Below are 209,921 nucleotides of genomic sequence, written 5' to 3' on the forward strand. Positions count from 1 at the left end.
TTCCCCTCCCCGGCCCTCCAGAAGCCGCCGCTGGCGGAGCTCGGGGCGGCTCTGCTGGGCAACCTGCTGCGCGCTCTTCCTCGGCCTCGCCGCCGCCCCGAGCAGAGGCCGGGCCCCGCGTCGTGCGCTGGGCTTGGCACGCCTGAGTAGCGCTGCGCTGGGCGCGGAGCCCGGGCGCTGCCGGAGGAGGCGGCGAGGTGGGTCTGGGCCCCGGCTGGCCGCCTCGCCTCGCCTCGCCTCTGAAGGGCCGGACTGGCAGGCAACGGCTTGTCCGAGGGCGGGCAGAGACAGACCCCTCCCCACCGGCGGAAGGGCGGAGGCGAGCAGGCCGCGGAGAGACGCGCGGAACAGCCGGCCGCCTCCCCGGGGTGGCGTCCGGGCTTGCCTGCGAGGGCGTGTTGGGCGTGAGAGCCCGCGGGGCAGAAGCGAGACTCCCTCAGTCTGTAGGCGAGGACTGTGACGCTGCTTAGTCGTATGCCAGAAAAAGGCATTCTGTACACGCGCAGAGGCGTGCGTTCTTTCACACAGGCAAGGTCCGGCCAGGTGGGTTGCCATTCAAACCAGATACCAGGTTGGATTACAGCGGGTGTTTTTTCTGCTCCTGGCCCGCTCCAATTCCTGAGGCAAATTTCCCGCTACAAACCGGATGAAACTACTAAATAGTCCAAACCTTTGTTCTATTTTCTGTCCTGTATTTTTTATTCTCACTGCGGACATTAAAGAGGAGAGAGACAAGGAAGAAGTGAAGGTGTTGGGATGGCGCAAAAGAGGGAGAGGCGCCTATCGTGAACGTTCCTTCTTGGAGGTTCCCAGCAGGGGGCCAGTTTTCACGCCCCCCCCCCCCGGGACTAACGCGTCTTATGGCCAGGCCTGGTTGTGGAACTGGGACGCCGCGGGGAAGGGCTGCCCGGAATTCCCCAGGACGAGCCTGGCCCTGGGAAAGCGTCCTTGGGCAGAATAAGCTCTTCACCTACGCGGACGATCTCTGCCAAGCTATTTAATCCCCTTTTAAAGACCGGTACGGGAGCGCCCACTGCTTCTTCCACCACCTGCGAATTTCACAATGAGGAAAAGACTCCCTTTTGTATGTTCTGAGGACATTTCCCATTAATTTCACTGGGAGCTCCTGAGTGTTGCTGCTATGAGCAAGAGAGACAGAGTTATTTCGATGCGCTTTGTCTACTCCATGCTTAATATTATAAACCTCCACCAAGTCCCCACACAGTCATTTTTCTAAGCTTAAAAGTCCCAGGCGCTGTTGTTTCTTTCTCATAGGAAAGCCATTGATCGTCTTGGTCACCCCATTCTGCGCTTCTTCCATCTCTGCAACATCTTTTTTTGAGTTACAGCAACCAGAACTGTGCCCAGAGGATCCAGCAGTAGATTTCCACTAATACATATATTTTACTGGGTTTCTCCTTCCCCTTCAGGTTCACCTCTTAGGCTGTCCCTGAGGGCTTCCTGTCCACCAGGGGCAGAACTCTGGGGAGCCCTTTGGGAAAGTGAGAAAGGCCCATTCTGCAGATGGAAATCCAGTATTTCAAATGTTGACAATATTTTGTATTTAAAGTTACTAAGAAAAAAATTATGCTGCCTTTCCACCCAGTTCAGGGCTCTCTTGGGCTCTCAAGTTTGTTAAGAGTGTATTGTTTTCATTGCCATTCATGTCTCCTGCAAAGAAAGTTTCAGGTAGGTAGCTACGTTGGTCTGTAGAAGAAGAGCCACATTTGAGTTCACTGGCACCTTGAAGATGAACACAATTTCCAGGGTGAAAGCGGTCGAGAGTCAAAGCTCCCTCCATCAGATACAATTAGGAATGGAGATCCCTGCATAGGGTCTTTAAGGTGCTTTGGGGCCTCAAATCTTGCAAAGTAGGTGGGTGCATTGGCATCTGTTTATATACATGGAAGCTGTTGTAACTCTGTGATGGAAAAGCTGTATGATATTTTAATTTAAATATGTTTTTTCCACATAAAATTTTGTTCTAAAAGACAACAAGAAAAGGTTCACTGCATATATATTTTATAAACTATGGTTCTTTGAATCAGAAGTTAGAATTGTCCAGAAGGCTATTTTTGAAAAAGATGGATTTTATTTCACTGAACAGTCAAGATAATTTGTTTTCTATGGCTCGGTTGGGTTGGTGAAAGCTTGTTGAAATTCAGAACGGAAGCTGCTAATTGTAATAGAACAAAAGGATCTTTTTGTTTTATCCACAGAGACTACTTGTTAGGAACCCTGTTTACCAAACAACATATTGTTTTGGTTTTCATTGCACAGAGGCAAGAATTCCAGGAAGGCAGAGCCAAAATAATTCAGGATAAGATAAGAATGTTGAGAAGCAACGAAACCAGATCATAATACTTTTGAGGATATGAGTAGAAAAAGACAGCAGCTATTTTGAAAGATGGAGAATGTTTTAAGAACATGGATTTTTGTACTGTTGGGAAAGATTGGGTGAGATTTCATATATCTCCTCCCCTGATCAAGAGAAATGTGTAAAAGTGAGCTTACTCAGGCTTATCGGACTGAGGATCCTCTGATCTTAAATTCTGAGCCTCTGAAAGCTGAAAACTGAGTGTGGTCTGAAAAGAAAAACCGATTCCTACAAGAAAGAAAGCAGGAGCTGGAACCTAGGTGGACGGTGTGAGGAAGACTAAAGCCCAGAGCGAGAAGAGGCTTGCAAAGGATACTAAAAAACACATGGAGCAAGAAGAACAAGGCAGGGGTAGGCCTGGTGCTTAGGGGATGAAACCTTAACAGGTGGCAGAGTTGAAGCAGAAGCACTTTGCCCCTGTTTCGCCTTGGCCTTTTCACACAAAGAGAACTCTGTCCAATCTGTAAAAAATAGATTAAGCAATATGAGGAGTGGCTTCCTGTCCAGAACAGGTAAGAAGATAATTAGAGATACATCCAGCTACTTTAGATGAATTCCAGTCTCCAGGGCCAGATTAATTACATTCCAAGCACTGTGATGTTTTTGCAGCCTCTAACTCTAATCTTTGAGAATTCTTGGGGGAATCAGTAAGGTGCCAAATGATTAGAGACAGGCAAATGTTGCCCCAGTCTTCAAATAAGAGAAACTGCTGAGATTGCCATTGATACCTAGGAAAATTCTAGAACTTATTAATCAGCAGCTCATCCGTGAGCATCTAGAAATTAATGCACTGTTTACTAGGAGCCAGCATAAGTCACAGTGGACTAACCTTATCTCACTCCTGAAAAAGCAAAGGCAGGACTTTTTTTGAGGTGGAACACACTGGAACGGCATTCCAGAACCTCTTTAAAATACTCACGTGACTGGTATCACATGAGTATTTTTAAATGGCCTGTTTTAGCCATTTTGGGCCCATTTCGGCCCAGATCCGGCCATTGCCGGGCAGGGGAGACTTCTCTCACTCAGTAGCAGCCCATTCCATGCTGACCCGTGTCTGATCTGGGCCGTTTCGGGCCTGTTTGGGCCATGATCTAGCCCGAAACAGCCAGGATCAGGCCTCTGGTGAGTGGGGGAATACTTCCCCGCCTGGTGGAAGCCCAATCCTAACATTTTGGGCTAGATCCTGGCCATTTTGGGCCCCTTTTGGCCATTTTGGGCTCAATTCTGTCCCTATTCAGGCCCAATCCGGGCCAAATTTAGCCTTACCTGGGCCGAATCGACCCCCCCCCCTCCATGGAGCACTGGAGCATTCCTGCAGCAGCCATGGCCTGGGTGATGTCACTTGCCAGAAGTGACATCATCGTGCAGACCTGATGCATGCACAGGCATGTAGTGGGAGGCACGCCACCTCCTCCTAGGAGTTGCCCTGGGTGAGTTCCCCCACCTCTGTCCCCAGAAACAAAGCCCTGAGCAAAGGAGTGATGTGGATGTAGTGTAAATCTCAGGAAAGCAATTGACAAAGACTCCCAGCATATCCTGGTGAACAAGAAGGTTAAACGTGGGCTGGATGATACAGCCTTACAGTTAGGTACAAAATAAAGGCACCATCCTAGGAAAAGGAAAACCTGGCTCGGCAGCAGTATCCAATTCTGATCTGATCTGATTCTCGTGCTAAACATGATCCAGCAGTGGAATGTGGACGTTTAAAAAGCTAACGTGATCTTGGATTGTATAAACAGAAGCGGAGTGTCCCGATCGCAGGAAGTAATCGCTTTAGTCGTCCCTGGTCAGGCCTCATCTTGAGTACCACATCTCAGCACACTACAGTGTCCCTGAGACTGTGAGAGGACTTGACGGTGTAAAGAGCTGGGCAAGTTCAGCCTGGAGAAGAAAGACTGAGGTGCCGCATGATCTGGTGGAGCATACTTGTTTTATCTTGTTCAGAGGGCAAGATTAGGACCAATAGGTGGAAATTACAAGGAAGTGGGTTTCAGCTAAGTATTAGGGGGAAATTTCTAATGGCTACAGCGTTTAGCAAAAGGAGAGACTGCAGCTAGGGGTGGTGGGCTGTCCTTCACTGGAGCTTTGACAGCTGAATGACAGTTGAGGGGGTCAGTCCACAAGGTCCCCTCCAACTCTAACGCTCTTATGTCCACTGCTTTGATGCATATAATTATTTATGGATTTAGCTTAAGCTATATTGGATAAAGATGGCATTTTAGGAAGGCTAAGTGAGAATGTTGTAGGTTCAATATGGTTCTGTTCTTTAGCTGGTACCATTTTTTTCTTATAATGGATTTTTCATGAATTTTGTTTAAGGTGCATTCAGTTTTTCTCTCCATTGTGTTTGAATTGCCTTGAATCTGTCAGTTATGTGTATTTGCTTTTTTTCTTTTTTATTCAGTCATTGTGCTCAATGAACCACTGAATTTGCTAAGCTACTGAGTTTCTGTTTTCCTTATTGGTTCAATGTTTTCTGGCTGGGACAAATAAGATGTATTTATCTGCTTCCACCTTTCTCACAGAGTCTCCATAACCATTCTTTTTCAAAGTGTAACTTGATATGACTAGACTTATGCAAGTATCCCTGCCTTTTTAACTTCAACAAGGTGTTGCAACTACTTAAAGTAGAAACAGTGAAATGATTAGCCATATCTGACTTTCACTGGTGGCTTTCTGCTGACACATAGTTGAAGGTCTAATCTCCCAGACACAGAAAGTCTAGTTTGAAAAGAACTAAACAAACAACTGTCTCCCCTCCTGCAAGGAGTTAGTTGTGAAGGCACAACAACAGGCTAGCATAGTGCTCCACAGCCCAGATCTCGTATCTAGAGGGCCAAAAAGCTTTATAATTATTTTTTCTCCCTTACTCTCGTCTCCCCCTCTTGGATACACTTAGCTTGGTAAGGGATTTTGAATGTGATACTGAAGATAAAAGCAGTTCTGTCAGGAGCTTAGACTTAGACAAGAGTCTAAACTCCTGGAAGAGTCACTCAAGGCAGAATGGCCAAAGCTGAGAGAACAGGCTATGACGCATCCACCCCCTTCAGGAATCAATGGTCACATCGGCAGAAGAGAGGTGACCATTCCAATATCAACATAACCATCATTCAAGTTTAGACCCCAACAACAGATGCTGAAGAGGAAGAAACTGAAAGCTTTTATACAAGTGTCCAGGAAGAAACTGATCATACAAGGTGCACTAATAACCATAGGTGACAGGAATGCAAAATCAAGCATTGCCAGGAAATTTGGGCCAGGTTTACAAAATGAAGCAGGATGTGAGTCCAGTAGATTTTCAGGGTGTAAGCTTTTGAGAGTCAAATCTCCCTTCTTCAGACACTGTCTGACTATCAAAAGCTTACACTCTGAAAATCTTGTTGGCCTCTAAGGTGCCTCTGGATTCAAATCCTACTGTTCTACTGTAGCCCAACATGGCCACCCACCTAAAACTGTCAAAATGAAGCAGGAAAGCAACTCAGAATTTTGTGAAGCTAACAATTTGTTTATTGCAAACGCATGCTTCAGGAAATTGAATAGACTATATGTTAATAGACAATTGTATATGTGGACATCACTAGATGGCCAATACAAGAATAAAATATATTACATAATGCGAAGCAGAAAGTAGAGAAGCTCTATTCTTCCTGCTAAAACAAGATTAGGAGCTGACTGTGGTACAGGCCACAAATTGTAAATATAAAAAATTAAAATAAATCTGAAAAGAAATACTAAAAGATTTGTACTGCCAACATGTAATCTAAATAACATTTCTGACCATGTAAACAACAGTTCATTACTAACTACGTTCATTACCATGTTCAGAACTAACATTACTAAGTTCAATCGATCACGAACCGCAAGAAAGTGTAAATACTATTCCTATAGCCAAAAGAAAAGAAAAATCTAGATGGATAACTGATGAAATTCTTAGAATTGCAAAAGACGGATGAGAGACAAAACTAAACGGTGACAGAAATAGAATCAGAATTCTCATTTCAGCTTTTCAGTGACTTGTACACAGAGACAAAGAGAACTATTATAATAACCAGTGCAGAGGAATAGAATAACAAAAACGAAGTACAAGAGACTTGTTCAACAAGATCAAGGAAATCAAAGGGAAATTCAAACTACAGATAGAGATGCTGAAAGATCAGAAACACAGAAATACAGTATCTGGGCAAGATAAAATAAAGAAAAAAATGGAAACAATACACTGAAGAACTATACAGAAGAAATGAAAGGATGACAGATTTCTTCCAAGAAGAATCTATTGATGAAGAGCCTGCAATTTTAAAAAGTAAAGTCAAAGCTGCACGCAAAGAACTGCAATCACCCCAAATCACCCAACGTAGATGAGGTATCAATAGAGGTATTTCAAGCTACAGAAACTGAGTCCATCAAAATCTTAACAAGAAAATGTGAATATAGAAATATAGAAAACAAAACAATGGCCCACAGACTGGAAATGGTTAATCTGCGTTCCAATTCTGAAGAAGGGAGATGCTAAAAGGTGCAGTAGCTATCAAACTATTGCATAGATCTCTCACACAAGCAAACATGCTCAGAATTTTACAACAGACTCTTACCATATATGGGACAATACCAGATGTTCAAGTTGGATTCAGAAAAGGAAGAGACACTAGAGATCACATTGCAAATTTACAACGGCTAATAGAACATATCAGGGAATTTCAGAAGAAAATCAGGCTATGTTTTATAGATTACAGCAAAGGTTCTGACTGTGTGGATCATGAAAAGCTATGGAGAGTCTTAAAAGAAATGGAGGTGCAAAAACATCCGATTGTGTGGATGTGCAACTTGCACTCTGGCTACTGTTAGGACAGAATGTGGGGAAACAGAATGCTTTCCAATTGGCAAAGGCATCAGACAAGGATGTATTATATCTCCTTATCTTTTCAACTTATATGCAGGACATATCATAAGGAAAGCTGGATTAGATTTAGGAAAAGGCAAAGTGAAAATTGGTGCAAGAAACATTAATAATGTGAGATATGCAGAAAATGGCGAAGACTTGAAATGACTACTGATGAAGGTTAAAGAAAAAAGTGTCAAAGCAGGATTACAGCTGAATATCAAGAAAGATTTTCTGTTCCTTGCGTTGATATTAAGAATGCTGAATAATTATCCTATTATATAAACAGCAAGCCGTATTTCTGAGAACTCACCTTTTATCCTGGTGCACCTCTAGAGGGCGCTGCTGCAGAGGGAAGGCCAGGCAAGGCAGCCCGTCCCTCCTGAGAGCGCGCCTTAGCAGGAAGCCCAGGCTGGGATCAGGAAGGGAGCAAGTGGAAATGCCCGCCCGCCCTGCCTTCACCCAACCGGGGTCAGGAGTGAAGCAGGTGGCAATGCTGACCCCCACACACACACCTTCACCCAGCTGGGATCAGGAGCGGATATAGCAATACAGAGAGAATCATGAGAATCAGAAACCCAACAGAAAAATTGTGAAAGACTAACTAAAAACAATGAAACACTATAGCATGAATTTTCAATGTATTAATTATACATTATGTGTAAGGCAGCCTTCCTTAGGAGGACTTTGTGGGGAGGTGGTGCTCTGTTGTCTTGGTGCTGGAAGGAAGGCAGTGGGAGGGCTTCTGGTGTCCTGGCCTCACTGACAGTCCTTTAGATGGCACTGGATTTCTAGCCACTGTGTGTGACAGAATGTTGGACTGGATGGGCCACTGGCCTGATCCAACATGGCTTTGCTTATGTTCTTATGTTCTTATGACTACCTGACGTCCGTGTTATTATTACCTGAATAGAATGCTTTGAGAATTGTGAAACTGACGTTGGTCCAGATACCATCTTTGAGAAAGAACAGAAACGGGACCAGGAAAGTGAACCTGTCTGCCCGTCAGATGGTTTTTTTCTTCCACCTTACCCTCTTTGATCTGTACATGTCAATTACATCCGATGAACTCAGTGTTTTGAGTTGCTGCTGAATACGCCATATCTTGCCTTGAGTAGCACTTTAAATGACTTTTGTATTTAGTTCATAGGAATTGATATGAATGTATGTACTGGCACTTTATGTACAGTCCTTGAGGTAGGAAGATTGCTTGTATATATATAGAAAGCAATTTATGTATGATATGTATAATTAATAATAAGCACAAGACACTGGAATTGTTTACACGATATATTTAATATATAATTAATACATTGAAAATTCATGCTATAGTGTTTCACTGTTTTTAGTTAGTCTTTCATGATTTTTCTGTTGGGATCAGGAATGGAGCAAGTGGCAATGCCTGCCCCTCGCCTTCTCCTGGCCAAGATCAGCAATGGAGCAGCTGGTAATGCCCACCCTCTCTTCAACCCACCAGAATCAGGTGTGGAGCAGGCAGCAATATCTGCCCCACTTTACCCATCCGGGACCAGGCGCCGAGCAGGTGGCAATGCCCGCCCCCCCCCTTCACCAAGCTGGAATCAGGCACGGAGAAGGTGGCAATGTCTGCCCCCACCTCACCCAGCCAGGATCAGGAGCAGAGCAGGTGGCAATGCGTGCCCCCTTCACCAGGCTGGGTTTAGGTGCAGAGCAGTGGCAATGCCAAACCCCCTTTAAGCAGCCGGGATCAGTAATAGTGCAAACAAAAGAGAGGCGTTCCCAAGAAAACCTGAAGACCAAATACAAACCACACTTGGGAATCACTTAACTTTCAATCAATAATATTATGCAAAAATCTTTTCATATACAAAGTGCTCAGTGCAATAAATATGTTAATTCATCTGTGTTACAAAGATACCAATTTAAATACAAAAATTCATACATCCGTCAATTTAAGAGATAGACATTGAAATTTATCAAATACCATATCCCTCCAAAAAAGTCTCTCAGTGTTGGGAAATAAAGTCTTTCTCGATTTGTAGGATGTTTGTTCTTTAATTCACAAGAAGTAGCCAGCACACTGGAGACTCCCGCGTTGCTCAACTTTCAAAAAGTACGCGGGTGTTGGAAATGTAGTGAGGTTATAATACTCCTTTTTATCTTTTACAGGCGGAAAGCTAGAGGAGAGGGACTCGAAGGTCCCCCCAACCTCACTCGTAACCATAAACCAAGGTAAGTAAACCAACATATCTCATACAGACCATAATATATATGTTTTGTTCTTCTTTTTAGATGGAATCCAGACGATGAAAAAAGAGACCCCGAAAGGCCCCCGGCACTACAAGCTGCCAGACAGATTATTCAGTTTGTTTCATCCCACACAAACTTCCTCAGGGGCCGGCTTACAATCCACCCGTGCAAACAAATTTCCAAATAAATAAGGAACAAATCTCATGTGCATATCATTCAATGCACAACAAAGACAGTTTTCAATGAATTTTTGTATTTAAATTGATATTTTTGTAACTGAGATGAATTAACATATTTATTGCACTGAGCACTTTGCATATGAAAAGATTTTTGCATAATATTGTTGACTGCAAGTTAAGTGATTCCCAAGTGGCATCAGGGATAGAGCACATTGCAATGCCTTTCCTCCTTCACCCAGCCAGGATCAGGCACGGAACAGGAGGCAATGCCTGCCCTTGACCTGGCTGGTCAAGATTTTCTCACAGCCCTCCACCGCCTCTGGTGTCTTCCCTTCCAGAGCCTTTGCCCTGCCGAGGCTCAGTTAATTCAAAGTTTTAAGCAACGAGGGCGGCAGGGTAAAAGCTCTGGAAGGGGAGACGGTCTGGCACACCCCAGAGACAGTGGAGGGCTGTGAGAGAATCCGTCCCCTCTGGAGCAATCTCTGCTGGCTCTGTCTTCTAAAATTACACTTCCCGGCTAACACTGCATCTCCCAATACTTGACGAACACATGCCCAGCCGCTTCGTGTAGAGAGACTCTGAATCAGGCCGGACCAGAGGCGTTCAGAACATAAACAAACGCACTCTGAGCCAGCGCAGTCGCCTGGCTTTCTAAAGTGACTGCGCTGCGAACCTGGCTCTTCCGTGGGAGGGCAATCCCGTTCAAAACGGGAGATCTCACATTGCTGGTCAGATTTTCTGCTGACCCAGAGAACCTTTGTCTTGTCAGGATTAAGTTTCAGCCAGAACCAACTACTGGAGAAGGTTAAAGGAGAAAGTGCCAAAGCAGGATTACAGTTGAACGTCAAGAAGACGAGAGTAATACGACTACCAAGGAATTACACAATTTTCAGGCAGACGTTGAAGAACTGACATCGTTTAAGGTTTTCTTTTCTTTGGCTCAATCGTCAACCAAAATGGAGACTGCAGCCCAGGAATCAGAAGACTGGGACTTGGAAGGGCAGCCACGAAGGAACTAGAAAAGATCCTTAAGGTTAATAATTCATACTATGGTATTCCCCATTACTATGTACGGATGTTAAAGCTGGATTGTGAAGAATGCTGACAGGAAGAAAATTGATTTGAAATGTGGGGCTGGAGGAGAGTTTTATGGATACCGTGGATGGCCAAAACGACAAATAAGTGGGTTCCAGTCAAGTTAAGCCTGCATTCTCCCTGGAAGCTAAAATAACGAAACTGGTGCTATCGTACTTGTGAGAAGACAAAACTCAGAAGCAATAATGCTAAGAAAAGTGGAAATCAGTAGGAAAGAGCAACACTCAAAATGAAATGACTTGAATCCTCATGATGTTCTGATGGATAAAGTGGACCTAATGAGATGCTTCACATATCATTACAAAGTTGCAGGACTATAGCAATATTTTGTGCCGTTTTTTTAAAGAATACAAAAGCTCAAGGGAGGAAGTTAGCCACTTCTGGCATTAGAAAAAGTGGTGCTGTTTGAAATGAAACAGAAATTCACACACAGTTCATAAATGGATGTAAATGCCATTTGAAACTGCCTCCAAGTTGAATATGTGAGATGTCTCAAGCAAAAAGGATAGCAATGGGGTAGTAGTCCAACCCAGCTCCCAAGTTCTCCCACCCAAACAACCCACCCTGATGCCAGTAGATTTGTGTCTTGCTTGGATGTGCCGGGACCACAATATGCACATATATTTACTGTTGAGGCTTTGGGGAGGAACTCTTGACCATAAACAATGATATGTACATTAAATATGTAGAGATGGGTTTCTGAATGGGAGGTGTTGGCACAGCGTTGTGTTCATATTGTGAGAGTGCAGCTGAAGCACAAAAAAAATGCCTCTCACTGAATCCTTAATACTGCAAACTTCAAAAGGATCCCTAGCAGATGAGGTTGATAGTAGAAAAAGCAAACTGCTTACCTCTAACTGATGTTCTTTGATCTGTCACCTGTGCAGCCAAATAATTGTCACTCCATCTCTTTCTTTAGGGAGGTGACCTCTCTCTTTGCTTGCCTAGAGGATTGGAGTTAGTGCCATTTTGCTCAGTTCCCTTGTGATGTCATTCCACGAAAAGTGGGATAAGGAATGCCAGCGCTGGGGGAACAGGATGGGTTGGAGCGATTGTGCAATCACTAATAGAGAGGTGTGAATTTTGAATTTTTTGTTTTTTCGAACCCGTGGCTGTTGAGTGAGATGTTTATTGTGATTGATCACTTCTGTGGTGGTGTGTTGTTGGGTTGGGCTCAAAATGTGTTAATTTTCCCCCTTTCTCATTCGTTTTCTGGCCATTCTTTTCAATGGGGAAGGCTCTGGGGCACGTGTTTTTGCACTTAAAGGCACCAACTCATACAGAACACAACCCTCCCCAATCTAGAGAATCCCTAAGCAGACTGAACACATGGGGGCAATTTTACAGGCCTCCAAAGTAGGTCCCTCCCTGCACAGCTGCACTACATTCGGTCTACTAATTCCTAAAACAGCCACCAAGCAGCAGCCGCAGCCAGCACGAGCGTCTCACTCAGCCACCACCATTTAAAAAAAACAACCCCATCCACATTCATTTCATTTCCCTACTCTTACAGCCATTGACCGTAATTGTTTTTTTACCTTTCCACTGAAAACTCTGCAATTGCCTTTGTTGTGGTGGTTTGTTGTTTATTTCCTTCTGCAGCCCCTCCCCTTATCATTTACTTCCATCATTTCCTAAGGGAGAATTCTGGGGGACTGAAGTAATTGGTTTTTAACCTGATTTCAACAAAATTGCAGCCGGATGTTCTCTGCCTATCTTTCAAAGAGTCCCCAAACTGGGCAAAGAGCCCTGCGCTAGACCCCCTTGACATTCGGCCTTTCTAATTTCAAAAGAAAAAAGTCTCTCTCCAGCCCACATGGAGGGCGGGAGGGGGGAGGAGGGCAGGTCTCTGTAGATTAGGATTGGCTGGGAGTGCTCTTTGCTCCTCCCTTGCAACCATCTGATCAGAAGAGAAAAATTCAGTACAGAGGCATGTGAAATGGTGCTCATGCGGCATTGCTGGTAAATCCCAGAACTTTGGGGGGGGGGGGACACCAGATTTCATGCAGGAGGGTTTCTGTGACCAGGGCTAGTGTTTCCATTCTGGAGAGTTACAAGAAAGACTAAAAAATGGTGGGTTTTGTGTGTGTGTGTGTGTGTGTGATTTTTGCAGCTCAAGATTTTGTTTACCCACACCCCTAGTCACTAATGACCACTCAAAGAATATCAGCTTCAGGTAAACATCCTGCTTCTCTTCTTAGTGGACTAGGTACAGTCCCAGCTGGTTGACCTATGATGGGAGGGCGATATTAATGAGAAGATGGAGCGCAGTGAAGTCTGGCTAAAGGTTACATCTCATGTGGCACAAATATTAATGGTGTAATGAGAGGAGAATGTAGAGGAGTTTGACCAAGCTGAAAGTCGGCATCACACAGAAACATGCCTTTAAAAAAGAAAACTGATATATAGAAAGCACTCTGGTTGAAGTTGATTTGTTAGCTGTTCCTCATAAGAGAGTCTCTGGGTTGGTACCTTGGAAGCTTTTCCAGGATAGGAAACAGGTCAGTGAACTGTGTACTGCCAGGAGCTCTAGGCAACTAATGTTCACCCCAGCCTCTGTGGGAGACCAAGCGCCATGTAAAGTCTATTCAGCGAACTCCCCATCTCCATAAAAAGACTTTGGTATTAACTGTAAAATCTGGGCCTGAAGGGTGCATCCCGTTGTATATTTGAAAGGTCTGTCCACCAAGTAGGGCACCGGACAGCAGATGAATCAGGGAGTATTGATAGTCACAGGAAACATAGCTGAAGGGAGAACATGCAAAGCTGGAAAACCACGCTAAGTTAAGATGGTGGCCAAGAAGATGCTGCATATTGAATGCTGTCTGGAGTAGGTTGCAGAGGAAGCATTTTTTAAGGGTACGTATCTGGTGCTGCGGTACTAAGACTTACCTGGCAATGTCATCAAGAACTATTCCAATTAATTACGTAGTGCTAGTTAAAGTGAGGGGAGAATTCTGCATTTTGACTTAGAGGCCCAGAGTACAAAGCAAATGGAGAATGAAGTATATTTATTTATACTTCTATTATTTCTGCCTGGGATGGAACTAAAGGGATGCTGTCTTTTTCATGCAGTTTATGAAAGAATACTAATGGTAGTTAAAACACTTTGACAAAGATTGCTGATGAGTGGCTAAACAGGGGAAATGGCCAGCACTGAGATCTACGGGTCTGCCTCCCTACCTTGTGTCTACAGCTGTATTGATGAGTTAATTAAAAAAGCAGTCAATGACAATAAGGTAGCCCCAATTGTACTGTCAACCTGTTTGATGTTGGCACCATGTTGGATGGTACGGCTGCTGTCCATGCACAAGGCACGGCGACACCCACAACTTCAGTCTCCGAGTGCTGCTTCTGCATCTTTTTCTTGCCTAGTTTAGATTTTCAGTATTCAGCTTGTTCAGATCTCTGCAACATTGGTTGGGTGTGGTTAGGATGAGTCTGTTAATTGTCCTTCCATCCTGGGAACGGTCATATGAACTGAAGGGTGAAAGGTGTTTTTCTTCAGTAGCAGAGGATTGTGAGGGCTGTGTTAACACCGTGCAAAGAAGCTGGGCCAATGAGATCGTTTGGGATATCTGTAGAGGCGGAAGAAATTGTTCCTAGAGCATAGCCCTAAGTCTGAAAATGTCGGCTGTCTGATGAGTGTGCTTTATGAACTCAGAGTAACAAGGGCGCTCAGCCTTACGATTCTACCCTAAACACAAGAAAGACAGTGCCAGTCTGAGACGTCTTCCCACAAGAATAAAAGCTTATTTAAAAGGAAAAAGAAATAGGAATTCCCTTACCGAAAGCTGCAAAAAAAAGTAATGAAAGACGCTCTCTCATTAACCTTCAAGCAGCTGTTTACTGTGGCCAGAAGAGAACTGGGCGGCAAAGTGCTCAGCTGTCCCCTCAAGGCATTTACAGAGGGCCACTGGCCTCCCTCAGGGTGGAGAATTTGAGTGCCAATACATTGGCTAGAGCTCTAAAACCTGTGCTGGTGGAGAGCCCCTGAACGGGACAAAGAACATGGATCTCCTGGGAGTAAGATCCCCCTTACCCCAAATGTTGCTGAGTACAAACCAGTTTTCCCCAGTAGGAGCTCAGAACTTGACTCTGATGGTTGGTGTCTGATGGCTAAAAATGGTCTGTTCCTGTGAACTGCATGTGAACAGGCTGCGAACAGATGAACAGCCTATCTATTAATTGGTTACCCCGTCACCATTGGTGAATGGGAAGCGGGCTGAGCATTCCTCGCGTGCCTGATACAACGTTTTGAACACATGACACTATTAAGGTCAGTCTTATCTAGTCTGGCTAGCAGTGTATCTCCAGGGTCTCGGGGAGAGATCACAACTTAATCTTTAACGAGAGATGCCGAGGATGGAGCCCAGGGCCTTCTGTGTATGAGGTATGACCACTGAGCCGTGGCCCTACTGCGGTGCAGGCTTAATGGGCAACTGCTAGCAATCCTACATGCCAGTTTCCCATGGGAACAATCCGGAATGGAGTCAAGCACTTTGAAAGGCCTGGCCACGAATGCCACGGCAATGTTCATATGGCCCGGGTGGCCCCGGATCCATGCCTTGATGGAATTGGCTAAAGTATCCAACCCCCTGCAAGGGCCCCACGCAAGGGCCTGCAGCATGGAGGGTATTACACTTCTTGCTGGTTTCTAGACCTTCTATTTCAAAATACAACAGAAACTCGTTGGCATTTTATCTACAAAGAAATTAAATAAATGGAATTTTAAAATGGTACTGTCAAACTTTTTAAAAAAATTACAACAGTTTCATTAAAGTTCTTGGCAATGGAAATTTGGTCACAAAACAAAGTCATCTGATTATTCTTTTACCAAAAGTTAAAACAGAATACAGTGAGATTACGACCCCCCCCCATTCTCTCCTCAATAAATTAAATGTACTTTGCGCTCTGCTTGTTTACAAAAGGAACAGAATAAACCACAAGGAAAGGAAAAACCTGTCAATGAGAGATTTTTTTAAAATGAGTGAGCAAATTCACGTGCAGTCTGTGGTTGTCAAGTAGACTCCGGCGGGCTGGCTCCCTTCCTGGACTCTCTTAACAGGGCAATCCTAAGCACCGTTCTGGGTCCACTGAAGTCAACTGCCTTAGAAGCGCTAAGCCTGCTCAGCACTGCGCTGCAAAAGAGCTGCCTCTGCTCTCTCTCTCTGTGCAGCAGCCGATCCAGCGCTGAAGCCACGACACGGCGCGTGGAGGGGGAGGGAAGCCCTCCCGCGTTTTAGAGACCTTGCCAGCGTTAGTCCTCAATAATGATTGGCTCCTCATTCGCCGGCAGATGCAGGTGCCCGCCCTGTAGAGGCTGGGGGACGATGGGCTTGTAAGGGCTTCTTGCAGCTCGCTTGGCTTCACAAGAGGAGAGCAGCTTGCGAATTTTCCTACAACAGGAAATGAAAAGAAAAATAATCAGAACGGTTATTACAGCTTATTCCCCCTATTCCTTCTCTAATTTCAATTTCAAAAACATGTTTGTTTTGCTATTGGAGAGAATCTACAGAAATAAAGAATTCCATACATTTATTCATCACATTTATGTATAATAACGAAGGTCCCCAGGTGGTCTCCCATCCAGTCATTGCCCCTTCCAGGCCTGCCTCAGTTCAGCAATATTGCTCTGTCAAGCGCCTATGCGTATATACCTCTTAAAAAAAAATAGCAACAATTTCAGGAAGTCAAGATCTAATTTGCGGCCTATGCCGAGGGCAAGGAAAGAGGGCGGCAGGCGACAAACTGAAACCCACACCAAGCTGGAGAACCAAAAGGCCACAACTTTATTGAATACAGCATGAAGGAGCATTGGCGATGCATATGGGTTGGATCCCATTCCAGCCGATGACCCCTCACCCCCCCAGACCACAGCTGAGGGGGGAAACCACTGAAGGGGGGTGACACTGAAGGGGGAGAGCACCTGGGTGTACTCCCCTGGGTGATTCCCCTGCCACCTGAGAGTAAGTAGGCCCTGGCAGCCCTGAGCTGGGCATGCACCTCCATAACTCACTCCCAAGATTCCTTAAGGGAATCCCATTGATGGGGAGACTGGGCACGCAGGCCCTGCCTTCCCCCCCCCCCAAAAGGGATCCGGTCCAATGTAAACCGCCCAACAAGTTGTGACAAGGAAAAAACAAAGAACAACCGCATCAAATGAGGGAGAGGTGGGTGAGTGATGCTGGACAAGAGCGAAGTGCTGGGAACGGGGCCGAGAGCTGAACTTATACCCAGCAGCCAGACTTGAGGGAGAACTGCCTCCCTGAGGTCCTTCGCCAGGCCCCGCACCCCACCTGCTCTTCCCTGGCCGTTCCTGATAGGACAGTCAGGGAATTTGACCTGATTGGTTTGCCAGCCCGCCCAGAGGATGCTGGGCGAGCCGCCAACATGGTGGCCGCTATGCTTCGCCCCTCTCCATGCCCAACGGCTGCAACGTGGCCACCAGGTGAGTCTGGCGGCCCTCATTTATGGTATATATTGAAAGAGCAACAGAAAAAAAGTTTCGTACAAGGATCCAGAAATCCAATCCCTTGAAAAGCCCCTGGAATTAAGAAGCAAAACGCCTGCCCGATCACCTTTCCCAAGAGTGACAGATCTGAGACAGGCTGGAAGTTCTCCAGTGCTACTGAGCTGCCCCTGAGTGTTGGGACTAAGGGGCTTTTGCCCAGCTTCCTGGTTCAGTCAGATCTAGCCACAGTGATTTACGCCTACAGGAACCCCACTGGCTACTGATCTGCTTCTGAGCCTAATTCAAGATGTTGGTCTAGTTCTTTAAAGCCCTACGTGGCTTTGGAACAGGGCACCTGAAGGACCATCTTCTCCCATAAATCCCTGCCCTGGAATTAAGGTCAAAGAAAAAGGCCCTCCTGGACTGTCCCATCCACCAAAGAAGCTCATCTGGTGGGTACACAAGAGAGGGCCTTTTCGGTGGTAGCCTCGCAATTGTGGAACAATCTCCCCAGGGAGCTGCGCCTAGCCTCCTCACTTGCATTCTTTAGGAAGCAGCTGAAGACAGTTTTTTTCAGAACTACATTCAATTAATTTAGTATTTATGAATAGTTTTAGACAGTGGTTTTAAATTGATGTTTTTGTGTATTTTTGTGTGTATTCTAAGCCGTCTTGAGTACCATAAGGTAGAAAGGGAGATAATAAATGCTGGAATTCTTGATCTTACAGAAAGCTAACAGTGAGTGCAGACAAAAAGTGCCTTGAATTTCAGGAAAACTGATTTTAATAAATGTAGCAAAGTGCTGGGTAGGATTTCATGGCTAGATAATCAGAGAAAGAAGTCCAAGATGAGTGCCAGTCCCTTAAAAAAGGAGTTATTAAAGACATAACACAAATCACACCAATTACAAAGAAATAAGAGTGAGATGCCAATGTAGCTGCATAAAAAGCATGATAAAATGATTAATTAAATAATAAAGGTATAACAATGAGCTGATAATAAAAAAGGACATGTATAGAAAATGAGACAGGTCACATTAGCAGGCACATTGATGAACAAAAGCTATTGAGGAGGACTCAGCACGGGTTCTTTAAGGGAAGATCTTGTCCCACGAACCTGTTCTTTGAGGGAGTGAACAAACATGTGGACAAGGGGGATCCAATAGACGTTGTCTACCTGGACTTCCAGAAAGCTTTTGATAAAGTTTCTCATCAAAGGCTGCTAAGTAAGCTCAATAGTCATGGGGTAAAAGGACAAGTCCTCTTGTGGATCAAAAACTGGCTAACGAATAGGAAACAGAGAGTGACTATAAATGGGCAATATTCAGTGGAGGGTGGTAAGCAGTGGGGTACCGCAGGGCTCGGTATTGGGTCCAGTGCTTTTTAACTTGTTCATTAATGATTTGGAGTTGGGAGTAAGCTCTGAAGTGGCTAAGTTTGCTGAGCAGTCAGGTTAGAATGGATAAAAGGAACTACTTCTTCACCCAAAGGGTGATTAACACATGGAATTCACTGCCACAGGAGGTGGTGGCAGCTTCAAGCATAGACAGCTTCAAGAGGGGATTGGAAAAACATATGGAGCAGAGGTCCATCAGTGGCTATTAGCCACAAGGTATAGATGGAACTCTTTGTCTAGGGCAGTGATGCTCTGTATTCTTGGTGTTTTTTTTGGGGGGGGAGGGAATCAGTGGGATTCTAGGGTCCCTTCCCCACTGGCAGACCTCCTGATGACACCTGGTTTTTGGCCACTGTGTAACACAGAGTGTTGGACTAGATGGGCCATTGGCCTGATCCAGCATGGCTTCTCTTATGTTCACTGGAGATGTCTATAAGCAAGCAGCCCCAACTTGTAGGAACTGTTAGGAAAGTTCAAAATAAGACAAGGCTGACCATGGATGCTCATAACAACAAAAAAGGTAGAGGAAGGAAATGACAGGGGCACTCTGTCCTCAGAGGGTGGAGACAATTTCTTTACTCCTCTTTCCATATTCTCCCCCAAAAAGCACCATGAGCGTCCCAGCACATGTCATATGGATGGAGAGGACAGCTATGGAAGGGACTGTTCTGAGCTCCTCCCACTGAGGAGGATTCTGAGAAACCCCGTTTAGGATTGCAACAATAATCAGTCTTCTAATCCTGATGAAAGCCTAATAGGGTACTAAAGGAATCTTTCAAGGTGTTGTTAACCTTGGTGTTTAAAGCCCTTCACGGACTGGGACCTGCATACCTGCGGGACCGCCTCTTTCCATGACGTCCCCTGCAGGGTGTTGCGCTCTGCAGACAAGCAACTCCTGGTGTTCCCCGGCCCAAAGGACATCCGTCTGGCCTCAACCAGGGCCACGGCTTTTTCTGCTCTGGCCCTGACCTGGTGGAACACTCTTCCGCTGGAGATCCGGGCCCTGCGGGACCTTTTACAGTTCCACAGGACCTGTAAAATGGAGATGTTCCGCCGGGCCTTTGGCTGGGTGTCCTCCTCCTTCCATCCAAGACCACCAGTTTTTCTGGGGCTGCCCTTGGCCATCTGCTATGTCCATATATGGACTCCCAATATTTGTTTAAATAGCCTGCTCCTGGACTATTTTAATGACTTTTAAAAAAAATTATTGATTTTATGGTTTTGTGACTTTTAATGTATTTTTTTAATGTTGTCAGCCGCTCTGAGCCCATCTGTGGGGAGGGTGGGGTATAAATCAAATCAATCAATCAATCAATCAATCAATCATGTGCTGCTATATTTTCAGAACTTCTGTCATTTCTGAGAATCCTGACGCATGTCCCAAGATGGAAGTTGCACAAATGTTCTCCCAGTTTTGAAAGAAAGAAAGAGAAAAAGAAAATGAGGCAATTACTGTCTTACTTTTATAAAAGGGAAGATACTTGAACAGGTTATAAACTGGTCAGTCTGTAAACTTCTTGAAAACAAGGAAGTGATGATCCGAAGCCCACACAGATTTGTCAAGAATATATCTTGCCATGCTCTGAAACTCCAGACTATGTTTTTGGGAATAATACCAGATAATGTTGATAGAACACGACACAGACTGTTTAGGTATCTGCTGACGGCGGCAAGAGCGACAATGGCAAGCAAATGGAAAGAAGAAGAATGTCCAACCAGGGAAATTTGGAAAGACAAAACGTCAGAATGTGCGGTGATGCAAACAAACAACACACGGTATCTTACTATCCCCAAGAAACAAACTCGGTTATAAGCGTATACACAAGGGTCATCAAAGGAGAGTCATACAGTCTCAAATTACATCTGTCGAAGAGAGCTGTGGTTCTCGAAAGCTTATGCTACAGTAAAGTTGGTTAGTCTTTAAGGTGCTACTGGACTCTTTTCTATTTTGCTACTACAGACTAACACAGCTAACTCCTCTGCATCTATTTACACAGGAGACTTTGCTGGGGGCTTTTTGGAAAACCAACTATCTTCTGAAGTTATCAAGAAGAGTCAGTTTAAACAAGTTTCTGTGTAGACAAACAATATGCAGCTTACAAAACAACCAGGAACGCCCTTCTTAAAGTGGCTTGTGCTCGTGGTTCATAATAAAGTGGCATATACAAAAACAAGATTAGGTTGTTATTGCTTCTACAATTGCTAGAATTGCTTATGTTCTGTTTCAGCATTTCTTCAACTCTTTATTGGATTCTTATTAATGCTATGTCTTTGTAAAACTGTGTTTATTTACCCTATGGCATTGTTTATGGAAATGGCCTTGAAACTGACTGTACTAATCTCACACTGTGTAATTTGCCTTGAGTGTCAGTGAGAAAGGCGGACTATAAACAACATAAATAATAATAATAATAATAATGCTAGCAGCCCCAGCTTGGGCCGCTCCAAAGCTGCACAGTGTCCAAGAAACAGCACGGATGCTGACAGTGAACCTGTCTACACCGTGTGGCTTTGCCCCCCTGCCAACAGGGAAGAGAGCGAAGGTGGGTATAGGGAGGAAGCCAGAGGCCACCGGCCCCACATGTGGGAGCCCTTCAGCCCCTGAGGGTGGGTTAAGGGTCCAGGGAGGCTAAGGATGGGGTTTCTCCCAGACGGTGCTCCAGCCATTGGCCCAAGTGCTGGCGAGCACACTCGGGGCAGGCATAGGAAGGTGGGGCTGGGGCTAGGGGAAGATCAAAGAGACAGGAGGAGCTGGGCACATTCCTCTGAGGAGGAGTCACAGAGGTGTGGGTGACGTACCCCTACCCTGCCCTTCCCACACCTGAGGCTTGGGAGAAGCCCTAGTGCAACCAAGCAGGACAGCAGACAAGCACTGGGGGGCCCCAGCCTGGCACTAATATAAATGAATAAATAAATAAAACAAGCTAAGGAACCACCCATTGAAAAGGAACCGTGCTGGCCCAAACCCACTTAAGACTATTATCTATGTTAAAGAGAAAGAGAGAGAGAGAGAGAGAGCAAGATTCGGGTCCAGTAGCACCTTAAAGTCCTACTAGATTTTCCGACAAACCTGAGAAAAGATTTGCAGAAAATTCTTTTAAAAATATGCAAAAAAATGAGATGGGGGGGAGAGGGTTTAAACCCACTCAGAATGATAGAAGCGGCACCTGTTGTTTTAAGAAACAAAAGCCCTCGGCGGCCATCGCCACTGACCGTGTTGTCAGCCTTCAAGCCGTGGATTCTGTCAGCAAAAGGTGGGGGGGCAGGGCCCCCAGGCTATTTTGGCTTTGAGGGAGGAGGACTCGTCGGGGGCTAGTCTTGGCAGCAAATGCGGCAGTGGTTTGATACCATGCAACTTGCAAGATTAGCTGCTGTTCAACAGCTTCCACCCCCCAAAGGCAGTGTAGTGAAGTGGTTAGAGTTTCAGATTAGAATCTGGGAGACCGAGGTCCAAATCCCGCTCTACATTTGAAGCTCTCTGGGTGACCCTGGGCCAGTCACACATGCGCAGCCTAACCGACCTCGCAGAGTTGTTAGGAAGATAAAATGGAGGATAATGATGTAAGCGGCTTTGAGTCCCCATTGTGGAGGACGGTGGGGAATAAATTACATAAATAATATATATAACCGAAGACGGGGGGGGGGGCAGATAAAAAGTAGGTTGGTTGGCAGGTGAGAAAGAGAGAGAGAAGCAGGGAAAGGTGAGAGAGTATGTGGGCTGCCGGGAAGAGGGAAAGGGGGAATAGTGTCAGAAGGGGGGGGTACAGGGGAAAGTCCTTGCAGGTTCCCCGCTGCACAACTGAGCCTGGCCCAGCTGGCACTGCACACCTGGGCAAGAGTTTTCCTATGGACAGGCTGCCCGGAGGAAAGAAGGAAGGAGGTCTGACGATGAGGGGTGGGGAAATGACGATGGGTTGGCTAGCGGATGGCAGGGAGGAGAGGAAGCCGGAAAAGGGGGAGATGTTGTAGGGGCTTTCCAGGAAAGAAAAGATGAAATGGCAGGAGAGGGAGGAAATGAGACGCCTGCTGCAATTCCTTGTTGCTGCCCTTCTTGTTTTGTTATTAATTGACCATCTTTAGAGGCAGCCTCACACGGAGTTAATAAATCTTGACGTGTCACTGTGGCCCTGAGAGAGACGGGCTGACCAGTCCTGTGCCACTGAGGGGACCTGAAACCTCCAGCCACGGAGGCGACACATTTTGGGAATGCAACCCCTTCCCCCTAACAGTAACACGACTCCTTGGGCTGACTGGCCACTGACTCAACAGCACTCTGGAGAACAAAGCGGGATTTGTTCGAATGTCTGAACTGAGCGGTATTTTTAGCCGTAAAACATATACCAATGAGCAGCTTGAAGTAACACAGAAGGCACAGGAGAATTATTTCAGCAAACTTCTGTTCCCACAATTTCAAGAGCAAAAGATGTTTTAGAAAACCTGTATCAAGGAGGTGACATGTCTAAACTCTGGAAGCACTATCTTGCAAAAAAGGAAATGACCCTCAAACACCTGCTTATGCTTAAACACATGCAACAAAACCCCCTTTGACCATCAAAGGGCGGTGGAAGCGGGGGCGGGGGATCAGGTTTTAAAACAGTTAATCAGACATGCAGTGTGGTTAAATTTAACATCAAATCCTACGTTATGCAAAGATCCAGTTTTGTGCCCCCTTTTTTGTGAGTGCTTTAAGGTAATCTGTTCAGAACCACATTTGATTGCTCTGACATTCAAAACAGTTCTCTTAGAAAAAGCCAAACAAACTGTCCCCTGCTGAAGACCTCTGATCTGCCCTACCTGGTTTCCTCTGTGACCCTGTAGAAAACATCATCGGGAGCATCAATCCAGTTCATCCTCCTCCTTTTCACTGGAGGCAAGATTCCACCACGGATTAATCGGACTTTTGGTGGGTATGATTTCCCATTGAGCAGTAAGTTTCGACTTGGTCCCTGTACAATATATATAAAAGCAAATAAGAAATGAAATCTGTACAGCGCTTCAGGAATAGAACTCTCTCTCTCTCTGTTTTTGTATGTTTCTTCTGTACTCCCAAGTAAAGGTTTCAAAAGGGCAATTATCTCAAACATGAATGTTTTCCTGGCTACAGCAGGACTTTTTTATTCTGGCCCTTGATCCAATTCAAAATGTGGCCTTCCATGTACGTTTTAGAAGAAGGGACATGAAAATTCCCAATGAGACACAGAGACAGTGGGAAGCAGGTGGATTGGGTTGCTTCAAAAATAAAGGGGAAATGTAGACACTTGCTCCAGTGTGTATCACTTTTACAAGACACAAAATCTCTCTCTCTCTCTCTCTCTCTCTCTCTCTCTCTCTCTCTCTCTCTCTCTCTCTCACACACACACACACACACACACACACACACACACACACACCAAGTCTTGTGCCATACAAAGATACTTAGCAGAGAATTCCAAGTGCCCTCAAATAATTTTAAGATTTATAAATAAGAGGTATATAAAAAGCAGAGTTAAGGTTTTATAGACCTCAGTAGCATGAACAGTGAGAAAGGTCAAAGAAGAAGTGTAGGTCCTAGCACAAAGGAATCCTACCAAGGGTGGGGGGGGGGATAGGGAAACCAGGTAGCCCCGTCCTAAGATGCTGATGCTTGTGACATGCTAAGGCAGCATGCTGTGGCAGTTCCACAAAAACATCCTGCCCAAGTCTCAGGCAGCACACTGCCCCAGAGAGCATGGCACATGATATCTGGATCTCTGTATATGTATATATATATATATATGTGTGTGTACATACATACATACATACACATACGTACAGCATGGCAATATTTTAAATATTTTTTAAAAGGATCACTTTTAGAGAACTGATATTAAGAAAGACCAACTATGAGTTTGCCTGGTAATTTAAGACTTTTCTTTTACTCCTCAGTTGAAAATAGTTTCAGGTGGGTAACATAAAATTAAATAAATAAATGTGCAACTGGACTTGAATCTTACTCCTTAATTAAAAGTACTGTTTTGCATGTATGTTGGTACTGGGGAGAAATTAATTTTCTGTCATTGTGCAGGCATTTTTTTTCTTCTGGGTTCAAAAGCAGGTTTTTTTTTGAGCTGGAATGCCCAGAATGGCTGTTTAACTGTCACAAGGCTGCCTATATACTCCTTGCCCCTCCCCTTTTCCTACAGAACGGAACTCTTGGCTTTGACAGCCTTTCAGCGCGAGAAAAGGAAACTGCAACCATGTAACTTCCCTACCTTCTATGACAGATAGGTTAACCCCTGTCTGACAGATCAGGCCCGATACAGCCAGGATTGGGCCTCTGCCAAGCAGGGGAACACTCCCCCACCCAACAGGACCCGATGCTGGCCATTTTGGGCCCCTTTCAGCCATTTTGGGCCAAATTTTGGCCTCAAATGGCCAAGATTAGGCTCAAAACGGCCAGGATCGGGCCTCTGCTGGGCGGAGGAACACTCCTCCACCTGGCAGCAGCCCTATCCTGGCCATTTTTGGACACTTTCGGCCATTTTGGGTCCAACTTTGGCCCCAAATATCCAAGATCAGGCCTGAAATGGCCTGGATTGGTGCCGAAATGGCCAGGATAGGGCCACTGCCAGGTGGGGGAGGGTTCCTTCATGCAGCAGCAGCCCGTTCCAGGCCGACTCAGGCCTGGTCCGGGCTGTTTTGTGCCTGTTTTGGTCATTTGGGGCCCATTTCAGGCACAAAATGGCCAGGAATGGGCCCCAAACAGCCAGGATCAGCCCCGGTTTGGCCAGGATCAGGCCTCTGCCAGGTGGGGAACACTACCCCACCCAGCAGCACCTGATCCTGTCCCTTTTGGGCCCCTTTCAGCCATTTTGGGCCCAATTTTGGCCTCAAATGGCCAAGATCTGGCTGGAATCGGCGAGGATCAGGCCTCTGCTGGGCAGGGGAACACTCCCCTGCCTGGCAGCAGCCCTATCCTGGCCATTTTTGGACACTTTCGGTCATTTTGGGCCCAATTTTGGCCCCAAATGTCCAAGATCAGGCCTGAAACAGCCAGGATTTGGCCGCTGTCTGCTGGAGTAGTGCTCTCCCATGTGGCAGCAGCCCATTCCAGGACAATTTGGGCAGTTTCAGCCCAATTTTGGCCCTAAATGGCCAGGATTGGGCCCTAAACAGCCAGGTTCAGGCCACTGTTGGGCGGGGTAGTGCTGAACAGCCAGGTTCAGGCGAATCTGGGCCATTTTGGGCCCATTTTGGCTCAATTTGGGCCCCAAACTGCCAGGTTTGGTCTGGCGCTGGGCAGGGGAGTGCTCTCCCGTGCAACAGCAGCCCATTCCAGGCTAATCCAAGCCATTTGGGGCCCATTTTGGCCCAATTTGGGCCATCTGATAGCAATCTGGATTCTATGGCTCAGTATGAATTCAGGCAGATTGTGGGGGGTGGGGGGCAGGAAGGGATGAGCTGTGCTTGGCTCTTGTGGCCCAGGGAAACGGCCGTCACCACTTTGGGATTTGGAAGGAGTTTTCCTCCAGGCCAGATTGACCCGGGGATCCTGGAGGTGTTTTGCCTTCCTCTGGACACAGAGCAGGGGTCCCTGGGGAACCGCGGGGTAGCTGTGGATTCCCTACATTGAGCAGGGGGTGGGACCAGACGATCCCTGGAGTCCCTTCCAGCTCCATGTTCATGTTTCTGTCTACAACTTAACAATAAAAGGCATTTTTAAAACTAACCAATAACTCAAGTTAAAGATACCAGTATCTTTGTGGTACAATGTGCTTTGGTATACTGGGATCAAATATATCCAAATGGAAAATTTTGGTTACTACCTTACACATTTGATTTAGCTTCATATTCCTTATACAGTAGGATATGCAGCTTATACAGCTTTGGTGTTTGAGGGGTGGGGGGGGGTTACTTGCAAGGTTCTGGGGAAGGACTATATTTAGCTGAAGCGGTCCTTATCACTAGCTACTGAATGTGTTGATTCTGGATGGCTAGTCTGGTTAGTAAGTAGCAGCAATATAAATATGAGGCCACTGGCACATTAAGAACTAACAAGGTTTATTCTCGCATAAAGATTTCACAGATCAGAGCTCACTGCATAAGATGCCCTAAAGTGTCCATCCATTATGTTAACGCTTTTATATTCACAACAGAGTGTGAGTTGTTATAAAATAGAGCAGTTAAAAACAAGATCCAATAAAAAGAGCAAACCAAGGCCACTGCTGTCTATTGTTCGACAGATGAAGTAAAATTTACTGCAAGATAATAAGCAAATACAACAGATACAAGTGTTGAGCATGTTAATGAATTCTTTCTGAAAAGTATAGAAAGTATAGCACAGGGCATCCTGACATCCTGCCTCCCCCGAAATCAATCTCCTCCCAGTTTCCCCGGACACTTTTTCTGAAAGTTCTTTATCAACTTAGGAGCTTGGACGTCTGTTGATCTAACCCACTCAGCTTGGCTTTTAGGAAAATACTTCAATTGGATGAGATAATACAACACTCCCCGTTTTAGTTTAGAGCAAAATCCGTTTGATTTTGTGGTGGGTCTGTCCTTCCACCATGATAGGAGGTGGAGCAGAAGGCAGAAGACAGAGAATACCTGCAAAGGGCAGCAGGTCTGACAGATAAGTGGCAGAGAGGGACCCTCCCTCCCTCCTCTCTTCTGTCCTCCTTGCATTCCTCCAGATTGGTATTCTTAGGCTACTCCCTGCTTCCGGCCTCTTCATGGAAGCCCCTCCTCCCTGTTTACTGAGGTAGTTTGTATCTGTTCTGTTTCTCTCCTTTCTGTCAAAGCTGTAGTTCCTGAATAAACTCTCTTCATTCTCTCCTTAATCAGATCCAAGATCATTCCTAGGATATACCAGAGCCTACATTGATCTGACCCTGGGTCCTTTTTCAGACGGCTGAAATGGAACACCAGGTGCATCTGTTTCAGGCAGTCTCAACTCCACAGTTACGTCATTCATTAGACAGACCACCTTGAAGGGCCCTAGATATTTCCATCCCAACTTTTTGCTTGGTTGGGCCCCCTTGAGATTTTTTGTTGATACATACACACTATCTCCCACCTTCAAATCCCAAGGGAGGGATACCTTTTTGTCCGCCTGTCATTTATAGTCCATTTTAGCTTGCGCCACAGTTTGCTTTATACTGTCCCATTGATTTATACTGTCAATCCACCATTGCTTTAATTCACCTCCCTTGCCAGCTGGGTCAGCTTCTAACAGGGGCAAGGGCTTTCCTTCGAATCCCTGTGTTACCTTAGAGGGGGTGGCTCCAACAGAACCGTGCACACTGTTGTTATAGCAGTATTCTGCATAGGGAAGAAAGTCCATCCAATTATCTTGTGGACAGGTGATACAGCATCTCAGAAATTGTTCCAATATCTGATTTGTGCATTCACTTTGTCCATCAGTCTCGGGATGATGGGAGGACCAGAGTCCTTGTTCAATCCCAGTTACCTTCAGGAGGTCCCGGCAGAAGTTGGCAACAAACAGACTCCTCCTATCTGATATTATCTTGGTTGGGAAAGAATGCAAACGTACAACATGTTGCATGAACAAGCTGGCCAGTTCCTTTGCTGTGGGGATTTTAGAACAGGGAATGAAGGGAGCTTGCTTAAAGAACAGATCCACCACCACTAGAACCACTGTCTTCACTCTACTAGGGGGAAGATCTGAGATACAATCCACGGAAATGGGAGCCCAGGGTCTGGAGGGTGTCTCCAATGGCTGCAGCAATCCTGGAGGTTTTCCTCCTTACTTTTTCCACATCACACACACTTGAAAAGTGGATACATATTGAGGAATGTCTTTTCTCATACCTGGCAACCAAAACTATCGTTGAGCTACATGTAATGTTTTGACGAACCCGAAATGCCCAGCTAATTTGTCGTCATGACACTTTAAAAAATATTTCTCCCTGCAGTGTCTCAGGAATATACAATCGCCCCCGATGATGCCAGCATCCATTCTCCCCCTTCATCAAAGGTTCCTGTAGAGCTTGCTCCCCCTCCTTTTCATTTTCTGCTTTCACTCGCTCCAACCATGAGTCAGGAGGAGTTGGGGGAGGTTTGCGAGCCTGAGATCGTGTTACAACCACTCCTCCTAGTAGGCAGGGTGTAAACATTTCCTCCCTCTGATTCTGGTGCTGTGGGAGGTGGGACAGTGCATCTATGAGGAAGTTTGATTTCCCGGGAAGATGTTTAAGAGTGAATTGAAACTTGGAGAAAAACTCGGCCCACCTGAGCTGTCTTGCACCTAGCTTTCTGGGCATACAGAAAGCTTCCAAGTTTTTATGATCAGTTCACATTTCAGATGATACTTTTGCACCTTCCAACCAATATCTGCAAGTAGAGAGTGCTAGTTTTACAGCGGCTGCCTCTTCATCCCACACCGATCAGTTTCTTTCAGTCTCATCTGAAGAAGAGAACTGCGATTCTCGAAAGCTTATGCTACAGTAAAGTTGGTTAGTCTTAACGGTGCTACTGGACTCTTTTATATTTTTGCTACTACAGACTAACACGGCTACCTCCTCTGGATCTTTCAGTCTCAGAATCTTTTGGAGACATAAGCACAGGGGTGCAACTCACTGTCTGAGCCTCCTTGCAGAATTACCCCGCCTATGGCAACGTCACTCACATCAACTTGAACAATGAATTTTTTATTCTCATCAGGGTGACACAGTATGGGTTTAGAGGTAAATAGTTCTTTTAATTTCTTAAGTGCTTGTTGGCACTCCGCAGACCAGGTCAGTTTAGCTCGTGGCTTTGCTTCCCCTGGCCCCCTTCCTTTAGTTTTTAACAGATCATTCAAGGACAGGGCGGTCTCAGCAAAATTTCTAATAAATGCTCTATAGAAGTTCACAAAGCCCAGGAACGACTGTAAGTGGACTCTTGTTTTTGGAACCTCCCACTCCTTGACCCCCCTGCACTTTGGCCGGGCCCATCCCCAGCCCCTTGCCTGATACTCGATACCCCAGAAAATCTAGTTACTGCTTGTGAAATTCACACTTGGAGAGCTTTGCATACAATTGGTTTTGGTAGAGGGTAGTCAGCACCTCCCTGAAGAGTGATTCATAATCACTATTATAAATTAACACATCATCCAGATAAACAACCACCCCTTTGTACAAATGCTTGTGCAAAACTTCATTAATCAAGTTCATGAAGACTCCAGGTGCTCCTTGGAGTCCAAATGGCATGGCCAAATATTCAAATTAGCCCAGTGGGGTATTGAACGCTGTTTTCCATTCATCCCCCTCTCTGATTCTCTCTCAAAAGTAAGCATCTCTTAAGTCCAGTTTGGTAAACATTTTCCCTTTGGCAACAACTCCAAATAAGTCCCGAATGAGGGGTGGTGGGTACGCATTTGACATGGACACTGCATTTAGTCCTGTATAATCAGTGCATAGTCTTAACCCCCCATCCTTTTTCTTGCAAAGCAACACTGGCGCAGCATGGGGGGAGCTCGCCAGGTGGATGAAATCTCTTTGTAGGTTCTTCTCAATAAACTTTCTGAGCTCACGTCACTCAGCAGGGCTCATAGAATACAACTTTCCCTTGGGAAGATCCTGCCCTGGGATTAACTCAATGGCACAGACAGTGGGGCGGTGTGGGGGAAGTTCGTTAGCCTCTTCCTCCTCAAAAACTTGCTTTAAGTCCTGGTACTCAAAGGGGAGCTCTTTAATCTCCTCCCTTGTTAAGCACACAGTCTCTGGCACGGGCGGTGGGGTGGCACCGCACTGAGTATTCCACAAGTGTCTCTGGTATTCTTCCATAGGGAAGCAAAGGCAACCTGCCTTTCACTGTACATATGGGTCGTGGTCAAAAAGCCAACTGACTCCCAGCACCACCGGGAATTTTGCAGTGAAACTGATAACAAAAGTTCTTTCCTTCCAATGATTTCCCATCCCCACCGAAGTTAACTAGTCCTATACGTACACGGGGTTCCCTTCATCAGAGACCCATCTATTTGCTCAAACTGGAGTGGCTCTGGTAGCTTAACTATATCCAGTCCTAAACCTGAGGCTAGGGCAGGGGAGAGTAGATCTCAACTGCATCCAGAGTCAATCAGGGCTCGAACCCTGATGTGGGTTCCCTGCCTTGGATGCACTAGGGTGATGGGGATGAAAAACAAAGCTCCTCGTGGTCTCACCCAAGTTGGCGCTGGCTCCTCTGGGACATGCTGGCTGGTGCCTTTCACAGCAGGTCCCTGCCTTTTCCTACCAGCTGTACTTTCTCTTCTTCACTGCTGCTGCCATCCCTGGAGTTCTCTGGCTCTGTGGTCACTTCTGCCGCTGCTGCCTTCTCGCTGGCTGGCAACGCTGCCCCTCTCCTCTTGGGACGGCTTAGCCCGCTCCAGCTCCGGCCACTGAGCACCGGTTTTGCCCCCCACGGTGCCTGCCGTCCATTAGGGCATTCCGCTGCCAAGTGGCCAGCTCCACCACATTTTAAACAGTGTCCTTGTTCCAGCCTCCTCTCCTGAGTCGAGTGGAGTGGTCCTCTCCCCCACAGCTTGTCTTCCCCTTGGAACTTTGCGGTTCCCCGAGACTGTCCAGCTTGATGTTGAAGGTGGAACAGCTTTACCACTTGCTCCTGGTTCTCAATCTCACACACCAACTAGATCCACTCTAGTAGGGTTCATGGATCATCTTGGACCATTCCTTTAGCCACTAAGTCTGGGTTTAAGCCAGCATGAAAGAATTCTACTTTCACTGATTCAGTCCAGTCTGGCACTTTGGCAGCACACGCCCTGAATTCGGCTGCAAACTCACATGCCAGCTGTTTCCCCTGCCACATGCACTTCAGCCTAGTTCTTGCCCTCTCCCCATCAAGGGGATCTTCGTATTGCACCCGCATGGCACACATAAATGCTTTCATGCTTTGAAGCTCCGGGGCTTGAGCGGAGTAGAGTCACATACCACTTCGCTGCTTCTCCCCCCAACCGGATCCCAAGTAGCTTGCCCAGCTGGCTTCATGGGGGAAAGTGTCTCCCCACTCTCTCAGGAACTCTGCCACTTGCACTAGGAAGTACCCTAGCTCCTCTGGGTCTCCTTCCAACTGGGCTGCTGGGGCGGAAGCGCTGGGCCCAGGCAAGCAGGTGTGCAGGCAGCCCCATTGTCACCTGCCCATCTGGTGGACTGACTGGCTGCTCAGGGAGTCTTTGTCCATCTGGAAGTACTGGGGCTCCTTGCCCATCAGGGAACGAATGAATGGTTGCTGGCCAGCCAGGTCACCTGGCTGCTCTGGCTGTAAGGCCACAATATAATAACAAAGAGGCTCCCTCACAAAGAAGATCAATTATATAAGCAGCGTAAATCATATGCAATTTACGCTGTTTATATAACTGGCTGTAAGGCCGCCTGCAACATATATTGGATATTCCTCATGAACGTGTGCATGTCACATCTCAGCCTGGAGCTCTTGCACTTCATCTGCAGCAGCCGCTCCTAATGCTCCCCTCTTCTCTAGGTTTTCGCCATCCTCTTCCTCCACGTTGGGGAACATTTCTCCCACGATCAAACTCTGTCTGAACAATCAGCTCCCCCGATGCTCCTCCACGTCCATCTCCCTCCTGGCCGAGGCCACCCGAGGGGTCCATCCCCCCCCCCGCGGGGCGCCTGCCATCCCGGCTCTGTAATCCACCTTCCATGGGAGGGAACTAGTGCAGCGCCTTGCTCCCGTCCCAGCTGTAGCTTCAGCGACAACTCCAACCAACGCATCCACATTGGGCCCGCGCTTATCTGTGTGGTCGTTAGGTCCGAGTTCATCCTCTGGCAGCCCTGCAGCCCCGGTATCCGCTCCTAGTCTAGCCACAGCTCAAGTAGCAGGGTTCAACAGGTACTCAGGTTCAGGAGCCAGAGGCTGAAAAGGGATTCTTGACAAACTGTAACCTTCAAAAGACTCTACTGCTAGTTAGTAAAAGCTTTATTGAAAAGTTGCTAGTATCATGCTCTTCCTTGGTTCATTGTCAGGAAGGAAGCACACACAGGTATCAAGTACATAAGTCATTCACAGGCTAGCATCCCCCCCCCCCCGCCTTCCTAGAGGCTGGCTAATTCCGCTGGGAAATATCTACGCAGGGGATGACACACAGGGTTTCAAGGTCATGAGGGCTCGTTTCTCAGCGGCTAGGAGCAAGCATAGCCTGAGAGAGATAATTCCAGGAACAACCAGATTCACGTGCAGCGAGAGTGAAGAGGCACAGCTGCAACAGATCAGCATAACATCCAGCCCCAACCTTCAGATACGGGTATGGCAGATGCAGCCAGCATTCTGACACATATTTTATCTTTAACCTTAAATGGTGCAGAAGAAAAAGCTTTATTAACAGGCATGCACAGAGAATGCTAGTGGCTGGTATGGTTTGATTGCAGGATGGGCCTGCTGGCCAGCAACCATCACCAGCAGCAATAACAAGTCACAAGATGGGGGGTGGAATAACAGGCACTGCTGGGGGCAAGAGGACAGCAGTGGCTGTCCACCCCACTCTCTGAATCAATCCTCCCCAGAGACTCATGCAAGCTGCTTTGCTCCACTGCATGGTTGTCATCCTACTCTGGCATGCAACACTGTAAACTCAGGTGGCAGCCATAGCCTCATCCCCTGCCATGTTGCCCTCCACCTCCTCAGCAGGACCAGAGCTGGCTTTGCTCTCCATTTCCTCCGAGTAGTCAGGAAGCCGTGGCAGCAGAACTACGGCCTCTTAAAAAAATTATACTTTGCCATTCTGCCTTCAGAAGGGCTGCCAAGGCAGCTAACAAATTAAAAACAAACATCATAAAACCATGTCTTACAAACCATTAACACCAACAAAAACACATAATTAAAACAAGGGCATAAATATTGATACAAAAACATAAAAACAACAATTAAAACACTGGGCAAGAAGGAGGAATCACGGAGGGAACCACAAATTCAACCAAATGAAACAAAAAAGTTGGTGGAAGATGGCAACAGAAGGGGACAGATAAATCTCCCTAGGGAGAGGTGTCCAGAGTTTTGGTGGTACAACCAAGAAGATCCTCTTGGATTGCCACCTGTCTAATCTTAGAAGATGGAGCCCCCCAAAGCAGGCCTCAGAGAGATGACCACAGCAGTCAGGTTGGGCTTCTTACAAGCAAGGGCGGCGGAACTCGAGCCTGCCTGTTGCGGAAATAGTTCTGGTTCAAATGGAAGGTAGTGCCAGTCCCTCAAGTCTCGGCAGCCCAGGAGAAGCACCCGCCTTCACCCTCACCCTGGGGGAAGCTCATCCGGGACCAGCAAAACCAAGCTGGTCTGCAGCTGGAAGGACTCGGAGATTCCAGGGCGTGAAGGGAAGTCCTTGTGGGGCAGAAGGGCAGCTTCCTCCTTCTCTGGAGGGAAACGTAGGTGAGTGAGGGGGAGAAGAAGAAACACTGCCAGGCCCGCAATATGCCACGTGGTGCCAGGAACGAGCCAGTCTGCACCTCAGTCGCTTCCGGTTCACTCTCTGGCTTGCTCCCTTTCAGGTTTAATTTCTAATGTGATGAGCTTGGCAATGCTGCTTTGGCAATGCTGGGCTGGGCCCACAGACCGGCAAGAGCAGTGCCAGATTGGCTTCCTGCAGCCCACTCCTCTGCCACCAATGACTGAGGGCCAATGGACCCTGTACAGCAACAGTGAGTGGGTGCCAGTTCACCAAGTTTTCCAGTTGACTAAGTACAAGTTAACAGAGCTTCCCCTGTATGTAAGATCCCAGTCACTTCTTACTGGTAGTGTAGCTGAGAAAGACTGTACAACTGACAGACCCTGTACGACTAACACCCCAGTCATTACAAAGCCCAACAAAGTAGTCAGTTGACTCGTTCAGCCTGAATGTGGATTCAAATCCATATTTAACTGCATATTTAAATACAGATCCCACTGCATGTACAATGTGCAGAGTTAAGTAAGCATCAGCACATGAATGTTCACTCCAATGCACATTTGAAAGCACATTGTTTTTAATACTGTTAAAAACTTCCGTGGCATTTTATAGGTTTTGCTTTGTGAGTCACTTCACACTAGTTCCCTAGAGAGGCAGCACAGAAATGTCCTAAATAAATATGTTAGACTTATGCCTGTGCTTTGTAACCCATCACACAATTGCAGAAAGCCTTTGTATGCACATGGGCCCTTTTCACACTACTTACTGGCTTGCGAAACATCGCAAAATGTTGCGCAAAACCCGCGCGAAGTCGTGCAAAACTCGCGCAAGAAGACGCTATCTTCCGCGTTTTTTGCGCTACATTTCGCGATGTTTTGGAAGCCAGTAAGTAGTGTGAAAAGGGCCATGGTCTCTTTTGCTGAATTATATCTTACCCAGTTTAGATATTAAACCTGAGGATATTGCTAACAAGTTGGGATGCAGCAGCAACATGACCAGACATAGTTTCTTGTTGGTCTGTAGCAGAAGAGCAAGATGCAGTTCCAGGAACACCTTAAAGACCAGCTAGGTTTCTAGAGTATGATACCTGATGAAGGGAGCTCTGACACTGCAATGCTCCTACCCTGGAAATCTCGTGCTCCAGTTCCGTACCCGAAACTTGCTCTACAGACAGACATGCTGCTTGCATTGTTCTGAGCTAACATAAGAACTGAAGCCTTCTAGAGGATTAACATAACATACACAACATCTCAAACAGTTACACCTACAAACTAGCTTTTGTAAGCCTTCCATAAAAAGTGAATTATAATTATTTCCATGCAGATCTTCAATCATTTGTAATTACATTTGTATTGTAATTGCTTGCAACGTTACTACATCCAAATGCTTATTCCAACTTCATCGTATGTCCTGTGACATCTATTGCAATGAGCTCTGCCCTCCCTGAGGTATGATGGAAAGAAAGGAAGGGGGGGCCTGCTTAGAGGATGTGTTAGTGGTCGGAACTGCCCCCATAATATTAGAAGGCATATATGGTTACGGATATACCACGAACCCCTTCTCTAAATATGCTCCCAGCACTAAAACTACTGCCCAAGCAGGCAGAAAACATGGAAGCTGCTGCCCAAGCAGGAAGCCGGATCCCTCCTGGGAAATGGAACATGCAAACGTGGGGAGGAACAGGCGAGCCCTGCTCAAACCCCCTCCCTTGCCCCGGAGGCAGGCTAAGGATCCTGATCCTATGGGGCCTTCCTGGAGTTCCTGAATTAATCGATGCAATTCACCTTTTGATCTCACCTTAACCACTTCCCTATTCTTAAGTGATTCAGAGAACTGATCACCTCACCCATCTGCCTCACGGGTCAGCAATCATAATTTGATAACTGTAGTTCTGCCCAGGAAGACTTAATCAAAACTTCCTAGTTCTTTGTTACATGCTGGAAATGGTTTACCGGCTTATTGTCCCACTCCGGGAGCAGTTCACCAGCTCCTTGTCTTGCCCCGGGGACAACTTTGCAATCCTTTGTTCCACCCCAGGAACAACCACTCAAGCCTTTGTTTTTGGGGTAGAAGATGCAATCTTGCCCAAGGTAGGATGGTATAAAATAGTATAAAAGGTAAAGGTAGTCCCCTGTGCAAGCACCAAGTCATTACTGACCCATGAGGGACGTCGCATCACGATGTTTTCTTGGCAGACTTTTTGTTATGGGGTGGTTTGCCATGGCTTTCCCCAGTCATCTACACTTTACTCCCAGGAAACTGGGTACTCATTTTACCGACCTCAGAAGGATGGAAGGCTGAGTCAACCTTGAGCTGGCTACCTGAACCCGGCTACTGTCAGGATCAAACTCAGGTCATGAGCAGAGCTTGGGCTTCAGTACTGCGGCTTACCACTCTGCGCCACGAGGCTCCTCCATAAAACAGTATAAAATGGTATAAAATAGACTGCCCCTCAGCCCAAAATGTGTACATGCTTGGATCCAGCATTCAACCCTCGAACTCCATTCGAGTTGCAAGGAAATGGATTTCTTCCTGCAAGTTTAGATCTTTTACGTGCACAGTCTTGCAAAGATTTATTTGACTGGATACCTCCACAAGAGTGGATAACAGCTTTAAATTGCACCTTAAAAGGAATGATATCCTTAAGAAACTTCTGGACGCCTATTGTGGACTTCAAAGTCAATATTGTGTAATCTGTCTCTTTGATATTTATATTTCTTATAATACAGTATTGGTGATTTGACATAGAGAATTGAGCACTTTAAGCACCTAGCACTTTATTGTTTGTACAGAAAAACATATTTATAAATTATTATAATATCTATTGTGAATATACAGTCATTTATTGGTTCATTTAAGTGTATTTATCCAAATAATATTCATGTTGTTGCCCTGGTGGGGTGCTTTCCCTTTGTTTGTCGTTTATTCAATTCAGAGGAGAAAATCAGAACTGATGCCATTGGGAGACAATATATCACAGAGTATAATTACTGAGAGACATTTTCAATGGTGCCCAGATGCTATTACTTATCTTGGAACATTGATTCCAAGGAATGTTACCTATAAGATTTAGTTGAATTTTAATAAGCTGTTTTCAGATATATCCTTAAGATTTGGATAGATGGGAACCCTAAATTTGTCACTATGGGGCAAAATATACACACGAAAAATGAACATTGTACCTCGAATTGTATATATTATGCATGAAATTCTTTCGCATATACCTTAAAGATACATCAAAAAATTAATATTTTGTTTCAGAAATTTATGTGGGGTTCAATACCTCCTAAGATTTCTCTCTTGGAAGCTTCTTTTTGGAACCACTTTTTAAGTGGAACGAATTAGGATCTACTTATGTTAAAATGGATTTTGCTCCTCCTACAATCTCTACAGCAAGAGAAGTATGGCTTATAATATCACGACAGTATCAATTTGACCCGTTCTCACATGCCAAACTAACATTATGGTCAAATCCAGAATTAAAAATTGGGAAGAATTTTTTCTTACAGGCGGCTTGGACAGATAAGGAAATTTTTTACCTTAGATTAACTGATAGGCAATGATGATACATTTGTGTCATTTTTTTCAGCTGAGATATAAGTATGACTTGCAGCTTCTGCTTAATAGCAACATTTACAATTGCAACTTTTGTTGGTGTTCAAATGCAGCCCAGCAGTTTTGAGTGCTTCAGAGTCTCCCCTTCTTATGAAAACTCTTATTAAATAATAAAGAAATGAAACCAACAGTATTTGTGTGTCTTTGAGATGAATGGAATCATGAGCTGGAGCATCCATTTTTGTTAAAGCAATGAGATAAGGAATTCAGTCATATACCTGTTGCTGCTATGGATCTTAAGTTGCGGTTAATTTAGCACAGAATTTAAGTTGCAGCTAATTTAGTAAAGAATTATATTTAGGGTATATATTATATTTAGAGCCAGTTTGGTGTAGTGGTTAAGAGTGTGGGACTCTAATCTGGAGAGACGGGTTTGATTCCCCACTCCTCTGCCTGGAGCCAGCTGGGTGACCTTGGGCCTGTCACAGCTCTCTCAGAGCTCTCTCAGCTCCACCCGCCTCACAGGGTGATTATTGTTATGGGGATAATAATGACATACTTTGTAGACTGCTCTGAGTGGGCGTTAAGTTGTCTTGAAGGCCAGTATATATATAAAATGTTATTATTATTATATTATATTAAACACCACAGCAACTTTTTACTAAAGGTTTAAACACAGTGTTGACTGTGTAATTCACAAGCCTATGCTTTGGACATGTTCAGTCATCCGGCCGTTTTGAGAGGAAGTTATTAATCGTACTAATTTTGTATTAGAATTCTCATTTATTTTTGTTAATGTATTGTAAAATTGTTTGCCTGTCTCTTGGAATCCGATGATCAATGGGAAAGTGGACCCTGCCATGCCCTTACAGTTGCTAAAAGTCCTGTGTTGCAACCCTGGGAAGCTCACCTTCCATGCCTCACCGGACTGGGTTCAAAAACTGCTTTTGCTATTGTGGGGGGGGGGGGTGTGCTTTGACTTTTGCCAAATTGTTTGTTTGAACTTTGGTGCTAGTGTTCTAGACAGCTGCTCTTCACTCATTTGCTGATTGCTCTTCCTCTCTTCTGAGATACTGGTTCTGTTGGCCTAAGTTGAAACGGTGTCCCTTGCTTCAGTTTGGTTTTGGTGGAATTCTCTGGTTTGATGTTGGCCCCCTTCAGTCACTTTGATTCTGTTGGGCTTTCTCTGGGATGAGATTGCATTTGGGAGTGTGCCTTTGGTCAGTAGCAACCTTGCCCCTTTGTGTTTCTGCCTGAGAGTTAGCTTGTTGTTGTTGTTTCTTCCTGCCATAGGAAACAATGGAGAATGGCTAGGGTCACCTTGTTCGGGGGCTCATAGAACTGGACTCTGGGGTCCACTCTGCCTGTGTGATACCTTCCCAATATTGTCTGATGGCTGGGGAAAGCTTCATATGAAGCAGACTGAACTCAAAGGCTCCTCTTACAGGATAGCACGGATTTGATATCTAGTTTTACAAAATCCCAACTCCCGCCTTCTGCTATGCAGAGATTTCAACACCAGAATAGGACTTGGCTTTTTATGATTTCTAAGTTGATATTAATAACCAGGCTGCTGAACAAGCTTGATTCCTGGACCAGTCCTCACAAGACATAGTTATAAACAAGACAGGCTGATTAGAATTGTGGTCACCCCATCAGTTGTATATCTTCCATAGCACAAGGTTTTGAAAAGGGGGGGGGAGGTCCCAGTTCTGGGAATGTGTTTCCTTTGGTTTAGGCAGATTCCCCCCGCCCTGGAGGCTCAGATCTCAGCAAAACACTGGCGTGCTCACTACAGCCAGGTATGCAGCCTGTCCCCCGCCCCTCGGGAGACTGGGGCAGTGGGGCAGACGCCACTTTTAGATCTTTCCAGCTCACCACAAGGGTCACCTGTCAAAGTCTCTGAAATAAGAGGCCTCTCTCCTCTGGTGAGGACCTGATCCTTTCTGAGTTGTTTAAATCCTTTCCTGACTGCTGGGTGCACATCTTAACCAAATTGTTTACTTAGATCAATCTAACTAGTGTAGATTGAGGAGCTGAGGCTGAGAGGAGCGGCTGACCAAAGGCCACCCACTGAGCTCACGGCAGTAGAGGGATTCGAACCAGCAGATTACTGATTTGCAGCCACTGTGCTACATCAAAGCAGAAAACTAGCGAGAGAAGGTCTTTGAACCATTAGATGTGAGTGTATCACTGAAAGAGGGACAGAGAGATGAAGCTGAACAAATTCTTCGCTTCTCTCTTCATGTTAGGCAGATTCCTGTTCCTGAACCAAATTTCTCAAATCAGATGTGTGAAGGATTCAGTTATAGTTGTCCAAAGAAATTCTAGAAGTCCAATTAATAAACTAAAAATAAAGAAATCGCTGGCTCAGGACAGGATATAGTCAAGAATTTTGTAAGAACTCAAAAATGAAACTTCTGACCTTCTGACAAAAACACGTAATTTGTCATTAACACCAGCTTGTTTGTCGTAACTGGAAAACAGCCAATGTCACCATATTTAGCAAGAAATTCAGGGGGTACTTGAGAAACTATAAATAGGCTAGTTTAACATCTGTCCTGGGTAGAAAGAATTATTTAATCTGTCATGGGTAGAAAGAGTTATTTAAGACAGCATTGTTAAACATACCAAGAACACGGCTTGCTGAAGAGGAATTAACGTGGTGTCTGAAGCTGAAATCCTACCTATCCTACCAGCCTCTTAGAATTCTTTGAACGTGTCAAGAAGCATGTAGACAATAGTGACCTGGAAGACAATGTAATAATAACAACAACAACAATAACAACAATAATAACAACTGTGTGTTTCTATACCGCCCTTCTGGACAGATTAGAGCCACACTCAGAGCGGTGAACAAAGTGTTATTATTATCCCCAAAATACAGCTGGGGAGCTGGGCTGAGAGGAGGGGCTTACTGAAGGCCTCCTGCTAAGATCATGCCAGTAATGAGATTTGAACCAGCAGAGTGCTGATCTGCAACCCAACCACTGTGCTACAGCAGCTCTTGGGTTTCCAGGAAATGTTTGACAAGGAGTCTCACCAAAGGCTTTTGGGATAAAAGAGTATAAAAGAGAAAGCATCTGGGGTGGTGGAATAAATCAAATTTTTTTTGTAGTGGAAGGAGGTGATCCGCAGGCACCCCCAGAAATTTATGTTGAGGCCTGTGCTATTTTAGTCATCCATAATCATCTGTTGTTGGAGGTGAATAGTGAAGTAATAAAGTTGGTGGATGAAGACTGGTGTTAATACATGTGGACTGAGAGGAGCTCTAAAAGGACCATCCAAACTGGGCAGATGGGCAATAGCACAGAAAATTCAATGGAAGTAAAGTGCGAAGTGATGGATATGGGGCAAGAAGTCTTAACATCGATGCTGAAAGAGTCTAAGCCGACAATAACAGACTAAGAAAAAGGCTTTGGGGTCGTGGTGGATGGCTTGCTGAAAATGTCGACTCAACATGCAAAAGTTATTTAAAAAGACCAAGTCCATGCTGGGGATCATTAGGAAAGAGACTGAGAACAAAACAGCCAGGATAGAAACTCCCATCTGTTAAGTCCTTGCTGCAGCCAGTTCTGGACTACTGTATACAGTTCTTGTCACGGAAGCTTAAAAAGGACATTGAAGAGCCGGTGCAAGCAAAGGCCACCAAAACGCGGATGGGGTTGGAATGCCTGCCTCGTGCAGAACCGACCGGCCGGCCGACCTTATTTATAGTCCACCTTTCTCACTGGGACTCCAGGGGCATTACACAGCATAAGTCAAAGCGATCAATGACTGGGACATGAGCTGCAGACATTTGAAAACAAGCAAAAATCTGTGACTGAGGGACATAATGAGGGACATACAAAATGATGCAGAATATGAGCTCTCAGGGGTGCTAGCATGAAACTGATTGGCACTGGGTTCAAATCAGAACATTCAGTCCAAAGGGCAGTTGACTCGCTGATACGAGATGTGTTGATGGCTGCCGGTTTAGACGGATTTTAAAGTGGCTTAGACAGATTTATGTTGGATAGTTTATCATTGGCTAGTAGCCATGACAGATAAATAGGGCCCTCAGAGGCAGAATATTGATTGCCATAATTGGAGAGCAGTCAGCAGGAACTGCGGCCCCTGCCTGTGGGCTTCCCCGTGGCACGTGACTCCTGGAAACAGGATGCTGGGGCACTAGGCCATCGGTCTCTGAGGCCAGAGATCCAGTCCACTTGAGGCCTGCCTCTCCCTTTTTCATAAAAACAAATATGGAAAGCGATTTATCCCCCCAAATTCCAGCCCCATGGGACATGTTAGCAGCACTACTAAATTTCAGTGCGAATGTAATAGTTATTGGCAGGCAACCCTGAGAACAGGAACACCCACTGAAATGGCAGGGCCTCACATCTAGAACTCGCTGCGACTCCTTGGGAGGCTTTCAATCTTTAAGTACACACCAATACAAGGAAGTGTGCCAACACAGCTATTATTATTATTGCAGCACAAGTAAATTATACAATCAATATAATCAGTATAAACACAACAGTTTCGATTCCATTCAATACAATGTGGCTGCAAACTTGTTCCAATGGAATGAGAGAGTCAAGTCCCATATAGCCACCTTGGAGTTCATAAATCTTGGACGCCACCGATTAACTTCAATTGGCACCGTTTGCAGCCTGTGATAAAGAGGTTCCGTTAATATATGGGACTTGACTCTCTCATTCCATTGGAACAAGTTTGCAGCCACATTGTATTGAATGGAATCGAAACTGTTGTGTTTATACTGATTATATTGATTGTATAATTTACTTGTGCTGCAATAATAATAATAGCTGTGTTGGCACACTTCCTTGTATTGGTGTGTACTTAACTATTGTGGAAGTGTAATCTTCTCCCTTTGTTTTGGTTAGGCTTTCAATCTTGACAGAAGACACACCGGGAAACCTCAATGTCTTCCTCCTCCCCTAGAATATTTCCCCAGCCATCAGAACAAGGCTGTCCGTGAGGCTCTTGCACGCTCATTTCCTTACAAAACCACCAATGGATAATGGGAGACACAAACAAGCAGCCCTTCTCAAGAGGCCCGTCAAACAAGTCAAGTTGCCACTTACTACCCGTTCCCAAACAGCGAAAGGACTGCCTTATTGCTACAATTCAAAATAACCCCAAAAGAGAACACTTTAGCAAAAAATATTCAGGAATGCTTCTGCGAACTGTTTTCTAGTACCTAGTACTCACAATTCTAAGCAAGTTTAAATTGCTCTTCTAGAGGTTTACCCACTGTTTCAATAGCGATATACCAGGAAGATATTGCTTTGTGTGAATACGAAGGGCGACATATTCCCTTTTGAGCAAAGTTTCCCTGTATCATTTTTAAAATCCTGCACATTGTGCGAGTGGTCCAGAAAGCCGTTAAATTGTTCTTCACAGTAGTATCTCCTCTGTACTCCTGTGTTTTATCCGATGTATGAGACTGGCTACTTGTCTCAATCCTCTGATCAAATCTCTCAAAGAAAGTATGAAGCCAAGTGGGAAGTGTTTAGAAATAAAAGTAATCCTATTACATGTGAATTGCAACTTCCTTAAAAATTAAACGCCGAGTTTACTCAAGCACTCTATATCTTCCTTCAATAAAACATATTTCTGCCTAACAAACATTTCCGTACTTTGCTGTCATCATCCTCCATTAAAAAAGCTGAGTGAAGAGGTACTGGTTCGCTCTGAAAAGAACGTGTTTATTTCAGCACATCTGGTTTACTTGTGTGTTTTTCAAAAAACATGCAGGGCCAAGTAAATTGTGGGAATCGCTGAGAAAAGCACAGGCCACAGTCGCTGTGCCTCAGAGCTGTTGCGCTTTAAGAGCTTGAGACGGCGGCATTGACTGCATTCTTTCAAAACGAACATTCTCTTACCATTTGTCGGGTTAGTCCGTGGTTAGGCAGCCCTAACAAACAGGAAAGAGAATAGAGCCTGTAAGACACCATTGCTTTTCCAAGACAAAAACAGAAAATACAAAATCAGAACAACGTGGCTTTGCTTGCAATAGGCTCACTTTCCAGAACAGGAATCACTTCCACATTTGATGATTATCTGTCATGGTATTCTTAACTGATCTGAAAACCATTGCAAAAAAAACATGTAGCCCACATTTATTTTCTATTCAGTGCTACCCTCCCAAAAAAAGTCTGATATTTTTGCCTCAAATCACTGGTTTCTCCTGAACCGCTATACATGCCTTGTGTTTCAGACTACATCGGATTTGTTGTACTGGGAGGAACGGGGGAAGAGTGTCAAAGAGTTACTATTTTCTTGGGTTTGTACCTAAGCCAAGAAAACTACCAAAATCATTTGAAGTCTTTATCCCTGCACTCTTTTCACTTGAACATGCCAGCATAAGTTACAGGAGCACCAGGCAGGCACATGGATCGTCTGTCTTCACTAGAGTATTTATACCTCTCAGTAGAATTCGTTTATTCTTTGCTGGCCACTTGCGCTCTGTCTTTTTTGTGTTTGGCCTCTGAATTACGAACTTATAGCATTTTTCTTTCTTTATTTACTTCATCCATACCTCTTTTTTCTACCCAGTGGGGGCCAAAACTGGCTTACATCATTGTCCTCTCCTTTATTTTATCCGACAACCCTGTGAGGTAGGCAGGCTGAAAGAGTATGACTTGTCGAAGGTGACTTGCCAAAGCAAGCTTCCGTGGCAGAGTGAGGATTAATACGTGGATCTCCCAAATCCGAATCCAACCCTCTACATACCACGGTGTACCACGTTGTGACAATTCTGTCTTGGCACCATTTTATGTTCAGAGGTTGTGAAAGTGGCGGCACAGAGGGAGACACTTTGTGTTCTATACAACCAAAGGTTTCCTTGCCAAGAGTGATCCCAGCTAAGTTTCTAAATAGTAAAGAGTCCATTACCACCTTTACGACTAACCAACTTTACTGTAGAATAAGCTTTCGAGAACCACAGTTCTCTTCGTCAGATGCATGAGGTTTATGGATCTCCTCTCCAGTTGGCTGAATGTGGAGCTTTCCATGGTCATAGATCCAGAGGAGATAGATGTGTTAGTCTGTTGTCACAAAACAGTAGAGTCCAGTAGCACCTTTAAGTCTAACCAACTTTATTGTAGCACTAGTAACAAAGCCCATTGTGAGAAAAAATACAACGGGCTCTAGAAAGGGGAGGGCGGGCAGACAGGCATTGCCTCCTCCCTCCTCCGTGACTGATCCCGGTGAGAAGGAAGGAAGACATTGCCATCTGCAATGGGGTAGGTGAAGAGGGGTAGGCGTTGCTTCCTGCTCAGTGCCTGATTCCGGCTGGGTGAAGGTGAGGATGGCATTGCCGCTTGCCCCGCACCTGATCCTGGTCTAATGAAGGGGGGGGCAGGCATGGCAACCTGCTCCACATCTGATCCTGGCTGCGTGAAGGGGGGGAGGGCATTGCCGCCTGCTCCGCTCCTGATCCCAGCCTCGTGAAGGGGCAGGGATTGTCTCCTGCTTTGTGCCTGGTTCTGTCCGGGTGAAGGGGGATGGGCATTGTTGCCTGCTCCACATCTGATCCCGGCTGGGTGAAGGGCGGGGTGGGCATTGCCACCTGCTCCACGCCTGATTCCAGCGAGTTGAAGGGTGAGTAGGCATTGCCTCCTGCTCTGCTCCTGATTCCAGCTGGTTTAAGGGGGGAGCGAGCATTGCCTCCTGCTCTGCGCCTGACCCCAGCAGGGTGAAGGTGGGCATTGCCACCTACTCTACACCTGATCCTAGCTGGGTGAAGGTTGGGGGGTGGGCATTGCCACCTGCTCTGCTCCTGATCCCAGCTGGGTGATGGTGGGTATTGCCCCCTGTTCTTCTGATCCCAACTGGGTGAAGTTGGGGGTGTGCATTGCTATCTGCTCTGCTCCTGATCCTAGCTGGGTGAAGGCGGGGGTGGGCATTGCCACCTGCTCTGCTCCTGATCGCAGCTGGGTGATTGTGGGTGGCAGGCATTGCCCCCTGCTCTGCTCCTGATTCCAGCTGGGTGAAGTCAGCGAGTGGACATTGCCTCCTCCTCCATGTCTGATCCTGGCCAGGTGATGGCAGAGAGGTGGGCATTGCGACCTACTCCACTGCTGATCCCAGCTGGGTAAAGGGGGCAGGCATTGCCACCTGCTCCGCTGCTGATCCCAGCTGGGTGAAGCCGGGTGGGGGGGCATTGCCACTTGCTCCACTTCTGATCCCAGCAGGTTGAAGGTGGGAGGTGGATGCTGCCACCTTTCTGAAGTCCATCAACAGCTACAGGAACAAACTATCCCAACTGAGTGATCCTAGCTAGGTGAAGGCGGGTGACACACATTGCCACTTGCTCCGCTCCTGATCCCAGCTGAGTGAAGGTGAGGGGGGGCATTGCCACCTGCTCAACGTCTGTTCCCAGCTGAGTGAAGGTGGGGGGGCAGGTATTGCTGCCTGCTCCACACCTGATCCTGGCCTGGGCTTCCCACCATGGCGCGCTTTCAGCGGGACGGGCTCGTCTCTTCTGGGATTCCCTCCATGGCAGCACCCTCTGGAGGTGCACCAGGATAGGAAATGAGTTGTATGGAACACTATTAGCCTTTTATATATTAGGATAAGTTTTCGAGAACCACAGTTCTCTTCGTCAAATACATGGTTCTGATGAAGAGAACTGTGGTTCTCGAAAGCTTATGCTACAATAAAGTTGGTTAGTCATAAAAGGTGCTACTGGACTCCTTACTGTTTCGTGACTACAGACTAACACGGCTAACTCCTCTGGATCTATGACCAGGGAAAGCACCGCATTCAGCCGAATGGAGAGCTAAGTTTCTGTAAACTCTTTTGGGAGGACAGAAGAATTCCCACTTCTGTGGGGAGGCAGGCAGGCAATAAGGCTTTGGACTTAGGAAGACTCCCCTTTTCTACACCAGTTTGGTGTAGTGGTTAAGAGCAGTGGGACTCTAATCTGGAGAACTGGGTTTGATTCCCCACTCCTCCACTTGAAGCCAGCTGGGTGACCTTGGGTCAGTCACAGCTCTCCAGAGCTCTCTCAGCCCCACCCACCTCACAGGATTATTGTTATGGGGATAATAATAACAGTAAACTGCTCTGAGAGGGCATTAAGTTGTCCTAAAGGACAACAATATAAATCGAATGTTGTTGTTGTTGTTGTTGTTGTTGTTATTAACCCCCCACCTCCATCATTTTCTGTTTTTTATGTGGAGGTGAGAACTTAATTAAACAATGTTTATTGGTGCTTTATCTCAAAACGTTCTCCTAAGTCTTTAAAAAAAGCCACAGTGGATGGAGAGGGAAGCAAACGTACTTCTCTGCTCAAAAGGCAGGGCGTCCGGCCCGCACCATCCTCAGCATCTTACTTTTAACTACAACAGAACAAGAGCCTCGCTGGGTCAAGCCGCCTTGCGGCTCAGCTTACAAGCAAGGCGTGAGGACTGCAGTTCTTTCCTGTGTCCGAATGGCCTTGTCTCCTCATGATGCGACCAAAGTATGAAATACAAAGCAGATTAACCTTGACTTTATACTGCGAAGGGTCAGCATGGTAGTGTTGAAATAATGACACGACGATGTTTTGTTGAACTGAGGGGTCCGGTGCTGAGCTGTAACAGATGCTCTTCCTCTGCTCTGATCGTATCTTGGCCCCGTGTCATCAAGAGATGTCCGGGGGCCAGAGGGAGGAGGCTGGCAGGCCAAGGAGGCAGCTGGGTGGAGGCACAGGCTGGGGGGGGGGGGGCTGTGCCACACCTCAGTGACGCCAGGTGACTGCGGCAGCAGGCACAGGATGGCAGGGAGCCAGACCACACAGGCTGGCCTTGGGGTGGCCAAGCAGGATGTTGAGGGCGGCAGGAAACGGGGGGAGGGAGGTACTAAGAGAGGCTAAGGGGAGGAGGCACAGTGGTGGGGTGATCTCGAGGGCAGAGTCCAACAGGGTGAGCTGCTGAAGGGTGAACCTTTTTTCCTGCTCTTACCCAGAAGCTCCCTTTCTAGGAGAGGCTGCCCTGCAAGGTGACCTCCATCGGAGATGACCTTTATCAGCTTGTCCTGGGAGGTGGGGCTGGCTTGGTCCTTTTAATGGCAAACCGTGGCTGGGAAATCTCAAGAGCCCTCTAGGGATCTTTTCAAGGGTTGTTCTGTCATCCATCTCTGCCCACTGACGGCATCAACAAACCAAAAAACCTACCCCGTAACTTGCCACTAAATGCCAACCCTCCCCACATTTTACATTTTTAAAAAATGAACCCTTCTCTAACAAACCAACTCAAATTTCTTTCTGGGAGGTGGGGGGAACTGGAGGCTAGTCAGTCTGGACTGGCTGGCAAGCTGATACTTTAGCCATTGAGAGGAAGAGTAAAGGTGAGCCAGGTGTGCTTTTGGAAATTTATACGAAAGAAAACAAGAATGAAACCACCAGACTCCCAATATACACACATATATTCCTCAGCAGTTTGCTACAAAGGGGACAGTTTTGGCCGTGGATCTTGTCACATGAACTAATATCACATTTTAAAATTCAGCGAATTAAGTCTTCACAGGCTTCCTTACAGAAAATACATCAAACAACAACTAAAACATATTCCTAAACAATAATCTGAACAAGTTTTTCTGATAGCCATCATCCTTACATATTAAAGACACATCCATCCATTCATCCATCCATCCATCCATCCATCCATCCATCCATCCATCCATCCATCCATCCATCCATCCATCCATCCATCCATCCATCCATCCATCCATCCATCCATCCATCCATCCATCCATCCATCCATCCATACATACATGCACGTTGTGGCTGCAGCCGAAGAGCCCCGAGCCCTTTCACTTGCTGGTTTCAGTGAAATAGCTCATTTTCACAGCGGCCTTCCCCAAAGGTAACTTTGATCAGGGCATGGCCCTGAAAGTGCTGAGAAATGCGTTTCGTTTTGGAGGTTCGGACTGTTCCAAACCCCGCAGACCTGTAATTCCAAAAAGTTTTTCTCCCTCTTAACTGACAGGAAGGGAAGGAAGCCAAATGCTTTCCAAGCCGCACCCAGGACTTTAGACACACAGATGCTCCAGACGACGGAGTGGCCAGTTAAGACTTTCTGCACGTGTGTGGGCGGGGAGAGGCTTGGGGGTCTAAAATGCCAGAACATCTCAGGCTCCAGCACGAGGCAGAAGCTGGAAGGGCAAACTTAACAGGGGAGCTGGGAGCCTTGGCCCTCCCCACGGGCAATTCCTCACAAAGACCAAGAGGCGGCAGAGGGTGCAGGAGAGAAAGGAGAGAGAGAAAAACCACTTCCTAAGGTTGGTAGAGCCAGGAAGGTGGCAAGGACCAGGTGGAGTCTTGGACTGCCGCGGGTTAATTCCCATACACCTCAGAGGACAAGGTGGGACAGTGCTCACAAGTCCCCCCGGGGGGGGGGGGGCTTTTCAGTGACTTGCACCCAGAGACAAAAAAATCCATTATAATAACCACTGCAAAGAAATAGAAGAGAACAACAAAAAAGGAAGAACAGGAGACCTGTTCCACAAAATCCAGGAAATCAAAGGGAGATTCAAACCACAGTTAGGGATGCTGAAAGATCAACACGGAAATACAGTATCCGATCAGGACAAAATAAAGATAGAAACTAAGCTCTGAAGAAGTATACAGAAGACATGGAAGGATGATAGATACTTTTAAAGAAGAATCTTTTGTTGACGAACCAGAAATCTTAGAAAGTGAAGTAAAAGCTGCACTCAAAGCAATTGGGAGAAACAAAGCACCTGGAGTAAATGGGATACTAACAGAGTTATTTCGTGCTACAGAAACTGAGTCTATCAAAATCTTAACATGAATACGTCAACAAATATGGAAAACAAAACAATGGCCCATAGACTGGAAAGTCTCAGTCTACATTCCAGTTCAAAAAAAAAGAAGCTACCAAAGAGTGCAACAATTATCAGACCATTGCAGTAACTTCCCATGTAAGCAAAATCATGCTCAAAATTCTACAGCGAGAAATGCCAGCTGTTCAAGCTGGATTCAGAAAAGGACGTGGCCCTAGAGATCACATTGCAAATTTACGATGGCTTATGGATCATACAAAGGAACTTCAGAGGAAAATCAGGCTATATTTTATAGATTACAGCAAAGCTTTTGACTGTGTGGATCATGAAAGACTATGGATGGTATTAGAAGAAATGGGGGTGCCACAACATCTGATTGTTTTGAGTGCAACCTCTACTCTGGACGAGAGGCTACTGTCAGGAAAGAATATGGGGGTACCAAATGGTTTCCATTTGGCAGAGACAAGTGTCGAATCTGCACAGGTCTATTTCACTGGTTCAGTTCCCATTCTGCAGCATTTTTTTCATGACAGTCTGCACCAGATTTGCCACCTTGGGCAGTCAACTTCGGCCACTAGATACCTTTTCCATGGCTTTCCTGGGAGCGCTTATATCACAGCTTTTAAAAAAAACTCCACTTTGAGGTCCGCTGGTTCCCCGTGCACACTCCTTTTTGGGAGTTCCACCCTCTTTCCCCTCTCCCACCCCCTGCCAGCCCACTTCTCGTCTATCCAGCCTCTCTTTTCTCCTTTCCATCCCCCTCCCCCTTTTCTTCTTTTTGTAAATAAAATCCAGCGCAAGATCAATGAATCACTGGTTTGAAAGCATGCAGGGGGCTAAGTATCTGGGTATCAGAAATAAAGATTTTAACATCGAAGTTTAGATTATCTTTTTATTCCATGGTGAAGAAACAGATGCTTGCGGGCAACAGAAAATGAGGCAGGAATGGAGCTTTGCTGGCAATGCATTGCTGCTCTGATGAGATGATCACTTCAAAATAAATATTATTTATATTTGTTTCTGAGGAAGAACATTTATTTGTTTGCACGAGTGATTCAAGCTCATGCATGAATTCCTTCCCCTACTTCCTCTATTGTTTCCAGTTTGGTTGGCCAATAGACAATTCTCACAGCCAATGATATGTGGAATTCCTTAAAAGGAAAAAAACACAGGCAAATAAGCCAATCAGAATCCACAAAGGGAGAGTTGAAGGGGAGGTGCGGCTGAAATCCAGGAAATAGGTTGATCCTGTGCTCCTGCAATGATAACACAAGCACTCACGTCACGATCATGACTCATTTTGGCACGGTGTGGACTAAAAAAAAACCCCATAGGGCCACGCATACCAAACATGAAAGGTGCAAGTGGCCACATACAAGACGATTTCATGTCTTTCAGCGTGACTTCAGGGAGAGTGAGGAGTTATGTCCCCAGTGCAGAAGGGATTAAAGATGTGTATTATCTCCTTACCTGTTCAACCTCTATGCAATGCTTATCGTAAGAAAAGCTGGATTAGATCTAGAAGATTGTGGGCTGAAAATTGGTGGAAGGAACATTAAAAATTCGAGATATGCAGATAACACCAAGTAACGGGCAGAAAACAGTGAAGACTTGAAATGACTACTGAAGAAGCTAAAGGAGAAAGCGCCAAAGCAGGATTACAGCTGAACATCAAGAAGACAAAAGTAATGAAGACTGAGGAATTACACAATTTTAAAGTTGACAATAAGGAAAGAGAAATTGTTGAAGATTTTCTGTTCCTTGACTCAATCGTTAACCAAAAGGCAGACTGCAACCAAGAAACGAGAAGAAGTCTGAGACTTGGAAGAGCAGCCCCTGCCGACACTCTTGTTGGAGCTGGCCAAGTGTTTTTAGAAAGTGAGCAGGGCTAAGTAGAACTTTTGCTTCTGATTGGTCATTGGAGATATAATTGGCAGGGCAGATTTTAAAAATGCTGCCACTACACTATAAGGACTGTGTAACTGAAGGTAAACTATGTGTAAGCAAGAAACTAATTGTAAACAGTATGTTTACTTAAAAGGGCATCCTGCTAAGCACAGATTCTGTCTGAAATGTTGGCGTTACTATTAGAGTTATGCATAATCTCCCTCCCTAACAATTTGTGGTTAGCTACATCTCCTACAGCAGCCATTTTGCAATTAAGCCCATCACCTTCAGAATTCCAAGGGTGGCCAAAGGCTCAACAAGGCTAGGGACTACTGTCCTATGCCACCAGCCTTGGGTTAGTTATATGACACAACTAGGGGTGTGCGCTTCAGGTTTCCAATTCGGGCTTTTAACCCGAATCGGGGCTGATTTGGGTAGATTTGGTATTCCCCAATCAGCCCCAGCATTGCTGAGCCAATTCAGAAATACCGAAGCAAAGCTTTCCAAAGCGCTTTGTAATGCTTCGGTTAGTGTGGCAGCAACCACAGCACTTTTCTTGCTGTTTGCAAACAGCAAGAAAAGTGCTGCTTTCAGCTTCCCACTTTTTTTTACCCGACGGGAGAGGGAAGAGGGGGTTGTAAGTGTAGTGAGAGACAAGGAAGAAGGGGAGGAATCATAGAATCATAGAGTTGGAAGGGGCCATACAGACCATCTAGTCCAACCCCCTACCCAGTGCAGGATCAGCCAGTGCAGGATCAGGAGAGAGGGGGATCAGGGAAGGGAGGCGGAGTCAGGATTCAGGAGTGTCCAATCCCTGCCGCACCTCTACTTCCAGCCAATGGGATTCTCTGGAAGCAGAGTGCCTTTTTTGAAATGCTGCAGGGATTTAAATTGGAGGCTTGCCTTTTGGCTAGCTTCCATTTTGCCCTAGCCTAGAGGGACATTGAGACTGGTGCCTGCTTCCGGCTGGCTTGTCTCTGTCTCTGTGGTCTGGGCTGTGACTTGGCTGGCCTGCCTGCATCTGGATTCATCTGGACTGTGTGGATTGGATTCCCTGGTGACTCACTGCTGGATCTGCTGTGCTTCTGGACCTGATTGGACCTGCACCTGGAGAGTGGTAGGAGAATCACTGACTCACAGGTTTCTTTTCTTTTTGGGGGGAAGGGGTTGGTTGTCTTGGTGGGTGAGGGGAAGGGAAGGGAAAATTTTAAAGTTTTTATTTTAATTATTTTTTTAAAAAAATTCTGCTTGTTTGTTCTTTCTGCCTTGAGCGAGTGTGTGGTGGCCTTCCTTGGCTTGAGTATGTTTAATTGGGGGAGGGGGTTGCTGGGCTTGAGTGTGTTAATTTTGTTTTAATTTTGTGTTAATTTTGTTTGCTTGGGAAAGGTTTTTGCTGTGTAGGTAGTTTGCGGGGCTTGATTGCTTGAGTGGAGGTGCTTTCTTTGCTTTGTTGTGCTTGATTGGGGGGCTCTGATTGAGTGGGGGGCTTTGCCAATTGATTTACTTGCTCTGCAGTTTGTTCTTGTTCCTTTTTCTGTTATTTTTTGCTAGTTCTTTTGGGGGGGTGGCTGTTGGCTAATTTTACAGTTGGTGTTTAGAATTGATGTTGAGATTTGGTGTTTCACACCAAATTTGGGGGTGTTGTTAACTGCTGTTTGTTGTTGGTTGGGGTGGTGGTGTTGGTAGGTATAGCAGTGTTTGGGTAGTGTATTTTGGGTTTCTGAGAGTGTTCTTAGTTCTACAAAGTGTTTTTTAAAGGTATGCTAGTTGTAGGCCCCCTTCTTGTACATTTGCCCTCAAAACTAAATTGTTAGCTATTAGGGACCAAAAGCTAGTTTTCCCTGTTTAATAGGCTTGTGTAGGAAAGGAATTAGTAAGAGTTCAGGTTCTTTTCAAATTCAATTCATAAATAGGCTGCCCATTACTCGTCATTTATCTAGGGTTTTCCCACCCACCTGATGAAGAGAACTGTAGTTCTTGAAAGCTTATGCTACAGTAAAGTTGGTTAGTCTTAAAGGTGCTACTGGACTCTTTACTATTTTGCTACTACAGACTAACACGGCTAATTCCTCTGGATCTACCATCCACCTCTGGCATCCAGGCTGGGCACTTTTTTGTTATATGCTAACCTGCATATCAGGGTTCAGGGCCAGCTTGATTCCTGAAGAGGAATTCTGCTGTTTGCTAATATAGTGCCACCACAACTAAATAAGGCCCTTTTAAAAAGAGATTTCTGTTTCCATCTCCAGGAACCGAACCACAATAGAATACGTAGGTAGGTTTTAAAAGTAAACAAACTCCACCTTTTGGCTAGGTGACTGGGGGGTGGGCCTGTTTGAAAATGTTGCCAACTGGTAGTCAGTGTAGGTTCCAGGGGGCACAAGAATGAACGCTAGGAAACTTGAGAGCGGCCCTGGGGGAGGGTGAAGGATAAGAGTAGAGGGTGGAGGGGAGGGGAATGCTGTGGCTCACCCCCCACCTGGGCGGGGGATGCCCTCCCCAGTGCTGCAGCCGCTCACCAGCCTGGCTTTTGGTAACAGCAAGAGGGTTCTCAAGGCCCTCTTTGCTGAGACAGCCGCTGGAGGGGCCCCCAACCCAGGTGTCTGAGGCAGGAGTTTACATTGGGTGGGGGCCTGCTGCTGAGGCTCTCCCTCCTCCAGCGGTTGAGACCCAGCAGCAGGAGCAGGGGCAGCAGGGGCAGTCTTTTGGGGTGGACATAGGGAACGTGACTTCCGTCCCTCACGGTCACCCCAGGGATCCGGAGGATGTTAGAGGACCTGGTGCGGGGGGGCACCATTGGCGAGACTTCCCCAGTGTTCTCTGAGGCCAGCAGCAGGCCTCTCATGGCTATGCAGGAGGAAAGGGTGCTGGCGGAAGAGGAAGAGAGTGTGGTGGAGAAGCCCTCATCCCTGCTCCTTAAGCCTCAGCCATCTTTGGCTGCCTAGCCAAGGCACAGGCCTGAGCACTTCACACGAGGTTCACCTGGGGGCCCGGATTCACAGCCTCAGTGTGGCATGTGGCATGGGCCCCTCAGAAAATCCAGCAGGAGAGCCGGTTCAGTGGCAAAAGGAATGCACCCTGCAATTCGCCCCCCTCCTAACCACACACACGCACACACGCACGCATGCACACACTGCAAATCTGCCAATCCCTGTGGGCACAAATTTCTGCAGACATCGGAGAACAGAGGCCCCATCTATGTGGTGTGTCATGTTGCCACTGGAATGGGAAGAGTGAGAGAGACAGGCTAGGGAAAGCAGAGGAGGACACATACCATGTGTCACAGGAAACCCAGAGAAGCAGCCAAATGAAGTTATGTTGAGTAAACTGTTACGTGTTGTAATGTGTTGTTTCGTTGCTGTTAAGTGTTAACTGTACTTGTTCCATGGGTGGGCGGAATGCCACTGGCTGATGATGATGAAGGCTAGAGAATTACTTGGATTTTCCCAACCCTGGCCATTTCCAGACGGCTGACCTGCACCCAGGACGTCGCGCCATGTTTCGATCGTGCCGGGAAAAATGCGAAATATCGCGTTTTCCCCAGCACGATCCGAAATGTGGCGCGACGTCCCGGGTGCAGGTCAGCCGTCTGGAAACGGCCCCTGTCTCACAGGCAGTTTCATCCTGAAGCTGGCGGCGGCAGTGGGGGTGGGGGCGGGGGGGGGGTTCTGCAGCTCGAAAGGGGGAGTCTGCCAGTGGCCAAGGATGCCACAATCCATGTGCTTCTGCTGTGGGAGTCTGGCTTTTCCCACAATAGGAACCAACGGAGATTAGCTGGCCAGTTTGTGCAGGGGTACTTGTTTTTTTTATCGCGGGTGTTCAGTTTGGTTCTGTTGGGCTGCTTGGGGTGTAGCTTGCAAGTGGGAGTGTGGTTATGGCCATTGGCAGGCATGATCTATGTGTTTCTGCTGTGGGAGACTGGTTTTACCCACAGTATAAACAAATGGGGTGGCTGGGGGCACCCCATTTGGGAGGCCATAAAATGCCCCCCCCCCTGGATCCAACTTCCCTGAAACTTGGAGGGTCATGAGCGGACAGTTAGGAATAGGTCCCCTGCTAATTGAGCAGATTTTGCTTGCAAAATGCCACCCCAGCCCCCTATTTGGCTCCCCTAGAGATCTCCTTGGTTAGAGATCTCTTTGGTTAGCCCCCCTAGTTTTCCCCATAAAGAATAATGGAGATTGGAGGATGGAGCACCTTCTTTGGGGAGCTATAGAATGGCCTCCCAAAGTCCAATCATCCTGAAACTTGGAGAGTCGTGAGAGGAAAGGTAGGAGTAGGTCCTCTGAAAATCTGGTGCATTTTGCTTGTAAAATTCCACCCACAGCCACCTAGAAAGCCCCTTTGTTTTTCCCCAAAGGGAATAATGGAGATTGGAGGCAGATGGGGCACCTTCTTTAGGGGGCCATAACATGCCCCCACCCCAAAGTCAAATTTTTCTGAAGCTTGGGTGGTTATGAGAAGAGAGTTAGGAGAAGGTCCTCACCAACTTTGGTATGATTCTTTCTGAATCATGCCAGTCCTCTGATTCTCCCCCGGAAAGCCTGGAGCAGCATTTCCCTTTGGAAACAACGGTTGGAACTTCCCAAAGCATTCCGAAGCCGTTTAAATAACCACATCTTTTTCCCACTTCAGTAAACCGTGCATACTATATACCAACATTCCCCAAATGGATGGATTACAAGACATCACAAATATTAACACAAATAAGACTGAAGAGATGCTGTTTGAGAGAAGGCAGAGACCTTGAAGTGCCCTGAAAATTCAGTTGGCCCTGGCAGGCTTGGTTAAGAGCCTGGGGGTTATAAAGGATCCAGTGCTGCTGCTGCTGCTACAGAAGCAAGTAAATGCAGCTGTAAAAAATGCCTTCTTCAAACTCCGTTTAGCCCAGATGGCAGCCAGGCTGCCCACTTTGCATCCATACCACGATGACTTTGAGATTAGACTACTGTAACGCATTCTATATAGAACTTCCCTCAAAGTGAACTGGGAGACTCCAAGCAGCACAGGACACTGCAGCTTGGTTATTGTCAGGAGCCAGATGGAGCATGCATATCACTTCCATGCTGCAGACACTTCAATGGCTGCCCATCAGTTATCGGGCTCAACTCAAGGTACTGGCTATCACACATGAAGCCCTTCATGGCAAATCTGCTCATCTGAACAGGGCCTTTTGCAGGTACTACCCTCCAAATGGGCAACAACAACAACTACTACTCATACACACCCATTCTCTGTAGTGGTTCCACCTAATGGAACTGCCTGTGTGAAGAGGCCAAGAGAACTTTTGCTTTCTGGGCTTTCCGCAAACTATGCAAAACTGAATTACTCAGAATGGCTTTGCACACTGATAATAGCTCTGTGCTGTAAGGAAATGGTTACAGAAAGATGAGATGGTAACTGGCGTCTGTTATGATTATGCTCTGACTGGATAGTTTCCTCGCAAGAATAGGTCATGTCAATTTACTTACGTTTTGTTTCAGCATTGTAAAAAGGACAAAAAGAGGAGGGAGGGGAACAAACTGAATTAAGAACCAAGAAGGTTCCCAGTCAAAGGGCCAAATATTAAAATTACTAAATATAGAACATAAATATATAGCAATATACTAAAATACATGTACTTATTACAGGCACAAATATAGCCTCAATTCAGATAAAAACCATACAAAAAACTCAAACGAAATGACCAAATGTGTTTCGGCCATGTGGCCTTCTTCAGTGGCCAAGTGTAGTTAATACACAGTAACTCCAGACAATGCAATAATACGACAAAACAGGTAGGGATTATGCTATCAAGGAAAGGAAGGACAAAAGAAAAAAACGTTATTAAATTTGGTGCAATATTTTATTATTATAACATAAAAATGTGTTTTTATTTCAAAAAAAATAATTAAAAATAACTTACTTCCAATTTGTATCAGTAAGGCTTTAAAAGCCTCCTTTGGAATCTCCTTCTGCCCTAGGCGGGTTTACCTGTCTTGGGTGGTAATTCTATTGTCACGTAGATTAAATTATGTGTAATAATGCCGTCCAGTTCATAAAAATTGCCTTCCTGTCCTGGCCCAATAAGAATCAATGCCAAATGCAGTCTGGAGTCACTTAGTGCCTCACTCCTTATGTCAGGCTAAGCTAGGAAGTGATGCAATCCGATTGGACGATGCAGTAAGAACAAGGGCAAAAAACCACTCGGAATGTCTCTATCCCGCCATACAGAAAGAATAAAGGGGAAAGGAGAAAAATAACAGTATGTATATGAATATCAATAATACCCAGAATAATAAATACATACTGAAAGGACAATGTAATAATATCAAATGCATAATCAGCCCACTTCCGCATTCAAGCCATGTGGATGTAAAGTGTTCAGAATGTAAATCCAACAGGTCTTTCTTGCCCTCAAAAGTTGTGTAAGTTGCAGGCTCACAGCGTGAAATCTTCTCCAGCTGTTGCAGCTGTTTATCTCTGTGTCCTAAGGTTTTGAAATGCTTGACCAAAGGGGTGTGGTTTTTTTATTGTTATTAGGATATTCTTAAAATATCTTTTTTAGCATACTCTCAAGAGATTCCACAAGAATTTCAACCATTTTACCACCCATCAACCTGACTGTGAATCAGTGTACAAAACGAGAACATTTGCTGAAGAAAACTGTGAAGTTAGGCAAAGCACAGATAAGCACCACCATGGACTAGAAACCCACTGACCACCAAACATACCTACGTGCTTCCAGCTACCACCAAAACAATGTAAAATAGTCCACAGTCAACAGTCAAGCACTGTGTTACCATCACATTTGTTCTGATTCCTCAGACAGGGACTGAGGAATTACAACAAGCATTTTCAAGTTTACAGTACCCACCTAATGGAGGAACAGATCAGCAAGGCAGAGACAGTCTGCTACAAGAGAGACCCAAAGCAGGTTACCGCAGAATGCCACCTACAGCTCACTCCCATTCAACACATCATCGATGACCTGCAACTTCTCCTGGATAAGGATATTTCTCTTTCACAGTCTTGGGGGAAGCCTCTTCAGGCTCACAGACAACCTCCCCACCTAAAAGTAGGGGTCTGCACCAAAAAACTCTGAGGCCGAGGGAGGCCCCTTGTCAGCGCGCCTTGGAGGACGGCAGAAGGTGGCGGTAGCCCGCCTGGTGGGGCGGCGACTCACAACGTAACACTGAATCATGTTATTGTCGTACTATTACTATGATGATGATAATCCAATTTTCTTATGCTTCACAATTGACCTTCCTGGAAGGGCTTGTTTGTAGGTGCTTTGTTTTGTCTCTGGGCAACTTCCAGTAACTGAACCTCATGAGAAGACTGAACCCGTAACCTCTCTCATCGCTCCTTTTTCCAATGACTTCTGTTCTGGTCCCTTCCATGTGGGCTGAATGATTTACTACGAAACTTTATGTGCCACAACTCCCTCACCCCCACTCATTTTTTTCCCTCTGTGATTGTGGTTGTAAAGATCGGTATGAAAGTTTCACTTCATATTATGCATTTGAAGATGTGAGTTCTGACTTGTGAAAGCTTATGCTGAAATACACTTAGCCTTAAAAGCGCCACTTGATTTCTGTTTTTAATTTGGTATAACAGACTAACATGTCTGCTCCTTCTGACAGCTTAGAAACAAACTGGAGGGTCTGCTTCCTGTACAGGCACACGGAGAGGTTTCCAAGCTCGGAAATCTCTCTCTGTGGCTAAGATAAGGGTGCGCGTTTGGGGCACGTGTTTGTGGCCTGCCCGGGAGGGATAAGCACAATGGGCTAGTCTGTAAACTGGAGTGGGGAGCAATGTCACGTTCCCCGTTTGTTTCCCGTTCCACTTCCCATTTTATCCCCGTCTCAAGATGCGAGTAGACGCCAGGAAACACACACTGGACGAGTGCCACGTTGCAGGCTGCTGCATTTACAATACTCAAGCCTAACAGACAAATGCTGAGCAAAAATAGTAAGGTTTTAATTTTGTAATATATTCATTTGACATTCTCTGTCAGGGAGAAAAGCACGCTTCTCCCTTTCAGGAGCTGCCAGTGAGAACTGGCAAGGCAAGTTCTTGGGGCAAGGAGTCCTTAGACACTGGGGCCACCACAAAGAAGGCAGTGATGTAGTCCAGCACTGCTGCGCCTCTAACGACAGCTGCATTTTCCAGGAATGATCTCAAATCATAAAGCACAAAAAGCAGGAGGACACACTTTGTCATGGAGGAACATTCTGCCCATGCGCACATTAAACTTTGCGTTGGAGGCTGTGCCAAATCTTTGCCTAGAGACATCAAGCTCCACCCCCACCCTCTATTTGTTTCTAGTTCTTCCAGTAGAATAACTGAAACTGTCTGAAGGATGAGTGACAATTTCTGTTCTTCAGCATGGCCAGTGCTCAGGCACCCAAGCAAACCGTTCTGGAGAAACCCTAGAACTTTAGTTGTTGTGGGTTTTCCGGGCAGTATGGCCGTGGTCTTGGCATTGTAGTTCCTGACGTTTCGCCAGCAGCTGTGGCTGGCATCTTCAGAGGTGTAGCACCAAAAGACAGGGGTCTCTCAGTGTCAATGTGTGGAGAAGATGTTGGCAGGTAATTTGTATCTACTCAGGAAGGTTCCCTTCACTGAGAAATCTCTGTCTTTCAGTGCTACACCTCTGAAGAGGCCAGTCACAGATGCCGGTGAAACGTCAGGAACTACAATGCCAAGAAGACTACAGCCATACAGCCTGGAAAACCCACAACCACCATCGTTCTCTGGCCGTGAAAGCCTTCGACAATGAACCCTAGAACTACCTGAACACTGGCCTGTCCCAGCTAGAACTCCTTGCCTGAGGAGCAACATGATACGAAAGCTTTGGATGTACTATTTTATAGGCAGTTAGCAGACTCCTTGGGGCAAAAAGAGCATGAAATCAAAGGCCCTCTAAGGGCAATCCAGACCTTTTAAATGCTTGTCACACAACCTCTAGGCCGTAATTATTATTTACTTACTTCATTTATACCCCACTTTTCTCCCCAATGGCAGCTCGAAGCGGCTTACAACATTTTCCTGTTCTCCATTTGGTTCTCTCAACAGCCCCGTGAGGTAGATCGGGCCGCGTGTGCCTGACTGGCCCAAGGCCGCCCAGCGAGCTGCCCTGGCCGAGTGGGGACTGGGACCTGCAGTCTCCCCGGCTCAAAATACCAACATTCTTAAAATATTAACGCTCTTAACAGTGTTTCCTTATTTAACAGGCTTTGCTAAGTGACGCCGCTTGCTCTGAATTATTGCACCCACGTCTGGAGCTGAAGTCTGTGCTGCAGCAATGTTGAGAAGGCCGTTCGGCTGCGTCGGGCCTGACACACCTGTCCCCCCTCCCCCTCCCCCTCCCCTCGACGTTCAGCTTGTTAAACCGTTCTGGAGAATTCAGACACACTTGCGGGCTTCCTGTGTCGTTTTACTTGCTCTCGGTAAGAGGAGTTCCGCAGGCACGGGGCCCCTACGCCCTTCCCATTACCCGTGAGATCCCCCAGGCTAAGCCTGTACCCACCAGTCTCCAGATCTGCCTTTCCCAGCGGAGGAGGGCGCCTGCCTGGTCTTAAGGCCCATTCTGAGAACTGGAGGAAGCTGTCAGTGAAAGAACGCCTCTGAGTCTGCTCTCCCAACGCCTCCCAACATTAAAGGCCTCCATCATGTAAAGAACTGGCTGCTGGGGTTGCCAGCTCTGGTTTGGGAAATTCCTGGAGATTTGGAGGGTGGAGCCTGGGGAGGGCAGGGTTTGGGGGGAGGGACCCTAGCAGGGTATCATGCCAGAGGGTCCAAAACGCTCCAAAGCAGCCATTGTCTCCAGGGGAACTAAGCTCGGGCACCTGGAGATCAGCTGCAATTCTGGAAGACCGCCATTCCCCACCTGGAAGTTGGCAACCCAATGCCTGTTCCTAGCCGCATTTACCCACACATGCACACACCACCTCCAAGGGCATGCAACAAGGGCATGCCACCCCGCACCTAGAAACATAGCCCCTTGCTTTCTTGGAATAGACTTTGGATCGGCCCCTGAGCCTGAGCCACTTGCTCAGAAAGGGCCACTTGCCCGGGTGGGATGGAGACACAAGGAGGTGTCCAGCTGGACTCCGTCTTTGCTCTGGCTGCTTGCTTCACACAGGGCAAGAGAAGGTGCCACTCGGCTGTCACGAAGACTCTGCTTCTGTTGGGGTTTGGTGCTGGAGAGCTGGTGCCAACGGGGGCAGCTCCTGACCGGTGAGCAGAGTGCTCTGGTGGCTGCAGCTGGCCACATAAAGGCTGGGCCCGCTGGCACTTCCTACAAGCAGGCAGCACTCCGTCCCGCCCATCATGCCAGGCCTGCAGCTGAGCTTCGGCTAGAGGTGGTGGTGGGCATGGCAATCTACAGGCACCTCCAGTTGCTTCTGCTGGGCGGCACTTCCCTTCCCTCGCCAGCCCCATGAGTGCTGATCCTTCTGCAGCTGGCATGGGGCTGGCACCTCGGTGGAGCAGTCGGCCCCAGCGTGGGCAAACCTGCCTGATGGTGTGCTTCTGCAGGGGAGCTTTTCCGCCAGCACCAAAGCCACCATCGGCGTGATCAGGGAAAAGGCGGTGGAGATCAAGGGTGAGTGCATCAAGGTGCAGCTGGGGGGGGGGGCGCAAGCTTTCCCTCAGTTGCTTTCGGCCCTGGAGGGGCCAGATCCCACCCATGGGCCATATGTTTAACACTGTTGCCCTATTGCATGGTTCACTGGATATCCCAGCTATTGATTATATTTATCTTACATGGAGTAATCCACGTGACTCTCAGTGACAGACTATGTGTGAAGTTACACAGCATATTGTGTTAGAGGAACCCTTTATCCACATTTCAACCTACTTCTAAAGAGCAATGAAGCAGGACTAAAGCTGAGCTAATTTGGAAGATAAAAGAACGGGAAGCAATTCATAGAGGTTAGTGAGAGGAAGATGTCTTGGAAGAACTGAAGAAAGGTAATAGCCAAAAAAACTAACAGCAGAGCAGAAACAAAGATTAACTTCACCAATATTTCTTGAAGACTTAAAATTCCAGTGACGTAAAATTGACCTTTGAAGATTCAAATGTTGCAAATAACACACTCCTTTATCAAAGTGGGTTGTTAAGACACTTTTGTTTTCGAATTTATACCCCACGTTTCCACTCAGAATAAAATTGAAGACTGCATTATGCCTGCCCTGTTTTCTATTTATTGCCTTCCAACATAATTCACGTTGCTGTTTTTCTCTATTAAAATCTTAAACAAGCCTGAAGTGGCCCACTTGTGAAAGCAACGCTCAACTGACCCCTGCATATGCATGACATACACGGCTTGGAGGGAGGAGTTCTTGGCGGCTTGTCTCCAACTGTACAACTCCTTTTTTTGGAGACTCGCTGAAGCCCAAGCATCTGGCAGAAGGGTTTGAAAATGTCTCAACAGAAAAATCCCAAAGGGCATGCTTTTTATTTTTATTTAATCTGCTCTGAATGGAGCCAATTGGAAATACAAAAGGAAAACTCACCTGAAAAAATATTTTTCCCCATTATATATCTGGAGATGATATACTGGATAATACATAAAGAATATTTGCACACAACACAAAACATGTAGTCACCAGTACAAGCAGGCAAATTTTAAAAGCCAGTAGAAGAAACTAAAATTCACAACTGTCCTGGAAGAAGCTCAGTACTCATCCGAATCTTACCTTTGCTAGGCATCAAGAGGCGCTTCTTCATGTTGCCTAACAGAACACAGTGAATAAAAACAAATCAGGATTGGAAACAGTGTTTTACAAGATCAATTTAAAACAAATTGAAATACCAAAGATACCTGAGCAGGTGTCTGCTTGGTTTTTTAAAACAGGTTTTGATTTAATCCAAGAGAAGGAACAATGTGAAATGCCAAAGGGACAATGAGAGATCTGACAGAGGCTGTGATGCAAGACACAGCCAGGACAGCCATTTGGGGAAAACCAGGAGTTTAAGAGGGTCTCCAGCCGTGTCTTGGTATCAACAGCCCAGAAGGATTAGCAGCTCATGAGAGCCAGTTTAAAACGAGTCCATCCCAGACAACCGCCTCCTGAACCGGCTGCAAAGTGAGGCTGGCTCTTCTAGTTCCTATCCTCTTCCAGAGGATGGCAGAACCTCCCCAGGCAGCGAATGGTCAGCCTGGGGTCCAATGAGGAGCCCAAGGGAGGGCTTTGGAAAGCTCCAGCCTCAGCACCCTTAAGACACAAAATGACGGAAAGTAAACAGACAGGCCAACTGGAACGTGCAAGGCCAGCAGCAGAAGTGGCACAGCCTGCCCTACTGACAGCTGAGTCACTCAGGAAGAACCTTCCCGAGATTGGCACGCTGCGCTGGGCAATAGCTTAGACTACGACCCCCCTCGCTCGCTCTCCGAGACATGTTCAGGAGTGATGCAGAAATCTGAAGCACCTGAAGCATCCCCTGCACTTCGACTCCGCATCTCTGGACCCTCCCACGCCTGACCATGTGGCCCAGCCTCTTGAGGCCAGCAGCCCTGCCTGCCGCCGCAACCAGTACTTGTCACACGGCTGCAATATTTTCCTCTGGATTACCACTAATTACTTAGGAGCATTCATAATGTTTAGAATTTTAGGTGTAAACTAGTCAAGCCACATGTGACCCCTCTTGGACATTTATAGTAACTGGTCAATGAACCCTGCTTTGTCCACCGTATTTATTTACATTTGCTATAAATCAATGGCAATGGAATCCTCCTCAAACGTGTAATAAACAAGATTTATTTTGATATGTGCTGCAGAATAAAGTGCTTTAGCAGACGTTCTTCCCCTAAACGTGTTTCTCTGTGTTTTGCGGGAAATCTCTCCGACACGCCAGAATTTCCTCTCCCCATCCTTTGTGTTAGGCCCAGAGCCTCCCGTGGGGCTCAACTGAAACACAGCTTTTCTGCGGAGAGAATGGGATCTTCACCTCTTGCAACCCAAACACGCAAAACGTACCCGGGGCCCTTCTCCTTCCACATACTGCCTACCAGCCTCTCCTTTGATGAATTAAGCAGGTGAACAATCTGAAGTCACGGCTACACATTTATTCAACAACAGATAAGGCATTATTTAGGAATGGTTAGGCAGAAACACCCACATTGTTACACACCTCCCTCACACTCACACTTGGAAGTGAAATTTGTGTTCTGTCATGATTTTATGAAAAGGAATCCATTTGATCTGGCACAATGATAGATAGGATTTTTAAAATTTATTTACTACACTTATACCCTTTCTCCACAACAGGGAGCCAAAGCAGCTTACACCCCCTTCTCCTCTCCTCTCCTCTCCTCTCCTCTCCTCTCCTCTCCTCCGCTTCATCCTCACGGCAGCTCAATCAGGTAAGTTAGGCTGAAGGGAGATGACCAGTCCAAGGTCCCCTGACCAGCTTCCATGGCAGTGCAGGGAATCAAACCTGGATTGCCCAGATCATAGTCCAGCACTCGAACCACCACAACACACTGCCTCTTACTAGAAAGGACTGAAACAGAAAACAGCCGAGGCAACTACCTTGTAGACTAGGGAATCATCTTGCAGAAAGAAAAAATATTTACACCACAAAGTATTTACCATCCATCCCACTGTGTTGCTCATAGCTTCTTTTCCCCAAAATAGTTGGCGATCCATTGTTAATCACTGGGGCAAACTTAGAACAAGGCACACTATTGAGGGAGCCGGACAACCTCTTAGTGGGATCAGGTTTCAGAGGACGAGGATGAAATTCTGGAGAGAGAAAGAGAGAGAGAGAGAGAGAGAGAGAGAGCACTGCATATTAGGGTGAACCTACATGCAATAGCTGCACATTTCTTTGTTTAAACTTGAGACTGTCAAAACACAAGATGCTGCAATCACATATAAGAGGACAAAGGGGGAGACATGAACAGCTGAAGACGTAAGTAGGAGCAGAAGTCAAATGCATTCAAAGATACAAAAATCGAATGCATTATCAAAAATGTAGCCACACTGAAAAACACTTGTTGCTAAGTTCTATGGCCGAGTTTAAATCAATGGGCTTCAAGGCATTTAACTTTGGCTAAATTGTGGCAACTCTGTTTTACATGGATGGAGGGATAACAGCATCCTATCTGTGTTTGTAACAAATCACTATCTTCAAAGTAACTTTTTAAGAGGGGGAGAAAGAGATTTGGGGTTTGCTGTTTTAACTGATTTTAACAATTACTGTAAGCCATCATGAACCATGTGGAAAGTGGGGTATAAATGTTTTAATAAATAAAAAAACAAAAACATGTGTTTTACATTATTGCAGAAATAATTTTTTCAGTGTTGTTGAAATGAACTGTAGTCTTAGAATACTTTCTTAAACCTTTGTGTACTAGGTTGTGAAAAATAATTTAGCAGTTCCATGGTTATCATCGTATGGTCCGTATATTTTTCTAAACATAAAGAGACATGAGTATGGATACATGATACAATTTAATAAGAATTGCAGAGGGGTAGAAATGTTGAAGCAGAAATGAACAGGAGTCTTGTGGCATTCTGAAGACTGACAAATGTTTTTATTACAGCGTTAACTTTTTTGGACCGGAACACCCTTCTTTAGATGTAGTCAGTGGATACTCACTATGCACGTGTTTTATTTATTTATTTCCACAATGCCCAAGGTGGCTTACAAAATGTAAACACACACCATTATAAAACAGAGTGAAAACACATACATTAAAATACATCAGGTTAAAACATTGTCACTACCCGCTGTAGAAGGTATAAAAAAATAAACAGCATGATTTCAAGGTGCCATCTGAAGATGTATGTTCTAGCTACTGATAGCTTATGCTGAAATTTTAAAAAAAGCTACATGTGCCAAAGGACGTCTCTTTATATTTAAAATGAAATTATATAACCATCTACCAGACTAAGATCTGTGTGTGTGTTATGTGCAGTTAAGTTGCTTCTGACGTATGGTGGCCCTACGAATGAACCATCTCCAAAGCATCCTATCATTAACAGCCTTGCTTAGATCTTGCAAACCAAAGTCCTGTGGCTTCCTTTACTGAGTCTAGCCATCTCATTTTGGGTCTCTCTCTTTTCCTACTCCTTGCATTTTTCCTAGCATTATTTTCCAGAGTCTTCTCTTTTTATGATGTGATCAAAGTGCAATTGTGAGCAGACAACCCTGGCCTTCATCATTTTAAGAGCTGCTTGTGATATAAAAATCACAAGCCCCTTGAAGCTGATGCACCTTAATTTGCATTACAGTCCACCCAGATGAGCAAAGTGTTGCCGAGTCCCGCCCAGGAGAGTGAGTCATGCATGGAATGCAAATACAAATGCTGAGGACTGAGCATGATTGACTCCTGCCCCTCCAAGCTGTGGAATGTGCAATCTGGACAAAAAGGGTATTCATGAGTCACCAACCAAACATTCCAATCTCCCCTCTTTTCCATGATTTGAATCCTATCCTATGATCGAGGGCCATCTATCAGCTCTGATAAGTTTATAACTCCTGCCTGGGAACATCTAATCAAGAGTCTAAATTCATTAGTCAAGCTTCAGGAATATTAATTAGCAACTGTTTCTTTGAGATGCACCAGGAGCACCCAATCTGACTTCTTTGTCACATCCTGGTTGCACCAATCAAAGGTACACAAACCTTTGTTGTTCCCAGGAGTTAACCTTTAAGGTCTTTGTCCTAATGGCTGAGGGGGCTCCCAGCCTCAGGACATGATTTGCCCTATAAGAACCTAGGCTTTGCTCCATTTAAATTGTGCATGCTTCTTCAGATCCAAGTGTTGTACCCTTAGGGTTGCTTTCCCTAAGCTCTCCTGCTCAAGAATGCTGGCCGTTTGAAGCACTCTTTCTCCGTGCATTACCCTTATTCATGGATATGTAGCCCCCAAATCCCTCAAATCTATTCTATTTTCACCACTGCTTTTCCTAGAAATATTGTATGGTTGTGAGTTACTTCTTGTGTGTTTTCCCCTTTAAATAAAAATTACTTTTTTTACTGTGAAGAACACCCATCTCATCAGTTTCCTTGGGGAAGGAACCTTGTAAAAATTGGTGGAGTATTCCACTTTGTTACCCCTCTCACATAGCCTCCTCCTTGCTGCTGATGTAGCTACACAGTCCAGCCCTTCTTCTAGGAAGCTCAGAGCAGCACACGTGGCTGCCCTCTCTTCAGTGGCATCTTCTGAACAGCCCTGAAACATAGCTGAAGGTGAAAGTTCATGAATGGCCAACTGAGTTTTCATGACTGAGCAGGAATTTGAGCAGGCCATAGTCTGACACCTGGACTGTTCCCAGGTGAGGTGTGGTGAGGTGTGAGGACAGCTGCTCTTTTCTATTGTACAATCATGATGAAAACTTAGGATAGGGTGTCTGCTCCACACTATCCAGAAGAAAGGTCAGATATACCTTGCCTCCTGATTCTCTCTGTGAAGAACAAGCAAACATTGAAACCTGAGCAATGGATCCTCATGGAAGCAATGAAAAGGAAACCCATACAATATTTTTGACATTACCTTAACTGCCAAAAAGAGAAACCGAAGGTAAGTTTGCCCTTTAGATCTTGCCCTTCCCTTCTCTGTCTTCTTCATTTCTTTCTGTCACCCCCTTGGTTTTACTATTTTCTCTACCTGGATCTCTTTTCCTTTCATGGTCAGCTTTCATTTCATTCTCCCCTCACTTTCTAATTGTTCTGTTCCCCACTTTTTATTTTCCAGTCTTGATTTCACTTCTTCTTTCCTCTACCCTGGAAGGGGAGTTAAAAATATACTTAAGAGCAGAGCAGCATAACAGAATGGTTTCCAACTGGCAATGGTGTCAGACAATTATGCGTATTATCTCCCTACATGCTCAACATCTATGCAGAACATATCATAAGAATAGCTAAATTAGATTTAGAAGTTTAAGTGAAAATTGATAGAAAGAACATTACCAATTTAAGATATGCAAATGTCACTATATCACTGGCAGAAAATAGAGAAGACTTGAAAAACTATTGATGAAGTTTTAAAGAAGAAAGTATCAAAGCAGGATTACAGCTGAACATCAAGAAGACAAAAACAATGAGTACTGAGGAATTACACAATTTTAAAGTTTACAATGAAAAAATGAAATTATTACTTTTTCTATTCCTTGGCTCAATCCTCCTCCTCCTCCTTTATATTTCTAATCCTCAACCAAAAGGGAGACTGAAACCAAGAAATCAGAAGTAGACTGAGACTTGGAGGAGAACCCATGAGGGAACTAGAAATGATCCTTAGGCATAAGGATCTCTCTCTGGGACCAAAATCAAGATAATCCACACTATGGATTATCCGCACTAACCCATTACTAGGAATGGATGTGAAAGTTGGACAGTGAAAAAGGCTGACAGGGAGAAAATTGGTTCATTTCAAATGTGGTGCTGGAGGAGACTTTTGCGGATACCATGGCCAAGAAGACAAACAGGTTCTAGATCAAATCAAGACTGAATTCTCCCTAAAAGCTAAAATGACAAAACTGAAGCTGTCGTACTTTGGTCACATCATGAGAAGACAAGACTCATTACTGGAAAAAAACAATAATGCCAGGAGAAGGCAGTAGGAAAAGAGGAAGACGTAAAACAAGATGGCTTGAATCTATAAAAGCAGCCACATCCTCCAGTTTGCAGGATCTTAGCAAGTCTATTAATGATAGGACATTTCATAATAATAATAATAACACTTGATTTATATACTACCCTTCAGGACAACTTAACACCCACTCAGAGCAGTTTACAAAGTATGTTATTATTATCTCCACAACAAACACCCTGTGTGAGGCTGAGAGAGCTCTGAGAGAGCTGTGACTGACCCAAGGTCACCCAGGTGGCTTCAAGTGGAGGAATGGAGAATCAAACCCAGTTCTCCAGATTAAAGTCCCACACTCTTAACCACTACACCAAACTGAAGGTCTTTCATTCATAGGGTTGCCGGAGCGCTTGATGGCACATAACACACACACATTAAATTATAACTTTGGCGGAGCTATAACCCCTTGCAATGAATTAATCTGCATTATGTTTAAATTTGAAAAATCACACGTACAAGGGAAACAGAAGGCAAATCATCCAGTCAGTTCTGTGTCCTCTGATCTACTCCTTCAACCTGGCCAGGAGCGTACATGGAGATATACTCTGGAGATACTTTCCAAGGCCAGTCTAAGCTTTTGGTCCAGCCCTGGGATAGTTGCATATCAAATAGACAATGCTCAGGCATTGTCTATCAGATTTGTCAGGAATTTATAATACCAATTATACCTCTCACCAGGGACATACTTTATGTCAGATTTCACATTGATAAATCAAATTGTCTTGATTTCTTGACAAATCCCATTTTCAGGCCTCATAATGACAGAATATGGCAAAACCCAGCCATGTTACCTATTCAGCCTCTTTTACAGCTGTATAATTATTGCAGACTACATGACAGTTCAAGCACAGGAAAAAAACAGGCAGATGGTTCAGAACTCTACTTACCTAGATACCGAAGTACTGCTTCTAAAGGTTTTCTAACAACTTGCTTTAAAAACAACGTATTTTCGGAGGCTTCTGGTAAACGAGCTGTGCCTGAGAATATGGGAATACAGAATACTGTGACATATTATACTTTACATATTAGCAGAGAACAAAAAATCTGTGAGAGCCACCCTCTTAAGAGTCTGTCAGTGTTAAAAGAATTGCATAATGGGATGCAGAAAAATCAAAACATGCAGAAATAATTTGGATCATTTTATGTATATTTTCAGGCATTAATCAGAAGATCTGTTCAGAACATTCATCCTTAAAAAAGTAGCATGCTCCAAACATTGTTAACAGCACAATGTAGCTTGGTAAAGACTCACATTCTGCTTTGATTGCTGCATTATTGATAGGCATGTAAGGAAGTCGTGCTGCATGCCAAGGACGCAATATGTCCCTACATAATCGCCTGGCCAGCCTGGTCATCTTGGTTGTATGGAGATAAAAAGCTTGCCGTGTTTTCATGGCAAACTTCGGACTCCCACAGTTTCGTAAGGGTGCACCGTGAAGGCTCTAAAAAGGCAAATTTGTGACAGAGCTTGGTCAGTAGGACTTTCTTGTAAGGCCAGCATAGCACTCAGATGTACACACTGTTCTGGACGAACTGATTCAGATATAGGCATGCCCTAGAGAAGCCCTGAGCATCTGGTTACCTTTCCTACATCAAATAATTTAACTCTTGCCACGAGGTACACTGCAGATAATGTTCTAGGTTCGTTACCGGGTATTGTACACAAGTAATACAATTACAGAATCTCTGCTTCTATTGTAAGCCTTTATTATAACAACATAATTATTCAACAATCTTAAGATCAGCTCAATCAACAAAAAATCATACCGTCCATTATAAGTGCACAAATCATTAAAGCAGAGCAATTACATGAATCCAAAAAACTATCTTACCCAAAGAAAGAAGATCACAGATAAGGAGTCCCTTTTAGGAAAAAGTTTCCAATCGATTTAGCTTGTCATATTTATAGGGTTTCAGAACCCATCGTTATCTGTCCCACTTCAAAGGGACTCACATTCTTGGCTAACTTATTATCTTATAATTTCAAACATCAGATAAGGTTTACCAATATTTGAAACATGTTCTTAAAATATATAAAAATAGTTCATTCATTCTTGCTTCCACTTATCTTAACCAAGGCAGCGTAAAATTAGTGATTACAAGTTTCTCATACGTATGAATGTCTTTCGGCCCTCAGCCCACACGTCTGTCACCAGCTTCTGTGAAGTCAGACATTCCTGCCGTCCTCAGGCACTCTCTGCACCTGGGCCTTAATACATTAGATACAGTGATACGAGACAGACGGCTCTTCTAATCTACATGAGGCCATACAACGGTAGTACTTTGTATTGTCTCATGCCCCTCTCCAAGGTTGCTCTACGCTGGGCCTCTAGACTCCCTTTCTGGCGTGTCTAGTTATGGGGCTGGGCTAGCCCTGAATCTGTGGGCAAAAGCATCTTCTATGACTTTCTTGGTCATATCCAGCAGCTGTTCTCCTGTAGTTTTAGCCATATCCACAACAGCACTCCGGAATTTAACAGTTCCTCGCGTGCTTATTGTGTCTCAGCTGCTAGAAAAACTACTGCTGTGCTGGGCCTGATTATTTGTGCCCACATTTTGATTGCTGCACGTTGGAAGAAAACCAACTCTTCATCTTTAATGAATTGGTATAAGGGACTTCACACTAATGTCAAAGCTAACGTATTATGAAAACCAAGATCTTTTGGTAATAAATTTACAGTGCAACAAGTACTGTGATAAATTTAATGATACAATGCTACCTTATGCTCTTTGGTTTATTATTAAACATACCAACAATTCATATGTTAACCGTTACAAGCTAACTGAATCAAATTCTCTCACTCACTCACTCATTCACTCAATTTATAGCCCGCCATCCCCCCCAAGCAGGCTGAGGGTGGGTTACAACAACATTTAACAGGAACACTCAAGCATAAACATCCTATAAAATACAACTCTTAATTTACCAATCACCAAGGTGTTAACCTTGATGTTTAAAGCCTTTCACAGACTGGGACATGCATACCTGTGGGACCGCCTCTCCCATTACATCCCATTATATCCCCTGCAGGGTGGTGCGCTCTGCAGACAAGCAACTCCTGGTGGTCCCCGGCCCGAAGGACATCTGTCAGGTCTCAACCAGGGCCAGGGCTTTTTCTACCCTGGCCCCAGCCTGGTGGGACACTCTCCTGCTAGAGGCCGGGCCCTGCAGGATATGTCACAATTCCGCAAGGCCTGTAAAATGGAGATGTTCTGCCGGGCCTTTGGCTGAGGACCAGCAGGTACCCCGCCTCTTCCACCTAAGACCACCACTTTTTCTGGGACTGCCCTTGGCCATGTGCTATGCCCATATGTATGCCCATATACGGACTCCCGACTGTCTATTTAAGTAGCCTATGGATAAGGCGCCTGGACTCTTTTAATGACTGTTTTAAGATTGTTACTGATTTTATAGTTTTATGATTATTGTATTTTATGGCTGTTGTGAGCAACCCTGAGCCCATTCATGGGGAGGGTGGGGTATCAATCAATCAATCAATCAATCAATCAATCAATCAATCAATCAATCAATCAATCAATCAATCAATCAATCAATCAATCAATCAATCAATCAATCAATCAAACAAACAAACAAACAAAACAATACTTTCCTTTAAAAAAGGATTTTAAGGGTTTATGACAACTTTAGACCTTGTCAGACATCTGAAATTAGGAATATTTAAGATATTGTTCCAACTAATCCTATTATATAAAAAGCAAGCCGTATTCCTGACAACTCACTTCTTATCCTGGTGCACCTCCAGAGGGCGCTGCAGCGGAGGGAAGCCCAGGCAAGGCAGCCTGTCCCTCCAGAGAGCACGCTGCAGCAGAAAGCCCAGGCTGGGGTCAAAAAGGGAGCAAGTGGAAATGCCCGCCCGCCCTGCCTTCACCCAGCCGGGATCAGGTGCAGAGCAGGTGGCAATGCCTGCCCCCCTTTACACGTCCAGGGTTAGGCACGGAGCAGGAAGCAATGCCCACCCCTCTTCACCCAGCTGGGGTCAGGAATGGAGGAGGTAGCAATGACCACCCTCCCTTTTACTCCACTGGAATCAGGTGTGGAGCATGTTGCAATGCCCACCTGCCTTCACCCGGCCGAGATCAGTCGCAGAAGAGGAGGCAATGCCCGCCTGCCCACCCTCTCCTTTCTAGAGCCCGTTGTATTTTCCCCCACAACGGGCTTTGTTGCTAGTTATTAGGGTCTCAGAATAATGATTACAATCCCAGGCACATTGTAACTTCTTCATTTCTGGGTCTGTATGGAAAAGGAACGTCCCTGATAACGGTGCAGATCATCCTCTTACTTTTTCCTCTTGTATACTTACTATTGCTGTTTTATTTTTTTGCTTGTACAGTGTGATAGTAGTAGCTTTATCATTTGTTGCATTATTTTTGTGATCATGCTGTGTAATACATATTAGTTTGGTATGCATAGAAAAAAATTGCAGTTGGTAGAGAGGTTTATATCCCCCTACAAAACGGGGCAGTGATACTCAGAGATCTGGGAGCCACACGTGGCTTTTTGACATGCTATTTGTGGCACTTCTGAGCACCGTTTCTCAGTATGGCTCCTGCCTCATGTTTTGGGGAAACGGACAAGGCCCTTGGCTGGTGGGGAGTGTGGTTGGCATGCAGTTTCCACTTTAAAACAGCTATCGGCAAAGGAACAAGTAAGCTGCGATCCTCCTTGAGGTGCAGGAGTCAAGGTGCCAGAGACAGGAGTCAAGGTGGCTCTTCTGGTTGACGGTAATTGCAAATGGAGCTCTCTGAGAGCCAGGGAGCTAGTAATACTGGGTTAGGGGGGGGGGTTGTCACAAAATGAAGTCAGAAGGCCTAGTTTTGCAGGACAAGATTTTATATATTCCTGTCAGAAAGGCTGCCAGGGGTACATTTCCCTTGCAAAATCAAAACACACTGCAGCAATCACCTGTCCTTGGTTGAGGTCACACTCATCACACCCCACAGCCCTGTTACCATCCTCTACTTGGAGAGTATGTCTTCTGTACACAGTTGCCCCAGACTAAGTACCTGTCCTTGCCAAGATTTTTAAAAAGACGAATTACTATGGAGCAGCAAAAAGTCTGCAACATTCTGTATTTCCATCAGACTTTCCAGGGTTGGGGGAGTGGACCACGGAGGTCGTCCAAGTAGACGGGAGAGTGTGGTGGGCATATGCCTCCCCCCCTGGGAACAACTGAGGACTGTACTTCCCATGTTTTGAGGAGGGTACAATGAAGAAGAGAACGGGACAGAACCACTCCACCGAGGCAGCAGGCAAAAGTAAGAGGAGAAAATGGTTACAAGGGCTCCGGCAGGCAAGCTAGTGGGCAGCAGCTGGGCTCAGAGCGAAAGAACTCCTGGGTGGACAAGGCAACCGATGTGAGGGTGCCTGTTGTGCCTCTGAGTGGGCTGCTTTGGTCTTAGATGTTCTGGACCCTTGAGCTGGCCAGGATACATAGATGGAGGCATGCAATGATTTTCTCCGCTCTGGATGGAAACCGAAGATGCGCTGGCTAGGCAATGAGTGGCTGCCACACTGCCTCTGGGAGACAGCGTCAGCTAAGCTGTGAGCAGCTGCTGAGCTTCCACTGACAGGTAAAGTGCTAGCTAGGCCCTGGGTGGCTGCCGTGCTATTTTTTCCCAGTTGGTTATGGCACCTATTCCTAGTGCACTTTAGGACCTTCAAGGCCTCCAGTTGGGTCGCAGGATGGGCAGTCATGGACGCAGTTTGCTTGCAACCCGGGTTGGTTCCCATCTCCGGATTGTCGGGGGCAGCACTGAGAGGGGCCACCGATTCTCCCTCAGACAAAAAGTCATCTGCAGCAGAAGCTTCCATCCTGGGCCGAGGCTGAAGAGCGCTCCGAAAAAGGAGTCAGCAGGAAATTGAGAGGGTTTCCCTTTGGATAAGCGCACCAGTGGGAGAAGAGCAGGCGGGGAGAGAAAGGAGAAACCAGACGTAGTTGGGAAGAGAAGAAAAGCTGAGAGGAAAAACAGCCGTAGCCACAAAAGAGCGGGAACAGCCGAAAAGAGGTTTCCTGTGGCCAGCTGTGCTGCGGGGAGAAGCGCAGGCAGGGAGAGAGAGAGAGAGAGAGAGAGAGAGAGAGAGAGAGAGAGGGAAAAGCCGAGTTGACAGAGCAGGAGTAATTAAGAGGGGCTTCCCTGAGACTAGCAGCACCGCCAGGAGAAAGGCAAGCAGGGAAAGACGTGGAAAATGTGAGGGATCAAGAAGAAATAAGGTCTAAGTTCTGAGGAGAAAGACCTAGAGAGCGTCGAAGGAGCTGCTCCCCTTGTCAAGGCAGGAACAAAACTGTGAGGAAGGGAGACCCCCACCAGGAAGACAGGAAGTCCAGCTTAGCTCCTGCTTCCCTGAACGGAGAGTGGAAATCACCCCTCTTTAAGATGTCCTCTGCTTCAGAGGGAGAACTGGGTATCATCCTCATATTGGTGACACAGCAGCCCAAAACTCATGATGATCTCTCCCAGTGGTTTCATGTAAATGTTAAATAACATTGAGAATAAAATGAAGTGCTGTGGGAATCCATAAGTCAATGGCCCTGGGGTAGAGTAGGAGTTCTCCATTATCGCCTTCTGAGACCAATCACCCAGCTAGGACTCGAACCACTGTAACACTGTGCCCCTTGGCTGAGAGGCAACTCTTAAGGATACCATAGTTGATGATACCGAGGGCTGCTGAGAGATTTAGCAGGACTAGAAGAGTCACACCACCCCTGTCTAGTTCTTGTTAGATGTCATCAACCAAGGTAACCAAAGCAGTCTCTGTTCCAAATCCTGGCCAGAAAATCAGTCTCTTCCAAGAACCCCTGGAGCTGAGAAACAACTACTCACTCAAACACCTTGCTCAAAAATGGGGGACTGGCCAGAAGTTCTCCAACACAGATGGGCTCTGGGAGGGGTTTTTCAATACAGGTTGAATTATGGCCTCCTCGAGCGTGAGTGCTACAATTTCTGTTCTCAAGGAAGCATGTATCACTCCCCTTCCTCAGCCAGTCCCCCTCTGGCAACCTTTATCAGCCAGGAAAAGGCAAGGGTTGAGAACATAGGTAGTTGATCTCACTTCAGCAAAGATCTCGTCTACATCCTCAGGCTCCACAAGCTGAAAAATAACCCTGTAAGTTGGAAAAGCAGGTGCTAGAGGAACATCACCTGACCATGCATCCATGCGAGCGTCTACCTCAGAGCTGATCTTTGTGATTTTGTCTGCAAATCGATCACAGTGAGCCATTGTGTGATCAGAGTCCAATTACATCGGGCCATGATGTAGAAGCCCTTGAACTGCATGAGTCAACTCAGCTGGACGATTATGCGCAGACACCATGTTGGTGGAGAAATACCGCCTTTTCACCGCCATCACCACCACCACAGGCTACAATATGGTCTCTGAGCTGTGTTCGATCAGTCTCACTGAGTTTTCCACTAGTGGCACTCCAGCCATGGTCCCTCCTGCTTCATCGCCATCAGTTCCCCGGTGTACCACGGAGACTGCGTGGCTCTGCCCCGGGGGTGCGGGCACGGGGGCGATTACGCCATTAACCTGGGTCATTTCCCTATTTCAGGTAGCGGTCAGGGCAATGACACAATTATCAGCAGCTGAGGTGGGGAAGTCCCCAAGCGCAGACAGGAAGCCGTCAGGATCCATCAGGTGCCTAGGGCTGACAAGTTTAATGGGTCCACCACCCCTGCAGAAGGCGAGAGAGCAGTAGGGCTAAACTCTATCAGATAACAATCTGTCCACAACAAGGAAGTAAGCTTTAACTTCCCCACTTCCAGATCACCCTCCCCAGCAGTACAATAGACCCAACTGGGTGTGTATTCTCCTAAGTTTGCAGGGCCAGTAATTACCTGGCATGGTTCCATGGACATCATGGAGGCCATGAAATCCTGAGCCACTCCTGACCGCCTGGCCTCAGCACGGGAGTTGAAGTCATCCAAGACCACAAGTCTTGGTGTCTCGCACACTATTCAGAGTCATCAGCATTCGAGAGTGGGCCCCACCCATTCATAGCTAATTGTTTACTCTTCTGACTGGATCATGTAATGGAAGACATCTTCTCCTGAGAAACCGGGACTTCTGATCTCCCTTGCTCATAGCCTTCACTCCATCTCTATCTCTGGAAGTCTCTGCAAAGTGAATGTAACACTACATGCCTCTAGTGACATGTTCTTTGACTCACAAACCTTATGTCACAGTACACTGGTTAGCCTTCCACGTGCCACGAAAGTGCCGTTTTACCTGCAGCAGACTAAGGCAGCCGCTCCTCAAGCCCCGCTCGGTAATATGATGAAAAGGCAGGAAACAACCTTTGGCAGAGGAGAAGGAAAATGCTGGGGCTGCCACTTTTTGGGGCAAGAGGTTAAAGCAGTCAATTCATGGGCAGCACAACTATGATATCTTTTACCTCACTCCATGAAGGGAGGAGCTGCCCTCTGAGAAAGACACGGGAATGGCTCCTGAGGGGAAACTCTGACCATCCCAGGCCACTCACTGAGTTCTGGGAACCTACATACCAAATTGTTGCGGTTTGGTCCTGGCCGCTCTCCATCGAGTCGTGTTGGCATTTTCAGGCCACCATATTTCTTCCAATATGTCCAGCAAGGTGCACAAAGACGACACTGCATGTTAGGGGGACCCCAAGAATACCACTGGTAAGACTGTGCTGCTGTGAACAGTAAAGGTAGAAATATATACTTATTCCATATGATTTTTTTCCAGATTCCCCCTCTCTGAGCATTTTGCCATCACAACAGAGAATCCATCCACCTGCTCAAGTAAACAATATTTACATACAAGCAGTTACACATATTAAAGTATACATCTGTATCAAAACAACCGTTCACAATTTTCAGAAACAAACAAGACTTCATGTGAATATAATATTTAGAAAACACCATGCGTGTGCATTATGACAACGAGAACTTTTTCTGCAAGTCTTTATTCTAAGTTTGCAGGATCGGCAGCAGTTTTGGTGCAGCACCGGGGCTCAGCCTCAGAGCCACATCAGTCTCTACAGCTCCGCATTATCCTAACCACGAGCCAATGTTCCTGCCTGAGCCATGTCCCTACCCCTAAAGGACTGCTGATCTTTCAAAGTGAAAATAGGAACAAGAACTGCACATGCAGATTCAGCGTTGTATTGCTATGACAACTTATGGACAGGATGCGCACGGAGATTCCAACTGCTAGCGGCCATTTCATCGTGCCTCCCGGGGAAAGGGAGCAACCACCTCTGCCATTGTTATTTATGGGGCTGTGACCAACTGGGAGATGATCACCTCATATGCACCGTGGAGATGTGACAGTTTCAGCTTTGGTGATCTGTTTGGACAAAGTAATGCCATCTCTGTAGTAACAGCCATAATTTCAGCTACATTCCTGAAAAATAAATGATCAGCCAATAAGGCTGAGTGTCCAGCAGTGACTCTGCAACAGTTCCCAGTTTGGACCAGCTGCCTCCAGAAGAGTAATGTAAGCTGCCTCAGGCAGGTTCCCTGGAGAGGTGCCTAGTGAGGCAAAACAGAAGTGTCCTCAATAAACAAGAGCTGTAGGAGATCATGTTAAAATTAGTGCCCTGTCCTCATTCAGGAGCAATTGTCTTGTACCCATGTGGTAAGTACATTTCATCATCTATAGCCACAGGCCATCACAAGTTTACAAAACCTTACATCACGTCATCTAAGAACAGTTACACGTAGAATCAACATTAAAATGAATTAAATAAAACAGTGCAATAAACCAAGCAATCCCAGAAATCCTGAGCCCGCCCCATTCAGTACCAAACCGAGAGACTCTGTAATGATACACGGTGGTGATCAGTGTCTGATAACAAAAAGACAATCTTCTCAAATTCAGAATATGTGTTTGCGGCAGGCAGAACTCCGGCCAAAAATTTAGTTCTAGGCACACTATATAATGGGCAACAAAAGAGATCACGGGGAAGGTTCTCCACTGCGAGTGCTCCACAACTGCAGGCGCCGTGTTCCACCGGAGTACAAGAGTAGCATCCAGCCAGAAATGCTGATTGTACAGTCCCAGCAAAAGACACTCTGAGATTATAATTGGAAATGCCAACTAAGTAAGGGGATCTTAAGCGATTAAATTTAATTAATTTGTACCAAGTTGCTGCCTTAGATTTTGATACTGATGACTGCTCAATCACTGCATCTAAATTATATATCCAGTCCCTAAGTAGGGAATTGTCAGGTGAAGCCCCTAAGAGGTTGTCAGGGATCGTACATTTTTGACGGAGGTCACAAAGAAAACTAGAGCGTGTAGCGTCTTTTGATAGCAAGAAGTTTACTAACTGGTGGCTCAGAGAATCAGAACTGGAATGTTCAATCCTTTTCCAATATTTTACAACTGCAAAGTATACTCGTGCCCCAAGGGGAGTCCTGTTTCAGCTCTATTCAGCTTTATGTAAAGGTAGAATCCATCTTAAAAAATTATTTAGAATTACCTCAAGACTAGATGGAATATCCTCCTAACCCCATACTTCAACTCCATATAGGAGGTGTGGGACAACCTTGCTCTTAAAAAATTTCAGTGCTGGGTCTATCAGTCGACACCCCCCTCCCCCCCGTATAGAAGCAGTGTAGAAGTGTCCCTACAATCCTTAGTGCTGAGGATTTAACCGTTGCCAGGTGAATTTTCCAGTTCAGCGTCTCCTTAAAAATTACTCCAAGATATTTGAAGGAGCTACATTGTTTAATTGGATTACCAAGAACGCTCCAGTGGGAAATACTTGACTTTCTCCTGAAAACCATTACTTTTGTCTTTGCGTAATTGACATTGAGAGCTTCTTCATTGCAATGATGACCTAACTGATGTAAGAGTCTTCTCGAGCCAATCTTGGTCAGGGAAATTAAGACCATGTCATCAGCATAAAGAAGAATTGAGATTTTCTATTGTCCCAAAGGAGGAGGCATAAATTGGGGACCAGACAGAGTCTCATTAATATCATTTATGTACAGGTTAAATAATAGAGGGGACAGCACACATTCCTGTTTCACACCTTTGCTAATAGGAATTCTGTTAGTTAAAGATCCAGAGGTACCCATCCTAATTTGAGCAGAGGTGTCTTTGTGTAACTTGCATAGCAGGAACAGCAACCACTTATCAGTGTTCAGTTGGCTAGCTTTGACCATAATTGAGTCAAATGCAGCAGCCAAGTCAACAAATGCCACATAAAAGTGTTTTTGTTGGCCCATTTATACTGGAGTAAGCCAATTGGTAAAACGTTTGGCAATGGTCTATAGTTCTAAGACCTTTCCAAAATCCCACTTGCACGTGATGGATAATTTGATCTGTGGCCACCCAATCTTCCAATTTTGCCAGCAGGTATTTGCTGTACAGTTTTGCCGCTATATCAAGGAGACTTATTGGTCTATAGTTCTGCAGGTCAGGTTTATCCTCTTTTTGATGTATAGGTACCATGATGCTCAGCTCCCATTAAGGGGGATCGAACGTGAACCGTTAATCTTGGTAAACCATCTAGCCTGTACTGGGGCCCACCTCTCTGGAAAGGCTTTATACAGTTCTGGTGGTAATATGTCCTCACCAGGAGATGTTCCGGTGGGTAATGAGGCAATTAGTCCTCTAAATTCAGCTTCAGAGGCTGGTGCCCATTCCAGCGGGTCCAGGGGATCCTGATATGCAACCTGATGGCCGTTCATAGCCCCCTCCAGCGGGGGATGTTAGGGCCCAAAAACTTTGTTAAAGTAAGAAGACCAGACTTGGCCTGGAATAAACATGTCAATCTGGCAATAAGGAGTATTTCTTTTAAATGTGACCAATTCCCAGAAACGTAAATAGTTTCTTTCAACAATTTCTTTCAATGTAAACTGTAACTAAATAAAGGCTCTTTAGTATATTCTCATGAGAAGGATTCATACAGACCAGTCTTGCCTTTGTTGGGATTCTACAGTCAGACGAACAGCCTTTCTGTTCCCTTTTCCCTCTAAGGACAACTGAGTGGGACTTTTCGGTGCCAATGCTGTTGCCTTTTGAAGCTTAGGTGTTGCTGCTGCAGGACTTTGCTCCCACCTGCACTGGCTACTCAAAGTGGTACACACAAATAGTATTATTTTCACATCAGGCAGGGCTCCTATTGGGAGCAGGCCAAGATATGTGCGGGGAGAAGGCCAAACACCCCCCCCCCCCAGCATCAAAGTATACACCTATTCTTTAAAAAGACACAGACAAGTGTACTTGCGTCTCTCAACAGGCATCAAAGCCTTTTTCCCCTGTTTTGCACAGAGAAGCGCCATTCCCAAGTCACTTACCATAGCAGCTTTCACACGCTCGTCCTGCTCCCACGTTCTGCGCTCCTGTACCATTTACCATTCCAGGCTTCACATTATTTACATTGATCTTGTTGGGGTTTGGCTTGTTACTTAACCCGCAAAACAAAAAGAAAAAATAATTAGATTACTATGACATGCAATATTATGGCAAACCTTCAAACACAGTAAACAAAGCTTGAATAGCTCCCTAGTCTATTGTTTCGGAAAAAAAGAATTCCGCTAACCAGAATATCACCCCACATTACACATACAATGTTCTTGGGAGACAGTGAATATTTACTTGCTTCAGACCTGGTTTTGGAATAGAGATTGCCTTAGTCACACTGGTGGATGATCTATGCCGGCCAGGAACAGTTTTCATCAGCTTTGACTATACAGCAGCCGTACTTTTTTCAGATAGAAAGGATATGGCTATGGATACTCAGATTGGACTTCTGTGCCTTTGAAAAGTGTTTTGAAACTGCAGTTTGTCCAAAATGCAGCTGCCAGACAGTTACTAGTGGCTAGACACCAATCTTGCATGAAGTTATAAGTTATTTTGCTCCAATAGTGTGTATGACTGTGGCGTGTGTATAAGGGCTATTCAGAAGATAGTTGGTTTTCCAAAAAGCCCCCAGCAAAGTCTCCTGTGTAAATGTAGCAGTTACAGGATGAGAGGGGAGGTCTTAGTTAAACAGGAAGCAAAGTTTAAGAGAAAACAGACAGTACTTGCAATGGAGGGAAGCAGCAGTGGGGGAGAGGCTTCTCGGCCAATTCATAGCAGAGTTGGATAGCTGGAGCTACTGAATGACTAGGATATTGGGATGATATGGGTTGACTTTTTTGTGGCCAGAAGACCCAAACAACCTGGAGAATGCAGCAGTTCTATCCACGTAGAAGAAAGGGCTCTCTTGGTACCCCGAGAGTGGAGTATTCTCTGTCTCTGAAGAGGGTCAAGGGTAGAATATGAGAAGTAGCAGAAGGTGAGACGTTGTCATAGGTTTGAATGATCTGACCACAAGTTGGAGGGCAGAGCCCAAGAAGAACTGCTTCACCACTGCTTGAAAGAACAGCAAGCATCCCTGCAGAACAGGAGAGGGCAGCCAGAGGGTCCCTGAGACATGAGTGTGCCAATCCTAGAGACTGAAGATGGAGACAGGTGGATGGATCTCATCCATGTTGAGAAGGAAAGATGGTGAACCACTTACACTCACAGGACCATCTGGTCGGCTTCCTCTCATGGGTCAGAAACTCTCTCAACACTTTTGGGAGTGGCCAGTTGAACACTCCAGGCCACTTGGCCCCTGCCCTGATGATGTGAGAGCAGGTCAAGCACCTGGTACAGGGTCAGTACTGGCTTCTTGACAGCAGCAGGGCCAGAGAAAATCACAGCTGGCACGTCCAGCATGCGGTGGCCGGGATGCAGTCCATGCAGTTGCTCTCTACGTCCCCTAAGACTGTGGTGATGAGGGGAATACGAAGAAATGCACAGAGCAGCCAGCGTAAGGAGGACTGGCATGCAGGGCCAAGTCTTCCATGGACCACTGACGTCTTCCTTCTGAAGCAGAAGCAGCTGCATTTCTTATTTGCTGCTGAGGGCCAAATGCAGAATTTACCAATGGTGGGATACAGGCTATAAATATGTTTCTCTGATGGCCCACTTGCGAGCAACTGAACAATGACGACTGCTGGGATCTGCCTGGATGATGTCTTCTCTTGCAACATGTATGGCAATGGGAGTGATGTTGGCCAGTGCCTCTCTCCCACAGGCAGCAGGCTACATTGTTCAGGGCGTGTGATGCTGTTCCACCCTGCTTGTTTATACAGTACATTGTGGTTGTTTTGTCAGTGGCCACCTGTGCTAATCTGTCGTTCAGCCTGAGGAGAAAGGAATGAGGCAACCTGTACACTGCCAGAAGCTGATGTGGAGCTTCCATCTTGAGTGGCTGCCTGATCAAATCCATGTTAAAGTGGGTGTCCCAACCCCAGAGAGAGGCATCCATCACCAGTCAGGCTCACAACAAGCGAAGCAAAAGGCATGCCCTGAACCAAACGGTTCTAAAGGCTGACCATCACAGAGAGGGGATGACTTGCGGAACTGCGGTCAAAAGCTCATTCTGATAGCCCTGCATAGGACTGAAATGCTGCAGGAACCGTGGCTGGAACGAAGGGTCTCATCTGTAGGTGGGTGACGTGAACCACAGAAATGGCAGCTGCCATCAAGCCCAGGAAGTCGCATGCTGACATATTGGGCAGGGACAGCACATTATAGTGGTCATGTCCACAGAGGCGCATCTTCTGTCTGGTGGAAAGTATGCCCTGTCAGTATGCAAGGCTAACAGAGCCCTGATGAATGGAAGACATCTTGAAAGCTCTAGGCACCACTTATCTCCATTGATGCAGAAGCCCAGCATGGCTAGCGCATGTGGAGTTGTTCACACATGGTAGAAGAGTAAGGACCAAGGATATACAGTCAGGAGCCATTTTCAATGTATGGGAAGACTGTGATCCCTTTATCCCTAATATACACTGCAACCACTAGCATACACTTTCGAGGTAGAGAAGTTGAGGAGGAAGTCACCTTGTATCGGTAGTGGGGCTGCGGTATTGTGTGTTGGGTATAGTAACAGCTGACTTTGTTCACTGCTCTGAGTGGGCACCAATCTCTCCAGAAGGGCAGAATATAAGCACACTTGTTGTTGTTGTTATCTCCCACATTTAATTGTTGAATGATGTTGAGATCAGATAGAGATATGAAAAATAGGTGTAACTGAAGCCGACAGACATGAGCCAGGTTTCCAGTTGGAGAAGGGGAAGGGTGGAAGCTATGGTCACCATTTAAAACTTCTTGATCTCAATAAATTCACCAATGTCTTGAGATCAAGCATGGGGGGAGACCTCTGTCCTTCAGGATGATAAAGTATCAAAAGTAGAAATACAGAGGATGGGAGCAGAAGTGGTTGACAACTGCAGTCTGCAGGGGTGGGGGAAGCAAACTCAATTGAGTATCCCAGTCTTACAACAGTTGTGACACAGTGGTCCATTGTAATCTTCTCCCAAACTGAAAGACATTATCAAAGACGAGACAAGGTCCACAGAAAGAAGTTTTGTAAACCTTGGCACCTGAAGACTTCACTTGAGAAGATGGTTCTGACTTGGATAAAGTGTATAAAGATCTCTACCCTGAGATCTTTCTTGAAGTAGGATTGGCTGGGTGAGGCCCTTGATGCTTTAGACTACCCTGGAAGCTGATTCTCAACATCTTGGTAGTTTGATGCCTATAAAATGATGAAATCAAACCTGCTTTACTACTTTCTGTAGTTTCTCCAAAGTATCACTAGGTTTTGGAAATAAGGAGACCCTCCCATGTAAAGGGAACATCTTCAATACATGTCCCAGCCTCAAGAGTGAGGTTAGTAAACTACCGCCAGATATGACAATGGTGAGCTACTGTTGTTTTGAGCCACATTCAGTGAAGAGTTTATATGTACTGATCTGTTGTTTAATGACTGTTAGATCTTTGTCTCTTCATATCCTTGGAATGGATGGCAGATGGTCTAAAGTGGGTATGACCTTTTCCCAGAAAAAAAGTTCAAAAGTGAGTTATGCATGTGGGATAGTTTGCAACTTTAAAGGACATTGGCCCAGTTGTATCACCTTGCATCCAAAGGCATCAAACTTTCTTCAACACACTCCCACTTCAGTTGGGAGTGTATGGGACACCTAGCTCCCCCCCCCCCAAGTGTCTGCAACTGTGATATAGTTGGGATGTAGTTGGGAAAACAGGAAGGAGCAACGTTCTGTCTGGAGGCAATAAAAGTTCTTAGTCTTCTGGGAAGTCAGTGGACTCAAGGCTGGAATTCTTTTACAAGACTATTTATGACAGGCAGGAAATGCCAGCAAAGTATAAGTGCATGTTCCTCTAAGACTCCAAAGAGAAAATTTATATTGAGCTGAAGTTGTCTAGCAATTTACAGGCCCACTGCTGTTGCCATCTTTTTGAATATAAACATACAGCCTCAGATGATAATGAACGAATGCACATCTGGGGAGGTGTCTGAGGCTGTATCAGATTCTGAATCAAATGCTGAAGCAGGGGCCAAGATGGAGTTTCACAACTGGAGACGTTATCAGAAGGGCTTCTCGTGATGCTGTGGAGGGATCAGGAACTACCTTAATATGTGCAGACTGCCCTGAGAAGAGATGTCCTGATAAGTAGCAGGCACAAGAGGAAGGGCCCTTGACCTTGAAACGTCAGATCCAGTCATAGGCACAGGAGGCCACTTCCGAATCGAGGTGGCGCGGTGGTGATGGAAGACACACGCTTCGGCCTCTGAGACAGTGGCCAAAGATGCTGACCAAGACGCAAAGATGGAACGGGGATCGGAGAAGCAGAACACCGAGTACTTGTCCTGACACCAAACGGTGAATCATCAGAACACTCCATAACGTACCGCAGATCATAGCAGGCACAGGGTTGAGGTTGAAATCGTTCATGATAAAACATGGGCTGATCCTCCTAATACTAGGAAGAGGATGGAGAGATGGGGCAAAACAAAAACAACAGTCCTCAGGATACCCTTGGTATAGGGGTTGTTTTTGACAACGAGATTCCTGATAATGAAGTTCCTCTTGATACCAAGTTTCAGTACAGAGAGAATGACTCACCGAGTCAGCACTGCTCATCCGACCGTTACTTTAAAAAAATCCCTAGGCAAAAATGATATGGCTAATTATGGCCCAATTTCTAATCTGCCTTTCTGGACAAAGTGACTAAGAGAGCAGTTCCTGACCAACTCCAGGCCTTCTTGCATAACTCTTGCACTCTTGACCCTTTTCAGTCTGGTTGTACTCCCATTCTGCAGTCACTCCATTGGGCTCAGTTCAAGGTTTTGGTTACCACGTGCAGAGCCTTTAATGGCCTCTGTCCTTCATATCTACAGGAGGCACAATGAAGGAGCCTGGCCTCTCTCCCTATGTTCCTCTGAACAGGGCCTTCTGAAGGTGCAAATGGGCAAAACCAACAGCTGGCTGTACAGGCACATTCTCTGCAGTGGCCTCCACCTTACGGAGTGGCCTGCCTGGGGAGTTCAGGAAGGGCTCCCACCCTCCTGGCTTTCCTCAAACTGTGCAAAACCAAATTATTCAAGAGGGCTTTTTTACACAGGTAATAAGGCTGGTTCCCCCCCCCACATTTAAATGTTATTTAGTTTTTGTGCTGAACCTTACACAAAAAGTGATATTTAGTAAAACTTTTAGTTTAATTTCCATTGAACTATATACAGAAGAGAGAAAAAAGGAAGAGAAACAAAATAAATGCTATTCCCCCCCCTCCTAAAAACCAATCGTGTCTAGTTGTACTGAAGGGTGGTATATAAACTGAATGTTGCTGTTGTTGTTGTTGTTAGTTCTAAAGTTGAATTCCTTCACTCTATAAAGTACCGAGAAGTGATATCAATAAGTTTATCTAAGCATAAACAAGTAGCTTATAATAGTCCTGGAGATGACATGAGTTTTCTAACAGTCTTCTTTCATTAAGAAATCTAAAACCAGAGTCCATTGTTTCGTAAGATGTGATTTGTAAAATGGCACTTCGGATTCTTTAATTTGATCTGATAATTTCTCCACGATGAACTGGTCCCAAATATGGGTAAACCATTTTGAAATTGTTGGTGTTCATTTGTCCTTCCACAAAGAGGATATAACAGATTTAGCTGCCAACAGGAGATTTGCTATTCAGGTTTTCCTTATAGTTGGAACAGAGTCATTCTACCAGATGTTTAATCCAGAACGATCTCTGGTTTTAGTGGAACTGAATAGCTTAACATCATTTCAATACATTTGGTTACCTGAAACCAAAATTGCTGTATATGGGCACATTCCCACCAACGATGAAAGAAAGTACCTTTTTCTCCACAGTTTTTCCAACAAAGAGGAGAGATTTCTGCATTTACGTAGTGCAGTTTTGTTGGGGTCAAATACCACCTAGTCATTATTTTTATAGATTGCATTCTGAGACTCATGGTTTTTGTACTGAATGTGTGTGATTGCGAAATCTCTTGCCATTTGTCACCATTAGGTGCTCTTCCACAGTCTCTATACCATGCTGCTTGATATGCCATTGGTGGTAATAGGGCTGTGTTGAAAGGAAATGGTTCAAAGAGATGGGGACTGTAGGCTAAATTATAATTCATTACAATTGATCGCTCTGACAAATGAAATGTATGAAGATTAGCTTTTTCGTGCACTGTATGTTACTGTATTGAACAAGCACAAATTGCGTGTGCTTTGTTCAATATTGTTCCAGCTCTGCATCAGACTTCTGCTTGCTTTCTAATTTCTGCATTTGTACTGTCTACTGAATGCCCCAGCTGTTTATCTATCTATTGAATTGAATTACACAGTGTGATCTGCTTTGAGTCTCACGCAGTGAGAAAGACAGGCTATAAATAACAGAGGGGGGTGAGTGGGAATGGATGGGTGGATGTAATGGCATCTCAGAGAAAATACTATGGGACCTGACGGGTGCGACGGAAGAGCTCTAGGCAAATCCTCGTCTGGGCTACAGAAAGTGAGACTCACAAATGCAGGGACGCCTCTCTGTGAAGCCCTGCGGCATGATGGCTTCAAGAATTAGTGCTGTTTCAAACAGAACCTCGGGAGGTTCAGCGAGATCCACAGTACAAACCCGCACTACTTCTTCTTGCAAGACTGGAGGAGCTGAACAAAGAGCTGCCCGACGTTTCTGTGTCTTACAGTGAAATCCTAAGCAGGTTACTCCAGTCTAATGGCGTAGACTCGAGTAACTCTGCTTAGGATTTCACTGTCAGTGAGTTTTCCAGGCAGGAGTGACTATACCTGCCTCTTTTTCAATTCTGAGAGGGATTCAAGGACTTCTAGAGAAAGCCAAGTAGATACTGAGGGAGGTTTCAATATTGGAAAGATTTCTGGGATTCACATTGGATTGGGCAACTCCTGAGGTGTAGGGAGAGACTGTTTCCAAAGCTTTACTGGAGCCTGGAATCAGGCTTCAACAATGGTTCTTTGGATCTAGAAGCCAGCCTCAAAATTTAGAAGCCAGACAAATGATAAGAACCGTAGTACAGATCCGGAAAGATATATATATATATATATCCGTCTATATATATATCTAGATGGATATATATATATATATATATATATATATATATATATATATATATATATATATATATATATATATATATATATATATATATATATATATATATATATATATATATATATATATATATATATCCATCTAGTCCAACCTCTGTGCCCCATGTAGGATCAGCCTAAAGCATCCCCAACAAATATTCGTCCAGCCGCTCCTTGAAGACAGTCAATGAGGGGGAATCCACCACATCCCTAGGCAGCTGATTCCATATTGAAGAAGTTTTGCCTAATGTCCAGGTGGTACCTTCCCTTCTGTAGTTTAAACTCATTGTTTTGAGTGCTATCCTCTGCTGCCAACAGGAACAGCTCGCCCCCCCCAAGTGACAGCCTTTTAAATACTTAAAGAGAGTGATCATGTCACCCCCTGACCCAATCTCCTCTTCTCCAAACGAAACGTTCCCAGGTTTCTCAGTCTTTCCTCGTAGAGGAAACAAATACCAAATAAATCTTCATAAATACAGATTTTAAAATTTTACGCCCAGTAAAATTGTTCCAAGGAGTTTGGTTTTTGGTCTCCCTCTCTCAGGGAGACCTCCAAATCAGAAATTCGGCTATCAGCTGTGACGCTTTGGGGAGCTTTTTGGCAGATAAAATCTTGTCTCTCTGTAGTGACCTGCCAGCCATGGTTGATACAGTAAGGGAACCGGAGACCCCTTGGCCATCTTCTGGTCCTGTTCGAGACCGCTTCAGCTCGGTTTCCCAGGAGGAGGTTGACAGGATCCTGTGGCTGGTGAGGCCCACCATGTGCTCCGTGGTCCCAACTGGAGGCCATTATTTATCTATCTTTGAGCTCTGAGGTTTATCCCAGAGTGCTTAATGAAGTTGTGGTGAGGCCTCTTCTGAAAAAGCCACCTTTGGACCCCACTAATCCGTCCAATTACCGCCCAGTCTTGAACTTCCCGTTTCTGGGCAAGGTGATTAAGCGGGCAGTGATGGAACGGCTACAGGTTTTCCTGAAGAATTCCGCTATCCTGGACCCATTCCAGTCCAGCTTCTGTTTGGGCCACAGGATGGAGACAGTGTTGGTCACTGTTAGAGATGAACTCTGTAGGCACCTGGATCGGGGTGGGTCAGCACTGCTGATCTTGCTGGATCTTTCAGCAGTGTTTGACAAGGTCGACTACGAACTGTTGACCCACTGCCTTGCCAATGTGGGGACCCGAGGGACTGCCTTGCAATGGCTGGTCTTCTTTCTCCATGGTCAGGGATTGAAGGTGGTGCTTGGGGAGAAGTTGTCTGCACGCCAACCATTGGTGTGCAGCATCCACAAGGGGCGATACTCTCCTTCCTGTTATTCAGTCTTTACATGTGTCCCCTCACTCAGTTGGTGCAAAGTTTCAGACTGGGTTGTCATCAATAAGCAGATGACACCCAGTTGTATCTGTAGCCATAGTCTTATCTTCCCAACAGAAATAGCTACCAACAGAGGTCACTGCTTCTGGATGTGGTAACCTGACTGCAAACACCAACCTGCGTGGAAATCACCCCTCCTCAAAAATTTATGTCACCATCAGTGGGACTGAACGGAAGCCGTTCCGTTATAAAGGAGAAAAGTACCGCTTGGGACAGACTCTTTCATGGTGGTGGTGAAAGTTGTCCCCTTTTGCTCACAATATAGGAAGGGGAACCTCCATTGCAGGGGACATGACGACACACAAGAGCCATGTGTCTCCAATTCTAAACTCTCATTTCTACCTCCGGAGATGCCAGAAAACTGAAGGTTTGCATGGTCTGAATAAGAGTTCCCTACTATTTCAGATATTAGCTTGCTTCTTGATTTGACATGTATATTTGTAACCATAAACTTTGAGAGCTGCATGCTGATAGTTTGCAAAAACTGTCATTACCTAATATTGTAGATTGTCTTACATAGCTATTAAACAATCAGAAGGATGCTTAAAACTGTATTTTGAACCTTTGCCTTCAAAAGCATTTTACTCATCACTCTAAGAAATGTTTCCTAGAGGTTCCCAAAGCTTCTGCTTTTTATTGTCTTTATTCAGAACATTTTTGTACGGTCTTTAAAGAGACTGGCTGAAGGCGGCTGACAGCACATCCTCAAACTCTGCAACACCCTCCTGGATCGATGGGCTAGGGCTGCAGTGGAAGGCAGGACATACGAGGAGGAAAAGGCGGGGGGGGGGTGTCTCTCCCCGGTTTTTCTTGTCTTTTTCCAAGCCTTCACATCTATAGCTAGGAGACTCAAAACTGTTTTAGTTATAGATTAGATAATGAGTAGACACTTGCTAAAATAGAGATCCCTCCTTTCTCTTATTAGTATATGTAATAAGTTACTATTACTATTGTTTGTGCTATTTTTAATTTGTATCTGACTGTGAAATTACAGTCAAAGAGGACTTATGTTTCACTCAGCTACATTAAATAAATAAAACTGATTGTAAAAGTACTTACTAGTTAGGTATATATACTTGCTTTAGCTTGCTTTCTGCTTCAGCAGCTTTCAGCCGTTTCTTAGAACAAAATACAAAAACAGAACAAATAAAAACGTTTAATAATGTTAAAAGCAAGAACCACCAAAGGGTATCGTAGCAAAAAACGGAGTCAATTCACATCTCAGAATCTGGGGCTGTTGTTCATCCCTTCATATTATCACCACGGATTTGTACAGCCGTCTGTTAACCTGCAGGGCTTAAATCAGTATACGAGTGCAATCCATCAGAAATACGGATGAAAACGGTAGGATTTTATTCATCTATGCAACCCTACAAAAGACTATTTAAAAACATTTCATTATAAACAATGTGTTGGACCAGCTTGCAAGAGAAAGGAGCTCTTTAACCCCTGCTCTTCAGCTGGTCAGGGGAAGTCCCCCCCCCCAGCTGAAGAGCAGGGGTTAAAAGAGCTCTTTTTTGCTTGGCAAGCTTTGGGAAATGAGCTCTTTTATTCCCTCTCTTCAACTGGTCAGGGGAAGCCCCAAACAGGCTTTAAACTTCAGGGATTCCCCTCCTCCCAGGTGATGCTGGGGAAGCCCCAAATGGGCTTTAAACTTCAGCTGAGAGGAGGGGGATTCCCCCCTCCCAACTGAAGCCTCCCTCCCTCTTTCCTTCTTTCCCTCCCTTCCTCCCTCCCTCCCTCCCTGTCTTTCTTTTCTTTCTTTCTTTCCTTCTTTCCCTTCCTTCCTTCCTCTTTTTCTTTCCATGTCTTTCTTTCCCTTCCTTCCTCCCTCTCTCCCTTCCTTCCTTTTTCCTTCTTTCTATGTCTTTCCATGTCTTTCCTTCTTTCTTTCCCTTCCTTCCTTTCCCTCCTTTTCTTTTCTTTCTTTCTCTTTTCTTCTTTCCTTCCCTCCCTTCCTTCCTCCCTCCCTCCCTTTCTCGTTCCTTCTTTTTATGCCTTTCCTTCTTTCTTTCCCTTCCTTTCTCTTTCTCCTGGGAGGCAGCCGCGCCATGCACGATGATGTCACTTCCTGAAAGTGACATCATCACATGATCCCGAGAGCATGCACACGCTTTGCGCATGCGCACATGTAGTGATAGGGGTGCCACTTCCTGCCAGGAGTTGCCCTGGGTGAGAGTTCCCCCACCTCTTTCCCCAGAAAAAAAAGCCCTGCTGCACTAACTAAATTCCTTCATGGCGTCGATCCCTCATATCTACGGGACTGCCTCTCTCCATGCTTCACCATCTGAACAGCACCTTTTGCAACTGGGCAAAATCGACAGTAGCCCGTACAGGTGCATTCTTTGTGTTGCTCCCCTCCTTATGGAACAGCCTGCCTGAGGAGGTCAGGAAAGCTCCCACTCTCCTGGCTTTCCACTAATTATGCAAAACTGAATTATTCAGGAGGGACTTCTTGCACAGGTAGTAAGGCTGTGCTCTAAGGAAATGGTTCACAGACTACTGTAAGGAAACAAGTCAGAGAGATGTGCTGGTAAGGGATAATTATACTACTTAGTTACACCTGACTTTGTATTATTCCCGGAGAAGCAAGTTAATTCAGCTCAAACATTTTTATCCCGTCTCCATTTAGCACAGAGAATGGTTCTCTATTTTGATCCAGGTGATCTGGCAGACAAATCCATGATGCAGTAACCTCAAACCTAGTCTACTGTACCATGTTTTGCATGGGACAGCCCTTAAAGATGGCTTGAAAACTTCAGCAGGTACAGAATGTGGCAGGTCAATTACTAGCAGGAACTGGGTGGAGTGAACATATTAAAAGTTATTCTGGAAATGCTCCACTGATTACCAATTGGTTTCCGGGTTTAATTCATGGTGCCTATAAAATCCTCCATTGCCTAGGCCCCACATATTTGCACTACCACCTCTCCTGATATGTTTCACTGTGACAGATTTGCTCACCTGAGCAAGGTAACTGAAGGAGCTGTTCTGTAAATGGGGAATATATCAACAACTGCCCATAACCAAGCATTCTCTATTGTGGACCTGCCTGATAACAACAGTGTGCTTATAACAGTCCTGATTAAGTCAGAAAGGCTCTAATGCTGCTTATTATTCTACAGAATGAGGAAACCAGAACAGTTCAGAAGGTCATAAAGGGGAAATTGTGGTAGTTTTAATGTCTGTGGAAATGTTCTATACTGATTTATTGTATTGACTGCATTGTTAAATATAGTAAATTGTTAAACATTTTCTATTCTTTGGCTCATTCATCATCCAAAAGGGAAACCACAACCAAAAGGGGACTGACAGTGCAATCCTAAACAGAGTTACTCCAGTCTAATCTCATTGATTTCAATGGGCTTAGACTGGAGTAACTCTGTTTAGGATTTCACTGTGAGTCTTGGAAGGGCAGCCATGAAGGAATTAGAAACGATCCTCTAGAACAAGGATGTCTCACTGGGGGTCAAGGTCAAGGTAACTGGTATTTACCCTTACTATATACGGAAGCAAAAGATGGACAATGAAGAAAGCTGACAGGAAAAAAACTGGTTCATTTGAAATGCAGTGCTGGAGAAGAGTTTTATGGATATCACGGATAGCCCCAAAGACCAGTAAGGGCTATCTGTGAGGGTTCTAGAGCAAATCAGGCCTGAATTCTCCCTAGAAGCTAAAATGACAAAACTGACACTACTGTACTATGGTCACATCATGAGAAGGCAAGATTCTCTGGAAAAGACAATAATGCTAGAGAAAGTTGAAGGCAGTAGGAAAAGAGGAGGGTCCAAAATGACTCAATAAAGGAAGCCACAACCTTCAGTTTGCAACATCTGTCAGAGACTGCCAGCTTAGATCTCAAGTAACTTCACTGCACGAATGCAAGGATGCATGAGTTAGAGATTTATTGACAATCCAAGAGCTCAGTACAGTAGGCATTTCATTGACAGGAATAACTGTTCCCTCCCCCTGCTAAGCATTAAACTCCTCAAGCCCAATCCATTCTACTCCCCCCTTAGTTATGTTCTAAGCTAAGTTCTAAGTTCCCATCTAATTAGCTGAAGAAGGTAAAGTGAAAGTAAACAAAGCTGTTGTTTTGACCAGGCCTCCCAGTCTTCTTTGGCCAACTGGCCGTGTCTCCCTGGTAACTGGCTGCATCTCCCTGGTAACGCCGATAACATTCCCGCTGATAACATTCCTTCTCACAGCTTCTCTGACATGCAGCACTCAATAGCCCTCTTAATGCAGGCCACAGGAGACCAGGCCTGCAGCCCGGCAGGGGCCACCCTGACAGATCTGAGCAAGGCTGTTAGCGATAGGATATTCTGGAGGTAGTTAATTCATAGGGTCACCATGTCAGAAGCGACTTGATGGCATATAACATACATGGTATTATTGGTTTTTAAATTTTGTAATCCACATTTGATTCTTTGTGAGAAGGCAGACTATAAATGAAGTAAATTAATAAAGCGTCAAACTCCACTGTAATGTCTCAATTACTGAAAAAGGGTAAGGCAGATAATAAAACCCAAGGTGCGCATAACAGCTGTATATTTGGCCAAAGAATGAGGCAGCCACTTCCACAGGATTGAGTGATGCTGCGAAGCTTACCCACAGCATCATGGGACATTCAGGCAACTCCCGGGATTTCTCTGGCTTTTGTCCAATCATTCTCAAACTTGCTTTGCTCCAAAGTTTTGGGAAAGATCGCAGTAAAGCCTGAATGGCTGTTGTGTAGCTGGGAAAATTCAGATTTTCTCACCCACATGGCAGCCAATTTGCCTGACGTTGTTCCTGCAAAAGACACCCCCTCCCGCTCCAAGCAGGACCTCTTTATTTTTTAAGAAATCTGCACTAGCTTATCATTATATCAATATCCCATTGTAGGCAAATGTGTAACAGCTGCTTTTAATTTTCAGCTTTCATTTTTAAAAATGTGCCTAACCCTTTCATGAAGGAGCCCCACAAGCAACAGAAAACTACACAAGCCTGTCTCTGTATGCAAACCACCAGGGTCCCAGTTGTGTTTTTTCTAGATGTGAGCTAAAAAGGTATCCGTTACTGCTCAGCCCCATGTCCACCCCCCACCCCCTACCTTCTGTCTGTCAGACATGGATATTTTCAAGAAACAGGGCACAAGTCCGAGATCATCCAGAGAGTTCTGAAGTTCTGAATATATGGCATTAAATATTCCACCATAGGAGTTACCCCCATAGGAGTTCAATGAAACTACAATTCCTTCCAAATTGAAATTGCTCTTACCTGTTGAACATACCGGTCCGTTGTTTTCCACATATAGTAATACTCAATTATGCTGGTTAAGGACTTCCATGGAAGCTTAGAACACAAAAAAGAGGTATCATGCATCTAGAAGATCCACCAATAAGAGACCTGAAGAGCTGACCAGCTGGAAAGTTCCCAAGTACACACTGGCAAGGGTGTGCACCAAGGAAGTTTCCATTTCAGCTTTGGTTCCAGGGGCTTCCAGAATAATTACATACCATTACTACTTTGTTCCAGGTCAGCTGGTACCAGCTCGGAACTGATCCGTATGTTTTTTTTTCATTTCAGTCTTTTGCATGCACATGGGCCACATGTGCTCACACACATGCTGTCCTTTCCAAGGGGTGGTGGGGACACAAGGCTCTGGGGCAGCTGTTTCCATGCTTAACCAAAAACAGCCTCAACCATTAGACCCCCTCCTAGTCTAAACCACTGATCCAATGAGCTTTTCCTCAAACACATAACACACACACACACTGTAGAAGGCAAGTGTCAGTGTGTGGAACAGCAGCAGCGGGGCATTCCCAAGTAGGAGAGCGCTCCACCCACTACAATCCAGCAACATTAAAAAAAAGCCTAATTCATGTTCACTTTTTTCTTTTTCAACAGTGCCAGTAACTTATTGCTTTTGCATCCTGCTGTTGCCTGTAGGCTTCGTGTTTCCTTGAGCTTTGCTCCCTCAATGAGGGGTGAATCTAAATCATTCCTTTTGATGCTCAGCATTCCACAGCAAAATGGGGCATTCTCGCTGCCAATCTTCTCCGTTGTCCAAGTGCAGGCTAGCAGAATGATTGGCTGAACTCCCCGCCCTGCCCTCACAAACCTATGTTTTCCCCATAAGTTTTCCTTTTGCAGTGGCAGCAGGTAGGGTTGTTTTTGAAAGGAGGAAGTAGATACATGTTTGGCAATTGGCTCAGAAAAAGAGAGAGCCCTGAAAGACGATGGAAGCAAGCCTAAACAGGTCTACTCAGATATAAATTCCACGTTACTCAGTAGTGCATATTCCTGGGGAAGAGTCTCTTGAATTGCAGCCAATGATTAAAGTCTCCCTTCCAAACGTTTTCAAAGCTGATAGGAAGAAAGTGTGCACACAAAAAAGGCAAATCAAAACAGAGAATGCAGAACCAGGGGGAAAAAAATCAGTTTTCCCTGAATACCAAATTGATTTTTTAATTAAGTTCGGTAATGTAGCAGTAAAATTCTGCCATAGTTTCCTATGGGAAATTCAATCCGGGGGCTATCCGGTGGGGTGGGGGTCATTTGTAAACCAATTTTCACCGAATTTGCAGGGAACCTACTCCAGACTGTCTTCTAAAGAGCTCCCCCCAAACTTTCATAAAGACTGGACACCACTTTTTCAAAAAAACTTCACCAAATTTGCAGAGGATCTAGTCCTAATTTTCCTTTAAAGACACCCCCTCCCAAATTTCAGGAAGATTGGACCTCAGGGCCAATTCTATGTACCCTCAAAGAAGGTACCCCCAGCCATTGCATTGTTTCCTAAGGGAAAATAGTCTCGCTGACTCCCAGTGTCCTTCACAGCAGCCAGCATTGGGTCAGTCAGTGGGGAAACACCACAGAACAAAACCAAGCAGTACCTAGCCACACAAGTACAAGCATTTCATTGCTTCAGTTTGCTTCTGTTGGGCTAAGTTGCAACAGTGTCTCTTGCTTCAGTTTGGTTTGGTTGGAATGGAAGTGATTCTCTGGTGTGAAGTTGGTCCCTTTGCTTCACTTTGGTTCTGGAGGGACTCCATTCCTGTGCTTCAGTTTGCTTCTGTTGGGCTTTCTCTGGGATGAGCTCAGCTTGTATCTGGGAGTGTGCCTTGGCCATGGCAGCCTTGCCCCAGAATGCTTTTCCCCTTGTGAGGATCCAATTTGCAGGGAGTGAGAGAATGCCATTTCCTGGGTAGCTACAAGGTGGGATGTGTGGAGATGGATCATGCACACTGGTCTGATTCCCCCATCCTGCCAACAGAGTTAATTAATAACATAAGGTCTCTCTCCTCTTTGTATCTGATTGACACTGTTCAGGAAAACAAGCTGCTGCCCTGCCAGGAGAGCCCAGGGCCTCTCTGCGGCTGGAAGGTATGAACCAAAATGAAACAACCAAACTTTTTGATGGGAGGGACACGTTACAATTTAGTTTACTGGATTTGGTTGAGCTTTCCAGAAGCTGCTTTAATGAGCTGAACCTGCAAATTCTCTGTTTAATTTTGGCTCTTTTTCCATTATGCACACCTCTACACACCAGGCCTTGGCAAAGTTTGGCATGAGATGAAGAAATGAGGCATTTGCTCTCGGAAGTTGAAATATTTCCTCAACCATCAACCATACGTTATACAGAGAAACTATCAGACTCCAGTTGCAAAAGTTCAATAAACTGTAGAAAACTACCCATGATTTACTGAGTATGCAGAAGCCTTTGCCTACTTACAAAATCTTGCTGAATATCAGTGAAGTCTTTTCCGTATTTTTCAAGGGCTTCTTCAAAGAGATTTGCCTCCGATGCTGACCACTCCTCCATCTCATCCCTGCACAAGACAGGCCCACCCTGTGGCACAAGGGCAGAGATCGCCTTGGAGATGTCGTAGACATGTTTGTGCAAAGTGTCCATGGCGTGGAACTAAATAATAAAGCCAAACAAATACAGTGAAGTGTAAAAACAGTATGCAATGTAGAGAAACGTTTAAAAATCAGATGGCCATAACAGAATGTGGTAGCCCATACATAAGGTTACAGTCTATAATATCTTTTAAAGTAAATACTCACAAAGTAAATACTCACAAATACCTATAACTTTCATAGGCATACTAAGGTCTAATATGTGACAGTTTAAAGTAAGACACTGCTCTTCAGTGGCTCCTTTTACACTGTCAAATATTGGGCCTTTGTATAGCTAAGGAAACCAGGCCAATATTTTGGCCTTCTCCATTTCTCTCTGATCTTTTCAGTGGATGCAGTCAGAATTCACTATAAACAGGTCCTGCTGACCTTAGAAACTTTCCCAACTGGTTGGGTCAGTTTGAGCAATAAATTAATCTAGGATATGGTCATTCTGAGACACAACAGTTGATCAGAACATAATACCACTAACGACCAGTAACTGGTCTGGCCATCTCCCAAGTAGAGATGGGCACGAACTGCAAGATGAACTAAAGTTAGTCAAACCTGGACCGGTTCCTGCTTTGTGAACCAGCCGTTCGTGGAAGCCCATTTTCCACAAACTTCCACAAACTGGTCTGCCAGTTCGTTTGGTTTGTATAAAAGCCCAAAACTTTTATATGAACTTTTATACGATGGGCATGGAAAGTGGCATTTACACACCCTGGTCAGCTGCTTGTCGGGAAGATCCCCAACAAGCAGCTGAGCCAAGCCTGCAGGGGTGAAATGCCCCTTTCTGTGCTGCTGTGAAGCAGCACAGAAAGGAGCCTTTAAACCCCTGGATCAGCTGCTTGTCAGGGATCTCACCAACAAGCAACTGATCCAAGCCAGTGGGGGGAATGCCCCCTTTCCCTGCTGCTGCGAAGCAGCACAGAAAGGGGCATTTAACCCCCCCCAATCAAGCAGCTGATCCCTGACAAGCAGCTGATCCAAGCTGGAGGGGGGTGAAATGCCCCTTTCTGTGCTGCTTTGCAGCAGCACGGAAAGGGGTATTTAAAACCCATGAACCACGAACCACAAACTGGTTTGCGAAGTGGGGCAAGTTTGTGAAAGTTCGTGGTTTTGTAAAACTGGACGAAGCATGAACCACACAGTTCGTTTTTTTCCCAGTTCATGCTCACCTTTACTTCCACGTGAGGTGGATCAGGGCTTCTTGGGATGGACTGAAGGGAGGCTTACTGCCAGTGGAAGTATTGCTCCCCCCCCCCCAATTTAATACAAGAAATTAAATTTACCCGAACAACATCATTCAAGCGTACGGGGATATAAACTCCTAGATATCTCATCTTATTAGTAACCCATTTGAATGTAAATCATGTTTGTAACCTAGCTACTGAACTAAGGGTTAGATTAATGGGGAACAACTCTGATTTCGATTGATTAATTGTTAAACCTGAGATCGAACTGAACAAGTGCAGCGTTTGCAAAATTGATTCTAATGAGTCAACTGGTAGAGAGGTAAAGATTAAAATATCGTCAGCATAAAGTGAAACCTTATGTTCTTTATCCCCCACCTTAATACCATGGATCAGAGGATTTTGCCTTAGGGCTTCTGCCAACGGTTCCACAGCAAGAGCAAAAAGGAGGGGGGAAAGCGGACAGCCCTGTCGGGTACCTCTGTTTATATTAAATGAACCAGATTTCAGATTGTTTGCCTTGACGTGAGCTTAAGTGGACGAATAAAGAGCTTCCAGAGTACAGAGAAACCTTGGGTCAAAACCCATGTGATGAAGAAGGGAAAGAATATATGACTTTTCTATAGAATCAAAGGCTTTGGCCATATTGAGACTCAGTACAACTGCCTCTAACTGTTGAGTGTTACAAAAATTTATGATATTCATCCTCCTCCTCACATTATCTGTTAGATTTCTATTGGGTATAAAACCCATTTGATCTGGTTTAATTAGCTTCTCGACAATTTTCTTTAGACGATTGGCCAGTACAGAGGTAAAGATTTTATAATCTGTATTTAACAGTGCTATTGGACCGTATGATGCTGAATCTGAGGCATCTTTACCCTCCTTTGCAATAGGAAAAATAGACATTGTTCTCCATGAGGGAGGAACATCCCCATTCTGAAGGATCTCATTACATGCATTGGTTAAAGGGACTAGTAAACAGGCAGAAAATGCTTTATAAAATTCCGCTCTGAAACCGTCAGTCCCAGGGGCTGAATTGACCTTCAGAGTTTTAATAGAATCTAAAATTTCCTGTGGGGTTATGGGATTATCCATAAGGCTTCTATCCGAGTCAGATAAGGTGGAGAAGAAAGTATTAGAGGGGAAAAAATCCTCAATTTCTTGTTCCTTGGGCCTCGAAGATGAGTATAATTTTGAGTAGTACTCTGCAAAGATATTCACTATCTCCCTGGAAGAATGTTTTTTTTACTTTCTTAGATTCTGAATCTAAGCCTGAATATGACGGTATTTCGTCTCCTTCTTGGCTCTCCAGGCCAGTAGCTTTAATGACTTTGGAGAGCGGGTCCAGTATTTCTGTTTTGTAAAAATGAGTTGTTTTTGAACCCATTGTGAATCAAAAATATCAAGCAATCTGCGTTCAGCTAACAATTTTTGATAAGTTTCCCCCCCCCCTTTTAGTTTGTGTTCCTGTTCTAACCTAGTTATGTTAGCAATCATTTGTTCTCTAGTTTTTGTTCTTTGTTTTTTTAAGTGGGATGCCATTGATATCAGCCTTTTGTCATTTATACGCCCTTTTAAAAATAAATAACGCCCCCTATGATCCACCTCCTCAGCCTCAATAACAAATGGAATATTCTTTGATAATAAAATAGCCACTCCCCTTGACTTTGAAGAGCCAGGGGCTGTCCTTTGAATATGGTAAGAGTGGGAGTTAAGGCGAGGTTTTAGTACTTTCAAGTATGTCTCTTGCACAAAGACTATATCAGATTTTTTTCTTTTCAATAAAGGAATCTGAATTTTTTAACCTTACTATTCAACCTTCGAATGTTAACCGAAGTTATGCATAGTAAGGGTGCTATCCTAACCGAGGAGGGTGCCTGAGTGGGCAAAGTTACTTCTTGTGGTTTCTTTTCAGGCCTCTTTACATTTTGAGGTACTACCTTTAATTGTCAATCTGCTTTCTCAATTGTCTCTAATCTCCCTACTGAGTCCACAAAAACACACCCATTGTTAAATGATCCCACTTGAGCTGGAGCTGAGGAATTAACAGAAGAGTTAAACATTGGAGCTTGTACTGAGGGTCCAGGTGATCCCAGTTCGAAATCTTCAAGATAGTGATTAAATGTCTCTTGCTGGGGTTCCTTTACTTCGCTAAGGTGTTGTGCGGAGTTAAATTCTTTTGGTGGAGAGAGTTTATTGTCCTCTAAAGCAACTTCACCGATCTTGAATAAAGTTAAAGATGGAGCCTCTGAAGCAAGTGGAACTGATGCCATGTTGATGTCAACTTCTGTGTTTAGCTGAGTTGGCTGGGTCTGACATACATGTCCAAGACTACTGTCATTAATTCCCTGAGATCTGGAATTCTGATGCTCCAGACAATTAGTAATTTCTTCCTGGTTTTTATTGTTGGATTCTTGAAGGCTTGTGGATGTTGTGTGGAGATCTGCTTCCATTGATAGAATCTGCACTTCGGTGTTAATTGAAGGAGCTCTTAACAAAGGGTTTTCGATTGGGGCCATCATCATTGTTGTCGGTGAGACACAGTCTGGGCAAGTCTTAGCCTCCTGGTATGATTTCTTTAAGTTTGAAAGCTTTAACCTTAGCAGATCTAGTCTTTCCAATATTGCTGATTGTTCTGTTTCTGGGAGCACCGGAAAGGAGCTAGCTAGATTTTCTTCAATTGAATTTTCCAGATGTTGATTTTTGGCTCCATCTTGTGCCTCCTGGAGGGCTTTATGGATGTCTGCTTTGACTAGGACTCCTTTTTTACAGGTAGTTGTAATGACCCTTGGAAGAAGATCTTCAATTTTTGCTTGAACTTTGGCTGTTCAAGAGCAGCTCCCTGGGAGCAAGATGCCCAGGGAGAAAGTTGCAGCTGCCCGCCCCCAAAGATTGTTGAGAGCAGGCTTGTGACTGGAGGAACGATTTGCAAAAGCTGCTGCTGCAGCTGGCTTTCTCTGGCTCTTCAGGCAGCGATTCTAATAGAGAGGGGAAGGACACTGGGACTTCAGTTCCCAGGAAAACTTGCAAAAATGATCAAGTGTTCTACCCATGAAAAAGTCACTTGTAGGACCTGAAGGTGGTAGGTAGTAAAGATGGCGACGAGATGAAAGCCTCTGCCATGGCTCTCCACAAGTATCTGTGTTTTATCTTTTTTATTTTATTTAATTGCTTTATCTACCCTCAATTCTTGAAGAGGAACTTTGCCTCCACGAACCTTAGCCTCTCCTTCAATTAAGAACTACAAAAACAGCTGTTATCTGCTAAATAAGCTACGAGGTTTTACCTTGAATTATTCCAGCTGCGTCAAGCCAGGGGAACCGAGTTGCAGCCGTGGGTAGTTAATAATTAGAGTCAAGTTCAACACTCCCACAGTCTATCCACTGAATACGATATCTGAGAGCTGGAAAGACGCACGTTTTAGCTGTAAAGATACAGCAAACAAACTCTAGCGTCAACTCTTTGACTATAAAGCACTTCAAGGATGGGTCTCAGTAAGAGAGCACAAGACTCTGAGGGTCAAGCTGTTCTCCCTGTTTGCAAACAGAAAAGAACAGAGAACTATTTTTCTCTAAAGGAGCTTGAAACAATTAGCATTCCAACCACCGATCGTTATGCTCCCCGAGCAGATAATGCTAACTGGGAGGAAAATCTCACTGCGGAACTCGGCAACTCCCTTCTAAATACTTCTGTAGAAGAAAGAGGCAGTGAGGAAACTAGTAGTAAAATGGGAGATAATCATGCTTTGAAAGAACTCTCTCTGTTGACAGCTAAAACGGTAGACCTGGGAGAAACAGACAGAGCAGATGCAGACCCAAAGCAGTCAAAAGACAATAAGGGGCGATACAATTTGACCCTGCAACCACATAAACTCTGTCTCACAATCTGCCAAGATAGGGGAAGGATGCCTAAGTGGAGTACTAAAAACCAAGCTACTATTCATTTAAGATCTCTACTCCCAGAGAGCTGCAGGCAAATAGATCTACGCTCAGTTGAAAGACTAAACAGCCTGAATCAAGCACAGAGAATAATGTTGATTTTCAACACTTCAAAAATACCTTCTCTGATGCTTCGCCAAAATGGCTTTCTTAAATCCAGAGGGATTTTCCCATTAAGGGTCTTTGAGAACTCCATAGTATCTCCCCTGCTCCCCAAGCTGCTAACAGTGGAAGTATTGTTGAGCATGTATTCACAGAATGAACGAAAAGTATTTACCATAGAAATATTATAGGATGTTCTGGAAGGTATCAATAACTGATAGCAATAAGGTGGCATTTGCTCACTGATTAGATGTTCATTTGTGGTCAAAGCTAGAAGGAAGTTTATACCTCAGAAGACTATAAAAGGCTAATTACACCCTAGGAGGGTATTCTTCTTTTCTCTGTACTTGTTATGCTCTGCATCTCTGTCTAAACTCCAATTGCCTCTCTCCCTGCTGAGGGGATTAAACATTGCCACCACACTATGTCAACTTGACCATTCTGGGCAGACAACAACTGGCCAACTCAATATTTGATGTTTTTTTCTTGCAAACTGGCAAGTTTATTTATTTTACTCGTAGATCAGACAGAATCATCATTGCAGCATAGTATACATTTTAACGGGGGTTTGCTATTGACGCGTCGAGGAGTTAAGCAACACAGGCATGCCTAGACTAGCCTTGATGCCACAAATCTTCACTTATGCACAGCAGAAGAGTTGGTAATTGTTATATCATTCCCAAAAAATAAATAGATAACAGCATTTAGCAGCTGTGTCCAGTTTTTCCCAAATGTGTTTTCTTTCCGCAAGGTCAAAATGTCTCCTGGAGTCCACCCAAGTTCGTGAGCATGGAACAGAAACTTCAAAAACAGAACTGTTAAAAATAGCTTGTGCATTTAATGAAAAAAATATTTACTTTCATTTGTAAGCATTTCAAAGTGAACTTCCACTAAAAGGGAAGAATCATCACTGGTATATTGGAACTATTTTTTATTGCCACAGGAAGAAATCTCCACTTTTCATACTAATATATCTACTTCAGAGGTCTCAAAGTATCTCAGGCACAATTACCAGTATAAAAATGCATTTAAGCAAGTAAGGAATGAGCAGGCAGGACATTCTTATCATAGGTTTAAGCCATCCCCAAATACACAAATGTCAATTGACTCCAAATACACAGCTTCTCAATTACGCACACATACATACATATGAATACACACACCATCCGTGTAAAACACTGCAAGAGTAATTATGCTTTAAAATCTGAGATATAAAGATATTCACAGTTCCTAAACCATGTACCATTCTGACACTTTGCTTTCTCTCTGAACCACACACAGCAGAAGTAATGCATTTCACTGAATATCAAAGATATTCAGAATACCAGCTTTAATTCAAGGTTCTCGTTATCATTCACAAAGCTCTTCATAGCCTGACCCTACATACCTGAAGAATCACCTCTCCTTCTCACCCCACCACAAGAGCTTCACTCATCTGAGCAAAGCCCTTCGGAAGGTGCCACCCTGTTAATGGATAAAACACCCCGGTGCCCATTCATGAACATTCTCTGGGGTCCCCCAGCCCCTTGGGGAATGTTTTGCTTGAGGAGGTCAGAGAAGCTCCCACACTTGAACTATTTCACAGAATATGCAAAACAGGAATGTTCAGGAGAGCAATTTTATAAAGGGAGCTTCAGTAGAACAGCTCATGAAGTAACTTTTATAAAGCAACAGAATTATAGTCTATTGCAATACTTGCTGTATTGATCACTTTGCTTTTCCTGCATTGTCTTCCACTTTTGCAACCCACTTTCTTCTTTACAGTATGTTATGCTTTAGATAGTTTTTTGGTGGGTTGGTTTGCAGTGTTTCCTAGTTCTATAATCCGCGTCCTACTGCACTGTTTATGTCTTACAATGTCTGATCAAATTGCGTTTTATATTTTACAATCTGCGTCCAGTTGCAACAAAAAAGGCAGGCTATAAATGAAGTAAGTAAGTAAGTAAGTAAGTAAGTAAGTAAGTAAGTAAGTAAGTAAGTAAGTAAATTCTTACCAGAGTGATATCCCTAGAAGCTGCTGCGGCACTCATGTGTAAACTTGGCTGCCGAACAGAACTACTGCAGTCTAGAGCTCGAGCAAATGTACCAACAGATCTAAAAAGAAAGCACCATTAATTTTCCATGCAAGAGTAAACCATGAAGATGACATCTGCAAAGAAAACATGTGTTTAGCAAAAACAAGATGGCCATTCATGCCCCTCCAAGAGTTTTATTTTAAGGCAGAGAGGTAAGAGGATTCCTTCCTCCCCCTAGAACATAATCATTGGAATATAAACTAGGTCTGTCTTAAACATTGTCCTACGGTTGTGAAAATTGCACAGTTCCCTATTTACTGAAAACCTGTTCGCTTCAAAAGCATTCTGACCTGTCATGCTTCTTTCTGCTGCACTCATTCTCTACCCCTGCCACATATTCTGAAGGTGGAGTTTGGCCAGCTCAGCATCTCGGGGGCCTCCACGTGCCCCCAACTGCTTATCTAAGCAACTGACATTTTGACTCTATCGACTAGACCATGTGTGTTCCGTGTATGGTCCCGGAGCATCAGACTACCAGTTGTACAGCACTCAGCTTTAGCAGTCTCACACGCTTAGACTTCCATCAAATTCAGCTTCCCTGAGCTGTTGTCTCCACCAAAGTAGAGGCTAGCATATATGGGGAAACTGAGGGACTAAAGAGCGATCCAGGCCCCTCCCTTTGTTCGCCCACTTGAGACTGATCTGCCGCTTGACCTGAGGTGTGACCTAAATGTGGAAGAGAAGCGATCTGCAAGGGCATCGTGTGGCGACCTGCCTATGCAATTACCTCCTGTTACAAAACCAGCATTTCCAAAATTTGTGCCAAGGTCATCAGTGCTTTGTGCTGCTTCCAAAGGACTGTTTTGTGAGCTGCTGAGTCTTCAGACTTCTCTTCTGGAATAGAGAGATCTCATATTTTGGGGGGTCTGCCTTGATTCACACATGCTGAATATAACTGCTTGTTGTTACACCTTTTCCCGCCTGATCACAGACCTGCAATCCTGCAAGGTTGTGACGGTATCTACACCTTTAGCTTCATATATCCAGCTATTAACCATTTCAAGGATTTCTCTGCTGTCCACATTTTTTATGGGAACAATTAAAAAATCAAGTAAATCTCAAATCCAGGCTGATTTGCCAGCACTGATCCTCTCGTCTCTGCTTCCAAAAAGTCATGAGTGGCAGAAGAGGCAAAACGCTGTTTTCTGGATACTGGATTTTTCTAGATTTTGTGGTCCTCTGTCTGGCTTTGTGGGTTGCCAATCTTTTTGAAGGTCCTAGATCCTACAGAATGTATGTTGTTCTAAATGCACAATGAGTGAGTCTGGGTGGTCCCCTGGCCCTCTTCTTGGTAAAGCTTTCTTTCTCGTCCTCTGTTTTGGCTAGTATGGTGGCCCAAAGTGGCTTACATCGCTCTCTTCTCTTCCATTTTATCATCACAATAAGGTTAATCAGGCTCAGAGCCTGTGACTGTCCCAAGGTCACTCAGCAGGCTTCCGTAGCAGAGTGAAGATTCAAACCCGGGTTTCCCAGATCCTAGTCTGACACTCTAACCCCTGCGCCAGGCCGGCATCGCATCCCGAATGCCTCAGAATAATTTGCAGTCCCAACAGGATGACAGCAATAAAATATGTCATCACTCGATTGCTTTGGCAACGTGATGTTCATGATAAGACGCCTAAGCTCTCCTTGAAGAGGCCAATCGACTGGCACCAATCAAAGACAAGCCTCCACAAGCCATGGAGACAATGAGGACAGACATCCTCATGGAACACATTCTCCAAAATAGGGCTGGATTTGCAAACCTGCAAACAAAAAAAATCTTATCATGCAAATAAATGGGAGTAGAGAAGAATAGTGATTAAATGTCCTGTAACGGGGGTTTCCACTAAAAATGTTTGTTTTCAGTCTAGCAAACTAAAATGGGAAGATATGGTTCCTTTAACAAAACACTGTTTGCAATGCCAATTGTAGCAGATTATGCTTACATGGATTCCTAGAGGCGATTATTGAAAATATATCCATATATATATATACACTATGAGTCATGTTTTTGAAATTAATTTCAATTCAGGAAAACTTTGGGGTGCTGCAGGAGAGGTTAGTAGCAAATGTGGAGTACCAGAAAAACATGTCTGACTAGCAAGTAAAGCCATTACTATGGAACTACCTATAATTATATTGACTGAAAGATGTTACATAAACATCTAAACTACCTGAAAGGTGGCGAGCGGTAGAATATCTAGATGTGCCATACTGAAGGCCTTTCTGTGCTCATAATTCATTATATCAGTAACGGTCAGGGGAGATGGAAGTAAATGCCTATAAAGTAGGTTTGTTCTCATCAGTTTGAACACTCTGGCCTAACAATCTTTGCTTTACTAAAAGTTGGTCTGCTTAGAGGCCAAGGCATTCTTCTGAAAAACCAAGGCTAGCAAGGGAAACAGGCAAAAGAGCTTCTTCTCTGAGAGAGAGAAAATATTTGACTGATAGAATAGGGGACAAAAAAGAAAATGAGCAGCTAGAGATGAACTTTCAGGTCTTTTCCCTTACCGTGCTACTACAAGGAACTGGTCTATTTGTTTGTCTTTTAGTGGATTAAATGCTCCCCAAACTTTTGTTTCAAGTTTTGACTGGTCTCTGCCATCATCCTCACCTAGAAAATGAATCAAATCAAAAACGCTTCAGTAAAATATCTGGCAAAAAGTCAACATGTTGATCTGAAGATCTCTCAACATTGCTTAGAAAATACTTCAAATCCTGCATTCATAATTGCAACGATCCACTCTTTTGCTTCTGTGGTAGAACCCACCTCCTACCTTGTACCAAAAATACCTTGTACCAAGAAGTTCATATCCATCCTGCTGTAATACAAGTTCCCCCCACGTATCAGTTCCCTCCTCTCAAAAGAAACCATTTAATCCATATCAAACATAATTGGACCCCAGATCAGAAAGTGCTTATCAGTAAATAAAAGAGTCACCACTTATCACTGGATAGCTATCACTTAAGCTAAACATATCTGGAGGCACATATTTATTTTATTTATTGTCTGTACTTATCTGTACTTATAGTCTACCTTTCTCACGGAGACTCAAGTTGAATACAGTGTATAGCATTAACAATCCACACAAAGAGACATCTAATACCATAGCAGATGGATCTTTATTTTTTGCCACATGAGAGCTAAACTACATGAGATGAATTACACAAGGACACTGAAGTGAGGGGAGACACAATGTTAGCCAGGAAGCATAGTTTAAATTTCACCTCTCTCTACAGAGTCTGCAAAGATCCTCCTCAGAGGGTTTGTTAATTTCCTCTTTGCCTCCTGGAAGGCTCTGTCAATTTTACCTCCCCTTCCAGGAAGCGAAGAGAAAATCAACAAAAAATTGAGATTTCATGGTATTTCAGAAACAATGGGGGCCCAAGATCTTAAGAGCGAATTTTGAAAATTGATTCAAAATTATGTGAAAGTTCAAGATTTTCCAGAAATTGAACAAATCTTCAGGATCAACTCCAAATATGCAATTTGACATAAGCTCTCAAGAGACATATTAGTTACCTTCTCACACAAGAAAAAAAAGGGCACTATTCTTCAACAACACAGGAAAGAACTGCTAAAATTAGAAGAAAAAGAAATACAAATATTTCAAGATTTACCACCAAAAACAATTAAAAAAACGAAAAGAATTTGTGATCATGACAAAAGTTTTGCAACAGAAAGAAATAAGATACTGTTGTAAAATCCCTGATGGATTGGAAACATTTTTGAGTCAAGGGAAAAAACCCAGTAACATCAGTTACAGAAACGGAGGCTTTGTTACAAGATTTAGAATCAGACATTACTGATCAATCATCGAGCTCGGACAACGCCAATTCTCCAACTAGTGAGAAAGAAGGAGCAATAAGCAAACGGAAGCAAAAAAAGAAAAAGGAAGAAAAATGAACGGATTTAGGATAATCTCAGTCAATGTGAATGGACTAAATTCTCCCTCTAAAAGATCAAAAAGTTTTAATCAATTGAAGAAACTAAAAGCAGATATTATATGTACTCAAGAAATCCATATTAAAAGGACCAAGAACGCTTACTAAATTGGAAAAAATTGGGGCAAGGTCTATATATTGTCATTGCAACTGAGGACAAAAGGTGTGGCTATGTACGTTAATAATCAAAGCATGGAAATTCTTCAAGAACTGAAAGATGAGGAGGGAACACAAAGATGGAGGTCCTGTACTTGAGCCATGGGTGTTAGGTTCAGGACACCGGCTCCCGGCCTTTGATGGGGCACCGCTGGTGCCAGTTCCAAGGGTTAGGAGCCTGGGGGTGATCCTGGATACATTCCTGAAAATGGAAGCACAGGTCGCAGTAGTTGTCAGGTCCTCTTTTTTCCATCTGCACCAGACCAGGCAACTTGTCCCATAACCGTCAACCCGTGACTTAACTACAGTGATCCAAGCAACGGTCATCTCTAGATTAGATTACTGCAACTCCCTCTACGCGGGGCTACCTTTGAGCCTGATCCGGAGATTACAGCTAGTACAAAATACAGCAGCGCACGTTATGAGAGTGCCAAATGGGGCACATCTAACACTGATATTACGCAAGCTGCATTGGTTGCCTGTGGAGTACCAGATCTCATTCAAGGTTTTGATACTGACCTATAAGGTCCTATGTAGACTGGGACCAGTGTATTTGTGGGACCGTCTCTCCCCATATATTCCCCGGAGAACACTCTGATCAGGGGATAAACAGCTGTTGGTGGTCCCTGCCCCCAAGGAGCCCCGCTTAGCCTCAACCAGAGCCAGGGTCTTCTCAGTCCTGGCTCCCACCTGGTGGAACGCTCTGTCTACTGAGACCAGGGCCCAGTAGGACCTACTATCTTTTTGCCGGGCCTGTAAGACAGAGCTGTTCCTCCAGGCACATGGGTGAGGTCTGGACCTCTACCAGCCTGAAACAACGGGTGTATAAAATCTAACCCTTCCTGCGAAGGCTGTCCACTATCCTGTTTTAGTTTGTAAGGCTGACTGCATAATTAGAAATATGTTTTTATTTTAATGATGTTTTTAAATGTTTTATGGAAATGGAATTTTATTGTATTTTAAAAGGGTTGTGATCTGCCCTGATCCTGCTCTCAGGGAGGGTGGAATAGAAATGTGAAATAAATAAATATAAATCTTCATCCAATCCTAGAAGCCACCCCCAAGTAACTTGGGTGTGTAGGACTGCCCTACTACTGGACCACCGAGAAAGGAAGCTTCACAGTAAGTGAGTACAAATCTTCCATTTTCCAGTGGTCCTAGAAGCAGTGGTGCAGTCCATACTTTTGGGACATACAAGAGCAGTGTGCCCCAGGGTGGGTAGTCCGGCTTCCAGGCCTACATGGTGTGTTGTAGTACCCTCTTGCTGAAGGTCCCCTCCTGCTGGGGAGGACAACTTATCTATCCTGTATTTCTTGATGAGAGAATATACTGATTTCCATGTGGCCACCTTATCGAGAATTTCTAATGACTAAAGGATTTATAGGCTGCCTATGTCACTGCTTCCCTTAGTGAGTGTGCCCTGACATTAAGGGGCATCTCCAGACCTCGGACTTGACATGCCAGCATTATGTACCCTCTGCTTTACCCACTTAGCCAAGAAAAGGACACTCTCTGTCCCGAGGACCTCCTGAAAACACACAACCAGTGTCCCAGACTGAAAAACTGTTTAGTCCTACCCATGTGGAATTACACTTCTCTATGTATATCAAAATAGTGAGATTCTTTCCCCCCCCCCGTGCTTTAGATTAAGTTGGAAGGAGGGAAGTACCATCTTTTCTGTCCTATGAAAACATAGAGTTCACCTTCTGAAGGAAGCTGGTTCCGTTCATACTTTGCTCTACCATCTTGAAGGAAAGGGCATGGATCTCGATCTACTGCTTGTGCCTGCTATTCTGACACTTATCTAGCTGATTTTATTCCCATCTGAAAGATGGCTTTAAAGGTCAATTCCTTCAGGGGACATGAGGACATAGATTCAAAGCATCTTTTGGATAATGATTTCATGTGGGAAAATGCTCCATGGCGGTTCGTTGGATGAACTGGTGGAGGATTGGCAAAGCCAGCTCTCCAAAGCCATCGATGAAATCACACCCCATCGTCCTCTTTGCCCCTGCAGTCGCCAAGCTCCCTGGTATACAGAGGAGCTTTGGCAGAGGAAGCGGGAGCTAAGACAACTTGAGCGCGTGTGGCAGCGATCTCGGGACGAAGAGGCAAGAACATCTTATAGGTCGCTTATGAAATCCTATTAGGTGGCAGTGAAAGCTGTGAAGAAGGAATTTTACTCCGCTTCCATTGCATCAGCTAGCTCACGGCCAGTTAAATTGTTTAATGTGGTACGTTCATTGGTCTCCTTATCGGGTGGAGACCCATCAAAATTTGAATTCGGCCATTAGCTGTGAGGCTTTTGCAAGCTTTTTTGCTGATAAAGTCCTGTCTCTCCACCACGATCTGCTGGCCACAGTTGACATGGTATGTGAACTAGAGGCCCCTTGGCCATCTTTGGGGTCGGTATTTGATCCTCTCCAGGGAAGAAGTGGACAGGATCTTGCAGATGGTGAGGCCTACTACTTGCCTCCTGGACCCGTGTCCATCGTGGCTGGTGAAAGCCAGTGTTGGTGGACTATGGGATTCCTTGGAGGCTATTGTCAACACATCCTTGGGCTCCGAGGTTTTTCCCGGGGCACTAAAGGAGGCTGTGGTGAGACCCCTGTTATAGAAACCATCACTGGATCCTGCCGACCCGCTCAGTTACCACCCAGTCTCGAACCTCCCGTTTCTGGGTAAGGTGATTGAGCAGGCAGCGGAGAAACAGCTGCAGTTTCCTGAAGGAGACCTCGGCCCTGGATCCCTTCCAGTTCAGCTTCTGCCCGGGCCATGGGACCGAGACAGTACTAGTCGCCCTCACGGATGATCTTCGCAGACACCTGGATCGAGATGGAAGAGCACTGCTGATTTTACTAGATCTTTCAGCAGCGTTCGATACTGTCAGTTATGATCTTCTGACCCACTGCCTCACCAACATGGGAATTCAAGGGATGGTATTACAGTGGCTTATCTCCTTTCTCCACGGTCCGGGACAGAGGGTGGTGCTAGGGGAGAAGTTGTCATCCCACTATCCACTAGTGTGTGGTGTGCTGCAGGGGGCAATACTCTCCCCGTTATTGTTCAACATCTATATGCGCCCACTCGCCCAACTGGTGCCAAGTTTCGGGCTTGAGTGTCATCAGTATGCTGATGAAACCCAGCTATACTTGTTGATGGACGGAGGGACAGGATCATCCCAGGTTGTCCTGGAGCATGCTTTTGAAGCCGTGGCTGGATGGTTGAAGCAGAGTTGACTGAAGTTAAACCCCTCAAAGACAGAGATCCTGTACTTGAGTGACGGGAGTGTGGATTTGGGGCCCAGGCTTCATACACTCGATGGGGCGGTGCTTACACCGGCTCTGAGAGTTAGGAGCCTGGGGGTGATCCTGGATGCCTCCTTGAAAATGGAGGCCCAGGTCATGGCGGTTGCCAGGTTCTTCCATCTCTGACAGACCAGACAACTCAACCTGGGACTTAACTACAGTGGTCCAGGCAATGGTCACCTCTAGGTTAGACTACTGTAATGTGCTCTACGCAGGGCTTCCCTTGAACTTGATCCAGCGGTTACAACTGGTCCAAATGTGGCAGCACGTGTCATTGCCGGAGTGCCTTCTAATGCACACGTTACACCAGATTCAAGGTTTTGGTATTAACCTATAAAGCCCTATGCAGACTGGGACCGGTGTATCTGTGGGACCACCTCTCCCTATATGAGCCCCAGAGGATGCTTTGATCCAGCGACAAACAGCTGTTAATGGTCCCTGGCCCCCGGGAGGCCCGCCTAGCATCGACCAGTGCCAGGGCTTTTGGTCCTGGCTCCAACCTGGTGGAACGCTCTGTCTAAAGAGACTAGAGCCTGACCGGGTTTGTTATCCTTTCACCAGGCCTGCAAGATGCAGCTGTTCCGCCAGGCATATGGTTGGCGCTGGTTGGGCCTCCCCACTGGCCAACTAGAGGAAAACATACCCCTGCCTACCTACTCAGCCTGTTAAATACTTTGGAGATGGTTGGGTGGTGGTTATTGGAGAAGTCTGCTGCTGTGTGTTTTATATATTTATGTGGTTTATTGGTTTTAAAGTTATATGTATTTTAAATTACCGATTGTAATCCGCCCTGAGCCTGTTGATGTGGGGAGGGCAGAATATAAATTGAATTAAATAAATAAATAAATGACAAATCCTTGGAGGATTTGACAATGAGATCCCCTTTTAGAATCTATTGCCATGAAGGTGATGTATAATGGAATGTCCCTTCCTAGAACCCCTAACTGTCAAGATGGTCACTACCTGTTGTCTAAGGGTGCTAGTGTCAAGACTTTTCTTCAACTCTTCTTGCAGGAAGGATAGTAATTCCCTAATTAGCCCTGAAAGGTTACATGTCTCTATCCATGCATTCTTCTGGGAAGTTGGCAGGAATTTTTATAGACTTTGTGGAACTCTAGGTAGCATAGGACCAATTATGCCTTTCACTTAGTCCAACCCTATTAGTTTGTGTTCGACGTCCATGCTGTGAGGTTTGTCAGAGCTGGTCGAGAGTGTGGTATTGTTCCCTGCATCAATGGGCCCTCCTTCAGTGGAGGTGCCAGGGATCCATGCTTGAAAGATTCTTCAGGTTTTGAGACCATGTCTTTCTGGACCTGGAGATTGTTATTAGTAACACTTCAGCACTTTACTGTGTGATCTTCTGAACAGTTCTGTGCAATACCTGTACTGTGAAAGGCATACAGGACATGTGAAGACAGTTTGCTGCTCACAGCCTCTATCTCTATGGTTTGAGTGTTTCTTCATCTTGTGCCTTGTTGAAAACTGTGGTAGACCAGTTGGGGAATCTCTCATCCATTCTGCTTGGCCCATCACTCTCTGGCTTAGCTAGTCCACCTGGGAGTTGTCCTCTGTATAAACATATGGTGACCTGTGGGAAGATCCTGAGATTCCATCAGACTTGTTGATCATTTCTCCTTCAGCCAGATGCCCTATGCCATTCTTCCTTGGATGTGGGATCCCCATCCCCAAAGATGTGTCCATGGTCATCACTGTTCTCTCTGGTTCCCTGAGTGAGACACCATCATGGGACTGAATGAGGTCCAGCCATGGATTGTTTTCCTGTTTGATGATCTCTGGCAATTCAATTACCTTGGACCTCTTGTGTTCTAACACCTCATGGTATGGCAACAGGCATCTCTGAAATGCACAGCTCTGGAACCTTGTCTCCTGGAAGACATCCTGATAGGATACTCTCATTCCCAGCCACTGAGCCAGGAGCATCACTACTGCCTTCTGTCTCCCTAAGACCTCTGATGTCATTACCGACTTTGTTGTCTTTCCTGTGACAGAAAAACTGTGTTTTGAGCAATGTCTGTCACTACCCCCAGGAGCAATATTTACTAGGTTGGGAGTAAAACTGGCCCTTCTTCGTTGACTACGAATCCTTGGTCCTGCAAACAGGCTGCAGTCAATTTTATCATTTCCACCCGCTGTAGTAGGGAGGGAACCATGATCAAAATGCCGTTTGGATACAGGAAAGGAGCCACTCTCCGCAACCTAGCCATGTTATCAGTGCTACTAGGATTCTGATGAACACCTTGGGTGGTGTTTTCAGGTCAAAAGGAAGGGCCTGATGTTGGAAGTGCCTTTGAGAGATCAATGGAAGCCAGACAATCTCCCTTCGGAATGGAAGTCATGACAAATTTTAGCCTTTCCATTCCGACTTTTCTTGTTCCTAGGTGTCTATTTTATTTGACCAAATTCTTTTGGATCTGGAGGAAAAGTTCCACTGATCACAGTATCCAGCACCCGCCTGTTTTTTATTATTGGCTGCCAAGGGTTTGCCAAGCATTGTAAGCGTTCTCCAGTCACCATTGTGCCTGATGCCTTGGTGTAGACATACTGAGTTGCCTTCTTTGGCCCCTTGGAATTCCAACTGGATTTTTTGAGGGAGAAGGTACTACCCTCCTCTCAATGTTTGGTCTGCTTTCCTTTATCCAGAGCTTCTCAAGACAGGTTGATGTCTTTGAAGGGAACCACGGCTCTTGTTGGCCACAGCATAGTATATTGCCGGGGCTATTTTCTTAGTTTTGCCCTTCAGCTCTTTAAAGGAGTTTTCAGTTCACTGCAGCCAGGTCTGAGACCCGAGAGAATGCAGCTCTAGGAAGGAGCGGAGCTGTTGCCCATGCTCTGAAGGATGTAGTGGAAGCTTCCAATTTTCTGCGCATAGCCAGTTCGAACAACCTGAGGCTGAAATCCTTAGGTAGTCCGTCCTTGTCAATGGGCAGCACAGGATTAGAGGGCAGGCTGGTTACCAGATCATCTACCACTGGCAGCTTGAGCCTCTTAGTAGCCCCTGGAATCAATGTATAAGACTTGGAAAAGAGGAAACAGAGTGGTTAGTTTTGCCAGAATTTCCCTCTTAGGTTTCTAAAGGTATGAAGGGCTACTGGACGGGAATCCCTGAGGGGGTTATTCCTGATTTTAGGGAGGTTTCTCTCCGACTCCGTTGTCCTTTGGTCCTTAAGGGAGAAAACTCCAGGACCCTCATCAGGGAGCCTTCTAGGATACAGCTCCTGAGGAAGACCTGTTTGTACTGGTGACTATGTATACTAGGGAATTTTCTCTTGACAGTTCCCCTTTCTTCTTGGCTGAGGGAGAAAACTGACAGCTCAGGGTCCTCGGGTTGGAGGCTTAACCAAGATCTGTGCTCTTAATGGCCCTTGCCTCTTCTTTAATCTGGGGGGGGGGGTACCCCTTCATCTTTCTGGAGTTGGACCCTCCACTGGGATGCCCCTCTTGCCCATCTGAGGGTCTAGCTGCTAGATTATTTGTTGGTGTGCCTTCAAGACTTCTTTGAATTCCTTCTTATTCCCATCCTGGGCCACGCCAGCGCATCTGTTAAATAATAACTATAGCCGGAACTATGTAAATTGGGAGCATTTAACTTCTTTTCCTTGGGTGGTGGAAAGTGCCATCCGGTCATAGTTGCCTCTGCAACAATGGTCTTTTTTGGAGGTCTCACATCCAATTGCTAACCAAGGCTAACCCTGCTGAGCTACTGAGATCTGATGAGATCTGGCTTTCCTGGACTAACCAGGTCAGGGGCTGTGATAAGGTCAGAATTATTATTATTCCCCCAGAACTGCTGGGTAATTGAGACTGGTTTACCCTAGGTCAGCTACTGTACTCAAGTAATCATGGGACTTGAACCAGCAGGGTGCTGATTCGTGGCCCAGTCACTTAACCACATTGTAGTAACTCACTTCAGGTGTCTTCGCCTGATGGATCCAGACCCTGGACTTTCTCCCCTTCACTAGTCTGTTGAGAGGCCCAGGAGTAGGCTGAGACCTGGGAGTTGGGCCAGTCTAGGCCACAGGCTTGCGCTCTCTGAGGCCTGGGAAGTGACTAGGCCTGCCTTTGCTGACGTTCTGCCATACAGGCCCTTGGGCCTTTTCTCTTTCAGTGGCCTGTTGAGAGGTTCAGGAGGGGGCTGAGGCCTGTGAGTCTGGCACCACTAGGATGCAGCTTTGCGCCCTCTGAGGCCTGGGAGGTGGCTGGAGACTGCCTTTACTGACATTCCTGCCAACAGAAACTTTCCCGCCAAAAGGAGAAACAAAAATGAAAGCACACCTCAAATGTCCCAGTCAAAAAGAAAGAGAAATAAAGAAGGGCTCCCTTTTATTCAGGCTGAGTTGGCTCTGAGGCTTCTGCTACTCTTTTCTCCTTCCTCCTTCTTTTCACGCCCCCCCCCCCCAAGCTGGATCAGTCTTACTGCAGTTCAGTTGGGCATATCGAGATTGGAGCAGCTTCTCTGCTGCTGCTGGAGGCTGCTCCTCCCAAGCCTGAGGGAGTTCCCAATAGTATCGGTCTCCATGGCAGGCTACTGCAGACTCAAACACTGCACCCTCTGCCTGTCTGAGGGGGGTTCCTCCCAGCCCAAAGGTGGGGAACCTCGGTGGAGTTTTGCGGTTGTGGCCATAGAACCTAGGAGAACCTAGGGACCTCCGGCTCTAATGCTCACTGTTGCTACAAGTGAAACGGGTGGGGTAGGGCCTTTCCCATCCTGTGCGAGCTCCACACTGCCTGTGGCTTCGTCTCCCTGAGTACTGGGATTACAGGTGCGTGCCACCACACCCAGCTCATCTCTGGTTGTTTCTTCTTCACTGGGATTGCTGCGCTCTGCAAAGCGTTGCTGAAGACATTCTGCTTGGATGGCAGGGTCAGAAAGACTGGCAATTCCAGGGACAAGTCCCTTCTCTTTGGGATTAAAATCAACTGACTGACCCTACCTTTGGAGAAGAAGAGCTATATCTCAAAAGTAAGGACTGCCTCACTCCTAGGACCACCGGAGAATGCCTAGGAATAACAAACAGTATGGGCAAGACTACAGAGACAAAGATATAATTAGGCAAATAAAAATGTGTGTTAGGAAGTTGGACATTAGTAGTACGTCTGTTAGGGCACGGAGGGTATGTTCAACTCTTTACTTAGATATTGTCCTCCCAATGCAACTGCAGAAGTATCTTTATCATCTGACAGTACCAATGCTCAGAAGAGCTTTTACACTGGCAAGAATGAATGCCCTTCCCTCAGCAGGTTTGGAGGGTAGATGCAAGAAAGTACCATATGCTAACAGAACGTGCAGATGCCCATATGATAAAAACTGAAACCACTGAACACATGATTATAGAGTGTCCCTTATTTAATGAGCTGAGGGCTAGGTGAACCATCCCTCTACTTAAAAATATGGGACTACCTAATATGAGAGCCCAGATGGCATGGGTTCTATCGGATACAAATGATTATACTACTCTTTCTGCGGCAAAATATATAGGGGCAATAATTAAACATCAGAGACATGATATCAAGTAAGGTTCTTCCCATTATAATTTCTGCTTTAGGCAATAGCCATATGAGCAGCGCTAGACAGACAGACAGACAGACGTCCCTGTTGGGAAGAAAGGTGAGGTAAAAATGAAATGAATAAATAAAATTCCATCCCAAGAAAAGTGAGTTTGTTTGATATTTAGAAAGTGTTTAAAGATCCTTTTATATTTCCCATGGCCTGCATTTTACCCATTTAATTGAGTGTAAAGTGGGATTTGAATTTGCCATATTTCTTGCACTGATATTGTTTTTAAAAATGTTGGAAGTGATACTAGTTTTCTTAGCAGTATAGAACTTTTCAATAGATCAATGAGGCCTTGTTATTGAAATCATGAAAGTGTGGATAACGCTTATTTAGGATGACCTCTTTACAGGTGTTGTAGAATTTTTACTGGAACTACACAGGCGGTTCACAAGAGGCAGGCGCTCAAGGTGAACTGGCCAACACTCCCATGAGCCATTTCCCTAGAATAATATGATTTTGTATGGATTTATGCAGAAGTGAGACATGAAATTACCTTCTTTCAGTAAATCTATTATGTCAGCCTGGTACTTATTCCCAATTCTGATCTCTCCTTTATCAGCCAGAAGAGTCTTCTGTTGGGGATCATATACTAGTGAATAAAAGAAGAAGTCCTAAAAATAAAAAGCACAGCAACATCATTAGCATTCCTGACAGCCCAGATCCTGTATTCTATAAATCTTGTTGCAGAAAGTACATTGTGCCATTAGTAACCACCCACCCAAAGACCCTTATCCTGCCATCCCAGGACGCTACATGATATCCCTGAATTCAGTATTAAAGTAGTAATTACCTTAATTGCCTTCCGCATGTAAGGCAAGGGATGTATCTGGCTACCTGAAGTGAAATGTGATTGAATGTGTACTCTTCATCCAAAGCTGATGTGCTTTAATCCCCTACATGCAAACACTGGCCTACTGTATACCGGGGGGGGGGGGGGGGTTGGGATCCCCACACGGACTTTCTGCGGATGGAAGGGTATGAAAGCAGGCTATCACACTTTATAATTCAGTTTACTCGGCTTTATTCAAAGTGTTACATGGAAGAATAAGACAGCACAGTGTTCCTCATGAGCACTATATAAGTACAAGCGCTCTGTAGTACACGTACTAGGTTATACAGCGCCATGATTTAGAGTACATGAGTCAGTCCCGAGATGCATTACACAGTGAAGTCTCCCAGGAAACAATCAATTCAAAGAACAAGAATTCACACACAGTAAGAAAGAAGAATTTCCTTAAGCAAGAATGATGAGTAATACGTTCTGCTGACCAGCATCTTTCCATAGTAACTTGAGGGAACAGTGGAAGAGTACTCAAAGCTCCAACACTGAAACCATTCTATGGAAATCAGCCCCTTCCAAGTCTTCCCCAAACAGAACTCTGATCAAAGAAAAAGGTTTTTAATTTGCTTCTGCAAGGACAGCCAACACATTAAGCCAGGGTTTGCATATTAAGCCATGGTTGAAACTCCAGTACATTGTGATGTCTGAGCACAGACCCCCCCCCCTCAGGTCATACTGTCCAAATGCTGGCAACGTTTCACAGTACTACAAACCTCCTAATGAAAATGTCCCCCCTGCATTACCACCACAGTGACAACACTGACAAGCCACGTCGCCTACTGTGGATGAATAAGGCTCCACCCCTGCCGGTGCTCAGCGACTGCGCGTCACTTTTGCCTTGCCCCTTACAGGTTCCTGGGGAGAACTGCCTGACTGGGAAAGGGGGGAACTGACACAAATGGTGCCCCAGGCCCAGCTGCAGGCGAAGCAAGGAGGGGGTCCGCCAACACCAAAGGGCCGTGCAAAGACCACTGAACTCAAAAGGCAGCTACTGCAAACTTTGAGGCAGACAGCAGTGCCGCAAGGGCATGGCGGCTGAAGCCTCCGAGGAATTGGTCAAGAACAAAACGCAGCACGATAAACGTACTGCCATGCCTGGAACGGCAGCTCAGGAGGAGTCTGCCCACATAGTTACAGAGGCCATTGGTACTTTGTGGACCAATGCATACATCTAACATTTTTTTCCAAGTATTGTCACACACAAATGCCCTGGAAGAGCAAAACCCTCTTCTAATGTAGCTGCTGCAGGCAACCTTTGCAGACACCCATTCACCAATGCCTGCCGATTCACCAGCCCCTCATGTCATCAAATCACCCCAATCAGGCTCCGCTAGACCAATAACTCCATTGCCATGAAACTTCTTGGGTCACAGTACGGCAAGCAAATCTCTGTGCGGGGCCAAAACATGTACACGCTTCCCCTCTGAAACAGTCCTGCCTTCATGAGAGGTAGCAGTGACCAACAGTCATGCAGAACTGCCGCTGCCCTTGAAACCAGGGCCCAATGCAGGACAGTAGAATGGGGGAAAGGGAGAATGGCGTCCGATTTCCTCTTTTGATTGAAGTTGCTCTTCTGCATGGTTCACTGTTACAAAAAGAAGAAAAATGTTCCATGTTAGCACTAGTTGCTCAGGTTTATTTTTGTTTCCTAGATTCTTTCCCCCCATGCTGTTGTGAAGTTTCAAAACCGCTTTCAGTTCTGATAGGGTAATATTATTATCACAAAAATGGAAAGGACTCTGACAGTCATCTAGTTCAACTCCCTGCAAAAGGCAGGAAAATTCGCAGCTACTCCCTCACCCCTTCACCCCAGTGACCTAAATTCAGTGTCTGGAGGAAGCCCCAAAATCTCCAGGACACTTGGCCAATTTGGCCTGGCGGGAGATTCCTTCCTGACTCCAAAATGGCAATCAGCACTACCCTGGGCACATAAAAAAACACCACGAAGCCGCCTGAGCACGGGCCCATCCTTTCTTACCTCCCTCTCACCACGTGCCTAAGTTCCTACTGAGCACTATCCAGCCTCTGCTTAAGAACTTCCAAAGCAGGACAGCCCACCGCCTCCCGAGGAAGCCTCTTCCACTGAGGGACCGCCCTCCCCTGTCAGGAAGTTCTTCTTAACGTTTAGCTGAAACTCTTTTGTCTTAAGTTTAACCCGTGGGTTCTGGTCCAAGCCTGTGGAGCAACAGAAAACAGCCCTGCTCCTTCCCTTTATGTGATAGTTTTATGGGATTTTAGGGCAGCCCTCTTTTTAGAATTAAAACTCATTTGATCTGGGCTGCCCAAAGCCTGTGAGAAAATATTTCTTATGCCCTATGTTTTGCATTTCTGTTCACAGAATTGTTGTTATAACATTATAACATGGAGGTTATGAAAAAGGCACAGCAAGTCTGCTTACACTATACTACTGAAGGTTAAGAATTGTTTACATCCAGAGATAACCTGTCCCGGCCTTGGGCAACCTTTCCCAGTTGTGTTTTGAAATTAATGGTGCCATCTAAGAACGTTTTTCTTTCTGTGCTGGCTATGACCTGTCAATCCACACTGTTCAAAAGATCATGTACTTCAACTTGATTGTTTGTAAGAACTGTAGGAAATCTTATGAACGGTATGCAATCTTTTCTATGTTGACTGAAAGGTATATGATACAGGTGCTGATGCTTCCCTGGATGCATGCAGTTACCAAAATAGACTGCATCAGGCTTATTGCTAAATAAACCTTTACTTCTATGTTCACCAAGTTTAAATGCCTTGAGTTGTTTCTCAGACCAACAGTGAAGTGGGGAAATCTAAAATTGGCGAAGGGTGTTGGTTTATTTTCCTCAATAGACAGACAGTCCTTCAAATACTTGAAAAGGGCTCTCCTATCTCCTTTCAGTCACCTCCTCTCCAGGCCGCATATACCCAGAGCCCCTTCAACCTTTCCTCAGAGGACTTGGCCTCCAGACCCCTCACCCTCTTTGCTGCCCTCCTCTGGACACGTCCCAGCTTGTCAACATCCTTCTTCAACTGCAGTGCCCCAAACTGAACACAGCCCTCCAAGTGAGGTCTAAGGGAACTGAGATGCCCCCTACAAGTCCTTGCCGATTCCCACATGTAGTCCATGCTTGCTACGAAAGGAGAAAGGCTTTAAGAAGTTATTAATTTGCAATTCCCTAGTTAGCCATAGCGTTTCTTCAGCCAACTTGTCAACAGCTTTCTTAAGCTGTGGTAAGCAAAACTGAACATAGTACTCCAACTGAGGTTTCAGCAGAGCAAAGGGAGACCATCACTTCATGTGATCTGGGCAGTATACTTCTCTTGATGCTGCCCAAAACCACATTTGCCTTTTTAGCTACTGTGTCACACTAGTGACTCAGTGTATAATCTACTTCCTTTTCACATGTACTGCCGTCAAGGCAAGTCTCCTCCATCCTATGCATCTCCCATGCATTTGATTTTTTCTACCTAAATGCAGGACTTTGCAGTTACCTCTGTAGAAATTCATTTTGCTAGTTTTAGCTCATTTTTGCAGCCTATCAAGATCATCCTGAATCTTGATCCTATCTTCTATCATCTGCAGATTTAATGAGTACCCCCTCTATTCCTTCAACCAAATCATTTACAAAGATGCGGAACAACCGAGGGTTCAGGACAGACCCCTCAGGCACTCCGCTGGCCACTCCTCTCCAAGAGGATGAGGAACCATTTACAATTTATTTATTGGGAATTATCTGTTCACCCCTTAAAATCCACCCAACAGTAGTAGCATCCAAACCACGTTTTACCAGCCTGCCAACAAGAGTATCATGCGGGACCTTACCAAAAGCCTCACTGAAATCAAGATAAACTACGTCCACAGCATTCCCCTCATCCAGCAAAGCAGTAATTCTATTTTTTAAAAAGGTGGTAAGGTTAATCAGCTGGGATTTGTTCTTGAGGAACCCATGCTGGCTCTTCATAATCACAGCTTTCTTTTTTAAATGGCCAAGGATCGATTATTTGATGATTTGTTCTAAAACCTTTCCAGGTACTGACGACAAGCAGATAGGCCGTGTAAAGGAAAAATGCTGCTCTAATTTGTACACACAGCCATTTTCGGAGGCTTTGGTTCACAGGCTTTTCTGTCTCTTGCTAGGAGAGGTTTTTTTTTCTTCACGCATCCCTTGCTCTCCCCCTTGAGAGGCCTCTTCGTTTATCTCTGCTAATAAAGTTACTTTCAGTTTTGCAGCCTCTGTCCATGAGATAAGATGTTCTAGCTGGTACCTAATCGAGCCTCCATAGCTGAGTTCTCCTGAGTTAATTGGCTAACAATTTGCACCTGCAGGACTGGGGCCTGTGCCAAGGGCTGCAGCCATATCACATACCCTCTTCCTCACGTAGACACCTACTTACAGGTGACGTCAGCAGTTGTGACCTGATTGGCGGTTCTGGGCTTGCGTCACTTTGGTCTCAACTGGCATAAATTGGATTACTGAAACATGGAGTCTGAGCTTGTGGTGGGTTCAGGAACAGACTGACTCGCCCTGCTTCACTTCTGGCTCGACCTAGAGGGATGTGGAGGCATCCATCTTTGACTTGCTGTGCTGCTTGACTACTTTGACTCTTGACTAAAGCTGTGGCTTTTACACTTCTGATACCAACTTGATTTGCCTTTGATGAACTACTGTGGTATGTACTAGATAAGTGCTAATTGTTTTAGGCTTTTTTGTTTTATTCCCTCACATTCTGTCTTGTGATTTTAGATAACCTTGCACCTTAACAAAATAATTAAACTTTCCTTTTGTGTGGGTTTTGTGTCTCTGAAGCCTCAAAGCTATAAAATCATTCGTTGAACTCACCCTGTGAATGCTTGAGAGCCACCTACCTACAATAACATTTTGCTATGTGAACTCTGCTTGCAAATCGTTTTTGCAAGGCAGACTTCTGTTTGTTAATTCCCTTACAGGCTTTGGCCCTTGGCCCTTTTTCTCTTTTGTCTTGGGATAGTTAAAAGGGGCTGGTGGCAGCCTACCTGGGCAAATGTGAGATTTTCTCCCTTTGCCAGTTTGTAATTCTGTGTGACACTGGCTTACTGGGCAGCCTGTGCCTCCTCCCCTTAATTGGGTCGAGACAGAGGGGCCCCATAGCCGTGACAGGTTAACTGCATCCTCCTTTTCCCCCTTCTTGCCCACCTCCAATCTTCTGGCACCTCACATGTTCTCCAAGAATTCTCAAAGATTATGGACTGAGGCTCCAAACTTAAATTGACAAGAAATTAAATCAATATATCCAGTTCTCAACAACCAAATCAAGAAAGTAGAGCCATGTCTAGAAAAGACAAACCTTTCTACAAACTTGCAGAAAAGTCTGAAATCTTAAAAAACAACAACACTGGGATTAAGAAAAAAATTAACAGAAGCGGTACCTGTAGCTTTAAGAAATGAATACTCTTGCTGGCTGTTGCTAGGAAAACCACACAATATTGCCAGCCTTCTGGCTTTGGTAAAAGGCAGGGGGAAGGGCCAAGGCTTCTTCCAGAGCTGTTTGGGACACTGAGGATGGATCCATTGGGACCAGACTCAGCAGCCACCCCTGGCAGGCCTGGCCGCTTGCTACTGTTCAACAGCAAGCTCGCCATGGAAGTCAGTGTGGTGTAGCCATCATAAATGGCACGCGGAGCAACTACGGCTCTCATGCTGGAACAGAAGGGAGGCCTTGGGCAGCAGGTTTCCACACGTTGTATTGTCAGCAAAGACAATACAAGAGTTCTTGACAAGTTCTTGACAAGACAAGAGTTCTTGAAGAGGAAGCAGGGAGCGCTGCAGCCAGAACCGGGAAGAGACAGCCAAGAGTGAGGAGGAGATCAGGAAAATAAAGGAAAGAGGCATGTGGCAAGCTGACGGGTGGGAGCAGGAGAACCAGAAGGCAACCTGGACCACCTGAGTGAAGAAACTGCTCTCAGAATAATAATAACATTCGATTTATATACCGCCCTTCAGGACAACTTAATGCCCACTCAGAGCGGTTTACAAAGTGTTATTATTACCCCACAACAATCACCCTGTGAGGTGGGTGGGGCTAAGAGAGCTCAAGAGAACTGTGACTCGCCCAAGGTCACCCAGCTGGCTTTGTGGAGGAGTGGGGAATCAAACCCGGCTCTCCAGATTAGAGTCCCGTGCTCTTAACCACTACACCAAACTGGCTCAGAAGGCGTCCAATGAAAGTTCCTTTGAGAATCCTGGCAGAAGACGGCCGCAGCTAGCTATGCCGTCTGACAGAAGACATTCAGCCTCTCAAGGACAGTGGTGCAGGAAAAGGAGAGGAAGTGGTGTAGTGGCTGGTGGTTCTCCTCTCCAAGGTATGCTATAGCTTATGAAGTGTGCTATTTTCCTGGGGAATGGATCCAGGATATGAGGGATAAGTTGTTAAGCCCCATCAAAGCCCACTAGTCATTATCCCTTCCTGCTATTCATGTGGGAATGAACGACCCTGTTGTGCACAGCTAGAAGTATATTACAACTGGCTGTGAGATTCTAGGATGGAAGGTGAAGGACTTTGGGGCTCAGATGGTGTCCGTGTCCATTTTTTCTGTAAGAGACGGAGCACAACAGAGAGAGAGACTATTTCAGGTGCTGTCAAGAGAGGTCCAATATCTGGGACGATGGCTAAAACTTCCTTAAAAAGGGCAACTGTCCAGAGAAGGGTAGCACCTCGCAAAGACTGAGAAGAATGAGTTTGGCAGAAACCTGGCAAACATGATCAAGAGCACCATAAAGGAGTCCAGTGAGTAATGGAGACCTAAGTCAGAAGGTGAGGTAAGACAGAGCTGTGGCGGTGACTACAAACAATCACAATAAAAAGGAGAAAAGACTTTGAAGCGCACTATCCATGGCTATCAACATCTATATACTGATGTTCAGAATATGAGAAATAAATGAGCTGGTTTATATACGAGTTCAAATATTAGTTACGAAGTAGAATATGGTAGCTCTACAGAGAGTATCTCTATAAAAATAAATGGCGACTGTAATAAAACCTGTATTGTGGTTGGAGTCTATCATAGACCACTAAACAAGCACAGAATGAGAATGATACATTCCTGAAACAAATTAGAAGTTTCAGCAAAGCAAGAATAATAATGGGAGACTTCATCTACCCTAGTATCTATTGAGAAACCCAACTCTGCTGACCGTGGAACGTTCAGTAAGTTCCTGATATACCTCGCTGACGACTTCCTCTTTAAGCAGGTGGGGAAAGGAATGCAGGAAGAAGATAGTCCCTCATTGGTCCCTCAATCCCTTGATCTTAACCAATAGCAGAGATTTGGTTGATGAGGTGAAGGTAGCAGTAAGTAACCACATAAGGCTAATAGTCTTGATGTAACATGAGCAAATGAATATTAGTTATATTCTACCTCCTCCATGCAAGGGGAGAGGGAGGGGCCCCCAGGAGGACGTCTCTGCCGGGGGTAGGATTCTGCATTTCTATCGAGGGCTATTTTTACCACACAGCCCAACTATACAGTTATACCTTCTCAAGACCACATTGTTACTTCTAGCAAGGAGTCTGGGCTGGGCCCTTTCTGCGGCTGTTTGGTCTGCTCTTGAGTGCCTCTACGAGGTCAATACCTGCAAGCACTTCTCCACACAAACCACCTGGCCAAAACAGGGGGAGAAGAACTTGCCTCTGCAAGGCCTCTGTGAGAATTTACCCTGTCATGAGGGAATGCCAATGGGCCAAACCTGCCCCAGGCCATCAGTTTAAACCTAAGCTTGGTTACCCCCATCTTACGTGACAATTACATAATACTTCCTCTTACCTTGGCCTACAGCTCCCATGTGCATATCTCAACAATGGTGAAAGCCACAGCTAGCTCCTGTAACATTCAAAATAGTAAAGAGTCCAGTAGCACCTTAAAGACTAACCAACTTTATTGTAGCATAAGCTTTGAAGAATCACAGTTCTCTTTGTCAGATGCATAAGCTTCTCAAAAGCTTATGCTACAATAAAGTTGGTTAGCCTTTACGGTGCTACTGGACTCTTTACTATTTTGCTACTACAGACTAACACGGCTAACTCCTCTGGATCTATGTAACATTCAACAATCCCCCCCCCATCCAACAGACCAATAGCTCCCCTCTCCACAGCTCCCCCTCTCTGTAAGAGACAGAGTACATTCCGTTGTGCCATAGCATGAGATACTTTTGCTTCAAAAAGCTCCCCTGCTAACAGCCAACTCTTGTTCCACAGATCACACATTACCTGCATTCTGGGACGTCGCAACTGTCAAATACAAAGGCAGAGATGCCTTGAGCCTTGATCGTCTATTGTAGCCTTGATCCTCACATCACATGACAAGATGGTGGGCCTGGTATGAGAAAGACTTGAGTTCAGGAAGACTTAGATGTTGACAACGGAGGAAGCCTGCTCCACCTCCACCATGGAGTTTTCCAAAGAACTAGATACATTGCTGCAGAGACTCTTGCGAAGATGCTGAGTAAGAACGCAATGCTTTGAATTGCTCCTTTCCATCTTGCCAACGGAAGTGGGCCATATCGTACTGGGAACCATGTTTATTAAGATGTGGGCTTCTCCCTCCATGAAAGGAGCTGTGTCTACTGATGGTCAGCCCCACTGAGTGGGAAGGCCAGGAGCATCTTCCAGATAATCTGTGCAACGTTTGGACACACAGCCTGAGAGATGACCCAGATCTGCAGCAGAAGAACACAGATGAGGTGCATTTATCTTATTATGTGGCTTGTTCTGTTTACTCTGTGAAGCAGCTGGACAGAGGAGCGTGCTGACCCATGTAGCCAAGAGTGGCCCAAAACTCAGTAAGGAAATTCAGCTTGCTATGGACTTTGCTGTCCCTTTCCTGTCCATGTACTGCAGCTGATCAACGGGGAACAGGACAGGGTGCTCAGGGTAACAGCTGAGGATTCTGTATAATGGCGTGAAAGGAGGCAAGCAGGAGACATTCTGGCACTTTTTAACAAATTGGTTTGTTTCGATCACTATTGCATTAACCAAACAAGCCATGGTTTAAACAAGTTGCAATTTTTCATGGCATTGTAACACAGTAAAGCTGAAGTAAAATTCAACCACAGGGGCAACAGGGTAACATCTACTTGACCCACCAGGTTCCAGCTGCCTGTAAGCCTGACAGGCGGACGACCCAAGCCAGGAGGTCACAAGTCTTGATGCAAGAAGACACTTCAATGGAGGGCATGGGGCTGTGGACCAGACTGCTAATATGTGTTATCTCTTGCTGTGTGTTTTTAGCATTCTTTCTCTGAATTATATAATACCATTTACTACTACTATTTAATAAGCCATGTTTAATACTTACATGTTATTTCAGATTTCTGCAATCCGGGTCATATTACACTTTATTATTAGGTGTCCCCTCATCCTATTCATGGCACTGACTAATCCACCTTGAGACTCAGTGAGAAAAGCAGACTATACATTTTACATGTATATAGAAACTATACAGCAAAAATACATAGCAAAGGCACCATGAGTGCTTAGCGTCTGCTTGTAAGTTATCTACACATTCCGACATTAACTTGGAAAGCAAGCAAGGAAGTATTCAGGGTGCATTTTCCTGCTGTGTTGGTAAAGGCCTGCCTTTGTTTCAAGAAAGAGCCTTGAGAACGTTTTCAAAAGGGAGCGGGAGTCCAAAAGGATTTTAAATGGTCTGTTTAAACAGGCAGAAATATGGTTTAATTAATTAAAACTCTAGGGCCGTTATTGATATATTGTGATTTTCTTTTTGGTTTCTTGGCAATCAAGCTCATTGCACAGCCACTTGCTCCCTTCCTGACCCCGGCCTGGGCTTCCCGCAGCGGGGCGCCCTCAGGAGGGACGGGCTGCCTTGCCTGGGTCTCCCTCTGCGGCAGCGCCCTCTAGAGGCGCACCAGGAGAAGAGGTGAGTTGTTAGGAATATGGCTTGCCTCTTATATAATAGGATTGTTACTGTGAGTTATAAATATAATAATAAATCTCAAGTTCGTTTGAGCAGATATAGTCAGTTTTTATAGATTCAGAATTGCTTGATAAATTCAAAAAAAGGAAACCATTTTTCCATAAAATTTGTTGTTTGGGGGAAGTTTTCTGCTTGATAAATTCCATCCTTTATTTTTTTCAAATATGAAGTGATCCCAGATTTTTGAATACCAATTTGTTATCGTAGGTATAGCTTGATCTTTCCATCTAAGCAGCTATTACATTTTTAGCTGCCATTAAAAGGATATTTATAAAGTCCCATCTAATTTGAGGAATGTCTATGTTATCCCATTGATCTAGAAAGATCAGCTCCAGTTTCATTGGTATTTTATATCCAGATATATAATATATGTGATTCAGAGTTGTTTTCCAAAATTCTTCTATATAACATTTCCACCAACAATATGAATAGGTTACTAATTCACCACTGTCTTTCCAACATAAAGGTGATCTTTTGGAGTATATAGCAGCTAGTTTTTTGGGAGTAAGATATCATCTAATTATCTTACATGATTGAAGCTTGATATTTACTGTTGATGAGCTAAGTAATTTTGATGACTATACTGACTCCCATTGATCTGTTGTTAGTGTAACACCACAATCTTGATACCATTTTAATTGAAAACTTAAACTGTTAGGTTTGATAACCTGTAATAAAATATTATAAATTTTGGAGATTAATCTTTTATTTGAAGATCCTTTTTTTCCTATTAATTGTTCAAATTCTGTCTTTGGATTTTTCATGATTTCCTTTAAGTTTATATAGAGAGTAAGATTATTTAATTGTAAGTAAGTATACTATGAAATATTATTATGCATTTTCTGTTCTAACTCTGATTTATCAAATATTCAGTTTTTTTGAGGCAATGTCTATTCACCGAGTTATGTTGTATTGTCTCCAGTATTTACTGAAGGTGGGAGGCTGGCCACAAAGAAACCAACTTTGTGATAAAAAGGATAAGAACTCTGAAAGTTCTGGAACGATTTCGTTTCTGTAGCCGTCCCATACTTTAGTATGGCTGTCAAAAAGACATTTTGTTTAATGCTTAAGGGTTGGGAATTTTGCTTATTCCATAAGAGATCTTGAATAGACATATTTTGTTGCGAGTCTTGCATAAGATTGATTCAATCAATTTGATTTTTGTTTTGTATGATATAAATTGCATTTTTAAATGGGTTGCTTTTTGATATAGGTCAATGTCTGGGTAGTTGAAACCTCCCTGTGTGTTATTTAATCTTAATGTTGAAAAAGCAATTCTTGGATGTTTATGCTGCCACAAAAATGTATTAAATATAGATTGCTATTTTGAAAAAAGTTTTAATGGGATTGATATAGGCATTGCACAAAGAAGGAAGATTAATTTGGGAAGAAAAAAATTATTAGGTGGTATCTATCATAACATGTTTGTTGTGTTTTATCCCATTTGTTCAATTCTGCTCTTATTTCTGAAATTGTATGTCGTGGTCCTGGGCGCCCTCTGCAGGTGCTGGCGGGTCTGCCCCGGGCCGGGGTGTATTAAGCGGGTCTATCTTCCTCTGGAGCCTAACCCTGGCCGCCGCTCTGGCCCGGCCTGCCTCCTGCCTGTGAGGGGGCTTCTTCCCTGGGGTTCCCCTGTGGCCTCAGATCAGGTGACCCACCCAGAGTCGCCTCACTCCTGAGTCTTGATCTCCCTGGGGCGGCTGGGCTTACAGCAGCCTAGCCCCCTCCTTTCTCCTCCCCGGCCCAGGTAAGGAACCCGCCTAATATACCCTCCCTCGTTAACAACACCTCCCCGCCTTCAGAGGTGTAGCACCAAAAGACAGAGATCTCTCAGTATCACTGTGACACTGAGAGATCTGTCTTTTGGTGCTACACCTCTGAAGATGCCAGCCACAGCTTCTGGCAAAACGTCAGGAATTACAATGCCAAGACCACGGCAATACAGCCCGGAAAACCCACAACAACCATCATTGTTTGATTTTTTTTTGATTTCTTTAACATTCTTTTGATTATGTAAAAGTGTTTTGTTAAATGTCCAATGTTTTTCAGTTGCTATACTAGACTTAGATGAAATTATGCAGTTGGTCCAAATGTGATCTGAGCATGTTATGTTCCCAATTCCAGTTTTAATCACTTGATTAGTTAGTGCTTCTGATATAAGGATACAATCAATCTTAGTATGGGTGGTATGTCTTGGTGAGAAGTCTTTTTGAAAGTTATGTGTTCATCTCCATATATCTGCTAAATGGTAATTTTTTATTAATTTTACTAATTTTGTATTTTGACGCTTTTTAATGGATTTTATAATTACATCTGTCTAATTTGTGATTCATTATATGATTGAAATTTCCTCCCACAATCAGTTCACCTTCTTGAAAGTGTGATAGTTGTTTTAGTGTTTTTCTATGAAGAGTAATTGTCTTTGGTTGGTGTCAGATAAGCCCTGCATATCTGCCATGCCATTAATTGTATCTGTACTGCTGTTGTAAAGGGTCTCTGAGTAAGTGCACAGTGAAGCTGTTTTCTACTGGTGCTTTGACTAATTGCTTACCTTACAGGAGAGGTGTTTTCATTTTGAGTTCCTGCTGAGCTACTGGGAATTTTACCTTGGAGAAGCTGAGCTCCCTTTTCCCTCCACCCTTTCTCCCTTTAGGCAAATCAGTGAGTACTAAAATAGGCACTCTGTTGTATACAAAAGCGTTTTGTGTTCTTGCCACTTCTTGCCAAAACCTTCTTCCTTATCCTCCAATCTGAGAAAGTTGCTAGTATATCTCTTGAATTTTTCCTTTGAGGATGATTGGGAAAACCAACTTGGTACACTTTAGTAATTACTGTGGCAGTTCCCTCTTCTAATTGCAAGCATTTCACCAACCAATTCATCAGAAATATGGTTAAATCCTCTTTTATTGTTTCTCTCTCTACTTCTCTAAATTTAAGATTGTGCTGATGAATTGAAAGTTCAAGAACTTGTATACTGGTTTGCGTATAGTTGTCTTTTTAAAAAACTCGAATATCATTTTGCATTGTGATTCTGAAATCCACTGCGCAGTCTGCCTTTTGAATAGCTTTATTAATATCTAGTTTTACTTCTACTATTTGTTCTGTCAAATTTGTAATTTTGTCCAAAATATTATGTTCCATAGATTGTATTAACACAGATAAATGAATTTCAGGTGGGGAATTACCTGAATGGTTTCCCTCCATCGCCATTTTGTCTGCATCTTTTCCAACTTCGTTTTGAGTTTCTGGCAAATGAGTCATTGGAAAAGAATCTTGAGAGTCTTTTGGTTATTGTCGAAGGCTTTCACGGCCAGAGAACGATGGTTGTTGTGGGTTTTCCGGGCTGTATTGCCGTGGTCTTGGCATTGTAGTTCCTGACGTTTCGCCAGCAGCTGTGGCTGGCATCTTCAGAGGTGTAGCACCGAAAGACAGAGATCTCTCACAGTGACACTGAGAGATCTCTGTCTTTCGGTGCTACACCTCTGAAGACGCCAATCACAGCTGCTGGCGAAACGTCAGGAACTACAATGCCAAGACCACGGCAATACAGCCCGGAAAACCCACAACAACCATCAGTCTTTTGGTTACTTTGTTTGTTTTCTTCTCTGTATTTTGTTTGCTCACAGCATTCGTTATTTGTGTTAGTACACTATACCGGGGTGTGGTGGTGTTATATTTTTCAGGTAATTAAGTAATTCACATTATGTTTTATTTCAGCATTTTTTTCCAGATCTGTATAGGTTTTCAAATTTTTACCCTATTATATTGTTTACTGAATGTTCCATTTGCTGATTGTTTTAACATGTACTGTGTAATCTGCTTTGAGTCTCAGTGAGAAAGGTGGATTATAAACAACTGAAATAAAAATAAATAATAAAATACATCATGCTTGTTGCTTTTCTCCCTGGAGGAACCTGAAGCAGTGTAAAAAAGTTTACTTTCCAAAACAAAAACCTGTTATACCAACAGAAACAAAATCTAGGCTTGGTCTGGTTCTGACAAGCTAATTCTCTCTCTCTTTTTTTCTAATTTTTTTTTATTTTACTGATAGAATTAAAAGCCCAGTATGACAAACTAATTCTTATAGGTCTCACATTGGAAGTCCTAGGCCCAGAGCTCTTTCGAGTTAGAGTATGACTCTGGCTCCACCAAAATTAAACATCTGAAGAAAGAGGAAGGGAAAAGGCAGTCTAGATGGACTTGGCTGCTGCTAGACTGCTTCAACCAGCTAATGCCCATTTTAGAGTTTCTACTTAAGATATTTTGTCATTTTGTCTGGGGGTTTTTTGAGTGGGGGGATAAGTTTTTTAATGAAGGATCAATATATTTCTTTATGAAAGATCAATATGTTTAATTCTGAACAGGGTCCCAGAATGCAGATCAAAAAAGCCAAACAATGGGGCTATGTACAAAGAAAGGGAGGATTTTTCTACAAACCAGGTTTGCGGAAAAATCTACTTGGGCCCATGTTCATGCCTCATGTCCACAGGTACCTCACCTCCATCTCCTGCTGCCTCTGGAGCCAAGCCACAGGGGGCCTCTGTCTCATCATTGACTTCCTTCTCCCCTTGGCTCACCACCTCTGAGGGGGGGACTGGCACCTGCAGCATCAGGGGGATGTCCCACTGGGGCAGATGACAGGCCGGCATTGTCCTCCTCAACCCCTGGACTTGCAGCCAACCCTGCACTCCCCTGAGCACTGCATGTCCCAGCAGCCTCCTTGGCCACAGCCAAGTGTTCCCACTGAGAATCACCGTGTGAGAGAGGGGTGCAAGAGTGCAAGCACCAAGAGGGGGGAACTGGCAAGGGCTGAGACTGCCTTTCCCCATTCCATGGCTGTGCTGTGGCCCTGAGGCCATAGTCCCACTGGACAAGATCTCAGCGCTGTAGCTGCCCACCAAGTCAGGAGACTATCACTATGCACATGATGGCCTCTAATCTGCAGCCTGCTCACATGGAATGCCCTGGGCTAAGAGAGCCTGCATGTGTCATTCCAGCACTTCTGAGCAGATAGCTCTGTCCAGGCCATGTGGCCTAGGGCTGACACTTGCTCTGCAGCCATGCACCAGAAGGCATGGTGCCAATTAAGCTGCCAGTGGACCTTGCTACTGCCAGAGACTGGCACAGGCAGGCCACCCACACATAGGGGAATGTGAAGGCCTCATGGGAACCCCTGGACCCTGGAATGCGCTGTGGGCCTACTTCCCCCTGCACAGGATAGACACAGAGAAACAGGAAGCTGAGGCAGGGCCTCAGAGCACAGGTCCAGGGGAAAGGGGTAAGTGGTGAGGCATGTAGGACCATTGCCAAACAGTGCTGTTAACTACCCTCCTCCCACCTTATCCATCTCCTGCCCACGCTGCATATGTGGGCAGCACAGCAATACTGAGGAAACTCCAAGCCAGGCAGTACCAGGAGCACATCATCACCCTCCAGATTCCCAGCAGCACCTGCCTGGATGGGACAGCCAGCTAAGCCTTGTGTCCCAGGGCCAGACTTCCAACTCCAGGGCACCCTTGCTCTGCAGAAGGTGCTGCTGTTCCTCATTCCTGGCCAAGGCTCTTTCCAAGGGGTAGAGGACATGGTCCTTGAAGCATCTCAGCTGTAAGTGAGCCAGTGCCTCCACAGCTTCCTGAATGACATGCACTTGCAAGAGCACATGAACCTCCCCATGAAGGAGGCCATCGGGCACCCATTTAGGCTGGACCAGCCTCACTTGCGGGGCCACAGCCGGCACACACACCATGCACAACTGATGGACATAGATTTGGAGGGTTTTTATATACTTATTTTTATATACTAAACCTATGCTTTTTCAGTATTACATGCTTTGCACTTTTTCTATGCTCAGGAGCCAAAGTAGTACTTGTAATGTAACCTGTAAGAAATTGACACTTGAAACAAGAAGACTTGAAACTCTGTAAGAACTGGTATACTGCTTTTAGGGCTGCACTTATATTATATGTTATATTATTCTATAGATTCCAATAGAAATCAGTACCAGAGAGCCTTTTGTAGAAAACTGATTTGATGCAGCAAGCTGGTTTTGGCCACCTGTGGTATTATTTTCCTTAAAGCTGATAAGAAACTGGGGAAAAGGACACGAATAGGAAAACATCCCTTCCTATCCACCAGACTGAGACTCATTGGCGCCCTTGAAAGTATTATGCCCAGAAGAAAGTAGGTAAAAGGTTAGACAGTGTCCTTCCAAAATGAGGGCAGAGGAAAAAAACTGTGAAGACTGGAATTCCCCCAAATAGAGAGGCCAACCCAGAATTGCATCTTCAAATCAGAACTGACCCTAGATATGTTACGAGCCAATAAGATATCAAATATTAGAATACTGTAATATTGTTATGATTATCTGAAAGTATTAATTGCCTGTATTTCTATTGTAATTTTGATGAGCTCAGGACACAAGGAGACCACCTACTCCTGTGAAAATGGGCTCCTCCATTGTTTAAACAATCATATATTGCTTCATTCTACAGGACTCCGTGGTGTGTGTGTCTCTTATTGTGATTGGCGAGAGGGACACCTAAGGCACAAGTTTGTGCATAACACAATCAACACCACTTCCACAGCCTGAATGTCCAGACTACCTATGAACACCAGGACATCTTCATGGACCTTGTGGCCCAGTTTCAAGGCAGCATGCACGATGCACAGATCTTTGCTGGGTCCATTATGAACCACCTGTTAGCTGCATGATGAGAGGGCAAGGGTTGGCTGCTGGGTCAGTTGTCCTGCTCGGGGGCTAAGAGAAGTGGCCAAGGGATCTGGCCTGGATGCCTGTCCTCCCTCTGTAGGTGACTGGGTAAGCCCCCTCTTCCCCTACCTGCTGACATATCCCATAGACTAGTCAGCAAATCCAATGCCTACAACCAAGCCAACTGGTGGATACACCTGATCATCAAGCAGGCATTCAGTCAGGCTTTCATTGCCTCCACCTTGGCTGCAGGATGCAGTCCATGCTGCCCACAGCAGTTGCCAAGCTCCGTGCCATGGTCCACAGTATGGGAATCCAGCAACAGCTCCCACTGCCCCTCATGGAGGAGGAGGTCACGGAGCCCCACTGGGCCAGGGACCCAGGTGATGAGGTGCTGGAGGAGGCAGTGGTGGGCCAGAATGTGAGGGGGACCGCTGAACGTCAGTGGGTTTGTGAACACATATGGTGCCATGGTCACTAACCCTCTAGTCTTCCCTGATGCCAGCAGTGGAATGGGAGGGTCTGGAATCCAGCCCCTGCTTCCCCAGGGCATCCACCCACCTCCCTCATCCATCCACCAACCCATTCCCTATGCATACGGTGGCCTGCTCAATGTAAGTGTGGGTGAGGGGTGAAGGTTGTTGGGGCCAGCTGTCAAGGTGCCGCAGAAATCTTGCAATGTGTGGCAGCCAAATGGAACAAAAGTTCAGAGGCATCTGGAAGACCAACCCCAGCCACCTCTGCATGGCTGTCCCTGGGTTAGAGACCACCTTCCAGGACATGTGAAAGGGTTGCGCATGGGGGAGCAAGAAGGGACACAGAGCGATTCCTAACACACACACACATTGGCGGGGGGGCGGGGGGAGCAAGAAGAGACACAGAGCTACTTTTGTCAGCTACACACAAAGAGACAAGGACAGAGTTTTAGAATGCCCAAAATTTTATTAACCTGCGAATCACAATGGTGCCTGAAGGGTCAGTTGCCAGCTCCTTCTGTGCAGTACGGCTGCTTCCAAAGGCCTTTAAGAGGTAGGCTGAACCTTCCTCTCCATTGTGCACTCCCGGGTCGAAAAGCTGGCCAAGGCAGGACGCTCTACAAGGTGGGCTGCAACCGGTGAGTGAACAGAGTGGCAGGTGCTCAAAAGGTCATGCTCAATGACTCCCTGTTAAAACAGCACCTGGATGGATGCAAAACAAGAGACATGTGCAGGGGAAGTAAATGGCACCGGCAGCCATGTCTGTATTGCCCCACTGGAATCTGCAGTCCAACACCTATGGAGGGGCGCTGACCAGGAGTGTCACTGAGTCGAATGCTCTTGCCATCTACAGGACATTTATCCAACCCATTCAGGTGTACTCTACCACCACAACCAACTGCTGCTGCCACCACTCCATGGGAGCGGGATCCTGCAAGGCAATGGGAACAGGGTTGCTTGGCCAGCTGGGCCCCTGAGCACAGTGGGACAGCTACTAGGCAACCACAAGCATGGTTGTGGCCTCTCCTCTGATCAAGGGGGAATCTGTGGTAAGGGAGTGCTCTAACAGCCCACTGCGGCCGGCACACATCTGAGCCCCCGCCAGCACCTTGGAGATTCTCCCAGAGCTCTTTTGCAGAATTTTTGACCCATCATTTGACATGGGCCATAGTACTGAGTGGGCTGCCTGACCACCACCCCCCCCGGCCGCCTGTATGCACACACTGGTGAGCTCAGTTCTAGCAGCCAGCATGGGCTGGGTGGTGCCTAGCCTCATCCAGGGGAATGGGGGAAAGAGGTGCAGACTCCTGGTCTGGGCCAGCTTGACTGCCACCCCTGCTTACCTCTCAGTGCATGGCTGCCCCTTCAGCTTGACCTCCAGACAACAGGGTACCTGTCAGGGTTCTGAAAGGAAACATGTCAGTCACTCTGAACTCTGCTCTCCTTCTTGGGTATTAGTGCTCCCCCAAAGCGCTAAGCACCCACTCTGTGCTTCTCCCATCATGGAGGTGAAGTCATTGGACACCAGTAAAGGGATGTGGCCTCCACTGGGGTGGGAGGTGATTGGATGTGGTCATATCCAGCACCCTGAGCTCCTCTGGGGCTGTTGGGCAGTGCCACAGCTGTGTGTGTGTGTGTGTGTGTGTGTGTGTGTCATTTTCTGCTGCATGGACTTCTATGGGTTACATCATCTTTTTTTGATGGCAACCTCAGGCTGGAGTGGCTCAGGAAGCTGACTAACTCTGACTCACAACTGGGCCCATCCCTTCCCACGCTGGCACAGAAACCTACACCAATGTCCTGCTGGCAGCCACTGCAAGGCCTAAAAGATCCCCTTGGAGTTCACTGAAGTGTATGAATTTGAAAAGGAAATTCAAGTACTATAGTTGTTGACACAGTGATGTTGACCTGGAAATAACACTAAGATTTGTAAACTGTGAACCCCTGGCCCCCCACAAAAAAACCTTTTGTTAACGGGAGTAACACTTAAATTCAGTCTGGAAAATTAGTGAACCTCAAGTACTCAATGCTAATAACAGCCAGTGAAGTGTAGTGTTTAGAACATTCAAATTGCCACTCTTCCATGAAACATTTTGGGACTTAATCACTTATTGTGTAAAGAAGTGTTTCCTTTTCTGCCCTCAATCTACTGCCCATCAGCTTCATTAGAAGCTCTCAAGTTCTAGCATTTGGGGAGAGAGTGAAAAAGGTCCCTGTTTCCTCTCTCCACCTTAGGCATAATTTTCTAAATATTGTAAACTGCCCCTTAGTCACCTCTTTTCTAAACTGAAAAGTCCCAGAGTCTTTAGGCTTCCATTGTAAGAAAGATGTTCTAACCCCCTAATTATATCTTGGTTGTCCTCTTCTTTGCTTTTTCCAGCTCTGCAATGTTGTGATACGAGATATGGTGACCAGTATTCCAAATGTGGCTTCACCATAGAACTATAAAAGAACACTGTAATATTTGCTGTTTTATTTTTAATCCCTTCTCCAATCAGCCCCAATGCAGTTTGCCTTTTTCACTGCAGAGACAATACTGGGTTTACTCTTTCATTGAGCTATCTACTATGCCGCCCAGGTCTCTTTCCCTCTCAGTCTCACCTAATTCAGACCCCATTAGCATATACTAAAAGTTGCAATTTTTTGTTCCGATGTGCATCACCTTCCACTTGCCTATATTGAGCTTCATTTGCCACCTTATTGTCCACTAACCCAATTTGCAAAGATCCTCCAGGAGCCCTTCACAGTCGGCTTTGGTTTTCACTGTCCTGAATAGTTTTGCATCACCTGCAAACTTGGCCACTACACTGTTCACCCCCCGCCCAGTTCCTGATCATTTCTGAACAAATTAAATAGCACTGGCAACAATACTGATCCTTGTGGGACCCCACTGCTTACTTCCCTCCATTGCAAGAACTATGCATTTAATCTTACTCTCGGCTTCCAGTCTTTTAACCAATTCTTGGTTAATCCATAAGAAGGCCCATCTTCTTATCCCGTGGCTACTAAGCTTACCCAGGAGTCTTTCGTGAGGAACCTTGTCGAAGGCCTTTTAGAAGTATATAATGTCTACCGCATTGCCATTGTCTGCATGCTTGTTCACTTTTTCAAAGAACTCCAAAAGATTGATGAGGCAGGACTTGCCTCAATCTACTCCTCAAATTCTCTTTCTGCATGTCCAAGTATTAACTTACATTTCTTTTGCCAGACCCTTTTCCCCCTTCTGTTCACTTCACTGGGGCAGTTAGTGTGGCTTTAAATAGCTTCCAAGCATCTTCTAAGGATTTGACTCTTTTGTGCTCTCTTCCTCTCATTTGTCTAAAGTTCCCTCTTTTAAAACCAAATGTTCCTGTTTTGGAATTTAACTTTCCACTGACGAGAATGCTGAATTTAACAGCATTGTGGTCACTCATCCCAAACGATGCAACAATACTTACGTCTCTCGCCAGGTCTGGAGCCTGGCTCAGAACCAAGTCCAACATCTTCATCCCTCTAGTTAGTAAAAAGTCCGGCAGCACCTTTAAGACTAATCAACTTTATCAAGGCATAAGCTTTTGAGAATCACAGCTCTCTTCATCAGATGCATAGATGCTGGTTAGTCTTAAAGGTGCTACTGGGCTTTTTACTATTTTGCAACGCAGACTAACACGGCTAACTCCTCTGGAACCCTCTAGTTGGCTCTGTGACCAGCTGTTCCAGAGCACGATCATCTGTAATGTCCAAGACTCTCATTTCTACAGCACAACTTGAGCACGTTTACCCAGACAATGTGAGGGTAGTTGAAGTCATCCATTGTTACATTATCTGCTTTAGTTACCTCCCTTTTTCCTTCTCCACCTTAAGATGAGCCTGAAGGGTTTGATCAGATTGACAATAGTACACCCCCACTTTAAAGTAATCTTTAGGGCCCAGCATTTCCACCTATACTGCTTATGTTGGGGAGTTCATTCTCCTAACGTTTTCAAAATAATTTGGTTCTATGCTCTTTTTAATATATAATGCAACACTTCCCAACACATCGCTTTCTGGATGTCAGGTGCTTAGCATAACCTGTCATGCTCAGCAGCAAGACTCCGTGTAATGCTTGTGCTCTAATGCTATGGGTGTAACTAAAGGCTGAAGCTATTTCTTGATGTGACGTGACAGTATGCAAGGGAGGGGCTGTCTCTACTGTTATCTGCATGTCCTCCAAAATTCATCTCTCCTTAGAGATGTATCCACAGACACTCACGACCTTGAGACTTCTCATACATTAGCTCTGCTTTTTCCTGTCTAGAGGCTTCCTCTCGAACTTAGCTGACTGTTACCTTAAGGGGGGTAGGGATTTGGGAATTCATCCGTGCTTGGAATCCAATATATGTCTTGTGCTTGTAGAGAAACGTCATTCCTGGCAAAGATGGAGTAAGATCCTGACACTGGCAGCTTATCAACAAAGTTTTTAAACTCATGCAGTGAAGTCTTTTTGAGGGTCACCGGGCAGATCCTTACCCTGCCCTGCCTCTACCCAGCCGATACCCAGGGATAACCACATCTTATTGATTTTCTCCACATCTGACGAAGGGGGTGATTCTCCAAACCCAGTGAAGCAGTGAAAAACTACACGCTGCGGATCATTAGGAACAGGATCAAGATTTAAGCAGTCAATATTGTAACACTTTTCTATAAAGTCATGGTATGGCCTCATTTGGAATGCTGTGATCAGTTCTGGTCACCATATCTCAAAAAGGATACAGCCCACCCGGGAAAAAAAAAACAGAAGAAGGCAACCACAATGACCAAGTGGTTGGAGCACATTTCACATTTCCTATGAGGAAAAGGTGGAGAATCTGGGACTTTTTAGGTTAGAAAAAAAGACTAAATTATGCAAAGGGTGGTGAAAGCACCCTCTTCATCCCTCTTCCATATTAGAACCCAGGGGCATCCAATGAAGTTTAATGGGCAACAGGTAAAGGACAAACAAAAGAAAATCTTCTTTACTCAAGAAATAATTAAATAGTGGGATTCACTGCTAGTGAGGGTTGTGATGGCCGCAAACATAGAAAAGGGGTTAAAAGAGGGTTATACAGGTTCATAGAGGATAAATCCATCAATGGCTGATTCCGCACACGTTGGATAATGCACTTTCAATGCACTTTATCAATCGTTTGAGGTGGATTTTTTGTTCCGCACACAAAAAAATCTGTTCCAAATGATCTATAAAGAGGACTGGAAGTGCATTATCCAACATGTGCGGAATCAGCCATTGACTACTATCTATGGTAGCTAAAGGGAGCCCCCATACTCAGAAGCAGTGAGCCTCTAAAACCCAGTGCTCGGAGGCAACATCAGAGGGAAATCTTGGCCTCTGTGGCTGTTGGTTGGCCCTCCAATTGGCTGGCCACTGTATAAAACAGGATACTGGATTACAGAGATGTGAAGATCCTCCCACTCCTCACCCACCCCGCGTTTCTTGGCCCGCCTGGCACCGGCGTGGGGAGGGCTTCCCCAAGCCTCAGAAGGGTCACTGAAGGGAGGTTATGCCCCCTGGTCCTCTTGCGCCCCAGGGGTGGTTACCCTCTCAGCGATATGTACAGGCACAACCCCATCTCTTCCTCCCTAGCTTGCTTTGGAAGCTGTCCTCCCTGGCCCAGCACCCAATTTCCTTCATGGGGCCAGGTAGCCCCACCCCCTGGCACAAGGAGGTCAGGCTGCCTCATACTGGCCTCCAACTGAGCCCGTGCGCCACCTCTCGGCCCCGGACCACGCCCCGCCCAGCCCCAGGAGTAAGGAGACCAAAACGCTTTGCTCTGGCCTCCCGATGCAGAGGCAGGCTACTTTCTCCTGGTTGTCAGCTCAGCAGCCGTGGCGGCAGTGAGACCCAGGGCTGTGGCACCACATCAGGTTGCCACAAGGAGGCTTCTTGGCGCCAGGCTCTCTGCTCGGTCGATCCTATTGATTGTCCTGTGCTCGAGCCACGGTCATTGGGAGCCCTGATGTCACTGGAGCGGCGCTGGCTGGAACTTCCCTTTCCCTCCTGGGGGCCTTATCATCATCTGGGGTGGGGGGGGGTAGCATCCTGGGGGCACAAAAACAGTGCCCCCAGACAACGGACTACTTTTTTGGCCCAGCAGGATTAATCGGTGATCGTTCCAGTTGCTACCTGAGTCTCAATTCCAAGTTGGAAAGTTAGAATCTAAAGAAATCATGACATCAAACAAATGTTCTTGTAAGAGAGTGAACACATTCTCTCAAGTGGGATAGTCAGGCAGGCATTGCAGTTTATCTGCATAGTGGATACAGCTGCGCTTGACATATGCTTCAGTGGTAGATCAGATACTTTTGCATAACAGTGGAGAACAAGCCACGCTGAGAAAGGCACCTTTAACTTATAAAAAAATTTCTGAATAAGTCAGACAAATGAAAGGCCTTTGATGAAATGATTTACCAAAAGCGAAGACCACTAAGCATTCAAAGGGACAGCCAGTGTGATGCCATGTATAGACTGCTAGGCAGGAATCTGGAAGGCTCCGGTTCGAATCCCCACTCTGCCATGGAAGCTTGTTGGGTGACACTGGGCCAGTCACATGCTTTCAGCCTAACCTACCTTTCAGGATTGTTGTGAGGACAAAGTGGCAAAAAGAGAACATGTATCTGGACAATTACTGCCCAGTGTCGAATCTTTTGTTCCTGGGCAAGGTAACTGAGAGAGTGGTGGCTGAGCAGCTCCAGGTTTTCCTGGATGATTCTTCATTCCTGGATCCATTTCAGTCCAGCTTCCATCCTGGCCCTGAGATGGAGATGGCATTGGTTGCCCTTATGGACAATCCCCAATGACATCTGGACCAAGTCTGGTCGGCACTGCCATTATTATTATTAGGCTGAAAAGCTGCATTCAACATGGCCGATTATAATCTTTTGGGCCACCGCCTCGCCCACGTGCAGATTAGTGGGACTGCCTTGCAATGACTGCTCTCATTTCTCCACAATCAGTGACAGAGGGTGGCGCTAGGGGGGCAGCTGTCATCCTGCTACCCCTTGGTATGCAGGGTCCAGCAGGGAGCGATTCTTTCCCCTATGTTGTTTAACATCTATATGCGCCTCTCACCCAGATGATCCAGAGCTTTGGAGTGGACTGCCATCAATATGCTGATGACATCCAGCTGTATCTGATGTTGGACGGCTAGCCAGCTACCGTCCCAGATATGTTGGCCAAGCAGAGTCAACTGAAATTAAATCCAGCGAAGACGAAGGTCCTGTTCCTGGGCCATGGGCAGATGGCCAGGGGAATCCAGCTCCCCACCTTTGATGGAGTGCCACTGGCACCTGCATTAATGGTAAGGAGCTTGAGTGTGACTCTGGATGCCTCACTTTCAAGGGAGGCCCAGATTACATCAATTGCCAGATGGGTGGTTTTGCATCTTCGTCAGATCAGGCAGCTTGTCCCCTATCTCTCCCCCCGGTGATCTAGCCATGGTGATCCATGTGATGGTCACCTCCAGACTAGATTACTGTAACTCACTCTACACAGGGCTACCCTTGAGACTCACTTGGAAATTGCAACTGATCCAGAATGTGGCAACCCCGGTTCTTATCCCATATAGGACAATTGTTCATCAGGTGCTACACAAGCTGTACTGGTTACCAGTTTCGCTCCAGATCAAGGTTCTTGTTATGACATTCAAAGCCCTAAGTGGACTGGGACCAGCTCAAGCCAACATTTGCTGGTGGTCCCCGGCCCAAAGGTTGTCTGCCTGTCCTTGACCAGAGCCAGAGCCGCTTTAGTTCTGGTGTCAGCCTGGTGGAACGCTCTTCTGGTTGAGGTCCAGGCCCTGCGGGACCTGTTACGGTTCCACAGTTCCACAGGGCCTGTAAAACACAGCTGTTCCGCCAGGCATATGGATGAGGCAGGTGGTCCCCCATTTTTTGGGCCTTCCTTCCCCTGCCATGGTGACTCTCTGGGAGATCTCCTCCCAACCTGTACTGTGAAGTTTTGGTTACAGCTGCTGCACTTTAAGCTAATTTGATGCCACATTGAGATTTTAATTGTGTTTTATGTGATATGTATATGATATGTATTGTTTTATTCTGGTGATAACCCGCCCTGAGCTTGCTTGTGGGGAGGACAGGCTAAATATCCAGTATAATAAACAAACAAATAAATGCTCTGAGTTCCTGGAAGGAAGGGGCACGTTAAAATGTGATATCCTCTTTGTCTAAGTCCCCTGATGGACTAGAAACTGTTTCTAAAACAAGAAGCAAAATATAACACCCTTCTATGATATAGCATCTATGGGTGTGCAAGTGCTTATTAAAATAATTCCAATTCCAAAAATATTTAAGCAAGCGTGTATCTTTTTTGACAAACAAGTATAAAGGAAACTCATTTGGAAAATCACAGTTGCTGTTATCAGATTCCTTGCATCACGCCAAAACAAGGCTTGTGCTCACTGAAGTGCCCCAGCCATGCTTTGGACTCCTTGATGTCTAGGGTGCAACACGGTTTAGAGCTCCTTGTCAGTTTTTCTTTTTAATTCTTTCCATATAAATTCCTAAGCTGATACATTTGCATCTGTACCGATGGTGCAGCAGCCCCTGGAGGCAGAGCAATTGCCGTAACTTTTGCCAGTTTCAACGTTACGTCAAGTCAAACTACTATTTGCAAGCCTACCCGGGTTTCTGATTCTGGTTTGCTGGTTATGGTAAACCAGTCAGACAATTCAAATCAAATGGTCCAAACTATAGGCAAGCTTTATTAGCTGTGACTTGGGTGTGGTGTGTGAACTGCGCCACAGCATTTTATTCTTCTATACACACATATCTGAGGACAGGACATTTCAAACCGAAGCATGACTGAGTGGACTCAACTGCAGCATTGCGAACGGATTCCAAATGGCCAAAGATGCCATTCAAAGAATGGAAGTTATCTACGAGCACTAACAAAGTCACAAACACAAACATTTTCGAGTCTAAATCACTTCCAGAGTAGCCCCATACCTGTTCCCGAAGTCTCCAAAGTGAGAAAAGCAGGATCTCAAAATGGAACAATTTACAACAACAACAACAACAACAAACTAGAGTCAGGAGTACCACATAACATGTTGGTTAAAGCACTGCGCTGTGAACTGAAAAAAAACACATCAAACTGTTCATAGCATGAGGCCATTTATCATGTAGTTCATCGCTGTTTACTCAGAGGACAAACTTGAATACGACACCTCCATCCATGCAGCCATGAACTCACTGATACATTTATTCTTCACCTCCATCTGTAATACATGTCATTGTATCATGTAGGGATACTAACAGTCTACATTGCAGGGTTGCTGTAATAATTATTGTAATGTTTAACCCATTTCAAGCACTGAGGAAAGTTGCTGCATAAAATGCCAACTTGCAGTCTTTAAAAACCCACCCTTTTCATATGTGGCAGGAGCATCCGAGTGCCACTAAGAAATGACAGTGGCAAGCATTTCTACTGGCGTTAATTTCAGAATAGCTAACACACCAGAACTGTCGTTGAATTATGTTGTCAGCCACGGATATTCACTCTGTGGCTCAGGTCCCGCAAGTGTCTCTTTGACGTGCCACCTGTGCCTCCTCCAAGCACTACCTTCCAATCTGGCACAATCCCCATATTCCAGGGAAGTGGACAAGGCCATTGCTCAAAAGGGCTTGCGGCTGGCAAGTAATTCCTACCTTTAAACACTGGGGATGAGAGGATGGGAACGTTGCAAACTATTTGGAGCTACTGGCCTCCTTCCAGGGACGGAAAGGCCCCTCTTCCTGTCGCAACGCCCCCACCCTGCTTCTTCTCTGCAGTCTCTATGCTCTCATCCCAGTACCTGGTCAGCAGCCAGGAGGGAAACAAGCTGGTCGCAGAGAAGAGAGAGTAAAACCTCCCCGCTGGCAACCACTCAGGAAAAGGCCAGGCTGGTCTCAGTGGAGCGGTGGTGATTTTGCTCCCAGCGTGGTCTCCTCCAGGTGCCTCAGCAGCCTCACTCTCTCTCCTGAGTTTCTGAGCCTCGTGCGGAGGAGAGCAGGAGAAGGCAGAGAGCGAAACCCTTCCCCTCACTACAGATACACCAAGGCAGGCCGAGGTTCAACCGGGACAGGAAGAGACAACTCTACATGCTCAGAGGCACTCTGATAATTGACAATGTCACAGCATTAGATATTAAACGGTTATAGTTATAGCCTTTATCATTGTACGTGTGCACTGGGTGGGGCAGAGCACAGAGCACACAGGAGTCCCGTGGCTCTCTCGGTTGACGGTAAATGCAAATGTGGGTCTCTGTGAACCAGAGACTTGTGCTGGTTATATACCGAATTAAATAAATCTGAGCACCACTCTAATTCCACTCGAGAGTTGGCTTCATATGCTGCTAGGACCACTCGCATTATATTCACCAGATATTGCGGGGGGGGGGGGGGGAATCCCCAAGTAGAAAAGAATGATGAGTTAAATTCAGTGATATATTTTGTATAACAAAAATGACCACCTGCTTATAAAGAAAACCCTTTAAAGAAATTGGTATTTGGAAGCAAATGGTTCACTTAATGGAAAATTAAGAGGCTTGTATAAACTGATGGTTTCTGTATGCTGTATTTACATTTTAAATGTTGTGTTTATTTTTATTAAAAGCAATTAAACAAAATACTAAGTATTATAAGTTCAGTAGGATGACACCTTGAAGTTTTTCAGTTTTCAAAATGAGTTCATACCTCATGTTCCAGATATGATTTAAGGGATTCTGTCTCATTTAACAGAGTAACGCTGCATTTGCCTCTAAATAAAAAGAAAGAAAGTCATAAGTTGTGGGGGGAAACAGTATTTGGAGCTACTCTGCTATACATATGTAATGAGGAAGTATATCCCACCTCTTGGAGACACACTTTAAAGTGGTGAGGGGGGTCTGCACGTGTCAGTGAAGCTGAGAGCAGCGCCATCAGGAGCTCAGGCTTGGCCAAGGGTCTAAACTCCCAGAGGAGTCACTCAAGGCGGAAGGGTCAACCCTGATGAGGCACCAGGGACATGCACCCACCCCCTGCAGGAATCAACCGTTTGTTTAGGAGAAGAGAACTGCCAGTCCCAGTGATGATGGGGGCAGGGAAACTCTTCAAGGCTAGCGACAGGGCAGCAGCAGTAGTGGAAGGCGACGCTGGTGGTGGAAGGTCTTTCACAGAGAATGGCAATGACACGTCCGCTAACCCGGGTTAGTACTGCACAGAAGAAGGCAATGTTAAACTGCTTCTCATCACCTCTTACCTCAAAAACCCTACGATGAGACAACCCCAAATGAAAGAAGATATAGTGACAGAAGGCAGGAGGACCCCCAGGTAATTTCCAGGTGGGAAAACACTCAAGAGGCTACAGGGGAAGAGCAGAGGACAAGTACAAATAGTGCTGATGATAAGACTGGATCAAAACTGAAAAGATGTCCTGTTGCTGATGGGAACAGAGGAAAAGGCAAGCCCAAAGCTGTGCAACAAATGTAATGGGAATGTGGAATGTAAGAAGTATGCATCAAGGAAAGCTTGAAATTGTAAACTGAGAAATGGAACGTTTAACCATTATAATTCTGGGTGTGCGTGAACTAAAGTGGACTGGATTAGGGCATTTTCAGTCAGAAAATTACAGTGTTTTACTGTGGAAATGCAAACTTGGAAGAAACAGTGTTTTTATAGAGAGGTGAGATATAGCACAAGCAATTAGGAGATATATTGCAAAGTAACTGAATAATATCAATCGGAGTTCATGGAAGGCATATTGACATAACCATCATTCAAGTTTATGCTCCAACTACAGATGCTGAAGAGAAGAAATTGGAAGATTTTATGTAAGTGTCCAGGAAAAACACTGATCATGCACCTAAACAAGATGCACTGATAGGTAACTGGAATGCAAAAATAGGACACAAAGCCAAATCAAAGATTGTCAAAAAATCTGGACTAGGATTACAAAATGACATGGGAGAGCAAATACATACTGTTCATTGCAAATACATGCTTCAGGCTACCAAACAGACAATTGTATACATGGAAATCACCAAGTGGCCAATACAGGAATGAAATGAAACTAGACCAGGAGATGATTGTGGTATAGATCATGAACTGTTAATATCAAAAATTAGAATAAAATTGAGGAGAATAATAGTGTCCAAATATAGTCTATGTCCCAATATAGACCATGTAAAGAACAATTTGCATTATTAAGTTTAATTGATCAGTAACTCGAAGAGCTGTAGGCTGAAACTAGAGACATTATGAAGGAAGAATGTGAAAAGACTATTCCTGTAGCTAAAATAAAGGAGAAGCCTAGGTGGGTGACTGATGAAACGTTTAAAATTGCTAAAGACAGACAAGAAACCAAAGTAAAAGATGACAAAAATAGGGTCAGAATTCTAAACATAGCTTTTCAATGGCTTGTATGTAGAGACAAAGAGAGCTATTATAATAACCAAAGCAAAGAAACGGAAGATTTGAATCTCACCTACTGTGAAGCTTCCTTTCTCGGAGGTCCAGGAGTGGGGCAGTCCTCATGTTTGGGACGTTTGCTCCTCCTCTCTGAAGTGCAAGTCAGTTGACTTGATTGCTCCCGGAAGGGGAGGTGCTTGTCTCGTTGCTCGCCAGTTTGTTTTCAAGCCATGTATCTCCTGGCAAGCAACCATGTTGGAATAAGTTCTTTCCCCTCCCTATCATTTTGTGCACTTATCAAAACTGATCTAAAACACTAACATTATTAACAGATCTTGCTTAACTATTTACATCCAAACTCCTAACTGTTGTTAATCTTTGGATCCTTTAGTCTTCGTTCTACCAGCACACTCTCTTCTCCATATTCCAAAAGGGTGGGTAGGATTACCCCATTTCTGGACCACCAAGAAAGGAAGCTTCACGGTGAGATCCAAATCTTCCATTCTCTGGTGGTCCTTAGGAGTGGGGCAGTCCTCACGTTTGGGACTTATATAAGCAGTTTGCCCCTTGGGTGAGTTAATTGATACATGGATTCAGAGGATGTGTTGTAGAACCCTTCTGCCAAAAGCGGCCTTGACAGACACTATCCTGTCTACTCTATAATGTCTTGTAAAAGAATATATAGATTTCCATATTGCTGCTTTACATATTGTTTCCATTGAAGTTTCTATATGCGGCTGAAGTGGCTGCCCCCCGAGAGAGTAGGCTGTAATACCTTCTGGAATTTGTTGTCCCTTCGCTCTGTATGCTACTATGACACACCCCTTGATCTACCTACTTAAGGTGGAGGTAGATACCCTTTGTCCCAATGCAGATTTTCTAAAGGACACAAACATACTATCTGATTTACGTATTAGTTTAGTCCTATCCATATAATAACTCAGTGCCCTACGTACATCTAGCCTGTGCCACTCTCTTTCTTTCTCATATTTTGGATTTTGACAAAATGAAGACAAGATTATTTCTTCACTTCTATAGAAGGTTGAGTTTACCTTTAGAATAAATGCTGGGTCTGCTCTCAACACCACCTTATCATTGTGGAACATGCAAGGTTCCTTATCCACTGATAATGCTTCCAATTCTGATACCTTTCTCACAGAAGTTATTCCTACTGGGAAAATAGTTTTAAAGGTTAGTTCTTTCAACGGACATGACTGCATTGGCTCAAAATGTTCCCTAGTTAGTGCCTTTAAAACTAAATTGAGGTTCCACGGAGAGAATCTATGGATTGGAGGTGGATTTATTAGTGTAGTCCTCTCAGGAAACTTTTAACATGTGGATGTTGTGTGAGGGATTTCCCTTTGGTAATGCCCTTTATGGAGGAAATGCTTGACACTTGGCATTTAAGGGTACTAGTACTGTGTCCCTTATCTAAACCTTCCTGGAGGAATAGGAGAATTCCCTTTATTGTACTTGTTAGAGTATCAATCCCCCTGTCCTTGCACCAATTATGAAAAACCTGCCATGTGTTGTTGTAACTTTTATTAGTGGATTTTTTTTCTAGAGGCTAGCATGGTATGAATTACCCCCTCTGCATAACCTAGCTTTTGTAGTTGATTCTGCTCAACCTCCATGTCGTGAGGTTTAGGAGTGCCAGTTGTTGGTGTTGTAATTTCCCTTGTGTCAGCAAATCCTTCCTCAGAGGTAGTTGCCATAGTTGTTTGACTGTTAAGCTCATCAGGTCTTAGAACCCATGTTCTTCTATGCCAGAATGGTGCTATTAATATCAATTCTGCTTTTTGTTCCATCGCCTTCTGTATCACCCTGTGAATTAACTGAATTGGAGGGAATGCGTATAACAGTTGTTGAGGCCACTCATTGTTCAGGGCATCTGTCCCTATGGTCTGTGGTTTCTTTCTTCTTGACACGAACTTTGGAACTTGGTGGTTCTGTTCTTTTGTAAACAGATCTACTTCTGCCTTGCTGAACGTCTCGCATACCTGTTGGAATACTTTTCTGTTTAACATCCATTCTGTCTGGTCCACAGTTTTCCTGCTTAGGAAGTCCACAATTACATTTTCTCATCCTGCGACATGCATAGCTTTCAAAGACCTTAGATTGTTTTCTGCCCAATTGAGGATTATACTGGCTTCCTTGTGTAGAGTCTTGAACCTGCTCCCCGTTTTTTGTCACATAGGCTTTGGCCATCATGTTGTTGGTTTCTTATCATTATGAGCTTTCCCACCAGTACATCTTGGAACTTGAGTAGGCCCATTTTTATGGCCCTGAATTCCAGCAAGTTCGTACTGTTGGACCTTTCTTCTTTGGACCAGATCCCTTGGGCCATCGTGTCCTGTGCGTGTGCACCCCAGCCCTGAGGTGCTGGCATCTGTCGTCATAATGACTCTCTTTGGTTCTCCGAGTGGTACTCCCACTTAGAATCTTGTAGGTTCCATCCACCAGTTCACCTCTTGTCTTAGGGTTGTTGGGATTCGCATTACTTTGCGATATTTATGTGCAATAATGTCCTGGAATGGGAGAAGAAATCTCTGAAGTGGCTGTGTATGGAACCTTGCCCACTGTAAAGTGTCTTGACAGGATACCATCATTCTTAGGAGTTGTGTTAGTAGCATCACTTCCACCTTGTCTCTTCTCTGTACTTCCGCTATCGTAGAGAGTATCTTCTGTTGTCTTTCTTGAGAGATAAACATTTTGTCTCGTACTGTGTCTATCAGAACTCCTAGATACACTATCTTCTGCTTCAGCATTAGGCTGCTCTTCCCCCTGTTGATCACAAAGCCATGATTCCACAGACATTCTGTTGTTTGTTTCACTGCCTTCAGGCCTGTCGTTAGCAATGGAGCTTTGATCAAAATGTCATCCAAGTACGGAAACAGCGCCACTCCCTGCATCCTTAATGCAGCTATTAGGTATTTGTAAATACTCTGGGGGATGATTTTAGGCCAAAGATAATATTTGTTTAGCCACTTCAGGTCCAGGATGGCTCTGACATCTCCATTCTTCTTTGGTACAGTGAAGAGTACCGAGTAGACTCCTTGAGCTCTGTATATTGTAGGTACTGTTTCTATTGCCCCTATTTCTATCACATGTTGGGTGGCTTTTGTTATTTGCCAGTGTTTGTTTCTGTTTCAATGAATTCTTCGACAACTGTGTAAATCTTCTTGGTAGAAGAGAATTGAACTCTAGAGAGTATCCTGTAATCACTGTGTTTATTACCCATCTGTCTGTTATTGATTGTTACCATAAGGTTGTAAAACTCTGTAATCGTCCTCCTATTTGAATGGACTCCAGTGTTGGGGCAGTTTCTTTTGGGTCCTGGAGTACTGACCCAACTTGGGGAAGGATGATGATTTGTTCTCTGTTCTGGTTCTGGTCTGCCATCATCCTTGGGAGGTTCTAGTGTTTCCCACACATGAGGTATATTTGTGTTCCCGAAAAGACTGAAACCTTTTTCTTGGCTTTATTCCTTCCTCTTTGATGACAAAACCTTCTTCTTTTCCTTATCCTCCACCAGATATTTTTTCTAGAGCCTCTCCAAACAGTTTTCCCCCTGTAATGGGGATTGTGGCCACTTTGGCTCAGGCTGCGGGGTCCCCATCCTAGTTTCTTAGGCAAGTATACTTCCTGGCTGTGACATTAAGACCCTTAGCCCTAGATGACATTTAAAGAGCATCCAAAGAAGCATCAGTGGCGAAGGATGTAGCCAGAGCTATCTTCTTCACCTCATCATTGATTTCCTTAGGTATGCTGTTGTCCACTACAGCCAGGTCCGATGCCCAAGAAAATGCCACCCTCACAAATAAGGAACATGCCACTGAGGCTCTTAGAAAGGTTCATGAGGCGTCAAAATTCCTATGTAAAGTTTGTTCAATTTTCCTGTCACAGGGGTCCTCGGGTAGACCCTCGGCATCCATAGGCAGCACCAAGTTGGTTGCTAGACTGGTGATCGGGTTATCCACCACTGGTAATTTGATTTTTCTCACTGCTTCCAGAACCAGTGAGTAAAATTTGTGAAAAATGGACTGGTTGGTTTTTGGTCTTGCTGGGCTCTCCCACTCACCTCTCAATAAGTTGTAAAATACTGTGGGTAGGGGAACTTCAGATTGAATGCCCCTTGCCTTAGGTAATGCTCTCTCTGAGCCTAGTGGAAAGGCTGGGTCTGTCTCCCCTTTTCCCAAGGGTGTCTGAGGAATTCCCAGTACTCTTAGAACCTTGGGTAGAATTCTAGCATACACCTCTTGAGGAAACAACCTTGTCTATAACGGGGTCGAAACTTCCTCCTCTTCCTCTGATAGTTCCCCATATTCATGAGTTGAAGAAGAGTCTGATATTTCAGAGTCAGAGTGCATACCGTATCATAGTCACTTTGGCTGGCAGTATCATCCTCCCTTTGTTTTTTTGATTTGGGAGGATCAGGGGAGGACTCTGCTTGTTTGGGTCTTTTGGAGCTAGAACCTCTGCCAGACTGCCTTCCCTATCTGTTGAGCATGAGGCTTTATTGTGACTGTGTTTTTAAAACCTCCTTAAATTCTCTTTTTATCTCTGCTCTTAGCCATGCTAGAAAGTTAGACTTAGCTTCCTGGTTTGAGAGATCCAGGTCTTCAGTAGTTTCCCCTTCACCACCGTGTGTTGGTTGGGAATGTGGGGAAGTTGGAAGCTAGGTAGATCCAAATTACAAATAGCATCTCCTGCTGAATTAAGTCCCGCTTTGGCTGCCATTCCTGCCAAAACTCCTTCCCCGCCAAATAAACATACAGACTGTTTAGGGAAAGTGAAAGTAAATGGTGAAAAACTCCCCCACTTTAAAGTAGCTCTCTTTAATTGGGTGCTTCAGGGGTTAATTATTGGGCAGGTTCGCTTACAACAATTCAGCCGTTGTGCCCTTTGAAGCTCAGTATGCAGCCAGGTCATGATGGCTGATGCCTGCTGGTTCCAGCATTACAAACACGGGCTCCTTTGGACTCAGCTGTGTTCCTGTACATCATCAGCTGGTGGTGATGGGGGGGGGTCTCTTTGCCCAAGGGTATGAGAGGCCTCGCAAGAGCCTCTGCAGATGCTGTGGATCAAGGTAAAGCCTAGGGCTGTCAGCTCTGCTTTCGCATCACCAGTGAAAAAAGGGGAGAGAGGCAAGGAATGATGCCTTTCTGTCCCCAGCGAAAGGATGAGAGTTTCTGCCTTGTCGAGCTGTAGGTCGGGATCATTGCTCTAACGGAGCAAATGGTCAACGTCCTGCTCGGAGGCAGGGCCAGAAAAAACTGGTGAGCGACAGGACAAGCCCCTCCCCTTCCGGGATCAATCAAGTCGACTGGCCCTGCTTCAGAGAAGGGGAGCTAACGCCTCAAACGTGAGGACTGCCCCACCAGTGCTCATTAGAAATAATCATAATAATCACAGAGTAACTATTGCAAAACCTGAATATAAAGTTAGCCTCTTCACAGATAACATAGTTATCTACATTACCAAACCTACCTCATCACTCAAAGTCTTGGAAAATATTATCTCAGATTTTGGCTACATCTCTGGCTTTAAGGTTAATAATTACAAATCAGAACTCTATCCCATAGAACTATCTCCTACTAGACGACAATACACTGACTTGAAATTTAGCTATAGATGGATAAATAAACTATGGTCTTATCTAGGTTTTATCATACCACTCAATTTAAAAACTCTTAAGGACCAAAATTATAAGGACTTGAATAATAAAATTAATGGCTTTATTTTGGACTGGTCTAAAATGAATTTAACCTAGTGAGAAAGAATCAATCTCTTTAAGTCTATGGACCTTCCATATTTTTTGTTTAATTTTAGGATGCTCCCTATTACTCTTTCAGACTTCGAACTATCTAAATGGCAGGAAATCCTCAATAATTTCATTTGGAGCAACAAAAGACCAAGAATTACTTATCAGGCAATGAAAAGATCCTCAAAAAGAGGGGGTTTAGCCATTCTAGATTTAAAATTATACTACAGGGCATCCCAAGTAGTAAACTTGGCTATGCTTTAAAACTCACGCAAGGATACAGACTGGGTCAAAATTAAATCTACATATTCTTTGCCTTGGGATATAAGAGGTATTATTTGGATAACCCTATCCAAGTCTGTCAAAATGAATTTCTCTATGCCACCTTAAAAATCTGGGATAAAGAGAGGAAACATTTTGCTCCTAACATTTCTCCCTTATCTTATCATATTCCCTTGGCCAGTCCTGGTTTCAACCTGCCAGAGGCACTAACTCTTTTCCTTTATGGAGGGTCCTTCAATTTATTAGACTCTCTGACATAACTAAACGGCGCATTCTTCTTGACAAAAAGCAACTGGAAAAGAACTCCTCTATCAGGTTACCATGGTTTCAGTACCTACAGATTAAGAACTTTCTAGATAACCCCAAGATGAGACCTAGCCTTCAATGTAGCCTTACCAGCTTTGAGCCTCTTTTGAAACTGCCCAAACTACCTAGTAAAGGTCTTATTGCTTTAACATAGAACTCCCTTCTCTCCAAAGACATAACCGCACAACTATCTTACCAACACAAGTGGCACAAAGACCTTTCTATAGCTTTGACAGACTCTCAGTAGGACTTAATCTGGCAAGGCAAAACATTACGATCACCATTAACATTGGATTACTGTCTTTCAAGCTTAAGTCAAGGTGGTATTTAACAAGCCCCCCCTTCAGCTTCATCATATCAAGCCAAATACTTCACCATTATGCTGGAGGCACTGTGGTCAGATTGGTAGTTATTTTCTCTGTTGGTGTCAATGACCCAAATTACAATAATTTTGGAAGCTGATCGCCTCTCAAATCGAATCAATAACTGGTTATACTGTTCCTTTACAACCTGAGTTAATTCTTCTAGGTCTCTGGGAGGACCCTATGATTCCCAGCATATGAAAACTTTTAATCTTTGTTATGCTCTCTGCGGTTAAAACCTTAATTGCTACATCTTGGAAGAATGACAATCTACCATCTATATTAATGTGGCAAAAGAAATTGTGACTTTTTCATTATGGATAAGGTCTCAGACAGTCTTCAAATCATAGATAAGCCATCATTCCAGTCAAAATTCTGGAACAGAGGATGCCATTCTTAGATTACTTTAATAACTTAGAACAGTCAAAGCCTTACAACACATCTATAAATTGTTACTCTGCGTTCTTCTAGAGTGTTAATGTATGTTTAAATCTCTTTATACTAAAGTTTGTAGGCCTAGTTGCTGTTTTATTTGTTCCGTGATATGTTTACATCATGTTTTTTCAATGGTTGTTGTTACGGTTATTTCAGAAAAAAGTTCTATAAATATATATATATATTTTAAAAAAGGACTGCCCCACTCCTAAGGACCACCAGAGAATAGAAGAGAACAACAAAAAAGGAAAGACAAGAGACCTGTTCAAGATCCAGGAAATCAAAGAGAAATTCAAACCACAGGGAGGGATGCTGAAAGATCAACACAGAAATAAATCTGATCAGGACAAAATAAAGATGGAACCAATACACTGAAGAACTATAAAGAAGAAATGAAAGGATGACAGATTGTTGAACACTATACAATTTTAGAAAATGACTCTGTATTCAAAGCAATTGGGAGAAACAAATCATTGGGAGTAAATGAGACATGAATAGAGCTACTGCAAGCAACATAAATTGAGTCCACCAAAATCTTAACAAGAGTATGTTAACAAATATAAAAACAAAAGTCTGTTCCACAGGCTGGAAGGTCTCAGCCTACATTCCAATTCTGACAGAAGGAGATGCCAAAGATTGCAGCAACTATTGGACCATATCACTACTTCCCCACGCAAGCAGTGATTCTCAAAATTCTACAGGACTTTCACTATATATGGAACAAAAATGCCGAATGTTTAAGATATATTCAGAAAAGGAAAAGGCACAAGAAATCACAATGGAGCTCACCAGAGATTTTCCAAAGAAAATCAGCCTGTTTTATAGATTACAACAATGTTTTCGACTGAGTAAATCATGAAAAGCTACAGACAATCTTAAAAGAAATGGATGTGCCACAATATCTGATTGTGTTGATGTGCAATCTGTACTCCTGACAAGACATGCCTCTTAGGATAGAATACGGGGAAACAGAATGCTTTCCAATTAGCAAAAGGGTCAGACAAGTATGTATTCAATCTATATGTAGAATATATTACAAGGAAAGCTGGTTTAGATTTAGATGAAGTGAAAATTGGAAGGAATATTAACAATTTGAGATATGCAGATGACACCACATTACTGGCAGAATAAAGAGAAAATTTTTAAGTATTTATTTAATTAATTAAAGCATTCGTCAGCTGCCTTTCCTCCAAAGGTGTTCAAGGAGGCTCACAGTGTAAAATATAAGCAACATAAACTATATTAAAAAAAAGAGTTAAAAACAGAGTTAAAAAGCTGTCCTAAAAAAACAGTCCTAAATAAAAGTCTGCCTCCCAAAGCTAGAGAGTTAGGAGGCCAGCTGCACCTCCCTGAGAATACTGCTCCACAGTCATGGGACTGAGACAGAAAAGGCCACCGAAAAGGCCTTCTCTTGTTTACCCAACCAACCGAGTTTCTTGGGCTGACGGGGCGGTCATGAGGGCCTCTCCCTGTGATCATCATGCCCAGGCAGGAATCGATGGGAGAAGACTGTCCTTCAGATACCCATGTGCCAATCCATGCATGCCTTTCAGGGACAGACCCAGCATCTTGAATTGGGCTCGGAGGCGGGTTAGTAACCAGTGTACTTACTGTAATATAGGGGGGGAGGGTGTCACATGGCCCCAATCAACAGCCTAGCTGCTGCATTCTGCACTAGCTGCGGCTTCTGAACCATTTTCAAGGGTGCTTCAAGTAGAGCACTCTGCAATATGTAACTGAGCCAAGATGTAACTAAGGTATGGATCACTGTGGCTAGATCTGACTGAACCGGGAATGGATGCAGCTGTTGCACCAGCCAAAACTGGGTGTCATGGATATAGCTAAAACTATAGGCAAATAGATACTGGATTTAACCATGGAAGTCATTCAAGATGCCTTTGCACACAGAAACAGGGCTACCCTGGGTCCATAACTAGACAGGCTACAAAGGGAGTCCAGAGGCCTAGGTAAGAAAAACCATGGAGAGGGGCACGAAACAGAGGAGTAACACAGTTGTACGGCCTCGGGTAGATCAAAGACCCTCATATCACTCTATACAGTGTACTAAAGCCCAGGTGCACAGAGTGCCTGAGAATGGCAGGAATTCTGTCTTGCCTCACGGAAGTCAGAAACATAATAAATTCAAAGACGGATGTATTGGTGGAAGGCCAAAAGACATTCATATGTATGAGAAACTTGTAATTACTTTTACACAGCCTTCAATAAGATAAGAAGTAGCAAGAATTAACTATTTTTATATATTTTAAGACGTTTCAAATATGGACAACCTTGTCTGTTGTTTAAAGTTATAAGATAGTAAGTTAACCCAGAATGTGCACCCTTTAAAGCAGGACAGCTGGTTATTGTTAGAAGGTTCTGAAACCCGACAAATATGACAAGTGAGCCTCTTCCTAAAAGGTGCTTGTTGGGTAAGATACTTCCTGGGGCTCACGCAATCGCTCTCCTTGAGTGACCTATAGAATTACAATACATAGTATGGTCTTCTACTGATTGGCTCGATGTTAAGAATGCTGAATAATTATGTTGTCATAATAAAGGCTTAAAATGGAAGCGGAAACTCCATAACAGTATTACTTGGGCGCAACACCCGGTGGCGAACCTAAGATGTTACCTGTTGTGTACCTCTAGCCTGGAGTTAAATGGTTTGATACAGGAAAGCTAACTAGATGTTCAGGGCTTCTTAAGAGCATGCCTATATCTGAGAGTCTATACAAGACTTCTGACACACGTTCTTCATATGTCGGGAGATGCAAAGTTGGCTGAGAAAACAGGGTTAACATACCTGTAACTTATGTTCATCGAGTTCTTCTGTGCCTCCACACATGGGGACTGCGCAGGCGCAGGCCAGCCGCCGGAGAATTTTCTATAGCTTCTATGGCTCCGAAGGGGCCGTTTGTCGCGCGCCTCAGCGACCGTTTTCCCGCCCAAACGGTCACATGCTCCTCCAGCGACCAACGGCCCCTTCCCTCAGTTCTCCTTTGCCGCCGCTTGACCAATACACTTAGCCATAACACCTTAAAAACACCAACTCTCGTTACAGCCATCACAGTGTCGTGCATTGGAATTCACAGCGGGGAAGGAGGGAGGATTGTGTGTCAGCACAGAAGAACTCGATGAACATAAGTTACAGGTATGTTAACCCTGTTTTCATCTTCGTTCTTCTGTGCCTCCACACATGGGAGTGTACCAAGCTTCACACAATAAGGAAGGTGGGGTGAAATCCAACACAATTTTATTAAAGAACAACACTATGGATATACATACATACATCTATACAAACTTTGTAGAGATATATAAGTACTCAATATTTACATATATATATAGACACATAAATATACATATATACACTCTTTCACTCAAGGGTACCTAGCAGGTACGCCAAGAAACCTTTTCCAAGACTCCCTTAGGAAAACAGGGAGTGCAGGACAGCCCTGGCCACAGATACATCCTGCTCCGCATTGACATCTATGGCATAATGCCTGACAAAGGTGTCCGCAGAGGACCATGTGGCCGCCTTGCAAATGTTAGCCAGGGGCACACCCCTGAGTAGCGCCGAGGAGGATGCTTGGGACCGCGTGGAGTGGGCCCTGACATGAAGTGGGCAAGCTACCCCAGCCAGGGAATAGGCCTTGTTAATGGCCGTTACAATCCACCTAGACAGGGTCTGTGAAGAAGCCCTGTTACCCTTGTCCTTGGCCCCAAAGCACACAAACAGGTGAGGACTCGACCGGAGTCCTTTCATCCTATCCAGATAATAGGCTATGGCCCTCTTCAAATCTAGGGAATGGAGGGCTTTCTCCCCTTTCGAGAAAGGGTGAGGAAAAAACGCAGGTAATGCAATATCCTGCGAAAGATGGAAAGCGGACACCACCTTAGGCAGGAAACCTAGGCAGGGACGCAGGACCACCTTGTTTGGATGAAACACAAGGAAGGGAGGGTCAGACCGCAAAGCAGACAGCTCACTGACCCTTCTGGCCGATGTTACGGCCACCAGGAATGCCACCTTGTACGATAACATGTCCAAGGGGCAGGTAGCCAGAGGTTCGAATGGAGGCAACATAAGCTGTGAGAGCACCAGGGACAGCGAGCACTGAGGTACCGGTGCCGACACAGGTGGGTAAAGGTTGAACATGTCCTTAAGGAATTGACGGGACTGTGGGTGAGAAAAAACTGTACCACCATCAACCCGGGTGTGAGCAGCAGAGATAGCTGCCAAGTGGACCTTGAGAGAGGAAAACTTCAAGCCCAGGTCCCGCAGGTGGCACAAATAATCGAATATAACCCCTAGGGGGCTACTGGCAGGCACCACTCCTTTAGCAAGTGCCCAAATTTCGAACCTGCGCCACTTGGCCGCATAAGAGCGCCTAGTGGATGGTCTGCGAGCATTCAGGAGGACCCTCTGTACCTCATCCGTAAGACCTATAAGGGAGGAACGATCCGCCAAGCCGCCAGGTGCAGCTTCCTGGGGTCGTGATGGACTAAGCTCCCGTTCCGGAGAAGGTCCTGCCGAGGGGGCAGACTGACATATGTCCATTGGGACATCCGTAGGAGCTTTGGAAACCAAACCTGCCATGGCCAAAACGGGGCCACCAGGATGCAGTCCGTCCCGTCCTCCTCCAGCTTGCACAGGACCCTGGGAATCAAAGGGAACGGAGGAAACATATAATGCAAGCCCTGTGTCCACGTACACTGGAAGGCATCCCCAATAGAGAGGGGGTCGCTCTCCGCCCTCGAACAGAATGTTTGGGCCTTGGTATTCGCCGCCGTTGCGAACACGTCTATAACCGGATGACCCCACATCTGAAAGATCGGCCCAATGCACTCTACGTTCAGTTCCCACTCGTGGTCCAGCATGAGGACCCTGCTCAGGGCATCCGCTCGGGCATTGTCTGACCCTGCCACGTGTATAGCACGAATTGTCACGCCATTCCTGATTGCCCACTGCCAAGTGAGCGTGGCTTCCCGGCACAGGGCCAAGGACACTGTGCCCCCCTGTTGATTTATGTAGTACATGGCAGTCGTGTTGTCCGTCTGTACCAACACCTGACGATTTCTCAAGAGCGCTGTAAGGGACACAAGTGCGAAACGAATGGCTCTTAGTTCCAGCACATTAATATGGAGGGTCATTTCCCTCTCCGACCAGACATCTTGCACACACACATCACCACAATAAGCCCCCCATCCCAACAGAGAGGCATCAGTGGTAACCGTGACGTCAGGATGCTGATAGCCAAAAGGGGTCCCTTTAAACAAATGGCCATCAGCCAGCCACCAGTCCAAGGAGGATAGGATGACCCTTGGGATAGAGAATTTGAGGGACGGAGGGTGCTGCTGAGCATCGTACCTCCGCACGAACCAATTCTGGAGAGGGCGCATATGCAGCCTAGCGAAGGGCACCACAGAAGTGGCCGCTGCCATATGACCCAATAAGCACTGGATAGTGCGCACGGACTGGAAATGGTTCCTCTTAAACATGGACACAAGACCCCTTAGGGACCTAGCTCTCTCCGAGGGGAGCACAGCCTTACCCTCCACGGAGTCTAACAGTGCACCAATGTAGGAAACCTTGCAGTTGGGCACCAGCTTGGACTTTTCAAAGTTCACCAAGAGCCCCAGGCGTTGACAAAGGCTAAGTACTAAGCCAATGTCATGCCCCAGTCTAGACTCCGATTCAGCCACGATGAGCCAGTCATCGAGGTACGGAAAGATGGTACAGCCTTCTTCCCGAAGGAACAAGACCACAGGGGCCACACATTTCGTGAACACACGTGGGGCAGTGGATAGCCCAAAGGGAAGCACCTTATACCGGAAAACCCTTTGCCGGTAAACGAAGCTCAGGTATTTCCTGTGCTCCTCCCGTATTCCCACGTGAAAATATGCGTCCTTCAAATCAAGGACCGCAAACCAATCCCCCTGTTTCAGCAAGGCGATCACAGCCGCCAATGTAACCATCTTGAATTTGGTCACCTTGAGGAAGGCATTAAGGCCCCTCAGATCTAAAATGGGACGTAAGCCCCCATCCTTCTTGGGGACCAGGAAGAACCTAGAGAAGAACCCCTTTACAGAGTCCTCATAGGCCAATTCTTCCACAGCACCCTTGGCCAAGAGCGACACGATTTCCGCATCCAGCTCGGCCATAGTGTTATTGACAGCTGTCAGGGGTGAACTGCACCTAGGCAGCTCAATGAATTCCAGCCCGTATCCCTTATCAACAATCGTTAAGACCCATGAGTCAGATGTTATTGACTCCCACTCAGAGTGGAATGGCCTCAGTCTGTCTGAGAAGTTCGGGGGTACGGCTGGGTCGACCCGTCAATACTGCCTCCCAGGGCCCTGCTGCTCCTTCTGCTGGGCTGGAGGCTGCGATGAGCGAGGCTTGAAAGGCCTACGTCTCCTGGGCTGCTGCGGAGGAGGGTAATGCCGCTGCTGATAAGCCGGAAACTGTTGGTAACCCGGCCGCTGGTGCTGGTACCTGCCCTGGTAGTGGTAAGGGCCGTACCTGGGAGCGTACCGTGGCTTGTAGGCGGGTTTGTCCGTGGGAGCCAGCCCCAAGGAGCGTGCAGTCTGCCTGTCCTCCTTCTTTTTCTTTAAGGCCTCATCGGTTGATGTGGAGAACAGCGATTCCCCTTCGAAAGGCAGGCCTTCCACTCGGGATCTCACCTCCTGGGAAAGGGCAGTAGACCGCAACCAGGAGTGGCGCCGGAGGACGATGGCAGAAGTCATCCCACGAGCTGCAGTGTCGGCCGCATGGCTCCCCGCATTCATTTGTTTCGACAGGCGGACAGCCTCGGTCTGCAGAAGCGACACCACCGCCTTCTGCTCAGGGGGAAGGTTGCCAACATAGGATGCCAACTTCTCCCAGAGGTAGAGCTGGTATCCAGCCATGATCGTCTGGTAGTTGGCAATCCGTAGCCCCAGGGATGCGATGGAATACTGCCGCCTACCAAGAGTGTCCAGCTTCCGTCCCTCCTTGTCAGGTGGCACCGAGGGTGGTCCAGAGCGGCGAGGCTGGAACTCCTCTGTGACCAGGGACGAAGGCGGAGGGTGCTTCAACAACGCCGGCCAGGTGCCCTGTTTAATTTTGTAAAGCTGCTCAATCCTCCTAGAGGTGGGCGGTTGGTCACAGGGCACCTTCCACACCCTCTCCACAATCTCCTCTATTCCCTCAAGCATGGGGAAGCCGATGGTTGCTGGATTGTCTGCATAGATGCTCTTGAGCAGCTTGTCCTTGGTCTGGGGGATGGCTGAGGAGATGTCCATCTCTAAGCCATCTGATCCACGTAGATTCTCAAATCTTCATACGGAGAACTACTGCTTGGCGCCACGTTGTCGTCCGGCGAAGGCTCGGAACAGGACTCGGAACGGTAATCTCCGACGCTTCCGACGTCTTCTCCCTCGGAACTGTGTGATTCCTCTCCCCGGACCGGTGGAGGGAACCACGCCTGCCTCGATGTCGAGGGCCTCGGTTCCGAATAGGCAAAATCAGGAGCTCCTTCCCAGTGGCAGCGGAAGGCGGGAGGCAGATCCGAAGCTTGGCGATGACGAGAAGCCAAAGAGTGAACGGATCCGACACTACCCTCTTCGGACCGACGACGCTCGCGGGACGAAGCAGCAGCTGGGGAACGACGATCGGAAGGCGACCGAGCCCGGTGACTCGGAGGCGGGCCTGGATCCGCCACAGGGGAAAGCTCAGCCGGTACGACCTCGAACGCGCCCGGGTCCGGCACATCCTCCGGAACCGGAGAGCCAAGATGAGGAGACGGCGTGCGCGGTATGACGACTACCTCCGTCGGAACCGAGCGTGGAGAACGATGATGGTGTTTGGTCCTTTTCTTCTTAGCCGCCGGCTCCGAAGAAGGCCTTGGATCCGAAGAAGACGACCTCGGCACCGACACCCCTCTTGCCGAACGCGGCTTAGCCACTGGAATCGACCCGGTCGTCGGTTCCAACCGGGGACTCAGAACCACGATCTTCGGCGCCGAGGCGGTAGCCCTCGGATCCGACGCGGCGGGAGAAGCGCTTTGGGGCGGCCGCGCCGAACCCTGCGCTGGGGAGGTCGCCCTCGACGCCGCAGCACTTGCGGGGCGCGCCGACCTCAAAGAGGCCACAGAACCCGCTCTGGAGCGTTTCCCAGCAGAGGGGCTTGGGCCAGACTTGGGTGAAGGCATCGGTGTTGCCGTCGACATGACCGCCTTCCAAAGGGAAGAATTCAGCCGGGCCTGCCTTGTCGGGCCTTGTTTGTGAACCCTTGGCAGATTTTGCAGGCCGTCACATTGTGGGTCTCCCCCAGACAAAAAAGGCACATCTCGTGGCCGTCGGTCTGTGCCATTTTAGTGTGGCACTTTAAGCAACGCTTGAAGAGAGCCTTAGAAGCCATCTTCAGGGGCACGCTATTAAGAGAGGTCAACCAGTCCGAGTCGTAAAACACCGTTTTATTTACCGTCCAAATCAGAATCCAAGAAGCGAAGTCCGAAGTCCAAAGTCAAAAGCCAAAAATCCAGAATCAAAGCACAAAGCACAAGCACAGAGCAACGAAGCTCACGTTCTCTCCAAGCGGCGGCAAGAAGAGAACTGAGGGAAGGGGGCCGTTGGTCGCTGGAGGAGCATGTGACCGTTTGGGCAGGAAAACGGTCGCTGAGGCCCGCGACAAACGGCCCCTTCGGAGCCATAGAAGCTATAGAAAATTCTCCGGCGGCTGGCCTGCGCCTGCGCAGTCCCCATGTGTGGAGGCACAGAAGAACGAAGATGAAGCATAGTTTTAAAAGGCAGAGCGGGTGGAGGTTGCACTGGAGGGGACAGATTTTCTCACAGCCCTCCACCGCCTCTGGTGTTTTCCCTTCCAGAGCCTTTGCCCTGCCGAGGCTCGGTTAATTCAAAGTTTTAAGCGACGAGGGCGGCAGGGTAAAAGCTCTGGAAGGAGAGACGGTTTGGCACACCCCAGAGACAGTGGAGGGCTGTGAGAGAATCCGTCCCCTCTGGAGCAATCTCTGCTGGCTCTGTCTTCTAAAATTACACTTCCTGGCTAACACTGCATCTCCCAATACTTGACAAACACATGCCCAGCCGCTTCGTGTAGAGAGACTCTGAATCAGGCCGGACCAGAGTCGTTCAGAACATAAACAAACGCACTCTGAGCCAGCACAGTCACCTGGCTTTCTAAAGTGACTGCGCTGCGAACCTGGCTCTTCAGTGGGAGTGCAATCCCGTTCAAAACGGGAGATCTCACATTGTTGGTCAGATTTTCTGCTAACCCAGAGAACCTTTGTCTTGTCAGGATTAAGTTTCAGCCAGAACCAACTACTGGAGAAGGTTAAAGGAGAAAGTGCCAAAGCAGGATTACAGCTGAACGTCAAGAAGACGAGAGTAATATGACTACCAAGGAATTACACAATTTTCAGGCAGACGTTGAAGAACTGACATCGTTTAAGATGTTCTTTTCTTCGGCTCAATCGTCAACCAAAATGGAGACTGCAGCCCAGGAATCAGAGGAGTGAGACTCGGAAGGGCAGCCCGCGAAGGAACTGCAAAAGATCCTCAAGGACAAGGACCTGTCACTGGGGACCAGGATGAAGATAATCCATCACTATGTGCATGGATGAGAAAACTCAGCAACGGAAAAAGCGGACGGGAAGAAAGTTGATTCGTTTGAAATGCGGCGCTGAAAGAGAATTTTACGGATACCACGGATGGCCAAAAAGACAAATAGGTGGGTTCTAGATCAAATCAAGCCTGAAATCTCCCTAGAAGCTAAAATGATGGAACTGAGGCTGTCATACTTTGGTTACAGCATGGGAAAACAAAACTCACTAGAAAAGACAATAATGTTAGGAGAGGTGGAAGGCAGCAGGAAAAGAGGGAGACCCAAAATGAGATGGTTTGGCTCAAAAAAGGAAGCTATGGCTCCAGTTTGCAGGACCTGAGCAGGGCTGCCAATGATGTTTAGGAGGGCTTTCATTTATGGGGCACCGTAAGTCTGAAGTAACTTGATGGCATATACCACACACACAGGATGTATATTAAAACTCTTGCACAAAAGGATTATAAGTGAATCTGCTTAGTTATTGAAACCTTACCTAATGTGTGTGGCAGGTAGGGATTCCAGCTGCCGTGAGAGAAACAGTTCTCGATGTCGCAGTTGGTGTTTCTCTTTCTCTAATAAATCCATTATTTCTGAGTTTTCCATCTCTTCTTCCATTTCTCCTAATTGAAAAGCAAACAATATTAATCTCTGAAAATCGGACAAGCAGAAAGTAATTCCTGATCAACAAAAACGCTGCATCACATACCAGTGGCGAACAATTATAATTGGACAATGAAAACAAACAGCATACTATCATTGTATTTTAATTTCTTACTGAATATTCTTCATTATCTGCACTCAACAGCAGCATTCTACTAATTATCACTTTAGTGATTCAAAAACACTCGATTTAAAGGTCAGAATCTGTACTTGCTATGTTAGAGAGATAAAGGAACTAAAATATATTAGTTACTCATGGCAAAATTTGTGAACTCCCCCAGGTCTCATGGATTTTAACTTAGATGCAAATCATTAGGCCAATATGTGCCCCAGACTGTTGATGACAAAACTTCCATAGTCTCAAAACATTTCACTTCGGACTACCATTTGAATATCTGGGAAAGAATCTGTACACATGCAGACCACACGGCAATTACTTGTGAGACACGCTCTCGTACAACGTATGGGACACTGTTTTCTAAAATGGCCCCAGGATGCAAGCGAGGCCAGAAAAGCGAAATGCTGCTCTGCAAGACAAAACGTGCCTCTCCCCAACCCTCTGGATCTAACACCTGCTCATACAGGTTGTTCAAATTCTGGATTACTGCCAGGGTTCCCAAACTCATTTCACTGTCAAAAGAGTTAAAAATCTGCTCTTAAAAGTCCTACAGAGGAAAGTGCCCTGCTCCTTAAACCCTCCCCCAAGCACTCATCAAATAACCCAAATATTGCCTTCAGATGTGAGTCTGAGCCTTGGTGGATCAGACCCGGCTCCAGTGCCCAACTCCCTGTGGACTGGAGTGGTCAGCCAAACGCTTCCCGTAAGCATAAAAGCAAAGGCCAACAGCCATATCTGGTTGTTTTTTTCTTCAGAAACTGGAATTCAAAGGTAAAACAGGCACACATGGGAGCTGCACAAGCGCAGAGCAGCCACGGACGTATCAAAGCTCCAAAAGGCACAAGGTGCTCGCCCAGACTTTTTTCGTGCTTTTTGAGAGGGCATGGCTATAAAAAGCAGATCCCTCTTTCAGCTCACTAAGCCGCCGGTGAAGAAGGATAAATTAGCACATTTAAAGAGCACATGGCAGGGAAAGGAGGGAGGGATGTGTGCCTGCCCAGAACACTCGATGAACAACAGTCACAGGTAGGTGCAACCCTGTTTTCATCATCATGTCTTCTGTGCAGTCCCAAATGGGAGATTAGCAAGTTAACTTACCCAGGAAGTGGGTGTGTTGCTCTTCATAAAAAAAAACCTCTTCAGGACTGTCCATTATTTTTGAGAATTCTTGGAGATCAGGAGAGGTGCCAGAAGATTGGAGGAGAGCAAATGTTGTCCCCATCTTCAAGAAGGGGAAAAAGGAGGATCCAGGTAACTACCAACCCGTCAGCTTGACATCTATACCTGGAAAAGTTTTAGAACAAATAATCAAACAGTCAGTCCTTGAGCGTTTAGAAAGGATGGCTGTGATTACTAAGAGCCAGCATGGGTTTCTCAAGAAGAAGTCATGTCAGAATAACCGTATCTCTTTTTTTGAGAAAGTTACTACCTTGCTGAATCAGGGGAAAGCTGTAGACATAGTTTATCTTGATTTCAGAAAGGCTTTCGATAAGGCTCCACATAATGTCTTTGATACAGATTGTACTAATCTCACACTATGTAATCCGCCTTGAGTCTCAGTGAGAAAGGTGGACTATGAATAAATAAATAAATAAATAAATAAATAAATAAATAAATAAATAAATAAATAAAGTTCTTGTCGACAAGTTGGTTAGATGTGGTTTGGGTCCTATTACTATTGTCAGGGTCTGTTTGTATATTGTTTGACAGGACTAACGCAATGCTTAATTCTTTAGTGTTTAGTATTCTTTTCCCTCTAGGCCCCACCGGTGAGGTGCCGTTTCCATGGGAGAAGACACTGTCTTATCTTTTCTACAAGCCGAGTCGACCTTGACGGATGTTCCCACAGAGAACTCTCCTCTATGGGAACTCTGGGGGGAGGCTGGGCTCTGGGAATGTGAAATGTAACAACTTCTAATCTGTACCTCATTGCTAACAATACTTCGTACAGCCAGGATCTCCAATTCTGGAATACGTGCATCTGGACCTGAATGCTGTCTTTCAAAATAAAACCTTTTGAAATCAAAAGACCTTGTCTTCTTGCAGAAGGGAGTAAGACAGACTCTCATGTCTGAGAAACCATAGTCTGACAACTATTAGGTGGATCTATAACTGGTTGACAGATTGCACCCAAAGAGTGCTAGTTAATGGTTCCTCATCCTCTTGGAGAAGAGTGACAAGTGGAATTACTCAGGGATCAGTCCTGGGACCTGTTTTGTTCAACATTTTTATGAATGATTTGGATGAAGGAACAGAGGGAATGCTTATTAAATTTGCAGATTCTGGTTGGGATCTACCCTTCACACCCTTATGATAGGCCAAGATGGCTGGCAGATGAACCTTCACAGAGGAGATAGAGAGTCCTTGGTTGTTTAACAGGACCAAATAGTCTAAGATAGATAGCTCCTTCGGCAAGGGTGCCAAAGAAGGAGCTAAGCCCTGTTCAAAAGCCCAAAGGGAGAAATGTTTCCACTTGCCAGAGTATGACTTCCGGATGGAAGGTTTGCTGGCCTGTGAAAGTTTGTTCCTGACTGGGGAAGAAAATCCTCCTCCAGAGGGGACACAAGCCAAGGAGTGAAGAACCACATTGTCCTGAAGAAGGGTTGGTGACAGCGGAAACTAGTACGTCCTTCTCTGCAACATTTTGGACAAGGTAGAGAACCACGCCTGTCTCGGCTAATAAGAGGCGATTACAATAGCTGATGCCTCATCATTTTGCTGAGAGTTAGTCATGAGAGGGAGAGGAGAGAAGTCACAGAGTAGATTGCCTGACCAGGATATCTGAAAGGCATCTCCTAGGGACAACTTTCCCTTGCCCGCTCAAGAGCAGTATTGAGGGCACCTCTTGCTGAGTGAAGTAGCAAAGAGGTCTATGCTAGGAAACCCTCACTGTAGGAAAAAGGGTTGAAGGAAATTCATGTGAATGGACCATTTGTAATTGAGCTCCTTGGACCAACTCAAGGCATCTGCCAGTGTTGTCTTCCCCAGTTACATGGATAGCTGTGAGGGAAACCTGATCCTGGATAGCCCATTCCCAAATCAAGGGAGGACTCTCAGGAGAGAGACAGAGAAACTGTGCCCCACTGTTTGTTCAGATAATGCATGGCAGTTGTGTTGTCTGTGCATATCTAAACATCCTTGCATCTAACAAGGTGAAGGAAGGCTTTCAGAGCAAACCATATAGCCCTTAGCTCCAGAAGTTTGATGTATAACTTGGACTTGTGTTGAGACTAGAGGCCCTTCACCTGATTGTCTCTGGAGTAAGCCCCCCAACCCGACAGAGAGGCATCTGTGGATGGAACTCTAACTGAATGGGGTCCCTACCGTGAAGTTCCATTTGTCGTTCCACCATGACATGGATCTGTGAATAACCCTTGGAACCATGAACTGCTTGTATAGATTCTGGTAGTGCAGATGAAATACCCTGACAAACCAATTTGGCAATGGCTGAAGCCAAAGTCTGCCAAACAGTACTATCAGTGTCAGAGAGGCCATAAAACCTAACCGTTTTTGGATTTCTCTTGCGCTTTGGTGTCTGAACACCTTGTTCAGAGTGACTCACAAGGAATTATTCTTTCTTTGGTGGGAAAAACCCAAGCTACTGTGGAATCCAACACTGCTCCCATGAATGTTACCCTCTGTTGTAGAATCAGGGAAGACTTCTCCAAATTGACCCTCAGACCCAATTGCTGAAGGGTTGACAGTACTAACAAGGTATGATGAGAGATTCTTTGGACTGGCCCACAGTAAGCCAGTTGTCCAGGTAAGGAAAGATGGTGCTGACCACTACTACCATAACCAGGGCTTTTTTTCTGGGAAAAGAGGAGGTGGAACTCAGTGGGTTGCCAGAACAGGGGGCAACTCTTGGCGGGAGGTAGTACCCCTGCTACCACATGCATATGCGCAAAGTGTGCACATGCTCCCAGGACTGCACAATGCCATCACTTTGGGTCAGCTGGAACAAGGGGGAAGTTTTTAAAAGTTTAAATTGCCCTTGGTGAAAATGGTCACATGGCTAGTGGCCCCATCCCCTGCTCTCTAGACATAGGGGAGTTTAGATAGCCCTCCGCGCTGCTCCAGCGGCACGGAGGGCAATCTAAACTCCTCTCTGTCTGGAGAGCAGGGATGGGGCCACCAGCCATGTGACCATTTTCAAGAAGTGCCAGAACTCCATTCCACTGCGTTCCTGCTGAAAAAAAGCCCTGACCATAACCTATTCTTTTTTTGTTTTGCACCAACAGATAATTCCTGAATGAAACTCTTTGTTTGGATCAATTACAATCTGGCCATTGGATCCATTCTAGTCTGTGGGCCACTGTTTTGTTCTCCGTATGCGTTGACATATTCTTGTTAAGATTCTGATGGATTCAGTTTCTGCAGCTTGAAATAGCTCTGTTGATATGCCATCTACTTGTGATGATTTGTTTCTCCAAACTGCTTTCAATGCAGTTTTCATTTCACTTTATAAATTGTAGGCTCTTCATCAAAGGTTCTTTTTTTGAAGAAATCTGTCATCCTTTCATTTCTTCTGTACATTTTTTCAGGGTATTGTTTTTATTTTATCCTGAGCAAACACTGCATGTCCAGGTTGATCTCTCCCCATACATTCCCCAAAGGACACTCGGATCAGGAGATAAACAGCTGTTGGTGGTCCCTAGCCACAAGGAGGCCCGCTTAGCCTTGACCAAAGCCAGGGCCTTCTCGGTCCTGGCTCCCACCTGGTGGAATGCTCTGTCTACTGAGAGAAGGGCCCAGAAAGACCTACTATATTTTCGCCAGGCCTGTAAGACAGAGCTGTTCTGCCAGGCACATGGCTGAGGTCTGGGCCTCCACCAACCTGAAACAACAAGGGGTGTATAAAATTCAACCCTCCCTACAAAGACTGTCCACCATCTTGTTTTAGTTTGTACGGTTGACTGTATAATTAGAAATATGTTTTTATTTTAATGATGCTTTTAAATGTTTTATGGAAATGGAATTTTGTTGTATTTTAATGGGTTGTAATCTGCCCTGAGCCCGCTTGTGGGAAGGGTGGAATAGAAATGTGAAATAAATAAAATAAATAAATATCAGCATCCCTAGCTGTGGTGTGAATTTTCCTTTGTTTTCCTGGATCTAGCGGAACAGGTCTCTTGTTCATCCTTTTTTGTTGTTCTCTTCTATTCCTTTGCACGGATTATTATAATGGATGCCTTCTGGCATAGTCCACAAAAAGCTGCATTTACTTCTACTTCTATCACCTTTTACTTTTGCTTCTCATCTATCTTTGGGGGAACAACAAACCAGAGCTCAAAAACAATCAGAAGCAAAAGTATAATCCAGTTTTACATATTATAAAGTGCAAAAGTGCTGAAAGTACATGCATAAATACAAAGGATTATACAGTATAATTCAGAAGTGCATAAATACAGAGTCCGTTCATTAACAAATATAAGAACATTACAAATCTACACTTGTCCGGAACAAATCCAACAGTTAAAGTGCAAATGCCACAGTTAGCAGAGAAAAAAATCGGTAGGTGGGGGATTGTGCCAGATGTTATACATTAACAGTCCATAAAGTCAAGTACATATACAGAACAACGCCGACGGGGATTTGCAGGCAAATATCATTAACCCGTTTCGTGAGTACCACTCCTCACTTCCTCCTGGGCGTGAAACAATTCGGACTGGACATACTGCAAAGGAAAAAATTAACAATAAACACTGTCCACAAACTTACTTATAATAGTGCAAAAGAACCAAGAAAAACTTACAGTATGCAGCAAGCACAAAAACAAAACTCTCCCACCGTTCCTCCGAAAGCGTGATTCACGGACATGTGACAAAGAGAAGGACTACTGCTGCTTATATCCACACCAGGGAGGAGCCAAAAGAGGCAACGGAGGATCCTTGCATTGGTCCCAAAACTTATAAAAAGCAAGAAAAGTTGATCTCCGAATTTAGACCATTTGGTGACAGGGAGTTTAAACGGAAAATCCATTTAGATTCCAAACGTGACAGCAATTTAGTCTGATCAGAAGCAAACGGGCAGTCTAGAGTGTCAATTACTGAAACTTTAAAGTCATTCGGAAGATGTTTCTGCTCATGAAAGTGGTTAACAAGGGGTGCCTCCCACACTAAATTCCTGATTCTAGACAGGTGTTCTTGTATCCTGATTCTTAAAGGGCGGGTAGTGCTCCCTACATACGGGTAGTGCTCTCATCTATCTTTGCCAATTTTAATAGTTTCATCAGCCTGCCATCCAGGCTTTTATTTTCTTTTAGCTACAGGAATAGTATTTGTACATTCTTCCTTGATAATGTCTCTACTGGTTCACATTCAATTTAACTTAGCAATTCAAATCATCATATGGCATCTGTTTGATTCCTGTGTTAGCCATCTGGTCACTTAAGACACACAGAATCGTCTATTTGGTTGCCTGAAGTATGTATTTGCAATGAACAAATTGTTGGCTTCACAAAATTCTATGAGTCACAATCGTGCTCCCCCCCACCCAAGCAAACTAACTTTTAAAATTTAATGGCAGAATATAACAGATGGTGAATATTCTCCCTACAACCCAAACACTCCATGACAAAGTCTGTGTCCCCATGCTGGCTTAATTGATTATACCCCCAAAGCACTCAGCATAACTTCTTTACAAGTAAACCTGCAAAGGATCAAGCCACATCAGGATCAGCCATTGAATTAGGGAGGGAAAAGTTCCTCCTCATCCCATGTACAAATCCTATTCTATTCAACAGGGCTTGCAAAGAAAATGCTCCCAACAGAACAGGCCCCTCGGAGCGCATTTTCAAAAGGTATCCAAGAAGTTATATGTTCTCTTCCATTGGAGAGTGCAAATTATTCAGGTGCAAAGTATAAAAAGCCCACGGTTCTGGAATGCAGATGATGCCCGGCTATTTCTTCCTGAGGATCTTGTCGTTCCAGAGCCATCCAACCCACAGGGCAATCAACACCAGCGTTATAAAGAATGAGTAGAAGAGGAAATGGCCGTTACTGTCTAGGATCAACCCCTTCCACTTCTTGTGCATCACCAAAGCCATCATGGCGAAGAAGGTGAAAATGAAGAGTATGAAGATTTGACCTTCAGTGACAAGATACCAGTAGTAGAGACTGCTAGGCCCAATAAGCAGCAAGGCTGCTACCGGGATCCTTGGCTCCTCTTTTTTGGGAATGAAGCAGCCAGAAAAATAGATACACAGAATGAGAAAGAAGGGGATGTACCACATGGAATGGCCGAGGTATTCGTCGTAGTAGTACAGCAGTTCAAAGGAGTCGATCAGCATCTCGGGCTTGAGGTTCTTGATGATGGGGTTCTCTCGGACTGACAGGTGGAGCTGATAGCTGCTGAAGATCAGCCAGCGACTGACGGAATCGCCCACCAAGTGAATGCTGGCTCCCATGACGAAGGTGATGATGCTGATGTATACCATGGACTGGGGGAGGGCCTTGGGGGACCGCTCGATGAGCTTCAAAAGCAGAAAAGGGGTGATGACGTTGTAAGCCATGTGAAAATAGTCTCCGGCACTCAGCTTATTCAGCGGGAACCATTCTAGCGGAAGCAAGATCATGGCAATCGGGCAGCCAAAGTCCAGCACCCAATTCTGCAGAGTGAAGTAGAACCACAAATCGAAATGGAACTGGGAATTCCTGCAGACCGCTTCCTCTTTGGACGATCCATGTCTGCCCAGCAAGGAGCCCGCAGCCGCAGCGCACCTCCGCGCCAAGCCCTGCATGAGCGCGGCTGGCCCAATTCTGCTTCATTTTGTAATCTTAGTCCAAATTTTCTATTTGATTCTACTTTTGCAACTTATTTAGGTGTATGATCAATTTTTTCCTGGACGCATAAAAGCTTTCTAGGTCTTCCTCTTCAGCATTTATAGTTGAGGCATAAACATGAATGATGGTTACATAGATAGGTTTTCAATTAAGTCTGATGGATATTAATTATTCAGTCAGCCACTGCATTATCGCTTGTGCTACATCTTACCTTGACATTGTTTCTTCTGAGTTTTGTCATTTCCCGAGTAAAACACTGTAGTTTTCTGACTGAAAGTGTCCTAATCCAGTCCACTTTAGTCTACTCATATCCAGGATTACAACGTTTAAACGTGCCATTTCTTGTTTTACAATTTTGAGCTTGCCTTAATTTGTATTTCTCACATTCCGTGTTCCTATTATATGTTTTGTATAGCTTTGGTCTTTCTTTTTGTATCTATATACATCAGCATCTTAATGTCCTTTTGGTTTAATCCATTAAGAACAGTGCCATTTGTACTTATCCTCTGTTCTTTAACAATAGCTAATACAGTGCTTTCTGACCTGGTGGACATTTCTTTCAGCACTGTTATCTTCTTTTGTTTGGGGTTGTCTCATCATCGGGTTTTTGAGATACGAGATGATCAGAGGTGTCTTCTGCGTTGTACTAACCAGGGTTGTCTGCACTGTCATTGCCATTATGTATGAAGGATCCTCCACATACAAGAATAGAAAACCCAATGTGTGTCTGTATGTGCCGTCAAGTCACATTCAACTTACGGTGACTGCAGCAAGGGTTTTTTAAAGGCAAGTGAGAAGCAGAGGTGGTTTGCCGTTGCCTTCCTCTGCAGTCTTCTTTGGTGGTCACCCCTTGCTTAGCTTCTGAGAACTGACAAGATCAGGCTACACCATGCTGCCTTCTCTCCCAGAAAATACAAATTACATAAAAGCTGGTTACAAACGTTCTGCAAGGAAGGATACTCAGCTAAACATAATCCAGTCACGAGAGGTGGATGGGTGGCTGGCTACTTCCTGCCCTCCATTTGATGATGACAGCTGGGAGCTAGAGGGAGCCTGTGAATTATTTGTAGCGCACGCTTCTCATCAGATGAAATATTATGCCCGAGATGTGGCTGCTGCCGCCAAAATAATACATTCAACTGCCCCTCCCCAACAGCAATGTATTTACAGCTCCCTCATCTCATGTCCTGTTGTCCTACATTCCCCTGCCCCACTATGTAGAGGGCTGCCACAATCAGGAAAGCACAGACCACAGGAACATCAGAAGACATGTCATAGCAGAGTTATGTTGTGGGAAGAGAGAGAACATCATGGGAGGCTTTTTGGTAGCAGTTAACCACATTGCACATCTTCAAGTATGGCCTCAATTTATACATTGGAAAAGGGTTTTTAAAAAGTCTCTCTTTTACCAGTGTCAGGTCTAGAGGAAAGAGAGCTCCCAAGGAAGTGGCAAGTTAACTCTGCCTCCTATTCAGGAGATGATGCTATTCAGGAAGCAAAGAATTTTCCCTGAGCACCTATAAATTGGGAAATGGGAAAAGATAGCCACCACACTCACCTGGTGTCAGGATGCTAGCATCTGCCATACCCATGCGGGGGTGGAGGGTGGGGGGATGGAGGTACCCATGGACTGACTGTTTTCACTCAATTGCTCCTAGCACTGGGAAAGGAGTTTCTGTGGCCTTGGCAGCTACATCCTCCCCTGTACACACAGTTTCCAGTGAGGAAGGGGGGGGGAGGAATAATGGCCTGGGAGGGATTTATGTATCTATGAGGTTGTAGTGCCTTATTTTGGACAAAGTCAATCTTAGGATGACCATCGTAAGATTATGATACTAGACTAGTTCAATAAAGCTTTACAAATCCTGTGGAGACTTTTGGAAACTTGTCTTGGCATGATCCTTACACCTGGGGGCCAGGTTGTGGCCGTCAGGCATGGAGAGGGATGGGGCATGGCGGCCGCCATGTTGAGTGCTTGCCCACCATCCTCTGAGGAAGCCTGCTGCCCCAATCAGTTTACAGTTCTCTGGCCACCCTATCAGGAATGGCCAGGGGAGAGCTGGCAGGAGGCAGTTCTCCCTCGGGTCCAGCAGCTAGGTATATATTAGCTCCAGGCCCCGCTCCCCAGCACTTTGCTCTTGGCCAGCGATGAGCAAGCATCAGAAGGAACTCTGAGGAACACGATCGGCAGGAGAAAAGGAGGCATGGTGGGAATTAGAGCAGCAGAGTGGCAGCAGTGGAGAGCCAGAGGCAACGAGGTTGGAGCTGAGCCTCACGCCCTGGCTTGGCTGTAGAGCTGCACTACAGCCCATGGAAGCAATAGAAGTTTAGCCGAGCCTCGTGCTCCTGGGCAGGAGTGGATCGGCGGAAGACAGAGACATGGCAGGACAGCAGGGAGTGGCGCCCCTCCCTCTACCTTCACGCCAAAAAACAATTGTCCTTGTCAGGACAACGTCAGAACAGAGCTGATCACTGGCATGGCCCCATCCAAGCGGGTAGGGGCACCCAGGGCTGTGACTCGGAGGGGAGCCTGGGATGCTATTCAGGAAACGAAGAATTTCCTCTGAGCACCTATAAATTGGGAATCTAATGAAAACCTGAAGAAGGAAAAGCAGTCTTTCAAACAAATTTTGGAAGACTTTTTTTAGTGAAATAAACACATATTTGGAGAGCGAAACTGTTTTATCAAACATCACAGATTCTTAAGATATTGTACGCAAACAACTACAACATTGCTGATATTCTGTTATGTTCTTTAACACCTTGTATTAAACCAATTTTATTTATTTATTTGTTTGTTTATTTGATCTACAGATCAGGTGATTTATTAGTAGTAATAAGCTTACTTGCATGTTTGTCCGCCAGAACAATTAAAGTGTTTGAGACGTCCCTCCTTCTATAGAAACAGACCACTTTTGCTTCCACGTTTCCATTGGCTGTCTGTAACAATGAGCAGAAAATAATTTAAGTTCAAATTAAAACTATTATAGGTTCAAAGAAACTATATCTATTCAAATGCTTTGAAATTAAATACACAAACGCTGAGGGGAAAACACTAGATAAGTACACCCAACCATTTCTTGATAATGTGAAATAGATCTTCAGATTCAATCAGAATCTTTATGATATAGATATGGAAAAGGTATTTTAAAAAGAAATTACAGAGATAATGAAGAGATGACTGAATATGCTGCTGTTATGGAAGCAGCAGTGATTGGATGAAGGAAAAATCGCCGCTGAGGTGCTCTTTCTAGGCAGCAGGCAGATGTGCAGCCATTCACCCATTTCTCACCCCTTTCTTCCTTCTCTCCCTGTTAACTCTCAAAGTAGGCTGGGTACTGTATTCTGCTCCCACCAACCTGGCTTTGAGATCTTCCTGTAACTTGCTAGGGTAAGTTACCCCACTTAACCTCTGAATCCTTTGGCAGTGTCACTTTTCTCAACAGGAGTGCCGCCTGGATGAGCAACCAAACCTAACATATAAAAGCTTGGAAGAGTTTTAAAAGCTTGTATAAGAAGACTGCATTTAAACACAAACGCAATAGGTGAAAATGATTGTTGATGACTTGCAGTCCTTAAGACAGTCCGTTTAAACATTGACGCCAAGCATTCTGCTGCCCCTGCAGGAGTGAAGGGGTGGAGCAGTTCGGTTTGCACCTAGAGCGCTGGGAGACTGTGGCTGTGGAGCTGGAATTTAAACTCTGCACTTGCTCAGCAAAAGTAGGAAGCTCTGGGGCATGGCCAAAAGATAAATGTCAATCTGGGCTAACAGTTTACAGGGAATAAAGGCAAGAAAAATAACCAAGAATTCCTTAACTCAGCTGAAGATGAAGTGGACTGTAGTCGTTCTACTGATTCCTCAGTCCAGTCTCTGGACCCTCAGCAAATCCATACCCCCAGCATGAGAGCACACCTCTCCACGGACAGCAGCTGCTCTGCTGAGTGGTGTGGATGAGCTCCTTCAGAGAGGAAGTTTTATAAGTTACGCAAAGCCCCTGACCACTTGCGCAAGACAGGCAGCACTTGCCCACCTGAATGGGCAAGGGTCAGTTCTGTGGCTTGAATTTCACCTCGGAGTTTGAAAAAAATCGTAATAAATTATGGGTGCTGATGCAGCAAATTCATTACAATGGTCAACAAAGCAAATGAAAGACAAAAATAGAAGGAGCAAAAGATTAAAAGAAAATAGTTATATCCAACAGAAATGAACCTACCACTTTCTAGCTTTAGCCTCCCTAATACCATTCTGCTCCTTCTAATTTAAGCTAAATTTCCTATATCACTTTAAGTCTATAAAGCCACAGTTACACACAAGACGCTCAGGATGATGCCAAAGGGTCTTCTGCCCAGCCTGACCAAACCTACTCAGCCCTCTGCTTTTTATTGCTTTCTGCTGTCCAAGGATGAAGACAGAGACGGAAACATCATTTTGTTTACTTTAACAAATAATCTCTTTCCCAAGGGGACAAAAAAAATCATGTTCTTATATAATCCAAAAGGTTTTTATGCTTGTGCTATATCTGATTTCCTTACTTCTCAAAGCAGCTGGTCTCTAAAAGGCAATGAAGGGGAGAGGGTAGCCATGGACATGGAGACCACATTGATTCCTCTATAATCAGTGCACAGCCGCAAGCCCCTATCCTTTTTACGAAATAACACTGGGGCAGCATGCGGGGGGGGGGGGAGAGCTTGTGGGTTGAATGAAACCCCTTTCCAGGTTTTTGTCAATGAACTTACTAAGCTGCACTTGCTCCACAGGACTCATGGAGTACAGCTTCCCCTTGGGAAGATCTTGACCAGGGATTAGTTCAATGGCACAGCCTGTGGCTCAGTGAGGGGGGGGGGTTCATTGGCTTCCCCCTTCCTTGAAGGCCCAACATAGGTCTTGGTACTTGGTGGGGATTTCCTCAACCTCCTTCCATGTAAGGCACACAGCTTCAGGCATGTGAGGGGGGTGGCGCCCCACTTTGGGGTTCCACACGTGTTTTTGACAATCCTCTGCTGGGAAACACAGCCAACCCGTCTTCCACTGTATGTATGGATCAGTCACAGAGCCAGTGGACTCCCAGTGCTGCAGAGAATTTTGCGGTAGGACTCACCACGAAAGCTCTCTCCTGTAACTAAGGCAGGAGAGATTAAGTCTCAGCTGCACCCAGAATCAATCAAGGCTCGAACCCTGATATGGGTCCCTTGTCGGGGGTGCGCTAGGGTGATAGGGAGAAAAAAACAAAGTTCCTTTTGGCTTCACCCAAGATGCACCAGTTCTTCTCAGACCTGCTGCCATTTACAACAGGTCACTCTGTTTCCCGCCGGCGGCACCTCCTCTCCCTCACTGTTGGATGCTGTGCCAGACCCCAAACTCTCAGGTCCGGCCACCACTGCCTCTTCGCTGGCTCGCAATGCTGCTGCTCCTGGCTTAGGGCAGCTGGGCAGACCTCTTTGGGACCTGTCTTCCTCGCAGGAAGGGTTTTCTTCACGCCGGGGCATTCTGCTGCAAAGTGGCCAGCGCCTCCACACTTTAGGCACAGTCCTTGCTTCATTCTCCTCTCTTTTTTGGCTGGATTGGTCAGCCCTTGGGGACAGGCTTTGTCTCCCCCTTTGTACTCCGTAGGCCCTCACCGCTGGCCTGCTTGATTTTGAAGATGGAGTGGTTTCACAACTTGCTCCCTGTTTTCAATCTTGCACACCAACTGTATCCACCCTAGCAGGGTGCACGGGTTATCCTGTACCACAGCCTTGGCCACCAGGTCTGGGTTCAAGCCAGCATGGAAGAACCCAATCTTCACCAACTCCATCCAGTCTCGCATTTTGGCTGCATACTCTAGAAACTCTGCCGCAAACACTCGCACTGGGCATGATCCTTGCCTCATGCACTTCAGCTTGGTTCATGCTTTCTCCTCCTTGAGGGAGTCCTCGTATTGCTCTGAGTGCACACATGAAAGCTCTCGTGCTCCAGAGTGCTGGAGCTCTGGCTGCGTAAAGGGTCACCTATCACTTTGCTGCCGCTCCCCCCAGCTGGGAACCCGGGTAACTCACCTGGCTGGCTTCATCTGGAAAGATGAGCCCCACTCCCTCAAGAACTCAGCCGCCTGCACTAGGAAGTGGCCCAACTCCTCAGGGTCTCCTTCAAAATAGGCCTTTAGCTTGTGTGGCCCCAGTGGCTGTTGAGGTGGAAACCCCGGGATCCGTCCCGCCGGTCCTCTGTTTGGTCGAAGGGGTTGGGGCAGCCGTGGCAGCACTTGTGCCCCTTGATCATCTGGGTAAGGAATAGGCTGCTGCTGATCCTCCTGCGGTTGAGCCCCTTGATCCGGCTGGCTTCCCTGATCTCCCGCCTGATTGGGTAGGATGACAGCCCTTAGCACCTCCTGGATGTTGGCCATGAAGGCGTGCATATCCCATCTCAGCTCCCCCAACTCAGCCTGGGGCTCTTGCACCACCTCATCTGAGGTCGCTCCCAGCAACTCCCTCGCTGCTGGTTCTTCATAGTCTTCTTCCTCTCCCTCAAGGATCCCTTTCCCTGGGCACAGGCTCTGACTATGCAATCAGCTCAGCCAACATTCTCGTATCTACATCTCCCTCTTGACAGATGCCACACCGGGGGGGGGGGGGCATCCCAACGGAGTATCTTCCAGCCAGTCTCTGCAACTGATGTCCCATTAGGGAAGTTTGGCAGGGCCGTGCCCCAGCCTCAGCCAACACACGCGCGTTGGCCCATGCCCGTCTGCGGGGTCTTCAAGGTTTTCCTCTGGCTTCTCTGGTGCACTGTTATCCTTTTTTCCCCTTGGCCATGACATGGGTGTAAGGATTCTACCATTGCTCAGGTCCGAGGTGAATGGGATTCCTGGCATTCTATGAGGATCTGCCAAGCAACTCTCAAAAAACACTCCACTGTAGCAGTAAAAGCACTTTATTGAAAAGCTGCCAGTATTAGGATCGTACTTTATCTTTGCCAGGAATGTTGTTTATATGCCAGCATGAAACATATACAGGTTTCTAATATGCAGAAAATCCTAAGAACTTCCCCCTTCCCCGCGCAACCTAACGGTCATATCAGAGGAAAACATCTAGGCCGGAAACTAGCAGAACACATGTGTGGGACTTCCAAGGTTGTGATGTCCAGGATGTCTGGGAACTAATGGGTGCAATTCAGAGAAGCATGCAGATAATAGCTAATACATCCTCCCCCTCTCACACAGGTTCCCATCGCAGATCTGTAAAGCAAAGCAATCGACATTGGCAGACAAAGAATGGTTTCCGCATTTAACCCTAAGCATTCCTAACAGCAACCAAAACAACGCTGCTGGATATCTGACAACAAGTTGAAACGGAATGCTAACAAAATGAAGGTAACGTCGGTTGGGAAGGCTGAAGTTCTGAAGAACATTGTACTTCCCGCTTTCGTTAGGGTCCAGCAGACCTTCACTTACTCCATTAAGGGGCAATGAGGATGTTCTGTATTATTGCTGGAAAAATATTAACACAGCTGGAAAAATTATTCTTCCAGCTTCACTTAGCTGAGAACACGGGCCTGCTATGGTCACTTGGTTGATCTGGCTTTGTGGCTCCGTTTTATGGTTACGTCAAGGCTAGGATATCATGGGTCTTCCCTTAAAGTCAACTTGGAAACACCAGTTGATACAGCACCACGGTCCAATAACGACTGGCCACTAGGCAGAACATGCATGTCACAACCCTTCTGCACACATTTCATTGGCTACCAAACAGTTACTGGGTACAATTCAAGTTTCTGGTCTACAAAGCCCTTGACAGCCGTGGGACATACACCCGCAGGACCATTCTTCCTCCTACACTACACTGCATCTGCTTTGCAGATGTGTCATCCAGCAAATAAATGAGATTGGGTGGCTGCCTGTCCATATGCATTCTGCCATGTGGAATGACCTGCCTAAGTAGGTCAGGAAAGTCCCCAAGTTTCCATCATTCCACTTAATGTAAAAAACCAGAAATGTTCAAAAGGGCATTTTGGTAAAGGGGCTGGAACTGTAATATAATGAAATATCTCAAGCGGCTGCTTTTGTAAAAGAACAAGCAGAGGACCTGGAAGAGGCATCTCATTCCCCCTCCCCCACTAGTTCCTCTTTCCCTTCCCTGAAAGCCCCCATAGCATCTCCCTTTTTCCTGCTTCCTTCTCTCCTTTCCACCCATCAGTTTCTTTCTGCCTCTCATCTTCAACTTTCTCTCCTTCCCTCCCCACAGCAACCTTTACCCAGGAAAAGTCTGGCCCAGTTCTGCAGGGCCAGCCAGCCCAGGTCCAGTCATGTGAGCAAAGAGGTTCCACTGGTCACTGCTGGGCTTGTATTCAAGCAAGTCCTCCTCTAACAAGAGGCATGAAAGAGGAGAGGGAGGAGACATTTTCCAGTGCTATTCCAAAGGCTTCCCTCTATGGCTTTGTTTTACAGAAACCAAGGTTTAGAAGGCTCAGTAACACTGTGGTTGCCTAGCAACCTCTAAAATGGTCACTGAGTTTTCAGTGGGCATTCTTTTCTTAAAGCTACAGGCATTTTTTTCATTATTTCAGAGTTTTAATCCTTCATTAAAAAAAAAATTCAGATTTTTCTGCTAACTTGGGACTTCCTCTCAGATTTGTAGAAAAACCCTCCTAGAATCATAGAGTTGGAAGGGTCTTACATACCATCTAATCCAACCCCCCTCCCCAATGCAGGAACAGCCTAAGGCATCCCTGACAAGTATTCATCCAGCTGCTCCTTTGTGAGTAGTCAGCCCAGCCTCTACCATTTTAAGAGCTGCTTATGCTATAAAAATCATAACCTCCTTGAATCTGATGTGCCTAAATATGCTTTAGGAAACCAGCCAACTGAGCAAAACATTGCTGGATCCTGCCTGGGAGAATGACTCATGAATGGAATGTGAGTAAAAGTCGAGCAACTGGGCGTGATTGACTCCTGCCTCCCCAGGAGATGTAGAATGTGCTATCTTTGAAAATAGAGATGCTCGTGATTCACTACTCTAAACATTCCAAAATCCCTTCTTCCCGTTGATTAGATCCTGTCCTGCAACCAAGGGCCATCTGTCAGCTCTGAAAAGTTTAAAACTCTTCCTGGAAACATTTAATCAAAACTCTAAATTCATCAGCTAAGCTCCAGGAACATTTAATTAACTGCAGTTTATTTGTAAGGCACCAGGAACAACCAATCTAATTTCTTTGTCATGTCCCAGCAGCACCAATCAAGATACTCAAATCTTTTGTCCATCCCAGAAGACAACCATTAAGGTCTTTGTCCTAACAGCTGAAGTCACTCTCCAGCCTCAGGGCACATTCAGCCCTGTAAGAACCCTAGCTCTGCCCCAATCAAATCGAGCAGTGTAGTGGGCACCTACTTGGAATCTTAGCATGGTTCACTCAGTCTCTCTCTCTCTCTCTGAGCCTTCTTCCCTGGCCAAAGATGCAAGACGTTCAAAGCCCTCTTCCTCCATGGACTATACTATTCCTCTGATATATATATATCCCGATATCTCAAATCCCTCAATTTCTGGCTAATTTCCTAGGACTCTGGTGTGCTTGTATGAACTGTTTATTTATCTCTTGTATGTGTGTGTTTTCTCCTTTTAAAAAACTACTCTTTATTTCAAAGAACACCCATCTCAGATTCCTTGGGGAGGAGACCCGTAAAAATTGGTGGAGGATCCCACTTGTTACCTGTCCAGTCTTGCCAGTTAGATCCCCCAAGTACTCCACTGCAAACGCTCAGGTATAAGAGTTAAAGTTGCTTTATTAGAGATCCATCAGTATCAAAGAACTCAGATAGTAGCATTGGCACAAGCGACGTAGAAGGAGAAAGCAATGTTAGTTATAAGGGAACTCTCCCGCCCTAGGGATGGGGACCATTAGGATTTTGGTGCATGGGATCCAGGAGGATGGGTGAACAAGGAAGAGGGGAAAGAACGAGCTCATTCCAGTTCTCAGGGTGATACAGCTCTGGCCGGCACTCCAAGGCTACATTCCCACTGTCAGAATGTCAGTTCTCAAGCCAAAGCTACGCCATGTTCTCCTGTTATAATCTGTAGTTATTTAGTTCTCTCCCTCCAGGCCCAGGTGCTGCCCAGGTTGCCTATATCCATGGGAACGAAGAATTCTTATCAGCCCGGACGACCTTGATGTCCTCACCTTCCCAGGCCTTCTAGACAGGACTAAGGGGGGAGGCTGGGAAGGGGTGTTTGAAGTGTTGTTACTTTCATTTTATGTGTCATTCTCAACAAAGCTTTGGTTCAGCCAAGGGCCTCGAGTCCTTGGATCATGGACCCCTGTATCCTGAGCATAATCTTCCAATAAACCTTTTGAAACCAAGAGACCTTGTGCTTCTTGCAGAAGGGGGGAGACGAACTCTAGATAACTGGGATTCCATAGTTGACACCCACACCGGCCAAAGAATCAAAAGTAAGACACCTGCAAGATAAGTAGCTAACAACCAAGCAGTAATTGAATACTCGTTGCACATTCTCAGAGGCTCAGAACATAATGCAGACAGACACTCATGGCAGATATGCTGGGCGTATCTGAGATTACCCCTCTCGCATAGCCTTCTCCTTGCTGCAAACTCCCCCTTCTAGCAAGGAGATCAATTCCAGTAATACCCTAAAGACAGCCAATGAGGGGGAACTCACCACATCCCTAGACAGCAGCTTCCACTGCTAGACTTCTCATAATTTGAAGAAGTTTTTCCTAATGTCTAGCCAGTACCTTGGTGGCTGTAGTTAATCCATTATTGCAAGTCCTATCTTCTGGTGCTAACAAGAACAGCTCATTTTCCTCCCCAAGTGATAGCCTTTTAAATACTTAAAAGAGAGCAATCATGGCTCCCCTCAACCTTATCTTCTCCAAACATTCCCAGGTCCCTCAGTCTTTTCTCATAGCAAAGTCTTTAGGCCCTTGATCATCCTGGCTGCTCTCCTCTGCGCCCCTTCCAATTTGTCCACATCCTTTTTGAAGAGAGGCCTCCTGAACTACACATACTACTCCAGGTGGGGCCTGATGGGGAGTATGTAGTGGGACCATGACACCCTCTGATTTGGATGTTACGCCTTTGTCGACACACCCCAAGATTCTGTTAGCTTTTTTTTGCTGCTGCATCACACAGACTGCTCATATTTAGCTTCCTACCCACCCGCATTGCAAAATCTTCACACACACTGCTACCCAGAAGCATATCCCTCATCCAGCATGCATGCTTTGAATTTCTGCAATCCAGGTGCAGAACCCAGCACTTACCAATGTTAAATCGCATTTTATTTAAATCTGCCCATTTTTCCAGGTTTTCCAAGATGCAAGCTCTTTCGAAAGTTCTTTAAGCACTCTCAGGTGCACCCCATCTGGTCCAGGGGATTTGTACACATCCAGTACAGCAAGGTGCTTCCCCACAACTTCTCTGCCCATGTCAACCAGCAGCCCTGAAATCATGCCTTGCCTACTACCATCTCTAGGTGGGCCTGTTCTCTTCTTCAGGGACAAAACTCAGGCAAAGTAGGTTATTGAGCCTTTCTGCCTTCTCTCTGTCCTCTGTCAAGAGTTTCTCCATTTTCACCCAGCAATGGAGGTATCTTCCCTTTCCCCTTCCGTTTGCTTCTCAACATATCTGAAGAATGTCTTTTTGTTGTGGCAAGCCCCCTGGCCAGTCTCAGCTCATTCTGAGCACTGGCCTCTCTGACAGCTGCCCTACAGTGCTTAGCTACCCTAAATACTTGTATGCTATTATTGTGTGGTCTATGACCGTAATAAAGATTGACTGACCCTAAATACTCTTCTTTGGATGCCTTTCCCTCCCTCCATTTTTTGAACATTTCCTTTTTCCTCCATAGCTCACCACAGAGCTCTCTGTTCATCTACACTGGCTTCTTAGATCCTCTACCACATTACTGTCTTGCAGGAAACGTGATAGCCTGAACCTGCAAGAGCTCTTCTTTTAGGACAGCTCACACTTCACTCACTCCTTTCCCTTCCAGCATTCTTGTCCATGGAGTAACTCTCATCATATCTCTAAGTTTATTAAAGTTTGCCCTACTAAAATCTAACCTGAGTGTTTGGCTATAAACTCCCTTGGTTCTCCACAGCAATTCTAGCAAGATGTGATCACTTCTCCCTAAGGTTACCACCACCTCTACCTCATTAAACAACTCTTTCTTGTTGGTTAATATCAAGTCCAGTATGACTGAGCCCCGCATCACTTCCTCCACTATTTGAGAAAGGAAGGGGTTGGTCAGACAGGTCGGGAAGTTGCATGACTCTGGACATGTAGCAGAACTGGTCTCCCAGCACACATCACAGAAGTTGAAGTCTCCCATAAAACAGGGTTGCACTTACCTGTAACTGTTGTTCGTCGACTATCTTCTGTGCAGGCACACATTGGGACTGTGGACGCGCAGACCAGCCGTGGAGAGATTTCCCTAGCTTTTAAAGTCTGTGAAGGGCCCTCCGCCTTCACTGCGCACATGCAGGAACGCCTGCCAAAACGCAGGTAGAGAGGCAGAGCGCCCCCACTTCCCTCAGTTTTCCTAAGCCGCCAGAGGTATAATATAGCACAAGCAAACACACTCACAGCAGGGCAGGAGGGAGGGAATATGCCTGCACAGAAGATACTCGACGAACAAGTTACAGGTAAGCGCAACACTGTGTCGTCGTTCTTCTGCGCAGTCCCACCTTGGGAGTATAGCAAGCTGCTCCTCAACGGAGGAGGGTGTGAATGGATCAGCCAAACAAGGAATGCAGGACAACTGTTTCCACTGCTGACTCCCCTCTGGCATTTGCGTGGATACAGAAGTGCTCTGTGAAGGGTGTCGGCTGAGGACGATGTGGCAGCCTGACAGATGTCTCGAAGAGGGATTCCTTGCAGAAGTGCTGCAGACGAGGTTTACGCCCTAGTCAAGTGCTCCCTGCTCACCCTGGGGCAAGGGAACTTTGCCTTCTCACAGCAAAGTCTAGTAGCTGGCCACTATCCAACTGAGTAAAATTTGGGAGGATGCTAGTAAACTCTTACAATGTCCAAAGTAATACATAAAAAGTGTTCTGTGTTTGTGAAAACCCTGTGTTCTGTCTAAGTGAAAACACTAAAAACCTTACCACATCCAATTTCTATAAGGAAAATTCTGCTTCAGAAGCACAACTGGAAAAAATACAGGTAATGCAAACCTTTGATGTAAGTGAACTCTTGATACATCTTAGGAAGAAATACAAGGCTGGTAAGCAAGACCACTTCCAGATAAAATGAGTAAGTGGAGAGTCAACCCAAAAGACCATGAGTTCTACTACTCATCCGACTGAAGTTTTATCAACCAGAAGCACCACATTCCAACATAATAAGGAAGGGAGGCAAGCACGCATGCATTCAAGGAGTGGGAACATTAAGTGAGAGAGAACCAGAGAGAGACTCAATGGAGGAACAGGTGGGGTTCTTGGAGGGGAAGGTCTTACAGCCCCTTTCTTTCTCTTGGGTAGATTTGGTCTTTAAGTCTTTTATTCTTGCCCCCTCTTGGTAGATTGCTGCCACCAGGAATTAAATTCCAGAATAACTTAAATTTCTCATTTTAGTAATGTGCCCAAAGGTCAGGCTTTTTCATGGTACTATGTGGCCTTGAGGATAGGAATGGGATATAGGAATGACAGATACTCTGGGATATAAAAAAAAAACAAAGTACAGTTTTATTTTTATAAGAAGCGTATCGGTTTCATATTATTTCTAAAACTTGATGGTTTCAAAAGAGTAGTTCTCAGTTCTTATTACTTTACTTAAACCCAGTCACACAGATCTTCTCTCAGGCTTCACACACAGCTTGCCTGTTTTTGATATTAATTTCTCTCTCAATTACAAGTAAGACCTTTTCTCAGGCACACACACAGTTTGCCTGCTTTTCCCTGACCGAATGTTCTTTCACAAACACACAGTTCAGGTTTCCACACAGGTCATATTTATCTCAGAACTGCTTAAAAATACTCAGGCTGCGCACAGCCGGCCTCTCTTGCCCTGACTGACTCTTTTTCTCTCCAGCAGTAACTAAGATCTGCCTTCCCTCCGCCCACCCTCTCCGTCATCAACCAATCATCTCCCTCACTCCTCCCTCTCTTTCACCCCCACTCTTCATCTGTACCACACCAAGCACTTAAAGGCACACATGCACACATTTACTTGAAATCATTACAGAAGGTATTAAAAGATATCCTTGAGAAACTGTTTAGTAATGGAGTGGGAAAAAAAAGACTGTGCAGACGTCAACCCTCACCTGAAAAGCCCATATAGCAGCCAAGTGCGCTTAAAAGGAGGACACAGAGAAGCCCCTGTTTTTGTGTGTGTGTTTGTTTGAAGTAATAACAAATATTCTGAAAAATATCTGCCAATGGGCAAGAGAAGGATCAGAACCCTTTGGGATCTAACCGTGCCGTGAAATGACTCCACTTGTGACTGTAAGAGGTGCGTGTGGACCCCTTGTGGACATTTGGAGTAACGGGGGATTCCGCATGATCGATTTTGACCGGACTTCCTGAGCAGTCGTGCTGCAGGGGAGTCCTACGAATCCACCGCTCCCCGATTCCACATTAAGGCTTTTGTTTCGCACTGACATTTCATTTCATCATGCTCAAAGTCCGTTGTGCGGAATTTGCCAGTTTAAAAATCGATTCGTCATTGCTTTTTCCGGGGGAAGTGTCAACAGACGGGCGTCTTCTTCATTCCCCCCCCCCCAAAGTTGCTACATATAAACATTGCATCAAACAAACACATCTGATAGGCCGGAGCATTTCCCACCGATATCGTGGAATGAGTATTGGTTATTGACATTTGGAGGGAAAATTGTTACCAATGACCCCACTTTCCCTCTGCCTCAGAAGCTGTCAGCTGTCAGCGAGCAACAAGTAACAAATTTGGCATGTTGAAAAATGGACCCATTATTGGTCAGCTGTCATTACATGACACAGGATATGTTTCTGCAGTGACTTGTAGAAACGTTGCAACGTTTTTTATAATTAAATAAAAAAAACAAGAGGGAAAAGGAAAGGTAGTGGGTGTGGCTTAGAAAACGTGACTGGCCAATCAAATTAAGTTGATTCGAAGGGCAAGAGAAAAGGGCAAGGGTGGGGAGAATATCGGATAAAAAATTTCACATTATTAAAATCCCTAATCTGCTGCGAATGGACAAATAAGTCGGGGAAAAGCAGGATGGAAAAAAAGGGACAAAACTTGCAGTGACTTCGAAGCTGCTGCTAGGATTGCTTTCCCACGTGTGGAAACACAAAGAAAAATGGAGGTCATTTGGAAGCTGAACAGCAGAAAACCACTAGTGCGGAATCACCCAATATGGATCATCTCTTTGGAAAAAAGAGGATCGGTGGGTTCACTAACCACACAGTCGGTTTCAGGATCGCTACACTGTAGAACGATACGTAACCCTTGTCTAGAGGCTGGGGCACTATTGGAAAGTGGAGGCATTGATCCTGGGACAGAGTCCTCAGAGTGGAAAAAACATTTCTGGCCTGGCCAAAAAAGGGTTAGAAGGATGCAGATATTGTGGAGATGCTGAGTTCTGCAAAGTGCCCTATTATGAGGGGTGTAGGTGAAAAAACATAAAAGAAACCTTTGGACCAAGACATTTGGGAGGCAGCCCCAAGTGTAAAGGGTCAGTGCCTGTCAGGGAACAACAGCCTCTGGCCTTGTGCTGAGCCATGTTGTATGAAGGTCCATGGCAGGGAATCCTCACTGTTGAAAAGCCCTAAGTGGACTGGGACCCTAAGTGGACTGGGACTGTCGTACCTGCGGGACCGCCTCTCCCCATATGAGCCCCAGAGGACTCTTCACTCGAGCAACAAACATCTGTTAAAGATCCCTGGCCCTAGGGAGGCCTGCCTAGCATTGACCAGGGCCAGGGCGTTTTCGGCCCTGGCCCCAACCTGGTGGAATGCTCTGTCTTGCGAGACCAAGGCCCGGCAGGACTTATCATTTCGCCAGGCCTGCAAGACGGAGCTGTTCCGCCAGGCATATGGGTGATACTGGGCGGTGCCCCTCCCCCGCAAAGGCATCTCACATCTTTATATGATCGCTGTAATCTGCTCTATAGATGGTGATAGGTGAAATTTATAATGTGCTGCTATGCTTTTATTTTTGATAGCTGTATTTACATGGTGCTAATATATGTTTTAAATGAATGATATGTATTATTTATATTTTTAATGGCTACTGCTGGTGAATTGTGTAGTGTGTTTTAAATTGTCGTGATCCGCCCTGAGCCCACTTGGTTGGCGAGGGCGGACTATAAATTTAAGTAAATAAATAAAATGGACAGGATGTACTTGGCATTGATTGTCCATCTGGGTGAGTCTGAAAAACCAGGCTGGGTATGTCCGCTCTATTATACTTCACACCCACTAAATGTACGGCCTGTGGTAGGACATTGATTCGTATAGCCCATTCCTACAGAGCTGTAGCCTCAGTACAGAGTTAGCAATGCCATTCGCCCTCGCTTGTTCAGATAACGCAGAACTGCAGTGCCGTCTGTCTGAACCTAAACCCTTTTATTGTCCAGCAGACCTGCAAAAGAAGCAAGGGAAAATGGATCACTCTGAGACTGAATACATTAATGTGCAGTTTTGATCCCGTGGGTGACCATCTACCCTGAATCAAGGAAGGGGTGCATTGAGCACACCAACCTAATGCTGAAGCATCAGTGATTATAGAAATGTCAGTGCAGGCTCTCAAAAAACACGCTTAGGTTGGGGGCATTATAATAACAACCTGTACAGACCTGGTTATAGACAATTTCATGTTGATAAGTAGTCATAGGATTAGGAAGGGTAGAAAGACTTATCAAACCCACAGGTTATTATCCCTTCTTCCTGACACATGTGGGAACAAATGATATTGTCCGGCACAGTCCAGAATGCATTAAAAGAGATTATGTGGCTCGGGGTAAAAAGGTTAAGAACCTGGGAGCACAGGTTGTGTTTTCGTCAATTCTTTCTGTCACAGGCCGTAGTTTAGGAAGGGAAAGAAGAATGCTGCAAATAAATGACTGGCTACATAGTTGGTGTCATCAGGAGCAGTTTGGTTTTTTGGACCATGGCTTATGCTTTCGAGATTAACTTCTTCTATCAAGAGATGGTTTGCACCTCACAAGTGTAGAAAACAATGTGTTTGGTAAGAGCCTTGCAAACCTGATAAGGAGGGCATTAAACTAAATCCCATGGGGGAGAGAGACAAAAATTCAAAGCCTGTAACTGGAGAAGGAAACACTGAAGACATGCAGGGAGTGGAACATATGATAAGGAACATTAACTTGCTGGTAAGCACGGAAAAAAACCTCAGGGCACATAACTCATGGCTTCCGATGTCTCTACACTAATGCACAGAGTATGGGAAACAAGCAGGAGGAACTTGAAGTCCTAACACAGGAAGGGGACGACGACATAATAGGCATTATTGAGACGTGGTGGAATGACATTCACAATTGGAATACTAGGATTGAGGGATACAACTTGTTCAAAAGAGACAGACAAGTAAGGAAGGCGGGAGGAGTAGCCTTATATGTAAAGAATGTATATACATGTGAGGAAATACATACATCTGACCAGGGAAGTTCAACTGAGAGTCTCTGGGTAAAAATAAAAGGAATAAGAAATACTAGTGATACTATGGTGGGGGTCTGCTATAGACCACCAAACCAGAGGACTTGGATGAGAAACTCCTAGAACAAATTATAAAGTTCACAAAGAGAGAGGACACAGTGGTCATGGGAGATTTCAATTACCTGGATATATGTTGAAAGTCTAACTCTGCTAAATATGAAAGGTCAAATAAATTCCTGGCTTGTCTTGCTGACAACTTCATTTTTCAGAAAGCAGAGAGGGAAACAAGGGGTTCTGCTATCTTGGACTTGATACTCACCAACAGGGAAGAACTGGTTAACAGGGTGAAAGCAGTGGGCATCCTGGGTAGCAGTGACCATGTAATTTTGGAATTTACCGTCTTAGGGAAGGGAAAAGCTGTACGTAGTCATACATATAGGTTGGACTTCAGGAAAGCAAATTTTAACAAGCTGAAAACTATGCTGGGTAGAATCACGTGGTCAGAAATACTTAAGGAGAAGGGAGTTCAAGAGGGGTGGGAGTTCCTTAAAAGCGAAATATTGAAAGCATAATCACAAACAAATCCTATGAGAAGGAAAGACAGGAGGAGCTTAAAGAAGCCATGACGGCTTCATAAACAGATTTCTAATGAATTGAGGAATAAAAAAGACTCATTTAGTAAACTGAAGGAGCTCGGAATGTTTAGCCTGGAGTGGAGACAACGAGAGGTGATATGATAACCATCTTCAAGTACTTGAATGGCTGTCATATGAAGGATGGTGTGGAGTTGTTTTCCACTGCCCCAGAAGATCGGACCAGATCCAACGGCTTGAAATTAAATCAAAAGTGTTTTTGGCTAAACTTCAGGAAGAATTTCCTGACAGAGTGGTCCCTCAGTGGAAGAGGCTTCCTTGGGAGGTGGTGGGCTGTCCTTCTTTGGAGGTTTTTAAGCAGAGGCTAGAGGGCCATCTGACAGCAATGCTGATTCTGTGAACCTGGGCAGATCATGAGGGGGGGCAGAATGGGTTTTGCCATCTTCTGGGCATGAAGCAGGGTCACTGGGGCAGTTGGGGGGGTGGTAATTGTGAATTGCCTGCATTGTGCAGGGGGTTGGACTAGATGACCCTAGAGACACCTTCCAACCCTATGATTCTATGAACTCCCTCCCATTTTATAATATTTGGGATTTTTCATGGTGAGGGTAAAATGTATCTTATATACTTACCTTGCCTGAGGTGGTTTTTTTCATCTACGGGGTGGGGCAGATTCAGAATTGGACATAAAATGAGTGGGGGAACTACAAGACTCATGGTGGGAATCCCATCCCCCTCCACTGCAGCAGGCCCCGCTCTCCCCTTCCCCGTCCTCTGTGCCACTGTCTCCTCCCATCTAGCTCACACGGTAGCCACAGCAGCTCCAACGTCTCCTCCCACCCGCGTGCTCCTGCCTCCACGCACCTTGCTCATGTGGCGGCCACTCCCCTTCCTCCTCCCTTGCCCTCCCCCTGCCTACATCATGAGGTGGCAGCTGACTCCTCTCTAGCCTTGCTGCCTCCCCTCAGTGCTGCCGCCTTCCCCTGCAGGGCTCATGCAGTGGTGGCAGCTGGGACAGCAGCAGCTCCTGCTCCTCCCCTCCCTTCATCCAACAACCTCAAAATGGTGGCTGAGATCTCTCATCCTTATTTTTTTTTCCTTTTTGGTATTTTTCTGCAAACCTTGGGGGTCCCTGATACCCCCATCTGTACCCGGTCCTATTATACCAGATATTTTGAAAGGAAAAAGAGATCACATTTATGGTGCTTATACAGGCTCCTATTTCATCAATATTGATACACCATAACTTCTGCCATTTTAAAAAAAAGATAACTATGCAGCTATTTCATTGTTTACAGCAAGTACAGGCAATATCTTCAAAACCATGGAGAGCATTTGGAGTTTTTACCTTATTGAGTTCTTCTATTCTACGTATCAAATAGGGGTTACTTGAAGAGTTTTCAAAGTAGACATAATCTGTAAAAAAGAAATTTTTTCTTGAAGTGCAAGCTTATAGAAGGTTACAGCTTAAAAACAAAAATATAAACATTGTTTTTTATACACATCCACTTTGGCAGATATGTCCAAATATATAGCCTATATGGATACTGGAGGGTGACTGTTGCAATGGGAAGTATACAAGTAATGTTCTCATAGCATGCACATTACTCCCACACCATACAGTTAATCCCAGTGTAGCCTATCTCAACGAAGAACTGCCTTTAATAACCATCTCGCCACAGAAATTAACAGAGTTGTGGCAACTACACTGACATGCATTTAAATCTCCTTTCTAAAGCAAAACATTTATGATATAGCTTAATACAACTTCAGTTTCCAATTGTTTTAAAGAGAAAAAATTGATACATATCCATACTTGATACTGTTATGAGTGCAGTGGATCAAGTATTATACTCTGACAGCTCAGCTTGTACTTTACTTAATGTTTCGAATCTGTATCCTAACATATCTTACCACCACCACTCAGGGTAGATGACCCCCCCACACACACACACACACACCGCCAGAAGGTGCTTCCGGACATCACTTAGCTGGCCAACGGAGTGGGGGGGAGTGGCAGGAAATGGGGAGATACTAGAAATGTCCTGATGCACTCATGTCACTCCCGTGCACCCAGGAATGATGTCAGCATATCACCAGGGGAAGCTCTGGTATCTGGGCAAAACTCTATGGTTAAACAGGACAGGATGAGCAAATTCCTGTGGGACAAGATGAGGACTTTACCGTTCATTAAGGTCATACGTGCTACATATACATCTCAAACCAGTGTGGGGAGAAAGTCAGGGTACACACCTTAACATGGTGAGAGGCTTTGCGTGTGTCAGTGAAGCGCAGAGCAACATCGTCAGGAGTGCAGACTTGGTCAAGAGTCTAAACTCCTAGCAGAGAGTTTAGACTCCCACTCAAGGCGGAATGGTCAAAGCTGAGACACCAGACTAGGATGCATCCACCCCCTTCAGGAATCAACAGTCACATCAGCAGAAGAGAGGTGACCATTCCAATGCTGAAGGTTAGTTACTGGGAAATGGAAGGTGACATTGGTGGAGGATCTCTCACAGACAACAGCAGTGACACCTCAGCTAACCTTGTTAGTGCTGCGCAGAGGTACATCTCTTACCTCGAAAACCCTATGATGAGACAATGTCAAATGAAAGACAACATAATGCTGGGATACAGGACCCCCAGGTCGGCTGGCACTTAATTGGCTACTGGGGAAGAGCAGAGGACAAGTATGAATAGCACTGTTCTTAATGATGGGACTGGATTAAAGCCAAAAGGACATCCAATTGCTGATGTGAATAGATGCAAAAGGCATGTCCAAAGCTGTGCAACACATGGTATGTGAGAAGTATGAAGCCAGGTAAGCTAGAAATCATAAAAGAAGAAATCATACATTGTAGTCCTGGGTGCGAGTGAACTAATGTGTACTGGATTGGGACATTTTCAGTCAGAATATTACAAATTGGAAATGCCAGACTCAAAGGAAACGGTGTTGCTCTAAGTGAGGAAAGACATAGCACAAGCCGTCAAGAGTTATAACGCAAAGTCTGAGCAATTAATATCAATCAGACTTCATAAAAGCCTTAACATAATCATCACTCAAGTTTATGCCCCAACTGAGGCTGAGAAGGAAGAAATCAAAAACACTTTCAAAAGTGTCCAAGAAGAGATTGATCACACACTGAAACAAGATGTGCTGATAACTGTAAGTGACTGGAACGCAAAAGTAGGAGACAAAGCTGAATCAAACATTGTTGGAAGATTTGGACTGGGATCACAAAATGAAGCAGGAGAGCGACTCATAGAATTTTGTGAAGCCAACAACTGCTCATTGCTAACACATGCTTCAGGCAACCAAAATGACGTTTGTATACATGGAAATCATTAGGACGCCAATACAGGACCCAAACAGATTACATAATTGGAAACAGAAGATGGAGAAGCTCTATCATGTCTGCTAAAATATGATCAGGAGCTGACTGTGATACAGATCATGAATTGTTAATATCAAAAATTAGAATAAAGCTGAAGAGAAACTCTAAAAGAATCATACTTCAAAATAATAAAATAAATAACATTCTTGAAGAATTTAAAGACCATGTAAAGAACAAATTTGCATTACTAAGTATAATTGATCATGAACCGGAAGAACTATGGGATGAAACCAGAGATATTATCAGGGAAGAATGAGCAAAGACTATTCCTGAAGCCAAAAGGAAGAAGAAGCCTAGATGGATGACTGATTAAACTTAAAACTGCTAAAGACACACAAGAAGCAAAAGCAAAAGGTGAGAGAAATCAAATCAGAACTCTAAATGCAACTTTTCAGCAACATTCATACAGAGACAATCTACTACAACAACCAGTGCAAAGAAATAGAACAACAAAACAGGATGAACAAGACCACACTTAGGGATGCTGAAATACAATATCCGATCAGGACAAAATAAAGGAAAGATGGTAACAATACACTGAAGAACTATAGTGAAGTGATGAATGGATGACAGATTCCCTCAAAGAAGAATCTTTTGATGAAGAACCTGAAATCTTAGAAAGTGAAGTGAAAGCTGCACTCAAAGCAGTTGGGAGAAACAAAACACCTGGAGTAGATGGGATATCAATAGAGCTATTTCAAGCTAGGAAAACTGAGTCCATAAAAAATGTATCAAGAATATGCCAACAAATATGGAAAACAAAACAATGGTCCGCAAACTGGAAACGCTCAATCTACATTCCAATTCCAAAAAAGGGGAGGCCAAAGAGCGCAGCAACTAGCAGACTATCGCATTAATTTCCCATGCAAGCAAAGTGATGCTCAAAATTCTACAACAAAGAATCTTACCATATATGGTATGAGAAATACCAGATGTGCAATCTGGAGGCAGTAGAGATCACACTGCAAATTTACGATGGCTAATGAAACATACGAGGGAACTTCAGAAGAAAATCAGCCTGTTTTATAGATTACAGCAAAACTTTTGATTTTGTGGATCATGAAAAGCTATGGATGGTGTTAAAACAAATGCGTGTGTCACAACATCTGATTGTTTTGATGCACAACCTATGCTCTCGACAAGAGGTTACTATTAGGACAGAATATGGGAAAACAGAATGGTTTCTAATTAGCAAAAGCGTCAGACAAGCCCCACCTGTTCAACCTCTATGCAGAACATTTCATAAGAAACACTGGATTAGATTTAGAAGTTGCAGCGAAAATTGGTAGAAGGAACATTAACAATCTGAGATATGCAGATTACACACTGTTTACTGGAAGAAAATAGTGAAGACTTGAAATGACTACTGAAGAAGGTTAAAGGAGAAAGTGTCAAAGCAGGATTACAGCTGAACATCAAAAAGACAAAAGGAATGATTTCTGAGGAATTACACAATTTTAAGGTTGTCAGTCAAGAAACTGAAATTGTTAACAGATTTTCTATTCCTTGGCTCAATCATCAACCAAAAGGGAGACTGCAACCAAGAAACCAGAAGAAGACTGAGACTTGGAGAACCCATGAGGGAACTAGAAATGATCCTTAAGCATAAGGATGTCTCTCTGGGGACCACGATAATCCAAACTATAGTAGTCCCCATTACTATGTATTGATGTGAAAGTTGGACAGTGAAGAAAACTGACAGGAAGAAAATTGATTCATTTGAAATGTGGTGCTGGAGGAAAGTTTTGCAGATACCATGGCCAAAAAGACAAGTAAGTGGGTTCTAGATCAAATCAAGCCTGAATTCTCCCTAGAAGCTAAAGTGACAAAACTGAGATTCTCTGGAAAAGTCATTAATGCCAGGAAAAGTGGAAGGCTGTAGGAAAAAGAGGAAGACCCAAAACAAAATGGCTTGGCTCAATAAAGGAAGCCACATCCTCCAGTTTGCAATATCTCAGCAAGTTCGTTAATGATAGGACGTTTTGGAGGACTTTCCTTCATAGGGTCGCCAAAAGTTAGAAGCCACTTGACAGCACATAACACACACACACACAGGATATAATTAAAATGAATCAATAAACCAAAAACAAAGGAAGTATCTTATGTGGTCGGGATATGTAATTCAGCTGTACATGTCTTAAGGACAGCATCTCCCAGTATGTACCCTTGTGCTGGCTGTGTACATCTAACCCAGAGGTGCACAGCGTGTGACCCACAGACCTATTGTACAGCCCACGCCCAACTCCTAGCTGATCAACCCCCCCCCCCCAATGATCCTGAGGGGAATCAGAGTATGTTCTAATTCCTCCCTCCCTCCTGCCTGGGAAGTCTCTCGATACATCCCTGGGACAGGGGCGGGGTGGGGCAGAGAGAGACCAGAATGGGTAATCTGATCTCATTCTGCACCACCTAGGAAGCATCTCGCAGACCAGACACAGTAAGACACTTTCCACAGGCAGGGGGGAAGGAAGGACTGAGGGAGGGCTTACAATGCCGACATAGCACTTTGTGGGCCCCTGCCCCAGACTCCTCTGCTGCCTCCAGAGGGGTGGAAGTTGTACAGTAGAGGTTTCTCCACTTCCAGGAAGGGTTCAGAGTTGGAGCCCTCTCTGGAAGTGGAGGAAATTCTCTGCTACATCCAACCTCTGGAATACAGGCTGGGAACAACATAGGTTTGTTCACTCCACTGCTGCCATCCTCAGCCTCCCCGCATCAGTAGCGCAAAGAGGAGGCAGTCAGGATCTCCATCCTTTCCTCACCAACATGCGTGCATCTCAGGTCCTGCGCACTGGGCTCAGCTGGATCCTGGCAGTGTACCTAGTCCTTCTAATTTTTCCTAGGGCTTTTTACAGTCCCAACGATCTGGATAGCCCAGGAGAGCCTGATCTCACCAGAGCTCAGAAGCTAAGCAGGGTTGGCCTTGGTTAGTAATTGGATAGCCCTCCAAAGAAGACCAGGGTTGCAAAAGCAGGCAATGGCAAACCACACCTGTTAGTCTCTTGCCATGGAAACCCCACCATACGTCAGCTACGGCTTGAGGGCAGGATTCCATTTTTATCAGTCCTAGAACTAAAATGTTCAGACCACCCTAAAAGAAAGCACTCTAATAGTTTCATTTGGTAGTGCTACTGAACAAATCCACATATAACTTCTTAAATAAACAGCAGTGGCAAAGATATCCATAGAAAAATCTGTGGCATGTTGGGAGGCAGAGAATGGTATCAAAGGATGTACTTTGTCTTTATTTAAATCAGTGCTTTTCAAACTATCTGATATGGCATACCAGCAATCTTTTTTTCAAATGTGTCAGCAACTGGCACCATATTTATGCCATTATTATCGGATATGCCTAGGCATGTAGTATGTAAGATCAGAAAAACTAAAAATCTCTATGCCCAGAGGAAGGCAAAAAGCCTCCAGGATCCCTGGCCAATCTGGCCTGGAAGAAAATTCCTTCCTAACCCCAAAGTGGCAATTGGCATTACCCTGGGCATGTCAGAAAGAGCCATGAAAGCCAACCGCCGGCTCATCCCTTCATGTACTCCCTTTCCTAATCTTGTACATTCATATTAATTCAGAGATTCATCATAGCTGTCAGATTACTATCTAGCCTCTTCTTAAATACCTCCAAAGAATGAGAGTCCACCACCAATGGAAGAAGCTTGTTCCACTGAGGAACCACTCCAACTGTCGGGAAGTTCTTCCTAATGTTTAGCTGAAAACTCTTCTACTTTAATCTTAACCACCTGTTTCTGGTCCAACCTGCTGGGGTAACAGAAAACAACTCTACTCCATCCTCTATATGATAGCCCTTCAAATACTTGAAGAGGGCTATCGTATCACCTCAGCTGCCTCCTTTCCAGGCTAAACATACCCTGCTCCTTCAACCTTTCCTCAGAAGACCTGGTCTCCAGACCCCTCATCATCTTTGTTGCCCTCCTTTGGTCACATTCCAGCTGGTCAATATCCTTCTACAACTGTGGTACCCAGATCTGAACACAGTTCTCCAAGTGAGGTCTGAGCAGATGTAAAGTGGTAACATCATTTTGTGTGAACTGGATACTACACTTCCATTGAAACAGCCTAAATGCAGAACTTTGCATTTATCTTTGTTGGAATTCATTTTATTTGTTTTAGCCCAGTTTTCCAGGCTGTCAAGATCATCCTGCATCCTGACTCTGTCTTCTACCGTATTTGCTACTCCTCCCTATTTAGTATCATCCGCAGCTTTGATGAGCATCCCCTCTATTCCTTCATCCAAGTCATTTATAAAGATGTTGAACAACACAGGTCCAGGACAGATCCCTCAGGATCTCCACTGGTCACTCTTCTCCAAGAAGATGAGGAACCATTTACAAGCATTCTTTGGGTACGATCTGTCAACCAGTTACAAATCCATCTAACTGCAATAGGATCCAAACCACATGTTACCAATGTCAACCAGAATATCATGTGGAAACTTATCAAAAGCCTTACTGAAATCAAGATAAACTACATCCACAGCATTCTCCTGATCCAGCAAAGTAGTAACTCTCTCAAAAAAGGAGATAAGGTTAGTCTGACATGACTTGTTCTTGAAGAATCCGTGCTGGCTCTTAGTAATCACATCTGTCTTTTTTAAATGTTCAAGGACTGACTAATGAGTTATTCCAGGAGCTTTCCAGGTATCAGTGTCAAGCTGATGGGCTGGCTCCTCCTTTTCCCCCTTCTTGAAGACAGGGACAACATTTGCCCGCCTCCAATCTTCTGACACCTCACTTCGACTCCAAGAATTCTCAAAGATGATAGATAGAGGCTCCACAATTACATCAGCAAGTTCCGTTAGTAGCCTAGGGTGCAAATCATCTGGTCCTGAGGATCTGATTTCATTTAAAGAGGCTCGGTGTTTATGTATCACCCCAACATCTATCCTAGGCAATTCAATTTCTTCCTCATGTGTTCCCTTTTTGCCAGGGTGAGCACAATTCCCCTTGCAAGTGAAGACTGAAGCAAAGTAGGAATTGAACAGTTCTACCCTCTCTTTAGGTAAAGGTAAAGGCAGTCCCCTGTGCAAGCACCAAGTCATTACTGACCCATGGGGGGACGTCGCATCACAATGTTTTCTTGGCAGACTTTTTCCGGGTGGTTTGTCATTGCCTTCCCTAGTCATCTACACTTTACCCCCAGGAAACTGGGTACTCATTTTACCGACCTCAGAAGGATGGAAGGCTGAGTCAACCTTGAGCCAGCTACGTGAACCCGCCTTCTGCCAGGATCAAACTCAGGTCATGAGCAGAGGTTGGACTGCAGTACTGCCACTTACCACTCTGCGCCACGGGGCTTGTTACCAACTTGGTAAAGACCCTCTTTAAAGTTCTGTTAAAATCTCACTTTCCTCTCCCTACAGTGGGCCTAACACTTCCTTAAGACTTTTTCCTACTCCAAACATAACCAAAGAACCCTTTTTAGTTGTGTTTAGTATCTCTCACTAGCTTAAGCTACTATTGAATGCTGGAAGATTCCCCTTCTCAAAAAAGATGAAGGACAGACATTGTCTCAGCCACACTGCAATATCCCCACCCTGGGATCCCCAAAAATGCAAGCAGTCCTGCCACTTCCTCATAATGTTGTTGTTGTTGTTGTTGTTGTTATTATTATTATTATTATTATTCCACCAATAAAGTTGGAGAGGAAATGAAAATGACTTCATGCCAAAGGCGCACAAAGCAAATGCACCTCTTCAGCTGTAGTGCCCCTCCCCCCATAAAAAAACACATTTCCTCACAGGAATTAACACCCCTACGCACTCTTTTCTTTGCTTGCAAGGAGGGACTTGGCTGGAAGGAACCGTGGTTTGTAATGCCCTATCTCTGCACTCACCTACTACAGAGAACCTCTAGCAGGGGTACCCTGGCCTAGGCCCAGATGAGGCAGGCTTTGGGGAAAGAGGCAAGAGCAAGGCCACACCCAGAGGTGCCTCCACAGAGGCCTTGGAGCCTTGCAGGCCCCACCCATGACTCAGGAGGGAGGTGAGGCTCAGGCAGCAGACCACTCCTCAGAACAGGCTGGAGGCAGAGGATGCCAGCTGCAGCTGGGGCCTCCTGGAGCCTGGGCAGGCAGGCAAAGCAGCCTCTGAGGAGGCAGAACAGGAGAAGGGAGAGCCCAACCAGAGAGGCTATTGACCCAGATTCCGTTCATTCACCTTGAGCTCACCCTTGGAGAGAGGGTATTAGGGCAGTCCAGGGTGAGCCCACCCCCAGTCTATCCTTTATTAGGCTGGCCCAGCAAACAGCAAGGAGGAAAGGCCAGACCACTTCCAGGAAGTTGTAGAACGGGATGAGCTTCATCCAAGGCTAGACCAAGGAAAAGGGGTGCTATGTCCCGGAATTTGTCATCTAAGTCTTGATACCACAAGTCACCTTGTGGTTACTTCTGAGCCTGGTCCCAATGAGTCTTCTCTCAAAAGCCCAAACACCCCGGAAAGGGCCCTGCCCCCTCTCCTTGCCCTTTTCTAACAGCAACCAAGCTTGGAATACTGTTTAAACTGTTTTGGTTGCCTAGCAACAGCCACTGAGGATATCTGATTAAAGCTATAGGCAGTCCTTTGTCATTTTGGGCTTTTAACACATACACACACACAGGGTTTTTTAAAAAAAATAAAATCAGATTTTTCTGCAAATCTGGGGCATTTTTCAGGTATGTAGAGTTTTGTCCCGTCCATTCATAGCTCTATCTTCTGGACTGGTTGTTTTCTGGCTGCTTTCTTTCTGTGTCTGTACCATCTTTGTAACTTGTCTTCTATTTACTTACTTGCTATAGTATTTGTTTAATAAAGCGTTGTTCACTCTTCACTCCTCAAATTTGGCCATATATTAGGGCACACTGACTAAAGAGGGGGGTTGCAAGGGGGCAAAGAAGGTGCTCTGGGCCCTCTCCAGTAGAGCCCTAGAACCAGTTTGGTGGCAGTCAGCCAAGTCTCTGGCCTGCTCCATGCTTGAAGGGGATGGTGAGAAAGGAAGAGGTATGTAGGGAGGGACATCCCATCAATGGTAAAACTGCATGGCCCTGCACTGTTCCATGACAGTTACTAGAGAGACAATGTGAGTAGAGCCCATGTACACAGTAGAGTCCCCTCCCCACAGTGTGGATGTGAATATGTAGTAAAAAGAAAGGGTGGTGAAGGGGGATGCAGCTGTGGTGTACATGGTGAAAAGATACAGTGAGCAAGCATACACTTTTGTGAGGAGACACACAGACTCCTTCTATGAGCAAACTTCTGAAGTGTTCAGGCATGTGAAAAAGTCACGCAGAAAGGGAAGAACCTCTTAAGTGTCTGAGGAGCAGAGATTGACGGGCTGCAGAACAAAGAAGGAACAAAGCCATTTGTGCAAGTGTGTGTGTAAGGAGCGCTGTGTCTATGTGTGAGAGAGGCTCTGTTTATTTGGGTACTTGGGAATTCACATCCATCAACTCATCTCTGTCTCTATTTTCCACCTACAAGATTTGTAGATGTTGTATACCTGTAGAAAAACCCAGTGGCCATCATCTGAAGTGGGTAGCTTGCCTTAAATCCGTAAGTGTTTTGACATCTCAGCCCTGGTTTCACTTCTTTTGCAGTCAGTAGCAACAGCAGATCATCCTTGGCCAGCAAGTTAGGATTTGTTCTTCCAACTAACTTCCCTCCCCACGGCATTCGTATCAACCTCATCCACTTCTTGTCTTGTGAAACCCATATTGTGCCTCCAAACCAGAAGTGTAAGAAGGGTACACGAGGAAGGAGAGATACAAAACCGATGTCCGGCCATCACGGAGGACAGTTGGCTGCCCTTTTGAAACGGGGCCTTCCTTCCACACGCCCTCAACCCGGTCACTGGGAGATATGGGCACAACCTGACTGTATGCGCCGAGTACTTCACACGGGATCAAGAACACGTGTTAAAGAAAGGGGGCCAGGTTAACTTCGGGCCCCTCTTCCTCCACCGCCAAGGTTCGTCATTCCGTCGTTCTCTGCATATTCCAGGCCGCGCCGATATCAAAGGAGGGCCCCGCAGAACTCCCTCGGCGTTCAGTCTGAAGGCTTCGTTCCGAAAACCAACTTCGGGCAAGTCTCAGCTGAAGACAAGGAGCGCCGCGCGAGGCACGTTGAACAAAAAGTAGCGCCGGGTGAAGGAGCGGATCCCACCCCGCCGCCCCTCTTGCCCGGAGCGAAATTCGCCCGTCCGTAGCGGGGGCGACTGAGCCGAGCCGAGCCGAGCCAGAGGAGAGAGATCCGCCCCTCGGGCTGCCGCCGCCGCCGCCGCCGCCTGCGACCGGGCGGCGATCCCGGCGGGCTCCCCGCGGCCACGAAGCCGACGCGCGGCCCAGGGAAAGCGGACCTCCCCTCGCGGGCCGGCGGGCCGCCCAGCGCTCCTCCGGCCAAGCCCCGCCGGGCGGACCGCCGCTCCCTCCCTCCCTCCCGCCCGCCCTCCGCGGGCCTCTCCCGGGCGCCGTCGCCGCAGGGCCCGGCCGGAACAAAGGGCGGCCGAGCGCCGGCGGCGGGCCCTGCCCCGAAGCGCCCCGTCCCCGCGGGCACAGCCGGCGCCCCCGAAACGCCGCCTCACCTCCGACCCGGTACATGTTGGCCGCCATGGCCGCGCCAGAGAGGCCCGAGGCCCGCAGACCCGCCCGCCGCCGCCGCCGGACGCGCTGGAAAATGGAGGCCGGAGGGGAGGAGACAGCCGCGCGTGCGGGAGGGAGGAGAAGGCGCCGGCGGCCCGGCGGAGGAGGAGGCGGCGGGCAGGGCCGCGGGGCCCCCGCTCAGCCTGCCTGGGTCGCGGGCGGCGGGAGCGGAAGGGCGCGAGGGAAGGGGCCGGGCAGGGCAGGGCAGGGCCGCCAGCGCCGTCTCCCGGGAGCGCCCCGCCGAGGCTCCAGGGCAGGCCCCCGTGGCTGCCCCAGAGAGGCCGCGGGGCCTCGGCAGGCCCTCCTTGGCGCCCCACGGCCGCCTCGGGCTCCGCCTGTGCCCGCCCGCAGTTTGCAAACTCCTGCTCGGAGGAGACGCGGGGCTGCCCGGGCAGAGGCTGGCCGAAGGGCCGAGCCTGGCCGGGCACGAAGATTCCACCCCGCGGCGCCGCATCCCGGGCCCGGCGCGTTTCTGCCCGAGGCACCCGCCGGGAGAGCTCCGGCCGGAGCAGGAGGGACTGGCCGGTGCCGGAGGTGCCGCGAAGAGGCCTCCCCTGCGGCAGGTATTCGCAGCCCGGGCGCGGCTCACAGCCCACGGCCTTGGGCACCAGCCCGAGGTGTTTTGTGTGGGTGGAGGCTGCACACGTTTGTTTTGTTTTTTGTTTATCAATTTATGTCATTTCTAGTCCGCCTTTCTCATTGAGACTCCAGGCGGATTACATAGTGTGAGATTAGTAGGACTGGTGTCAAGGACATTTCCATAAACAACGCCATAGGGCAAATAAATACCAGTTTACAAAGATCAAGGATCCAATACAGAGTTGAAGAAATACTGAAACAGAACCTAATTCTAGGGCTGACATTTGACAACATGAAGCACAGGTAGTATATAGGAGCACATATTTAAAGCAACAGATAATATGTAAAGCAACAGTGATGAAGTCTATGGTCCCTAACTTGTTAGCAAAGCATCTGAGACCTGCCCCCTCCCTACAATACAAAAAGGCCTTTTGAATAATTCAGTTTTGCATTATTTGCAGAAAGCCCCGGGGGGGGGGGCTCCTGACCTCAGGCAGGCTATTCCACAGGGCAGGGGCCACCACAGAGAAAGCCCGTGTGTGGGCTGCTGTTGATTTTGCCCGTGTGCAGGCTGGCACCTGCAGGAGACCCTGTTCAGATGAGCGAAGCTGCTGTGGAGGAACATAGGGAGGGAGGCGGTCCCATAGGTATGCCAGACCAAGGCTGTGACGGGCTTTGTATGTCATAACCAATACCTTGTCCTGAGATTGGTAACTGATAGGTAGCCAATGGAGTGACTGCAGGATGGGAGTGGTGTTCATGCTCCTGCTTGCTTCTGATAACAGTCGAGCTGCAGCATTTTGCACCAATTGGAGCCTCCTTGTTAACTTAGATGGGAGGACAAGGTATAGTGCAGTACAATAGTCAAGTTTTGATGTTACCATAGCATGGATCCAGGTGGCTGGTCGGATGTGTCAAGGTAAGATGCCATCTTCCAGGCTAGAGTAAGGTTGTAGAAAGCATTTTTTGCGGCTGCCTTGTTTTTCTAGTAGTAGCACTGGATCCAATATAACCACTAGGCTCTTAAGTAGGTATGCAAGGGTCAGACAAACCATGGAAAGCAGGGAGCGGAATGTCCTTCAAGATCTCTGGCTTCCTAACAAGCATCACTTCAGTCTTGTTTAAATGGTATTGCATTTTGTAAGCTGCTTTGGATACCCACTGCAGAGACAACTGGGATAAAAAGACATTAAATAAATAAATAATCTCATGGATCCAGGGTAATGCCAATCACCGCTTTGGGGTCGGGAAGCAATTCTCCCCATGCCAGTTTGGCTAGGGATCCTGATGGTGTTTTACCATCTTCTGGGCACGGAGCAGGGGATCACTGGGGGCATGGGGGGGGGGTAGATGCGAATTTCCTGCATTGTGCAGGGGGTTGGACTAGATGACCCTGGAGGTACCTTCCAACCCTATGATTATATGAAAAAAGCTGCTGAATTTTGCTGTAACAGACTAACCTGGTATTACAGTATTCATTCCAGAGCTGCTTCTCTGCAATTGGTTTTGGATGATTCCTATACAAAGAGATGACCCCATTATATGGTGCTTTGTACTGATATGTTTTTGAGCATTTACACAGAAAAGTAGAGGCAGATAGTTTTTACATGAGTTTATTATAAATAGTTCTATATAGCTACATACTTTTTATTTAGAAAGTGTTTCTGTGTAAAGGAACAATGGATAACATTGGCACAGTCCAGGCATACGGTAGAGGCTAGGTTGGGCCCCCACTGGCCACACTAAAGATCTGTCCACCACCCTATATATGAGCTAGGCCCTGAAATGTAGTATTTTATTGTCACCATCTGAAGAGAAGCTGTATTGAAATGGGTTGAGTTGACCCAGCCATTTTTCAGATTTTACGAAAATGTAGGGGTTTTCCTGCCAGAAGATGACTCCGGGAAGTCTCATTGGTGGAAGAAAGTGGGTAGAGATGCCTAAAAAGAGTATAAAGATGAATCTGAAAGGCACCTGTCAGGCTGTGTGTCAGGCTATGGGTGACAGGATATGGCAGACAGATCCCTGTACCATTGCAACAAGAAGTCTTGGTTAAATGGTTTTGTTCAGAAATCAAATGATTTCCATATATATGTCCATAGGATTACTCAGAAGCAAAGTAAGCATCTAAGCAGTAAGAGCAAGAAATTGACAGGAATGGGAACCTGTGGAAAAACCCTTCCTCTTAACACACGTTTGCTCCTTCCCCCTCCCAACAATAAACATGATTTTGGCGGGCACTTTGTGTGAGAACATCTCACATATTTGTACTATCAAGTTCAGTCACTGGAAAGCAAGACATAGCAATGAACAGGAGCGGGTAGTATGCAAGGTCATGAGGACTGAAAGTTTCTACAGTTTGTTAGATAAACACCTGCAATCATTCCTGTGAAAGAATTGAAGAAACATTTATGGCACTGGTAATAGGATATCTAGGTACAGCATGAACCAGCATTAGTATTGGCATGGATGGGGCTCAGACATGACTTTCTGCCCCCTCAAAGATGCCCCCCCCTTCACGGGCCAGGTTTGTCAGGATAACATTTGTGGAAGTTTGAAACAAGTCTAGGTGCATTCGTATGGGATTGTTCCACCCATTCTTGGTAAGATTCAACAAAGTCCACCTGACCAGGTAGAAAAGCTTCTTGTGTTTTATTTTAGAATCCAGGATTTCTTCCACTTCATAACGAATCTGTCCATCTACTAGTATTGGGTGAGGGGCTCCCTGTTCTGGATGCCACTGGTCAGGCGGAGGAGCTTTTTTCAGAAGACAAGTGAAATACGGGGTGGATTTGTTTTAAATTCTTTGGGAGTTCTATTTCTACAGTTACTTTGTTGATTAATTTCTTAACAGGAAAAGGCCCTAAAAATCTCCACCCTCGTTTTTTACTAGGTTGCTCCCCCTTAATATTTTTAGTGGAAATGTATACAAAGTCTCCTGGTTGTAGCTTCCATTGTTCAGAACGTTTTCTGTCAGCAGTTTTTTTAATAGTCCTCCTTTGCTTTGTCCAAAGTCTTTTGGATGACTCCCTATTGGGAAGTTAAATTAGTCACCCATTCCTCTAGATCTCCTGGTCGTTGGGATTCAGGGGTTGCAGCAGAAGGCAAGGCGTGTCCCTCATAGCCATGTACTGTTTTAAAAGGGGTGGCAGTTTCACCAACAGACATTTTACAACTGACACAGACAGAACATAGATGCTCTTCTGTATTTGGCCAGTATCTGTATCAGGCATCTGACGAAGAGAACTTGATTCTCGAAAGCTTATGCTACAATAAAATTGGTTAGTCTTAAAGGTGCTACTGGACTCTTTTTGATTTTACAGACAGAACAGAAACTTCACTCACAGCAGGGGGGGGGGCTACTTCAGGAGCTACAGACAAACAAACTGGACCCAGTACCAAGCCCTTCACTCTGCAAGCAGCCTGCACATTCAAATGAGACCCACAGTGCTTTACTCCTACATGAATTGCTGTGGTTAAATGTCCAAGAGAGAAAAAACTGAAACTGAATCCTGACAAGGCAGAGACCTGAGGTATTGAGGAACATTGTTATCTTTTCGCCAGGCCTGTAAGACAGAGATGTTCCTCCAGGCATACGGTGGAGGCTAGGTTGGGCCCCCACTGGCCACACTAAAGATCTGCCCACCACCCTATATATGAGCCTATATATGAGCTAGGCCCTGAAATGTAGTATTTTATTGTCCCCATTTGAAAAGAAGCTGTATTGTATTTATTGTATAAAGTTGTTTTAATGTTATTTGTATAATGTTTTATCTGTTTTTAATTGTTATTTATGTAAATTGAAATGGTGGACTAAAAATCTAATCTAATAAATAATAAATAAATAAATTGTGCCTCCCGCTTTCAAGGGAGTTCAGCCGACCCGTTGCTGCTGGAGAAGCAAACGAATTAAACTGCAAAAAATGCTTCCATCGTGCTTCATTTAGCCCAGAAGGACCCTGCTTCTGATTGTTTTGCTTAATAGATGTCTCATTCTTCTGATCGCATTGGCTTATACTGTGTAGTCAACTTCTGAGTCTTACTGAGAAAGGCAGACTGTAAAGTAAATTAAAAAAATAACAATAAACTTAATTTCATGAGTCCGATGACATCTACAGGACTTAACAGTGCTTGTATTTGTCGCAGGTAATTTATCACAAATTTCATTGTTATGATATTGTCCATGCCAATTATACATTAATTTAGTTAATTTTTGTAGTAAGTGAAGTGTATAACATTTTGAAACATTGCATTGCCCCCCCATCGCCCTCTTTGCCCCCGCAGTTGCCAAGCTCTCTGGTATAAAGAGGAGCTACGATGGATGAAGTGGGAGCTGAGACAGCTTGAGCGAGGGTGGCGGCGATCTCGCAATGAAGAAGCAAGATCATCTTATAGGACATTTATGAAAGCCTATGAGAAGGCGGTGAAGGCTGCAAAGAAAGATTTCTATGCAGCCTCCATTGCATCAACTAGCTCACAGCCAGCAAAATTGTTTAATGTGGTTCGGTCACTGGTCTCCCTATCAGGGAGAGACCGTCAAAATTTTGAATTCAGATATTAGCTGTGAGGCTTGTGGGAGCTTTTTTGCTGATAAAATCTTGTCTCTCTGCCATGACTTGACGGCCACAATTGACACAGTATGTGAACTAGAGGCCCCTTGGCTGTCTGCTGGGACGATATTAGATCATTTCAACCCACTCTCCGGGGATGAGATTGAAAGGCCCCTGCGAGCAGTGAGACCTACCATGTGCTCCTTGGACCCGTGCCCATCATGGCTGGTGAAGGCCAGCGTAGATGGGCTACAGACTACTCTGGAGGACATTGTCAACATGTCGTTGAGCTCCGGGATTTTTCCCAAAGCCTTGAAGGAAGCCGTGGTTAGGCCTCTCTTGAAGAAGCCATCTTTGAACCTCACCGACCCAGTCAGTTACTGCCCAGTTTCAAACTTCCAGTTTCTGGGTAAGGTGATTAAGCGGTTGCTGGTGGAGCAGCTACAGGGTTTCCTGAATGATTCCTCATCCCTAGATCCCTTCCAGTCTGGCTTCCGCCCGGGACATGGGGTGGAGATGTTGCTGGTTGCCCTCACGGATGATCTCCACAGGCAGCTGGATCGCGGTGGATCGGCACTGCTGATACTACTGGATCTGTCAGCAGCATTCAATATGGTCGATTATGATCTACTGACCCACCGCCTTGCCGATGTGGAGATACGAGGGACTGCCTTACAGTGGCTTGTCTCTTTTCTCCACGGTTGGGGACAGAGGGTGGCACTTGGGGAGAAATTGTCATCCTGCCACCCATTGGTGTGCGGTGTCCCTCAAGGGGCAATACTCTCCCCATTACTGTTTAATGTTTATATGCGCTCCCTCGCCCAGCTGGTGCAGAATTTTGGACTTGGGTGGCATCAATATGCTGATGACGGTTGTGTTCCAGGTACATCAAAGCAAGTTGTTCTTCGAAAGACTGTAATAGCAGAAGGTAAGCATGAACCCAGTCATCAAAATTCCAACTTCAGGTATAGCAATATAACATATTCCTTATCTTCTCAGGTAGGATCACAGATTAAATGCTTGGGGCACAACACCAAGACCCCACCCACCAAGATGCCTGCAGAAGTGACTCATTTTGCGTGTCAACGTTGTCAAGATTTGATCCTGTA

At 45.5% G+C, this 209,921-nt stretch overlaps 2 protein-coding genes across 9 annotated transcripts; both read right to left on the reverse strand.

Moving 5' to 3' along the window:
• Positions 1 to 15,502: 15,502 nt before the first annotated feature.
• On the reverse strand, positions 15,503 to 203,794 carry MTA1 (metastasis associated 1). Of its 8 annotated transcripts, none has more exons than XM_054984520.1 (20): positions 202,546 to 203,258; positions 193,000 to 193,067; positions 176,324 to 176,417; positions 165,409 to 165,535; positions 146,474 to 146,537; positions 118,291 to 118,408; positions 107,325 to 107,427; positions 104,751 to 104,850; positions 97,351 to 97,539; positions 94,893 to 94,967; positions 90,690 to 90,748; positions 81,081 to 81,190; positions 77,310 to 77,461; positions 70,039 to 70,228; positions 69,674 to 69,763; positions 64,783 to 64,935; positions 62,887 to 62,922; positions 43,404 to 43,435; positions 23,400 to 23,551; positions 15,503 to 16,155 (listed from the first exon to the last, which is right to left on the reverse strand). In XM_054984520.1, the coding sequence occupies exons 4-20, from the start codon at positions 165,528 to 165,530 to the stop codon at positions 16,017 to 16,019; spliced, it is 1,884 nt and encodes a 627-aa protein (XP_054840495.1). In that variant the 5' UTR covers positions 165,531 to 165,535; positions 176,324 to 176,417; positions 193,000 to 193,067; positions 202,546 to 203,258; the 3' UTR covers positions 15,503 to 16,016. The 8 variants fall into 8 exon arrangements, with proteins under 8 accessions (XP_054840495.1, XP_054840494.1, XP_054840499.1 ...); XM_054984518.1 differs by lacking the exon at positions 202,546 to 203,258 and adding an exon at positions 203,626 to 203,794 and having other exon boundaries at positions 15,509 to 16,155; positions 77,310 to 77,458; XM_054984517.1 differs by lacking the exon at positions 202,546 to 203,258 and adding an exon at positions 203,626 to 203,794 and having other exon boundaries at positions 15,509 to 16,155.
• On the reverse strand, positions 172,595 to 173,273 carry LOC129333111 (ceroid-lipofuscinosis neuronal protein 6 homolog). Its single transcript, XM_054984526.1, has one exon. The coding sequence runs from the start codon at positions 173,267 to 173,269 to the stop codon at positions 172,595 to 172,597; it is 675 nt and encodes a 224-aa protein (XP_054840501.1). The 5' UTR covers positions 173,270 to 173,273.
• Positions 203,795 to 209,921: the final 6,127 nt, after the last annotated feature.

Source organism: Eublepharis macularius, chromosome 7 (assembly GCF_028583425.1).
Source record: "Eublepharis macularius isolate TG4126 chromosome 7, MPM_Emac_v1.0, whole genome shotgun sequence".
NCBI lineage: Eukaryota > Metazoa > Chordata > Lepidosauria > Squamata > Eublepharidae > Eublepharis > Eublepharis macularius.

Bases quoted from the DNA above. Each gene is read 5' to 3' on its own strand.
- LOC129333111 (XM_054984526.1), bottom strand. From the start codon at position 173,269: ATGATCTTGCTTCCGCTAGAATGGTTCCCGCTGAATAAGCTGAGTGCC.
- MTA1 (XM_054984517.1), bottom strand. From the start codon at position 203,653: ATGGCGGCCAACATGTACCGGGTCGGAG. The intron at 62,923-64,782 runs GTAAATACTTTG...GTGTTCTGTTAG, and splicing joins GCAACACAGTGGGATGGATG to GCAACATGAAGAAGCGCCTC. The intron at 16,156-23,399 runs GTAGGGCAGATC...TTCCTGTTGTAG, and splicing joins AGGGTCACAGAGGAAACCAG to GAAAATTCGCAAGCTGCTCT.